General features: G+C 45.4%; 1 protein-coding gene and 2 pseudogenes across 1 annotated transcript; 1 reads left to right on the top strand and 2 right to left on the bottom strand.

The window, feature by feature from the left end:
- Positions 1 to 58,548: 58,548 nt before the first annotated feature.
- On the bottom strand, positions 58,549 to 183,124 carry LOC134943684 (pancreatic secretory granule membrane major glycoprotein GP2-like). Its single transcript, XM_063932393.1, has 16 exons — positions 183,005 to 183,124; positions 172,791 to 172,999; positions 171,277 to 171,434; positions 170,716 to 170,961; positions 141,913 to 142,075; positions 138,997 to 139,075; positions 131,664 to 131,684; positions 126,213 to 126,314; positions 111,506 to 111,714; positions 108,063 to 108,220; positions 100,413 to 100,658; positions 88,002 to 88,164; positions 87,175 to 87,253; positions 77,691 to 77,711; positions 72,806 to 72,835; positions 58,549 to 60,017 (listed from the first exon to the last, which is right to left on the bottom strand). The coding sequence occupies exons 2-16, from the start codon at positions 172,953 to 172,955 to the stop codon at positions 59,950 to 59,952; spliced, it is 1,908 nt and encodes a 635-aa protein (XP_063788463.1). The 5' UTR covers positions 172,956 to 172,999; positions 183,005 to 183,124; the 3' UTR covers positions 58,549 to 59,949.
- Positions 183,125 to 198,186: 15,062 nt separating this feature from the next.
- Positions 198,187 to 198,305, bottom strand: LOC134947111 (5S ribosomal RNA; annotated as a pseudogene).
- Positions 198,306 to 229,959: 31,654 nt separating this feature from the next.
- Positions 229,960 to 230,078, top strand: LOC134947073 (5S ribosomal RNA; annotated as a pseudogene).
- Positions 230,079 to 288,358: the final 58,280 nt, after the last annotated feature.

The following is a 288,358-nucleotide window of genomic DNA, read 5'->3' as shown; positions in this document are numbered from 1 at the left end:
TAAGAAATCCCTTCACCCTGATTTAAAATCCAAAGCTTACCCCCTTACATTTCACGCATGTGATGCTACACACAAGAAGAGGGGGGTCTCCACTCTGATAGCTGCCCACCTTACGTTTGAATTGTTGGACAGTCATGCAGATAAATCAGGTAGATGGCTTATCCTTGTTGGAAAACTAAATGATAGCCTATGTACCCTTGTTAATATCTACGCCCCAAATCAAAATCAAGCTACATTTTTCGGGAGGCTGAGTGCACATTTGACTAGACTTGGTAGAGGAGAGGTCATAGTTGCAGGAGATTTTAATGAGGTGCTGGATGCCTCCCTGGATAGGTCCTCCCCTCCTCTTTCTCGGTTTCCTAATCACCCCCGCCCGACCTTGGCATCTCTTGCTCTGCTAGATCTACTGAAACTTCACTTGCTATTTGACTCTTTTAGGCTATCTGAACCACTGACCAGAGACTACACCTTCTTTTCCTCTGTACACAAGTCCTACTCTAGAATTGACATGATCCTACTCAGCCGGGATCTATCTTCTAAACTGAAATCTGCCTGTATTCTCCCTATGATTTGGTCTGACCACTGCCCAATCACTGTTGACCTCCAATCCATCGCCCCACGCCCTCCCTCCGTTTCCTGGCGTCTGAACGATTCCATATTACACAGCCAGGAAATTACCTGTCAGATCAAAGACTGCCTTGCTGACTACTTTCTTCTCAATGATCTCCCGGAAACTTCCCCAGCCACTCTGTGGGAGGCGCATAAAGCTGTTCTACATGGCCATTTGATTAGCCAGGCAGCTAGACTTAAAAAATCCCGGGAGCTTAGCTTCCTTTCCCTCTCTACTAAACTCCAAGCCCTGGAGCGCCAACATAAACTCTCTCCTACCCAGTCTAATCTAGAGCCCCTGTTAGAAGCTAGAAATGCAATGTCACTCTCTCTGTCGGAACGTACGGCGAAGACTCTTCAAAGACTAAACCAGACCTTCTACGAGAAAGGCGACAAAGCCGATAGAATCCTGGCTTCCCGTCTTAGAGCACAACGATCACGAAATAATATCCTAGCGGTGCACGCCGACTCTGGTGAAGTCACGTATGACCCAGGGGGCATAAACAGGGTGTTCCGGGATTATTACACTAAACTATATAATTTAAACCCCACTGCTCCAAATCCCGGCCCCCCAGACGCGTTAATATCAGAATTCTTACGCCGAGCCGATCTCCCTCGACTATCTGACATCGACTCTGTGGAGCTGAATAGAGATCACAGAGGAAGAAATAACGGCCGTCCTAAGAAATCTTAAATCTTCTAAAGCCACGGGCCCTGATGGCTTCTCGGCCTCTTACTATAAAACATTTGCCTCCTTGTTGGTCCCCCATCTCAGGGTATTGTTCAACGCAGTACTACATGGCACCCCATTCCCAAGTACTATGCTGGAGGCTAGAGTCATAGTCATCCATAAAGAGGGCAGAGATCCACGAAATTGCGCTAACTATCGCCCGATATCCTTATTGAACCTAGACATCAAAATATACGCAAAGATCTTGGCTACCCGCCTCAATGGTGTGCTTCCTGATCTGATACATTATGACCAGGTGGGATTTATCCCAGGAAGCCAGGCCAGGGACAACACTAGAAAAGCGATTGACATTATCCAATTGTTGAATGGCAGGCAAACCCCATCTATTATCCTTTCTCTCGACGCTGAGAAGGCGTTCGACCATATCTCTTGGCCATTCTTGTTTCAGACTCTACAGGCGTTCGGGATATCGGCGGAATTTCTGACTGGGGTCTCTGCCCTCTACTCCTCTCCAATAGCAAAGGTCCTTACCAACGGAATACTGTCCCCCTCCTTCCCGTTAGCTAATGGGACTAGGCAGGGGTGTCCTCTCTTCCCCCTGGTGTTTGCCATGGTCATTGAGCCATTGGCGGCTATGATAAGAAAATCCGGTAGTGTTCGTGGAGTGCAGGTGGGCTCACAGGAGTCTAAGATCTCGCACTTCGGCGACGATGTACTACTATCTCTCACTCAGCCACAGTCTTTCCTCCCCGCCCTATATCGGATTATAGAGGAATATGGCTCCCTGTCAGGTTATAAAATAAATTTTACTAAATCTGAAGCCATGTTATTACATGTACCTGGAGACCTCAAACGCTCCCTGCAGTCCTCCTATGACCTTCGATGGCAGACCAATAAGATCAAATACCTAGGTGTTTATATTACCTCTCATTATAATTCCCTGTACTCTGAAAATTTCCCGCGGTTACTGACCAAGATCAAATCTGATTTGGCAAGATGGAGGACATACATCATATCCTGGCTGGGTAGGATTATTGCCCTCAAAATGACAGTTATGCCACAACTTCTGTACCTCTTCCAAACTCTACCTGTGAGGGTACCGGAGAAGGTTCTCAGAGATGCCCAGGCCTCATTTGTGAAGTTTGTCTGGAACGACAAACCCCCACGGATTGCCTTTACCGTGCTCCGGCTCCCCTGTTCCGAGGGGGGTCGAGGATTTCCCGATGTCAAATTTTATTATCTGGCTAGCCATCTAAGTCAAATGGTGGCCTCATTTGTACCCCGCGGCTGTATCGCCTGGGTTGATCTTACTGCGCTTTCTATGGGAATTCGGTCACTGGCTTCGCTGTGGGGCCTGGGCAAATCACATCTGCTGGCTCTCAGAAACACCTCTCCCTCCCTTAAATTTCACCTATCTGGCACAAATCTCTTGCGAAATATAATCTGTCCTCCTCACACTCCCCTCTTACACCCCTATGGGACAACCCGGATTTCCCCGCTGGGGTCCCTCCCCGTAAGTTCACATCCTGGTTTAACGCCCGCATCCTTGTGGCCCACGACCTATCCCTACAAGGCCATTGGATGTCAATAGACGATATTAAATCCAAATTTCCCTCACTGTCCCCTTCCCTTCTTTGAATATTTTCAACTTCGTAATTTCCTCCTCTCCCTGCCTCAGGTCGACGCTCAACGGGACCTCACTCCCTTTGAGTCTCTATGTCTTGCAAAACCCATAAGCAGAGGTCTGATCTCGCAGATATATACCATGTTGGTTGGGACCTCCTCTGGACCGCAGACCCGCCATGAACGGGAGTGGGAGAGGGACCTGGGTCCCCCTCCAGACGAAGCCTGTTGGGAAGAAGTACGGGAGGGCATCGCTAAAAGCTCTATCTCTACCCGACTCAAGGAGACATCCTATAAATTGTATTATCGGTGGTATTATACCCCAGACAAACTATCTCGGATGTTCCCCTCTGCCACCCCAGTCTGCTGGCGGGGATGCGGTCAACGTGGTACTCTCCTCCACATTTGGTGGACCTGTCCACGTATTGTTAACTACTGGAAAAAAGTACTTGACATACTGAACTCCTTATCTGGACTTATGCTCACATTGGACCCATGGATGTTTCTACTGGCCCGCCCACACCCAGACCTTGACCCCCTATTGAATAAATAATTTTCTCATATATTAGTAGCGGCTAAATCTTTGATAGCTAAAAATTGGAAAACCACTGCCCCTCCCACTATACCAGCTCTGAATAACTATATCTGGTTCGTAGCTAATATGGAAAAAATCACTTATTACCTGCATGACTGTCCCCACAAATTTGAGCTCGTTTGGGGTCCCTGGTTAATCGCGATGTCTCCTCCACTATGAGATCCAAACCATTTCTTTGACCCCGCCTGCCAGGCCTCCGACCGGGTTGCGCCTGGGCCCTCCCTCCGGGCGCCGTCTTGCCCTTCCAGATCTCTTTTGGATATGCAATGTTACATAACCCGAAGGTATGCTCATACTGTGTTTAGCGTATACACTCTCCATGGATATATCAGATGTTTTACTTCTAATGTGGCATAGAACGGCTCTGTTGTCCCTTTTCTCTCCCTCTCTCTTTGTTTCCCCCCCCCCACCCCCCTCTCTCATTATTCCCTGACGTTCCTGTTTTCTCCATGTATATGCTCCCCGTCTGGGGAGAAAGTTTTGTTTATCTGTTTAAATATGCACAAATTATTTGAAAAACCAACACCATGAAGACTGTCGCTCATATTTTATTATGCTATTGATTCTGTATCATGTATCGTGGATTTGTCAGTCTCTCTTGGTGTAAATAAAATGTTTAAAAAAAAAAAATTTGAGACTACTTCTCCCCTCCATATCCCAGAGTACCTCAGTGTTTTTTCGGTGCTCACCGAGCAACTAGGCCTGTGGAGTTTCACCACAATTATTGGATTTATTTTTGATTTTTCAATGTTCCACATCCCTTCCCCCCTTCCAGAAAGGCGAGGGTCCTGGATAGTGGAAGCTGCTGAAGCAGCTGTGGGTGTCGGACCTCTCTAAAAAGAGCTCCCTCACTACCACGTGCAGGACTAAAACCTGCAGTAAAGGCAGAGACAGAGAAGCCCCGTCATAGCCCTCACCACAGGGTCCAGGTATGTTGAACGGGGCGGTCAGCTCACGCCGCCGCCTCGCTGTGTGGGATACTTTGTGTGTGTGTGTGGCCGCCGGCCGCTGCCTTCAGCCGCCGTTTCCAGCGCCGCTGCCTATGCTGTGTCCCCCGCCGCTCTGAGCCGCGCCGGCAACGTTGATTTATGCATAGGCCGCTCCACAGCTCTATGCAGCGCGCTCCCCAGACCTTGATGCCGCTTCCGGCTCCCTCTCCACCATAGCCCGGCTCCGTGTATAGAGAACGATACACGGAGCACAGGGGGAGGGGGGGGCACACAAATGAGAGTTTTTGTAAACGGCAGGCTTCATAGCCTAGTGAGTAACTTTGATGCCACAGTGATGTTCCCTGTAAACAGAAATGTCAGGGTCACTGGATAAAATCTCATGATTCAACTCTTGTTGATAAAAGAAAGTATGTTTGCTAGAATACAGCAGCGCTGCATATGCATTACAATAGGCTATTAAGTCTTTGTTAAACAGGATACATGTTGCTCATATATGTGCAGGTTTGAATGCAACATAGTATGTTTATTAAATCTGCTTACATAATTATAAGTCTGCATATTTAACCATTTTTCCTGTTGTTTTTCCAGAATTTCCTGTATTACATCTCTCCTCCATTGAAGGCGCAGGGGTGTTAAGGGGAATTTGGAACCAGGCATATTGCTGACGTGTACTGCACTTGGCCAGATATATATTTGTAAAGACACCTTAGTGCTATTTACTGAGTCGCGCAAGTTGTATTTTGTATTGTCTGTCGGTATAATGAGTAAGACACCAGCATAGACTATTATTTTTATCATAACTGTTTATAATGATATTATCCCAAAGACTGCAAATCTGAATCATGGCTGTGGTCAGCCAAATACTGGCTTTGTTCACAGTTGTAAAGTAAGATGTGTTATACAATTGGTCAGCACATGGTGATTATAAAACAGTATCTGTGGAGCACTGCAAGCATTGTGAGTTCAGGCTCACCTGCAGCAGCTTTGCTTAATTCACTTAGCCACACCACAATTGGATACGCCCGATCTCATCTGATCTTGGAAGCTGAGCAGTGTTGGGCCTGGTTAGCCACCTGGGAATACAAGGTGCTGTAGGTATTTTTAAATCTACAGCCACACCACACTGGGTACGGGACCCATTAACTAAGCTGCGGTGAAGCAGCAGACATCTCAGGTTTTTTAAGCCTGTGAGTGGTCACATTTAGTTTCAGACTTCTAAGAATTATTATACTTCTGAATCAGGATATATGTATATGGGTATATAATATATATGTGTATGTGTGTATGTATGCATATATGAAATATATATATTTATAAGGTCTGAGTTTGTGTGAATATACGTTGTTGTATATATGTGTGTGTATATGTATGTGTATATATATATATATATATATAATATGCTGACATTAAAAATCTATTTTGCAATAAGCAAGACTACACTGACGCAGTTGGTCGGCACACAGTGCTTATTAAACAGTATCTGTTGAGCACTGCAAACATTGTGAGTTCAGGCCTCACCTCCCCAGATCCCCAGTGGCCAAATGGATAGGACACTGCCCTCCTAAACCAGGGATAGTGGGTTCAGGTCCCATCTGGATTGCAAGTCAATACAGCAACCATTTCATCACCAGAGTTGATGTTTAAACAGCAGCTTTGCTTATTATTTTTACAGGTGGCTCTGTAGCCAAGTGGTTAGGCTTCCCGCCCACAGTGAACTTTGTGATTACATGGACACTGGTACAGATCCTGGTTTTACAGGTGTAATATATATATAAAAAAAAGAAAACATGGTAGGACACCATTTTTAACATTACTTCCTGGTTCTTTGCAGGAGGTTGCTGCTGCCCTACAACACTCAGCCTCTGGGGACGGGGGGTTGTTAGGAATTTAATTTATTAATTTATTAATTGTTTTTGACAGCATGTCTCTACAGGAAGATTCACTATTGCTGGTAACCACATGCACGGTAATGCAGGTTTATACACAGATTACTTCCGTGGTGTACTTACTGGTCGGGGTACATGATCACTAAGTCTAATGCATAATCAAACAAGCAGCTTTGCTGCAGAGTCGGTCACACAGTGTGTCGGACAAATACGACTGCACAGACAGACCCTTACCGGTCCTCTTTGGGGGGAAATGCGGGCGCATGTACTGCCTGAGAGGGAAAAAAAAATAAAAAAAATATTTTTTACTGTTTTCAGCTAAATTGTTGCGGTCGATTCACCGCCAGCCCTCATAGCACCAGGCCAGTACGTTAGGTTCTCAGCGAAGGATGAACAATTTCCAATGAGAGACAATTGCAATTATTGGGCGTTTAACTACCTATCGGAGTGTACCCTACACAGCAGTACGGCTGTTGCTTCGCCCTGCTTTGGTAAGGGTTTGAGGTAACAAGGCTGTAGTGGCAGGGCACTCCAGTTCAGGTTTGCCCTAAATAAAGGCCACCTTACACTTCTTGCTGCCTACAGCTTCTGTGACGTTGGCAGTTGGTTCTTGCGTTTCAGCTTCGCTAGTGGCACACAACGTCCACGTTGGCTACGTTCCAGACGAGAATAGATCACAGACCAGGTGGGGGGGGGGGGGGAATCTGTTTTCCTACCATTGTCTACGCGAATTCCTGAATGATTCCGTCTCATCGACTTCAATTCCTAGGTATGATTCTCGATACGGTAAATCAAGGAATTTACCTACCCGAACAGAAGTACAGGTCATTCGTCATCTGGTACAATTAGTGCTTAAGCCACGCACAGTCTCGGTTCATTTGTGCATTCGCCTATTAGACACAATGGTGGCGGTTTTCGAAGCGCTTCAGTTCGGAAGACTTCACTCACGTCCTTTTTAACTGGATGTGCTCGCACAATGGTCGGGCTCGCTTCTGCAGATTCACCGCAGGGTGAGGTTGTCTCCAAAGGCCAGAGTGTCTACTCTGGTGGCTCAAAGTACAGAATCTAACCGCAGGGAAACGGTTCGGTGCCTGGAATTGGATAATTCTCACGGCGGACGCGAGTCTCAGAGGTTGGGGAGCTGTAGTTCAAAATTTTCAGCTCCAGGGTCTCTGGGCGGATCACGAAAAAGATTGCTGTCTATAAATGTCCTGGAACTCCGGGCAATTTACAATGCGCTACGACAAGCAGTGCACATGCTGCAGGCTCAGGCTGTTCAGGTGCAGTCAGACAACGCAACGGCGAAACAAGGAAGAATGAAAAGCCGCATGGCCATGCGAGAAGTAGCTCGAATCCTCAATTGGGCCGAGGTGATTTTGTCGGCAGTATTCATTCCGGGAGTGGACAACTGGGAGGCGGATTATCTCAGCTGTCGGGATTTTTATCCAGGATGTGCATTAAATCCAGAAGTGTTTCGCATGTTGGTCCAGAGGTGGGGTTACCCGCAAGTGGACCTGATGGCATCTCGCCACAATTATCAAACGCCCCAGTACATGTCAAGAATGAGAGATCCAAAGGCAGTGGCGGTGGATGCTCTCACAATCACGTGGCCATACAGTCTCGTGTATCTGTTCCACCGTTTTCCGCTGCTCCCTCTGTTGCTAAAACAGATCAAAAGAGAGTCCGCCACAGTCATACTAGTGGCGCCTCATTGGCCTTGGAGAGCTTGGTTTCGGATCTTCGCGGTCTACTCACGGACGTTCCTTGGCCGCTCCCACTGCGTCCGGACCTGTTACATCAGGGTCTGTTCTTTTTCTCAGATTTAGCGCGGCTGCGTTGACGGAGTGGCTGTTGAGACAGCCCTCTTAAAAAGAGAGGGCATTCCAGCATAGGTTATACCAACCATGTTACATGCTAGTAAGCCAGTTACGGCAGCTCATTATCACAGAGTTTGGCATGCCTATATAGGTTGGTGTGAAGTTCGGAAGTTTCCGACATCATCTTCAAGTTATCCCGTCTTTTTTGTTATGTCTACAGATGGAGTTAGATGGAGGTCGGCGTTTATCCACACTAAAGGTGCAGATATCTGCGTTGTCAATTTATTTTCAAAGAAGATTGGCTCTATTGCCGTCGGTACACACCTTTATGCAGGGTGTCCTCAAAGTACAGCCTCCATTTCACTCCACTTACTGCGCCATGGGGCTTGAATATGGTTTTAGATTGCTTATAGTCTTTTTATTTCGAACCCTTACAACAAGTGGATATTAAGTTTCTCACTTGGGAAACAATTTCTCTCCTAGCCTTAGCTTCGGCAGGGCGGGTTTCAGATTTGGGTGCCTTGTCATGCAAGCCACCGTATTTAGTGTTTCATAATGACAGAGCGGAACTTTGGACGAATCCCGCTTTCCTACCAAAAGTAGGGTCCTCTTTTCACATCAATCATCCAATAGTAGTTCCTGTGTTAACAGGAGATTCTGGAATTTTGGTTGGGGTACGCGCATTACGCGTTTATGTATTCCGAACGTCTACAGTTCCTAAGACGGATACGTTGTTATCCTCTATGATGCGGCCAAGATGGGTTTGCCACCTTCTAAGCAGACCTTATCCAAATGGATAAAACTGACCATACGTCAGGCTTACCTTCATGCTAGGTTACAGCCGCCTACATCAGTAACAGCTCATTCCACATGTTCTCCGGGAATGTCATGGGCAGCTGGCCGTGGAGTTCTACGACACAGCTTTTGCAGGGCGGCTACATGGTCTTCAGTGCACATGTTTGTGCGCTTTTACAAGTTAGATACTTTTGCGGCATCAGCATCTAGCTTTAGCCGTCTAGTGTTACAGGTGCCAAACAGCTCTCCCGCCCAGGGGGGAAACTTTGGTCTGTCCCTAGAGTACTCCAGTGACCCCTAGTGGATGAAAAAGAAAATAGGATTTTGGTACTTACCAGGTAAATCCTTTTCTTTGAATCCATAGGGGGCACTGGACGCCCACCCAGAGCAGTTTTCCTGGCTTGTGGTAAGTTCAGGGGATCTTATGGTAACACATTCTCACCAACTGGTTCAAATTAGCAAGTTTATTGGGTTGGAGTCAACTGATAGTTGTCAGTAACGTTATGTGTCAACTTTATTGTTGTCCGTTTGTTATATGTAATTCTCCATTAACCTCTATAGCTCCTGTTCGGCTCAGTAAAAAAAACACTGAGGTACTCTGGGATATGGAGGGGAGAAGTAGTCTCAAATTTTAACTTATTCAGTGCCTAGTTCCTATGGAACCGTCCATATCCCTAGAGTACTCCAGTGCCCCCTATGGATTCAAAGAAAAGGATTTACCTGGTAAGTACCAAAATCCTATTATTTCACATCCTCACATCTGTTTTATTTAACTCCTGTCCCGCTTTGTATGAGTTCAGTTTTTTTACTTGTGTTTTGTGATGCGATAAAGGCATTTAATTACCGTAGATATAATTTGTTACAGACTTAATGTAACAGACACCTTATCTTTCCCTTTAATGATATACACATGGCTCGTTTATTTGAGCAGTGCCTCAATTCTGCCGAATGAGAAGTTGAAGAAGCGCTATATAAACCCTGCCATGTGAACCCCTAGTGTGAGCTGATTTCTCCTTCGAAAAGCCCTCCTGCAAAATGTACATCAGGAGTCTTCTCTCCGGCATCCCGGCTATCTGCGCAGAACGGGGCGCCCGTCTCACAGGTTCCGTATACTACATCCCGGTCTGCCGCGACTGAGATGTATGTGCTGTTTATTCAAGGCTAATTGTAGCCGCAGCTATATGCTCTTATTACTCTGCACCTCAAGCAGGCTGTATTGCTTCTTACTCGTCAACCGACACTTCATGTATATCCACAAAGCACACGCAATACGTCTCGATATCCCATTACAAGGATAGACCTTTCTATTATCTGTGGCTACGTTGTGAGCTTGACACAAATGTACACTATCTATAGATCATTTAACTAGTGCTTTTTGCCTTACGGTACGGTATTATACCCCTTTAAACATTAATGATATGATTCCTGCATTATATGATTTATTAGGCACCGCAGTATACTAAGAACAACCCTATATGAAACTTATGTTATTGGCTCACATAGTATTATATCTCACAATCCTATTGGTTCTACAGAATTGTTCTGCTGTATAAATGAAAAAGCTATATTTGTTGTAAATATCAATGGCATCCGCCAGGACAAATTATGTATGTAGCCATTTCAGCAGCAACACGCCACTGACACAACACGTTCCATAGTGATATAAATATATAGGACATTGTATCCTTTATTTCTGTTGAAGTAATAAGGAGCACTATAAAATTGCATTTCTTGACAAATGATTACATTCGTATCATTTTTGTTCCTGCTAAAAACTGTCTTGTTTCGTGGACATTTATAATATCTGCTTGCTAAACAGGATAATTGTATTCCATGGATAACATAAGATTGTTCTAATTGTCAGATGAATCAGTGTTGTTTGCTACACAAACAATTTATTTCATGCAAATGTTGTGAATTAATACAAGCCATAGAAGCAAGATATCAGGTTTCGAGTGCACTAGGTATGCCGTTTACCCATTTTTAGAGCAGGATATTATTTGTGTACATCAGAACTGCTGGCATCCAGACTAAGCTAGATCGAGTTATCTAACTCTAATGTACCAATTCTGCTTGTGCAATAAGACATCTATACCTGTTAATTCCATCACAGGGGCCGTGCGTTGCAAGTAGTTCTCTCATCGGCTGCGATGGCGTTTGCCATCAGCCGACAGCAGAAACGGAAATCACATGCCAAGACCCAGGTGATCTTTCCACTATTTCCATTGGCTGGTGCGAGTACAGATCTCTCACCTCATATTCAATACATGAGCAAATACGGGGCAGCAGAATCTGGAAATCACTGTCTTAAAGCCATGCCTGCTTTTTTCTTTATCAATATTAAGAACAATAGTGCGTAGATATGTATGAAATAGAGCATTGCATATTTTGAACCTGGCTCTTTTTATTACATGTTTGTATACAGTATATGTTTTGTGTTAATATTTCGCCTTTTAAATATATGTGAATATCTCTTATTGTAGGATATTAAAAGCTAAGTTTTAGTTATATACTTCTTTCTGTACAGACCCTTGTTTAGTGTTAATAGGAACAGTTAGAGTGCTCCATATACAGTATGAGAGTCTGGTGCTATTCTATAGTCACTTTTTGTGTATCTGTTCAAACAGACGTTAACATCACACTTTATAACCTGAAAGGGTGGTAATTATTGTTGTACAGAGTGTACTACATGCAGCTACCTGGAGACTTGTAATGTATTTTCCCACCAAAGATATGGGAAAAAGTTCTAGATCAAGCATCCCCATTACTTGCTCTTTCCTAATTCATAGTATATTATCAAGTGTCCATGTGGCCTCCTGTATATCGGCAAAAGTACCCGACAATTGAAAGAACGAATTGCTATGCGCCGTTCAAGTATCCGTGCCACACTAGAAGGCAAGGAATCATGAATCAGAACAGACCATGGCAAGACATTTTAAAGCCTAACAACGTAGTCTAGCTACATTAAGATACAAAATCACAGTCCACCTATGTCTCGAGAGTCTGATGTGCTAATGTGTGTATATCAGAGGTTCTCAAACTTGGTCCTCGGGACCCCAAACAGTTCATTTTTTTCTAGTATTCCTCACAGAATCACAAGTGAAATAATTAGCTCCACCGGCGGATCTTTTAAAATGTATCAGTGAGCAACGAATACACCTGTGTACCTGTAAATAGTAGACACCAGCGAAATCCAGATACAGCAGACTGTTCAATACTTAACCATGAATTTGTTTTTTTGTAGAGTAGCATTATGAGTAGGGGTTTTCGTGATCTGTGATCAAATGGACCCAAAATGCGTAACTGAGAGAAGCTAAGCACACAAGATGTCCAGTCTAATAGTATACAAAATTGACTGGTAAGGGTGTTTGTACTTGGCGTTACACATGTGGTACAGTATGTGAGTAATAATGTGGTGTATGTGGTTGTGTGTATATATTGATGAGGAAGGGAGGGTGGAGGGGTGACTGGTGGATTGGGTATAAGTATGCTTACCATACTATACCTTTAAACAGGAACACTCACAGGTTCTATGACAGATTAAAACCAGGTGAAATGAAGGCTTGAATTAAACCAGCCACAGAACCTGTGTAATTCATGAGTGTCCTGGTATAAAGGGATAGTAAGGTAAGCCTTGGTATATTCCCAAAGCTAAGATGGATATATAAGTATAATAAGTCTGCTGTTGCTCAAGTCCACTTGCATACCTCCCAACCTCAAGTTGTGGACGCGGGACCTGGCGTGTCCACATTTGAAAAAGGGGTGTGGCCTCTTATGGAGGGGTGGGGCTTCTGAAGGAGTGGGTGAGGCCTCACGGCATGACTCCTGTTCCCATCATTTTGGGGGCATGCCCAGCGCTCCCTAAACAGCTGGGCAGCCCCCTGCTCACCTCCCTGCATTGATTAGATGCTGTGGGTGTGTGCACGGCATCTATTCAGTGATCACCAGCTGCTTTGCATAGCAGCTGTGATCACAGGCTCTCAGCAGTACAGTGGGACAGTGTCCGAATAGTGGGACTGTCACGTTGTAATCGGAACAGTTGGGAGGTGTGCACTTGTTTATTGTAGTCTAATGGAAGGCACAGTGCTCTGGCATACAATAAATTGGCGGTGGAATAACATAATAGTCTGGTTGATAGGTAAAGGACAGCTCTTGGGTGTCACCATAAACACTTGTGGTAAGTGTGATAGTTGCCTGGGAGGTAAGTTACTGTGGAACGCAAGGTGTACAGTTGGGTCTAAACAGGGGCACAAATAGAGAATGCATACCAAAATTTAGAAGGCGTTTCAGAAAATTCGGTATAGAATCTGAACAATCCAGTGGGTCGTCTAGTGAAGGAGAATGTGCTGGCATCACAGAAACCCCCTTTAGGGGCGGTCACCAGGGTCAAAGCCAGTGGGAAAAAAAATCCGCACCAGGCAAGGAGCCAATGGGCTTGGGAAGTGGGCCCATTGGCGAGTGGGACGTGGGGACGTTATGCTCACCCCGATCAAAGATTAGTTCTCACCCGCTGCAGGTATTGACCGTACTTTCCCGTCAATGGCAGTGCAGACGTGTGAGCTCCAGCCAGCTGATCGGTTCCCCCTCTGTAGGTATGCAGGGAAGGGACGTCCCCACTCCACTCTATTAACAGCTGTGGACTTCATGCTTTTAGGAAAAAAAACCTTCCCACTGATTCTGGATTTACCAGCTTTATACCATCAATATAAGGACCTCAACTCTGCTAATTTCATTTAAGCTTCATTTTATATTACATATAAACTGCTATGCTTCATTCACTGCCATCTTAGATTGTTTTTATTGTTTTTTATTTTTGGTTACAAATGTTTATGCAGTAATTATTGCTATTTTATATGTATTCTTAATAAATTGCATTATGTTATTTTATAAGCACTCCTTGTTTGTTGAGTCTATACAAACATCACACTATTTCTATGTTTAGGTATCCAGTTTGCCATATAGGAGCAGCTATAAAATAAAATAAATTACACAAATGAGCTTTTTTAATTTTTAATTGCTAAATTATTTTTAAGTGTTTATAGTGCCCGATTCCTCAGTGGAATCTATTTCCCTGTGATACTATTGTGCATTCCTCTATGGCTGCCTCTGCCAGCAGCCATTCCATATGTGTGGTCTCACTCTCTGGCAGGGAGCACCGGAGTCTGTGTGCAATGGCGGCTTGCCTAATGCAACTACTAGGAAATCAAATTCAGGCATCAAGTACTGAAGCATTATCATGGAGATCTCACCAACAGATGTTTATTTCTGGGATATTATCAATATAGTCAATAATAATTGTGCATTCACTCAACTTACAGAAGTAGCCATGCTCATTGTGGCTACATCTAGGTGTGAATATGGCTTGTTTGCCCTGATACAGTATGTGTGAACACTACCATGCGCTTGCATCTTAGCAGCGCCCATGCCCTTTGAAAGTATATGGGTCGGCAAAAGATGCAGCCCAGTATGGCCAGTGGCACCATGTACATTATCACCATGTACTGGATGAGGACCCTCTCCAAATGATGTCCATTAGTGTCCACAAGAAGCAGCAGGGCTTACCGGATCTTATTTAGGCAGTCCCAGCAGTCTCCTAGCAATCGAATGTATAGATGTATGGGTTGGACAGATGATCCAAAAGGTAGCCAAACGCTGCAGGTTTTAATCCAAAGGAGAGTTTAACAGTCCAAAGTAAATCCACAATAAATGGTTCAGGAGTCCATCTGGCAGCAATCGTAGGGCTTAATGTGTTTATCTGGGTTAAGGGGACCCAGCTTCATCAGAAGCATGTATTGACAGTTATCCAGGAGGCCCTATATATACTTGTTGATAGTGGCATAATGCATTGCCCCTGTGGTTTAATTGTAATTACAATACACAAACTGTCCAACAAAATAATAATTACATAATAGTCTGGCAATCTCAGTCTGTCTCCATTTATTAAATGTTAAAATATCATGATTATTATCATCAGTTGCTATAAAAGATGGATAATAAACCCTTTTTCTGAGTATACCACCCGATTATTTGACCGGTTTGAGTCACATTTAGCAGGTTAAACCAATAAGCTGGTATAGTTCTTAGTTGTTACCATTGGTTAGTCCTAGTCACCTGACCTCAAGCTTGTCATGTGATCAGGAAGTGCAGACATAGTAACAGTTTCTGAGGTTGAAAAAAGACAATTTGTCCATCAAGTTCAACCTGTTAGTGATCTCCTACACTGTAATATTTTTAAGACTAATTTTAACTGTGGCGAATGATTAGCCATTATATCTATTCCTCTTTTTTTTTTTTGTGTATTACTATACTGCATGATTTACCCACCATAACCCTGTATGTCCTTATCCATTAGGAATTTATCTAGCCCATTCTTAAAAGTAATGACCGAGACCGCCATTACTACTCTCTCTGGCAGGGAATTCCAAATATGTATTGTCCTTACTGTGAAGAAACCTTTCTGTCTCTGTGCGCGAAATTCCTCTCCTCTAACGTGGGTATCCACGTGTCCTTTGTGTTGATTTTACCAAAAACGAAATCCCCCGCTACCTCTGTATATTGTCCCCTTATATATTTGTAAATATTAATCATGTCCCCTCTTAATCTCCTTTTTTCCAGTGTAAACATGCCTAACCTAGCAAGCCTTTGCTCGTATTCTAGCGTCTCCATCCCCTTAATCAATTTGATTGCCCGTCTCTGAACCTTATCTAGATCCAGGATATCCTTTTTGTAGTATGGTGTCCATAATTGTGCACAGTATTCGAGATATGGCCTCACTAGCAATATATATAATGGGAATATAACACTCATCCATTGCATCAATTCCCCGCTTTATGCATGCTAATACCTTGTTTGCCTTATTTGCTGCATTCCTACTTTGGAGTTTATCTATGTTAACACCTAAATCTTTTTTCCAGTATAGAGTGGTCCCCCAGGTTTTTCTCCATTTAGTATTTAGGTAGTATTTTTGTTCTTGATACCAAAGTGCATTACCTTACATTTGTCTATTGTAACACTGTAGGGGAACAGGTGCCGTCTCCTGGGTTAGACAGCAGTGGGCAGCAGCTGAGAGATCATACAAGTCCAGTTTTGTGATGCAACTGGCCACAACCAGTTTTATTAAGCAGGAAATAAAAATAAACATCAAAAGAAAATGCCTTGCCTGTCCGGCACTAACTATACACAAGATGTACCTGACTGTCTCTAAACAAAACACAGTTTTTCCAGTTAGTACTGTGTGGCTCACTTGTATAAGGATGCAGGTTTCCCTCACAGAGATTCTGCAGTTTCTCCCCAGGCAGTCTCCACCCACTGATCAGGCTTGCAGCCCTATAACACTTGTCGAAGTCGAAAAATATTGCAGTACACACATCACGTACAAACTACACACAGATGGCTTCCGTGCGCGTACTTGTTCTGCCGTGCGTGCACATATTAGCAATTTGCGTATGGTCGCTCCCGCGGTCCTGCGTATTAGCGCGTGGTATGGGTAATTACGGTAGAGTTTGTGATCGCTTGGAAAAGCCATAAAAACACATTACATATTTAATCCAAATAGTGCACAATGTACACATAGTCTCCCCGCACCACATCAGCAAGTTACACTAGTTTAAATGGTATCAGAACAATGGGATTCACCTTTACAGGATAGGAGGGGACAGAAATAGGTTATAAGGTGGTGTTTGGTATCCAGCTGTAGGGAATATTAAGGGCAATATTCCGGTATTGGTTTGCAGAAGATCGCACGCTCCTGCGAATAGTTATGCGCAGGAGCAGAATATAAATATTAACTGTATTCACTGTACATTTGGTATGTAGCGGGAACCCAGAGGAGACCACCTGCAAGTGCACCTGGAACAGACATCGCCCACCTATTCAAACCGACCTATGACCTCTCCTGTACTGTAAATGACCATCCCTGTGTCCAATAAACAAAGAGATTACAGTTTCCATTGTGTTAAGTTTTGGACTATTGTATAAAAAGCCAGCTGCATGCCCGGTCAGACACAGACTCTGAAGGTCATCTACTCTGATGACTGAGGACCGGGCCGGGAAGCGCAGACGAAACTAAAACGTATGTACCCTTGAATGTAGCCATTTTTCTATTGTATTGTATTGTTATTGTAACCCCCTTTCAGTAATTATATGTTGGTGTGTCGGAACCCGGCATTTTAAATACAATCTGGTGTCGTGTCTCTTTTCCCTGCTAAGGTTATAAGTGTATTTCAGTCACACGTGTAGCTGCTCAGTGCTCACGGAGTATCTTTGGGTGTGTACGCACTGCGTGTACTTTGCATGGCTAGCGCGTTGTTTGTACGCAAAGTGCGTACACAGTACGGGGCTTTGTACGCTAATGGTGTAAAAAGTACGTAGGCTAAGGATTGATTACAGCGGCCGCAGCAGCTCCATTTAAAGTGTATTGAATGTCTTTTTAAAGTGTTGCTTAAGGTCCTATATGTAAATCAACGTTTACAATTGGGGGCTCGAGCCGGTTTTCACATGCTCATAGACTAGCAGGTCATAGCAGACTTAATCTATCAGCAAAGGGTGGAAAGTTATCTTACGTAACCTTTTCCTGGTTAGTGGATGTTCTAAAAACCCTATTTGTGTGCTGTTAGATTGCGTCTGCTCTGTCTGGTCTGCAGAGGTGCTGATAGAACCCGTAAACAGGAAAAAAGATGTTTAAAAAAATCTGTGAATTTTTTTGGCGCCAAAAGCGTACACAAAGGGCACCGATACTTTGCATACCCTCTCACATTGTTGCCGCAAGATTTAGATTGCTAGATTTGTGTGAAATCGGATACATTTGTTGCTATATAGGTAAATTTGAAATAAAAGTATTTAAGGAAGTAAGTGTAAAGACACAAATGCAGGTCTGGCCCAGTCATAAAGGGCTACACAGAACAAGTTGTGTCTAGTGGGCAATAGTAGTTAGTATTGCTCACATTTATAGAGTTGTGTGATTTGTTTTATTGCGTACGCACATTGGTACACGTGGTACGGAACGTGAGGACAGCGTACAAAAAAACATGCACGTGGCGCAAGGCCGCACACGTGGCATAGGGGTACGCATGGTTGCGTAATTACGCAAGCTTGTGTAGGGTTGTGTGCGCATAATAAAACCACACGATAGTTGTTCAATTAACGTGGGATAGTAGCCATGCTACAATAGCACGGTTTCAAAAGCAGATTAGCAGAAAACTTTTGTTTAAACTGTATTGCCTCTGGGGTAAAGCTGCCGATCAGAACGAGTGGAAATGTTCTGTACAGAAAAACAAAGCGTATCTGAGTGAGTGAAAGTAGGAGTGAACGTATTGAACCCGGGAATTCGGGATCCCTTCGTTGGTACACCAAGTGAGTGGAGGCTTGGCGGCGTGAGGCGGCTGACTCTTGTTAGTATAGATTGGAATACGTAAGTCGTGAGGAGACTTACACAGGAGCGTGGTAGGGAATTGTGTTGTGACCCATATAGTTTTTTTGATATGCTCCGGCTGAGGTTTCGCAGCTTGTGATTCGATTCCAGTGGTCGTAGGGCGGATAGGTAACAAGTACCTACCTATACGCTGTGCGATTGGACCGCATATTTGTGGGTGCGATACATAGCGCAACTTGATACCCCTTTACGAGCTTTTGCGTAAAATCGAGGTATCATTATCGCTGTATAGAGCATACGCAAGCGTGATTTGTGTACAAGTGCATAAAGGGAGTTTTCGCTGGTCTCTCTCAGGAAATCTCCAACGACAGATATTTACTGGAAAAGGTAAGTCACTCGTAAAAGCTTCCAGTAAATATAGGTCAAAGTAGGGGCCCTAAGTTGGGTACATCGCCTTCGCTATCGACAATGTATCGCAGTACCGGCCAACGTGGGCGGGAGTGGGTGAAAGCGCTCTAAGAACTTTCACCGTCTGCTTATATTGAGTATTTTGGTGTTTGTCGGAAAAGGCCCACAATTATGGGAGCCAGTTGCTCAACTAAGAGATGTATGGTAGCCAGGGTTCAGGCAGAAGAGTCGCGGCCCAAGGGGTCCGCGAGGTTTATAATGTGTGAGAAATATGGTCCACATGCTGAAGTTTATTGTGACGAATGGGTACGTATGACTGACAACGAAAGGGTATCATTCCCTAGGGTGGGCAGCTTTGAACCAGAGTTATTGCAAAACTTAAGGATAAGGATATGTCTGATAAAATCCAGAAAACAAAGGATTAGACATACGGATTGTTTAAATCTATGGCAGCAAGAGGGGGACGTGCAAAGGGAACAAGCTCGCACAGCAGGGTCCAAACCTAGCGGGAAAACAATGGTGACCGCACCACCACCACCATATATTGATGGGGAGAATGTGGCTACAAGCAATGGTGCATTGGTACAGGATAGGAAAGTAATTGATAAATGTACCTTCGCTAACCCTTGCCAGCTGTATCCCATTTTAAATTTTCCCCAGGACTGTGAGCAGGAAGATGAACCCAGCACGATATCGGCACTCTCTCTAGCAGCCACCATACAGGATACTCAGGTGGGCACGGCCCAACCACCAAGTGTTGTAGCAAGGCCCCCTAGCGGAGGGATAAGTGAGGTCGTGTCCACAGGTAAAAACGGTACCATACACTATGCAGAAACAATAGCTCCTCACATTATAGAGTCAAACCAGAATGATGTAATTGAATTAAATCCTGTCAGGGTGACTGCAGTCCCCAATGGGAAGACTGATGCTCAGGGAGTAACTCCCATCAGGAACCTTGCCATGCATTGTCCTTGGTCCCGAGCAGAGTTAAGGTCAATTATGTCAGAATTTCCCGATCCCAGAAAAGATCTAGTCGGATGCCAGAAGTTCATTAAAGAGTTAGGTAACGCCCATGAGCCCACAAATAAAGATTGGCGAACAGTGCTACGGGTGTGTTTACCCTCAAATATTGACACCACAAAATTCATAACCGATTGTAAACTAGACGCAGAGGTACCTCTCACTGATGAATACAATCAGGAGAATGTACGGCAAATCAATCTGCAATTAGGAGTATATTTCCCTACTGTTGTCAAATGGAATAAAATCTTCTCCATAAGACAAAAGGAAGGTGAAACGGCATCCAAATATTTCCATTGGGCACTGCAGGAAATAGCTAGATACACTGGGATCGAGGATATTAAAGATAATGCTCACCATAGGGAGGTAGATGTTTCAGTATTAATGGACGGATTAAAAGAGGCACTGAGAACAAGAGTGCAGACCTCTCTACCTAACTGGAGAGGTATCTCGGTGGCTGCATTGAGAGAGTCTGCTATCGAGCATGATAGGAACATCAGTAAGCACAGGGAGTCACAGGGGGATAAGCTGATGACAGTAAGTATACAGGCTCTTACAACAAAATCACATCAGCCAAGACCCCAGATGGTAAGTCACGTGTAGTTATATGCTATAATTGTCGAAAGGAAGGACATTACTCAAGGGAATGTATGAATAAAGGTACACATAATGTATACCGACCCCCTAGACCAGGATATGAACCACGCTATAACACACATAATTGGGAACAGGGACCACACAGAGGGGAAACACGGTGGTATCCACCTAGGAGGGACTGGCAGACCTCCAAAAACTCTCAGTTATCCCCCTCACGTATCATAGCTGCCAATGCGCTGTGGGAGGGTCCCACTACACAATAGGGGTTGGGCCATACCTGTAGTCTGCAGCCAGTGAAGTTGATTGCTAGCCTTGGTAGTGAACCTGAGGTCACGGTTGATGTAGCTGGTGTACCATTACCATTTCTTGTAGATACAGGGGCGCCAGGTCAGTGTTGAATTCCACATCAGGTGTAAAGACCACGGGAAAAATGATTTTGGCAATGGGAGTAACAGGAACGGTGCAACAATACCCTTTGAGTAGACCTGCAGAGATTACGATAGGGCCCTTGCAAACCAAACATTCTTTTCTGCTGGCTGCATCGGCTCCGACTAATCTACTCGGCAGAGATCTATTTTGTAAAATGCGGTGTGTCATATACTGTACTCCTGAGGGTGTCTTTTTAGATATACATGAGAACCGTGCTCAAGAAGTACAAGATATACTAGACACCCCTGAAAGGCTAATGTCGCATTCTACTGTTAAAGACATGTGTCCATCAAAGGTAGAGGAAATGATCTCGCAAATACCGGGTTCCCTTTGGACCAAAGATGGACAGGACACTGGATTGATGGCGAATGTAGCTCCAGTAGCAGTACAAGTAAAAGATGGTAGGATAGCTCCAAAAATCCCTCAGTATCCTCTGAAGCCAGAGGTAGAGTTAGGAGTGTACCCTGTCATAGAGCGGTTGCTACAACAGGGCATCCTAGTCAGGACGTCCAGCACCGCCAATAGTCCCATCTTCCCTGTGAAAAAGAGTGGGGGGAGGGGATACAGGCTAGTGCAGGATCTAAGGGGGATAAACAAGATAGTTGACAGCCAATTCCCCGTAGTGCCCAATCCAGCTGTCATCCTCATGCAAATTCCCTCTACTGCAAAATCCTTCACTGTCATTGACCTCTGTTCTGCTTTCTTTTCTGTCCCTCTTCACCCCGACAGCCAATACCTCTTCGCTTTTACATACAGGGGAGTACAGTACACCTGGACTCATCTCCCCCAAGGTTTCATTGACAGCCCGAGTATTTTCTCCCAGGCCTTGCATGACTGTTTACAATCCTTTCAACCTGAGAGTGGATCAGTGCTAATACAGTATGTCGATGACTTATTGTTGTGTTCTGACTCACTTGAATCATCCTTGAAAGACACGAAACAGCTTCTGTTTCATATTTCCCATACAGGACACAAGGTTTCAAAGGATAAGTTGCAGTTGTGCCGGACCAGGGTCAAATATTTGGGACACTGCTTGACTCAAGGACTTAGACACCTCACCGCTGATAGAATACAGGCGATTCGCGACATGACTCTGCCACAAACTCAGCAACATATACGCACCTTCCTTGGAATGTGTGGGTACTGTTGAAACTGGATTCCAGGGTTCTCTATACTGGCTTTACCTTTGCAAGAAATGGTCTCTTCGAACAAACCGGAACGGATCTCTCAAACAGATGAGTCCGAACTGGCGTTTGAGAGACTCAAACAGTGTCTATCACAGGCACCTGCATTAGGTATGCCAGATTATGAGAAGCCCTTTGAATTGTACGGTACTGAAAGTGCTGGTGTGCGCGGCAGGTGTCTTAACACAGAGACATGGTGATGCCAGCAGACCGGTAGCCTACTACAGTGCACAGTTGGACACTGTAGCGCGGTCTATCCCCACTTGCTTGCGAAGTGTTGCAGCGATAGCTTTGCTGGTAAGTAAAAGCGAGGATGTAGTGTTAGGACACGACCTGACCATTCATACACCTCATGCAGTATCAGCCTTACTAAACTCCACCAAAACCAGACATGTCTCATCTGCTCGGTTTACAAAGTGGGAATTATCACTGATAGCTCCGATAAACATCACCATTAAAAGATGCAGCTCACTAAATCCTGCAACCTACTTGCCAAGTGTGCCTGGACAGGCACAAAGGGTGGAGGATGAGAATGATGGTGAAGGAAGATTTAGTGCAGATACTGATACGCATGATTGTATGGAATACCTGAATAAGACTTTCACTGCGAGACCTGACATCAGTGACAACCCACTGGAAGGAGTAGACTTTACCTTCTACACTGACGGTAGTTGCCACAGACGGAATTGGGAGACTTGTGCACTGGATATGCAGTTGTAGATGACGAAGGTATCCCCTTGGCTCACCGCACTCAGCACAAGTTGCTGAGTTGGTCGCCCTAAACAGAGTGTGTGAATTGGCCAAGGGTAAGTCAGCTAATATATACACAGACTCTAGGTACGCCTTTGGAGTGGTGCATGATTTTGGGGCCCTATGGCGCCTCAGAAATTTCATGACGGCAGCTGGCACACCTGTAGCGCATGCGTCCCACATTAAAAGGCTTTAGACAGCAATACAAGAACCAGACAGAGGGGCTGTTATCAAGTGCAAAGCACACACTTACAACCAAGACCCAATTTCACTTGGTAACAGCCAGGCAGACGAAGCTGCTACATCAGCAGCAAGCACCCCCATACAAACGAACATCACATCACTGATGACATTTAACACGGTCAACACACAACAGTTAATTAAAATGCAAAATGTGTGTTCCCTACAGGAAAAGGCAGTCTGGAGGTCAAAGGGGTATGGCCAGGAGTCCTCAGGACTTTGGACAGGTGTACACGGTAAGCCGGTGGCCCCCAGAGCATATCTTCCAAGTCTAGCTGAGGCGGCACACTGTCTGACTCATCTGGGCAAAGAGGGTATGTGCAAGCTGGTAAGAGCCTACTGGTGTGCGCCAGGATTCTCTTCTCATGCAGGTAAGAGAGCAATGACATGCTTTACTTGCTTGAGGAAGAATATTGGTAAGACAATACCAACAGAGCCATCCCATATCCCTTCGACAGACGGACCTTTTCAGGTAATACAAATTGACTTCATACAGTTACCACCCTGTAGGAATTTGAAATATGTGTTAGTATGTATTGATGTATTTTCCAACTGGGTAGAAGCGTTCCCTGCTGCCACAAATACTGCTACATTCACTGCAAAGAAAACTGTGCAGGAATTTGTGTGTAGATATGGTATCCCTAGAATAATTGAAAGTGATAGGGGTACCCATTTTACAGGTGAAGTCTTTCAGGTCATGTGCAAACTGATGGGAATTAATAGCAATCTGCATACTCCGTACCGACCACAGGCGAGTGCAAAGGTAGAGAGAGTGAACAGCACTATTAAGAACAAGCTGAGCAAAGTGATGGCTGAAACTGGATTGTTGTGGCCAGAAGCTTTACCACTAGTGTTGTACAGCATCAGAACCACTCCCAGGTCTCCACTTAACTTATCACCCTTTGAAATTCTGTTTGGTCGACAACCTCATGTAATGATAGACCCCCAGGATGATTTGAAATGCAATAATAAAGTGACTGTGAAATATTTGGTTGGGATGAGCCAGCAGCTGAGAAATCAACAAAGAAATCTAAAGCTGGTGATTCCTGACCTACCAAACAGTAATTGCCATGACATTGAGCCTGGGGATTATGTGATGATTCAAAATTTCTTATGCTCAGGTTGCCTCATAGACAGGTGGGAAGGACCATACCAAGTCTTGTTTACCAGCACGACAGCATTGAAGGTCGCCGAAAGAGACTTGGGTCCACTCGTCCCACTGCAAGAAGGTTGCTGACCCGGAGAGGACTCGTGACAAAGAGCAGGGTGTAGAGAATCTTGTATCACTAGAGTGTCTGTTCCAGGAAAGTTGAGAGGCAGGACTGTTGAAAGGCATCTGAGCACGGAGAGCAACAAGATCTAGGATGATTGTCGCACCATTTTCTTTTTTCACACCCCCTGCATTTTCCTTTCTTTTTCTCCTCCTTATTTTCCTTCTTTCCCCTAACGAAATGGATCTATCACAAGAGACTGCGTTTCAGGTTTTACTAGTAATTCTGGTTTTGATCAGGACAATTTGTTTTGGTGAGGGTCCCAGTGAGGTCGAGCAGGGATCTGGAATGGGTTCTGATGGCGAGTACGAATTTGTAGGCTCTCAGGAGCAGCACATCACTCGAGTAAAGGCTGGTATCAGTAAGCGCTCTGGTAGTCATGGAGCTCGGAGGCACTGTGAAGGGTTATTGTCTGATGAATATTGTATTTGTAGGAATTGTGAGAATATAGTAGAGGATGGGTGCATCCAGAGATGTCAGTCCAACCTTAATATCGACATGGACCTCCATCCGTTGAGTGATTACCACTCACTAGTGGGTAAGGTCTTAAACCAGACAGAATGCTGGGTGTGCTCACAGGTAACTCAAGGTCAGAGTAAGTCAGGATTAGTACCATACCCTTTAGCAATAGATGAGGTACTCGAATTACGGGGTGGGAGACTGGTGGACAAGAAATTCAATATCTCTAGGCCCCCTAGCTTGAAGCTCCACCAGTATCATGTAGACAGGTACTTATTGTGTTTTAATATTTCCAATTACCGAAAACCAGGAAATTGGGAAGTGACGTGGAATAACCAGACAATGACCTTTTCACACAGAGCTGATAAGATAACCATAGACTCTGATCTTGTACGCCAAATAGCCAACGGTGGGAGGTATTTTCAGTATAGGTATACCCGTGGAAGCAAGACCATATGGGTTTGAAAAGTATCGTCAGGGTATTGTGCCCATATCATCCAGCCCGATACTTGTACTGGACAAATGAGAGAACTAGGGATTGGTTTCTTTACTTGGAAAGTTTGCAATATGGTGATGTTACATTTTGTCCCCTATGTTCTCCCAGATGATGCCTATTTCAGTGGCTTGCCCCGAGCTCTGAGGGATTGTGTTATATTGGGAGAGTACTACCGGAGGTCATGACCATAACCCACGATAAAATGAAAGACGTTCACCGCAGTGCTCAGACTCCTTATACTCATACTCACTATGAACACATCATCAAGAGACACCTCATAGATAGGGCAGAGCACGCAGCCTCTGATTTGATCCACGAATCCACCGGGATTCAGTTCCTTCTCGCATTAGACATCACCCGCACTGCCAGAGGAACTATAAATTATAGGTATATCCATGCGCTAGCGAACTTGATAGATAATATCACTGAGATGTATGATGACACCTTCAGGTATAGGGGAAGGGAGTTACAAGCCTACAAGAAGGATTTGATCCAGCACAGGATGGTCCTTAGTTATGTTACAGCCATGACAGGTGGGTACTGTGTTACTCTGGCAACACAATATGGTGTGAAGTGCTGTACATATATTATGAACAGTACTGACGACCCCACGGAGATCATCGATCAGAAGATGGATGAGATCTTGCAGTTGAAGTGGGAGTTCAGGAGGAAGCACAACCTTACCTTAGCGACTGTGGGTAATGAACTGATTGGCTGCGTCTCATGGTTGAACCCACACAAATGGTTCTCAGGTTTAGGAGAGTGGGCTCAAAATGTCATTATGAGTGTGGGGAAGTTTCTCCTTTGTATCCTTGGAGTCATCATAATTATTGGTTTGATATTTAGGTGTGTTCAAATTCTTATGCGGCGCAAGCGCAGCACAAATTTGATGAGTCTAAGGAGTGAGGGCGCTGTTATAGCAGCAGATGATCCATCCATAGAGAAAGCGTTATGATAAGGATTGCAAATTAATTTCATGGCCTGTTTCTTTCGCCCATTTTTATTTGTCTCCCCATCTGCCCAGATACATCCAACCGGAAAAGACGTCAGCCCTACCCAAAATGTTTATGTGAATGTATTTTTATATATCTGTCTTATCTTCATCTCTGCAACCTCCAGTTAATAGCACACATAGTCGACAGGTGATATCCACATATACTAGCACTCACATATGTTCCCCCTCCATGTATCATTAACTAAATGTGCACCCCATTTGTTGGAACAAGAAGCCGAAAAGAGCTCGGTAGTGTTTGTTGGCCCAATTACAGTCCCTTAATATGGGATAAGAAGGATTTAATGTATACTTCGCAATACCTTGAAGCTTATTTAGAACATATACGGCACGATGATACATGCTCCTCAGACATTGATTCATACATACATACATACTTTTACTATCCCACTAGGTCATACATTTCCCACCTACAACTCTTCTCCGATCATCCAAGCTCCTGTATATAATGTATAGATATTTTTCTGTTTATTGATTAGTTAGTGTCAGTTATTGGTGACTGCCAAAGAGTGAACTGTCGAAGTCAAAAAATATTGCAGTACACACATCACGTACAAACTACACACAGATGGCCTTCGTGTGCGTACTTGTTCTGCCATGCTTGCACATATTCGCAATTTACGTATGGTCGCTCCCGCGGTCCTGCGTATTAGCGCGTGGTATGGGTAATTACGGTAGAGTTTGTGATCGCATGGAAAAGCCATAAAAACACATTACATATTTAATCCAAATAGTGCACAATGTACACATAGTCTCCCTGCGCCACACCAGCAAGTTACACTAGTTTAAATGGTATCAGAACAGGGATTCACCTTTGCAGGATAGGAGGGGACAGAAATAGGTTATAAGGTGGTGTTTGGTATCCAGCTGTAGGGTATATTAAGGGCAATATTCCGGTATTGGTTTGCAGAAGATCGCACGCTCCTGCGAATAGTTATGCACAGGAGCAGAATATAAATATTAACTGTATTCACTGTACATTTGGTATGCGGCGGGAACCCAGAGGAGACCACCTGCAAGTGCACCTGGAACAGACATCGCCCACCTATTCAAACCGACCTATGACCTCTCCTGTACTGTAAATGACCATCCCTGTGTCCAATGGACAAAGAGATTACAGTTTCCATTGTGTTAAGTTTTGGACTATTGTATGAAAAGCCAGCTGCATGCCCGGTTAGACACAGACTCTGAAGGTCATCTACCCTGATGACTGAGGACCGGGCCGGGAAGCGCAGGCGAAACTAAAACGTATGTACCATTGACTGTAGCCATTTTTCTATTGTATTGTTATTGTAACCCCCTTTCAGTAATTATATGTTGGTGTGTCGGAACCCGGCATTTTAAATACAATCTGGTGTCGTGTCTCTTTTCCCTGCTAAGGTTATAAGTGTATTTCAGTCACACGTGTAGCTGCTAAGTGCTCACGGAGTATCTTTGGGTGTGTACGCACTGCGTGTACTTTGTACAGCTAGCGCTGCATTTGTATGCAAAGTACGTACACGGTACGGGGCTTTGTACGCTAATGATGTAAAAAGTACGTAGGCTAAGGATTGATTACAGCGGCCGCAGCGGCTCCATTTAAAGTGTATTGAATGTCTTTTTAAAGTGTTGCTTTTAGTCCTGTATGTAAATCAACGTTTACATACTCTTACACAGCTGAAAGCCCTGATTAGCCCTCTGTGAGGCCAAAGACCTGAACTGGGCCCAATGGCTGGAACTTGCCCCTCGCTCTCTCCCAGGACACTTATCTAGCTTTTCCAACAGACTGAAAAGCTGCTAACATAACAAACATTTTCCTGGAAGTTTCTTTTTTCTAAAACATGTAGGACAAGAACCTGGGACACACATACCTGCCCTCAAACACTATTCCAGTGTTCCTGTCACACTAGATTGAACCTCATTTGCCATTTTGCTGCCCATACTTCCTGTTTAAATAAGTCATTTTGAAGAGACTCAGCATCCCCTCCGAATTTATAACCTTACCCAGTTTGGTATTGTCTGCAAAAATTGACACCATGCTCTCTAGACCTACTTCTATATCATTTATGAAAATATTGAACAATAGTGGTTCAAGTACAGACCCTTGTGGCACACCACTTAGTACTTCAGTGTTAGGGTCTCCTGCTCTGTGCTGCCACGTCGTCATGGCAACCGGGAGACAAGTGCTAGCGGAGTAACCTGAGCGTAGCTGATACTCCGGTTCGGGTCTTTTGCTGTGCAGTGGTTACAGGCTCTGTGCACGGCAGGGGATCCGGTGCTGGTTTTTGTGCTCACAGTCTGTGAGGTCTGAGTGGGGCGTGGACAGCACCTGCTATATAAACCCTCTTCTCAGGTTAGGCAGATGCTGCTGAATCTTTGTTGGTTAGTCAGTTCCTGAAAGCTAGCTAGTACTGTGTAAACTTTGTATTTGTTTGTTGCTTACTGCAAATAGGCCTTGGGATTTGGTATTACACTCTGCCAATCCAGACCTAGCAGTAAGACTGGAGTCAGTCGTTTAACCTGCTGGGGTTCTTTTGCTACTCTGTGAACCTAGCAAGTTTGCGGCTGTATTCTCAGACTTGCCTGCCAAAATCCTTTCTCACTGTGCAAGGTGTTCAGGTGTCAGTTTAGTGGCAGTAAGCTGAACCAGTGCACTGCAAGTGAGGACTAGGATTGTGGAGACTCTCCTTGTGTCTATTATTCCATCTCTGACCAAGGAGTTTACTGCCACACCCGTTGGTAACCCTTTAGGGTTTTGCTGTTGCCCTTAGCAACAGCATTTCGGGTTCTCTACGTATTAAATCACAACATCTCGCTTCTTTCCATCTGAGCATTCCTAATACTAGGGAGACACCCAGTTTCTTAGCCTTTGGGCTTCTCTGTTCACTTTGTGTTTATTTTGTTACCCTATCACCTTCTGTGTATGTAATGTCATATTCCCCAGTCTGTCTGTGAGTTCATTTGTTTTGCATCCCTCTCCGTTCAGACACCAGTACATTCCTGCTGGCACTGGTGTGCATAACATATTCAGCAGCCCAATACTCCTGTTGAAATTTTGTGGGAATATGGTGCATACCCCTCAAAATACTTTGCAACAGGTGGTCGATCAGGTGCAGGTCCTGACTCGACAATTTAATGATTTGTCCATTAAAATGCACACATCGCAGGCCGCTGGCGGAGCTCCCGCAGCAGCCGTACCTTCAGGGGTTAAGGAGCCGAAAGTAAATCTCCCGGATCGTTTTTTTGGAGATCGCTCGCAGTTCTTTTGTTTCAAGGAGAGCTGCAAGCTATATTTCCAGTTTAGGCCTCAGTCTTCTGGGTCGGAGATTCAGCGGGTGGGCATAGTGATTTCCTTGCTACAAGGAGACCCACAGGTCTGGGCATATGGGTTGCAGCCTGACTGTCCGTCGCTTAAAAGTGTTGATGCTTTTTTTACGGCACTGGGCATGTTGTATGATGACCCTGACAAGACGGCCTCAGCCGAGGCTCAGATTTCGATCCTTAAGCAAGGGCGAAGGCCAGTTGAGGTTTATTGTACGGAGTTTCGGAGGTTGGCCCATGATACCCAGTGGAATGACCCAGCCCTGAGACACCAGTACCGAAGAGGTCTTTCTAACCAGTTAAAAGACCAACTGGTACAATATCCCTTGCCTGATAGCTTGGATCAGCTCATGCAGTTATCCATTCGGGTGGATAGACGGCTGAGAGAGCGCAGGCTTGAAAGGGAGACCGAGGTTTCCTTCTTTCCCAAGGGAACCTCAGACTCTGAGGAATTTTCCGAGGAGCCTATGCAGATTGGGGCTACCCGCCTCTCCTCGCGTGAGAAGACGCGGAGGAGACAGCAGGGGTTATGTTTGTACTGTGGGAATAAAGGTCATGTGGTAGTATCATGCCCAGAAAAGCCGGAAAACTTCAGGGCCTGAGGGTGATGGGAAATATCCTGTCAGGCCAGAAGTCAGAATTTCCCAAGAAGACTTTTGTCATTCCGGTGACCTTGAAGATCCTCGGTCAAACTGTCAAGACTGAGGCCTTTGTGGACAGTGGGGCAGACAGGGTTTTTATGGACCGCCAATTCGCCCTGAAACACTCTGTTCCCTTAGTACCCTTGGCATCGGAAATTGAGATTTGTGGGTTAAACGGGGAACCATTATCCCAGGGTAAGATTACCTCTTGCACTAGCCAGATTTCTTTGTTTATTGGAGCCACACACTCTGAAAAATTGTCCTTTTATGTGACTGTCTGTACTTTTGCCCCATTGGTGTTGGGGTTACCCTGGTTAAGGGCCCACAATCCTCAATTTGACTGGGTCTCTGGGGAGATTCTTAGTTGGGGTACTGATTGTTTCAGGAGTTGCTTGAGCCTTCCAGTCAGGCTTTCGCAGCTAAGTTTGCCAGGATTGCCAGGATGTTATGCAGATTTTGCGGACGTGTTCTCCAAAAGCGTTGCAGAGGTACTACCTCCCCATCGCCCCTATGACTGTGCCATTAATTTGTTGCTGAATGCTAAGCTTCCCAAGAGCAGGTTGTACTCCCTGTCTCGTCCTGAGACTCAGGCTATGGCAGAGTACATTCAGGAGAACTTGGCTAAGGGATTTATCAGACCTTCACAGTCTCCAGTTGGGTCGGGGTTCTTCTTCATGGGTAAAAAGGACGGTTCGTTGCGACCCTGCATCGACTTCAGGGAATTGAACCGTATCACGATTAAAAACTCATACCCACTGCCTCTCATTTCGGTCTTGTTTGACCAGCTTCGTACTGCCACCATTTTTTCTAAGATTGACCTATGCGGTGCGTACAATCTAATCCGAATAAGAGAGGGGGATGAATGGAAGACTGCCTTTAATACCCACTCACGGCATTATGAATATTTGGTGATGCCTTTTGGGCTCTGTAATGCCCCGGCAGTCTTCCAGGACTTCATGAACGATGTGCTCAGGGAATATTTGGATAGATTCTTAGTTGTATACTTAGATGACATCCTAATCTTCTCCCATTCCCTGGAGGAACATCGGAAGCATGTACACTTAGCCCTCCAGAAACTCAGAGACCACCGGCTTGGGGCGAAGCTGGAGAAGTGCGAATTTGAAGTTCAGCAAATCGCATTTCTCGGATATATTATCTCCCCAGAAGGTTTCCAAATGGAGGGTTCCAAGGTACAGGCAGTCCTGGATTGGGTGCAGCCCACTAGTTTGAAGGCGCTTCAGCGTTTTCTGGGCTTTGCGAATTTTTATAGACGATTTATCGCTGGATTTTCGTCTATAGTGGCGCCCTTGGTGGCACTCACTAAGAAAGGGGCGGATGTTGCTCACTGGTCTTGTGAGGCCAAAGCGGCTTTTGCCCGTCCCAAAAGGGCATTTGTCTCGGCCAAGGTGCTGCGACACCCAGATCCAGAGCGTCCTTTTGTGGTGGAGGTGGATGCCTCTGAGATGGGTATTGGGGCAGTGCTCTCTCAGATGGGGGTGTCTGATAATCGCCTTCATCCCTGTGCTTACTTTTCCCGTAAATTTTCGCCTGCCGAGATGAATTATGACGTGGGTAACCGGGAATTGTTGGCTATTAAGGATGCACTCGAGGAGTGGAGACACTGGCTTGAGGGGGCTAAGTTTGTGGTCTCAATTCTCACCGACCATAAGAATTTGGCATATTTAGAGTCAGCGAAGCGCCTCAATGCCAGGCAGGCACGATGGGCTTTGTTTTTTGCTCGCTTTAATTTTTTGATAACATATCGCCCTGGGTCAAAAAACATCAAGGCTGATGCGCTCTCGCGGAGTTTTGCTCCAATCCAGGAGACCACCGAGGAGCCATTGCCCATTGTGTCCCCATCATGTATTAAAGTGGGCATTACCCAGGACCTCTTGTCATTAGTCCTTAGAGCACAGGAGCAGGCTCCTCCAGACCTTCCGGTAGGTCTTTTGTTTGTGCCTCCTAGGTTAAGACAGCGAGTGTTCCTGGAATTCCATGCCAAGAAGTCGGCAGGTCACCCGGGTATTGCCAGAACTCGGGAGTTGCTATCTAGGGCGGTGTGGTGGCCCTCGGTGGCTAGGGATGTGGATCAGTGGGTTCGGGCATGTGACATCTGTGCCCGAAATAAGACTCCTAGAGGGATTCCTGTTGGCCCATTACATCCACTCTCTATTCCATCTAAGCCATGGACCCACATTTCAATGGATTTTGTGGTGGACTTGCCCAAATCCTCGGGGATGACAGCCATCTGGGTTGTCGTTGACAGGTTTTCGAAGATGGCGCACTTCGTTCCATTGGTTGGGCTGCCATCGGCCAGACGCCTGTCTGAATTATTTATGCTGCATGTTGTGCGCCTCCACGGGTTGCCACTTGATGTGGTCTCTGACCGCGGATCCCAGTTTGTGGCCAAATTCTGGAGGGCATTTTGTTCCGATCTCCAGATTTCTGTCAGCTTGTCGTCAGGCTACCATCCGCAGTCTAATGGGCAGACTGAAAGGGTGAACCAGTCCTTGGAGCAGTTCCTCAGGTGTTATGTCTCCAAGTGTCAGACTGACTGGGTTGCTCATCTGTCCATGGCGGAGTTTGCCTATAACAACGCGGCTCACTCTGCTACAGGGATCTCTCCCTTCCTTTGTGTGTATGGGCATCATCCTAAGGCCAATTCTTTTGACCCCCTGGACTCCACGCCTGGTGGTTCCTCTGTGGTTTCGATCCTTAGAGGTATTTGGAGGAAAGTGAAGAAAGCCCTTGTGTCTGTGTCATTAGTGACCAAAAGGGTTTTTGATAAGCGGAAAAGACCCTGTAGCTTCAAATTAGGAGACTTCGTCTGGTTGTCTACCAAGAATTTGAAGTTGAGACAGCCATCTCATAAGTTAGGCCCCCGGTTCATCGGTCCTTATAAGATCACTAGGGTTATCAATCCGGTGGCATTTCAGTTAGATCTACACCGTTCTTTGGGTATCAATAAAACATTTCATTGTTCCCTTTTAAAACGGGCGATTAGTAATCCTTCTTCCAGTGGAAGACCTTCCCCTCTTCTGATACGTGGCCAGAGGGAGTTTGTTGTTGAAAGGATTCTTGACTCCAAGATGGTTCGGGGTCGGCTGTCATTTTTGGTGCACTGGAAGGGGTATGGCCCGGAGGAGCGGTCGTGGGTGCGCAGTTGTGATCTTCATGCCCCCAGACTGTTACGCTCTTTCTTCTCGCAGTTCCCCGATAAACCCGGTGGTAGGGGTTCTTTGACCCCTCGTCAGAGGGGGGGTACTGTTAGGGTCTCCTGCTCTGTGCTGCCACGTCGTCATGGCAACCGGGAGACAAGTGCTAGCGGAGTAACCTGAGCGTAGCTGATACTCCGGTTCGTGTCTTTTGCTGTGCAGTGGTTACAGGCTCTGTGCACGGCAGGGGATCCGGTGCTGGTTTTTGTGCTCACAGTCTGTGAGGTCTGAGTGGGGCGTGGACAGCACCTGCTATATAAACCCTCTTCTCAGGTTAGGCAGATGCTGCTGAATCTTTGTTGGTTAGTCAGTTCCTGAAAGCTAGCTAGTACTGTGTAAACTTTGTATTTGTTTGTTGCTTACTGCAAATAGGCCTTGGGATTTGGTATTACACTCTGCCAATCCAGACCTAGCAGTAAGACTGGAGTCAGTCGTTTAACCTGCTGGGGTTCTTTTGCTACTCTGTGAACCTAGCAAGTTTGCGGCTGTATTCTCAGACTTGCCTGCCAAAATCCTTTCTCACTGTGCAAGGTGTTCAGGTGTCAGTTTAGTGGCAGTAAGCTGAACCAGTGCACTGCAAGTGAGGACTAGGATTGTGGAGACTCTCCTTGTGTCTATTATTCCATCTCTGACCAAGGAGTTTACTGCCACACCCGTTGGTAACCCTTTAGGGTTTTGCTGTTGCCCTTAGCAACAGCATTTCGGGTTCTCTACGTATTAAATCACAACATCTCGCTTCTTTCCATCTGAGCATTCCTAATACTAGGGAGACACCCAGTTTCTTAGCCTTTGGGCTTCTCTGTTCACTTTGTGTTTATTTTGTTACCCTATCACCTTCTGTGTATGTAATGTCATATTCCCCAGTCTGTCTGTAAGTTCATTTGTTTTGCATCCCTCTCCGTTCAGACACCAGTACATTCCTGCTGGCACTGGTGTGCATAACATTCAGTCCATTTAGAAAAAGTTCCATTTACCACCACTCGTTGCTCCCTTTTATCCAACCAATTTCTAACCCAAGTACATAATGTGCTGCCTAGCCCATGTTCTCCTAATTTGTCAAAATTTGAGGTAAGTCTCATGTGAGGTACTGTATAGAAAGCTTTGGCGAAGTCTAAAAGGATTACATCCACCTCTTTACCCTGATCTACTGTAGGTTCTAACTAACTGTTTCATAAAAGCCTATTAAGTTAGTTTGACATGATCTATCCTTCACAAATCCATGTTGGTTCCTATTAATAACCTTATTGGCTTAAAGGAACTCCTGTATTTTATCCCTTAAAATACCTTCCAGTACTTTCCCCACTATAGATGTAAGACTACTGGTCTATAATTACCCGGTTCAGATTTACTTCCCTTTTTAAATATTGGCACTACTTCCGCTATTCGCCAGTCTTTGGGAACCATGCCTGGTGTAAGCGAGTCTTTGAAAAATCAAATATAAGGATCTTGCTAGTTCGGAGTGTAGATCCATATGAACCCTTGGGTGAATTCCGTTGGGACAAGGCGACTTATTAATCATAATTTTTTTTAATCGGTCACAGACTACTTCCTCACTTAAATAAACATTTAGCAGTGGTACATTATCATTGCTGAGGGTATGCATTAATCCCACCGTCTGGTCCTCTCTTGTGAATACAGATGAGAAAAACTGGTTTAACGTTTCCGCTATGTCATTGTCAACTTTGATTAGGACACCCAACTTGCCTTTTAAAGGGACAATACTCTCCTTCTTTAATATTTTGCTGTTGATGTATTTAAAAATCTTTTTGGGGCTTGATTTACTTTCCTTTGCTATTAGCTTTTCTGTTTCTATTTTAGGCGCTCTGATTTCTTTTTTGCATATTTTGTTACAGCCCTTATAGTACTGGAATGACTCCGCCCTCCCGTCCGCTTTATACTTTTTGAATGCTCCCCTCTTTTTGGCCATTAGTTCCTTACTTTTTTTTTGAGCCGCATTGGTTTGGAATTAACACTCCTTCATTTGCTGCCTATGGGAATGAAGTAACGAGTAAAACTAGCAAGCAACGTTTTTAATACATCCCATTTCTCTGTAGTATTCCTCTGTACATTCTATGTGCATTAGATTATTGCAGTGGTTCTCCTGGTCACGTGACATTAAGGGGGATATTCAATTTGGCCCGGGGTGCCGGGTGATAAGTATCGGCCGGTGGGGGCTATTTAATTGGCATCGATAAGCCGGCGCGTGCCGCGGCTTATCGGGGGTTTTGCTTCACCTGCCTCTGGCAGGCGAAGCAAAATGCCCGATAACAGCCCCGTTTTCAACCGAAAACGGGGCTGTTTCACCCGAAAACACACAGGTTTCACTGAACCTGTGTGTTTTCGGGTGTAAGAGGACTTGTTACCGGCCGAGCAAATTAAATAGCCCGACCGCAGCACCCGAAGAAACATCGGGGGTTTTTACTCCCGATGTCTCTTCGGACCAAATTGAATATCCCCCTAAGTGAGAACAGCCTTGCATATTACATACAAATGCTGTATGGATAGGCTCCAATCTCAGCAGCATATTATGATATTCTCTGTGTCACATATCCCGTGGCAAGCCAATAAGCCATGTACCAATGGAGGCAGTCTGTGTGCTTCACTTGCATACCATTGCCTTGGCGATCTAAGTACATATGGAGTGTACAGTAGATTCAATTGATATTGGTCTACCACGGTCACATGGTCTGATCAGGCAAACCATACCATAGTATAGGTAATGTCACAATCCTGTCATGAAATTATCAATTTTCCAAAGAGCCTAAATAAAATTCCAATAACAATTCTTTAAACCAAGCAAATGCAATAAGTGTTTTAATAAAGAAAGCGTTATGGTAAAACTTACCTTTGTTAACTCTTTTTCTTCGAGATCCACATGGTTAACCTTGGGTATGATCTGGTGGAGACTAGGACTGGCATCAAACAATAAAGCTTTGTGAGGCTCCCAAGATGCAGTGGGCTCCTCTGTCTTCATACCCCACTCCCATGCTCAGGCACATCAGTTTTAGTTAACAAGCCCAAAGCAGGAGCTGTAGAAAGGAGAGAAGAAAGTATGGTACACACAGAAATCACACTTTCATAGAAAAGAGAAATGAACTTGTGACCATAAAAACCCATGGTGCATTAATTAAAAAATTAATTAAAAAGCATGGTGCATTAGGGTGGGCGCCCTGTGGATCCCATGGACCTCAAAGAAAAAGAGTTAACAGAGGTAAGTTTTACCATAACTCTTTCTTTTCTTCTTTGGGGTCCATGGTCTCCACAGGGTTAACTTTGGGATGTTCCAAATCAGCTGTTAAAGGGAGGGAATGCTCCTAGGCTGAAAGGAGGACTTGGCGGCCAAAGGTTGCATCCTGAGAGCCAAACATATCAAAGGCATAGAGCCCAAGAAATGTGCGGGCAGAAGACCATGTAACAGGACAAAAGGAGGCTGTATCCAAAGGATTCCCTGAAGAAAGGTACACACATCCGGTAGGGGAGCCAGCCTCTTCTAGAATCAGATGGATAAAGCTGAGACCTGGGCCTTGAGAGAAGCCAGACGAAGACCCATGGCAAGGACCGCCTGCAGGAAAGCCAATACTAGGGATCCAGAAAATCTTAGGGTCATAGTTACGAAGAGTATACCACTTGAAGTAGGAGTACCAAATCTGGTCATAGTTTGAATCACCGCACTTGAGAAACCTTTTTGTCTTAGGAGGGATGTCTCAAGAACCACGCCATCAAAGACAGGTAAGACAGGTCCGGATGGGAGCAAGGCCCTTGGGAGAGCAGGTCCTGATGAAGAGGCAGAGGGAAGGGCTCGTCTATGGAGAGACTCATTAGATCCGTGAACCAATGGCGTCTGGGCCATGCTAGGGCCACCAGTATGAGTGTGCCTCCATCCTCTTTTAATTTTCGCAGTACTATGGGAAGGAGAGACACTGGAGGGAAGGGATAGGCCAGATGGAAGGCCCAGGGGACTGTGAGAGCACCCACAAAGCTCGCTCCTGGATCTCTTGTCCTGGCCCCATACATCTGGGCCTTGTGGTTGTGTCTGAAGGCCATGAGATCGACCTCTGGAAGTCCTCATTTGTGCACCAGAATCTAAAAGGTCTCTGGGTGTAGAGACCATTCCCCTGCATGACTGTCCTGTCAACTGAGGAAGTCTGCTTGACAGTTGAGGACACAGGAATGAATATTGCGGATATGGCCGGGAGGTGGAGTTCTTCCCGGATGGGAATCCTTGTTACCTCCTGCATCGCTGCCACACTGCGAGTGCTACCCTGTCGATTTATATATGCGACTGCTGTGGCGTTGTCTGATTGTATTTGTACTGGAGAACCCTGGAGCAGGGCATGTGCCATTAGAAGGGCCCTGTAGAAAGCTCAAAGATCCAGGATGTTGATCTGGAGATCCCTTTCCATCCGAAACTAGTGACCATGAAAGGAGTGACTACCTGTGACAGCCCCCCTGAGAATGGCATCCGTGGTGAGGAGTGTCCAGCAATCACTCCTTTTGTGTAATCTCTTCTAGGGGTGATCTATTCTGCAAAGGTTAATCCTACAGTATGTAGTGTGCCCAACATGGCTGCCGCACCTTATACCTTTCATGGGGGGAATATATAACCCTAGAACTTTTTATACCCAAAATGGCTGCTGGGCCCTCTAGGGTTTGTTTTTTTCACTTTTGGGCTCTCTAGGTTTTCTATTACTTTTATTTTGGTATGGTTTTTCTACTCGCTGTAATGCTTAATCAGTTGTAACATGTCTGTGATGTCTGTAAAGTGCCTTGACATCCCATCAGGGCCCCATGGTGGTGATTGCATCCTCCCCCCACCCCCTTTGGCCAGGTATCCATACAGTCACAGTTGGCAACCGGCAGCTGCTGAAGGTGGCACTGCGGAGCACACATCACCGGCCTTGGGCTCCGGATACGCAGCCAGGCCGGGCTCAGCATACCGGAATCAGTCAGGCACTCTGGCAGCAGAACACCAAACGAGGTTCTCTGCTGCCCTCTCACCTCTCCCTGCATATCTTTGCAGGTTAGTGTTGCTGGGACGTCATCAAGTGGGGGTCTGGGGGGTAAAGAGATTGTGCGGTCTATAGTTTTACTTCCCCCATGCAGTGGGTACCAGCCACTCCACCTCCTCCATAATTCTCTCCTGTCCCTGCCCCCCTTTCCTGTCTCCTCCATCGTGTCCTTGTCCCCTCTGTCATGTCCATGTCCCCTCTGTCATGTCCCTCTGTCCTCTCTGTTCTGTCCCTCATGTTACCTCTGTCCTGTCCCTATATAATGGCTTCCATGTATAGGAAGGAATGTCACTGTAGTGTTCAACATTTTTATTTCATATATTTCTGTACAACAGCGCACTTAGCTAAGATAGTCTTTCCTAAAGCAGAACACAAGCAGAATGTATACTTGAATGTATACTCACAATGCTTCAACTCAGCAAAGGGATGAACTAATTATAGTAATATTTGGCAATACAATAATTAGGTGATGAGTTTTACAGAGGCCCAAAGAGTGAAAAATGGCCCTGAGTGGCAGCTGGTCTGGAAACAACACTTCTGTAATGCTGTGTTTGCAGAGGGTAAATGTTTGCTAACAATAATTAAACAATTCCCACCTATCATGATAATCTTTTTGCATCAGCAGTCTGGTCTAGATTATTCTAATTTACTTTTATAAAAAACTATGAAGGATGAAGGCAATTTTTGTTTGATAAAGTGGTGAAAGGAGGTTTTGGTGAGTTATTTATCCAAGTGTCATGACTGTGGTTTTGTGAACCCGGTGTTAGTGAAGTTTGTGCGGGTGACTGGAGGACTATGTGAATATTAGGCTGGTTTGTAGGAATCAGTGAGAAGAAGGAGCAATCCCTGACTGGGGATCGAACCCGGGCCTCGGCAGAGGAAGCCGTATCCTGACCACTGGATCACCAGGGACTTTGATAGCAGGATGATGAATGTATAGGCGAGACTGTACTGGATATAGTGTCACAAGAGTAAGTGCTTATGTACTCAAGGTTACTGGCAAGGTAGTAAGACGAACTGGTTACTAGTGAGACTGATAACCAGGCTGGTTACCGGTGAGACTGCGATGCAACTGTAAGCAGAACGATGACTGTGGCTGTAACTCTAGTACGAGGCTGAAGAACCCTGCGGCTGTGACGGTAGAATACTGCAGCTGTGGTTTTCAGTTGAGACTATGGAATATTGTACTGTGCCTTTAAGATGAAACACTGCAACTGTGCCTTTAAGTTGAGACTTGTGGAATACTGTACTGTGCCTTTAAGATGAAACACTGCAGCTGTGGTTTTTAGTTGAGACTATGGAATATTGTACTGTGCCTTTAAGATGAAACACGACAGCTGTGGTTTTCAGTTGAGACTATGGAATACTGTACTGTGCCTTTAAGATGAAACACGACAGCTGTGGTTTTCAGTTGAGACTATGGAATACTGTACTGTGCCTTTAAGATGAAACACTGCAGCTGTGCCTTTAAGTTGAGACTCGTGGAAATAGTGGATATCAGTGGCAACACAAATGTAAACCAAACTGGTTAACAAAGGAACAGAGTTTTCACAGGAACTAAAGTACAAGGGTTACCTTTAGGGAGCTCAGCTTCAAAGCTCACACAGAGCTGTGTGTGACACGAGGAACTGGCCCAGTCTCCAACTCAGTCTCCCGACTTATACTTCCTGGTCCTTGGTGATTGGTGAGCAGTGTCAGGTGATGCAGAGAGTCTCAGGCTGGCAGAGGATTGGACAGCTCTGGGTCAGGTGAACAGTCACTGTCATGTGAGTACTCTAGACTAGGCTGTGATGTGGAGTGAGGCCTAGCAGGCCGAGGGAACACTGAAGCCTGAACTTCTACAAAACATAGGATGCTGGCTTTTAGGCCTAAACTTCAGATTGCTGAATTCAGACTCACACAGGAGATCACCACAGGTGGAGCTAGTTAACTATTACCTTCCAGGCAGAGAACTCAGGAAACTCATGGTGCTGACAAGCTGTTTAACTCAGTGAGCAAAAAGGCACAGGATCCGGGACAGATGGCAGGGGTAAGTCACCAAATACGAGAACTACAGTCAGGATCGTGACAGTACCCCCCTCTTTAAGGGTGGACTCCGTACACCCATCTTTGGTCTTAGAGGAACTTGATGAATAACTTGTACACAAAGATTCAGAAAAGTGGAAACCTGAGGGTCCAGAAACAAAACTTAAGCTGAATTCTTCAGAAGTCTTCCTGATCTTCATCTTCTGAACAGGTAGACCATCCATCATTGACAAAACTGGAATTTCCTTCATCTGAAAGGACTGAGGAATAAACTGTAGAAGGTTCCCTTCCTAGATTAGTAGTACGAGAGGATTGTGCTTTTGAAGCTAGCACTCCACTGAGGCTTAAATTAATTCTTGTTCTATAACGAGGACTTTTCATACCGAGACCTGTAGAGTTTTTTGGTAATTCTGGAACCTCTTCGTGCGTTAAAAGTATAACAGGAACGAACGGAACCTCCCAGGAAAGGAGTAGCATCATAAACTGAATCAAATTCAGAGTCTGAGTCCAAGTCTATTGGAAGATACCAGTCTTCTTTGGGAGTAACTACATCCGTTTTGTAAGCTGCATTAACAAGTTCAGAACAACACAAGGAACTTGGAGTGTGTCACAACTGAGGGCCTGAGCTGACGGGAGGCAGCCTCAGTTGTAGGGGCTGAGATGTACCGGAACCTGGGAGGTTGTATCAGACCCCTGGACATGTAAGTAACATGAATAATAACTGCCCGAAGGCGTGACCACGACAACTTGGATAAAAGTCAATGATGTTTATTATGACAACTCCGCAACACAGCAGCAGTAAAAGAAAACTTAAAAGACAGCAAAGAATAAATACAGTTCCTGGGTACTACAGGATGGCAGGAGCCACAGGGCACTGGTAGTGTGAGATAGTTCTTATGATCTTCTAGATGGAAAGTCCTTACCAGGCCCGACTGTAGCAATGGAGATAACCCAGGATTGTGCCAGCTGGTGTTCCAGGAAAAGCTGGGTTGCTGAAGATAAAACAGCTGCTGTGGATACTGGCTGGAACCAGACTGTTGTTAGCACGGAGTGGATACTGGCTGGAACCAGTTAAATAATAAATGAACTTGGGAGCGATGAAATATGAACTGAAATGTAGAACTTGAGAGCGGAGAAATAATAATACCGGTGGAGAGTGGTAAAGTGTAGAAAGGACACCGGCCCTTTAAGGGAAGCTGTACTCTGCTGGAAGCTGAGCTGGAAGCAGGTAATGCTGTAGCTGGAAACAGATGAATCCACAATGGATTGGAGAGTCAGGCTACACCGCAGGTGGAATGCTGGTGCGGGTCTCTATGGTGGAAGTCTTCAGACAGGAGCTGGAACCTGGAAGACAATCACAGGAGAGAGACAAACAGGAACTAGGTTTGACAACCAAAGCACTGACGCCTTCCTTGCTCAGGCACAGTGTATTTATACCTGCAGCAAGGAAGGGATTGGCTAGGCAATTATGCAGATTATCAATACTGAGAACAGATTGGTGGAAATGATCAGCTGACAGAATCCAAGATGGCTGCGCCCATGCAGACACTTGGAGGGAAGTTTGGTTTGTAATCCATGTGGTAATGAAAACAGTAATGGCGGCGCCGGCCACCGGAGACAGGAGGCGCCAGGCTGACAGATGCACATCCAACCACGCGGACACAGCGGAGGCCGCGGCTGACGTAATCGCCACTCAGACACTCTGCATGCAGAAGAGCAGGGACGGCGGCGGAGGCCGCGGGAGACGCCATGCCAGGTGTAATATGGCGTTTACTGTGACAGCGTCCCAGAGTGACAGGAGAGGATACAGGAATGTACACATCAGGATAACAGATGGGATCCGGTCCTGGAGCGCTGAGCCAGCCTTAGGAGGCATCTGATGGGTAAGAAATGGCGTCCAGATACCCGGATCGTGACAGAGTGGAATCAATGGAAACATAACCAACTATTAAATCAACAGGCTGTTGTCTTTGTACTGTTTTCAATTCTTGGCATCCCTGAAATTCTTAAAGTATTGGTTCATCAAGGCATTATCTTGCTCAGAATGCGATGGGTCAAAAAACGGAGCATTGGCTGAATGTTCAGAAGACTGAGTGGAGGATGAAATTGGACACAAGGAAACAGATGCCACTGAAACAACATTAGACTGAGGTACACATTCAGACATTAGGTCAATAGCCTTGGTATTTTTCTTGACTTTAGATGCTACAGCAGAATTATCCCGACATCGATGAGAAAATATCCTTTCTGAAGTTGCCTCGCTGGAATCCTCAAATGAGGCTGAAAAGTCACTTAAAATCTCATTCTGGATGGAGATGCTAGTAATTTTCCCTGAAGCTGCGACACTCGCGTCTGCGACTGAGGCAAATGACTCTGATGACTGGATTGAGGAAGCAACATCAGTATCCTTCTCAGTAATATTAGTCTGAAGTCCTTTATCCGAATCAGCAGATGGAACATTAGGTTGCTCAGACAAGCTTAGGGACAAAGCTGAGAAAACTGTACTCAGATCGGTATCCAGCTCTGTAGCACGTTCAGACTTTAAGTGAGTAGCCTTGGGATTTTCCTTGACTTTGACGGCTACAGCAGAATTATTCTGACATTGATGAGAAGAAGTATTAGATTCCCCTGCAGAAGCTGTGGACTCAATGCTGGAAGACAAGGAAACAGAATCAGAGACAGACTGAAGTCTAATTTTAGAAATAGATGGTGAAGTCCTTTACTGGGACCAATGCTTGGAATCGGTTTGAGTCCAGATGAGCTTGAACTGACTAAAACTGGAGAAATCTTGGGCTGGACAAGTAGGACCGGATTGGATCCGAGGATACTTGAATTGGCTGGAACCAAAGGAGACTGACCAGGCTGGTCCTGGAGTATCGCTGGACCGGATGGGACCGGGACGGGCTGACCAGGCTGGGCCTGGAGTATCACTGGACCGGCTGGAACCGGGACGGTCTGACCAGGCTGGGCCTGGAGTATTGCTGGACCGGCTGGAACCGGGACGGACTGACCAGGCAGGGCCTGGAGTATTGCTGGACCGGCAGGAGCCGGGACGGGCTGACCAGGTGGAGCCTGGAGTATTGCTGGACCGGCTGGAACCTGGATGGACTGACCAGGTGGAGCCTGGAATATTGCTGGACCGGCAGGAGCCCTTTCTTCACGGGGCTGGGCTGAGGCAAGGGCCCCCACTTCACGGGGCTGGGCTGAGGCAAGGGCCCCCACTTCACGGGGCTGGGCTGAGGCAAGGGCCCCCACTTCCCGGGGCTGGGCTGAGGCAAGGGCCCCCACTTCCCGGGGCTGGGCTGAGGCAAGGGCCCCCACTTCCCGGGGCTGGGCTGAGGCAAGGGCCCCCACTTCCCGGGGCTGGGCTGAGGCAAGGGCCCCCACTTCCCGGGGCTGGGCTGAGGCAAGGGCCCCCACTTCCCGGGGCTGGGCTGAGGCAAGGGCCCCCACTTCCCGGGGCTGGGCTGAGGCAAGGGCCCCCACTTCCCGGGGCTGGGCTGAGGCAAGGGCCCCCACTTCACGGGGCTGGGCTGAGGCAAGGGCCCCCACTTCACGGGGCTGGGCTAAGGCAAAGGCCCCCACTTCACGGGGCTGGGCTAAGGCAAGGGCCCCCACTTCACGGGGCTGGGCAGCACTCTGCAGACTCTCTGGCTGGGCAGCACTCTGCAGACTCTCTGGCTGGGCAGCACTCTGCAGACTCTCTGGCTGGGCAGCACTCTGCAGACTCTCTGGCTGGGCAGCACTCTGCAGACTCTCTGGCTGGGCAGCACTCTGCAGACTCTCTGGCTGGGCAGCACTCTGCAGACTCTCTGGGGCTGGACACTCTGAAGACGCCCCTCATTGGGGCTGGACACTCTGAAGACGCCCCTCACTGGGGCTGGACACTCTGAAGACGCCCCTCACTGGGGCTGGACACTCTGAAGACGCCCCTCACTGGGGCTGGACACTCTGAAGACGCCCCTCACTGGGGCTGGACACTCTGAAGACGCCCCTCACTGGGGCTGGACACTCTGATGACGCCCCTCCTGGGGCTGGACACTCTGATGACGCCCCTCCTGGGGCTGGACACTCTGATGACGCCCCTCCTGGGGCTGGACACTCTGATGACGCCCCTCCTGGGGCTGGACACTCTGACTCCTCTGTGACTCTAAATGGCTTGAATATTCTTCTCTGGACACCCAACTTGGGATAAGGTCTTTTAATCACCGGACCCCAGTCATAAATTTGAGTCTCTTTCAGAGTAGCCTTCTTGATACCCCCATCAGCAGTAGCAGGATCGGCTACTGTGGATGACTTGTAGACATGAGCACTATGATACTGAGATTTGTCACCATTCCCTGGCTTGCGAAGAATGCAGTCTTTAACAAAATGACCGGAATTTCCACAGTAAAGACAGAGGTGTAGCTCCCTACGCCGCTGACGTTCAGCTTCAGAGAGCTTGGGTCGTGGATAGCTCTGATGAACAACTTTTCCTTGCACAGAGGAAGGGACTCTATTAACTGGATGGGACAAAACAGGATCAACAACGTTGGTAGTATTCCTGAAGAGATCAGGCATCACAGAAAGAATACTAGACAAAAGTTCTTGTAACTGTAATAACATCTGGTAGAAAATCTGCACTTGGTCAGGAGTCTTAGTGCAGAAGGTCAGAGAATCTCTGGAGAACGAATTCCGCTGCAGACACTGTGGCAATTGATGCAGAGTCGACTCCAAACCCTCCAAGCGTCCTGCAATATTGCTTAGGAGGTCCTGCGTCAGACAAACACTTTCAGCCGGGTCCATGTGGCCAGTTCCTACTGTCATGACTGTGGTTTTGTGAACCTGGTGTTAGTGAAGTCTGTGCAGGCGACTGGAGGACTATGTGAATATTAGGCTGGTCTGTAGGAATCAGTGAGAAGGAGTAATCCCTGACCGGGGATCGAACCCGGGCCTCGGAAGAGGAAGCCGTATCCTGACCACTGGATCACCAGGGACTTTGATAGCAGGATGATGAATGTATAGGTGAGACTGTACTGGATATAGTGTCACAAGAGTAAGTGCTTATGTACTCAAGGTTACTGGCAAGGTAGTAAGACGGACTGGTTACTAGTGAGACTGATAACCAGGCTGGTTACCGGTGAGACTGCGATGCAACTGTAAGCAGAACGATGACTGTGGCTGTAACTCTAGTACGAGGCTGAAGAACCCTGCGGCTGTGACGGTAGAATACTGCAGCTGTGGTTTTCAGTTGAGACTATGGAATATTGTACTGTGCCTTTAAGATGAAACACTGCAACTGTGCCTTTAAGTTGAGACTTGTGGAATACTGTACTGTGCCTTTAAGATGAAACACTGCAGCTGTGCCTTTAAGTTGAGACTTGTGGAATACTGTACTGTGCCTTTAAGATGAAACACTGCAGCTGTGGTTTTCAGTTGAGACTATGGAATACTGTACTGTGCCTTTAAGATGAAACACGGCAGCTGTGGTTTTCAGTTGAGACTATGGAATACTGTACTGTGCCTTTAAGATGAAACACGACAGCTGTGGTATTCAGTTGAGACTATGGAATACTGTACTGTGCCTTTAAGATGAAACACTGCAGCTGTGCCTTTAAGTTGAGACTCGTGGAAATAGTGGATATCAGTGGCAACACAAATGTAAACCAAACTGGGTAACAAAGGAACAGAGTTTTCACAGGAACTAAAGTACAAGGGTTACCTTTAGGGAGCTCAGCTTCAAAGCTCACACAGAGCTGTGTGTGACACGAGGAACTGGCCCAATTTCCAACTCAGTCTCCCGACTTATACTTCCTGGTCCTTGGTGATTGGTGAGCAGTGTCAGGTGATGCAGAGAGTCTCAGGCTGGCAGAGGATTGGACAGCTCTGGGTCAGGTGAACAGTCACTGTCATGTGAGTACTCTAGACTAGGCTGTGATGTGGAGTGAGGCCTAGCAGGCTGAGAGAACACTGAAGCCTGAACTTCTGCAAAACATAGGATGCTGGCTTTTAGGCCTAAACTTCAGATTGCTGAATTCAGACTCACACAGGAGATCACCACAGGTGGAGCTAGTTAACTATTACCTTCCAGGCATAGAACTCAGGAAACTCATGGTGCTGACAAGCTGTTTAACTCAGTGAGCAAAAAGGCACAGGATTTGGGACAGATGGCAGGGGTAAGTCACCAAATACGAGAACTACAGTCAGGATCGTGACACCAAGTTTATGTGAAAAATGTGTCTAACTGGCACTAGTGTGGGTATTATGTGTAAGGCTGTTAAGTGTGTGTGTGTGTGTGTGTGTGTGTGTGTGTGTGTGTGTGTGTGTGTGTGTGTGTGTGTGTGTGTGTGTAGAGGGGGTGTTGTTATTTTATATATATATATATATATATATATATAAACACAATTCCCAAGTGCGCTATGTAGATTGTAACAGAGATCTCACCCGTAGTGCTGCTTCTGTATAGACGCAAAATAAGGATACCGTTGTGTTTATACTGCTCAAAAAAATAAAGGGAACACTAAAATAACACATCCTAGATCTGAATGAATGAAATATTCTTATTAAATACTTTGTTCTTTACATAGTTGAATGTGCTGACAACAAAATCACAGAAAAATGATCAATGGAAATCAAATTTATTAACCCATGGAGGTCTGGATTTGGAGTCACACTCAAAATTAAAGTGGAAAAACACACTACAGGCAGATCCAACTTTGATGCAATGTCCTTAAAACAAGTCAAAATGAGGCTCAGTAGTGTGTGTGGCCTCCACGTGCCTGTATGACCTCCCTACAACGCCTGGGCATGCTCCTGATGAGGTTGCGGATGGTCTCCTGAGGGATCTCCTCCCAGACCTGGACTAAAGCATCCGCCAACTCCTGGACAGTCTGTGGTGCAACGTGGCGTTGGTGGATGGAGCGAGACATGATGTCCCAGATGTGCTCAATTGGATTCAGGTCTGGGGAACGGGCGGGCCAGTCCATAGCATCAATGCCTTTGTCTTGCAGGAACTGCTGACACACTCCAGCCACATGAGGTCTAGCATTGTCTTGCATTAGGAGGAACCCAGGGCCAACACACCAGCATATTGTCTCACAAGGGGTGTGAGGATCTCATCTCGGTACCTAATGGCAGTTAGGCTACCTCAAGCGAGCACATGGAGGGCTGTGCGGCCCCCCAAAGAAATGCCACCCCACACCATTACTGACCCACTGCCAAACCGGTCATGCTGGAGGATGTTGCAGGCAGCAGAACGTTCTCCTTGGCGTCACCAGACTCTGTCACGTCTGTCACATGTGCTCAGTGAGAACCTGCTTTCATCTATGAAGAGCACAGGTCGCCAGTGGCGAATTTGCCAATCTTGGTGTTCTCTGGCAAATGCCAAACATCCTGCACGGTGTTGGGCTGTAAGCACAACCCCCACCTGTGGACGTCGGGCCCTCATACCACCCTCATGGAGTCTGTTTCTGATCGTTTGAGTAGACACATGCACAGTTGTGGCTTGCTGGAGGTCATTTTGCAGGGCTCTGGCAGTGCTCCTCCTGTTCCACTTTGCACAAAGGCGGAGGTAGCGGTCCTGCTGCTGGGTTGTTGCCCTCCTATGGCCTCCTCCACGTCTCCTGATGTACTGGCCTGTCTCCTGGTTGCGCCTCCATGCTCTGGACACTACGCTGACAGACACAGCAAACCTTCTTGCCACAGATTGCATTGATGTGCCATCCTGGATGAGCTGCACTACCTGAGCCACTTGTGTGGGTTGTAGACTCCGTCTCATGCTACCACTAGAGTGAAAGCACCGCCAGCTTTCAAAAGTGACCAAAACATCAGCCAGAAAGCATAGGAGCTGAGAAGTGGTCTGTGGTCACCACCTGCAGAACAACTCCTTTATTGGGGGTGTCTTGCTAATTACCTATAATTTCCACTTGTTGTCTATTCCATTTGCACAACAGCATGTGAAATTTATTGTCAATCAGTGTTGCTTCCTAAATGGACAGTTTGATTTCACAGAAGTGTGATTGACTTCGAGTTACATTGTGTTGTTTAGGAGTTCCCTTTATTTTTTTGAGCAGTGTATATATATATATATATATATATATATATATATATTAGTTTGATAATGTAATATATAGTTGTACTTTTCTATGGCCATAGCCACCCAGGCTGTAGCAGTGGCTGGTCTAGCCATTGCTCCTGTCTTGAGACACATATCTAACTGCCTGAGGGAAGATGCAGTAGGAATAGGGAGTATTGAGCTTTTAATTTAATGTGTCATATGAGCATCCATCATAGGTGGAGTCTCCAACTTTGCACAATCTGCTGAAGGTAGCGGATAAAAGGAGCTGAGCTTCTTAGGGACTGTAAATTCATTAGTGGGAGTTTTCCATGCCTCGCTCATACTTCTGAGAAGTGATCTGAGTGTGGAAACTCTACTAACTCTACCTTCTGCCGTTTGCGCAGAGGATCTTTAGTAGTAGGGTCTCGTTTAGCATCTTCTAGCTGAAGTTAGAATTTGACTGCCCTAATTAATTCAGCCACATGAAATTTAGGTGGGGCCTCCTCAACCTCTGAGGGGGATTCAGCGTCTGAGACCTCAGCGTGCTCTGCAGTAATCAATGATTCTTCTGAATCAGAGAGGGGTATGGGGGTAGACTGTGAGAAAAGCACAGGCCATGTACCAGTAGAGGATATAGACAGTGTACTTGGACCCTGCATCATGCTTTGAAAAGCAGCCAAGCTCTGTTTAGAGCTAGAGAAAGAGTCCAACCATGTGGTAGGGACGGGTGGGGCTACCATAGCCTGATAAACAGGCTGCAATGAATGTGGGAATTCCATAGAGTGAGCCAGTGAGGGCTGCAGTGGTTGTGGTATAACTATAGGGTGAGCCACAGACTGCAGTGGTTGTGGTATTCCCATAGGGGAAGCCACAGGTGGGGTAGCAATATGGGGCCTAATTCAGAGTTGATCGCAGCATCAAATTTGTTAGCAGTTGGGCAAAATCATGTGCACTGCAGGGGGGGCAGATATAACATGTGCAGAGAGAGTTATATTTGGGTGGGGTGTGTTCAAACTGAAATCTAAATTGCAGTGTAAAAATAAAGCAGCCAGTATATACCCTGCACAGAAACAAAATAACCCACCCAAATCTATCTCTCTCTGCAAATGTTATATCTGCCCCCCCTGCAGTGCACGTGGGGTAATTCCAAGTTGATCGCAGCATGAAATTTTTTAGCAGTTGGGCAAAACCATGTGCACTGCAGGGGAGGCAGATATAACATGTGCAGAGAGAGTTAGATTTGGGTGGGGTGTGTTCAATCTGCAATCTAAATTGCAGTGTAAAAATAAAGCAGCCAGTATTTACCCTGCACAGAAACAAAATAACCCACCCAAATCTAACTCTCTCTGCACATGTTATATCTGCCTCCCCTGCAGTTCACATGGTTTTGCCCAACTGCTAAAAAATGTCCTGCTGCAATCAACTTGGAATTACCCCCATGGTTTTGCCCAACTGCTAACAAATTTGCTGCTTTGATCAACTCTGAATTACCCCCATGGTCAGCAATGTAGTTAGCAATATACTGTAGTTAGCAATGTAGTAAAAGATGTACAAGAAACCCCATGAGCAAGTACTGGAGGGGCTGAGGTGCTGGGAGGCACTAAACAGGTTGTGCACTGACCATCCTGTGACAAATACTGAGGTAAAACCTCTGTGTTACAGGCCTTACATGCTACCATTGTAGAAACCCCTGACTGCTTGGTTAGACATAGCACAGTTACTGTGTACACATACAATCATGGCAATGTGCACATGTAACAAGTATAGTATGTGACAAAGTGCACACACCAATTACAATATACAGTACTATGTGGAATGTAAGCCACACACCAGTTTCAAGAATTAGTTAGAGAGAAATAGGGACAGCAATATCAGAAAGAGTTTGAAAGCATACAGCAGTACGAGCATAAGTCACAAATGCATAATAAACAGTTTACCTGCAATGGGCACTGATACTGTATCAACTAGTCTGCTCTGTAGAAGAGGCTTGGTAGGATTCAGCGCTTGAATAACCTTCTATGTGGTAGACGTATACAGGGAGATAATGCCCACTGCTCCTGGAGACCTGCATAGCTCTAATGATGGCTGCCCAGCATCTCTCTTTGTAGAGGAGGATGAGGGAGGAGCAGCCCAGGGCAGGCAGACCGCTGTGGGATGGTGTCATGGGCTTGGGGAGGTGCTGCTGGAGAAGCGCTGACCTCCCCTCTGCTGAATGTCACCACCAGTTCTCCTGGCCTATCTGAGTCCCCAACGCCAGTGTACATTACAGCCCTGGTGGTCAAGTGCAGATGCAAGAACACTTAATAGTCTGGGAGCACCTCAGCGCTGCTGACCTTCTCCCTAGGTCAGCGGTAAATCGACTGCGCAATACGCAGATCCTGTGAGCGGGAACCCTCCTTACCTGTCCCCCAGTGATCCAGTTGCAGTCCAGAGTGCCCCTGCACCTCTGCTACTGAAGGTTGTGCCAGGAGTCCTGCCAAAATCACACATCCAGTTGTGTCATTGCAGCCCGGTGAGGGTGTAGGAGTATCAGCGCTAGCTTCCTGTTGGACTGCCAGATGCTGACTGCTCAGTAAAAAAAATGAAAAATCACAAAAATGTAAATAAAAGCTTGGGCTGCAGTGTGCAGCCATTGTTCACTGTGACCAGCTCCAAGCTGACACCAAAAAAAAAAGCCGATGTGCCTGGGTATGAAGGCAGAAGAGCCCACTGCATCTTGTGAGCCTCACAAAGCTTTACTGTTCAGTGCCAGTCCTGGTTTCCATCAGATTAGACCCAAGGTTAACCCTGTGGAGACCACAGATCCTGAAGAAGAAAAAATACTTATAATAGTGTACTAATATGTGAGGTAGAACTAAACGTTGGTATATTTATATACATATAAATTTGGACTCTAGGTGGCAGTATATTCTCAGGGGATTTGGTCCACTGAAGATAGGTTCATCATGGTTCCCATATTCTGGGTTTATATTGTTCTCAATCTTAGGTGAATAGGTAATCCCAGAAAAAGATCACAGAAAGCAAATAATTGAGAAGAGGAAATACAAATCAGAGAATCAGAACTCATATGACTGAATTAAGGTGGTAATTCAGACCTGATCGCTGGGCTGCTAACTTTGCTGTCCTGCGTTCAGATAGTAGCCGCCCAAGGGGAGTTTAAATTCGCCCATGAAAGGGTACAATCGCATGTGTACGATGAACTGCAAAAATCCAGTGTGTGCAGTCTGTGCACAGCCCAGTACTTGCTCCTAAAATGCGATGAGAACAGGCTGATTGGGGCCGGAGCTGACGTAAGACACCCTCCTTGAAAATGCTTAGGAGCGCCTGTGTTTTTACAGACACTCCCTGTAAACGGTCAGTTACCAACCACAAATGGCCTCTTCCTGTCAATCACCTTGCGAACGCCCGTGCGATCTGAATTTTTGCACCAGCTTCATGCTGGTCGGCAGTGCCGGTTGTTTTTTGGCGACACGCCTGCGCACTGTGGTGCATACACATGCGCAGTCTATCGCCAATTGCCCACTGTGCGAAAACACAGAGCAGCAATCAGGTCTGAATCACCCCCTAAGTTCAGTAATTTCATTTCAATCAGCAGGAAAAACAGAATTGAATTTTAGCATCCAAAAAACCTCTGTTACATAACTTGTTATATCTGTCCCCACCTCTGGGTGTATGTGCGATAGACTCCAGACAAACAATGGATAGACTAGAATGATCACTATTATGTTTAAAGTTAAAGGGGGATATTCAATTGTTTGAAAAATCGGTTGGGTGACTGTTTTCTCCTGTCTATTAGATAGGAAAAAACAGACACCCAACTGACTTTTGAAACAATTGAATACCCCCCAAAGTGTCTTGAGACACTGGGGCTGATTCAGAGATGGACGCAGTAGCACGTCTGTATACAGCAGCCACGTCCATGTGATCTGCGCACGAGCCACAAGGTTATTGACACGGTGGATGTTTGGGGGGTGGCATTTCAGCACTGGAAGGGGGGATGCCTACCTATGACAGGGTTCAACTTCTAATCGATGCGTCCGCAATTAAATCATGATGGCGCACCACAGACATGCTTGGGGGCATGCTTTGTGTGGCCCCAGCATGTGAGGAGATCGACGCAGATCTTGCTGCAGGAAGCAAGATCTGTGTCCATCTCTGAATCACCTCCACTGTGTTTTATGCTTTTATTCAATGTATTTCTGCTGCGTTCCATGAAGTGGGTTCTTAATGACCTCGTTGTACGTCCCACACAGTGGATACTACACCCACAGGTACGGGCTCGGTGGCGACACGGGTTCTATTCACACTCTATGGGTGTCATGGACACAAACGAGTGGAAATAGTCCCTGTTGGTCGGCATGCCAACCGCCGGGATAGTGAGGGGGCGGGATTTTGGGGAGGTCATGTGACCGCCGGTCACATGAATACCACCCTCATTTCCCACGTGATTTTATTTATTATTGGGTTGTCAGTTCTGCAAAAAAATCTCTCTGTCCATAGCGGAAACCTCAAGAAGTGCCTGTCCCAGCAAGACCTTTGAATAACCACTTGTTTAAAGGAACCCTTTAGACCCATTGCCTATAATGAAAAGGTTTCTAGATTTGTGCAATTGCATCTTATGCGCATAAGCTGACCCTTAGGAATACTTCATTTCCAGAGGACATAATGGGTACTACTACAATGTAAATAAAAATTGGTATTAACAGCCTTGATGTAATTACTGTAGATGTCACAATTCTATTATGACTGGCCTCAAGGGTCACATCCAAATTGTCCACAACTCTCCTGCTATACTTGAAAGTGAAGGATAGATTATGAGAATTACAATTCAGAGAAGTGACAAAAGAGGTGGCAGAGGATAGATCCTCATTCCAAATAATAAAAATCTATGGCATTAGAGTCGCTCAATCTTCTTTTTCTATGCTCAAAATGTATGAGTTTTTATTCAGCAGTCCAATAGCTATCTCACCGATTCATTGCTGTGTTTATCTCAATGGTGACAGACCTCATCCCACTAGAGCGCCTTGTGCAGACAGCTTCCTCGACAATGTTCGCTCGGTCTGACCAGTAACCCTTTACGCAGTTCTCCACCTCTTTAGGTCAGCGGCTTCCTCAGGAGGATACTTTGTATCGTCCCTGCTCCATATTTAAATAAGCGAGACTATTCCACTGCTGCCCATTCTGATCATTGTACTGATTCAAGGTGCCTCGCTGCGCTTGACACAGTTTACTATTCCCAACTGTATTCCACATGGATGGTGAAGTATGAAAAAGTGAAAAAAAATGTTTAAACTTGTCTCGACCATTGTTATGTCGACCAGTGAGCTGTTCCTCCTGTTAGCAAGCCATCCCGGCGAAACGTACGTTAGGAAGGAGCACCCCCAGGCAGCCCACTGATTGCGCACGGCGGGCCGCCCGCTATGTACTGGTAACATTCTTATATTGTATGTTTTTGGAAATTTATACTGGTATGATTATTCAAGAGTAATGCTTTTCTAAGTGTGTACTAATATGTCTTGACTTTTTGAGCCTGCTATGTTAATATTGAAAAGAAGTAATGCTCACTGACGGTTATGCTCAGAACTTTCATGTTATATTATTCAGAAATTATGTTTACTGTATGGCTATGAGCACTACTGAATATGATACTGAGGAGCTGTTATTTGAGCAATACCCTTCTATCTATAAATGTACTTAATGCTAAACATAGAAATTTTGGAGTGAAGCTCTAAAAGTGACATTATCTGATTAAATCCTTTCAGAGTATCAGTGATTGGGGTGCAGAAATAGGTTATATGGAATAACATCTCATTGATATTTCACACCAGGGTTTGGGTTTACCATCCGTTCTCTCATTGGCTGCACTGATTTATTCATCAGCTAAAAGCAGAAACGAACAGGGAAACCCGTGGACCCTGGCACTGTCTATATTTCTAGAGGCTGGTGAGCTCTGGTGTCTCTCACCACGCATATAATGCATAGCACATGTGTGGCAGCAAAACCCCAGTTTGAATCTTAAGGCCTTGTCTATTCTATTGTTTCAACTGATTTCATGATATATAGATTTAATACTGTATACCAGCATCTCAGGCTCTATCAATTCCTTCATTAGGAATTAAGTTGTAATTATCAAGCACCACTTAGCGATTATTTCTTACATACCAGTTAAAGAATTGGTGTTATTTTTGGTAGGGTGGTATACTCAAACCCCCTCCCCCCTTTTTGGCAATTTTATCATGAATTAGTTAAAGAGAGAGTACAATATAAGAGGAATCTCTCTCATTGTAGATTATCCAGTTCTAATGTATATTAGAACTCAGGAATAGTATATACCTTTATATAAAAGACACCTCTCTTTACCTTATTTCAGGCATAGGGGTGAGCGAGTGCTGATCAGGGAATCATAATTGCTGCGCTGTCATTTGTCATCAGCAATAGATGCTTCACAGACTGGCACCCCATTATACATCCCTTTGCCACTCTTTAATTACATGGGTTGGTATTAATAAGGGTCTCTCACCCCGTATTCGATGCATGGCAAGATACGGGGGGAAGCAGAACCCAGAACCAAACCACGAGACCCTGCCTATTCTTTATCTTCTCATATAAGAATAGAAACAGAATTTTCTGCTAATAATCAAGTGGGTAGAGGCTGAGGCCAGAAACCAGTATACAATACCAGTACATTTTTTATTTATTGTATTTTTATGTCTATAGTTTGTCTGTCATATTTCACCTTTTAATAAACCAGGAGTTGCTACTCCCTTTTTAATTAGCATATTATAATAAAAGTTAAGTATTATCTTTATTTGTTTGACACATTATGGTTAGCACATAAGTTTACATATACCCGAGTGCCCCAGGAAGAGAGTAATTCCACAGTTTTGTGGTTCCTCTTGGACCTTTGAAACCAGTCAACAATTTGTACTGTCTACCTTTTATATGTCAAACTTTTGACCATGAGTACGCATTGCGGGCAAGTGTATATGAGGACACAACTGTAGATACAATAGATGTGTGTGGCATATTTATATATGTGTGTCTGTTGTGTGTATATGTGTGGTGGGTGCTTTCTACTATTTGGCCACAAGATGTCCTCACACTTTTTTTGCTTTATTTGTGTTCTAACTAGCCATTAACATGATAGCAAGATAATTCATAGCCTATGTCACTCCACAACAGGCCTACTCCCTCTTGCCCGGTCTGAGTGGGGCAGTAATGTCCATAGAGGTGTTAAAAGAAATGTAAATTCTTCAAAGGGCACTCCTGTACCACTAACGCATTTCTGACCACAGTCCACCCTAATGGTGTACTTGGGGTCCTTCCTGACAATGGGTGGATCTAAAATATCCCCCCACTTAGTAGTACTCAAATTATGGTTGGTACACCTACATAAAAATAGTACTTAGCACAACATATACAGTAACAGATAATCACATTTATTACATAAATTTTACCACTGTGCATATATTACATATTAAAAATAAGTTACTATATATATTAAAAGCTGTATCTCAGTCCCCATGCCTCCAAATAAGTCCTTGGTGCAAGGATATTACATAAGGAATGGAAACCGCCATTGCCCTGTGTTTACCCAGTGGTTCTGTCTCTCAGAGCGTTTACTGCACGTAGATAATAACGACTTCTGGCTGTTGGACCGCAAACCGGAAGTCGTGTGGCCTAAGTTTCCCTACAGCTTAAAGTGATGACCTGGCCAGAACAGAGTAGTTCCATAATACTATAAACATACAGTGTTAGAGCAACTCCAAAAAAAGTACAATACTTGGACAACTGAACTGCAAGTAATTCATATTTATATTGAAAACGTTCCCTCCAACTTCCAATGTATTATACTAAATAGTTGCCAATCATTACTATGCTAGAAAAACAAAATGTATGATTGTCTACAAAACATAATCTTTATTTACAGTACATGGTCATCTTTAATCTCTGCACAAAATATACAGACACACAGGGCAGGATGTACTAAATGTAAAATGCAGTCAAACCTCCCAAAAATATAATTTTGCAGAGGATTGCCGCAATCCACATATGTATCAAGGAGCTTGTACCCAGGGCCAGTTCTAGACCTTGTGGCGCCCAGGGCGAAAGTTTCCTTTGGCGCCCTTCCCGATAGGTAAAACATGGTTACTGCGCGCCTCAGGCGCGCTTCCAAAAAATAGGGGTTTCTTAGGGAAGGGGCATGGCCACAGTTATGCCCCCTGTAGTTGTGCCCCCAGTAAAGTTATGCCCCCTGTAGCTGTGCCTCCAGTTTTGCCCCCTGTAGCTGTGCCCTCTGTAGTTGTGCCCCTGTAGTTTTGCCACCTGTTGCTGTGCCCCCTGTAGTTTTGCCCTCTGTAGTTTTTCCCCCTGTTGCTGTGCCCTCAGTAGTTTTGCCCCATGTTGCTGTGCCCTCAATAGTTGTGCCCCCTGTTGCTGTGATCTCAGCAGTTGTGCCCCCTGTTGCAGTGCCGTAAGTAGTTGTGCCCCTGTAGTTTTGTCCACTGTTGCTGTGCCCTCAGTTTTTTGCCCCCTGTTGCAGTGCCCTCAGTAGTCATGCCCTTGTAGTTTTGCCCCCTGTTGCTGTGCCCTCAGTAGTTTGCACCCTGTTGCTGTGATCTCAGCAGTTGTGCCCCCTGTTGCTGTGCCATCAGTAGTTGTGCCCCTGTAGTTTTGCCCCCTGTTGCTGTGCCCTCAGTAGTTGTGCCCTCTGTTGCTGTGATCTCAGCAGTTGTGCCCCCCTGTTGCTGTGCTGTCCGTAGTTGTGCCCCTGTAGTTTTGCCCACTGTTGCCGTGCCCTCAGTAGTTGTGCCCCGTTGCTGTGCCCTCAGTAGTTGTGCCCCTGTAGTTTTGCCCCCTGTTGCTGTGCCCTCAGTAGTTGTGCCCATGTAGTTTTGCCCCCTGTTGCTGTGCCCTCAGTTTTTTGCCCTCTGTTGCTGTGACCCTGTAATTTTGCCCCCTGTTGCTGTGCCCTCAGTAGATGTGCCCCCTATTGCTGTGCCCTCAGTAGTTGTGACCTTGTAGTTTTGCCCCCTGTTGCTGTGCCCTCAGTAGTTGTGCCCTTGTAGTTGTGCCCCCTGTTGCTGTGCCCTCAGTAGTTGTGCCCCTGTAGTTTTGCCCCCTGTTGATGTGCCCTCAGTAGTTGTGCCCCATTTCTGTGCCCTCAGTAGATGTACCCCGTTGCTGTGCCCCGTGTTGCTGTGCGCTCAGTAGGTGTGCCCCCTGCTGCTGTGCCCTCAGTAGTTGTGCCCCTGTAGTTTTGCTCCCTGTTGCTGTGCCCTCAGTAGTTGTGCCCCCTGTTGCTGTGCCCTCAGTATTTGTGCCCCAGGTAGCTGCGCTTAAAAAAAAAAATACTCACCAGCCCCGCTCCTAGACCTCTGCTGCTGTCCTCCGTCTCCGGCTGCCGCTCCTCAGATCTATGGGAGAGACGTCATGATGTCTTTTCCATAGCACTGCACACAGACACTAGAGGTCAATTATGACCTCTAGCGTCTGACGCCGCTCCCACAATGCTGTGCGGTGCGCAATGACGTCAGGCGCACCGCACGGCACCATTGGGAAGGGACAAAAATCCTGTTTGCCGCCGGCAAGAGCCGCTACTGCTTGTACCCTATAGGCAACACCAACTATAGATGGAGCTGGCTATAGAAGCCTATGAGCTTCTTTAAGCATAAAAACCCTGAGAAGGATGCCCTTTATATTCTGTGAAGTAATATTGGAGTATGTACTGTAGGTTTTGCTTTTTAAATGAATGCTACTTTAAAACATCGGGCAGGCTCGCCAGGAACCAGCTGATGCTTGCAGTTCACAGGCTATTACATTTACCCATTGTGTAGTTTGGGTTAGTGCAGTTTGGCAGATGTCTTCAGACTGTGTGGTCCACCTTCTACGGCTTCAAACTCCATTTTGTGTGACCTTCTCAGTAGATGTTGATTAGCTTAAAAATTCAAACTTTCCCACTGTATTTTCTATACTTGTTGAGACACAAAACCAGAAAATTGCATCTGGAATTCATAGAATCTCCTGAAGAGGTTATTTCTGGCTGTCGTCATAATAATAATAATAATAATACAAAAAGACAGTAATTTGACAAACATCAGCTTTATTACAGATACAGTATGATGTAAAGATACAATGATCATTTTAAAAATACTACTATGTTGAGCCACTATAGTTGGACTGAGTTCTTTATACAATCAGGCTCTCCAATCCAGGCAATTTTTGGGTTCCTATAGGCTGATCCACTATTTATAACCAAGTGCACAACTTCTTTAACTCAATGGTAAGCAAACAAAACAATAGCTTCAGGTGGCCTAAAAGCTGTAGCAGTAAGTCTTGCAGTACTGTATGAAGAATATTCAGTGGTATGAATAACCTGTACTCCAACTGAGGGGTTTTAAAATAGAGATACATAGAACGCGTAATATAAATTAAGGAGTGTTAATCTCTAATGTACAATGTTAGAATAAAGTAGGCATTAAAGGATCTATTCCCCATACATAGTTCATTTTGAGGATCTCCTCCAGGAGATCTTGGAAGAGGAGGACCAGGGTATGGGTGTGGAGGGCATGATGACGCGACTTACATCATCATGACCCGGCAGCAAAATGGAATGATTCTGCACCAGGCAGCAGGGCTTAGTGACATGATTCACCGCAAATTGAATCATCACATCTCCATCCCGCCCACTTCACTGGATCCAGGGGGGATATGCTACTGGGAGTCCTGGGGAAGATACAAAAATTCTGGTGTCTGGACAGTCTGGAAAATTAGGCACGTATGCTATTCCCAGGTGCAGGGGCATAGAGAGCCATGCTGGGCCCTGGTAATAGAATGGGGCATGGGCTAAAAAGTGGGCGTGTCAGTGCCCCTAAATAATTTCATTCAAAAACATAAAAAAATGCAGGATTGCACGCTCCACAGGGGGCACCATTCTAACCCAGGGAAGGGGGGGCACGGAGGAGGGGGTACCCGCTTTCAATGGCAATGACGGGGATGGTAAAAGGGCAATGACTTTGGCACAGTGCTAGAGTTTTTGCTTTCAATGTAAAGCAGCCATCTTCCCGAAGAAATCACTTGGAAGATGGCGCCGGCCATAAGTGTACGTATACTCGGTGGATGGGGAGTGGACCTGTGCTCCAGCTGGGCCCTTCCAGCAGCCCAGGCCTAGCTAATTAGTATCAACTCCCCCTTCCTCTCGGCACCCAGGTGAGTGATCTGAAAATGATGGTGTTAAAAATAACATACTAGGCAAATATTGTGAAGGACCTTCAGTGTGATTCTTTATTTAATTGATCTTTTACCAATTTCTGGATTTCCCAGCTTACACAGAACACTGGTGATAAGATACTTCCCTCCCACTAGCAATGTAGCCTGTGATAATAAATGTTATACACATCCGTTCCAAGACCAATAATGTGTATCGCAGAAATATACCAAATATTCTATTTTATATACTGTAGGACAAAAGAGATTATATCAATGTAATGCCTATCATGCAAAGCCATTGTTGTGCTGGGATATTAAAATAATTGCATTTTTGCGAGCAGAAAGAGAACAAGTCCGAGAAGAGCACAGGTAGGACGTGTGCCTGAAAAATAAGAAGACATTTTATCATCACTGGGAATGCTGCCTGCAATGTTTATCATAACATGTTCTAGGTATTATTCCCTTATAATAACAAACAGAGCTGTGGTTCAATCTAGACAGATTCTGAAGAGGGATCAAGTTACATATTCACATTTGTTCTCACAATAGTGCAGACACAATGATATTGACAGATACTGTACCACAAGGTCATGTCCGTGGAAAAGTTGTATTACTGGTACAGCATATATTGATGTGTTCAGTATGCTGTATGCTAACACTGTACAATTGTGCTACACTCACATAACCCATGCATAGGGGCCCAATGATCAATGATCGCAATTTCAATGTAATCTGGGCATGGCATTAGTGCCCAGTATCGCATTGCAATATGCAATCCTATCACCAAAGGAGCCTTTCCCAGCAATGTGCTCAGTGAGCTGCCAGGGGGCCTGTGCATGTGACGACAGCCAGGCTGCACAATAGCCACTTCTGGGGAGGGAACCCTCTGCCCAGCCAGCTATGCGATGTGTAGCCCATAGGGTACAATTGATTACTGCCATCTCCAGATTGCAGTAGCTGCAAGGCCCAATATCAGGAATGCTTCACATTCTGGATACTGGTAAATCGGGCAGCATCACATGCCCCATAGAAACCTGTGGGTGGCAATGGAGGGATCGCAGCAGGTATCAGATATTTACTGAGGTCCCTCCTTCATACATTCGGGGGATGTGTAATACTTGCGGCTAACCCCCGAAGTGGGTGTTTTCAGGGAAATAGCCACAAATATAAAATGATAAATGGGCTCATAAATGTTAATGTTATACACAAAACTATTAAGTTTTACTTAAAATATCATGGCTAACCAAATGCTAATGAATGATTATCATCAATATGTGAGGTCGAGGTCAGGGTCATCAAGAGTAGTGGCCACAAAGCAAACCCGTTTGCTATAGTTGGGGGTGCTGCACACACCTCAGCCAGGGGCATTTACAAGGTGGGTGAGGGTGTACACAGTGCAATCACCCCCTACCACCACCTGTAACACTCCCTACCTGCCCACTAATGCTGGTCATTGTGTAGCAGTACAGCGGCAACTGGGACATTATACAATGGGAGAAAGGAGACTGCAGCAGCTCAGCTCACTGAACCATTCACACACACTGCTGTGTGCTGGGCTGGCTACTGCCGCAGATCATCGGCAATCTCCTCACTCTCCCTGCCTGATGTGGAAATGACCCAGGCCAGTGTCGGGCCCCTCCAACAAGCTTGGGCTGATGTGAAGAGTACCCCCACACACACCCCCTCTTAACATCCCTGGTTATGGTGTGAACCGCACTTTACATTGAATGACAGATGCTCTGAATAATAAATTATTCAAACACTTTAAAAAAGAGAAATTACCAGCATCTGCCATTAGAGTGGAGGCGACTTTCAATCTTTTAAAACAAAAACACATGCAGCATGTCTATATTCAGTATGCCTATATTCTGTGTGTAATTGCGGCTGCATATGCATCTGAAATGCCACATTGCAGTGTTTTCCAAGAAAACACTGTATCATAGCATTTTGTATGCAAATACAGTCACAGTTACACACAGAATACACGGCAGCTGCCTCCTCGTATCTCCAGGGAGCTGGCACTGGCTGCAGGTAGGGAACTCCAGTGCATAGCTCCTCCCAGACCCTTGCAATTGAGCTGGCTCGGTGAAGCTCTCTCTTGACTCTGCCTCCAAACCCGGCTGATTGCCACAGCAGATTCTTTGTATCCTGCTGACGGCCATTCCGGTGATTGGGACTCTAATTCCCATCTTGCGCTGCACAGCGTACAGAAGCTGCAGCCACACCGGGACTCCAATTCATACACCGTGCTGCATAGCGCATAGGAGCCACGGCCAAAGTGGGGGACCAGCCAGAGGAAGAAACTACGGGAAAGGTTGGTAGTATAGGGAAAGATAGCACAAAGCAAACTCCAACCGTAAGCACACCCTCAGTCACAGCACAATTGTGGAACCCTTAAACACCTGAAGACCGCCACAATTTGAGTCAAAGGGCTGTAAATATTAATATTTATGTTTTTCCTTTTAGGTATTGCACTACAAAACACATACAATTTAACCATTCAATAAACACAGTGTCCAAATTTGGTTACAAAGCACATTCACTAGCTACATAATAACAAGCGCTCTGCAACTGATCTTAACACACAGACTATAGGCATGTTGCATATCATTTTAATCAGCAGAAACTGCTTGTGTGTCCTATTGCATTACTTTGCGACTAAGACGCATTTTTGCTGTAAAAAAATGCAACAAAAAACGCTTGGCGCTACAGAGTCACATGGCATCCATGCATTGTGTGTAACGCGACTTGTAGCACACGGAGCAAAGATGTAAGATATCACATCTGTATTTAGATTTCACAACAGTTCTGAATTTGTGGTCAGAAATACTGCATATTAATTAATGTAAGTCAAAATGTGAACATGGTCATTTAAATAACATGAGCTGCATATTTTTCATTCATCTGGCACATGTACTGTGATGCTGCCAAAATGCCCCCTTGTGGGAAAAAAAAATCTATTGCAAGGACTTATCACACTTTGGAAAACACATGAAATGCAATGTGTCCATAAAGTGCAGCCAAATCAACTTAAAATAAATTACCTAGAATTACAGAAGATGAGAATGAAATGTGTGCATTATCTGTAACATAAAACAGGAAGTGATGTCATGTTGTAACATCACTTCCAGCTGGTACCATTCATACAGTAGCAACAATTGGTAGATATAGTCGGCCTGATTCTGATGTATCATGCGCTTAAGAAAACTTTCAAGGATGAGGCCGTGTGAAGGGGGTTGTACCTCCTCCGTTCGTCGCGGCGGGCGGCAGCACGGCGGCGGGTAGGCCCCAGCTTGGAGGGACTTGCATCCGTAAGGATTCAAGCCCCTCCAATCACGTCGCCGCATTTTGAATGGCACGCCAAGCGCGAGCCAATCAGAGCTCGCGCCTTGGCCGCCAATGGGAAGACGCCGCGGCGAGCCAATCAGAGCTCGCCGCGTCATAGCTCCGCCCATTCCCAGTGTCATATAAGAGTGGGGCGCCGGACGAAGAAGGAAGAAGAGCTCCTGGAGAAGAAAGAAGATTCCCTGCAGAAGGCTGAAGACCGGGCGGCGGCGGCAGCGGAGTCCACAGAACCGGCAGCGAGGACAACGAGGAGGAAGACGTCGGCGGAGGAAGGCGCCCAGCAGCGGAAGTCCGGCGGAGAGTGCTGCAGCGCGTGGAGAGCAAAAGAGCTAACGAAGCTCCCCGCTGCAGCCTCTCCCACCGAGACAGGTAGGCGGCCTTGGGCCACCTATACCTATCTTTAGTCCACTCTAGAGCACCAGGGACAGGCGCTAGGCCTGCGGGGATAACCAGGCCCTCTCGGCCTGTGCCCACAGTAGTCAGGCCTCCTGCCTGTGCCCCGCCATCCAGGCCTCCGGCCTGTGCCCATTCAGGCCCTCCAGGCCTGTGCCTCAGTCCAGGCCTCCGGCCTGTGTCCATTCAGGCCCTCCAGGCCTGTGCCCTCAGTCCAGGCCCCCTCAGCCTGTGCCCGTTCAGGCCCTCGGCCTGTGCCCACAGTTCAGGCCCCTCGGCCTGTGTCCACAGTCCAGGCCTCCGGCCTGTGTCCACAGTCCAGGCTTCCAGGCCTGCGCCCTCACCCAGGCTTCCAGGCCTGCGCCCTCACCCAGGCTTCCGCCCACTGCATCTTACAGGACTCGGGGTGATTTTGCACGGACCGGCCCGGACAGGATCGGTTGGAAGTGGGCCGTGTGGCAGCTTCAGAGGGGTTCGTGGTCGGGCGTGAGGAGCCGACAGGGGATTAGAGAGTGTGGAGTAATGTTCCCGTCCCACGCGTCACTATTTCCCGGTAGTCTGGAGTGGACAGCCGTCCGCTCTGGACGCCCCGTTCACGTCCTCTATTAAGAGCGGAAGGAAGTAGCTAGTGACCAGTATCCGGTAAGTGGAATTGGTTATTCGGGGTTAACCTGTTGGACCGGGGAATTGTTCTACTGGCTTGTTGGTTAGCGAATGTGTTTAGTTAGTCCGGCCTCTGCTAGTTCGGAATAGAACCAGTAGCCTCAGTTGCTAAGATAGTTTGCTCAGGCAGGCGTAGTTGGCTGTAAGTTGTTGTTTGCCGTTAGTGTAGCCTGCAGTTAGGGAGGCTGCTCTTCTTGCCCCAACAGGAGCGGAGAGGTGCGACCATCAAGGTGACCAGCAAGTTGGGAGTGAGTATTACTCTGTGTCTGTTTTGTCATCGTCCCCGTATACCGGTCGGGGGTTTGCTCACGGACGTGAGGACCCCTCTCACCACACAACGTGTGAGAGTGCAAGTGTGTGAGAACTGGGTAGCTGAGGCCTTTCGGCCAGTGATGACCTTCCGCCCAGCCGGTAATGGTCGCTGCTACCCCTGACGCGCCCTGTACCTCTGACGGAGGTCGACACACACGTCTCAACCGGTACGTTCCTTCCTTCTAGGTTCTTCATCGACCACTGCAGGGAGGTGTTCGTGCTGGTGATTGATCCGGAAGGCGGAGCTCCCTGACGCTTCTGGGTATCGTCTGTGACGGGAGTTGCCACAGGTGCGTGGACTGACGACACCTGCACGGCAGCAGGCACTATATCATTGTCTGGGCCTGTTACATTTGGCGTAGTCGGCAGGATGGACGAAGATCAGTCACACCCCGCCGCCGAGAAGATGTTGGGAGATGAGCCAAGGCGATCCGCCCGGAGGGACTCAGATGCCAGTTCCACTCAGGTGGCCCGGAGGGGGTCGGACGACGAGCGATGAAGGTCATCCCGTCGACTCAACGTCGGACCAGCCCTCGCCCACCTACCTCGGTATGACGGGCGTAATATGACCTTGGAGGACTGGAAAGCCCGACTAGAGGTGACTTTCCTTATCTACCGGGTGCCCGACGACCTGCAAGTGCCCCTCGCCCTGAATTCCCTGGAAGGCGAGGCTCGTCGTACGATCCTCTTACGACCTGAAGATGAACGCGAGGAACTGGAGGAGATCTACGATATACTGGGGAATATCTACGGGGACACCTCCTCAGCGGGAACCCTCCGGCAGCACCTGTTTGGCCGGTTCCAGAGGGAGGACGAGTCCATACCCCAGTACGCCAACGCACTCCAGGAGATGATGGGAGAGGAGCGTCGAAAGGATCCCGATGGGTTTGGGGCACTCACCAACACCAGCCAGATATTACAGGACCAGTTCGCCATGGGACTCAGGAATGTGCCCTTGAGGCAGGTCATGCTGGATAAAATATCCCAGGATGACACCTTGACCTTCCATCAGGTAGAAATTTACGCCGTAGCCAGGGACCGCAATGCCAATTACGGACCTCACGCTGTGTTCCCCCAATGGGTGCAACCGGTGTCCGCGTCAGTGGCTAGCAAGGAAACCAACCCATTGGAAACCTGTGTGCAAGATCTAAAAGAAACCTTCCTCCGGGTGACCAAAGAGATGAGGGAAGAAGTCGCCCAACTGCGGGATGAAGTGTACCGGCGGGACCACCAGGGTACGGAGTCCAGGTCCCGAGAGAGGGACACCAGACGGCCCCGTGGACGGAGCACTGGACCAGATAGCCATCCTGGAGAGGGCCGGGGCCATCGTTGTTACCGCTGCCATCGTTACTGGCATATTGCCCGAACCTGTACGGAAGCGATCCCGGAGGCACAGTTAAACTGACCTCCCTCGCGGTAACGGGACCACCCGTGAGGGAGAGCGACGAGGGGAAGTCAGCCATTAACGAACAGGCTGAATTGGTAGGAGAGTGTCCCATAGTAGTCGGCCGCCTTGGGGGGAAAGATCAGTCCTGCCTGTTGGATACCGGCTCTCAGGTATCCACCATGTCTGAGGCATGTTTTTTGGAACACTACGCTCATCTCAAGGGTGAGGTGTCCGAGAGCTTCATTACCCTCACGGCGGCTAATAACCTGCCCATCCCCGTGGTGGGGGTGGTGTGGATGGAAATGGAAGTTTGTGGCCAAAACCTGGGCAGAAAGGGGCTGCCGGTAGTTAGTAGTCCCGGACTGAGCCATGGCCCGGTGATCCTCGGAATGAATATGCTCCGACATCTCGATCAGCTATTATTCCAGGAAAATGGACCACGATATTGGAAGAGTCTGGGAGTTCAGCGTCCTGTCCAGCAGGCTTTCCAACAGGTGGGACGACAACAAGGAGCCAGGGGCCTAGGGGCTATCGATGAACCCCTGGGCCTTTTGAAGATTGGTCACCACCAGCGCCTGGAGTTACCACCTTGCCAAGAAATCTTTATCCCTTTGGAGGTACGGACTCACCAGAGCCTAAATGGCATGGAGGTAATGGTAGAACCAACGGATGTGCTAGGAGTAGGGTCTGGGGTGATGGTGGCTCGTACCGTGTCGGTGGTGACCGGGGGAAAGGTCTCCGTCCGTTTCTGTAACTTCACCGACCAGCTTTGTCGAATCCCGGCAGGAGCAGTTATCGCTCAGGTGGTGGCGATACATGAAGGTAGTATTCAGGGGATGCGAAAACTCTCCCTACAGCCAGAGGCTTCGGAAGCATGAGCATTGTCTGTTCGAGTGGAAGAGCTGGAAGAGGCCAGCCCCGAGTGGAACGGTACGGTTATCCGAACACAGATGGACGTGTCGCTGGAAGAGTGTGCGGCCGAGGATGTGGCCAAGTTGGACCAGATGCTCTGGAATCGGCAGAAAGTTTTCTCGCGACATGAGGAGGATTTCGGATACACGGATGACCTGCAACACGAGATTCGCACCGGAGACGCCCCCCCTGTTCGAGAACGGTATCGGCCGATACCTCCCCGTTTGTATCAAGAAGTAAAGACAATGCTGCGTCAGATGCTGGACAATCACGTGATCCAGGAGAGTAAGAGTCCATGGGCTGCACCCATAGTCCTAGTCCGAAAGAAGGATGGGACCATCCGTTTCTGTGTGGACTATCGGAAGTTGAACAGTTGCACCGTCCGTGATGCTTACCCTCTCCCCAGCATTGAGGAGTCATTAGCCACGTTGGGCAATGCAAAATTCTTTTCAACCTTGGACCTGGCCAGTGGATACTGGCAAGTACCTGTGGCCCCACAGGATAGGGAGAAGACCGCGTTTGTTACTCCCATGGGATTGTTCGAATTTTGTCGCATGCCGTTTGGGTTGAACAATGCGCCCGCCACGTTCCAACGGATGATGGAAAGGTGTTTGGGAGATTTGAATTTTGAGGCCTTACTGATTTACCTGGAGTATACCCAACCCCCAGCAAGGTTGCGGCAGTTCAGGAGTGGAAGGTGCCCACCACTGTCACGGAACTGCGGGCGTTCCTGGGTTTAGTGGGGTATTACCGACGCTTCATCAAAGATTTTGCCCGGATCGTGGAACCCCTACATGCATTGCTTCGAGGGATTGCGACCACGAGGAAAGCAACCCTGGAGACATGGGGAGAAGCGCAGGACCTGGCCTTTAACCGACTGAAGGAAAGTCTCACGGAGGCTCCGGTGTTAGGGTATGCAGATTTTGAGAAGCCCTTCATTTTACACACGGATGGTAGTCTGCAGGGGTTGGGTGCGGTCTTAGCTCAAGTTCAGGATGGACAGGAGCGGGTGATTGCTTACGGCAGTCATAGCTTGCGAGAGACCGAGAGGAACCCAGACAACTACAGTTCCTTCAAGCTGGAATTGCTGGCGGTGGTGTGGGCAGTAACTGAGAAATTTGCGGAATACTTGACCGCCGCTCACGTAAACATCTTTACAGACAACAACCCTTGGCGTACCTGGAGACTGCCAAGCTGGGTGCCCTAGAGCAACGGTGGGTGGCCAGGTTGGCCAAGTTTTCCTACAAGATTCGTTATTGTTCGGGGAAGAGTAATACCAACGCGGATGCCCTGTCTCGCTTCCCAGTGGAAATCCCAGAGCCTGATGAGGAAGAAGACGACGGTGGGGAGGAAATGCCGGATCTAACTCGTGTGCGGCAGCCCGTTGGTAGAGAGTTGTGTCAACAGAACGCCCGGACTGCCTTACTCAGGTACACGGAAATGGACTGGGCACAGGAGCAACAGGCTGACGAGGGTTTGGACCTTATCCGGCAGTGGATACAGAGGGGTCATCTGCCATCTCGACGAGAGCAGGATGGGCTGACCGGATTCTGTAGAAAGGTGATGCGTCGTTGGGACCAATTGCGGGTCTGTGCTGGTACTTTGCGGAGAGAATGCTATCTGGAGCAGGAAATGCGTACTGTTGAACAGGTGGTGGTGCCGGAAGTCCGGGTGCGGGCATTGATGGAAGAGGCGCACGAACAGGGGGCCCATTTGGGACCCCATAAGACATACCATTTGTTGAGACGCCAGTATTTCGCCCCCCGGCTGCAAGCGGTCGTGGATCAGGTGTGTCGTGAGTGCAGGAGGTGTGCGGTAGTTAAGCCACAGGAACAGCACGTGCCCATCCAGACGATCCGGACCAGTCGGCCGTTGGAGTTGCTGATGATTGACTACGTGTTGATTGGGGAGTCGGTTAGTGGACACCAGTATGCCCTGGTGATGACTGACCATTTCACTAAGTTCACGGTAGTGGTCCCGACCCGAAACCAAACTGCGGAATCAGCAACACGGGCAATCATTGAGCATTTAATTCGGCAGTACGGTTGCCCCGAGCGGATTCATTCTGATCAAGGGGCCTGCTTCCAGGGGCAGCTGATGGAACGTCTCTGCCAGCTTTATGGCGTTCAAAAGTCCCGTACGACACCTTACCACCCGCAGGGAAATGGAGCCTGTGAGAGGTTTAACCGGACTTTGCTGCAGATGCTCCGCGTGTTGGAACGAGCTAAGAAGCAACGATGGCCCGAACATGTGCAGGAATTGGTCTGGACTTATAACAACCGAGTTCATCACACCACCGGATTTTCCCCTTTTTTTTTGTTGTTTGGTTGACCGGGGCGGGAGGCGCACAACTTACAGCTGTCCGGAACCGAAGAGGAAATTCCCCTGGCCCCTGCCGAATGGGTAGAGGAACATCGACTATGGCTGAAGGCGGCCCACAAGCTGGTTGGAAGGCTTATCGCGGATCAACAACATGCGCCTGCGAGGTCCCACGAACCTGGGTCGCTGGCCGTGGGCCAGCGGGTGTTGGTGCGTGAGGTCCGTCCGGGGGGAAAACTGTCAGAGCGGTGGGAGGTTACCCCATACATTATTCGCCGTCGCTTGTCCCCGGGTGGTCCAGTGTATCAAGTGGAGTCTACTGATGGGACTGGACGTCTACGCACGTTACATCGAAGTAAACTGCGACCTTGTCCTTTCCTGGATCCGGTTAGTGATGCTGGGTCCCCTGAAGAGGCGGACGGAGTTGGAGCTCCTGCCTGGGAAACTCCTGTTCCCCTGCCAGACGAAGAGTGGTGGTTGCCTGTCGAGGAGAATCAGCCGGATGAGTCATCAAGGACTCAACCCCCAACTGACGTGGTCGCTCCTCCCTTACCAAGACGTTCTCAGCGTTCAAATAGGGGTGTTCCGGGCCCCCGCTACGCAGACCCAAACTTTGTGTGGTCGGACTCTTGCTTTGTGGGGACCACAAAGGACAAAGGGGGGGGAAATGTGAAGGGGGTTGTCCCCCTCCTCCGTTCGTCGCGGCGGGCGGCAGCACGGCGGGCTTCGGCGCAGCGGCGGGTAGGCCCCAGCTTGGAGGGACTTGCATCCGTAAGGATTCAAGCCCCTCCAATCACGTCGCCGCATTTTGAATGGCGTGCCAAGCGCGAGCCAATCAGAGCTCGCGTCTTGGCCGCCAATGGGAAGACGCCACGGCGAGCCAATCGGAGCTCGCCGCGTCATAGCTCCGCCCGTTCCCAGCGTCATATAAGAGACGCTGCGGAGCGGGAGCAGCCAGTCGGGTGCCGGATGAAGAAGGAAGAAGAGCTCCTGGAGAAGGCTGAAGACCGGGCGGCGGCGGCAGCGGAGTCCACAGAACCGGCGGCGAGGACAACGAGGAGGAAGACGTCGGCGGAGGAAGGCGCCCAGCAGCGGAAGTCCAGCGGAGAGTGCTGCAGCGCGTAGAGAGCAAAAGAGCTAACGAAGCTCCCCGCTGCAACCTCTCCCACCGAGACAGGTAGGAGGCCTTGGGCCACCTATACCTATCTTTAGTCCACCCTAGAGCACCAGGGACAGGCGCTAGGCCTGCGGGGATAACCAGGCCCTCTCGGCCTGTGCCCACAGTAGTCAGGCCTCCTGCCTGTGCCCCGCCATCCAGGCCTCCGGCCTGTGCCCATTCAGGCCCTCAAGGCCTGTGCCTCAGTCCAGGCCTCCGGCCTGTGTCCATTCAGGCCCTCCAGGCCTGTGCCCTCAGTCCAGGCCTCCGGCCTGTGTCCATTCAGGCCCTCCAGGCCTGTGCCCTCAGTCCAGGCCCCCTCAGCCTGTGCCCGTTCAGGCCCTCCAGGTCTGTGCCTCTGTCCAGGCCTCCGGCCTGTGTCCTCAGTCCAGGCCTCCGGCCTGTGCCCTCCGGCCTGTGCCCATTTAGGCCCTCGGCCTGTGCCCACAGTTCAGGCCCCTCGGCCTGTGTTCACAGTCCAGGCCTCCGGCCTGTGTCCACAGTCCAGGCCTCCGGCCTGCGCCCTCACCCAGGCTTCCAGGCCTGCGCCCTCACCCAGGCTTCCAGGCCTGCGCCCTCACCCAGGCTTCCAGGCCTGCGCCCTCACCCAGGCTTCCAGGCCTGCGCCCTCACCCAGGCTTCCAGGCCTGCGCCCTCACCCAGGCTTCCAGGCCTGCGCCCTCACCCAGGCTTCCAGGTCTGCGCCTTCACCCAGGCTTCCGCCCACTGCATCTTACAGGACTCGGGGTGATTTTGCACGGACCGGCCCGGACAGGATCGGTTGGAAGTGGGCCGTGTGGCAGCTTCCGAGGGGTTCGTGGTCGGGCGTGAGGAGCCGGCTGGCCCCACGCGGTGTATACTACAGGGGATTAGAGAGTGTGGAGTAACGTTCCCGTCCCACGCGTCACTATTTCCCGGTAGTCTGGAGTGGACAGCCGTCCACTCTGGACGCCCCGTTCACGTCCTCTATTAAGAGCGGAAGGAAGTAGCTAGTGACCAGTATCCGGTAAGTGGAATTGGTTATTCGGGGTTAACCTGTTGGACCGGGGAATTGTTCTACTGGCTTGTTGGTTAGCGAATGTGTTTAGTTAGTCCGGTCTCTGCTAGTTCGGAATAGAACCAGTAGCCTCAGTTGCTAAGATAGTTTGCTCAGGCAGGCGTAGTTGGCTGTAAGTTGTTGTTTGCCGTTAGTGTAGCCTGCAGTTAGGGAGGCTGCTCTTCTTGCCCCAACAGGAGCGGAGAGGTGCGACCATCAAGGTGACCAGCAAGTTGGGAGTGAGTATTACTCGGTCTGTTTTGTCATCGTCCCCGTATACCGGTCGGGGGTTTGCTCACGGACGTGAGGACCCCTCTCACCACACAACGTGCGAGAGTGCGAGTGTGTGAGAACTGGGTAGCTGAGGCCTTTCGGCCAGTGATGACCTTCCGCCCAGCCGGTGAAGGTCGCTGCTACCCCTGACGCGCCCTGTACCTCTGACGGAGGTCGACACGCACGTCTCAACCGGTACGTTCCTTCCTTCTAGGTTCTTCATCGACCACTGCAGGGAGGTGTTCGTGCTGGTGATTGATCCGGAAGGCGGAGCTCCCTGACGCTTCTGGGTATCGTCTGTGACGGGAGTTGCCACAGGTGGGTGGAGTGACGACACCTGCACGGCAGCAGGCACTATATCATTGTCCGGGCCTGTTACAGCCGCACCATGCTTAATGCACTGTAACAGATGATACAAGAGCAGACGCTTCTCCCCATGCATGGCCGCTTCTCTCCATCTGTGAAAGAGGCTGTAATTGTGTATACTTGGAACAGATCAGTTTTGTGTAAGTATTATTGGAGTCTCGCGGGCATATATAGCCTGACTTCTGTTCTTGTTTGAGGCGTGCAGATAGAGATTGGAAGTCCATTTGAGATGGATTTCTTGCACCCAGCATTTGGTGATTGTAACTGCTGACTAATTATGACAGCTGCAAATTGAAAGACATTGGGTGGAGCAAAAATAACATGCATGAAGACAGACAGACACTCGCATAGTTGGAATACATATATTGAGTACATGCATTAGCATAAGGTAGTAAATGTTATGATGCGTACACACAGCGATCCATCAGTGACCGCTCAGCACACCAGCACACATCTTTACCCTCGCTCAGCACAGCGCAATGTGTGCTGAGCGAGTGGGGTGGATGGGGTGTCCACTCATTTTCACCCAGCGGTGAAATGAGCGATGTGCTAGATTGTGCCTGCATGCAGGCTGTGCATGATTGGACATAAGCACAAACACACCAGTTTAGAGGTGTATTGTATGCACCTAGTATAGCCTATGTGCAAATGATAGATGATAATGATGACTAGTAGTAAACCAAGTGTACATATATGATATAGGGTACGGGTGCACAACAAGATGCATACAACTCTGCATTCAGACAAAAAAAATATACATTTATTCTGAGCACACAGTGCCATAGCATGAATTCCATCTAACTCTCCATCAAGCCCAATGTGTTTAGCTAAAACTGCTGCAGTGGATGTGCAAACCAAAAATAAATGTTGTCTGAAGGAGAGATGGAATCTATAGCACCACCATTTAGCATTTGTATAAATGATTTATTTACCTCAAGTTATTTAAAAAAAACAAAAAAACATCTTATATATTCACCAGTTATACAAAATGTATGTAGACATGCTTACCAATAGAGCCAGAAGTTGTAGAAGGTGACACTGTAAAAGAATACATATTCTGTAAGTACAGTATACATCATTTGTGAGTAGTACACCGAGCACAGCATCCTTCATTAGTATAGTGTACTGTAAGAGGTTTTCACGTATTTCAGCACTCATGGGCAGATGCACAGTATTAAGCCCGGAGAAGTTATAAAGCAGTGATAAGTGCAAGGTGATAACGCACCAGCCAATCAGCTCCAATATGTAAATTGGGAGTTAGGAGCTGATTGGATGGTGCGTTATCACCTTCCACTTATCACTGCTTTATCACTTCTCCAGACTTAATACATCTGCTTCTCAGTCTACCCTCATTTACACATATAGAGGCAGATTTATTAACTTTTTTTTTAACTAAAACAATGTAAAAAAGGGTGTTTTCAAATCCTTTTCACATTATTTTCGTATTAAATGGCTTTTGGAGCAGTTTTCGTGGAAAAATCCTCCAAACCCTTTAATTCTGATTTTTTATTTTTAGTAACCAGATTGCATTTCCCATACTTGCAATGAAAATTCGATCTGACCAAATTTACTAAAAACAAATGTAAAAAATACAGCAGTGAGCCCTGTGATGTTAGCTTCAGCTGGCGTAATCACATGGCTCACTGCGGATCCTCTACTCCTGCCCAGCTTTCTATGCCCCTAGTCAGAGAAAGTTGTGCGGGGACCCTGCCAGTGTGATCAGCTATGTGTCTACGACACACGCACATCCCATTCGTGCTCGGTGGGGCGCACCTAGTCGCAGATGGCTCCATCTGTACTCTCTGTGTTGCTGGCTTCACTAAGAGCCATACCAGTGTCAACCTGTTAGAAACAAAATGACTTATCCCACCGGGGGTAAATTTACTAAGATGGGAGTTCTATTTAAGATGTGATGTTGCCCATAGCAACCAATCAGATTCCAGGTACTATGTTCTAGAAGGTGCTAGATAAATAAGAACTAGAATCTGATTGGTTGCTATGGGCAACATCCCATCTTAAATAGAACTCCCAGCTTAGTAAATTTACCCCTAGGACTCTTCCCAAAATTTATATTTTCTGGTAATGCCAGTAATATTTTGAGAGCATTAAAACTGGGTGAATTTGAACATTTCCCATGTTTTGTGCACACATTCAACTTGGTTCTACAGATTTATTTTAAATGACATGGGCGTGCAGGAGATGCTGTCTGTGGGCCAAAACATTTGACATTGTCAACATTAAACAACAGCATGTAGAAGATTACAGCGGCTCCTAGAACAGTTAAATTTGCTATGCCACCAACTGAAGCAAACCGCAGTAACAAGGTGAAACTCCACCCTTTATGTGCTTCAGCAAATGGAGGAACATCAGCAAGCCATCCAAGCATACACAACAAGCCATGACACAGGGAATGTTCCTTAGTCTAGTACAGTTTTATGCAAGGTACTGAAACCATTCAAAGTAATAACCTATGGTATCAGTTCAGACACTGCCAGCTTGAGTCAGGTGATTCCCTTAATTAGACCAATGGAAAGGCAAGGAGGAGATGAAACAAAGCAATTCTGATAAGTATGTTAGACTTGTAGATGTTGTTCTTTATTCGCTTCACCAGGACCAAATGGTTGACAACATCTTGAAATTGGATCACTACATTTAGACAACCATACAGTACTTGTTCCTAGGTTTAAGTCACACGTAATGTCTTCTTTCCAACTGACACAGATCTTAAGAGATGTAAAGAGCTCCTTATAAGCAAATTGGCAGCTCAAGAGGCACATGACACAAGGACATCTCCTTCAGTTTCTCCTGCAACTGCTGCTACCATGTTGCCAGGAAAAACTTAGGTTTCCCAAGAGACCCACTCTTGATAAAGATGAGTCAACCCACTGCACCAGCGTGACACAACATTTTGAAATCTGGTCAGGTCTCAAAGAATTGTGCAGATTAGTAACACCTCTACTGTGGCTCAATCTGATTCAGTAGCCACCCAAAGAATTCTGGAGAATTATTTTAATGACAATGTAAAAATAAGCATGCAAACAGTCACTTTGACTAATGGGAGGGAAAAAAAGGCTATTTGGAGTCCACTGTATAAATGCTATGCTTTACTTAAGCTGCCCACTCTCCACAATGTGTACTCGGAAAGAGTTTTTAGCACAGTCAAGTTTCTTTTGAGCGATCAGTGTAGGAGGCTACTTCCTTAAAATGTGTAATAGATGATGTTCATAAAAATTAACTACAAATTCCATTAGGAAGACCTTACCCACAAATTATATCAAAATACAGAGACTTCTGTAATGGTGCATTCCTACGGGGATTAGTTAATATTGTGTGATGATGAAGTTCACACTGATGAGGGTGAGGATAATGACAACAGCTTCCCACTGTAGAGAAGAGATCATTAACAAAACAACACTGCCTTGAACCCATTGGTAGGTATTTTTGTGGTGGCCCAAACCAAGTACTTCAGCAGTCCCTGTTGCTGAAGTGCTTGGTTTTGTTAAACTGTGCACATCCTTTTTAATATCCAACATAAGGGTTGGTGTAAGAGCCCAAGGACAATTCCATCTTGTATCACTTTTCTTTTCTGCCACTGCTGTGTGGCATTATTTCATAGATATGCTATAAACTGCCGTGTGTTTCTATCGCTTAGTAACCAGCCAGCTCACTAGAGTCTTTGGCCAATATTAATGAAAACAATATTATGAGCTGTGAGGTGGTCAAAATTTATTGATTTTAACAATTTTAGTAATTAAAAAAAATACAGCTCCAAAATCAGTACACGAGGGTGGTTTTGCCAAATTAGAACCAAACCACAAAATTAATACAGAACCAAAACACGGGAATCGGCACACATCTCAAATATATAATGTATTATGCCAGTTGATCATATTATGCCCTTGCAAAGAAGAGGAGATAGGCAGAAAATTTTACTCCAACGTGAGTGCAAACTTATCTCTAAATTTCAGTTGACTGCACCTACTGTCCTCATGAAGAACTGACCCCTGATGTTTTAAGTTTAAAAATAATTTTGAGAGCTGCTTGGGAATGTTTTGATAACGTGTTTTGGTACTTTTAATTGGTTTGTTTTTTTAAGTCTGGTTTTCCTCATTTATTCTATTTTATGTGTCTGTAATACATATTTTTTTCAAGTGGTTACGTTGGTTATTTATATTTCATACTTTCATTTTATTTTTTTTCCTATTGGGTTTCCTTTCATTTTTCTTGGATTGGTTTAACACATACGGTATCACCATTCTTTAATGGCACCAGTCAATTTGGTGTAGTGTCACTGGGTTCATCATGTATATTGGAAACTATTTAATCAGTCAATATTAGACTGGAGGGCTTCTGTTATTGTAGGTGTCGCTCTGCTTCCTTTATAATCTCTTTTTTACATCCATTTATATGATGTCCCAATATGTAGGACCCTGATTATAGGCTGTGCAGATGAGCCGGTTGTCCAGGAGCCCCCAAACTATGGCAAACATTGCCCCTGACATATAGCTTTTGAAATGGAGACAGCTTTGTCTCCATTTCAAAAGTGAGTGGGCACGACTGACTATCAATGACCCTCTCTCTCAATGGCACCCTCTCTCTCCTGCTCACTGCCCCCTACTCTTGCTCTGCCTCACTTTCTCTCTCACACTGACACCCTCTTTCCTGCTCACTACCCCTCTCTCTTTCTCTATCTTGCTCCCATCTCTCTCCCTGATATGCTCTCTCTCTACCCCTCCCTTTCTCTCTTGCTCCAAACCACTCTCTCCCTGACACCCTCACTCCCACTCTCTTGCTTGCTTCCCATCCCTATCTCTCTCCTGTTTGCTCCTCCCTCCCTGACACTTTTTCTCTAGCCCTCTCTTTGTCTCTCCAGCTTGCTTTCTCTCTCCTCTCTCTCCCTGACACACTCCCTCTCTCTCCAAGACACCCTCTGTCTCTCCCGCACGTCCCCCCTCCTCTCTCTATTACTGACACCCTCTCTCTCTCTCTTGCTCATCTCTCGCTCTCTAGCTTTGCCTCTCCCTCTCTTGCTCATTTTCCTCGCTCTCTCTTGCTCCTCCCCTCTAGGGAAGCTAATCCTACCTCCTTTTTTCAATCCCTGGATTTGGGATTCAAAAAAATACAACTCTGGGATACTCTGGATTGAGTTGATCAATAAAATTCTTATTATTCTGTCCCCCAGCCCCCTGTAGGAATAAAATAACCTTAATGGCCCACAGCGTGCAAAACCCCACTGAGAAAAAACAGTGTGTGACAGACAGTGACACAGTGGCCCAATCTTATGTGCTGCCCACTAGTATCTGTCCAGCTTGGACCCATCTCATGTGCGGACACCTGGGATCTGACCAGCTGGGACCAATCTTATGTGCCGCTCCTTTGGCCCCTTGGGATCTGCTCACTAATATATATATATATATACACACACACACACACACACACACACACACACACACACACACACACAGAGTATATATTATATCATATTACTGTATATAGCTCTGACCTTCCTGCTTCCTTCTTTTCACTAAGACCTTTATAACAACCCAGCACTTATATCCAGAAGACAGCTTTGTGTAGCATTCAATGACAATGAAATTAGTCATCTCTTGTCTACATGGTATAAAGACATGCACAAAAAGCATGGAATCAAACCAGGAAAAAAGGCTATTACAGCAGGTGAAGTGCAAACCCCAAATCAGTGGTATTGGAAGGTGATATGAAACTCATAGTATCACCTTCAACTATTATATATAGAGTTAATTGGCGGTTTAAACGTTCTTGCATAAAAATAAAACATAATTTAATTGTATTTGTTTTCAACAAGTAATTTCAAAGAAGAACATAAGTGAATTATATACTCCCAGTCATAAGAAATGTAAGTAGACATGCTTACCAACAGTTGGAGTAGGTGTATCTGTAAAACAATACATTGCATGTAAGTATACATTATTTGTGAGGAGTCAGAAGAAATATACAGGTAAGTTTCTAAATAGTTTCTAGTAATAGCAGTAACTGCAGAAATCCAGGGTGATGGACAGAATTTAAAATAAAACATATGGGGGCATATTCATCATGAAAAAAAATTGTGCAATGAGAATTTTTAGTTTTCCATTCTCACTGAATTCTCTCACAATGTTTTCAGTATTCAATATGCCCCAATGAGAAAATGATCACTTCTGAAAAACTGGGCTTTTGGAGAAGACAGTTTTTCGGATAGTGATAATTTTACCCTCTGGCTGCCCTGTGTTCTTCATGCTGTGCATGCTCAGCACCCGAAGAAGGGAGTGAATATTTTATAAATATATATATAATACTGTATTTACTATACAGCCGCGGCCCCCATTCCCTCCCCTGCCGCCGGGGCTGCCCGCAGTGCCCAGTGGCGATTATACAGTGTGCTCTCCCCCCTCTCCATTCTCCGCCTCCGGGGTTGCTCGCAGTGCCCGGTGGCGTTTATACAGTGTGGTCTCTCCCCTCTCCATCGCCGGGGCTGCTCGCAGTGCCCAGCGGTGGAATCAGTGCAGCTCCACCACCTGGGCTGCCCGCAGTGCCCGGCTGCGGAGATTACAGCCAATGTGGCTCCCCACTCTGTTCTGCCCACACCGGCCGTATAATTAAGGGGCTGGCCAGAGATCGCTCTGCAGCAACGGACCCCCTACCCCTTATGCACAAGCTGCTGTGTAAACGGCAGCTTGTGCAGAGATTCAGAAGCTGTTCGCCATCTCTGGATGGTGAACAGTTTCACCGTCAAACGCCAGAAAAAATGCTTTTCTGGAGTTTGATGAATGTCACAATTTCTTCATCTCCTGTGGAGTGTATAAATTGAGAGTTTTAGTGAAAATGAATATGCCCCATGCTGCTTGTGGACAATATGTAGTATAATAATATTTTTTTGTCATTAAAAGGTTGTTGATCGATAATTGACTCCAATGCCCAGTAGTGCCAGAGATTGGGGAAAACATAGCTTAAATAAGACATGGGACATGCAGTACAAGAAAACAAAACACTTGATGGCAGTACTTAGAGGATATCAGAGAGAAGATTGCGAGATGCGGTTTTAAATATATAAATGGCTGATGCTGTTGGGTCCCCTGTAGAAATAAGGGAAGCCAATGTAGGGATCTGCATAGCGATGTGACAAGTGTGGATTATCAGTATGTTGCAGCATTTAGCAGAGGTCACAATGGTGGGAATACCAGATACTGTATGAGCAGATTTCTGTAATTGTAGCGTGATATGTTGGGAGATTGGACTTTGAATAATAAGAGGCTATTTTCTAGCAATGTTTTGAAGGTGGAGCTGACTGCAAGGGACACTGGATGAGAGGAGCAGAATCAGGGACGCACTGGGGCTTAAAATAGACCCCAGCATTCTTCCCGCACTAGGATAAGAGGGTTTGGCCACACATCAATGGGCCACATGTCATGAGGTTGTGTCATGAGTAATTGGAGTGGCCTCATGTCACTCCCTGTCTAAACATGCCACCTGAGCATAGAGCAGCGAGGCAGGGCTGCTCAGCCAGGTCTCTAGCCAGCTGGACCAGCCTATCAGTCGTCCTGGCATTTGCCAGAATTGCCAGATGGCCAGCCTGGCGATGGAAAGGAGTTTAATTTCATCTCTTCAGTGTAGAGGTGAAACTGGAGGACAAATTAATGAATTAATTAAGCAATAGAATAAACAGGACCCGATTCAACTGAGTTGTAGCCGAGACTAGTTGTTTTGTCACAGCATGACTTTAAGCTCATGCCTCAACCGATGAGTGTTTTACTGAGACGCCCACCAGCTGCATCGCAAATCTGCTGCTGTGCGTACAACCATGCACCATTGGACATTACAGCAGCCCCATAGAGTTGCAAAATGTCCATCAGAACGTGGGCACCAATGCCAGTGCAACTGTGTCTTTGTATGCAGTTGCTGGCTGCGACACATCTGATCTGACTAGTCACTCCCCTTTTACCACCCAGGGAAGCCTACCAAAATTGCCCCTCTGCATTTGAATTAGTTCTGCGTCCGCTGACGGTAACTAGCCAAACGCGTGCAGCGAGACTCAGGCGCATGTGCAGACTTTAAACATCGGCTGCCTGTGTCCAATATCAACTCAGAGTCCACTTCTGAATCACACTGAGAAAAACTGGAATAGAGATCTCAGACAGTGGAAGTGGAGTGGTGGATGTGCCAGGGAATGGGATACTGAATTAGTAATACCCCTTTTACACTCGCATGAAAATCCCGGGATATTGCACGTGAACGCGCATCATCCCGGGATTTTTGTCAGTGTGAAAGGGTACAGGGACAATTTCCCGGGTCGAGCATCCCGGGACCGTCCCGGGAAGCTGGGTAGTGTGAAAGGGCCCGTCCCGGGATTCACTACCCGGGACTGTTAAAAGGCCTCCGATTGGAGCTTTCATGGGCTCAGAAAAGATGATGTCATCTTTCAGAGCCCTGGGGAGCGTCCTTGATGCGTGTGAGGAAGGCAGCATGGCGACCTGGACAGACCAGGAGGTTAGAGAGTTGCTGAGCATTAGGGGAGAGGAGGAAATAATGAGGCAGATCACAGGCACAGTTAAAGATGCAGTCATTTATAAAAACATCTCCAAGATGCTGGAAGCCAGGGGAATCATCCGCACACAGCAGCAAGTGTTAAACAAAATGAAAACTCTTAAAAAGCAGTTTCTGAAGGTGCATGACAACAGGAAAAAGAGCGGTGTTGGCCGTATCGACTGGCAGTACTATGTCATCTGTGCCAATATCTTTGGAAACACAGCTATATGCAGTCCGGTGAGTCTGTCTTCCAGTTCACAGTACACTGCTACAGAAGGCACTCCAGAAGAGAGACAGACAAGCAGTGACGTCTGTCCGTCATCCCCGTTGTTAATTGACGACACACCTGAGGACAGCGACACATCCTCCCAGCCGTCCATAAACACATCCAGAAACGACGACAGCATAACTGCAACCATTGAAGACGTCGTGGAAGCTCAGACCAGTGACAGTGGGACTGTACAAAGTACCGTCACCCCAACTTTACAGAAAAACAGTAAGTACATGTTTAGAAAAAACACTCATAGCACAAATCCACAATTGTTAATCATCCGGTTATGTGTGTAGTATGAGTGGCCAGTGTGGCAGCAGCGTGGCGAGCGCAAATGAGCTCCTTGCAGGATCACTGCGCTCAGCACGCTGCTGGCACGGTGGCACGCTTTGCAATTTCTGCCCCCACCCAGGGGGGCTTTGCATTTTTATAAATAGTTCAATGTTGCAGAGTAGCTAGTGTGTAGGTGGATTAATGCCACAAACACATGTTTGCTAACGCTGCTATTTTTATATACGCTCATTTTGTATTTCTACTCTTCACAGTTTACACCGTACCGCCTAGAAGGAAGAAACTGAACAGAGCGGAGCAAGTGGCTAAAGCCATGTCAAATGTCCTTGTCGACCAACTCCGAGAGATGGACGCTACAATGTCCGCACAGGAGGATGCAAGGCTCGACAGGTTTCTAGAGGCAGAACGCCAAATGCATGATGCATTTCTTTCCCAAGTCATGACAATGCAGGAACGCATGAGTAGAGAGCAGTATGACTGCCACAGGGAATTGCACCAAATGAACATGGCGTTCTATGAGCGTATGACCAATACCTCAAGAGCACCAATCCAACACCACAACTCACAATACCCTGAGCAGGGTTTTTCATCATTTAATCCTGGCCCATACTATGCCCCAAATACTGCACCATCTAGTGCGCAAAGCACAGAGTTTACTGTATTGCGCAATTTGCCGTGAAACACAGTGAATTTCTTATTGTTGTTATTTGTTGTTAAATAACCACAGTGTGGTCATTGTTTATGCACAACTGTTTGTGCCTTCTTAAATTTTTTTTCTATGTTCTGTTTTGTATAGTGTCTACATTAAAGCACTTTTTATTTATTTTTTACACAGTAATAATATACTGCAGGGACACTGTGGTTTATGGTGTTGTATCTACAAGCCTACCAGTGTTTTTTTTTTTTTATGCCAATCAAAACTTGTTTGCAAATCTATGCATAACATTCCCATTTGTGCGTAACAGTAGACCATGTTTTCAGTGTTTTCTACATTGTTTCTGCATATATACAAAGTTTGTGGCAATGTGGTTTTTTTGGAAAATCATAAATATTGAAACCAAAGATCAAAGGTGGAATACAAAATAAAAAAAACGTAATTCACCAAACATGTTGTGCTGATTCTTAAACACTATTGTACCAGTGTTGCAAGGTTGGACGTAATAGTGTGGCGTATTTGTTCTGCAGCGGAGTTTGAGGCAGTCCCAAACAAAGCACCTTCCACATGTGGGTTTATAACCTCAGGGTCCTGCACAGTCCACTCAGGAAGGAATAGCTCATTTTTCAGTTCACAGATGTTGTGCAGTATACAGCACGCAGCTACTACATTAGGCATATTCTTTAGGTCCACATCATTTCGCTTCATCAAACAACGCCATCTTCCTTTTAACCTGCCAAAGGCGTTCTCAACCACCATCCTTGCTGAACTCAGGGTGTGAGTATAGGTTTGTTGCTCTGGGGTTAACTGGACCTGTTGGGTGTAGCCTTTCATAATCCAGGGGCGTAAAGGGTATGCAGCATCCCCGATGATGTGGACAGGGATCTCCACCCCATTCACAATCTTTGCACACTCTTTGGGGTACAGCCAGCCTCCCTGGTTCTCCTCTACGATGTTGTACAGGTCAGAATTGGCAAGAACTCGGGAGTCATGAGATCGGCCTGGCCAGCCAATAAACACATCTAGGAAACTAAAGAACAGTCAAATTTAAAAAAGTTAGAATGTAAAACTCACACATGCAACTCATCCCACCACCCCAAAAATAAACACTTACCAATATTTGTGGTCCACAACAGCCTGTAATATGATGGAGTGCCAGCCCTTCCTATTAAAATAGTCAGCATGGTTGTCACGTGGGGCAATAATGGGGATGTGTGTCCCATCAATCGCTCCTCCACACTGCGGATAGCCTCGCTTCACAAATCCTTTGATGGTATCCTGTAAGCGCTGTCCTTGTGGTAGAGATATGAAGCGCTTGTATAAGGTAGATACAATTGCTTTAGTCACCTGGTGGACTATGACACAGCAGGTGGAGATCGCAACACCGAACAAGCATGAGACTGAGCGGTACTCTCCTGGGGTAGCATACCACCACAATGCAATAGCTAATCTCCTGCGTGCCTCGATGGGTCTCCTAAGCCTGGTGGTCTGCATGTCAAGTGCTGGGGTAAGTAATTCCAGGATGTAGTTAAAGGTTGCACGATATACACGGAAGTTAGCCATCCACTCCTCATCCTGGTAAGCTTCCACGGTCCTCATAAAGGATTCTCCGTGCCGGCGATCTCTGGACCAAAATGAGCAGTTAGGGCCCATACTCACGCTCAGGATGGTAGTCATCCTGGATGATATGAGGGCTCTCCTCCTGCGCAAATATTGGCGGCGACTAGCAGCCCTATCCAGCATAAATTGCGCCCTCCTCCTCCTCATAAAATATATGTGCAGTATACTGCACAGTGTGACAAGCTGCATCATGCTGTCAGTGGCTGTATGAAACATCTGCAAAGCAGAAAGAATCATGAGCTCAGGCATACACACTGGTACTCCGTCGGCAATGACTGCAGCAATGGTGTGAGCAGGCACCACCCCTCCCTTTGTTGACTAGTGTGACCTCATCTATGTGAGCCAGAAAAGGCCATTTCTAATGACATGCATATGCATTTGCAGGGATATCCCGGGATCAGTGTAAATGGGGCTGTCCCGGGTCGATCCCAGGTCTTAGTGTAGTGTGAAAGGGGTCAGTCCCGGGAAGGCATCCTGGGACGCATCCCAGGAAGCATCCCGGGAGTGACCCGGAAGTGCGAGTGTAAAAGGGGTATAATTGTATAGGAAAGAAGTGAACCAGGAAAAAGCTGTGTCAAAAAAAGCCAATGAAGTGAATAATGTGCAGAGGAAGATGATCAATGGTGTCAACAATTGCGGAGAAGTCCAGAAGGATGCATGTGGGGAAATGACTCGAAGATTTTGCTGTTAATAGGTTTTTAAGGATTTGAAGAGTGTTCACCGTGTAATATTTGGGGTAGAAGCATAAATGTACAAAGTCAAGGAGGGAATGTGAGCAACAGCAATGTTACAAGGTAAACTGGATCTGTTCTCAACACACTCAAGGTTGTCAACTTATCTCTTTAATTACACATTGTACATTTAAATTACATATGATGGAATTGGTTAATATCTTACCTAGTTTTATTTAATCAGAGCCTGATTCTAAATTGGAAGTAAAGCAAAATAGCAAGTAACTGTGAACCTGGGTAATACCATGCCGGTGGGGCAGATGTACAATTTGCAGAGAGTGTAAAGCTGGATACACACTATAAGAATATCTGTCCAATCTTTCTGCCAGGAATGACGGAAGAGGACACATCTGTACATGCACATTACATCTGCGACATTATGCAGATTCTGCTACAAGCCCTTCCCTGGTGTACATCCATGTGTAAATACTGAGACGCCTACTATCAGCGCCTGTAGATGCCGTTATATTGCCTGGTGTGTCTTTGAAAGCCCACATTGGTCATAACATCTGAATATGCAAACCGTTCGGTGCGACACTCACATAACACTCCCATAGTTTGGGCCATCTCTGTGTATCTGTTTAGCCACCGCTCAGTCACTGCCCTAGAATGCCCAACACTTTCTAAGACATTTCTATGGCTGCACGTCTCAATCACAGCACCGCCTTTGTGCTCAGACGCTGTGGAACGCACACACCATAGGAGTTTTTAGGGATTTTTGCAAATGAGCAGTATCAGAAATGACTCAACTCAGTCAACATCAGCATTGTGTATGGCTGAGAATGAGGCCCATATATGCATTAGGACAAACAGCACAGGCATGCAATTGCACATGGATATATAGTACACAAACACAAAGGCTCTGATTCAATGCTGCTACAAAGCACTTCCTGGGTGTACAGGCTTATGTCTGAATGTGAAAAAAACATTTTGCTATCCCTAATGCACACTGAGTGAAAAATAACACTTATTTTTCACTTAGTGTGCAATAGGGATAGCAAAATAAAATTTTCTTACTCTGAATTACCCCTCCCTTTCAGAACCTGAGTAACATCACAATCTGATTGAGCAGCTTGCCAATAAATGTGTATTGTAGTTTATAGAGGCATGGATGGGTCAGCATTGGAAGGGATTGTTGACTCCAGCATGCCATTGGAGAAGCTAGGGGTGTCTCCAGGTAAGCTGGCCCTCAGATGCTGTAGGAGCAATTGTCATGTGGCCTTACACTGGGCTATTTGACCCAGACATATGTGTAATTATTTATGGGGTGGTTTTGGGGTGCAGTGCCCCCTGTGCTGGTGTGGCTGGGCTGCTTTAGGTTGGCATATTTTTGTATTATTTTAATCACATCTAGCACTTACATAGCACCTTCGTGCTTCTTATTAACCCTTAACAATTTTCACCTGTGTGCTGTCCTGGGGTGGCCAGCCTGTGCCGACATGATGGGGTCCCGTGCCCTGGACCCATTCATAGTATTAGGGATCCCCAGTGACAAAGACACCTTGCCGTTCAGCTTGGGGGCTTAGCCCTATATCTGCAGATGTAAGCAACTAAGATCTCTGTATTATCTGATTATTATGTAGTATTATTTCTCACTCAGTGTGCATTAGGGATAGCAAAATGTTTTTTCATACTCAGAATTACCCCTCCCTTTTAGCACCTGAGTGACATCACAATCTGATTGAGCAGCTTGCCAATAAATGTGAATTATGTCTGAATGTGCAAGGACACAGACGCCCACTCTGAAAATAGGTGTGTAAGCCATGCTTGTGCACCTTTAGGCGCACCATTGGATGCACCATGGAAACTTGCACCAGCCCTATGGTAGATGCTGTTCATCCTTCTGAGTATGGCCTCCTATGTGAGGTCAGCATCTCTGTACAGAGCCACTTTCACGTCTGTGTCACTCCCATAATGTACTACCTATATGTCTGTGTTTCTGATTACCCACACGGTCACCCCTGTTACCTTCCTGTCACCTCCCAGGAATGCAGCATACATTTCCAGTACACTTCTGTGACTGTGCGTGTGAATCAGTACTGCATCTCTGTATGAACACCATCAGGACTAATGCATGGCGGAACTCAGACGTATGTGTAGACAAAAAACAATATTGCTATTTGCATGAATATCAGCAGAGTGTGCGACTCAGAATCAGGTCCAAAGTGAAACACATATAGAAACAAAAATGCAGAAACACATTTATGCACAGGCGCACACACACATTACATATGTGCTGTTATGTTTAAATCCACCGCCTCAATATTCTTCTCCTCTTCAGTTCTCAAATCAAGAAAGAAAACTAGGGTTGGCTATAGACCATGGATGGGTTGCAAGCATCAATAATTTACTGGTGATGGTCAATGATTTTTACATTCGATGGGAGATATCCAATTAGTGGCGAAGGTCTGATGGTGACTACTCTCTCTTTTGTCATGTGTGACCACGGACTGCATATGCGTGGTTGCAAACGTACAACCGTCAATATTTCCATCATTAGTGGTTTTCCGATGATGGTTAGAGACCATCAATGGCAGAATCTTTGATCTGTAATCTTATAAAAAAGAACTCTAAGCTCAGCCCTAAAGGGTACTACACCAAGTCTTTCCCCTTTTGTGTGCTGCTCTATGGCCATCCCTTGGGGTTGATGACTTGATCAGTGTAAAATGGACAATTGTGTTGCGATTACAGTAGGTGCAAGGGAACAATTGCTTACACTAAATGGTACACTAAATGCCACATCCCTGGGAAAGACCTCAACTTAACTAGCATGGGGCAGGAGTGGTTAGGAAAAATGGCACATTAATACTATTACTTAGGTATTCTACTGGGTACTATATGTAGTTAGTATATAAATGGTACATTTTAGGACTTGAATGCTAATACTGAAGTACAAATTAATGTCAAGGAGCCCATAAAAGACATAGTAACACTAATATGCATATTACTGTACATCATTAAAGATGTCGATATGAATCATATTTCTACTGATGGACATTATACTACTACAGTATTGATTTATTAATGATGTTCATGTTCATCTACCTTGGCATTACTATGTATTGGGACAGTATAATTCTGATGTCTAACTACAAACCTAGGCAGGTAACTGAAATATTTCTTTTAATCACATAGCGTATAGCTGAATGATCAATGTTGCCCATTGGCATTCACAGTAAGATCATCAGCATTTGTGCATACAGTAAGACTTCCATCTGATTTACTGTAATAACATTTTATTTGTATTGATCACGACTTGAAAACATACCTCCACGAATTATCGGGCCAAGTGTCATCTGATAGCTTTGGTCAGATGCTGCTTTTTGGGACCTCGCTTCAGAACATGACTGCAATAGATGAAATCATTTCCTAATTACAGTATCTAAATCTATATTCATTTCTTACATAACCATGTATCTTGTAAACACTTTTTACCCTATCACCTGTTTCATTCTTGCTATTTGTTGGTCAAAATATTAATGACACAATGCATTTTATTACATTCTTTAGTTGAACTTTCTTTACTTGGCATACTGTAAATATAAATTGATTTATTAAAATTTTTGCATATGGTAAAAAAGCATAATTCGATCCTTGGTCAAAAATATAAGTGAGCTGCGCGTACTTTGGGACGGCTGTAATGTAGTCCGAGTTTGCCTGACGTGCAGAATACCGGCCAAACTTTTTTTTATTAACGGGGCAGTCCTTTACAGTGCATAACTATGCCGTGTTAATGATTGTTCCTTTAATAAAAACATCCACGTTCGCAAGTCGGGCGAACTTGGACACCATTACATCTGACCCTTTGTGTTTTACAATATGTGTATATGTGAATGTTGGCCTAAGTTTTAATTATGAATTAATTAAAATATATATTTTAATTTCAAATAAGAGATCCCAAAAAGCAGTGTTTTCTTTCTTCTTCTGCCGCCATGTAACATACCCTGGGAAGCACCACGGCCTTTATACTCTTCTGATATACGTTGTCCATATTAAATCAGATATCCAGTAGAACTAATACTTTTGGCTTATCACTGACCCAGTGCAGAGGAACTCCCTTCCCTACTTCCCCTTGTGTTTGTATTTCATACTTACAGGTTCACATGATCCCTCGGCTTTGTCACACAGACTTATTGCGCAGTGCAGGTAGACTTTGTTGTAGTTTCCAACAAATTTAAAAACTTGGACAGAGAATCGACCTTTCCTTGAAACCCCATTTTCTAGTATATGGATGGTCGGATCTTCTTTGTTAGGGCAGCTAAAAATAAAACCCAAATTGAAAGACAATAATTATAATATGCTGCATAACATGTTACCTAATTGTAAGCCAAGATCTACAGTTGTCAGCGGATGAAGGTGGGGTATGCAATATGATAAATACCATCTTATCAATTAAAAATCATGCAAAATATCATATAAAAGGTACGCTAACCCATAAAACCACACAGAATTTATACAATGGAGTTATTATTATTATGACATATGAATATAATCAGTGGGATGTAACGTCGCCCAAGTCCAGCGGCCGCGCGGAATGACAGCCAAACTCGGATGTTTTTTAAAGGGGAAATCACTTCCAAGCCATGTTTTTTTAAAATTTTATTTATTAACAGTTTCTTATATAGCGCAGCAAATTCCGTTGCGCGTTACAATTGGAAATAACAATGATATAACAAAACTGGGTAATAACAAACAGTAATAGAGGTAGGGAGGCCCTGCTCGCAAGCTTACAATCTATAGGGAAATAGGCATGTAAACACAAGGGTAGGTGCTATGCTAAGGTTTTGCCTTGTAAGTGATTGCCTCTTGTCAGAGTTCGGCCGGCATCCCGCTCGGCCGCCGGACTCATGCGGCATTACATCTTGCCATATATTTATATAATATCCATGTTGTGAGATATGAAACCTGGACATTCTGTCTTTTTAAAAAAACTTTATTTTCCTATTTCTTAATCTAAAACAAAACACCATTCTGTTAAATGCCGGATTTTAACAAAGTACCTCAAAAATGTGAAGTGGCAAATGCGCCAATAGATGTAAGCTTTCCTTTGTTTTATTAACCTACTCTGCCAAAACATTGCATTTTTGATGGTTTTGGTTCTAATTTATCATCAGGTTTGGATTCAGTTTTGCCAAAACTGTCTCACGTGTTTTGGTTTTGAATCTGTATTTTTTTCTTAAAAATTTGCTAAAAAATGCTTATACAGGTTGAGTATCCCATATCCAAATATTCCGAAATACGGAATATTCCGAAATACGGACTTTTTTGAGTGAGATTGAGATAATGAAACCTTTGTTTTCTAATGGCTCAATGTACACAAACTTTGTTTAATACACAAAGTTATTAAAAATATTGTATTAAATGACCTTCAGGCTGTGTGTATAAGGTGTATATGAAACATAAATTAATTGTGTTTATGTACACACACTTTGTTTAATGCACAAAGTTATAAAAAATATTGGCTAAAATGACCTTCAGGCTGTGTGTATAAGGTGTATGTGTAACATAAATGCATTCTGTGCTTAGATTTAGGTCCCATCACCATGATATCTCATTATGGTATGCAATTATTCCAAAATACGGAAAAATCCCATATCCAAAATACCTCTGGTCCCAAGCATTTTGGATAAGGGAGACTCAACCTGTACCACATAATTTGGGCTTTTTTTTTTTGTTCCTACAGTATTTTAACCTCAATAACATTAATTTCCAACCAATTCTGAACACCTCATAATATTGTTTTCATCCAGGTAAGGCCAAAGGCTGCAGCGAGCTGGCTGGTTACTAAGCAACAGATCAGCTGCACAAACACACAGCAGTTTATGAAAGGCATTGGGTATGAAATGCCGGCATTCAGAATGCCGGCGATCAGAAGACCGAACGCAGCATCCCGATGGTTGAAATCCCAATGCCCACTAACCCTCCCTACCTGCAGCCTAACCATAACCCTTCCTTGGTTGTGCCCAAACCTAACCTCCTTCCCATAGCCTAAACTTAACTCTCCCCTGCAGCCTAAATAATCCTCCACCATTCTTTGGATGTTCACCATATAGATGGCATTATGGTAGTGCTGTCACGAATTTTGGCCAATTCTTTTAGACCCGACCAGATGTCAAAATGTTATGTTAACTCCTCTGCATCACCACTGTGTGTCTTGGGAAAGTGGATTTTTTTTCTGGCAGCAGCAGTTGACCGAGAAACTGAAGGAAGAGACGTTGTTGTGTAATGTACCATTTGAGCTGCCAACTTGCTCACCAGAAGCTCTTTGCATCTGTTAAAATCTGGGTCAGTTGCCAAGAAAGACATGACATATGACTTATACCTAGGATCAAGCACAGTTGCCAAAATGTGAAGCGAATAAAGGACTTGATCTACAAGTCTGACATACTTAGTGAAATTACTTCTCAAACTGATTTTCCAAAAGTCTATTTAGGAGAAATACCTGACTCAAGGTAGCAGTGTCTGAACTCACTTCACAGGTGGCTACTTCAAAGGGTTTCAGCGCCTTGCACAACACGGAAACTATTCTCCACAGCGTTAGACTAAGGTACACTCCACCTCCTCTCCCAATGTCATGGCTTGATGAATACTGTAGCTGTGGATGGCTTTTCGCTGTTCATCCATCCGCCGAAGCATACAAAGTGTAGAATTCCACCTTCTTACTGGGGGTAATTCAGACCTGATCGCTCACTAGCTGTTTTTTTCAGTCCTGCATTCACATAGTCACCGCCCACCGGGGAGTGTATTTTAGCTGTGCAAGTGTGCGATCACATGTGCAGCCGAGCGGTACAAAAACATTTTGTGCCGTTTCTGAGTAGCCCTGGACTTACTCAGCCGCTGCGATCACTTCAGCCTGTCCGGGACCGGAATTGACATCACATTGCGGTGCATACGCATGCACAGTTCTGACCTGATCGCAGTGCTGCAAAAAATGCTAGCGAGCGATCAGGTCTGAATTACCCCCACTATCTGCTGTGGGGGTAATTCATTGCTGTAGTTGGTGGCAAAGCAAACTGTCCCCCTTCTGGGATGAAGATCCACCACCAGCAGCAACCCGAATCATGTTTGTATGGAATTGCACAGCTGCAAAGAAGCTGTTGTGCAATTTCATCTAATAAAAATTATAATGTAGCAGGAGATGTCTGTAGGAGATAACTGGCACCTTTTAGCATGAGAGGATCCAAGTTCTGCGTCTGAGGAGACAGACTCGGATCACCATTGTAACGATCAGTCGTGATTCACGATGGTTACAGGCACCTGCCAGCTTGTGTATTAGGGTCCACGAAGTCTGCATCAGACAACGCAGACCCTGGACCAGTCATGCTTCAAAAAATGGCAACACTCCCCATTTTGATGGTGGTTCCATCCCTGCCCCACCTTATAGGGGGCTGTAAGATCATAATAAGACCTGTTCTACACGTGTGCAGAACGGTATTATGCATGCGCAGACCCCCAATCATCATATTTGCATGCAAATCATCAAGTTTGTATAGAAATACTGTATAAGTCAGGCCCCAAGCCTTGGAGAGTCCAAGGCTTAGTACACGGAACCCAAAGCCCCTTCTAACTCATTTTTCCAACACAGCTGGTACATTGTAGTGATGAGCGGGTTCGGTTTCTCCAAAACCGAACCCCCCCGAACTTCACCTTTTTCACACGGGTCCGAGGCAGGTTAGAACCTTCCCGCCTTGCTCGGCTAACCCGAGCGTGCCCGAACGTCATCATCCCGCTGTCGGATTCTCGCGAGATTCGGATTCTATATAAGCAGCCGCACGTCGCCGCCATTTTCACTCGTGCATTGGAGATGATAGGGAGAGGACGTGGCTGGCGTCCTCTCCGTTTATTGTAGAAGTTGATTGGTTTACTTTATTTCTTATTTGTGGGGAGGATTGGGGAGCAGCTGTTAGGAGGAGTACAGTGCAGAGTTTTGCTGATAAGTGACCACCAGTTTTTATCCGTTCTCTGCCTGAAAAAAACGCTCCATACCATATCTGTGCTCAGTGTGCTGCATAATATATCTGTGCTGAGTGCTCACACTGCTTAATTGTGGGGACTGGGGAGCAGCTATAGCAGGAGTACAGTGCAGAGTTTTGCTGACAGTGACCACCAGTATACGTTGTCTGCCTGAAAAACACTCCATATCTGTGCTCAGTGTGCTGCTTTATTGTGTGGGAACTGGGGAACTGCTGTACCTACCTCTGTGTCGTCGACTCGTCATCCATTAAGTATACTATCCATCTACATTCTATACCTGTGGTACATTTTAGACAGTTTTGCAGTTTGCAGACACAGTGTCCACCAGTATACTATATATACTATAGCAGTACGGTAGGCCACTGCTGTACCTACCTCTGTGTCGTCACTCGTCATCCATTAAGTATACTATCCATCTACATTCTATACCTGTGGTGCATTTTAGACAGTTTTGCAGTTTGCAGACAGTGTCCACCAGTATACTATATATATATATATATATATATATATATATACACTTACAGCAGTACGGTAGGCCACTGCTGTACCTACCTCTGTGTCGTCACTCGTCATCCATTAAGTATACTATCCATCTACATTCTATACCTGTGGTGCATTTTAGTTTTGCAGTTTGCTGACAGTGTCCACCAGTATACTATATATAGCAGTACGGTAGGCCACTGCTGTACCTACCTCTGTGTCGTCACTCGTCATCCATTAAGTATACTATCCATCTACATTCTATACCTGTGGTGCATTTTAGACAGTTTTGCAGTTTGCTGACAGTGTCCACCAGTATACTATATATATATATATATATATGTAGCAATAGAGGAATAGGCGCCTTTGGGATGTATTTCCTCCCAATAATAAATAGGATTCAGCAGGAATCTCTAGACGTATATTAATATATGTTTGCTCAATATTTTAGAGCATAAAAATCACATTAACATGTTCCATATAAAATTTATTAAAACATAAAAACACAAGCAATGGTACAATGAATTAAGTATCCATCCTTAACAAATGACACCGAACAATTATACAGAGGACAAGTAGAATAACTTTTACAGACTCCTCCTTCTCCTTATAGCAAGTTTGGAGATTGGTGTGACAAATAGAAAAACCCAACGCGTTTCGTCTTGCTCAAAGACTTCATCAGGGGTATATCTCGAATGCTTGATAAAAATTGATAGACTGTCACATGAATTAACACATAGGCGTTCAGGATACTTGAATACTACCCACACATCAGTGGGATATATAGATGAAAAATAGATTGGGCCTTTTATTTCAAATGCTTGACTGACAAGTTCAAATACACAGGTCTAACAAGGGTTCATATAGATGTGTGACCCTCCAGCAGATCAGCAGTGTTCAGCTCAGTTCCAGTGGAGGGAGAGTATTTGTCTTTATATATATATATATATATATATATATATATATATACTTATAGCAGTACGGTAGGCCACTGCTGTACCTACCTCTGTGTCGTCACTCGTCATCCATTAAGTATACTATCCATCTACATTCTATACCTGTGGTGCATTTTAGTTTTGCAGTTTGCTGACAGTATCCACCAGTATACTATATATATACTTATAGCAGTACGGTAGGCCACTGCTGTACCTACCTCTGTGTCGTCACTCGTCATCCATTAAGTATACTATCCATCTACATTCTATACCTGTGGTGCATTTTAGACAGTTTTGCAGTTTGCTGACAGTGTCCACCAGTATACTATATATATATATATATATATATATATATATATATATATATACTTATAGCAGTACGGTAGGCCACTGCTGTACCTACCTCTGTGTCGTCACTCGTCATCCATTAAGTATACTATCCGTCTACATTCTATACCTGTGGTGCATTTTAGTTTTGCAGTTTGCTGACAGTATCCACCAGTATACTATATATATACTTATAGCAGTACGCTAGGCCACTGCTGTACCTACCTCTGTGTCGTCACTCGTCATCCATTAAGTATACTATCCATCTACATTCTATACCTGTGGTGCATTTTAGACAGTTTTGCAGTTTGCTGACAGTGTCCACCAGTATACTATATATATATATATATATATACTTATAGCAGTACGGTAGGCCACTGCTGTACCTACCTCTGTGTCGTCACTCGTCATCCTTTAAGTATACTATCCATCTACATTCTATACCTGTGGTGCATTTTAGTTTTGCAGTTTGCTGACAGTATCCAACAGTATACTATATATATACTTATAGCAGTATGGTAGGCCACTGCTGTACCTACCTCTGTGTCGTCACTCGTCATCCATTAAGTATACTATCCATCTACATTCTATACCTGTGGTGCATTTTAGTTTTGCAGTTTGCTGACAGTGTCCACCAGTATACTATATATATACTTATAGCAGTACGGTAGGCCACTGCTGTACCTACCTCTGTGTCGTCACTCGTCATCCATTAAGTATACTATCCATCTACATTCTATACCTGTGGTGCATTTTAGTTTTGCTGACAGTGTCCACCAGTATACTATATATATATAGCAGTACGGTAGGCCACTGCTGTACCTACCTCTGTGTCGTCACTCGTCATCCATTAAGTATACTATCCATCTTCATTCTATACCTGTGGTGCATTTTAATTTTGCAGTTTGCTGACAATGTCCACCAGTATACTATATATATACTTATAGCAGTACGGTAGGCCACTGCTGTACCTACCTCTGTGTCGTCACTCGTCATCCATTATGTATACTATCCATCTACATTCTATACCTGTGGTGCATTTTAGACAGTTTTGCAGTTTGCGGACAGTGTCCACCAGTATACTATATATATATATATATATATACTTATAGCAGTACGGTAGGCCACTGCTGTACTTACCTCTGTGTCGTCACTCGTCATCCATTAAGTATACTATCCATCTACATTCTATACCTGTGGTGCATTTTAGTTTTGCAGTTTGCTGACAGTGTCCACCAGTATACTATATATATATATACTTATAGCAGTACGGTAGGCCACTGCTGTACCTACCTCTGTGTCGTCACTCGTCATCCATTAAGTATACTATCCATCTACATTCTATACCTGTGGTGCATTTTAGTTTTGCAGTTTGCTGACAGTGTCCACCAGTATACTATATATATATACTTATAGCAGTACGGTAGGCCACTGCTGTACCTACCTCTGTGTCGTCACTCGTCATCCATTAAGTATACTATCCATCTACACATTCTATACCTGTGGTGCATTTTAGTTTTGCGCAGTAAATATAGTAGTAGGCCATTGCTATTGATACTGGCATATAATTCCACACATTAAAAAATGGAGAACAAAAATGTGGAGGTTAAAGGGAAAGATCAAGATCCACTTCCACCTCGTGCTGAAGCTGCTGCCACTAGTCATGGCCGAGACGATGAAATGCCATCAACGTCGTCTGCCAAGGCCGATGCCCAATGTCATAGTAGAGAGCATGTAAAATCCAAAACACAAAAGTTCAGTAAAATGACCCAAAAATCAAAATTAAAAGCGTCTGAGGAGAAGCGTAAACTTGCCAATATGCCATTTGCGACACGGAGTGGCAAGGAACGGCTGAGGCCCTGGCCTATGTTCATGGCTAGTGGTTCAGCTTCACATGAGGATGGAAGCACTCATCCTCTCGCTAGAAAAAAGAAAAGACTTAAGCTGGCAAAAGCACAGCAAAGAACTGTGCGTTCTTCAAAATCACAAATCCCCAAGGAGAGTCCTCATTGTGTCGGTTGCGATGCCTGACCTTCCCAACACTGGACGGGAAGAGCTTGCGCCTTCCACCATTTGCACGCCCCCTGCAAGTGCTGGAAGGAGCACCCGCAGTCCAGTTCCTGATAGTCAAATTGAAGATGTCACTGTTGAAGTACACCAGGATGAGGATATGGGTGTTGCTGGCTCTGAGGAGGAAATTGACAATGAGGATTCTGATGGTGAGGTTGTTTGTTTAAGTCAGGCACCCGGGAAGACACCTGTTGTCCGTGGAAGGAATATGGCCATTGACATGCCTGGTCAAAATACCAAAAAAATCAGCTCTTCGGTGTGGAATTATTTCAACACAAATGCGGACAACAGGTGTCAAGCCGTGTGTTGCCTTTGTCAAGCTGTAATAAGTAGGGGTAAGGACGTTAACCACCTCGGAACATCCTCCCTTATACGTCACCTGCAGCGCATTCATCATAAGTCAGTGACAAGTTCAAAAACTTTCGGTGACAGCGGAAGCAGTCCACTGACCACTAAATCCCTTCCTCTTGTAACCAAGCTCCTGCAAACCACACCACCAACTCCCTCAGTGTCAATTTCCTCCTTACCCAGGAAAGCCAATAGTCCTGCAGGCCATGTCACTGTCAAGTCTGACAAGTCCTCTCCTGCCTGGGATTCCTCCGATGCATCCTTGAGTGTAACGCCTACTGCTGCTGGCGCTGCTGTTGTTGCTGCTGGGAGTCGATCGTCATCCAAGAGGGGAAGTCGGAAGACCACTTGTACTACTTCCAGTAAGCAATTGACTGTCCAACAGTCCTTTGCGAGGAAGATGAAATATCACAGCAGTCATCCTGCTGCAAAGCAGATAACTCAGGCCCTGGCAGCCTGGGCGGTGAGAAACGTGGTTCCGGTATCCATCGTTAATTCAGAGGCAACTATAGACTTGATTGAGGTACTGTGTCTCCGGTACCAAATACCATCTAGGTTCCATTTCTCTAGGCAGGCGATACCGAAAATGTACACAGACCTCAGAAAAAAACTCACCAGTGTCCTAAAAAATGCAGTTGTACCCAATGTCCACTTAACCACGGACATGTGGACAAGTGGAGCAGGGCAGACTCAGGACTATATGACTGTGACAGCCCACTGGGTAGATGTATTGCCTCCCACAGCAAGAACAGCAGCGGCGGCACCAGAAGCAGCATCTCGCAAATGCCAACTCGTTCCTAGGCAGGCTACGCTTTGTATCACCTCTTTCCAGAATAGGCACACAGCTGACAACCTCTTACGGAAACTGAGGAAGATCATCGCAGAATGGCTTACCCCAATTGGACTCTCCTGGGGATTTGTGACATCGGACAATGCCAGCAATATTATGCGTGCATTACATCTGGGCAAATTCCAGCACGTCCCATGTTTTGCACATACATTGAATTTGGTGGTGCAGAATTATTTAAAAAATGACAGGGGCGTGCAAGAGATGCTGTCGGTGGCCCGAAGAATTGCGGGCCACTTTCGGCATTCAGGCACCGCGTACAGAAGACTGGAGCACCACCAAACATTCCTGAACCTGCCCTGCCATCATCTGAAGTAAGAGGTGGTAACGAGGTGGAATTCAACCCTCTATATGCTTCAGAGGATGGAGGAGCAGCAAAAGGCCATTCAAGCCTATACATCTGCCCACGATATAGGCAAAGGAGGGAGAATGCACCTGATTCAAGCGCAGTGGAGAATGATTTCAACGTTGTGCAAGGTTCTGCAACCCTTTGAACTTGCCACACGTGAAGTCAGTTCAGACACTGCCAGCCTGAGTCAGGTCATTCCCCTCATCAGGCTTTTGCAGAAGAAGCTGGAGACATTGTAGGAGGAGCTAAAACAGAACGATTCCGCTAGGCATGTGGGACTTGTGGATGGAGCCCTTAATTCGCTTAACCAGGATTCACGGGTGGTCAATCTGTTGAAATCAGAGCACTACATTTTGGCCACCGTGCTCGATCCTAGATTTAAAACCTACGTTGTATCTCTCTTTCCGGCAGACACAAGTCTGCAGAGGTTCAAAGACCTGCTGGTGAGAAAATTGTCAAGTCAAGCGGAACGTGACCCGTCAACATCTCCTCCTTCACATTCTCCCGCAACTGGGGGTGCGAGGAAAAGGCTAAGAATTCCTAGCCCAACCGCTGGCGGTGATGCAGGGCAGTCTGGAGCGAGTGCTGACATCTGGTCCGGACTGAAGGACCTGCCAATGATTACTGACATGTCGTCTACTGTCACTGCATATGATTCTCTCACCATGGAAAGAATGGTGGAGGATTATATGAGTGACCGCATCCAAGTAGGCACGTCAGACAGTCCGTACGTATACTGGCAGGAAAAAGAGGCAATTTGGAGGCCCTTGCACAAACTGGCTTTATTCTACCTAAGTTGCCCTCCCTCCAGTGTGTACTCCGAAAGAGTGTTTAGTGCAGCCGCTCACCTTGTCAGCAATCGGCGTAGAGTTTACTTCCAGAAAATGTGGAGAAGATGATGTTCATCAAAATGAATTATAATCAATTCCTCCGTGGAGACATTCACCAGCAGCAATTGCCTCCAGAAAGTACACGGGGACCCGAGATGGTGGATTCCAGTGGGGACAAATTAATAATCTGTGAGGAGGGGGATGTACACAGTGAAAGGGGTGAGGAATCAGAGGATGATGATGAGGTCGACATCTTGCCTCTGTAGAGCCAGTTTGAGCAAGGAGAGATTGATTGCATTTTTTTTTGGTGGGGGCCCAAACCAACCAGTCATTTCAGCCACAGTCATGTGGCAGACCCTGTTGCTGAAATGATGGGTTCGTTAAAGTGTGCATGTCCTGTTTATACAACATAAGGGTGGGTGGGAGGGCCCAAGGACAATTCCATCTTGCACCTCTTTTTTCTTTTCTTTTTCTTTGCATCATGTGCTGTTTGGGGACAATTTTTTTGGAAGTGCCATCCTGTCTTGATTGACACTGCAGTGCCACTCCTAGATGGGCCAGGTGTTTGTGTCGGCCACTTGTGTCGCTTAGCTTAGTCACACAGCCACCTTGGTGCGCCTCTTTTTTTCTTTGCATCATGTGCTGTTTGGGGACAATTTTTTGGAAGTGCCATCCTGTCTTGATTGACACTGCAGTGCCACTCCTAGATGGGCCAGGTGTTTGTGTCGGCCACTTGTGTCGCTTAGCTTAGTCACACAGCCACCTTGGTGCACCTCTTTTTTTCTTTGCATCATGTGCTGTTTGGAGACAATTTTTTGGAAGTGCCATCCTGTCTTGATTGACACTGCAGTGCCACTCCTAGATGGGCCAGGTGTTTGTGTCGGCCACTTGTGTCGCTTAGCTTAGTCAAACAGCCACCTTGGTGCGCCTCTTTTTTTCTTTGCATCATGTGCTGTTTGGGGACTATTTTTTAAATCGGCCATCCTGTCTGACACTGCAGTGCCACTCCTAGATGGGCCAGGTGTTTGTTTCGGCCACTTGGGTCGCTTAGCTTAGTCATCCAGCGACCTCGGTGCAAATTTTAGGACTAAAAATAATATTGTGAGGTGTGAGGTGTTCAGAATAGACTGGAAATGAGTGGAAATTATGGTAATTGAGGTTAATAATACTATGGGATCAAAATGACCCCCGAATTCTATGATTTAAGCCAGAGGTTCCCAAACTTTTTTGAATCACGGCACCCTAGAGTATTAGATTTTTTTTATCACGGCACCCCTAGGCCTAAAAGTTTCTCTTTGAGAAATTTAGAAAGAAATATTGACTGAAGTAAATTTTGTTTGTGTGTCATCCATAGGTTCAGTTATATGGTGAGGGACAAGATTTGCTTCTGTTTGTCCACATATATTATTACTGACAGCCACCAGCACTTGTTTTTACCTATTACATTGACAATTAATAGTTGGAATTGGTCCTCGACCACCAACCCAGGGCACCCCTGCAAGGGTCCCGAGGCACCCCAGGGTGCCACGGCACACAGTTTGGGAACCAATGATTTAAGCTGTTTTTTAGGGGTTTTTGAAAAAAACACCCGAATCCAAAACACACCCGAATCCGACAAAAAATTTTCGGTGAGGTTTTGCCAAAACGCGTCCGAATCCAAAACACGGCCGCGGAACCGAATCCAAAACCAAAACACAAAACCCGAAAAATTTCCGGTGCACATCACTAGTACATTGATAGTTAGGAGATTATTGGTTGGTGCTTTATCACTCTTCAAGGTTTGATACATCTAGTCCCCAGAGTATTAAACACAATTTGTGTCCCAGGAATTCAGATGAAACTGCTCTTCCTCCTAAACTGAAAATGTGGAGTTGCAGGGAGATTTGGCACAAATTGGATTTTGTGGCAAAACAGGTTGTTTCTCGGGGTGTAATATTCCAACAATATGAATTTTAGTGGCTACTTTTGCCTTTCCATTGGATTGAAGGCACCCCATACTTGATATGTAAGTCTGCATAATTTGTAAAATGGGAATTCCACTAGGATCAAAAATCATATGCGGAACACAAACAGAATTCTGACAGAAAACATGAAACATTTGGCATCCTTAAAAATTTTGTTCATCTAGTTATTTCTTAGCCAGTACAGATTTTATTTCCTCTGACTATCATATTGCTATGTTGGAATTATTTAATGAACCATTTTATACATTTTACCAAGATGCTAAACATTATGCTGTGACCTTGCAATGTTGATACAGAACAGTATCTCCAACTATAATTGTATAAAATGATTAAGTATTGCACTTTATCCATCAACTTAATTTGAAATCATTTACTTATGTACCTGTCTATGATGAGGTAATATCTCACTGAATCATCAGGGCTTTCGGTTGGCGTTGCATAGCAATTTCTCATAACCAAGAGAAACCGAGAATCATCTCCTCCCAGAACGAAAACACCAGCGTACAGAAAATCACTAGTTGACAGCGAGACATTTGAGCCTTGATATGGAATCACATAGTTGCTGTCTATATAGAGAGCCATGTATGCCTTGAATTCTCCAACTCCGTCAATATAGATATTTGTGGAACTATAAATAATACCACAGTCAGTTTCTTTGACAAGACATGAAATCAAATAAATGACTTGCATAACAGTTTTCTAAATGATTCTAAATGCTAATATCACTAAATGACTAATGACCTTTATTACATTTATTTATAGGAGGTGAAATTTGAAAAAGCATATTACAATCTTTCCCCACATGCTATATGTTAATTTATGGTCTCCATAACACAGGGGCTGATTGGGACCGAAAATCAGCCAGGAAAATTTATGGAAGCTGCCCTAATGGGGGCGGGGTCTGTTGAGGGGGTGGGGTCTGTCAAGAGGGCGGGATCACTCCTGATTCTGAGATAGACACAATTGGGGCCTTCTTTGCATTGCATTATGCTAATGTTGCTACAATGTCCTTCCTTGGTGTATATCCCTGCGTCTAAAAAAAAAAAAAAAAAAAAGGACTGATATGCCCACTTTCAGGGGCAGATTTATTAAGCCTGGTGAAGTGATAACTTGGAAGGTGAAAAAGTACAAGCCAGTCAGCTCCTAACTGCCATGTTACAGGCTGGGTTTGAAAAATGACAGTTAGGAGCTGACTGGCTGGTGCGTTATCATCACCTTCCACTTTATCACTTCACCAGGCTTAATAAACCTGCCCCTTAGTGTCTACCGACACTGCAATCATGCTTTTAATCTATTTCTGATTTTATTGACTTTTCATTCTACAAACCCCTTTTTTGAACCCTAAATGTTTTTTGAACCTTATATCTTTCAAAGAACAGGGAGGGGTAGCACACACTGCATACAGCACAGTACAGGGAGAGGGAGCACACACTGCATACAGCACAGTACAGGGAGGGGGAGCGCACACTGCATACAGCACAGTACAGGGAGGGGGAGCACACACTACATACAGTAAAAGTAGGAGGGGCACACACTGCATACAGCACAGTACAGGGAGGGGGCGCACACACTGCATACAGCACAGTACAGGGAGGGGGAGCACACACTGCATACAGTAGAGGTAGGAGGGGCACACACTGCATACAGCACAGTACAGGGAGAGGGAGCACACACTGCATACAGCACAGTCCAGGGAGAGGGAGCACACACTGCATACAGCACAGTCCAGGGAGGGGGAGCACACACTGCATACAGCACAGTACAGGGAGGGGGAGCACACACTACATACAGCACAGTACAGGGAGGGGGAGACACACTACATACAGCACAGTACAGGGAGGGGGAGCACACACTGCATACAGCACAGTACAGGGAGGGGGAGCACACACTGCATACAGCACAGTACAGGGAGGGGGAGCACACACTGCATACAGCACAGTACAGGGAGGGGGAGCACACACTGCATACAGCACAGTACAGGGAGGGGGAGCACACACTACATACAGTAAAAGTAGGAGGGGCACACACTGCATACAGCACAGTACAGGGAGGGGGAGCACACACTGCATACAGCACAGTACAGGGAGGGGGCGCACACAATGCATACAGCACAGTACAGGGAGGGGGAGCACACACTGCATACAGCACAGTACAGGGAGGGGGCGCACACAATGCATACAGCACAGTACAGGGAGGGGGAGCACACACTGCGCACAGTACAGGAAGGAAGCACACACTGCATACAGTAGAGGTAGAAGGGGCACACACTGCATACAGCACAGTACAGGGAGGGGGAGCACAATACATACCGCACAGTACAGGGAGGGAGCACACACTGCATACAGCACGGTACAGGGAGGGGGAGCACACACTGCGCACAGTACAGGAAGGGAGCACACACTACATACAGCACAGTACAGGGAGAGGGAGCACACACTGCATACAGCACAGTACAGGGAGGGGGAGCACACACTGCATACAGCACAGTACAGGGAGGGAGCACACACTGCATACAGCACAGTACAGGGAGAGGGAGCACACACTGCATACAGCACAGTACAGGGAGGGTGAGCACACACTGCATACAGCACAGTACAGGGAGGGGGAGCACACACTGCATACAGCACAGTACAGGGAGGGGGAGCACACACTACATACAGTAAAAGTAGGAGGGACACACACTGCATACAGCACAGTACAGGGAGGGGGCGCACACAATGCATACAGCACAGTACATGGAGGGGGAGCACACACTGCGCACAGTACAGGAAGGGAGCACACACTGCATACAGTAGAGGTAGGAGGGGCACACACTGCATACAGCACAGTACAGGGAGGGGGAGCACAATACATACCGCACAGTACAGGGAGGGGGAGCACACACTGCGCACAGTACAGGAAGGGAGCACACACTACATACAGCACAGTACAGGGAGAGGGAGCACACACTGCATACAGCACAGTACAGGGAGGGGGAGCACACACTGCATACAGCACAGTACAGGGAGGGAGCACACACTGCATACAGCACAGTACAGGGAGAGGGAGCACACACTGCATACAGCACAGTACAGGGAGGGTGAGCACACACTGCATACAGCACAGTACAGGGAGGGGGAGCACACACTGCATACAGCACAGTACAGGGAGGGGGAGCACACACTACATACAGTAAAAGTAGGAGGGACACACACTGCATACAGCACAGTACAGGGAGGGGGCGCACACAATGCATACAGCACAGTACATGGAGGGGGAGCACACACTGCATACAGTAGAGGTAGGAGGGGCACACACTGCATACAGCACAGTACAGGGAGGGGGAGCACAATACATACCGCACAGTACAGGGAGGGGGAGCACACACTGCACACAGTACAGGAAGGGAGCACACACTACATACAGCACAGTACAGGGAGAGGGATCACACACTACATACAGCACAGTACAGGGAGGGAGCACACACTACATACAGCACAGTACAGGGAGGGAGCACACTACATACAGCACAGTACAGGGAGAGGGATCACACACTACATACCGCACAGTACAGGGAGGGGGAGCACACACTGCACACAGTACAGGAAGGGAGCACACACTACATACAGCACAGTACAGGGAGAGGGATCACACACTACATACAGCACAGTACAGGGAGGGAGCACACACTACATACAGCACAGTACAGGGAGGGAGCACACTACATACAGCACAGTACAGGGAGAGGGATCACACACTACATACAGCACAGTACAGGGAGGGAGCACACACTACATACAGCACAGTACAGGGAGGGAGCACACGCTACATACAGCACAGTACAGGGAGGGAGCACACGCTACATACAGCACAGTACAGGGAGAGGGAGCACACACTACATACAGCACAGTACAGGGAGGGAGCACACGCTACATACAGCACAGTACAGGGAGGGAGCACACGCTACATACAGCACAGTACAGGGAGAGGGAGCACACACTACATACAGTAAAAGTAGGAGGGGCACACACTGCGTACAGCACAGTACAGGGAGGGGGAGCACACACTGCATACAGTAGAGGTAGGAGGGGCACACACTGCATACAGCACAGTACAGGGAGGGAGCACACACTACATACAGCACAGTACAGGGAAGGAGCACACACTACATACAGCACAGTACAGTGAGGGAGCACACACTACATACAGCACAGTACAGGGAAGGAGCACACACTACATACAGCACAGTACAGGGAGGTGGAGCACACACTACATACAGCACAGTACAGGGAGGGAGCACACACTACATACAGCACAGTACAGGGAGGGAGCACACACTACATACAGCACAGTACAGGGAGGGAGCACACACTACATACAGCACAGTACAGGGAGGGAGCACACACTACATACAGTACAGTACAGTACAGGGAGGAGGAGCACACACTACATACAGCACAGTACAGGGAGGGAGCACACACTACATACAGGACAGTACAGGGAGGGGCACACACTGCATACACACAGTACAGGGAGGGGGAGCACACACTACATACAGCACAGTACAGGGAGGGGAGAACACACTACATACAGCACAGTACAAGGAGGGAGCACACACTACATACAGCACAGTACAGGGAGGGAGCACACACTACATACAGCACAGTACAGGGAGGAGGAGCACACACTACATACAGCACAGTACAGGGAGGGAGCACACACTACATACAGTACAGTACAGGGAGGAGGAGCACACACTACATACAGCACAGTACAGGGAGGGAGCACACACTACATACAGGACAGTACAGGGAGAGGCACACACTGCATACAGCACAGTACAGGGAGGGAGCACACACTACATACAGCACAGTACAGGGAGGGGGAGCACACACTACATACAGCACAGTACAGGGAGGGAGCACACACTACATACAGTACAGGGAAGGAGCACACACTACATACAGGACAGTACAGGGAGGGGCACACACTGCATACAGCACAGTACAGGGAGGGAGCACACACTACATACAGCACAGTACAGGAAGGGGGAGCACACACTACATACAGTACAGGGAAGGAGCACAGACTACATACAGCACAGTACAGTGAGGGAGCACACACTACACACAGCACAGTACAGGGAGGGAGCACACACTACATACAGCACAGTACAGGGAGGGAGCACACACTACATACAGGACAGTACAGGGAGGGGCACACACTGCATACAGCACAGTACAGGGAGGGAGCACACACTACATACAGGACAGTACAGGGAGGGGCACACACTGCATACAGCACAGTACAGGGAGGGAGCACACACTACATACAGCACAGTACAGGGAGGGGGAGCACACACTACATACAGCACAGTACAGGGAAGGAGCACACACTACATACAGCACAGTACAGGGAAGGAGCACACACTACACACAGCACAGTACAGGGAGGGAGCACACACTACATACAGCACAGTACAGGGAGGGAGCACACACTACACACAGCACAGTACAGGGAAGGAGCACACACTACACACAGCACAGTACAGGGAGGGAGCACACACTACATACAGCACAGTACAGGGAGGGAGCACACAATACATACAGGACAGTACAGGGAGGGGGAGCACACACTGCATAAATCATAGTACTGAGAGGGGGAGCACACACTACATACAGCGCGGTACAAGAAGGGAGAGCACACGCTACATACAGCATGATAAGGGAGGGGGAGCAAACACACTGCATACAGCACAGTACAGGGAGGAGGAGCACACACTACATACAGCACAGTACAGGGAGGGGGAGCACACACTACATAGAGCCCAGTATAGGGAGGGGGCACACACAAGGAGTGACATACAGACACAGGGGACCAAGCCCAGCGGAATCTGTCCCAGTGGGCCAACCTGCCCCTGATTACACACATAACCACTACATTACATAGAGTACATAACCACCCCATTACATACATAGCCACCACATTACATGAATAGCATTACATAACATGAATATCACCACATAACAGCCCACCATCATGGATGGACATTGGGCAGCTATAGGGCTGAAGAGATTGTCCCAGGGGTTGGGTATGCCTGACCACCGCTATGCCGGTGGGGGTGAGCGCAACAAGCCCCTTGTGGGCTTGCTGCACTCGCCACGCTGTGGACTCAATGGCGAGCTGCGCTCATCACTGGTTCTATTCCCACTCTATGGGGGCCGTGGACACCCACGAGTGGGAATAGTCCCTGCTAGTTGGCATGCCGACTGTCAGGATTGTAAGTGGCCGGCATGTAGGGGGAGGTATTGTGGTCAAATAACTACATCCCTGTCCCAGGGCTGGCTGTGAGTGCTGCCTGATCAGCTGGCATCCCCAGAGCGTACAATGTGACAGGGGACACCCTATTCCTTACACTATCGGAAACATTGTCATTTCAAAAATCGCCTTTCTGCCAGGTCCCCGTCAGTGCTCAGGTGCTGCTCTGGTCAGTTAGTGAGCGTGCGGGAGCTAGAGTGCACTGGTATAATGAACCATGCTCCGACCATCACTATACTGCTGCTCCCAGGCCAGGCTCGTTGAAGTGGCCTTTAGCAGGGGCCAGGGAGAGAATGCTGCCAGGATTGTTGAATTTCTTAGGTAACCCTCTCCCGTCAGTAGAACAGCTTCACCACTGCTCCCAGCTAGCAGCAAAGTGCCCGCTAGCCTAAGCATATGATAACTTGCAGATTGCGTTCCAATAAACCACAAGTATGGAAGCATGGCTGTTGGCCAACAGTGTGAGCCAACCCAGCCTGAGTGTGAACTGGCCTGGACGAGGGGGAAATGGGACCAGACAATCAGAATATGTCCTGGTATCCCGGTGGGTCAATCCGTCCCTGCCATAACATATCTAGAGACTTTTAATAATTTTTATAGAATTGCCTGATTACTCTTACCTACAGTAAGAAGGGATGGCCATCCGTGGGTTACAGGGGCGGATTTAGAGGTCAGAGAGCCCCTTAGTCACAACAGTAACAGCTGCTCCCCTTTCTTCCTAATTTTATTGATTATTGATTGTGCATACAACTTACAGAGGCAGTATGTGTATGTCCTACCCAATTTTGATGGCTTGTGGTACAGCAGAGTGGAAATATTTTGAAGTTACTGGTAAATTTAGGTCTGATAGTACCAACACATGCATCCAAGTGCCACCCCTAGGCACGTGCCTCATGGGAAATTCAGCAATTGTGGGTTACCCATCGATGGTACCAGTGATGGGTAGCATCAATGGTGTGAAACCATCTTCATTGGAACCATCGATGGTCACCCATGCCTTACACTACATTAGGCTGCCCGCCAATGACAGTTCGGGAGTGGCGCTCCATGGGAGTGTCGGGGGCGGAGCTAAGCCCTGTGGCCCTGCACCTTGAGAAAAAAAATATTCAGTGGTTGTTTATCATCAATGACGGGGAACCATCTGGTTCTCTTACATCGATGGTGAAACTATTTTACATCGGCCATAGGGGGTTATTCCGAGTTGATCGCTCGCTAGCAGTTTTTAGCAGCCGTGAAAACGCATTGTCGCCACCCACCAGGGAGTGTATTTTTGCTTTGCAGAAGTGCGAACGCCTGTGCAGCAGAGCGCCTGCAAAAACATTTTGTGCAAAACAAGACCAGCCCTGAAATTACTCTTCGTGTGCGTTGATTCTAGTGTTACCGGGTTCGCTTTTGACATCACACACGCCCAGCTTTCGTCCAGCCACGCCTACGTTTTCCCTGGCACGCCTGCGTTTTTCTAAGCACTCCCTGAAAACGGTCAGTTGACACCCAGAAACGCCCCTTTCCTGTCAATCTTCTTGCGGCCGCCAGTGCGAATGAAAACGTCGCTAGAACATGTGCAAAACCACAAAGGCCTTTGTACCCATATGTCGTGCGTGCACATTGCAGCTAGCGATCAACTCGGAATGACCTCCATAGACCATTAATGATTTTGAACCATCGATGGTCATCCCTAACAGTAAGCTAATTGGAATCAGTTATAGTGGACACGAGATGTGGCAAACTGGCTTACCTAAAAAATGGATTCACAACTGTATACAGACTGGTCAGCATGTCGAGTGGGTATGCACAAGATATTTTTAAAATCAGCTCCTCACGCCTCTCAATTACCCCAACAGATTCTATTATAAAATCCAGAGTGTTTTCATACATTGCGTGGGTTGAATTTTTCTGTATGCAATATAAAAATATATAACATTTTAAAACATTATATAAAGGACGGTCAGTATAACCTATGTCAACCGCTTTTAGATCGCAATGCCAGGTCTCACCCGGGAATTGGAAACTGGTCCTTCCTGGGTGGGTCCTGGCATTGGACCCTTACACATTGGCTTTCCGACCGGCAATACGCCGCATCGAATTGCCATCGCAAAAGGGGGGCAAAGCTGGCATCGGGGGCAGAGGTGGTGCTAGGAGAAGAGATCATCTCCACTTCGCCTCTGATGTGAACAGGTCCCGGGTCTCATCGACCCAGCAACCCGTTCACACTGCACCTGACCCAGTATTAAACCCGGGAATAACCCTTCTTTATTCCAGGGTTGAATTACCGGGTCACGCGGCCCGGGGATTCAGCAGTGACCCCTTTCACACACCACAGCGACCCGCCTTGACTCAGCAATATAATGGGTTATTTGTGCAGTGTGAAAGGGTATTAGTAGTATTGTGCAAACTTTAAACCCATTGCAGTCAATCAGAACATAGCTATATTTTCTCTACCACTGCTTAAAAAAAATAACCTACTGTAACACCTATTTAGTAAAGACAGGTTTGTACAAATTGCACCATTTTGTTAAGAAATACTGCAATCTTCATTATTTCTAAATATTATTAGGTGCAAAAAAGAAAGTATTAAGGAAATGATAAAGTGAGTTCAGCATAAAAAAAAATAAACTAAAAGATCAAAATTATTACAGAAAAATAACGTAATAATGTGTATTAGTATATCTATTATTTCGTTTGTTTTTTCAAAGATTAATTACAATTAATAATTTTTATTGTATTTCTAATTTGATGAGCAAGTGGAGAAACTAGGGATGGGATGTATCAATGGCTAAAAAGCAGTCAAAACTCCCCAGCCCCCATATGGTTTGAGCTCTGGAAAACAAAACTTTCTAAAGCTTGTACAGTGCATCCTGAAAGTTATCACAGCGCTTCACTTTTTACACATTTTGTTATGTTACAGCCTTATTCCATACTGGAATAAATTAATTTTTACCCTTAAAATTCTACATACAATACCCCATAATGACAACATGAAAAAAGTTTCTTGAAAATTAGCAAATTTATTAAAAATAAAAAACGAAGAAATCACATGTACATAAGTATTCACATCCTTTGCGCAATACTTTGTTGATGCACCTTTGGCAGCAATTCCAGCCTCAAGTCTTTTTGAATATGATGCCACAAGCTTGGCAAACCTATCTTTAGGCAGTTTTGCCAATTTCTCTTTGCAACACCTTTCAGGCTCCATCAGGTTGGATGGGATGCATCGGTGCACAGCCATTTTCAGATCTCTCCAGAGATGTTCAATTGGATTCAAGTCTAGGCTCTGGCTGGGCCACTCAAGAACAATCACAGAGTTGGCTTGGCTGTGTGCTTAGTGTCGTTGTCCTGCTGAAAGATGAAACGTAGCCCCAGTCTGAGGTCAAGAGCACTCTGGAGCAGGTTTTCATCCAGGAGGTCTCTGTACATTGCTGCATTCATCTTTCCCTCTATCCTGACTAGTCTCCCAGTTCCAGCCACTAAAAAAACATCCCCACAGCATTATGCTGCCACCACCATGCTTCACTGTAGGGATGGTATTGGCCTGGTGATGAGCAGTGCCTAGTTTCCGCCAAACATGATGCCTGCCATTCACGCCAAAGAGTTTAATCTGTGTCTCATCAGACCAGAGAAATTTGTTTCTCATGGTCTGAGAGTCCTTCAGGTGCATTTTGGCAAAATCCAGGCAGGCTGCCATGTGCTTTTTACTAAGGAGTGGCTTCCGTCTAGCCACTCTACTATACAGGCCTGATTGGTGGATTGCTGTAGAGATGGTTGTCCTTCTGGAAGGTTCTCCTCTCTCCACAGAGGAATGCTGTAGCTCTGACAGAGTGACCATCAAGTTCTTGATCACCTCCCTGACTAGGGCCCTTCTTCCTCTGATCGCTCTGTTTAGGAAGAGTCCTGATGGTTTTGAACTTCTTCCATTTATAGATGATAGAGACCACTGTGCTCATTGGGACCTTCAAAGCAGCAGATATTTTTCTGTACCCTTCTCCAGATTTGTGCCTCGAGATAATCCTGTCTCGGAGGTCTACAGACAATTCCTTTAACTTCATGCTTGGTTTGTGCGCAGACATGAATTGTCAAGTGTGGGACCTTATATAGACAGGTGTGTGCCTTTTCAAATCATGTCCAATCAACTGAATTTACCACAGGTGGACTTCAATTAAGCTGTAGGAACATCTCAAGGATGATCAGTGGAAACAGGATGCCCCTGAGCTCAATTTTGAGCTTCATGGCAAAGGCTGTTATTACTTATGTACATGTGATTTCTTAGTTTTTTATTTTTAATAAATTTGCAAAAATCTCAAAAACCTTTTTTCACGTTTGTCATTATGGGGTATTGTGTGTAGAATTTTGAGGGAAAGATTTAATTTTTTTTTTTTTTGGAATAAGGCTGTAACATTAACAAAATGTGAAGCGCTGTGAATACTTTTCGGACTGTACTTGATAGGCAATGCTGTCTAGACAAGGCATTGTCTGTACATAGGGGGTCATTCCGAGTTGTTCGCTCGTTGCCGATTTTCGCTATGCTGCGATTTGTTGCAAATTGCGCATGCGCAAGGCACGCAGGGCGCATGCGCTTAGTTATTTAACACAAAACTTAGCAGTTTTGCTGTGGCTTCTGCAATGCTTTTCAGTCGCACTGCTGTTCGGTTCATGATTGACAGGAAAGGGGCGTTTCTGGGTGGCAACTCAACATTTTCCCGGCGTTTGCAAAAAAACGCAGGCGTGTCAGGGAAATACGCGGGAGTGGCTGGCCGAACGCAGAGCGTGTTTGTGACGTCAAACCAGGAACTAAACGGACTGAGCTGATCGAAATCTGCGAGTAGATCTGGAGCTACTCAGAAACTGCTAAGAATTATTTAGTAGCAATTTTGCAAATTTTTCGTTCGCAATTCTGCTAAGCTAAGATACACTCCCAGAGGGCGGCGGCCCAGCATGTGCAATGCTGCTAAAAGCAGCTAGCGAGCGAACAACTCGGAATGACCCCCCATAATTTCCCAAGAAGGATGAAGCAGAATTCCTAAATATTAAGCTCTAGTATCCTCGTCCCTGCACAAACATTTTTTTTTATTATCTTTTGCTAAATGTTTTTATTTGGGCATTTCACATGTTGAAAGCTTGAGATGATTTAAGATTGAAATGCAGCAATATATCAAAGAAAATAATTTTAAGAATTTGACATACAGTTATTTGAAGTCCGCATTCTCCTGCTTGAAGTGGAGAGATTATGGAAAATGTGTTCATGATGGGTTCATGGTGTAATCCAAAGCAGCTGCTGTTCTTCAGAGTAATACTACTGGCATTGAGGTTCAGACTTTTCAGTTGACATTTCTGAAATGTGGCTTTCATTTCATAGACTCCACAGGTCAGCTCAGGTTTTATGTCCGCAACAGCTGAAAAATGGATAAATGATATTACTTTGTATTCCATGCTAAGGGGCTGATTTAATTAGCCATGGTTAATATCCGCAAGCTAATTGATATGCCGGAGCTATTAAGTTATAGCTAGAGACAGTCCACGATCAACCTGCAGGCTGCATTTAATGTGGATTTCTGTTTTCTAGCACAAGAAGGCTTGAACAGAAATCTGTGTTAAAAGCCCTGATTGCTGGTGCCACACAGCTGTTTACCCATAGCTCCAGAAACGTACCCTGAATTATATGGGTTAACATGCGATAGCGGGTATTTCACTGTGCATGAAAAAGGTACTGTAATTGAACAGCCTTGGACATTAAAGCCAGAGGCTACCATCCTTTTTCTATCTGCAGTAAATTACCGCATGTAAAATTACAACACGTTAATTAAAAAATATTAATTAACAGTGTTGGACTAGGGAATGATGGGCCCACCAGGGAATTACAATGGTGTGGGTCCTGGAAGGGCAGTGATGCAAAGATGAAGGGGTGTGACCTTCCATTTGAGGGGAAGTGTCCAACCCCCACCAGGGAGGCACGGTGAATGAAGAACTTCCTATTCACCTTACCTCTTTATTTTTAGCACCGTAAAAAGGGCATGTTTATCATTTTTGCCAATGCAAAGCTACTGTCTGGCACCCTTCCCATCCACTATAAATACATGTGAGGTGCTCAGTCCATTACCATCAAGAGAAGAGCAGTGTGAAACAAAACATACCTCCCAGCTGTTCAGCTAAAATCTAGCCAGTCAGTCATAGAATACAGTAGTTGATATGACTATTTCTTACAAACTACATGGTTGAGTCACATTACTATGAGCACCTCCTACATTTGACGTCGGCACCATGTAGCCCATGAAGTACATCACGTGTCATGTGCTGGCTTGGTGGGTATATAAAGTGTGCGATAGGCCCACTGCACACATCATTCATTGTTGTAATGGGTAAAGGGGGCAATTTATTAGAGCTGCAAAAAAGGAGGATTGTCAGCTTTCAGGCCAAGGGTGGCAGTATTTCTGAAACAGCGCAGTTTGCTGCTGTGGTGAAGGTGCATTGTGACTCGACAAATGGCACCATTGTAAATAACTGATGTGGAATCTGTGGCACACCACGTGCCATTGATGTGAGAGGTGAACGTCGGCTATGAAGGTGCGCGAGGGACGACCAACACATTACAGTGGAGCAGCTCACCATCAGAATGAACCTGGGGGCTACCAGTGTGTCTAAAACAACAGTTCAGCTCATCTAGCTGCTGTCCATGTACGTTACTCTGGCTATTAGCTGGTGGTCATAATAATGTGACTCAACTGTGTAAATGCTTAATTTACAAAATAATACAATGTAAGATATCTGTTGAATTGCTGGACTTTAATAGCACAATGCCAATACACAAATTTCAATTGAATAATCTTCAAATTAAAGTTTTCTACAAAAGTCCACAGTATCAATGTTCTATTTGGCAGTCCTAATTGAATTGTGTTGTATAAACCTTTCAAGCCTCAATTGCTTTACAAACGATGAGTTTAGAAACCTAACCTATGGCACATACATGTTATTGCATTGAACAAACCACTGTCAGATGAACAACAGGGCAGCAGGGGCCCTCACACAAAGCTAAAACACCAATGTGGGGGGAACTGTGACATGAACTTTGCGCACTACAGTGTGTTTAACACATTTGTGGTGCTGGAGTATTCACACAATATACTTTTAATAACATCACCAATACAGCATACTCCCAAGTTATGGTAGAGGCCCCATAAGATAGTTGCCTTAGGGTGGAAGGGCGTGCCTGCAAGAGCTCCTGAGCTCCAGTGATACCTGTGTGATCTCGCCCCCTCTCCCAGCTGTAGGAGTCTGGGAGCAGGCAGCTGTGTCAAGGGAGTCCCCTGCCTGAGCTATTCAACATCTGCTATTGTTTGGAACTACCTTATAATCATGAGGAAGCTGTGGGGGACCCCGTCGGCTTCACCGGTGAAAGTAAAGAAAAAGGAAAGTGCAGGAACATCTGGCCGGCCTGCAGCGGCGGCTGCTGCGGCGGAGGATCTAAAGAAAAGTCTACGGCAGCCAAGTGTCAAGTGCATGGGACCTGCAGGAGCCAGTGGAATGCAAGTCACCCGCGCCGTGCAAAGGGGGGGTACCCTGGAATAAGCGGTGCCGCGAGCGAGGATCCGTGGAGCTGCCGGTGGTCCTTCTGCTAAAGGGAATATGGCGGAGGCGGATCCGGCCTGAGAAGTGGAGCGGTGCCTGCGCTGCGGAGAAATCCCAAGAAGGGTCCCCGTATATGGCAGACCCTCTCCCGTGCCAGTGGCAGGTACCTCTGGGGGTGGTGTAGCCCCCAGGTGGAAAGATGCAATGACCGGGGGTTCCCGTGCGGGGACTGGGGGGAAGCTGGGAGATGGAGGGGAATGGTGGGAGCCGCTGGATAAAGAAGCAGATGTGATGGAGCCAGTGTCCTGGTATGAAGTTTTCCTCCAACCCCCCTGTGCTAGCAGAAGGTACCCTTGGGGGCACGCCAGCTCGCAGGGGGAGATCTGTGGATGCCGGGGGTTTAGGAGTTAAAGAGGATGCAAGCAGTATGGAGGAGAGTATGGATGAAGAATCGTTGGTATCAGAGAAAACTCTGACACTGAATCTGACACAGAGGAGATTCTATCGCAGATGTCGCTGCAAGAGTTAATAAATGAATCAAAGAAAATAAACTGTAGAATCTCAGCAGCAAGGAGAAAGAGGAATAAGTGCCCAATGTGGGAGAGACAGTGCTTCACGGACGAGATGGAGGAGCTAACCATGTACCTAATTCGTATAAAGGAGAAAATAGCGTGTGTTCGTGAAGAAAACATCAAATCTGCAAAAGTTCAGGCGCCAGAGGGGTTAATCAGCTACTACGGATTCCCCTGTAGTGGAGGAGGTGCCAGTACAATGTCCATCGGTGCTGGGGGAGCGGCCAAAGGAGGTGTGCAGTGGAATCTTCAGTTTGCCGACTGTCGGGATCCCGGTGCACAGTATACCGATGCCGGAATCCCGACAGCCGGCATACCAACACTTTTTCTCCCTCGTGGCGGTCCACGACTACCCCCTGGAGGGAGAATAAAATAGCGTGAAGCGCCACCGTGCCTGCAGCGTGGCGAGCGCAGCGAGCCCGCAAGGGGCTCATTTGCGCTCGCCACGCTGTCGGTATTCCGGCGGTCGGGCTCCCGGCGCCGGTATGCTGGTCGCCGGGAGCCCGGCCGCCGGCATACCATACTACACCAATGGAGATAGAGGGGCAGAGCCAGCGGTAGCAGTCAAGCAGAGGAGAGGAGGAAATCCCGGTGACGTGGCTGGTGAGGTCATCATTGAGGCGGAGATCCCGGTCACTATGGAGACGGAGGGGAAGCCCGAGACCAGCGGTGGAGGCGCTCTGGCTGGCAGGGAAGGAGACAGAGCTATGATGGCAGCGGTGATCCCAGGAGAGCTGTGGTACTGCAGAAGCGGCAGGGAGGTCCCGGTGACATGGCAATGGAAGTCAGTGGAGGGGAGGAAATCGGAGCAGTAAAGAATATGCAACCTGTGACCTGCGGTGTGGGTACCCCATCCGAGGGACTAATGACGTCAGCGGGAGTCCCTATTAAAGCAGCAGCACCATGTAGCCCAGTGCTGGATGCTAAAGGCGACTTGGGGGAGAATGATCCCAGCAAACGAAAGGAGGGGGAGCTGGGGGAGCTCCGAAGCTTTCTTGCTTGGGAGGTGGGAGCCCACTTGAGCTTTGCAGGGGGGGAGGGCAATCAAGTAGAAAAAAATAAATAAAATAAAAATGGAAGTGTAAATGAAAATAAAAATGGGAAAATGGTGGACAAGCCCGGGTTGGTCCAGGGCCAGCCAAGGTTGAACAAAAACTTGCTTTCGGAACAAGAGAAAGAGGTGGTGAGGACTGTGTACGGGGACTTACAGGCACCCAAAAGAGTGCTGGCAGCAGCAAGGCTGATAAACTTTGCTGCTCTAAAGCATAAAGATAAAAGTAAACATTTAGAACCTGTGCAAAATGTGGCAAATGTGATAAATGAGGTTGCAACATCTGTTATGTCTGTCCCACCTACAGGTGAAGACGTACCCTCAGAGGAAGCAGGTAAATCCTATGCCAAAGCACTTAAAAATCCACCAATAATTAACGAAGGTGAAAGTTTTGGGGGTGGCGGAAGGGAATCTGTTGGATATGGCAGGAGAAACATAATCCAATTTAAATGGATGGGTGAGGGGGAAACCCCGTCAAAGGTGATTTTTCTAAAAAAGTTGTTTGCATTGGAGTTTGTCACAAGACAATTATATTCTTGTATACATCCTAAATTTGACGTGGCTTTCATGGCTAGCAGTGTTATGCATGCCTGCTTCTCAAAATGGAATGATTCAGCCTCTGAAGAAGTTTTTAGGGATTTCAGAATCTTTACGGCACTAAAATTGAAAATGTTAAGATGTCAATCCTAGTACGCAATGAAGCAATCACAGAAAACTATATTAAGTTTTGTTTATTAAGACAATGTGAGAGGGTTATGGGGCTAGAAAAATCTGACTACACATTGGGGGTGTGGGGTGGTACATGGATTGCCAGTATACGCTTGTTGAGGAGCCCTGAGGGGGTGAAACATCTGCCATCCGCCGCATATATTGGCCGTGATCGCATTCAGGTTTTCTACCAGGGTCAGCCAAAAACTTGCTTCAAGTGTGGCGACCCTAAATATCTGAGCCATGAATGCGACACGGTCAAGTGTAATCTATGCGGCGGACTGGGCCACACCTCTCGAACATGTAGTATCATCAAATGTAACTTGTGCGGGAGAGAAGGGCATCCTTATAGCAGATGGCCGGAGGCAACGAGTACTAAGGAGTGGAGGAGAAGGAGGGAGAGTAGGGAGGAGTTGGAGGCACAAGTAGTGTCTACAGAGGTGGAGATGACAAGGATAGAGCAGGGAGGGTCGGTAAGGGTGCAAGAGGGGAAGGCAGACTGGAGGTTGGAGGGAAGAAGGAAGGAGGAAAGAGAAAGCAAGAAACAGCAGGAAGAAGGGTTTCAGTTGGTTAAAAATAAGATTTTACTTACCGGTAAATCTATTTCTCGTAGTCCGTAGAGGATGCTGGGACTGCGTAAGGACCATGGGGAATAGACGGGCTCCGCAGGAGATAGGGCACTTTAAGAAAGCTTTGGATTCTGGGTGTGCACTGGCTGCTCCCTCTATGCCCCTCCTCCAGACCTCAGTTAGGGAAACTGTGCCCAGAGAAGATGGACAGTACGAGGAAGGATTTTTGTAAATCTAAGTGCGAGATCCATACCAGCCACACCAATCACACCGTGTAACTTGTGATAAACTACCCAGTCAACAGTATGAACAACAACATAGCCTCGGTTCAACCTATAAACTATAACATAACCCTTATGTAAGCAATAACTATATACAAGTCTTGCAGAAGAAGTCAGCACTTGGGACGGGCGCCCAGCATCCACTACGGACTACGAGAAATAGATTTACCGATAAGTAAAATCTTATTTTCTCTAACGTCCTTGAGGATGCTGGGACTCCGTAAGGACCATGGGGATTATACCAAAGCTCCCAAACGGGCGGGAGAGTGCGGATGACTCTGCAGCACCGAATTGAGCAAACAGGAGGTCCTCCTCAGCCAGGGTATCAAACTTACAGAACTTTGCAAAGGTATTTGACCCCCACACCAAGTAGCAGCTCGGCACAGCTGTAGTGCCGAGACCCCTTGGGCAGCCGCCCAAGAAGAGCCCACCTTCCTAGTGGAATGGGCCTAAACCGATTTAGGTAACGGCAATCCTGCCGTAGAATGCGCCAACTGAATCGTGTTACAGATCTAACGAGCAATAGTCTGCTTTGAAGCAGGGCCGCCAACCTTGTTGGCTGTATACAGGACAAACAGTGCTTCTGTTTTGCAGATCCTAGCCGTTCTGGCCACGTAAATTTTCAAAGCCCTGACCACATCAAGGGACTCGGAATCCTCCAAGTCACGCGTAGCCACAGGCACGACAATAGGTTGGTTCATATGAAAGGATGAGACCACCTTTGGCAGGAATTGAGGACGGGTCCGCAATTTCGCTCTATCCATATGGACAATCAGATAGGGCTTTTAGTGATAAAAGCCTCCAATTCCGAAACTCGCCTAGCCGAAGCCAAGGCTAACAACATGACCACCTTCCAGGTGAAATATTTCAACACCACTGACTTAAGTGGTTCAAACCAATGAGACTTAAGGAACCGTAACACCACGTTAAGGTTCTAAAGTGCCACCGGCGGTACAAAAGGAGGCTAAAAATGCAGTACTCCCTACACAAACGTTTGTACTTCAGGAAGAGAAGCCAATTCTTTTTGGAAGAAAATGGATAAGGCCGAAATTTGAACCTTTATCGATCCTAATTTTAGGTCCAAGTTCACTCCAGTTTGAAGGAAGTGAAGCAGACGGCCCAAAAGGAATTCCTCCGTAGGAGCATTCCTGGCCTCACATCAGGAAACATATTTTCGCCATATTCAGTGATAATGTTTCAATGTCACTTTCTTCCTAGCCTTAATTAGGGTAGGAATGACCTCCTCTGGAATACCCATTACCGCTAGGATCCTGCGTTGAACCGCCATGTAGTCAAATGCAGCCGCGGTAAGTCTGGGAACAGACAGGGCCCCTGCTGCAGCAGGTCCTGTCTTAGAGGAAGAGGCCACGGATTCTCTGTGAGCATTTCCTGCAGATCTGGATACCAGGTCCTCCGTGTCCAATCTGGAACAATGAGAATTGGTCTCACTCCTCTTTTTCTTATTATCCTCAACACCATGGGTATGAGAGGAAGAGGAGTAAACACAGAGACCGACTGGAACACCCACTGTGTCACTAGGGCGTCCACAGCTTACTGCCTGAGGGTCTCCTGACCTGGCGCAATAACTCTTCGTGTTGAGGCGGGACGCCATCATGTCTATCAGTGGCAGTCTCCACCGAATTGCAATCTGTGCTAAGACTTCCTGATGAAGTCCCCACTCTCCAGGACGTAGGTCGTGTCCGCTGAGGAAGTCTGCTTCCCAGTCGTCCACTCCCGGAATGAACACTGCTGACAGTGCGCTTACATGATTCTCCGCCCAGCGAAGAATTCTGGTGGCTTCCGCCATCGCCACTCTGTTCCTTGTGCCGCCTTGGCTGTTTACATGAGCTACTGCGGTGACGTTGTCTGACTGGATCAGAACCGGTTGGTCGCGAAGTAAGGTCTCCACCTGACGTAGGGCGTTGTATATGGCCCTTAGTTCCAAGAAGTGAAGACAAGTCTCTTGACTTGACCAAAGACCTTGGACATTTTATTTTTCCCTGTGTGACTGCTCCCCAACCTCGGAGGCTCGCGTCCGTGGTCACCAGGATCCAGTCCTGAATGCCGAACCTGCGGCCCTATAGAAGGTGAGCATCCTGCAGCCACCACAGGAGAGATACCCTGGCCCTGGGGGAGAGGGTGATCAACTGATGAATCTGTAGATGTGACCCGGACCACTTGTCCAGTAGGTCCCATTTGAAAGACCTCGCATGGAACCTGCCGAAGGGAATGATTTTCCCCGGACTCGGGTGCAGCGATGCCGACACCTGTCTTGGTTTCAAAAAGTTCCTGACCAGAGTCATGAGTTCCTGGGCCTTCTCTATCTGAAGGTAAACCCCTTTCTGGTCCGTATCCAGAATCATACCCAAGAAGGGCAGACTAGTCATAGGAACCAACTGTGATTTCGGGATTTTGAGAAACTAGCAGTGTTGCTGTGACACCTTCAGCGAAAGTGACACGCTGTTCAACAACTGCTCTTTTGATCTCGCCTTATAGGAGATCGTCCAAGTATGGGATAACTGTGACTCCTTGCTTGCGTAGGAGCACCATCATTTCCGCCAATTACCCTGAAATTGGTAATGACAATACTGTACCGCAATTCTCAGGTACGCCTGATGGGGTGGATAAATGGGAACATGAAGGTATGCAGCCTTTATGTCTAGATACACCATCAAATCCCCCCTTTCCAGGCTGGCCATGATCGCTCTGAGCGATTCCACTTTAGTTTTGAACCTTTTCTAGTATAGGTTCAGAGGATTTAATTTTAAATAGGTCTGACCGAACCGTACGTATTCGGGACTACAGCCAAGGTTGAGTAATAGCCCCTTCCGTGTTGCAGGAGGAGAACCTTGAGCACCACCTGTTGGAGATACAATGGGGAATATGCAATTTCAGTCGAATTCCCGAAAATGTTGAAAAACGGGACATTTTCGCCCAAAAAAAAAAATTCGACAATGCAATACAGCACTTTTCGTCAAAAAAACGGACTTTCCAAATTCGACTTTTTGAAATTCGACATTTGACAAATTCGACATTTCTGCAATGGTACAAATGCGGCATTTCGACAAAAGTATATTCAATTGAAGATTGTAAATTCGACAACAGTGCTTTTAGACAGTAAATTCGTCATTTTCAATCCGCCACACTGTGCTGGCGGAATCTAATAAAAAAATTTAAAAACATGTTTTTTTTGTGTTTTTTTAATTGGTAATAGCATATCTATTTATATTAGAAGGGATTAGGTACTTGGTTTGTCTATTTAGGAGGCAGAATTATTATTTATATATTTTAAAAAAATATATATATATATATATATATTTATTTATTTTTTAAATGGAATGGGGTAAAAATCAGAAAAAAAAATGCGTGGGGTCCCCCCTCCTAAGCATAACCAGCCTCGGGCTCTTTGAGCCGGTCCTGGTTGCCAAAATACGGGAAAAAAAATGACAGGGGATCCCCCGTATTTTAACAACCAGCACCGGGCTCTGCGCCTGGTCCTGGTGCAAAATATACGGGGGACAAAAAGAGTAGGGTCCCCCGTATTTTTTGTACCAGCACCGGGCTTCACTAGCTGGACAGATAATGCCACAGCCGGGGGTCACTTTTATACAGCGCCCTGCGGCCGTGGCATTAAATATCCAACTAGTCACCCCTGGCCGGGGTACCCTGGAGGAGTGGGGACCCCTTCAATCAAGGGGTCCCCCCCAGCCACCCAAGGGCCAGGGGTGAAGCCCGAGGCTGTCCCCCCCATCCAAGGGCTGCAGATGGGGGGCTGATAGCCTTGGTGAAAATGTAAGAATATTGTTTTGTTGCAGCAGAACTACAAGTCCCAGCAAGCCTCCCCCGCAAGCCGGTACTTGGAGAACCACAAGTACCAGCATGCGGGGGGGGGGGGGATGGGCCCGCTGGTACCTGTAGTTCTACTGCAAAAATACCCAAATAAAAACAGGACACAGACACCGTGAAAGTATAACTTTATTACACACATGCCGACACACATACTTACCTATGTTGACACGCCGACTGGCCACGTCTCCAATGTCGACGTCCGGGGTACCTGAAAATAAAATTATACTCACCTGATCCAGTGTCCGGTTCTTTTATTGTAATCCACGTACTTGGCAAAACAAAAAAACGCATTTTCCCGATCCAAACGGACTGAAAGGGGTCCCATGTTTACACATGGGACCCCTTTCACCGAATGCTGAGACCCCCTGTGACTCCTGTCACAGAGAGTCCCTTCAGGTAATCAGGCAGCGCCATGTCGTGCCGTAATAAGTAGGGGCAAGGATGTTAACCACCTAGGAACAGCCTCCCTTATACGAATGGAGTGCATTCATCAGAAGTCAAGTTCAAAAACTTTGGGTTACAGCGGAAGCAGTCCACTGACAACTAAATCCCTTCTTCCTCTTGTACCCAAGCTCCTGCAAACCACACCAACTCCCTCAATGTCAATTTCCTCCTTATACAGGAACGCCAATAGTCCTGCAGGCCATGTCACTGGCAAGACTGAGGAGTCCTCTCCTAACTGGGATTCCTCCGATGGATCCTCTAGTGTAATGCCTACTGCTGCTGTTGCTGCTGGCGCTGCTGTTGTTGCTGCTGGGAGTCAATCGTCATCCCAGAGGGGAAGTCGGAAGACCACTTGTACTACTTCCATAAAATAATTGACTGTCCAACAGTCCTTGCGAGGAAGATGAAATATCACAGCAGTTGCAAAGCGGATAACTCAGGCCTTGACAACTATGTTGGTGTTAGAGGTGCATCCGGTATCCACCGTTAGTTCACAGGGACTTAGAGAATTGCTTGAGGTAGTGTGCCCCTGATACCAAATCCCATCTAGGTTCCACTTCTCTAGGCAGGCGATACTGAGAATGTACACAGACGTCAGAAAAAGTGTCCTCAGCGTCCTGAAAAATGCAGTTGTACCCACTGTCCACTTAACCACGGACATGTGGACAAGTGGAGCAGGGCAGACTAAGGACTATGTGACTGTGACAGCCCACTGGGTAGATGTATTGCCTCCCGCAGCAACAGCAGCAGCAGCGGCACCAGTAGCAGCATCTCGCAAACGCCAACTCGTTCCTATGCAGGCTACGCTTTGTATCACCACTTTCCATAAGAGGCACACAGCTGACAACCTCTTACGAAACGGAGGATCATCATCGCAGAATGGCTTACCCCAATTGGACTCTCCTGGGGATTTGTGATATCGGACAACGCCACCAATATTGTGTGTGCATTACATGTGGGCAAATTCCAGCACATCCCATGTTTTCCACATACAATTAATTTGGTGGTGCATAATTTTTTGAAAAACGACAGGGGCGTGCAAGAGATGCTGTCGGTGGCCCGAAAAATTGCGGCCCACTTTCGGCATTCAGCCACCGCGTGCCAAAGACTGGAGCACCAGCAAACACTCCTGAACATGCCCTGCCATCAGCTGAAGCAAGAGGTGGTAACGAGGTGGAATTCAACCCTCTATATCCTTCAGAGGATGGAGGAGCAGCAAAAGGCCATTCAAGCCTATACATCTGCCTACGATATAGGCAAAGGAGGGGAATGCACCTGACTCAAGCGCAGTGGAGAATGATTTCCATGTTGTGCAAGGTTCTCCAACCTTTGAACTTGCAACACGTGAAGTCAGTTCAGACACTGCCAGCCTAAGTCAGGTCATTCCCCTCATCAGGCTTTTGCAGAAGCAGCTGGAGAGATTGAAGGAGGAGCTAAAACGGAGTGATTCCGCTAGGCATGTGGGACTTGTGGATGGAGCCCTTCATTCGCTTAACCAGGATTCACGGGTGGTCAATCTGTTGAAATCAAAGCACTACATTTTGGCCAACGTGCTTGATCCTAGGCTTAAAGCCTACGTTGTATCTCTCTTTCCGGCACATACAAGTCTGCAGATGTTCAAAGACCTGCTTGGGAGACAATTGTCAAGTCAATCGGAACGTGACCCGCCAACAGCTCCTCCTTCATTTTTTACCACCACCGGAGCTGCCAGGAAAAGGATAACATTTCCCAAACCACCTGCTGGTAGTGATGCAGGGCAGTCAGGAGCAAGTGCTGACATCTGTTCCGGACTGAAGGACCTGCCAACGATTACTGACATGTCTACTGTCACTGCATTTGATTCTGTCACCATTGAAAGAATGGTGGAGGATTATATGAGTGACAGCATCCAAGTAGGCATGTCAGACAGTCCGTACGTATACTGGCAGGAAAAAGAGGCAATTTGGAGGCCCTTGCACAAACTGGCTTTATTTTACCTAAGTTGCCCCCCCTCCAGTGTGTACTCCGAAAGAGTGTTTAGTGCAGCCAGTCACCTTGTCAGCGATCGGCGTAGGAGGTTACTTCCTGAAAATGTGGAGAAGATGATGTTCATCAAAATGAATTATAAATTCCTCCGTGGAGACATTTACCAGCAATTGCCTCCAGAAAGTACACAGGGACCTGTGATGGTGGATTCCAGTGGGGACGAATTAATACTCTGTGAGGAGAAGGATGTACACAGTGAAAGGGGTGAGGAATTGGAGGATGAGGTGGACATCTTGCCTCTGTAGAGCCAGTTTGTGCAAGGAGAGATTGATCGCTTCTTTTTTGGTGGGGGCCCAAACCAACCAGTCATTTCAGCCACAGTCATGTGGCAGACCCTGTCGCTGAAATGATTGGTTTGTTAAAGTGTGCATATCCTGTTTATACAACATAAGGGTGTGTGTGAGGGCCCAAGGACAATTCCATCTTGCATCTCTTTTTTTATTTATCTTTGCATCATGTGCTGTGTGGGGACTATTTTTTAAGTGCCATCCTGTCTGACACTGCAGTGCCACTCCTAGATGGGACAGGTGTTTGTGCTTCCCACTTGGGTCGCTTAGCTTAGTCATCCAGCGACCTTGGTGCAAATTTTAGGACTAAAAATAATATTGTGAGGTGTGCAGAATAGATTGGAAATGAGTGGAAATTATGGTTATTGAGCTTAATAATACTATAGGATCAAAATTACCCCCAAATTCTATGATTGTAGCTATTTTTGAGGTTTTTTTTTAAAAAATCACCCGAATCCAAAACGCATCCAAAACCAAAACCTGAAAGGGTGGTTTTGCCAAAATGCATCCGAATCCAAAACACGACCGTGGACCCAAATCCAAAACACAAAAAATGCCCGCTGCACATCTCTAGTTGTTTGCCACAACTGTTGTGGTCAAAGATTGGTTCATTGTTCTTTCTACTGTTGTGGGGGAACAAAATGAATATGGTCAAAAGAGGCATCGCCTGTAAACCGAGGGCCGAAGGGGGACTGGACATGGTCAACCCTGTCATTTTCTTTATAACAGCTTTTTTTTAAATTAATTTCAGTGGTCTCCTTTCAGAGACCCCCCCTCGGTGGGCAGACTGTTTCATCTCCCTTTCTCACAGCGTGGCTAGAAGGAGGTGTTTTGAAAAGTCTCCGGGCTTGGAGAGGCTACCTCCCGATCTACGTGGTCTGGTGTTTAATGATGGGGCGATGGGGTTTGGAGGTGGGGGAACTAAGAGACCTCTGTAGGAAGGAGTTGGGGAAGAGGGTCTTGCAAACCCATTTCCATGTCCCAGTGGCCCTGAGGGATTGCCCAGTTGTTGTATGTTCCGAGGGGATTTCTTTGATAAATTCTCAGAGGATTCCGTTGAAATTTAGGGACATCACCTAGAAGCTCTATGTTAGGGGGAACTTGAAGGTTAGAAGACCCCATGATTGTGATTGTCCACGGGAGGAGTGTCAAGGTATGGACGAAAGCATGGACCACTTCTTGCTTCAATGTCCCTTTAATATAGGTGTTTATAAGAGAGTGTCAAGTGCTCTGGGCATACCTTGCCTTTCTGGTTTGGATTACCAGGGATGTGCCTATGGAGCATTCAAAAGGTATGATGATTTTGATTTGTGCATGATTTTTTTGATTAGCTTAGCAGTTAGGTACCATTTGTGGAACGCAAGGTGGGTATGATCTTGCATGAGGTGAAACGGATGATGGAGTTGGAGGATGGGTATGATCTTGCATGAGGTGAAACGGATGATGGAGTTGGAGGAGGAGAGGTTGGACGCCCTTAGCTGGTCTCATTTCTGGCATCAGCTGAAGCCCCCTTAGTGGGTGGCGGAAGATTTCTCATCCTCCAAGTTCTAATAAGGCTTTCTATATTTCTTCACTTTTTAGTTGATTAGATTTTCATCATTCTTTTTTTGGAAAATGGTTGTGTACATTGGAAGGGCTACTTAAATTCATTACTTAAGTCTCATCTTAATGTTGGGTTGGTCCCAGCTGTATGGCAAATGGAAGGTAGTGAGTGGGAGAGTGTTTGGAATGTGAGGTGAGTGAGTGGTGGTAGTGGGGTATGTGAGGAGGAACACTTGGGGTATGAGTGTGGCTCAGGAACAGGATTAGGGGGGAGTATGGAGGCGAAAGAGGAGTAGCATCAGAGGGTCAGGATAACTTTGGTTTAGGTTTAGATGGTTGTATTGACTGAGGTCCGGAGTTTGGGTCTAATCGGAGAAGAGGCAGGTCAAAAGAAATGACTATGTCTAAAGATGAAATTGAGTTGATTAACATTACAATGGTTAAGTTAATTTATTTTCTATTTTAATCTATTACTATTTATTAAATAATTGTAAATATTATGTAAATATGTAAATAACTGTGTAATTTATGTTGCAATATCAACAATAAAAACATTGCCTTGGGGACACCACAAACCTTAATCCAGCCCTGGGCACTATGACATTGTATCATTTTGTAAATAACATGAATACACACACTTGAATACACCTAGTTTAAGACATCCAAGTTAAGATCTTTAGTATATACAACTTACCTGCTCTTTAGCTGGGGTGCTCCATTTATAGCAATAAAATCTATTCATTGTGTTGTGCAATACTAACAATTCATTCATTCATTCATTCAATTTGAGAGCAACAGTGTGACATGGTCCTAAACCATCTGCAGCGCAAAGTCCATGAAAATTTTGGCACTACCCCCATTACAACTTTCTACTTAGCAGGCTGTTCTATATTAGGATTGTATATGTTTGACATTAATCAACCTATATCTAGTTATGATTGTTATAAAGCAGTTGTATACTTAACTAAGTACTATCTTGCATATTCTCTGCTAAACATACCAGAGACTTCATATTTTTCCTTGCAGTAACATCCATAGATGTCATCTTTAAGCTTCCATTCTTCATCTGCTTCACATAATGGAACACTTGTCGTGTGTGGATCTATCAGTAGTAGGGTAAAAAAAATACAGAAAATACAAAGTGTGTTCAATGAAGAAAGTAAACAAAATATACCAACAGCCAGGAAGTTAAATATCAAGATGACTGTATTCTTTATGATTCATCAGCTCAAAGAAAACTACATATATATGGTATTGTGAAGAAAAGGCTCATTGTAACAAATATCTTCAAATATAAACATCCTTGCTGCTTGTGAGGCACTGGCTAAATATAATTTTCACCAGCAGGGATGTAACTAGAACTTTGTGGCCCTATAGCAACTTTTTTAAAGGGTCCCCCTCCCAGTGAACAAAAACACATTGGCCCCCACATGGAAAAAATTACAAATCATGCATATCGCCTAGTGTGTATGCACTATTGTGCATTTCCATTGGTTGCATGCTTCTGATGAAGGACCCTAGTGGTCTGAAATGCATTAAGCAGGACTTTACTGCTAGAGACTCCTGGTGGCTGGCTAACAGACATGGTTTCTTTATGGTGGGCTGGATATCTGGAAATCAGTCCCCATCTGCCTCCTATATCCATCTGGGAACCCATGCGGTTTTCTACCATATTATTGTAAGTTGAATTGTATATTAAAATATTCATTTGTAAAGGCTTACTGCACTATTCTGTATTTTCCTCTGTGTCTATCTAACCCTAAATTGTTGCCAAGTGCAGAGGGAATGGGAAGCTCATGTTTCCACAAATGCATATCACTTTGGTTGATCTATTCATACATGTGAATTTAAAGAGCACAATAAATTACCAACAGCTTGGACATTATGTGAATACTTAAGCAACTAGAACATATTCTAATTGATTGGTAAGTAAAACCAAGTTTAAACAATATTCATAAACAATTTTTACTTTAACAACCTATTACAGACAATACTGCAATTGTATGAAATTACATAAGGCTTGAGGACACACAAAATAAGATAGCACAGTTCGATACGTTGGAGCTCGAAAGAGTACTTTCCAGGACTATTATTCTTTCTGATATTTATTTCCAGGATATCTGACACCAAGATAAATATTAAACTAGCAAACTCAGGGACTACCAAGCTTTCTCTCCTAAGCTGAAGCCACTCCTTTCTGAATAAAAACAGATGTCACTTTCAATTCTCCTCTCTCAATGGTTACTCTATAGTTCTAGTAATTATTTGGAAACAAAGTTTCTGTTTCTACGGTTTTACAAAAGACTCGGGCAGATTTATTAAGCTTGGTGAAGTGATAAAGTGGAAGGTGATAACGCACCAGCCAATCAGCTCCTAACTTCTATGTTACAGGCTGGGTTTGAAAAATTACAGTTAGGAGCTGACTGGCTGGTGTTATCACCTTACACATTATCACTTCACCAAGTTTAATAAATCTGCCCCACAGTATTTTTACTGGAGGTTTAGTTAACAGGAGATTCTAGTAATGACATCATGTCACTGTTTTCTAGTTAGAAAATTATAAATTTCCAATATGTTATAATCTGGCTAAAAAGTTCTGGCCGTTGATCAGTTCAGATACTGAGTTACCGCTGCTTATATGCAGGACAAAAATATTAGAGACTGGGTGGTCCATACTGATGTTACAAGTATGGGATCCACCACGAATAAACATTTCCTGTCACGAAAGCCGGGCAACTATCGATGTCTAGGATGTACCATCTGCAGCTTTTTGGAAGTGGGTGATCATTTCCCACACCCGAGATAAGGCAAAAAGATAAAGATACGTCATAGATTAACTTACACTGGGGGTTATTCAGGTTTGTGAGCAAACGGAAAAAGTACACTAATGGACAAAACCATGCTGCACTGCAGGTGGGGCAGATGTAATGTGCAGAGAAACTTAGATTTTTAACCGAATAACCCCCACTATCCGCTATGTAATATATTTCCTACATTTCCAATGCTGTCCCACTTCCACTAACTGTTGGTGTCCCCCAAGGTTCTGTTCTTGGGCCTCTCCTTTTCTCTCTCTATACGTCCTCTTTAGGTGAACTCATTAGTTCTTTTAATTTCCAGTATCACCTCTATGCTGATGACACTCAAATCTACCTCTCCTCCCCTGATCTCTCCACGGCTCTCCTCACTCGTGCCTCTAACTGTCTTTCTGCTATCTCTTCCTGGATGTCCCAGCGCTTTCTTAAACTCAACATGTCTAAGACTGAGCTGATCATCTTCCCACCCTCCCGCACAACCTCACCTCCCACAATCTCATTATCCATTGATGGCACGACTATCTCCTCTAGCCCCCAAGTACGCTGTCTTGGTGTAATCCTTGACTCCTCCCTCTCCTTCAAACCACACATTCAGCACCTCTCACAAACCTGTCATTTTCATCTCAAAAACATTTCCAGGATCAGACCTTTTCTCACCCAGGATGCCACTAAGATCATTATTCACTCACTGATTATTTCCAGACTGGACTACTGTAATCTCCTCCTAACTGGCCTCCCTGACAATTACCTCTCTCCACTCCAGTCTATCCTCAATGCTGCTGCTCGGCTCATCTTCCTCACCAAACGCACTACATCCACCTCCCCTCTCCTACTAGCCCTTCACTGGCTTCCCTTCCCCTTCAGAATCCAATTCAAACTTCTCACTCTCACTTACAAAGCTCTCACCCAATCCTCTCCCATTTACATCTCTGACCTTATCTCCCTTTACTCTCCCACCCGTCCTCTTCGCTCTGCTAATGCACGCCGCCTCTCCTGTCTCCTGATTACTTCCTCCCACTCCTATCTCCAAGATTTTTCACGTGCTGCTCCCTTCCTTTGGAATTCTTTACCTCTCCCCCTCAGACTCTCCACCTCTCTACAAAACTTCAAACGGGCTCTCAAGACCCATTTCTTTACCAAACCCAGCCAAATCTCATCCTAACCCCCTGTTCCATGCTCTCTATGTACCCCATCTGTGTCACCCCTGTCTGTCTACCCCTACCCCTAGAATGTAAGCTCTCACGAGTAGGGCCCTCTTCCCTCATGTGCTCACCCTTTTCTTCTTTAATAATTCTCAACTGCCCAAATCACAGTTTTTGGGCCACCTGGTACTTATCTCTGTCATTTACTGGTGTAGTTATGCTTAGTTACCCTGTACTTGTCCAAAATTGATTTCTACTGTAAGTCACTGTTTTGATTATGTGCATATGTACTCTGTAATTGGGCGCTGCGGAACCCTTGTGGCGCCATATAAATAAATGATAATAATAATAATAATAAATTATATTGGCAAAACTGGCACAACATAGGAGTGCTATTCGCTTAGCACTTGAGGGTAAGCAGGTCGATCAGCCTGTGGCTAAACACTTTAAGGATAACAAACATGGTTCATCTACCTTGAGATATAAGATAATAAACTATGTAGAAGATCACCATAGAGGAGGCAACAGAGCAAGGATTTTACTCCAATAGGAAGCATGATGTATCCATGATTTGTGTAACTATGATTAATGGCGTCAATGAACAATTTAATCTTATGTATTTTTTTTTTATAATTCTGTATTTTTAGTCCTAACTGGTTACTCTTTGCAGACTGTGTTATATTATTTTTGTAATTTTGTTATTGCAACTATTAGTACTTCATTTGGATATGACGATATGCTTCATTAGTATTTGATGTATTTTTCCATATGTTTTTCTAGTGTATTTTTCATTTCTCCGTAGCTGTGATTGTTCTAGTTAGTGGTGGTTTGTATGCATACTGCGGCTGTTGCCACATCACTATGGGTGCTACTGGACACTCACCTGAAGTAGGCTGGAGTCTGGAGCGAGACATAGTGCTGTCATTTAAAGCACTGGCTGACTTTTGTATGATTCTATTCTCCTGATGGAAATGTATTTATATATATATATATATATATATATATACACACATATAAATACATATACTGAAACGTTGATAGCCAGCCAGTTATATCAGCATTTTGTGTGGCTGTAAATACCTACAGTGCTGCCATTCCCCACTATTACACTGTTTTTCTTTGTAGTGGGCACCAGGGATGGGTCCTAATATGGAGTGTGTTGAGATAAAGGTGGGGGTGTTCTCTCCCAGGGTAGATGGGCATTTCCAAACACCCAGGAAACAGCACACCAATCCTGGATTTTTATGCAATCTAGGCCATAGCTAGCTACCTAATGCCCTTACCAGAAACCTAAGCATACGCATAGTACTCATGATCAGAAAATCAGTGTCTCTTAACTGGCCTGCTACTTGTTCCCCAAGTAGTGTGACCCTGAATCAAGCCCTGACACAACCTATATCATCCTCTTACAGGTGCAGGTACAAATTAGTCTGTTCTCAGGTTGAAAACCTGATAACCCAAAATGGGCTTAATGGATGAAACCCGCCCTCTCTCTCCACCCATAACCCCAGGAACCCTTAACCAGCTTTTATTACAGCACGAATATCTATCCAGTCTATTCTGCAATCACAGACATTTTCTAGGGTATTTAATCATAGAGGTCAGAAACCTGAGACAAAACGTCTCCAATTTACAACCTTACAGTACTTTTATCACATATCCCACACACACAAACACGCACTTTGTTTCAACTTGTGGGACAGAACCAACTGCAGCCCTGAAACACAGGCCTGTGGCTTCCTGACCTGTGCTCTATTGAAATTGGAAGTTTTTAAATGAAAACAATCTTGGAATTCTCCCACTGCTCTATTTAAACATACCTCAGACAAACATATCTCCCGTTTCTAACTTTTATCACAATATTTATCATATACAGATGGAGCCACGCTAATCATGGCTCCATCTGTGCCTGGGCGCACGTGCCCCATGCACTAGAATGGGAGCATCTCTGTGCACTCCCGTGGCGGGGCTAGGCGCCGGATCGCCTAATACCACCGGGAGTGCACGTATGTGATGGAGCTGCGCTAGATGAGTGCGGCTCCATCTGTAGCTCTGTCCTTCCTGCTTTCTTCTTCTTTTCACTAAAACCTTTATAACAACCCAGCTACATGGTTTATTTTGGAAACGACCTAGTTCATCTTTTTGTATTTGATTCATTTATATCCAGAAAACAGCTTTGTGTAATATTCAGTGACAATGGAAATAGTAATTTCAGTCTACATGTATAGAGATATGGGCGAAAAGTACAGAACCAAGCCAGGAAATAAGCCAATTGCAGCAGGTGAAGTGCAAACGCAAAATCAATGGTGCTAGATAGTGAGATGAAACTAGCAGTACTGTTATATATAAAGAATAGAATCAATTGGCAATTTTATATTTTCATGCATAAAAATAAAATATAATTTAATAGTATTTGTTTTCAACAATTTATTTCAAATATGAACATAAGCGACATATATACTTCCAGTCATAAGAAATGTAAGTAGACATACTTACCAACAGTTGGAATAGGTATATCTGTAAAATAATACATTGCATGTAAGTATACATTATTTGTGAGGAGTCAGAAGTTAGAAGAAATCTATGGGCGGGATATAATGAAGTCCAAGTGTGGCGGCCATGCGGGATGGCAGCTGAACTCTGACTTTTTTTAAAGGGGCAATCATGTACAAGGCATGGTTTAGCCTTGTACATGATTGCCCCTTTAAAAAAATACGGCCAGATTCGTCCGGCCAAACTCGGATTTCATTGCAGCCTGGCCTAAGTCTCTAAATAGCTTCTAGTAATGGCAGCAACTGCAGAGATCCACAATGATGGACAGAATTTAAAGTAAAAAATAACTATGTGGTGCTTGTGGACAGTATATATTATAATACTATTTTTTTTTTATAATTTAATGGTTGTTGCGCCAGAAAGTGGGGAAAATAGAGCTTTAATAGTGTAATACAGGGGACATACCAGGGCCATCTTAACAGCAGTGTAGGGCCCTGGGCAAGCAACACACTAGGGCCCCTACCCATCCTCCAGTGGTAGGGGTGGGGGGTGCCATCAGTGGCAGCTTTGATGTCCCGTGGGTGGTAGGAGTGTTCTATCCACTCAGCATTTACGACCAGGAGCAGTAATTTCTGCTAATTACTTATTTACTGCACAGATAGTGGGAGATGGGGCGAGGGGGAGAACACTAAACTGTAGAAGGGGGCATTGGGCTGAATAAAGGGGGCCGGTACATGATTTCCATGGTTGTAGGGGTTGCTTAATAGGGATCCGGATTCAAAGTCGACAGTAACTAGGTGGACCACTATTGGTTGACAGTAACTAGGTCGACAGGGTCTTTAGGTCGACAGGGTGCCTAGGTCGACAGGGTCTTTAGGTCGACATGTTCTAGGTCGACAGGTCAAAAGGTCGACATGAGTTTTTCACAATTTTTTTCTTTTTTTTAACCTTTTCATACTTAACGATCCACGTGGACTACGATTGGAATGGTAATCTGTGCCGAGCGAAGCGAAGGCACCATGCCCGAAGCATGGCGAGCGAAGCGAGCCATGCGAGGGGACGCGGTGCACTAATTGGGGTTCCCGGTCACTCTACGAAGAAAACGACACCAAAATAACATTAAAAACTCATGTCGACCTTTTGACCTGTCGACCTAGAACATGTCGACCTAAAGACCCTGTCGATCTAGACACCCTGTCGACCTAGTTACTGTCGACCAATAGTGGTCGACCTAGACATTGTCGACCTAGTTACTGTCGACTTTCAATACCACACCCGCTTAATATGCAGGGGAGAAGTGGATAGTGGAGTGGGCTTAATATTTATCATTTTCCGGTGGTAGGGCAGCTTGCTTGACTGCAGATATCTCCAGATCCTGCAAATAGATTTCTTGGATTTCAATGGAATAAAAATCTAGAGAGAGTCCATTAAGGAGGTACTGGGGACTTGGGGATCAGAGTTCAGGAGCCAGAGCAATCAACTGACGAAAATATAAAACTGCATATCAGGCATGTGGAGTTGGAGCAGGGACCAGCTGCTTGAAGGCTGATACAGTATCACTGGTTCTGGGCATAGTAGAGACAAGCTGCCAGTGTCCACCAAAAGGGGAGAGTCACAGCTTTTGGGGTATACCATCAGAAACTCTTAAGTGACAGAACCCAAGATATCTGTCTGGGAAGAGCAATTAGCAGGCTCGAATGAAGACCACTGCTTTGAAGAAAAGGGCTGATTTTTTAAAATATGGTACCCCTGGAAAAAGGATGCTCTCAGCTATCAGTCTAGGACCCTTATACTTTTGGGGCCCTTGGGCAATAGCCCATTGAGCCCATATGAAAAGATGGCCCTGGGACACAGTACAAGATGAGGGCAGACATGAAAACAAAATGTTTGATGGCAAACATTAGAGGACATGAAAGAGAAGACCGTGAGATGAGGTTTTAAATACATAAATGGCTGATGCTGTTCGGAGAGAATAAATATTTTAAATGGGGTTTTTTGAAATAATGGAAGCCAATGTAAGGATCCGCATAGTGATGTGACAGGAATATCAGTATACTATGTAGCATTTAGCACAGGTCACAGTGGGGACAGATAGGTGATGGGAATACCAGATACTATATGAGGGCTTCCCTGAACTTGTAGTGTGATATGTTAGAAGATTGGCGCCTTGAATAATAAATAGCTTTTTTCTACCAATATTTTGAAGGTGCAAGAGAAACTGGATGAGAAGAGCAGGAAAAGACTGGGCTTAAAATAGGCCCTGGCATTCTTCCCACACTGGGAAAAGAGGGTGTGGCCACACATCATTGGGCCATATGTCAAGAGGTCATGTTACAAGTCCTTGGAGTAGCCTCACATGACACCCTGTCTAAACATGCCAGCTGAGCAGAGAGGCATAGCTGCTCAGCCAGGTTCTCTAGCCAGCCAGACCAGCCTATCAGATGATCCAAACTTCTGCCATTTGCTAGAATTGCCAGATGGACAGTATGGCCATGGAGAGGAGTAATGGGGTCAGACAAAGCCAAGGGTTACACTAAGGCAGCAGGCATAGGTTACTAAGAAATTTTTCATTTTACTCTTTTTAGCGTAAAGGTGGAACTGGAGGACAAACATGTGAACTGATTCACCAATAGAATAAACAGGGCCAATTCAGAGGTGGACAAAGTTGTAGCAGAGACTACCTCTTTTGCCAAAGCATGACTGCAACTTAATGCTAATGCCGAAGCCAATGGGCTTCCTACGGAGATGCCCGCCAGCTGCATCGCAAATCCGCCACTATACACACAAACACGCACCATCAGTCACACCAATGAACATTACAGCAGCCCTATGGAGTTGCAGTATGTCCACTGTACATGGGTGCTGAGGCCAGTGCAGCTTTGTTATGTGAAGTAGCTGGTAACCATCAAGACGTGCAGTCAGACTCAGAGGTACGCTGCTTGCATTCAATATCAAGATAGCTATTGATAGAATGAAAGCTGCTCAATCAGTCTTGTACTATCCCCTAGGTGCTGAATGGGGGGGGGTTATTCTAGACAAGAAACAAACCGGGGGGTTATCCCAACACATCAATCAGTATCAGTAACAAGTCTTGAACTCTGTTAATAAGGAAGCAAAAGCTATGCATTAAAAGGTGATACACAGGTGAAAATGTGTTAATTAAATTACTAAAAACAGTAATAGTAATGGAAAAATTATTTGAAAAATTGTTGAAAAAGTGTTAAATAAAATGTCACCCCAAAGTAGCCCGTCCACACACAACCTAGGGGGTGCTGCGTTCCAGCTCAGATTGCATAAGTTAGGACTGGTTCAGGCTCAGGAAATCTTAACCACTCATCTCTAGTTTTTATAAATAAATTTCGTCTCTGACATCTTTTTACTACAATAGGGTTTATCTCATTATATTATATATACATGAGACGGACGATATTCATTAACACAATTACCAAGGAGTAGTGAATGAAGTTTTAAAGAAACCTTTGTCAGTGTTCCCAATTTTTTTTTTTTTTTAAATCGTGGCACCCTAGAGTATCAGATTTGTTTTCACCGCACCCCTAGGCCAAATGTTTCAGTTGTATAGTGGCCCTGAAGCCATGACATGGATGATTACCCCAGACTCTGATTACAGATCGAGGTAAAATATCATACTCCCAATGCTGAATTCTTGCAGGTTTTGAATTCAACTTAAGGGACCCATGCAGTGACTTGGCACCATTAATTCTGTCTCAGCACGCTGCTGAATGCTGCACTCTGTTGATAAAAGTGTCTGTGTCCAGACTCCAGACTGTACAAGGCATGATGCTGTATGCTGCGCTGTACTTTGCTGGTTCTAGCAGCCGTGCTTCATCCACCAGACTCAATAAGTGACTGCTGTGTCCAGACTCAATGCTAGTGTCTGGGCTATGTCCATTAAGTTGCTGTGCCGTGTCCATCCAGAACTGACTATCCAGTGTCCATCCACTACAGTGCTGCTGATGCACCTGTCTAGTGTCCATCCTCTCAAGTGCTGCTGACATACTGTACCTGTCTAATGTCCATCCTTTCAAGTGCTGCTGACATACCTGTCCAGTGCCCATCCGCTCCAGTGTAAAGAAGTAAAAAAAAGTTTACCAAAAGTTTTAAAAAAACATAAAAAAAACCCCTTTGCTAATCATCCATCATGTTTCTGGTGTTTAGAACGGAATCTGGACCACTTGGACAGGACTGTTTCCACAATTTTCCTTCAAACATTCATGTGTGTTGAGAGTTTTTTTTGCAATATTAGACTATCACATTGTTCTCTTTGTTTGGTTTTTCCATATATGATCGATTTCATTGGAAATAATAAAAAAAATTACATCCCCATCTGTTGGACAATCCGAAGCCCAACTGCATTTGTATATTTATATAAGTTTGGTGTCTTATTTTCTGTGATATCTTTGCTGCTTTGGAGTGCAGCGTCACTGGTGCAAATATTTTTTATTGTTACGTGCTTGTTCATCCTATTCACATCGTTTTGCAAATAAGACACATTTCAATAGAAAAAGATGCACGAAAATGTGGTCGGTGCTACCAATACATGCTCAGCATGTTATGACTTGAAGGGCTGCTTAAAATGCAGGGTGGCTAGATGTGTGATCTGTACACACACACACAAACTAACTAACTAAAGTAACGTTTGCATACAAATTGCCACCCATGCATACTTACATCATAGACACACATACATACAAACTTTCACACAAATACACATACATTACTTACCTACACAAACAATTACATACAGTACATGCATATATTGTACACAAACACATACAGTACAAACAGTTTAGCATGCACACACATCACACACACATCACAAACACAAACATATGGCCTGATTCTGAAGTGCAGCCATATCTGTGTCTATTGGAAGTCGAATATACAATGCAAATTCTGCTACAAAGCCCTTCCCTAGCGTACATCCATGTGTATGAGTGTTAGTACTGAGAGACGCCCACCTGGTGCGTCTTTAGATGCCACCATAGTTCATACCATCTGAATACGCAAACTGTTTAGTGCAAAACTCACATAACAACACCATATCATAGGCCATCTCTGTGTATCTGTTTAGCCACCATTCAGTCACCTCCTAGAATGGCCAACACTTTTCCAAGACATTTCTGTCACCGCACATCTCAATCACAGCACCGCCTTTGTGCATAGACTCTGTGGAACGCACACACCATACGTGTTTTTAGGGAATGCCGTAAAGGCACAATATCAAAAATCTCTCAACATCGGCATAGCATGTGGCTTTGAATCAGGCCCATATACTCATTAGGATAAACAGCACAGGCATACAAAAGCACAGGAACATACATATGCAAGGACTCAGACGCCTCTCTGAAAATAGGTGTGTAAAACAGGCTTGTGCGTCTTTAGATGCCACCATTGGATGCACCATGGAAACTTGCACAAGGCCTATAGTAGGTGTAGCTCATCCTTCTGAGTATGGCCTCATATGTGAGCAGGTCAGCATCTCTGTACAGAGCCACTTTCACGCCTGTGACACTCCCATAATACGCTACCTATGACTGTGTTTGTGATTGCACAGATCCTTGTCGGGACCTAAACTATGATTTTTGTCACCCGGACAAGGCACTAATTTGGCACTCCCAAAAAAAACCACACAAAAAACCCCCCAGAGAAAACATATAAAACTGTTACCCCAATAAATTGAACTGTTCAGCCACTTAATCCTATATACACAAATAAAGGTAATATTTATAACACACAAAGGGGGTGCATATATCAGAGCAACAAATTACCCACAGCCAAGCCATTATACGCCACACCGTACACCCACAGCCCAAATGTTATATGCCACTTCATACATCCACAGCCCCATTATATACGGCTCCCTACTCCCACATCCCTGCTATTACAGTATGTGCAGCTCCCTACACCCACATACCTGACATTAGATACTGTTCCCTACACTCACATCCCCGCTGTAGTACATGTCACTACTCCCTTCACAAAGCCATACATTAAAGACACTACTACTCCCACAGCATCACCAATAGAAATCTTGTCACTACTAACCAGACAACACAGCCGGCTGAGGGTGATGGCCAGGTATAAGTGGGGAAGGAAGGCCTTGTGAGGTTGTAAACAGGTTAATATGATGATGGGAGAGTATATGCAGGACAGAGAGGGAGAGTGTGAGGGGCCGTGGGTACAGGTAGAGGCAGGGATGAGGTTGCTTGGGAACAGTGTTCCTGTTGGAACTGCTAGCTCCTGGAAGGCGCTGTGAGTCCACTGTCCTTGTAGGCCCACATTCCGCTCTGATTACTGGCAGAGCTTATCATGGCTGTTAGCCTCCTCTCACAACCTACTATTGGTGTTGACAATTTAGGTACCGCAAATGTGTAGTATGGGGTGGGAGATCTGTGCCTGCATGAGGCTCTAAAGCCGCAGCACTCATCAGACTGATTGTTTCATCAGAGAGGCAGATGGGTCACCGCCCCCTTGAATCCGGCATCTGGGGCACTCCCCCTCCTTCAGTTGCGGCCCTGCCCTTCTTACCTTCCTGTCACCTCCCAGGAATGCAGCATACATATCCAGTACACTTCTGTGACTGTGAATCAGTACTGCGTCTCTGTATGAACACCCTCAGGACTAATGTATGGGGGAACTCAGATGCATGTGCAGACAACATTGGTCATGTGCATGAATATCAGCAGAGCATGCAAATCAGAATCAGGTCCAAAGTTAGACACAAAATGCACATACAGTACACACACATTCATGCACAGGCGCGCACACACATTCATGCACAGGCGCACACACACATTCATGCACAGGCGCACACACACATTCATGCACAGGCGCACACACACATTCATGCACAGGCGCACACACATATTCATGCACAGGCGCGCACACATATTCATGCACAGGCGCACACACATTCATGCACAGGTGCGCACACACATATTCATGCACAGGCGCACACACATATTCATGCACAGGCGCACACACATATTCATGCACAGGTGCGCACACACATTTATGCACAGGCGCGCACACACATTTATGCACAGGCGCGCACACACATTTATGCACAGGCGCGCACACACATTCATGCACAGGCGCGCACACACATTTATGCACAGGTGCGCACACACATTTATGCACAGGCGCGCACACACATTTATGCACAGGCGCGCACACACATTTATGCACAGGCGCACACATATTACACGTGCTGTTATGTTTAAATCAGTAAGATCATCAGCATTTGTGCATATGACTTCCATCTGATTTACAGTAACAACATCTTATTTGTATTTATCACAACTTGAAAGCATACCTCCACTAATTATTGGACCAAGTGTCATCTGATAGCTTTGGCCAGATGCTGCTTTTTGGTCCCTCGCTCTAGAACATGACTGCAATAGATGAAATCATTTCATTATTATATAAATCTCTATTCAACACATAACCATATATCTTGTATACACTATTTATTATTTATTTATTAACAGTTTCTTATATAGCCCACTCATTCTTGCTATTTGTTGGTTCAATTATTAATAACACAATACAACTAAATGCATTTTTTAAAATTCTTTAGTTGAAATTTCTTAACTTGGCATACTGGAAAATATAAATTAATTTATTAATATTCTTATCAGGAAAACTGTCCCCTGCATAATGCCGGCATGCATGAGCAAAGGGGCGGGATATATTGCATTTGTCTCGTATAATTTGTTTTTATATGGGGACTATGGAACGGATACTGTGTGTGTGTGTGTATGTGTGTATGTATATATATATATATATATATATATATATACATACACTGCTCAAAAAAAGAAAGGGAACACTAAAATAACACATCCTAGATCTGAATGAATGAAATATTCTTATTAAATAGTTTGTTCTTTACATAGTTGAATGTGCTGACAACAAAATCAAACAAAAATTATCAATGGAAATCAAATTTATTAACCCATGGAGGTCTGGATTTTGAGTCACACTCAAAATTAAATTGGAAAAACACACTACAGGCTGATCCAACTTTGATGTAATGTCCTTAAAACAAGTCAAAATGAGGCTCAGTAGTGTGTGTGGCCTCCACGTGCCTGTATGACCTCCCTACAACCCACACAAGTGGCTCAGGTAGTGCAGCTCGTCAAGGATGGCACATCAATGCCAGCTGTGGCAAGAAGGTTTGCTGTGTCTGTCAGCGTAGTGTCCAGAGCATGGAGGCACTACCAGGAGACAGACCAGTACATCAGGAGACGTGGAGGAGGCCATAGGCAACAACCCAGCAGCAGGACCGCTACCTCCGCCTTTGGCAGTGCTCCTCCTGTTCCTCCTTGCACAGAGCCCTGCAAAATGACCTCCAGCAAGCCACAAATGTGCATGTGTCTACTCAAACGATCAGAAACAGACTCCATGAGGGTGGTATGAGGGCCCGACGTCCGCAGGTGGGGGTTGTGCTTACAGCCCAACACCGTGCAGGACGTTTGGCATTTGCCAGAGAACACCAAGATTGGCAAATTCGCCACTGGCGCCCTGTGCTCTTCACAGATGAAAGCAGGTTCTCACTGAGCACATGTGACAGACGTGACAGAGTCTGGAGACGCCAAGGAGAACGTTCTGCTGCCTGCAACATCCTCCAGCATGACCGGTTTGGCAGTGCGTCAGTAATGGTGTCTGGTGGCATTTCTTTGGGGGGCCGCACAGCCCTCCATGTGCTCGCCAGAGGTAGCCTGACTGCAATTAGGTACCGAGATGAGATCCTCAGACCCCTTGTGAGACCATATGCTGGTGCGGTTGGCCCTGGGTTCCTCCTAATGCAAGACAATGCTAGACCTCATGTGGCTGGAGTGTGTCAGAAGTTCCTGCAGGACGAAGGCATTGATGCTATGGACTGGCCCGCCCGTTCCCCAGACCTGAATCCAATTGAGCACATCTGGGACATCATGTCTCACTCCATCCACCAATGCCACGTTGCACCACAGACTGTCCAGGAGTTGGTGGATGCTTTAGTCCAGAGGTCTGGGAGGAGATCCCTCAGGAGACCATCCGCCACCTCATCAGGAGCATGCCCAGGCATTTTAGGGAGGTCATACAGGCACGTGGAGGCCACACACACTACTGAGCCTCATTTTGACTTGTTTAAGGACATTACATCAAAGTTGGATCAGCCTGTAGTGTGTTTTTCCACTTTAATATTGAGGGTGACTCCAAATCCAGACCTCCATGGGTTAATAAATTTGATTTTCATTGATAATTTTTGTGTGATTTTGTTGTCAGCACATTCAACTATGTAAAGAACAAAGTATTTAATAAGAATATTTCATTCATTCAGATCTAGGATGTGTTATTTTAGTGTTCCCTTTATTTTTTTGAGCAGTATATACATATATATATATATATATATATATATAGTGTATATATATATATATATATATATATATATATATATATATATAAAATATAACAAAGTGACAGCACTCTATGTCCTATATCAAAAATTGCTGGTGCAGGGTCCTGGTAATTAATATAAACACTCACTTTTTCCACAGTTGAAAAAAGTGCTGGTCTAATTCTTTTTTCAACTGTGGAAAAAGTGAGTGTTTATATATATAGATATATATATATATAGATATATATATAGATATATATATATATATATATATATTTTTTGGGGGGGGAATATAGCAAGAAAGGTTTATACTATTACTGCTCTTCTATTTCACCTTAATTACTCTTTTTGGATGCAATTAGGTCCTTGGTCAAAATTCTATGTGAGCGATATACGCTAAGGTTTGTTATGTGTGTGTTGGTGAATGTTGGCCTAAGTTTTTATTATTAATATAGTTACCAACTTGTCAAAATAATCGAACATTACAGTAAATTCAGTACCTGCGCTGTGCGTGCCTGAATGGAGCAACACTTGAATTGCTATGACGGGTGCTTTCTAGTGCCAAAAACTTTCCCCCATAGAGGTGAGGAGCAGCGTTAGCCTTTTATTAGTGATTAATTAAAATATATATTTATCTTCAAATAAAGAGTTCCCAAATTCAGTGTTTTCTTTCTTCTTTTGTCGCCATGTAACATATCCTGGGGAGCACTACGACCTTTATACCCTTCTGACATACTTTGTCTATATTAAATCATATATCTAGTAGAACTAATACTTTTGGCTTATCACTGACCCAGTGCAGAGGAACTCCCTTCCCTACTTCCCCTTGTGTTTGTATTTCATACTTACAGGTTCGCATGATCCATCGGCTTTGTCACACAGACTTATAGCGCAGTGCAGGTAGACATTGTTGTAGTTGCCAGGAAATTTAAAGACTTGGACAGAGAATCGACCTTTCCTTGAAACCCCATTTTCTAGTATATGGATGGTCGCATCTTCTTTGTTAGGGCAGCTGAAATTAAAACCCAAATTGAAAGACAATAATTATAATATGCTACATAACATATACCTGATTGTAAGCCAAGATCTACAGTTGTCAGCGGATGAGGGTGGGGTATGCAATATGATAAATACCATCTCATCAATTATAGTGCAAAAATTAGAGAAATGCAAAATATCACATGAAAGGTACTCTAACCCATAACAATACACAGAATTTATATAATGGAATTATTATGACATATGAATATAATATTCATGTTGTGAGATTTGAAACCAGGGCATTCTGTCTTTTTAAAATATGTTATTTTCCTATTGTTTATCTGTATACATATCACCATTCTGTCAAATGCTGGATTTTCAGTTAATTGCTGGAACAAAGAGCCTCAAAAATATGAAGTGCCACATGTGCCAATCAGATGTAAGCTTTCCATTGTTTGAGTGCCCTACACTGCTAAAAAGTAGTACCCAATCTTTGCAACATACTATTACTATATCCCCAAAGACTTTCTCCCCACACAGAACTCGCTAATTAGTCATACTCATACACCCCATCAACTTGAATTCAGTGGGACGGTACCAATTTGATGGCTTTGTCCCACTGTGATGATTTAGATAGCATTACACAGTTCACAAGGCAGTTGTGAAAGTCTGTCCATCCTCTGCTGCTCTGCAGAACAGATTAGATGGGGGCATGTGCCGTGCACCTGTCACCGATGCACGTGCCCATTAAAGGGTTACATGAGCAGGACCAGCAGCAGACATGGGGCTGCCTGGCACTTCTAGGCACAAGGCATGCTGAGAAAGATGTGATCACTGTTAGAAGTGGAGAGTGCTTCTATGCAGTCTCCAGTATGGCTCCTCCAGGGATGATGATTCCCTTACCAAATGGCCATCGGGCAAAGCAATGCACTGGGGCCCTACCAGGGGTGGTGGATTTAGGGGTCAAGCTACCCCTAGGCACATTATTGCCCCCCCTCCCCACCCCCACATTACTGCCTTCTTTATATAGCTGCCAGTCTGGATGCTTCGAGACCACCAAAGCAGCCCCAACCTCACCCTTCTACCAGCTCTTGGACTAAAATTTGCTATCCCACTTCTGCAAAATCAAATTTATTAAAAAAGTAAATAGTGATAACAAAAAAAGAATCGCCTGGCCTCATCAGCCTGCTGTGCCCCCCCCTCCCCCCCTCAGCAAATGCCTCATGTGACCAGTGGGAAATCCACTGGTGGCCTGTTCATGTGATCAATTTTAAAAAATAAGATTTTACTTACCGGTAAATCTATTTCTCGTAGTCCGTAGTGGATGCTGGGGACTCCGTAAGGACCATGGGGAATAGACGGGCTCCGCAGGAGACATGGGCACTTTAAGAAAGAATTTGGATTCTGGTGTGCTCTGGCTCCTCCCTCTATGTCCCTCCTCCAGACCTCAGTTAGAGAAACTGTGCCCGGAAGAGCTGACAGTACAAGGAAAGGATTTTGGGAATCCAGGGTAAGATTCATACCAGCCACACCAATCACACCGTATAACTTGTGACAACTTTACCCAGTTAACAGTATGAACAACAACAGAGCATCAGATCAACCCTGATGCTACTATACATAACCCTTATTTAAGCAATAACTATATACAAGCATTGCAGAAGAAGTCCGCACTTGGGACGGGCACCCAGCATCCACTACGGACTACGAGAAATAGATTTACCGGTAAGTAAAATCTTATTTTCTCTAACGTCCTAGTGGATGCTGGGGACTCCGTAAGGACCATGGGGATTATACCAAAGCTCCCAAACGGGCGGGAGAGTGCGGATGACTCTGCAGCACCGAATAAGCAAACACAAGGTCCTCCTCAGCCAGGGTATCAAACTTGTAGAACTTTGCAAAGGTGTTTGAACCTGACCAAGTAGCCGCTCGGCAAAGCTGTAATGCCGAGACCCCTCGGGCAGCCGCCCAAGAAGAGCCCACCTTCCTTGTGGAATGGGCCTTAACTGATTTAGGCAGCGGCAACCCTGCCGCAGAATGAGCCAGCTGAATCGTGTTACAGATCCAGCGAGCAATAGTTTGCTTTGAAGCAGGCGCCCCAAGCTTTTTGGAAGCATACAGGATAAACAAAGATTCTGTTTTCCTGACCTTAGCCGTTCTGGCTACATAAACCTTTAAAGCCCTGACCACATCCAGTGACTCTGAATCCTCCAAGTCAGTAGTAGCCACAGGCACCACGATAGGTTGGTTTATATGAAAGGATGAAACCACTTTCGGCAGAAATTGTGGGCGGGTCCGCAATTCTGCTCTATCCGCATGGAAAACCAGATAAGGGCTTTTATGTGACAAAGCCGCCAATTCTGACACACGCCTAGCCGAAGCCAAGGCTACTAGCATGACCACCTTCCACGTGAGATATTTCAATTCCACCGTTTTGAGTGGTTCAAACCAGTGTGATTTCAGGAAACTCAACACCACGTTAAGATCCCAAGGTGCCACTGGAGGCACAAAAGGGGGCTGAATATGCAGCACTCCCTTTACAAACGTCTGAACTTCAGGCAGAGAAGCCAGTTCTTTTTTAAAGAAAATGGATAAGGCCGAAATCTGAACCTTAATGGAACCCAATTTAAGGCCCAAAGTCACTCCCGCCTGTAGGAAGTGAAGGAAACGGCCCAGCTGGAATTCCTCCGTAGGGGCATTCCTGGCCTCACACCAAGCCACATATTTTCGCCATATACGGTGATAATGTTGAGCCGTCACATCCTTCCTAGCCTTTATCAGCGTAGGAATAACTTAATCCGGAATGCCTTTTTCTGCTAGGATCCGACGTTCAACCGCCATGCCGTCAAACGGTAAGTCTTGGAACAGACAGGACCCCTGTTGCAACAAGTCCTGTCTTAGAGGCAGAGGCCACGGGTCCTCTGTGAGCATTTCTTGCAGATCTGGATACCAAGTCCTTCTTGGCCAATCCGGAACAATGAGTATTGTTCCCACTCCTCTTTTTCTTATGATCCTCAGCACCTTGGGTATGAGAGGAAGAGGAGGAAATACATAGACTGACTGAAACACCCACGGTGTCACCAGTGCGTCCACAGCTATCGCCTGAGGGTCCCTTGACCTGGTGCAATATCTCTGTAGCTTTTTGTTGAGGCGGGATGCCATCATGTCCACCTGTGGCAGTTCCCACCGACTTGCAATCTGCGTGAAGACTTCTTGATGAAGTACCCACTCTCCCGGGTGGAGGTCGTGCCTGCTGAGGAAGTCTGCTTCCCAGTTGTCCACTCCCGGAATGAACACTGCTGACAGCGCGCTTACGTAATTCTCCGCCCAGCGAAGAATTCTGGTGGCTTCTACCATCGCCACCCTGCTCCGTGTGCCGCCTTGGCGGTTTACATGAGCCACTGCGGTGATGTTGTCTGACTGAATCAGAACCGGTTGGTCGCGAAGCAGGGACTCCGCTTGACGTAGGGCGTTGTATATGGCCCTTAGTTCCAGGATGTTGATGTGAAGGCAAGTCTCCTGACTTGACCACAGCCCTTGGAAATTTCTTCCCTGTGTGACTGCCCCCCACCCTCGGAGGCTTGCATCCGTGGTCACCAGGACCCAGTCCTGAATGCCGAATCTGCGACCTTCGAGAAGGTGAGCACTCTGCAGCCACCACAGGAGAGACACCCTGGCCCTGGGGGATAGGGTGATCAACCGATGCATCTGAAGATGTGATCCGGACCACTTGTCCAACAGATCCCATTGAAAGGTCCTCGCATGGAACCTGCCGAAGGGAATGGCCTCGTATGATGCCACCATCTTTCCCAGGACTTGCGTGCAGTGAAGCACCGACACCTGTTTTGGTTTTAATAGGTCCCTGACCAGTGTCATGAGCTCCTGAGCCTTCTCCATCGGGAGATAAACCCTCTTCTGGTCTGTGTCCAGAATCATGCCCAGGAAAGGCAGACGAGTCGTAGGAATCAACTGCGACTTTGGAATATTTAGAATCCAGCCGTGCTGTTGTAACACTTCCCGAGAGCGTGCTACGCTGATCAGCAACTGTTCTCTGGACCTCGCCTTTATGAGGAGATCGTCCAAGTATGGGATAATTGTGACCCCTTGCTTCCGCAGGAGCACCATCATTTCCGCCATTACCTTGGTAAATATTCTCGGTGCCGTAGAGAGACCAAACGGCAACGTCTGAAATTGGTAATGACAATCCTGTACCACAAATCTGAGGTACGCCTGATGAGGTGGATAAATGGGGACATGAAGGTATGCATCCTTTATGTCCAGAGACACCATAAAATCCCCCTTTCCAGGCTTGCGATGACTGCTCTGAGCGATTCCATCTTGAACTTGAACCTTTTCAGGTATATGTTCAGGGATTTTAAATTCAATATGGGTCTGACCGAACCGTCCGGTTTCGGTACCACAAACATGGTCGAATAATAACCCTTTCCTTGATGAAGGAGGGGAACCTTGACCACCACCTGCTGAAGATACAATTTGTGAATTGCAGCTAACACTATTTCCCTCTCTAAGGGGGAAGCTGGCAGGGCCGATTTGAGGTATCGGTGAGGGGGCATCTCTTCGAATTCCAGCTTGTATCCCTGAGACACAATCTCTATCGCCCAGGGATCCACCTGGGAGTGAACCCACTTGTGGCTGAAATTTCGGAGACGCGCCCCCACCGGGCCTAGCTCCGCCTGTGGAGCCCCAGCGTCATGTGGTGGATTTAGTGGAAGCCGGGGAGGACTTCTGTTCCTGGGAACTAGCTGTGTTGTGCAGCTTCCTTCCTCTGCCCCTGCCTCTGGCAAGAAAGGACGCACCTCGGACTTTCTTGCCTTTTTGTGATCGAAAGGACTGCATTTGGTAATACAGTGCTTTCTTAGGTTGTGAGGGAACATATGGCAAAAAATTTACCTTTCCAGCAGTAGCTGTGGAGACCAGGTTCGAGAGACCCTCCCCAAACAATTCCTCACCCTTGTAAGGTAAAACCTCCATGTGCCTTTTTGAGTCGGCATTACCTGTCCATTGCCGAGTCCACAGGACCCTTCTGGCAGAAATCGACATTGCAATTATTCTAGAGACCAGTAGGCTAATGTCTCTTTGAGCATCTCTCATATATAGGACAGCGTCTTTTATATGCACAAGGTCATTAATATAGTATCCTTGTCTAAGGTATCAAGTTCCTCAGATAAGGTATCCGTCCATGCTGCTACAGCACTACACACCCAGGCCGACGCAATTGCCAGCCTTAGTAAGGTACCTAAATGTGTATAAATAGACTTCAGAGTACCCTCTTGCTTTCTATCCGCAGCATCTTTTAGGGTGGCCGTATCCTGTGACGGCAGGGCTACCCTCTTGGATAAGCGTGTAAAAGCTTTGTCCACCCTATGGGAGGATTCCCAGCGTAACCTGTCCGTTGGCGGGAAAGGATACGCCATAAGCATCCTTTTGGAAATCTGCAGTTTTTTATCTGGAGATTCCTAAGCCTTTTCACATAACTCATTTAGCTCATGTGAAGGGGGAAATGTCACCACCTGCCTTTTTTCCCCATACATATGAACCCTCTTGTCAGGGACTGGGATTCCTCTGTGATGTGCAACACATCCTTAATTGCTATAATCATATAACGGATGGATTTAGCCAATTTAGGCTGTAACTTTGCATCATCGTAATCGACACTGGAGTCAGAATCCATGTCGGTATCTGTGTCAACAATTTGGGATAGTGGGCTCTTCTGAGACCCTGACGGCCTCTGCGACATAGGATCAGGCATGGGCTGAGACCCCGACTGTCCTAAGGTTTCAGCTTTATCCAACCTTTTATGCAAGGAATTAACATTATCATTTAAAACCTTCCACATATCCATCCAATCAGGTGTCGGCGCCGTCGGCGGAGACACCACATTCATTTGCTCCCGCTCTGCTTCCACATAGCCTTCCTCGTCAAACATGTCGACACAAGCGTACCGACACACCACACACACAGGGGATGCTCTTTTTGAAGACAGTTCCCCCACAAGGCCCTTTGGAGAGACAGAGAGAGTATGCCAGCACACACCCCAGCGCTATATGTCCCAGGAATCACACAGTAACTTAGTGTTAACCCAGTAGCTGCTGTATATTATGTTTTTGCGCCTAATTTATGTGCCCCCCCCTCTCTTTTTACCCTCTTCTACCGTGAATCTGCAGGGGAGAGCCTGGGGAGCTTCCTCTCAGCGGAGCTGTGGAGAAAAAATGGCGCTGGTGAGTGCTGAGGAAGAAGCCCCGCCCCCTCAGCGGCGGGCTTCTGTCCCGCGTTTATGTACAATATTATGGCGGGGGCTCATACATATATATAGTGCCCAACTGTATATATGTCCAACTTTTGCCAAGAGGTCCTAATTGCTGCCCAGGGCGCCCCCCCCTGCTCCCTGCACCCTACAGTGACCGGAGTATGTGGGTGTAGTGTGGGAGCAATGGCGCACAGCTGCAGTGCTGTGCGCTACCTCAGTGAAGACTGGAGTCTTCTGCCGCCGATTTCAAAGTCTTCTTGCTTCTTTCACCCGGCTTCTGTCTTCCGGCTCTGCGAGGGGGACGGCGGCACGGCTCCGGGATCGGACGACAAAGGGTGAGATCCTGTGTACGATCCCTCTGGAGCTAATGGTGTCCAGTAGCCTAAGAAGCAGGACCTATCTGCAGAGAGTAGGGCTGCTTCTCTCCCCTCAGTCCCACGATGCAGGGAGTCTGTTGCCAGCAGAGCTCCCTGAAAATAAAAAAACTAACAAAATACTTTCTTATAGCAAGCTCAGGAGAGCTCACTAAACAGCACCCAGCTCGTCCGGGCACAGATTCAAACTGAGGTCTGGAGGAGGGACATAGAGGGAGGAGCCAGAGCACACCAGAATCCAAATTCTTTCTTAAAGTGCCCATGTCTCCTGCGGAGCCCGTCTATTCCCCATGGTCCTTACGGAGTCCCCAGCATCCACTAGGACGTTAGAGAAATAATCATAACGTGCCCTTCCTGCGGTCCAGCACAGTCTCTCTACATGCTTTCATACAGTCAATGACTGACAGTACTCAGATTGGTGGATGGCTGGAGCAATTCACCAGTTAGCATGCTGACAGACATTCAATGTCTGGCTGCAGGATGGGAGGCAGGTAGAGAATGCTGCATCACCACTCTGATTGTGGGACCACCACCTGCCTGAAGTCCACTAGAGCTGCCCAATATGCCTATATGTTAAGATGGCACTGCCAGCAATGGCGGAACTAGCGAGCGGTGGGCCCAGGTGCAACAAAATACTTTGGAATGCCCCCCCCCCTCATCCCACCCAAGTCCACCCCCAACTCCAAATTAGGGATACTTTGCATGCCCCCGTAATATATATATATATATATATATATATATACATATACACACATACGTTATGGTAAGAACTTACCGTTGATAGCGTGATTTCTGTTATGTCCACAGGTATCCACAGGATAACATTGGGATATTGTCGAGCGACAGAGAAAATGGCACCAACACGGTCACGAGCTTTCTGGCCTCCCAGGATGCATTGGGGCCTTCACCATATAGTCCCGCCCACTGACTCAGTCAAACTAGTTCTTTCCACAGCAATTTTAGGCAGGAACATCAGGTAGAAACCTGTTTAGGCGATAAGAACACACATGCACACCCTTCCATACAAGAAGGAAGAGGTTTTAGTGATTGTCTAGCTCCTCAAATCAGATGCGTCAGGGTGGGATCCCTGTGGACATAAGAGAAATCACATTATCAACGGTAAGTTCTTACCATAACGTATATTTCTCTGGCTGGGTCCACAGGATTATCCACAGGATAACATTGGGATTCCCAAAGCCATTTTAGTGGTGGGGACGCTCATGATTGCACAGGAGGACCTTTCGCCCGAAGTCTGCGTCATGAGAGGCAAAAGTATCCAAGGCATAATGTCTAATGAATGTGTTTATAGAAGACCATGTGGCTGCCTTACATATCTGTTCTGCCGAAGCACCTTGTTGTGAGACATTAGCCGTAGTAGGGAGATCTGCCTGAGAATAAGCTTCTGATATTACCATTCGGAGCCATCTCGCCAGCGTCTGTTTACTAGCAGGCCATCCTCTTCTATGGAATCCGTAGAGGATGAAGAGAAAATCTGTTTTCCTGATGGCACTAGTACGATCTATGTAGATTCTTAAAGCCCGGACCACGTCCAGCGACGCTTCTCCCGCAGATAGTCCTGATACCTGAAAAGCTGAGACTACAATCTCTTCATTCAGGTGAAACTTTGATACCACCTTTGGAAGATAACTAGATCTCGTTCTGAGAACTGCTCTGTCTGGAAAAAAAAACTTAGGAAAGGAGACTTACACGATAATGCTCCTAAATCTGACACTCTTCTGGCTGACGCCATTGCCAGTAAAAAAAAAAAACACTTTAGCCGTTAACCATTTAAGATCTGCTCTCTTAAGTGGTTCAAACAGAGGACTCTGGAAAAATGTAAGAACTAAATTCAAATCCCAGGGAGCTGCAGGAGGAACAAATGGAGGTTGAATATGTACTACTCCTTGAAAAAACGTACGTACATCCTGTAAATCAGCAATCTTCTGCTGAAACCATACAGTTAACGCTGATACTTGAACTCTCAAGGAAGCAACTTTCAAACCTTTATCCAATCCTTTTTGAAAAAAGATCTCGGATTTAAATTTTTTCCAGTACACCAATGAATATAGGCTTGCCATATTCTATGATACACACGGGCCGAAGAAGGCTTTCTTGCTCTAAGCATAGTTTGGATTACTTGTTTCGAAAATCCTTTAGCCTCTAAGATAGAGGTTTCAACAGCTACGCCGTCAAAGACAGGCGATCCAGATGACTGTGACAACAAGGACCCTGCATTAGCAGATCTGGACGTTGAGGGAGCAGTATCGGTGCTTCCACGGACATTCTCAACAGATCTGTGTACCAATGCCTTCTTGGCCAAGCTGGAGCTATTAGAATCATTGCTCCTTTTGCTTGTTTTATCTTTCTCACTACTCTGGGTAACAGAGATATTGGAGGGAACAGATACGCCAGCTGAAACCTCCATTCTACTGACAGTGCGTCTACAAGGACCGCTCCTGGGTCCCTTGTTCTCGATCCGTACCTCGGATCTTTGTTGTTTAGACGAGACGCCATAAGGTCTATCTCTGGTAGACCCCATCTGTTCACCAGTGTCTGAAACACTTCTGGGTGTAGTGCCCATTCAGTTTCCTGAATGGTGTGCCGACTGAGAAAATCCGCTTCCCAGTTTAGTACACCCGAGACAAATACTACTGACGATGTTGGGAGATGGAGTTCTGCCCATCTTAGAATGGGAGTTACTTCCTCCATCAGTCTCTTGCTGTAAGTACCTCCTTGATGATTGAGGTATGCTACTGCTGTCGCATTGTCTGAGCGAATCTGGACTGGTCTTCCTTGCAGACTGTCCTTTGCCTGAACTAGAGCCCTGTAAATGGCCCTTATTTCTAACAGATTTATTGGCAGGTGACTTTCCCTTGCGGTCCATTTTCCCTGGAACCACAGGCTTCCGAGTACCGCACCCCAGCCTCGCAGGCTGGCATCTGTTGTCAGGACTTGCCACTCTTTTGTCCAAAAGGGTCTCCCCTTGTTTAAATGGTCAGTCTGTAGCCACCACGCTAAAGACCTTTTTACGTTTACTGGAATCTTTATCATCTGCTTTTTTATCGTCTGATGATTTCCGTTCCATTTGGTCAGAATAAGGTGCTGCAATGGTCTGGAGTGGAATTGCGCATATTCCACCATGTCGAAGGTTGATACCATCAGACCCAACAGTCGCATTGCTGCATGGACGTGCAACGCTTCCTGTGCCATGACCTGCACCTTGACTATCTTTTTCTCTGGTAAGAGAACTTTCTTTAGGTCTGAATCCAATATGGCCCCCAAATGAACCATCCGCTGTGACGGATTCAGAGATGACTTTTCCCAATTTATGAGCCACCCGTGTCTCTGTAAACAAACTATTGTCTGTTGAAGATGGCTCAAAAGTACATCCTGCGAATGTGCTAGGATTAACAGGTCGTCGAGGTATGGGAATATTCTTATCCCCTGTTTGCGCAGACAAGCTGCCATAACCACCATGATCTTGGTAAACTCCCTGGGTGCTGTAGCTAGCCCGAAGGGCAGAGCTTGGAACTGAAAATGTTCCTGGAGGATGGCAAACCTGAGATAACACTGATGCGACAGTGCTATAGGCACATGTAGGTAAGCATCCCGTACATCCAGAGAAACCATGTAATCTCCCGGTTCCATAGCCAACATTATGGAGCGTAACGTCTCCATGTGGAACTTCGGGATCCAAATGTATTTGTTCAACATTTTCAGATTGAGAATTGGTCGATATGACCCATTTGGCTTCTGGATTAGAAATAGATTGGAGTAAAACCCCTGTCCCCTTTGTGATGAAGGTACTGGGACAATCACACCTGACTGCAGTAATTTTTGGACTGCTTCTTGCAGGGCATTGGCCTTCGACTCTATACGAGACGGGCTGGTTCAAAAAAATCTTTGACAAGGCTGCCTTCTGAATGGGAACCCATACCCCTGAGATACCACTTTCTGCACCCAAGCATCCGCTGTTGACTGATGCCATATGTGTGCAAAATGAAGGAGTCGGCCCCCAACCCTGGAATCCTCCAGGCGGAGGCCCGTCTCTTCAGGCTGACGGTTTCTGTTCAGGCTTGGAAGCTGGCTTTTTGCTAGCCCACTGCTTCCTACCCTCGGATTTAAACTGGGGTTGCTTAGGCTCCTCTTTAGCTTTCGCTTTGCCAATGAAAAGAGCGAAATTTTAAACCCTTTGACTTAGGGTTATAGGTAGCCGGAAATCTGACCTTTTTCGATTCAGCCTCTGATTCTAGGATATCCGATAAAGGTTTTCCAAATAATATATTACCGACAAAAGGCAATGCTTCCAATTCTTTCTTGGATTCCGCATCTGCCTTCCAGGTACGTAGCCAAACTGCTCTGCGAGCGACTACTGTCAAGGCTGAAGCTTTAGAAGCAACTGTACCTACATCAATTGCTGCTTCTTTCAAATACTGGGCAGATTGTCTTAAACGGCAAAAACGATCCTCTTGCTCCCTAGTAGGAGAAGGGATGTCATTCTCTAGTTCCTCTATCCATTCGCCCATTGCCTTTGCTACCCAGGCCGAAGCCATAGCAGGTCTTACCACTGCTCCTACTAGAGAAAATATATTTTTCAAAAGGCTATCTACCCTTCTGTCTGGGACATCATTTAGTGAGGTAGATGACAGTGGTAAAGCAGATTTATGCACGAGTCGCAGAACATGTGCATCTACTTTTGGGGGAACTTCTCTTTTCGAACAATCCACAGCTGGAAATGGATAATAAGAATCCCATCTTTTAGGAATATTATACTTTTTACTGGGCGCCGCCCAAGACTCATCCATCATTTCCGTCAGCTCATCTGACGCTGGGAATTCAGCTTTCACTGATTTTGTTTGTTTAAACACAGGTGCTTTAGCTTTTAACACTGTCTTGGCTGGCTCTTCCACCGAGAGAACAGACTTCACAGCATTAATAAGTTCAGCTACATCTTCTGAACTAAAACTCTGCGACTGATCATCATACGGAGTATTCAAATCTATTGTATCATCTCCGATGTATCATCTTGTGTAGTCTGCCACACAGACGTATCTGTCTTAGTCTTACCTGTCCCTTGGTTGCTTGTAGAGGCTACTGGAACGAAGCCATAAGAAGGGAGCTGCATGTATGGGTTCATAGTGTAACCTAACCCTTGAGGTGGTGCTACCGGAGTTAACTTATCCGCTATAGAAGATAGAGTCTTTGCGAACATATTCTATGGTGGCTCTGTGTTAGGGCTGTAGGAGTGCTTGATAAATTCTCCTCATCACTTTTGCCGCTCACAGACATGGTAATAATCTGTTATTGACTACACAATTTGTGACTGAGAATCATCCTATATGTAAGTATATAGAGGTGAGATCAATCTGACCACAGTGCACCTGATTTGAGGGTCAGAACAGGACTGACATTACACAGAAAAGTCAGCACACATACTAGCAGTCAGTCACATGTTAAAGCATTAGACATTGCCATATGAGAATACAACCTCCATAATAACTTATACATAAGTAGGAAAATTGTACTTCTGTTTTTAACTGGTTCTATTTTCCAAAATAACATGCAGAAAACACAGTAATATACAGGTCTCATATGAAATAGGTACTAAAAATTAACTATTCATACTAAGAAGTAGAGAGAATTTTTAATACTGTATACCCTGCCTCCGGAGAGCGGGATACAGGGAGACTCACCACCCTCCCATATCCAAGCAAATACGCTCGTAAGATGCTGAGTGGATTCAGACGCTACTGATGTACACTACTGCTCTTGATGACTGATAACAGACACGGTCGCTCACTGACGGACACGGACGCTGAGCGACTTCCACGTGTATGCAGACGCTAAGGCCTGCGACTCGGTCTGGGCGGGATCTCTAGTGTACACAACAGTAGCGTCTAAGCTGCGACCGAGTACCCTCGTGGTAGCGTCTGAGCCGGAAGTGAAGTAAGTCAGTTCATGAAACGAGAGACGCGCGGAAACTGGCCATGAACTCGGAGGAGGGGCGGCCAGGAGAGCGTCTGAATCCCCCTGTTGACTTAAACTCCCAGGGTCGCGGCCTCTACCTAGTCCTGGCGCCTATGAATCCCGAAGCGTAGCGCTGTCGCACTCGAGATGTTCGGCGCATCAACACACTGTTTGTAGTCTCCACCAAATCAGTGTAGCTGTATACTGACCCCTCTAGAAAGAGGAAGTCCATAGACTCACCGTCTCCCCATGCTCCGGCCACAGCCTGGTAACGTCTGCTAGAACATCCGACACAGACGCCCGTCGAGACAGCACTTATACCCGAAGGTAAGCGTTGTTGCGACCCGGTGAGGAGTTGTTGGAGCGACTCTTTCTAGTATGCGTTTAAGACGCTGTTAAGAAAAGTTGCTCAAAAAACAATATAGTAAGTCTATAAAAATAAAATAAAAATAAAAGCTTGAGGCTGCTCTCTCAGCAGCCCTGTGACCATGCGGCTTTCTGCTGCACCAAGCAAAAAAAACTGTTTTGACTGAGTCAGTGGGCGGGACTATATGGTGAAGGCCCCAATGCATCCTGGGAGGCCAGAAAGCTCGTGACCGTGTTGGTGCCATTTTCGCTGTCGCTCGATAATATCCCAATGTTATCCTGTGGACCCAGCCAGAGAAATATATATATTTGTTTGGTTTTTGAGATACACTGCACAGCGTAGCACCTTGACAAAAACGCTCCAGGTGGCGTTGAAACGTTGGTGTCCATTATGTCTGCAATTTTTTGAATTGCATTTAATACACTTTTAATTGAACAAAATCCAAGGAGTGCCGCGTGGTTCTTGACGCATAGGGGAGAGGAGTGAAAATCCATCCCAGAGAGCCGGTATTTGCTATATATATATATATATATATATATATATATATATATACAGAATGGTAGAACCCAGCGCCTTCTGTGTTATGCAAACTCCAAGTGCAAATTAAATACTTATATGCGTACCGCATCCCATGTGGATATCAAGCATGTGATATAAATCGTAGTTCTCCTGATGTCGGTCCTGTAGCTTTCCCACTAACTTCGTGGACGGTCCGTATGAAAATGAGAAGAATACCACAATATAGTGTAATATTGCCAGCATATATGAAGGTGTGCATAAGTAAATTTTCTGATGTGATTGGTAATAGTGCCTTTAAATAAACAGTGCACCCAGTGTCATAATAAAATGACTGTGAGAAAGTGCCCACCGCCTGTAGTAATATATATAAGTACCCTCAGGACTTGTAAAACTTGCATGTAGGAATAACTTTATATGGTTCTTCTCCTGTGGTTCTTGTTGGGGATCCTTAGAAATAAAATAGTCTCCCAAAATCGTGAAGAAAAGCCCATAGTGTAGTACTTTTGAAAATTTAATAGAGACAAAAACATATAAAACACATAAAAAACATAAGAATTGGACCCGTACAATGTAAAAAATTATAAAAGCTTATCTGTAATCCTTTTAGAGGAGTGGATCATCTACCCAACGCGTTTCGTCCTTTTGGTTTTCTAGGACTTCATCAAGGGGTAATTTGGGAGGCTCTGTATGTTCAGAGTATTTATAGGAGAGTGACTAATGGTTTGTGTTCATCTGCACGCACGTGTGGGGTGTTTTCCCGCACTTCCCAGTGTGCAGGCGCGGGAGTTTACTGTTCCCGCGAGAGTGGTGGTGCTGATCCCGCTCTCGGCATGTCCCGCGCATGCGTGAGAACTTAGAGTGCCGCGATTGCGGCCTCGAACTCTGCGCATGCGCAGATGGGTCCGAGCGTGGAACCAACGTCCGTTTTCCCATCGCGTATGCGCTGCAACTTAGCAGAAACGAAAGGTGACAGTTCTATTCATATTAGTGGGAAAAGTGACATCTTTCATTCAAGTACAGCGGTGCCATCTTTTTACAATCCAACATACAGATGGAAACATAACATTTGGCAGTAGTCATAGTATACATGTAGATGATGGACATATTAATATATGACGTTATATTCTAAAATAAACTGATATAGAATTACAATATATAATTAGTTTAAATGTATTATATAACAAGGGACAATGAAGAAAAGAGATTAATAATTTGAAAATATATATAAAAATATATCCATGTAAATATACACTGTCGCGATCCGTGAATTATGGGTTGAAACATTGCCTATATCTGGAAGAGACATTTAGATTATTGTAAATAATCTCGCGGGAACGGTAAACTCCCGCGCCTGCACACTGGGAAGTGCGGGAAAACACCCCACACATGCGTGCAGATGAACACAAACCATTAGTCACTCTCCTATAAATACTCTGAACATACAGAGCCTCCCAAATTACCCCTGGATGAAGTCCTAGAAAACCAAAAGGACGAAACGCGTTGGGTAGATGATCCACTCCTCTAAAAGGATTACAGATAAGCTTTTATAATTTTTTACATTGTACGGGTCCAATTCTTATGTTTTTTATGTGTTTTATATGTTTTTGTCTATATTAAATTTTCAAAAGTACTACACTATGGGCTTTTCTTCACGATTTTGGGAGACTATTTTATTTCTAAGGGTCCCCAACAAGAACCACAGGAGAAGAACCATATAAAGTTATTCCTACATGCAAGTTTTACAAGTCCTGAGGGTACTTATATATATTACTACAGGCGGTGGGCACTTTCTCACAGTCATTTTATTATGACACTGGGTGCACTGTTTATTTAAAGGCACTATTACCAATCACATCAGAAAATTTACTTATGCACACCTTCATATATGCTGGCAATATTACACTATATTGTGGTATTCTTCTCATTTTCATACGGACCGTCCACGAAGTTAGTGGGAAAGCTACAGGACCGACATCAGGAGAACTACGATTTATATCACATGCTTGATATCCACATGGGATGCGGTATGCATATAAGTATTTAATTTGCACTTGGAGTTTGCATAACACAGAAGGCGCTGGGTTCTACCATTCTGTACATTTTATCTATTTGGACTTTTGAAATAGAGTTCAAACAAGAGGACCCTTTTAGCAGCCCCCCTAAAATAGGGGAAGTGTTTTTGACTTTTAATTTTTAATGTTACTAGTCTTGTTATTTAGGTAGCAGCGCTATTTTGCACTATTGTTATATATATATATATATATATATATATTGATATATTATGTATAGATATTGATATATTATTTAAAAAAGGGATTGCTGGCCCCACAGGTGTATATTTGTGTGTGTGATACACACACACACACACACACACACACACACACACACACAATATTCAGCAGCACTCAGGGATGCAAAGTACAGTATGAAATAACAGGGTAGAGATACACATACAGATGGGATCCATTCAGGTTTAGGATGTGGATGTGTCCTAGGTTTAGGATGTGGAGAGGGGGGTGATTATTTGGATGCAATGGGGCACTGTGCTGGAGAGGATCTGGTGAGGGTGACCTGCTCAGGGCCAGGGAAATGGATACCTAGCAACAGTGCCGTAACTAGACATTTTAGCTCTGTATGCAAGAAACGGCATCGGCGCCCCCCCACCCTTTATGTAAAAAAGGGGCAGTGCACGCCGTAGGCGGATGCAAAAAATATAGGGGTGTGGCTTCATGGGGAAGGGGTGTGGTCACAAAATAATACCAATTTATATATTACGGTGCACATTAGTCTCCATTATTCAAATTATGCCGCACAGTAGCACCACTACACCAGATAGAACCCTTTTTACACATTACGGCAGACAGCGTCCCCTTTTTACACATTACGACAGACAGTCCACCTTTTTACACTTTTACCACAGACAGCGTCCCCTTTTTTACACATTACGGCAGACAGCGTCCCCTTCTTACACATTACGGTAGACAGCGTCCCCTTTTTTTACACATTAAGGCAGACAGCGTCCCCTTTTTACACATTAAGGCAGACAGCGTCCCCTTTTTAGACATTACGGCAGACAGTCCCCCTTTTTTTACACATTACGGCAGACAGTCCACCTTTTTTACACATTACGGCAGACAGTCCTCCTTTTTACCGCAGACAGCGTCCCCTTTTTTTACACATTACGGCAGGCAACGTCTCCTTTCTACACATTACGGTAGACAGTGCCCCTTTTTACACATTACGGCAGAGTCCCCTTTTTAAACATTACGGCAGAAAGAACAGATGATACTTACTGTCTCCGCTGGCTCAGGCAGTCAGGCTCCTCGGTGCAGCTTCTGGCAGATCCCGGGAAGGGAAGAAGGAGGAGGAGGGAGGGGGACTTGGAAGCCACAGCAGCGCAATGTAATTGGTGGAGGCGCCGCTGCAGCTGTCCCTCTCCTTCCACATAGGCTGGCCACCACCGCTGTGATGAGGGAAGCGCATCCCAGCATTCACTGCAGTGGCGCCTCCACCAATTACATTGTGCTGCTGCGGCTCCCGAGTCCACCTCCCTCCGCCCGTGGCTGCGTCCTGTGCTCTCCTCCTCTCCGGCGGCCCTCAGCACACAGTGGCAGGTGGCATGTAATGAGTCAGTTTGACTCATTACATGCCGCTGGCTTTGGGCCCCTTCACAGCGGCGTGCCCCAGTGCAAGGCACTGCTTGCACTGGTGGCAGTTCTGCCACTGACTGCCAGTACTATTACTGGGGTGAGATGGATGTATCTCCCTTAGCTGCTGAAATCGCAAGGCTATTCCAGCAACTGTATCGCTGCTGCATCTCAAACACAGTCACTGGCTGCTCTGTTTGAACCCTGCTCTTCTACAAGCTCAGTTTCATGCTCCCAGTGTAACATTGAGTACGCCTGTACTACCACTTGCACATTAAACCACCCAGCCTGGTTATGCTACACTGGACTTGTTCTTGGGTACACTTACAATCCACTGGTGTGTACACTTAACTCTGCTTAACCACTACTTGTACACACATTTCCAACAGACATGACCTCTCAATTGCATGACCACACCACCTTTAAAATATGGTCACACCCAAATCCTGTCATTCCTATGTCCGATGTTGGGAGATATCCTTACTATAGAACAAAAAAGATGATCACTTTTACTGAGCTGGACTAAATACTATAGAGGGCAGTGAAACAGTTAAAATGTCTCTAAAAAGTATGTATTCAAGTATATTTTTCTTTGCATAGCTGTTACTCCCCTGGCTTTAGCTGACTCAGGACAGTATGTATTGCCATCTTCTGAGTTTTGGCTTCATTTCCAATATGTACTAAGCTCCGAAATGCGATACATTCAGGAGCTTGGACCCATTAGGCATTGTCATTTATAGATAGCATTGCCTAAAAGAAGCCCATGGGCTTCTTTTCCCAGTCTTATCTGAGAGGGATTCAATCAGATCTCTCCCAGTGTCATCCACAACACGTGTCAATCAGCGCATGTACAGAAGGACTCCTGGGTCATAAACCATGAACTCCTATTATCGCAAAGGACAGCTCTTTTCATAACAGCGGCCCTTTGCAGTTATATTTGCAATTCTAGGTGTAATACTGTATAACACAGTTTTTAATGTCATTAAGCACTATGTAAGTGGACGGATGTATCACATCCAAAATGCGATGTGTAGGCTGTTGCTCCCTGGCTTTGGCTGATTTGGGATAGGCATAGAGGGATACACAAGGAGAGATCCGTGCTTAAATCGTAAGCAATCTGACTAGATTGCTTACAAAGTAAGAACGGATCTCTCCGTGTGTATGCCCCACAGCGATAGTGATGCACGGCCCTGCGCGTCACTTTCGCCAGTATTAGATTAGCCTGCATGCAGGCACAATGTAGCACGACCACTCATTTCACCGCTGTGTGAAATGAGCGCCACCCCGTCCCCCCCTCGCTCAGCACACATTGCGCCATGTGCTGAGCGGGGGAGAGATGTGTGCTGAGCGGTCTGCTCAGCACATCTCTCCCAGTGTGTACGGGGCTTATGAATATCCTTACAAAAAAATAAGGGTCAAATAGGGTTGAGGTTACCAAAAGGGTATAAAAATAGGATTTTAATACCTACCAGTAAATCCTTTTCTGTTAGTCTGTAGAGGATGCTGGGGACTCCAAAAGGACCATGGGGTATAGACGGGATCCGCAGGAGATATGGGCACTTTAAGACTTTGAATGGGTGTGAACTGGCTCCTCCCTCTATGCCCCTCCTCCAGACTCAAGTTATAGAACTGTGCCCAGGGAGACGGACATTTCGAGGAAAGAATTTATTGTTTAAATACGGTGAGCGTCATACCAGCTCACACCTCAAACATGCCGCAGAACGTGGCATTCAATAGAACACCAGCCGATGGCATGAAAAATATACAGCAATATGCTGACAGAAAATGTAACACAATCTGTGTGTAAACACAACCAATAATAGCATACCGCATGCCATGGCATGAATAACATCAGCAACAGACTGACTGAAAAGAAACACAACATGAGTGTAACCATAACCAATTACTGCAGATACAGTACGCACTGGGACGGGCGCCCAGCATCCTCTACGGACTAAGAGAAAAGGATTTACCGGTAGGTATTAAAATCCTATTTTTTCATACGTCCTAGAGGATGCTGGGGACTCCAAAAGGACCATGGGGTCTATACCAAAGCTCTAGAACGGGCAGGAGAGTGCGGATGACTCTGCAGCACCGATTGCCCAAACAAGAGGTCCTCATCAGCCAGGGTATCAAACTCGTAGAATATTTGCAAAATTGTTTGAACTCGACTAAGTAGAGGCTCTGCAAGGCTATAAAATAGAGACCCCTCGGGCAGCGCCCAGGATGAGCCCACCTTCCTGGTAGAATGGGCCTTCACCGATTTCGGTAACGGCAATCCAGCCGTAAAACAAGCAAGCTTAATCGTATTACAGATCCAGCGTGCAATAGTCTGCTTGGAAGCAGGAACCCCAATCTTGTTGGGAGCATATAGGATAAACAGATCCTCCGTTTTCCTGATCTGAGCCAATCTGGCAACACAAAATTTCAAAATTCAGACCACATCGAGATACTTCAGTAGCCACCGGCACCACAATAGGTTGGTTCAAGTGAAACCGATGAAACCACATTTGGCAGAAACCGCTGCCGAGTTCTCAACTCCCCTCTATCTTCATGGAAGATTAAACAGGCCTCTTGTGAGACCAAGCCGCCAACTCAGACACCCGCCTTGCGGATGCCAAGGTCAACCGCATGACCACTTTCCAAGTGCGGAAATTCAACTCAACCCTACTGAAAAGTTCAACAAAAGAAATTGCAGGAACTGCAACACCACGTAAAGATCCCATGGTGCCACAGAGGCACAAAGGCAGGATGGATGTAAGACTCCTTTAACGAAAGTTTGAAACTCTGGAAAGGAGGCCAATTGTTTTTGGGGAAAAAACGATAAGGCTGAAATCTGAACCTTAATCGACCCCAACCTAAGATCGCATCCACACGATCTTGTAACAAAAGAATGGAGAAAATGATCCAACTGGAATTCTTCCATAGGAACCTTCTTGGATTCCCACCAAGACACAATTTCCTCTAAATATGGTGGTAATGTTTTGACGTTACTTCTTTTCTGCCTGAAAAAGAGTAGGGTTGACTTCACTGGGAATACCCTTTCGGGCTGGGATCCGACGTTCAATCTCCAAGTCGTCAATGGAAACCGCGGTCGGTCTTGGAACCCACACGGCACCTGCTATAACAGATCCTCTCGCAGAGGAAGAGGTCAGGGATCTCCTATGAGTAATTGCTGAAGATCTGGATACCACCCCTCCTTGACCAGTCTGGAACAATGAGGATCACCTGAACCTTTGTTCTTCTTATAATCTTTAACATCTTTGGAAAGAGTGGAAGTGGAGGAAACACATAGACCGACTGAAACACCCACAGTGTCACTAGGGCATCCACCGCTATCGCTTGAGGGACCCTCGACCTGGAACAATATTTCTGAAGTTTCTTGTCGAGGCGAGACGCCATCTTGTCTATTTGCGGAATTCTCCAAAGACTTGTCACTTCTGTGAAAACCGCTTGATGAAGACTCAACCCTCCTGGACGGAGAACGTGTCCACCGAGGAAGTCTGTTTCCCAGTTGTCCACTCTTGGTACGAACATCGCTGATAGAGCGCGTAAATGTTTTCGTCGCCCAGCGGAAAATCTTTCTGGCTTCTGCCATTTCTTCTCCGGTTTTTGTCTGTAGAAAACCGTTATAAACAGCCCTGAACTCTAGACCGTTAATGAGGCGACAAGTATCCTAACATGACACTTGTCCTTGGTGAGAATTGCTCTGCTACCACAGTAGCGAGATACTGATCTTGATTATCCCAGGTGGGAACCAGACCACTTGTCCAACAGGTCCCGCTAAACACTCAGGCCTGCAACCTGCACACTGACTGGCCTCGTAGGCCGCAACCATCTTTTTCCGCAACTGAATGTATTGACGGATTGACACCTTGAGTGGTTCAAACCAAGCTGACTTGAGGAAACTTAATACCACGTTAAGATTCCAAGGCGCCACCGGAGGTACAAAGGCAGGCTGAATATGCAGCACGCCCTTCACAAAAGTCTGTACTTCAGGAAGAGAAGCCAATTCTCTTTGAAAGAAAATGGATAAGGCCGAAATTTGGACCTTTATGGACCCTAATTTTAGGCCCAAATTCACTCCCGTTTGAAGGAAGTGAAGCAGACGGCCCAAATGGAACTCCTCCGTAGGAGCAGCTCTGGCCTCACACCAAGAAACATATTTCCGCCATATACGGTGATAATGTTTCGATGTCACATCCTTCCTAGCCTTGATCAGGGTAGGAATGACCTCCTCCGGAATCCCTTTTTCCGCTAGGATCTGGCGTTCAACCGCCATGCCGCCAAACGCAGCCGCGGTAAGTCTTGGAACAGACAGGGCCCCTGCTGCAGCAGGTCCTGCCTTAGAGGAAGAGGCCACGGATCTTCTGTGAGCAACTCTTGCAGATCCGGATACCAAGTCCTCCTTGGCCAATCTGGAACAATGAGAATTGTTCTGACCCTTCTTAGTCTTATTAATCTCAACACCTTGGGTATGAGAGGCAGAGGAGGAAACACATAGACCGATCTGAACACCCATGGTGTCACCAGAGCGTCTACCGCTGCCGCCTGAGGGTCTCTTGACCTGGCGCAATACCTCTTTAGCTTTTTGTTGAGACGGGACGCCATCATGTCTATTTGAGGCAATCCCCACCGATCCACGATCTGTGTGAAGACTTCTTGATGAAGTCCCCACTCTCACGGATGCAGGTCGTGCCTGCTGAGGAAGTCCGCCTCCCAGTTGTCCACTGCTGATAGCGCGCTTACATGGCCTTCCGCCCAGCGCAGAATCCTGGACGCCTCTGCCATGGCCACTCTGCTCCTTGTGCCGCCTTGGCGGTTTACATGAGCCACTGCCGTGACATTGTCCGACTGAATCAGAACCGGTTTGTTCTGAAGCCATTCCTCCGCCAGGCGTAGGGCGTTGTAAATGTCCCTTAACTCCAGGACATTGATGTGGAGACAAGTCTCTAGGCTTGACCAGAGACCTTGGAAATTTCTTCCCAGTGCGACAGCTCCCCAATCTCGGAGGCTCGCGTCCGTGGTCACCAGGATCCAGTCCTGAATGCCGAACCTGCGACCCTCTAGGAGGTGAGCACTGTGCAGCCACCACAGGAGAGATACCCTGGCCCTGGGAGACAGGGTGATCCGTTTCTGCAAATGTAGATGGGACCCGGACCATTTGTCCAATAGGTCCCATTGGAAGGTCCTCGCATGGAACCTGCCGAAGTGGATGGCCTCGTATGACGCCACCATCTTCCCCAGAACTTTTGTGCAATGATGCACAGAAACCTTTTTTTGGCTTTAAAAGGTTCCTGACCAGGGCTATGAGCTCCTGAGCCTTCTCCACCGGAAGAAAAACTCATTTTTGGTCTGTGTCTAGAATCAGGCCCAAAAAGGTCAGACACGTTGCATGTACTAGCTGGGATTCTGGTAAATTGAGAATCCAACCGTGCCTCTGCAACGTCTTCACGGACAGAGACACGCTGTCCAGCAACTTCTCCCGAGATCTCGCCTTTATAAGGAGATCGTCCAAGTACGGGATATTTGTGACTCCCTGCTTGCACAGGAGCACCATTATTTCCGCCATTACCTTGGTGAAAATTCCATCTTGAACTTGCACCTCTTCAAGTACAGGTTCAGGGATTTTAGATTTAGAATGGGTCTGACCGGTTTCGGTACCACAGACAGGGATGAATAATAACCCTCTCCTTGCTGGAGATGAGAAACCTTGATTATCACCTGTTGAATGTACAATTTGTGAATTGCCGCTAACACTAGCTCCCTTTCTGACGGGGAAGCTGGCAGAGCCGATTTGAAAAACTGGCGAGGGGGCATGTCTTCGATTTCCAGTCTGTATCCCTGGGAAACAATCTCTATTGCCCAGGGATCCACCTGTGATTGAACCCAGATGTGGCTGAAAAGACGAAGACGTGCCCCCACTTGATCTGACCCCCCCCCCCCCCCGGAAAGCCCCAGCGTCATGCTGTGGACTTTGCGGAAATAGGGGAGGACTTTTGCTCCTGGCAACTAGCTGAGTGCAGCCTTTTTCCCTTGCCTTTACCTCTGGCAACGAAGGACGATCCTCGTACCTTCTTGTTTTTATCGGAACGAAAGGACTGCATTTGATGTGGTACCTTCTTAGAATGCTGCGGGGGAACATAAGGTAAAAAATTCGATTTGCCAGCCGTAGCAGTAGAGACTAGGTCCGAGAGGCCTTCTCCATACAACTCCTCCCCCTTGTACGGCAATGACTCCATATGTCGCTTCGAGTCGGCGTCTCCCGTCCACTGTCGGGTCCACAAGAGCCGCCTAGCAGAAATAGACATAGCGTTTATTCTAGAGCTTAGTAAACAAATGTCTCTCTGAGCATCCCTCATATACAAGGCAGCATCTCTGATATGCTCCATGGTCATTAGGATGGTATCCCTATCTAAGGTGTCAATCTCCGTAGATAAGGAGTCTGCCCATGCCACGACAGCACTACAAACCCAGGCCGACGCCATGGCTGGCCTAACTATAGTTCCTGAATGTGTGTAAATGTGCTTCAGGGTAATTTCCTGCTTGCGATCAGCAGGATCCTTGAGAGAAGCCGTATCCGGAGAAGGCAGTGCCACCTTCTTGGATAAGGGTGTCAGCGCCTTGTCTACTTTAGGCGCAGATTCCCATCGTATCCGATCCTTCTGTGGAAAAGGATACGCCATGAGAATCCTTTTGGGAACCTGTAGTCTCCGATCCGGAGATTCCCAAGCCTTTTCGCAGGTGCAGCTCGGTTCCAATAGCATGGATCTCAGGGCTTATTAGCGCACCATCCAACCAGTACACAGCTGTACATGTATATACCTATTTGCCATCCAAGAGGTGTTACTATTGCTGCCCAGGGCGCCCCCCCTGCCCCCTGCACCCATACAGTGACCGGAGTGTGTGAGGTGATGTGGAGCAATGACGCACAGCTGCAGTGCTGTGCGTTACCTCTGTGAAGCTGAAGGCTTCTGCCGCCTGAGACGTCTTCTTGCTTCTACTCTTCTGGCTCTGTGAGGAGAACGGCGGCGTGGCTCCGGGGGTGGACGCCCAGGACGAACCTGTGTTCACCCCCTCTGAAGCTAATGTTGTTCAGTAGTCGAGGCAGCAGATCCTATCAGTTAAGTAGGTCTGCCCCTCTCTCCTCAGTCCCTCGATGCAGGGAGCCTGTTGACTCCCTGTGAAAAAGTAAAAATCCAAACAAAAATGCTTTCTGTAGCAAAGAACTCAAGAGAGCTCCCTGCAGTGCGCCCTTCATCCTCTGGGCACAGTGTAAAACTGAGGTCTGGAGGAGGGACATAGAGGGAGGGGCCAGTGCACACCCAGAATCCAAAGCTTTCTTAAAGTGCCCTATCTCCTGCGGAGCCCGTCTATTTCCTCCATGGTCCTTACGGAGTCCCCAGCATCCTCTAGGACGTTAGAGAAATATATATATATTATTAATATTATGCCCCCACAAATATTACTAAGTCTGTGCTCGAGCCACAGATCAATGCAACCGTACCATACATATACATATATATACAGGTATAGCTTTTGAAATGCATCACATTATCATGTTAATTTATACCCAGTCAGATAAGTTGGTGCTGACAGGGTCACCCACACACGCCTGTGTCTCCCATATAGTTTTTTCTTTTGGAAAAGCATACAAGTACTGAAATGTTGACACTTAATTTCATGAATCAAGTACCATCAGGAGGCGGCGGTGCCGACAGAGGGATTCCCATAGCCGTTTGTGGCAGAACACTCAGACATGCCGTGCCGACACACGTGTACTAAACACCCATCGACATTACACTGACTATAAGGGGTAGATCCCAGTATCTGACAGGGAAAACACAGAAAACATTTACCAGCTCATTTACCACACGCTCATTATATATATATAGTGCTTTATTTTTGTACATATATTGCACTAAACAACTGTGCCCCCCCCTCCCCCCCGTTTTACACTGTGAGCTGTTCATCAGTGTTTTGGCGGGGCCAGCGTCTCTGTGAGGAGAAAATGGCACTGGATAGAGCAGTGAGGGCTAAGCCATGCCCCCTTATCAGCGCGCTTCAGTCCCGCTACTTTTTCAACTTTTTATACTGGCAGGGGTCTGTATACAGTGCCTATGCACTATGCACTGTATACCTCTTTGCCAGGCTAATATAAGAGGTATACTGCTGCCCAGGGCGCCCCACCTGCACCCTTGTAGTGCCGCTTGTGTGTGGGAGCAATGGCGCTGAAGTCTACTGCCGTCTGTAGTGAAGTCTTCTGTACTTCGGTTACTCACCCGGCTTCTTTCTTCTGGCTCTGTGAGGGGGACGACGGTGCGGCTCCGGGAATGAGCAGCTAGGCTATACCAAGTGATCAGACCCTCTGGAGCTAATGGTGTCCAGTAGCCTAAGAAGCAGAGCCTTCAAACTCACAGAAGTAGGTCTGCTTCTCTCCCCTCAGTCCCACGAAGCAGAGAGCCTGTTGCCAGCAGGTCTCCCTGAAAACAATAAACCTAAATAAAGTCTTTTTCAGAGAAACTCAGTAGAGCTCCCCTGGTGTGTGTCCAGTATCTCTGGGCACAGAATCTAACTGGAGTCTGGAGGAGGGGCATAGAGGGAGGAGCCAGTTCATACCCAATGTCTTAAAGTGCCCATGTCTCCTGCGGATCCCATCTATACCCCATAGTTCTTTTGGAGTCCCCAGCATCCTCTAGGACGTATGAGAAATGGGGCAGACTAGATTGGCCAACTGGTTCTTATCTGCCATCAAATTCTATGTTTCTGTCTGTTACGGTCAGGCTTGCTTTGGCTAACTGAAAACAACAACAATAGCAGCGCTATTATGATGCGGAGTAAAGATTGTGATAAGAAGGATTGAGTGATAAATTATTCACATTTAATAAGATATAAAATTAGGCCTCATTAAAACTTAGATGCACAAATCCAAAGGCCTTTTGTGTCTTTGTGGTTCTTTGTGCAATTCTGAGTGGGACTATCCTGAGTCTGTGAAATGGGCAGCAACTGGGAGACTACTTGGGGGACACAAGCAAGAAAACCATCTTGAGGGAGTGTCATGTGTGTTATAGGCGTGTATTCATATTTTCATACTTTTTTGAGGCATGTGTATGGCAGAGGGACACACATCTCTTGCATCAAGCATGGAGTAGGTGTAAGTTTCGATGCTAACTGTGATAGTTGCAACTGAGGACAGGAAAACAATGTGGCTATGCCGATGAATATGTGCAGATAGCCATGTTAGCATAGAGCAGGGCTGGCCAAACCGGTCCTCGAGATCTACCAACAGTTCATGATTTCCAGGCCTCCTGGAGATCTGTAGAATTGTCAGTTAGGAATGAATGCAGCACATCTTAATTAGTAATGACTACACCTGTGCACCAGCTAGGTGATCTGGAAAATGTGTACTGTTGGTAGATCTCGAGAACTGGTTTGGACAGCCCTGGTATAGAGGGTCATTGCGAGTTGTTCGCTCGTTGCCGATTTTCGCAACGGAGCGATTAAGGCGAAAATGCGCATGCGCATGGTACGCAGTGCGCATGCGCTAAGTATTTTAGCTCAAAACTTAGTAGATTTACTCACGTCCGAACGAAGAATTTCCATCGTTGAAGTGATCGGAGTGTGATTGACAGGAAGTGGGTGTTTTTGGGCGGAAACTGACCGTTTTCTGGGAGTGTGCGGAAAAACGCAGGCGTGCCAGGATAAAACGCGGGAGTGTCTGGAGAAACGGGGGAGTGGCTGGCCGAACGCAGGGCGTGTTTGTGACGTCAAACCACGAACAAAACGGGCTGAGCTGATCGCAGTGTAGGAGTAAGTCTCGAGCTACTCAGAAACTGCTAAGAATTTTCTATTCGCAATTCTGCTAATCTTTCGTTTGCAATTCTGCTAAGCTAAGGTACACTCCCAGAGGGCGGCGGCCTAGCGTGTGCAATGCTGCTAAAAGCAGCTAGCGAGCGAACAACTCGGAATGACCCCCATAGGGTATTAAAGGGGGATTTATTAAATAGTGGAGAGAGATTAATATATTTGCTAAGCCTTGGAGAGTGATAGTGGAGAGAGAAAAACTACCAACCAACCAGCTTCTACCTCATTTTTCAAACACAGCCTGTAACATAGCAGTTAGCAGCTGATTGGCTGGTAGTTTATCTCTCTCCACTGTATCTCTCGCAAAGCTTAGTACACAGAACCCAAAGTACCTTCTAACAGTCATTTTTTAAACACATGGGTCTATGGGGGTCATTCCAACCCGATCACACGCTGCGCTTCTTCGCAGCCATGCGATCAGCTCGGAACTGCGCATGCATGGCAGCCACACTGCGCATGTGCGTTGTTGCCCAGCGACGGCCGTCAATGCCGCTAGTGAAAAAAGCAGTCGCAGTGGCGACCGCAAGAAGATTTACAGGAGGAAGGCGGATCCAGGTGGCAACTCGCCGTTTTTGGGGAGTGGTGAGTCCAACGCAGGCGTGTTCAGGCGTTTGGAGGTCTGACGTCAATTCCGGGACCTGTATCGCTGGATCGATTGCACAGGGTAAGTGTATTTCTGCGAACGCTTGTGCAGCCCTGCTATGCAAAAAAAGTTTCCTATAAAAGAAGACCAGGGTAATTCTTTTACAGGAAACTTTTTTTGCATAGCAGGGCTGCACATGCGATCGCAGCCTTGCTATGCAGAAATATACTCCCCCATAGGCGGCGTCTAGTTGATCGCACGGCAGCAAAAAGTTGCTACATGCGATCAACTCGAAATGACCCACTATGTACTAAGCCTTGGAGAAAGATAAAGTGGACAGAGATAAAGTACCAACCAACAAGCTCTTATTATTTTTTCATACACAGCCTGTAACATGCCAGTTAGGAGCTGATTGGCTGGTGCTCTCTCTCTCTCTCTCTCTCTGCACTTTGTTTTTGTTTTTTTGGCAAAACATTTTTTTTCTCGGGGGGTGAGAAGTTCCAACAATATGAATTATGGTGGCTACTTTTGCCTTTCCATTTGATGGAAGGCACTCCATACTCAGTTTGAAGAGACTGCATTATGGTCTTTGAATAAAATATCAATTCATTGCTCCTTGTAGCGTGATGGAATATAGTTTGTAAAATGGACTTGTGAAACCAAAATTATAAGGGAATTCCACTAGGGTCAACAATAATGTGCAGAACACAAAAAGAATGCTGTCAGAAACATGTAACATTTGGAGGCCACATTCAGAATGATGTGAATATTCTTGAACATTGAAGTCATCTAGATTTTTCTTACCTAGTACAGATTTTATTTCTTTGTGCTGACATATTGCTATGTTGGAATTATCTAATGAACCATTTTATAGATTTTACTAAGAGGCTCCACCCAAAGCATCAAGACATTCACCCAAAGCATCAAGACATTCAACATTATATACTGTGACTTTTTATAGGCCAATACTTGCAAGATGTGTAATATGTGTTGATACAGAACAGAATCTCCAGCTATAATTGTGTGAAATTAGTGTTGCACTTGATCCATTCACTTAAATTGAAATTTACTTCATCATTTACCTGTCTATGATGAGGTAATATCTCAATGAATCATCAGGGCTTTCTGTTGGCGTTGCATAGCAGCTGTTCATAACCAAGAGAAACCGAGAATCATCTCCTCCCAGAACGAAAACACCAGCGTACAGAAAATCACTAGTTGACAGCGAGACATTTGAGCCTTGATATGGAATCACATAGGTGCTGTCTATATAGAGAGCCATGTATGCCTTGAATTCTCCAACTCCGTCAATATAGATATTTGTGGAACTATAAATGATACCACAGTCAGTTTCTTTGACAATACATGAAATCAAATAAATTATTTGCATAACAATTTTATGTATGATTCTAAATGCTAATATCACTAAATGACTAATGACCTTTATTACATTTATTTATAGGAGGTGAACTTTAAAAAAGCATATTACAATCTTTCCCCACATGCTATATGTTAATATATGGTCTCCATAACACATCTAGCGTCTATTGATGCCTTTTCCAGAATCACCTAATTACTCTTTTAGTTATAGTATGCTAATTTAAATCAGTTCTAGTGGACAGGAGATGTGGACATTGGATTACCTAAAAAATGGATTCACAACTGTATACAGACTGGTCAGCATGTCGAGTGGGTATGCACAAGATATTTTTAAGATCAGCTCCTCACGCCTCTCGATTACCCCAACTGATTTTATTATAAAATCCAGAGTGTTTTCATACATTGCGTGTGTTGAATTTTTCTATATGGAACATAAAAATATATAACATTTTAGAACATTCTATAAATTACAGTCAGTATAGCATATTTAGCAATAGTGCAATTTAAACTTTAACCATTGGAGACAATCAGAACATACAGTAGATACTGTATAATTTCTCAAGCACTGTTTAAAAAAACAAAAACCTAAACGTGCCGAATAGTTTTACCATGAATGGCGTATAACCTAACCAGATGGTTATACACTATTGATGGTGACTGTGTGCCTGATGGGTTTGTCGAACCCTGTCATTCTGATGGCTGCTAGGCTGTCAGCCAGCAGCCCTGTGCAGCCTCCTACTCTTACACTGTGTGTAAGTGCCAGTAACGGGATGTCCCACCTCTTTCAGAGGCTGAGGTGTCATTCGCAGCTCAGACACACCACCAGCTCTCACTCAGAAGCAGAGCCAGCATCTGCACATTTGCATAAACACCAATGGCAAAACTGTTGACAGATATGCATAGAACAGTTACCTGCCATCGATGGTTTGTATCACCATTAGCATTGATGGTAACACCTATGGCTTTTCCTAGTGCAATTTGCACCATTTTCTTATGAAATACTGCAATCCTCATTATATGCAAATATTATTAGGTGCAAAAAATAAAGTATTAAAGAAATGATTAAGCATACCTTCCAACATCGGGAGACGTGGAAGCTGGACCCTGTAGCGTGGCTAAGCCACGCAGCAGCCAAAAGAGGCATGGCCTGTAGAAAAGGGGCATGGCTTCATAGGAGATCCCGCGATCAAGAGCCACGCCCCCATTTCCTGTCATTATGGGGGCATGGCCAGCACTCTGTGAGCTGTTGCATGCCCCAGCCACTCTGTCTCCTGTGAATAGATGCTGTGTGCATGCAGTGACTGACAGGAGCTTCCCAACTACCCCCCCTACGTGGGGTTACTGAGGTCCACGGGGACAGCGGGACAGTCCCCCGAAAAATGGGACTGTCCCGTGAAAATCGGGACAGTTGGGAGGTATGGATTAAGTGATCTTAGTATAAAATAAAAAAGGTTCTAATTATTACAGGAAAACAACATAATATATTATTATATTTGTTATATAGGTTGTTTTTTTCAGCTATTAATTACAATTTATCATTTTTACCATATTTATAATTTGATCAGCAAGTGGAGAGACTAGATACAGGATGTATCAATGGTAAAAAAAGCAGTGAAAGCTGGCCGCATTCCCCATATGTTTTCAGCTCCAGAAAGCAACATTTCCTGAGCTTGTACTTAATAGGCAACGCTATCTATAAAAGGCATTGTCTGTACATAATGTCCTGAGAGGGATCCAACAAAATATCAAAGAAAATAGTTTAAAGAATATGACATACAGTTATTTGAAGTCCGCATTCTCCTGCTTTAAGTGGAGAAATTATGGAAAACGTGTTCATGACGGGCTCATGGTGTAATCCAAAGCAGCTGCTGTCCTTCAGAGTAATACTACTGGCATTGAGCTTCAGACTTTTCAGTTGACATTTCTGAAATGTGGCTTTCATTTCATAGACTCCGCAGGTCAGCTTAGGTCTTACGTCGGCAACAGCTGAAACACAGTTAAATAGTTAAGGCAGTGCCACACTGGACGACATGAATGATGAACGACATTGTTCATTATTTTCCCTTGAACTTCCTGGACTCCCGGATGAATGGTAATGAACAAGATATAGTGGCCACACTGAGCAATTCCATGAATAACGGATTGTGTCATCAATGATATAGCCAGAATTGAGCTTCAGTGACAGATGACAGACGTTGACGACCCGCGGGAGTGTGCATCAGTCTCACAAGTAACAATAGGCAATATTTTTAATGATGTCGCTGAGAAGGGTGAAAATGAGCAATATTGTTTAAAATATTGGCCCTGGGCATTATGGGGCAAATGTATTAAGCCTGAAGAAGTGATACAGCAGTGATAAATAAGTGATAACACCCCCAGACAATTATTACAGGTTTGAAAAAGGACAGGAGCTGATTGGCTGGTGCATTATCACCTTCCACTTATCACTTCTTGATCACTTCTCCAGGCTTTATACATCTGCCCCTATAACACTACCATTTTGTAAATAACTTGAATACACACTTGAATACACCTAGTTTAAGATATCCAAGTTAAGGTCTCTCAAAGCATAGTTTATACACCTTATCTACACCTTAGCTGGGGTACTCCATTTACTGCAGAAGTGGGGAACCTTTGGCCCAAACTTTCCCTGTCCCTGATTTACTGCAATAAAATCTGTTCATTCTGTTGTGCATTATTAACAATTCATGAGTGCTGGAATACTGCAATCTCCATTTTCACCACTAGGTGGCTTCTACTTAGATTGCAGACTGCTCCTCTATAGAGGTATTCTCACAGCAATTTCAAGGGGGAAGAGAGAGCTAAAACGAGTACAGTAGGTTATAAAGATTGTGTAACAATGTGTGTGTGTGTGTGTGTGTGTGTGTGTGTGTGTGTGTGTGTGTGTGTGTGTGTGTGTGTGTGTGTGTGGGGGGGGGGGGGGGTCTTGCCAGTTAGAAAGCCACAGTGCTTCACTGACTTAGTCAAGCTGCAGCACAGTGTCTGTGACAGGACAAAGGTATCATGGATAAATTATGCCCTACCCCCCAGTGGGAGGTTGTAGTCTCCAATGGGATGCACAGGGCCACTCCAATCCTGTTAATAAAGTAATTTTAAAATTTACAAGTAGGACCAGGGCCTTGAGTTCCTCTTAGTTATATACACACTTTCCTGTAGAGATGAGCGGGTTCGGTTTCTCTGAATCCGAACCCGCCAGAACTTCATGTTTTTTTTCACGGGTCCGAGCGACTCGGATCTTCCCGCCTTGCTCGGTTAACCCGAGCGCGCCCGAACGTCATCATGACGCTGTCGGATTCTCGCGAGGCTCGGATTCTATCGCGAGACTCGGATTCTATATAAGGAGCCGCGCGTCGCCGCCATTTTCACACGTGCATTGAGATTGATAGGGAGAGGACGTGGCTGGCGTCCTCTCCATTTAGATTATAAGAGACTGAGAGAGATTTACTGGAGCTGACTAGGAGGAGTACTGTTACTGTAGAAGTGTAGAGACTGAGTGGAGAGAGTTTACTAGTGAGGACAGTGCAGTTTACTTTATAATCCGTTCTCTGCCTGAAAAAAGCGATACACAGCACACAGTGACTCAGTCACATACCATATCTGTGTGCACTGCTCAGGCTCAGGCCAGTGTGCTGCATCATCTATTATCTATATATAATATTATATATATCTATCTGACTGCTCAGCTCACACAGCTTATAATTGTGGGGGAGACTGGGGAGCACTACTGCAGTGCCAGTTATAGGTTATAGCAGGAGCCAGGAGTACATAATATATTATATAGTGAGTGACCACCAGACACACAGTGCAGTTTATTTAATATATCCGTTCTCTGCCTGAAAAAAGCGATACACACAGTGACTCAGTCAGTCACATACCATATCTGTGTGCACTGCTCAGGCTCAGGCCAGTGTGCTGCATCATCTATTATCTATATATAATATTATATATATCTGTCTGACTGCTCAGCTCACACAGCTTATAATTGTGGGGGAGACTGGGGAGCACTACTGCAGTGCCAGTTATAGGTTATAGCAGGAGCCAGGAGTACATAATATATTATATAGTGAGTGACCACCAGACACACAGTGCAGTTTATTTAATATATCCGTTCTCTGCCTGAAAAAAGCGATACACACAGTGACTCAGTCAGTCACATACCATATCTGTGTGCACTGCTCAGGCTCAGGCCAGTGTGCTGCATCATCTATATATATTATATATCTGTCTGACTGCTCAGCTCACACAGCTTATAATTGTGGGGGAGACTGGGGAGCACTACTGCAGTGCCAGTTATAGGTTATAGCAGGAGCCAGGAGTACATATTATATTAAAATTAAACAGTGCACACTTTTGCTGCAGGAGTGCCACTGCCAGTGTGACTGACCAGTGACCTGACCACACTGACCACCAGTATAGTTAGTAGTATACTTATATTGTGATTGCCTGAAAAAGTTAAACTCTCGTCGTGTGACTTCACTTGTGTGTTTTTTTTTTTTTTATTCTATAAAAATAAAACTCATTCTGCTGACAGACAGTGTCCAGCAGGTCCGTCATTATATAATATATAATATATACCTGTCCGGCTGCAGTAGTGATATATATATATTTTTTATATCATTTATCATCCAGTCGCAGCAGACACAGTACGGTAGTTCACGGCTGTGGCTACCTCTGTGTCTCTGCACTCGGCAGGCAGTCCGTCCATAATTGTAATACCACCTAACCGTGGATTTTTTTCATTCTTCTTTATACATACATAGTTACATAGACATCTTCTCTTTATCAACCAGTCTATATTAGCTGCAGACACAGTACAGTACGGTAGTTCACGGCTGTGGCTACCTCTGTGTCTGCACTCGGCAGGCAGTCCGTCCATAATTGTATACCACCTAACCGTGGTTTTTTTTCATTCTTCTTTATACATACATAGTTACATAGACATCTTCTCTTTATCAACCAGTCTATATTAGCTGCAGACACAGTACAGTACGGTAGTTCACGGCTGTGGCTACCTCTGTGTCTGCACTCGGCAGGCAGTCCGTCCATAATTGTATACCACCTAACCGTGGATTTTTTTTCAGTCTTCTTTATACATACATAGTTACATAGACATCTTCTCTTTATCAACCAGTCTATATTAGCTGCAGACACAGTACAGTACGGTAGTTCACGGCTGTGGCTACCTCTGTGTCTGCAGTCGGCAGGCAGTCCATAATTGTATACTAGTATCCATCTCCATTGTTTACCTGAGGTGCCTTTTAGTTGTGCCTATTAAAATATGGAGAACAAAAATGTTGAGGTTCCAAAATTAGGGAAAGATCAAGATCCACTTCCACCTCGTGCTGAAGCTGCTGCCACTAGTCATGGCCGAGACGATGAAATGCCAGCAACGTCGTCTGCCAAGGCCGATGCCCAATGTCATAGTACAGAGCATGTCAAATCCAAAACACCAAATATCAGAAAAAAAAGGACTCCAAAACCTAAAATAAAATTGTCGGAGGAGAAGCGTAAACTTGCCAATATGCCATTTACCACACGGAGTGGCAAGGAACGGCTGAGGCCCTGGCCTATGTTCATGGCTAGTGGTTCAGCTTCACATGAGGATGGAAGCACTCAGCCTCTCGCTAGAAAAATGAAAAGACTCAAGCTGGCAAAAGCAGCACAGCAAAGAACTGTGCATTCTTCGAAATCCCAAATCCACAAGGAGAGTCCAATTGTGTCGGTTGCGATGCCTGACCTTCCCAACACTGGACGTGAAGAGCATGCGCCTTCCACCATTTGCACGCCCCCTGCAAGTGCTGGAAGGAGCACCCGCAGTCCAGTTCCTGATAGTCAGATTGAAGATGTCAGTGTTGAAGTACACCAGGATGAGGAGGATATGGGTGTTGCTGGCGCTGGGGAGGAAATTGACCAGGAGGATTCTGATGGTGAGGTGGTTTGTTTAAGTCAGGCACCCGGGGAGACACCTGTTGTCCGTGGGAGGAATATGGCCGTTGACATGCCAGGTGAAAATACCAAAAAAATCAGCTCTTCGGTGTGGAGGTATTTCACCAGAAATGCGGACAACAGGTGTCAAGCCGTGTGTTCCCTTTGTCAAGCTGTAATAAGTAGGGGTAAGGACGTTAACCACCTCGGAACATCCTCCCTTATACGTCACCTGCAGCGCATTCATAATAAGTCAGTGACAAGTTCAAAAACTTTGGGTGACAGCGGAAGCAGTCCACTGACCAGTAAATCCCTTCCTCTTGTAACCAAGCTCACGCAAACCACCCCACCAACTCCCTCAGTGTCAATTTCCTCCTTCCCCAGGAATGCCAATAGTCCTGCAGGCCATGTCACTGGCAATTCTGACGAGTCCTCTCCTGCCTGGGATTCCTCCGATGCATCCTTGCGTGTAACGCCTACTGCTGCTGGCGCTGCTGTTGTTGCCGCTGGGAGTCGATGGTCATCCCAGAGGGGAAGTCGTAAGCCCACTTGTACTACTTCCAGTAAGCAATTGACTGTTCAACAGTCCTTTGCGAGGAAGATGAAATATCACAGCAGTCATCCTACTGCAAAGCGGATAACTGAGGCCTTGGCATCCTGGGTGGTGAGAAACGTGGTTCCGGTATCCATCATTACTGCAGAGCCAACTAGAGACTTTTTGGAGGTACTGTGTCCCCGGTACCAAATACCATCTAGGTTCCATTTCTCTAGGCAGGCGATACCGAAAATGTACACAGACCTCAGAAAAAGAGTCACCAGTGTCCTAAAAAATGCAGCTGTACCCAATGTCCACTTAACCACGGACATGTGGACAAGTGGAGCAGGGCAGGGTTAGGACTATATGACTGTGACAGCCCACTGGGTAGATGTATGGACTCCCGCCGCAAGAACAGCAGCGGCGGCACCAGTAGCAGCATCTCGCAAACGCCAACTCTTTCCTAGGCAGGCTACGCTTTGTATCACCGCTTTCCAGAATACGCACACAGCTGAAAACCTCTTACGGCAACTGAGGAAGATCATCGCGGAATGGCTTACCCCAATTGGACTCTCCTGTGGATTTGTGGCATCGGACAACGCCAGCAATATTGTGTGTGCATTAAATATGGGCAAATTCCAGCACGTCCCATGTTTTGCACATACCTTGAATTTGGTGGTGCAGAATTTTTTAAAAAACGACAGGGGCGTGCAAGAGATGCTGTCGGTGGCCAGAAAAATTGCGGGACACTTTCGGCGTACAGGCACCACGTACAGAAGACTGGAGCACCACCAAAAACTACTGAACCTGCCCTGCCATCATCTGAAGCAAGAAGTGGTAACGAGGTGGAATTCAACCCTCTATATGCTTCAGAGGTTGGAGGAGCAGCAAAAGGCCATTCAAGCCTATACAATTGAGCACGATATAGGAGGTGGAATGCACCTGTCTCAAGTGCAGTGGAGAATGATTTCAACGTTGTGCAAGGTTCTGATGCCCTTTGAACTTGCCACACGTGAAGTCAGTTCAGACACTGCCAGCCTGAGTCAGGTCATTCCCCTCATCAGGCTTTTGCAGAAGAAGCTGGAGACATTGAAGGAGGAGCTAACACGGAGCGATTCCGCTAGGCATGTGGGACTTGTGGATGCAGCCCTTAATTCGCTTAACAAGGATTCACGGGTGGTCAATCTGTTGAAATCAGAGCACTACATTTTGGCCACCGTGCTCGATCCTAGATTTAAAGCCTACCTTGGATCTCTCTTTCCGGCAGACACAAGTCTGCTGGGGTTGAAAGACCTGCTGGTGACAAAATTGTCAAGTCAAGCGGAACGCGACCTGTCAACATCTCCTCCTTCACATTCTCCCGCAACTGGGGGTGCGAGGAAAAGGCTCAGAATTCCGAGCCCACCCGCTGGCGGTGATGCAGGGCAGTCTGGAGCGACTGCTGATGCTGACATCTGGTCCGGACTGAAGGACCTGACAACGATTACGGACATGTCGTCTACTGTCACTGCATATGATTCTCTCAACATTGATAGAATGGTGGAGGATTATATGAGTGACCGCATCCAAGTAGGCACGTCACACAGTCCGTACTTATACTGGCAGGAAAAAGAGGCAATTTGGAGGCCCTTGCACAAACTGGCTTTATTCTACCTAAGTTGCCCTCCCACAAGTGTGTACTTCGAAAGAGTGTTTAGTGCCGCCGCTCACCTTGTCAGCAATCGGCGTACGAGGTTACATCCAGAAAATGTGGAGAAGATGATGTTCATTAAAATGAATTATAATCAATTCCTCCGCGGAGACATTGACCAGCAGCAATTGCCTCCACAAAGTACACAGGGAGCTGAGATGGTGGATTCCAGTGGGGACGAATTGATAATCTGTGAGGAGGGGGATGTACACGGTGATATATCGGAGGGTGAAGATGAGGTGGACATCTTGCCTCTGTAGAGCCAGTTTGTGCAAGGAGAGATTAATTGCTTCTTTTTTGGGGGGGGTCCAAACCAACCCGTCATATCAGTCACAGTCGTGTGGCAGACCCTGTCACTGAAATGATGGGTTGGTTAAAGTGTGCATGTCCTGTTTTGTTTATACAACATAAGGGTGGGTGGGAGGGCCCAAGGACAATTCCCTCTTGCACCTCTTTTTTCTTTTCTTTTTCTTTGCATCATGTGCTGATTGGGGAGGGTTTTTTGGAAGGGACATCCTGCGTGACACTGCAGTGCCACTCCTAGATGGGCCCGGTGTTTGTGTCGGCCACTAGGGTCGCTAATCTTACTCACACAGTCAGCTACCTCATTGCGCCTCTTTTTTTCTTTGCGTCATGTGCTGTTTGGGGAGGGTTTTTTGGAAGGGACATCCTGCGTGACACTGCAGTGCCACTCCTAGATGGGCCCGGTGTTTGTGTCGGCCACTAGGGTCGCTAATCTTACTCACACAGCTACCTCATTGCGCCTCTTTTTTTCTTTGCGTCATATGCTGTTTGGGGAGGGTTTTTTGGAAGGGCCATCCTGCGTGACACTGCAGTGCCACTCCTAGATGGGCCCGGTGTTTGTGTCGGCCACTAGGGTCGCTAATCTTACTCACACAGCTACCTCATTGCGCCTCTTTTTTTCTTTGCGTCATGTGCTGTTTGGGGAGGGTTTTTTGGAAGGGACATCCTGCGTGACACTGCAGTGCCACTCCTAGATGGGCCCGGTGTTTGTGTCGGCCACTAGGGTCGCTTATCTTACTCACACAGCGACCTCGGTGCAAATTTTAGGACTAAAAATAATATTGTGAGGTGTGAGGTATTCAGAATAGACTGAAAATGAGTGTAAATTATGGTTTTTGAGGTTAATAATACTATGGGATCAAAATGACCCCCAAATTCTATGATTTAAGCTGTTTTTTAGTGTTTTTGAAAAAAACACCCGAATCCAAAACACACCCGAATCCGACAAAAAAAATTTGGTGAGGTTTTGCCAAAACGCGTTCGAACCCAAAACACGGCCGCGGAACCGAACCCAAAACCAAAACACAAAACCCGAAAAATTTCAGGCGCTCATCTCTTCTTTCCTGCCAGCCCATCCACCCCTGCCCCAGAGAAGCCAGGTAATTCCTTACTACTTGACACTGTAACCTAGGTATGCCTACCTCTTTTTACACCATGCTTTCCCACTGTCTGACCACATGACACTTAAAGTTTTGTCCTTAAATGTAAACAGCAAATGGACCAATACAAAGTTGTTTACTATTAACACTTTCAAAAGACAGTTCCCCAACACCAGGACCATGAAGGGTGGTGTATATAAAGAAGTCACAGCCACGTCTCATGAGGGGTTCGCCATGCTCTTTTCAGGGGTGTGCTGCCACTTTGTTGTGACATAGCATCAGCAGAGGGTGCCCCAAGAGTACAACATGGCATGGACATAGCCCCACATGCTTGGTTATGAACCCAATAGTACCAGGTCCCATCTTTTCTTACAACAGCCATGACCAACACTGTCTAATACAGGAGACACTTTTAGCTTTCTATATTTATCAGATACACTGTACTCAATTTGTTTTGACTTGATAAGATAGCAAAAGCAGTCAATGGGGATACTCATCCAGAACAATCTCTCATTTACACTCTTTAAAATTATCTGTCAGTTTTTTAATAAACTCAGACGTATGCCCTGGTGAAAAAAAACACGAGTCCACTAGTAACATGTATATTTAAGATTTTGGAGTCATATGAATGTCTGATTTGAAGAAATTGATGAAAGTGTTTTTTTTTTGTTAGAGGTAATCTAGATTGCTGGACAGAGAAGTTAGACAGAGACATAAAACAGACAGGAGTGCTTAGACCACCGTCCTATTTATGAAGATTTGATCTCTATCCTGCCTTATAATAGTAGACTATGCACTTGCCTGCCCTTCCTGAAAAAATAATCTATTGTTGATTTGAGAACTGAACATGGGGAAATTACTGGGTCCTTTCAAGGTGGCTGAAATTCAAAGATTAATTTCAAAAAGTTTGATTTGCACATATACACAGTAATATTTATGTAAACGCAACTACAAGTGCTACTGTATATAATAGTGTCACCGACCCTCCTCCACAACGAATACTAATGTTAAGCTTCCCTCTAGACTCTTCAGCTGTTTGCTAGTGCCAGTGTGTCCACCTTCTGATCTTTAAATTGATAAAGTCAGCAGTGGAGTAACAATCCCTCTATCATGTGAGTTTTAGTGGGGTATTCAATTAAGTGCTGTTTTTTCGACTGGTCAAAAAAAGGGCACTAACTTGACACAGGGTATTCAATTGCGGGCATTTTCGGACTTTTTTTAATCCATTTTCGCCCTTGCCATTTCCCTTTTTTTTTTTTTGTCGAATTGTCATGGGCAAAAATTGCACCAAAAAAATGGGTGAAAACACCTACAAATTCGCCAAAACACGTGTATCAGCAGTTTATTCGCCGATATACATGGTTTTCACCAGTGTCAGATTTTTTGAACAGTTGAAAAAAACGGCACAGGCATTGAATAGGTCGAATGTAAATTTGACCTAAAATGGGCGAAAATAAATGTTTTTTCGACTGGTCGAAAAAACTGCACTAATTGAATACCCCCCTTATTCTCTCCCAGGGACTCCCGTGAGTATGCAATCACACGTTAAATGCTGTTGTATGTCATCCTGTGACACTCAGAATCCTTTTTTTTTTTTTTTTTAAACAAAGTCTGGCTACTGTGGCTTTCTTTTTACTGTATAAGGCTTATCCCTCAAACTAGCCACGTTGCAACTTTTCCTTTGTAGGGTGTTCTATGGGCCTAATTCAGAGTTGATCACAGCAGCAAATTTGTTAGCATTTGGGCAAAACCATGGGCACTGCAGGGGGGGCAGATGCAGTGTCGGACTGGAACATGAAGGGCCCACCGGAGGAATGCTGCTGTAGGGGTCCATGCTTAAAGGTGTAGCCAGGTTCCAGTGGGGGCGTGGCCAGCCACCACAGAGATTTAGCTAACCATTACATGTTCTGTGCCCCTTGGTAACTATATAATAAACCAAATTATTGTGAAGTATAATGTAACATATGTATAATGCATAAATCCAGTGCACTAGGATAGTCTGGAACTTGATCCCTAGAGGAGGAGAAGGAGGACCGAGGTTTCTCCTGTTCCCCTGTGGGCCAGTCCGACTCTGGGCAGATGTAACATGTGCAGAGAGAGTTAGATTTGGGTGGGGTGTGTTCAAACTGAAATCTAAATTGCAGTGTGAAAATAAAGCAGCCAGTATTAACCCTGCAGAAAAACTTTATAACCCACCCAAATCTAACTCTCTCTGAAAATGTTATATCTGCTCTCCCTGCAGTGCACATGGTTTTGCCCAATTGCTAACAAAGTTGCTGCTATGATCAGGTCTGAATTATCCCCTATATTAGGATTGCATATGTTTGACATTGAACATCTATACCTGGTTATGATCATGATAAAGCGGTTGTATACTTCTTTTAAGTGCTATCTTGCATATTCTCAGCTAAACATACCAGAGACTTCATACTTTTCCTTGCAATAACATCCATAGATTCCATTTTTCAACTTCCAATCTTCATCTGCTTCACACAATGGAACACTTATGTGTGGATCTAATAGAAGTAGGGTGAAAAAAAATACACAAAATACAAAGAGTGTTCAATAAAGAAAGAAAACAAAATATGCCTACAGTCAGGAAATTCAATATCAGGATGAATGTATACTTTATGATTCCTCAATTCATGAAAAACTACATACAGTATATATGTTATTGTGAAGAAAAGGCTCATTGTAGACCTGATTTGCAACAAATATCCCCAATAAGAAGCTCCTCTGCTGCTTGTGAGGCGCCGGCTCAATCTAATTTTTCTCCAGGGTCCTTAAAAGTGATTGAAGGAATTTCTGTGTGGTAACAACCTACCTCATTAGGCAGAAACTGACTATACATGACGATGGGAGGGGACAGAAATAGAAAACGACATCTGGCCCAATTTTGGGGCAGAAATAAATATTCTAATAGTTATGTAATTGCATTATATATATATATATATATATACACACACACACATATACACACACACACATTTTATTGAATACTACATACCGCTCAAATGGATCTGGGCAATTCTGGATGAAAATTATCATGGAAAAATATTTTTATTTTAAATCTAGATATTTAAGTTCAAATATCTTTTTAAATTTAAACATCAAGTTTATTGGATTGCCTGTCTTAGAAAATCTAATTATTTTCATAGGTTGTCCACTTACCCCCGCTGTGTGTAGTTATTGCTGCTCTACAGAGTGGAAAGAGCAGGGCAAGATACAGCAGATGCATGGTTTTCCCTCTACCTATAATGTGGAAGGCTTGTGTATGAGCTTTGGTAATGCTACAAGCTTTTTTCGACCACCTTTTATGTAGCAGAGAAAAGGAATTTTTATGGTTAACCATGAGCTCAATCATGAAAATGGGGACAATAGTTGTACTTTACATCCATTTCCTTGTTTTAAAACTTTCCCAGACAAAAATATACTTTTATTGTGTTGTTAAGCATACCACTGTTTTAGTAGACTGTGATGTGAAAGCACCATCACAATTGACTACCACAACATAAACCCTTCTTTTGAGAAATTAATCTACAAACAACTGCCTATGGGCAGGATGTACCAAATATTGCATATACTATACTGTGTGATGCATCCTGCTTTTTATTGCATGCATACTTGCATTTAAAAATGCTCGTATGCATGAATACAAACTCCTCCATGGTGCATTGCAGAATGCAGCCCATAGGTTTCTATGATCATTGGTGTCAACTATGGGGTAGTAGGTCTGAAAAGTTATGGCTTGTGAAGCTTGCTGCTTGCTAACCTTTAGTGTGGGACTCTCACTGTACTAGTCCTTTCTATTAGAGATGAGCGGGATCGGTTCCTCGGAATCCGAACCCGCCCGAACTTCAGCTTTTTTTACACGGATCCGAGCGACTCGGATCTTCCCGCCTTGCTCGGTTAACCCGAGCGCGCCCGAACGTCATCATGACGCTGTCGGATTCTCGCGAGGCTCGGATTCTATCGCGAGACTCGGATTCTATATAAGGAGCCGCGCGTCGCCGCCATTTTCACACGTGCATTGAGATTGATAGGGAGAGGACGTGGCTGGCGTCCTCTCCATTTATATTATAAGAGAGAGAGATTTACTGGAGCTTAGGACTAGGAGGAGTACTGTAGAAGTGTAGAGAGTGCAGAGAGTTTACTAGTGAGTGACCACCAGACAGTGCAGTTTATTTAATATATCCGTTCTCTGCCTGAAAAAAGCGATACACACAGTGACTCAGTCACATACCATATCTGTGTGCACTGCTCAGGCTCAGCCCAGTGTGCTGCATCATCTATATATATTATATATCTGTCTGACTGCTCAGCTCACACAGCTTATAATTGTGGGGGAGACTGGGGAGCACTGCAGTGCCAGTTATAGGTTATAGCAGGAGCCAGGAGTACATAATATTATATGGTGAGTGACCACCAGACAGTGCAGTTTATTTAATATATCCGTTCTCTGCCTGAAAAAAGCGATACACACAGTGACTCAGTCACATACCATATCTGTGTGCACTGCTCAGGCTCAGCCCAGTGTGCTGCATCATCTATATATATTATATATCTGTCTGACTGCTCAGCTCACACAGCTTATAATTGTGGGGGAGACTGGGGAGCACTGCAGTGCCAGTTATAGGTTATAGCAGGAGCCAGGAGTACATAATATTATATTAAAATTAAACAGTGCACACTTTTGCTGCAGGAGTGCCACTGCCAGTGTGACTGACCAGTGACCTGACCACACTGACCACCAGTATAGTTAGTAGTATACTTATATTGTGATTGCCTGAAAAAGTTAAACACTCGTCGTGTGACTTCACTTGTGTGTTGTTGTTTTTTTTTATTCTATAAAAATAAAACTCATTCTGCTGACAGACAGTGTCCAGCAGGTCCGTCATTATATAATATATAATATATACCTGTCCGGCTGCAGTAGTGATATATATATATTTTTTATATCATTTATCATCCAGTCGCAGCAGACACAGTACGGTAGTTCACGGCTGTGGCTACCTCTGTGTCTGCACTCGGCAGGCAGTCCGTCCATAATTGTATACCACCTAACCGTGGTTTTTTTTTCTTCTTTATACATACATACTACTACATCTCTTTATCAACCAGTCTATATTAGCAGCAGACACAGTACAGTACGGTAGTTCACGGCTGTGGCTACCTCTGTGTCTGCACTCGGCAGGCAGTCCGTCCATAATTGTATACCACCTAACCGTGGTTTTTTTTTCTTTCTTCTTTATACATACATAGTTACATAGACATCTCTTTATCAACCAGTCTATATTAGCAGCAGACACAGTACAGTACGGTAGTTCACGGCTGTGGCTACCTCTGTGTCTGCACTCGGCAGGCAGTCCGTCCATAATTGTATACCACCTAACCGTGGTTTTTTTTTCTTCTTTATACATACATACTACTACATCTCTTTATCAACCAGTCTATATTAGCAGCAGACACAGTACAGTACGGTAGTTCACGGCTGTGGCTACCTCTGTGTCTGCACTCGGCAGGCAGTCCGTCCATAATTGTATACCACCTAACCGTGGTTTTTTTTTCTTTCTTCTTTATACATACATAGTTACATAGACATCTCTTTATCAACCAGTCTATATTAGCAGCAGACACAGTACAGTACGGTAGTTCACGGCTGTGGCTACCTCTGTGTCTGCACTCGGCAGGCAGTCCGTCCATAATTGTATACCACCTAACCGTGGTTTTTTTTTCTTTCTTCTTTATACATACATACTACTACGACATCTCTTTATCAACCAGTCTATATTATTAGCAGCAGACACAGTACAGTACGGTAGTTCACGGCTGTGGCTACCTCTGTGTCTGCACTCGGCAGGCAGTCCGTCCATAATTGTATACCACCTAACCGTGGTTTTTTTTTCTTTCTTCTTTATACATACATACTACTACGACATCTCTTTATCAACCAGTCTATATTATTAGCAGCAGACACAGTACAGTACGGTAGTTCACGGCTGTGGCTACCTCTGTGTCTGCACTCGGCAGGCAGTCCATAATTGTATACTAGTATCCATCTCCATTGTTTACCTGAGGTGCCTTTTAGTTGTGCCTATTAAAATATGGAGAACAAAAATGTTGAGGTTCCAAAATTAGGGAAAGATCAAGATCCACTTCCACCTCGTGCTGAAGCTGCTGCCACTAGTCATGGCCGAGACGATGAAATGCCAGCAACGTCGTCTGCCAAGGCCGATGCCCAATGTCATAGTACAGAGCATGTCAAATCCAAAACACCAAATATCAGAAAAAAAAGGACTCCAAAACCTAAAATAAAATTGTCGGAGGAGAAGCGTAAACTTGCCAATATGCCATTTACCACACGGACTGGCAAGGAACGGCTGAGGCCCTGGCCTATGTTCATGGCTAGTGGTTCAGCTTCACATGAGGATGGAAGCACTCAGCCTCTCGCTAGAAAAATGAAAAGACTCAAGCTGGCAAAAGCAGCACAGCAAAGAACTGTGCATTCTTCGAAATCCCAAATCCACAAGGAGAGTCCAATTGTGTCGGTTGTGATGCCTGACCTTCCCAACACTGGACGTGAAGAGCATGCGCCTTCCACCATTTGCACGCCCCCTGCAAGTGCTGGAAGGAGCACCCGCAGTCCAGTTCCTGATAGTCAGATTGAAGATGTCAGTGTTGAAGTACACCAGGATGAGGAGGATATGGGTGTTGCTGGCGCTGGGGAGGAAATTGACCAGGAGGATTCTGATGGTGAGGTGGTTTGTTTAAGTCAGGCACCCGGGGAGACACCTGTTGTCCGTGGGAGGAATATGGCCTTTGACATGCCAGGTGAAAATACCAAAAAAATCAGCTCTTCGGTGTGGAGGTATTTCACCAGAAATGCGGACAACAGGTGTCAAGCCGTGTGTTCCCTTTGTCAAGCTGTAATAAGTAGGGGTAAGGACGTTAACCACCTCGGAACATCCTCCCTTATACGTCACCTGCAGCGCATTCATAATAAGTCAGTGACAAGTTCAAAAACTTTGGGTGACAGCGGAAGCAGTCCACTGACCAGTAAATCCCTTCCTCTTGTAACCAAGCTCACGCAAACCACCCCACCAACTCCCTCAGTGTCAATTTCCTCCTTCCCCAGGAATGCCAATAGTCCTGCAGGCCATGTCACTGGCAATTCTGACGATTCCTCTCCTGCCTGGGATTCCTCCGATGCATCCTTGCGTGTAACGCCTACTGCTGCTGGCGCTGCTGTTGTTGCTGCTGGGAGTCGATGGTCATCCCAGAGGGGAAGTCGTAAGACCACTTTTACTACTTCCACCAAGCAATTGACTGTCCAACAGTCATTTGCGAGGAAGATGAAATATCACAGCAGTCATCCTACTGCAAAGCGGATAACTGAGGCCTTGGCATCCTGGGTGGTGAGAAACGTGGTTCCGGTATCCATCATTACTGCAGAGCCAACTAGAGACTTGTTGGAGGTACTGTGTCCCCGGTACCAAATACCATCTAGGTTCCATTTCTCTAGGCAGGCGATACCGAAAATGTACACAGACCTCAGAAAAAGAGTCACCAGTGTCCTAAAAAATGCAGCTGTACCCAATGTCCACTTAACCACGGACATGTGGACAAGTGGAGCAGGGCAGGGTCAGGACTATATGACTGTGACAGCCCACTGGGTAGATGTATGGACTCCCGCCGCAAGAACAGCAGCGGCGGCACCAGTAGCAGCATCTCGCAAACGCCAACTCTTTCCTAGGCAGGCTACGCTTTGTATCACCGCTTTCCAGAATACGCACACAGCTGAAAACCTCTTACGGCAACTGAGGAAGATCATCGCGGAATGGCTTACCCCAATTGGACTCTCCTGTGGATTTGTGGCATCGGACAACGCCAGCAATATTGTGTGTGCATTAAATATGGGCAAATTCCAGCACGTCCCATGTTTTGCACATACCTTGAATTTGGTGGTGCAGAATTTTTTAAAAAACGACAGGGGCGTGCAAGAGATGCTGTCGGTGGCCAGAAGAATTGCGGGACACTTTCGGCGTACAGGCACCACGTACAGAAGACTGGAGCACCACCAAAAACTACTGAACCTGCCCTGCCATCATCTGAAGCAAGAAGTGGTAACGAGGTGGAATTCAACCCTCTATATGCTTCAGAGGTTGGAGGAGCAGCAAAAGGCCATTCAAGCCTATACAATTGAGCACGATATAGTAGGTGGAATGCACCTGTCTCAAGCGCAGTGGAGAATGATTTCAACGTTGTGCAAGGTTCTGATGCCCTTTGAACTTGCCACACGTGAAGTCAGTTCAGACACTGCCAGCCTGAGTCAGGTCATTCCCCTCATCAGGCTTTTGCAGAAGAAGCTGGAGACATTGAAGGAGGAGCTAACACGGAGCGATTCCGCTAGGCATGTGGGACTTGTGGATGGAGCCCTTAATTCGCTTAACAAGGATTCACGGGTGGTCAATCTGTTGAAATCAGAGCACTACATTTTGGCCACCGTGCTCGATCCTAGATTTAAAGCCTACCTTGGATCTCTCTTTCCGGCAGACACAAGTCTGCTGGGGTTGAAAGACCTGCTGGTGACAAAATTGTCAAGTCAAGCGGAACGCGACCTGTCAACATCTCCTCCTTCACATTCTCCCGCAACTGGGGGTGCGAGGAAAAGGCTCAGAATTCCGAGCCCACCCGCTGGCGGTGATGCAGGGCAGTCTGGAGCGACTGCTGATGCTGACATATGGTCCGGACTGAAGGACCTGACAACGATTACGGACATGTCGTCTACTGTCACTGCATATGATTCTCTCAACATTGATAGAATGGTGGAGGATTATATGAGTGACCGCATCCAAGTAGGCACGTCACACAGTCCGTACTTATACTGGCAGGAAAAAGAGGCAATTTGGAGGCCCTTGCACAAACTGGCTTTATTCTACCTAAGTTGCCCTCCCACAAGTGTGTACTCCGAAAGAGTGTTTAGTGCCGCCGCTCACCTTGTCAGCAATCGGCGTACGAGGTTACATCCAGAAAATGTGGAGAAGATGATGTTCATTAAAATGAATTATAATCAATTCCTCCGCGGAGACATTGACCAGCAGCAATTGCCTCCACAAAGTACACAGGGAGCTGAGATGGTGGATTCCAGTGGGGACGAATTGATAATCTGTGAGGAGGGGGATGTACACGGTGATATATCGGAGGGTGATGATGAGGTGGACATCTTGCCTCTGTAGAGCCAGTTTGTGCAAGGAGAGATTAATTGCTTCTTTTTTGGGGGGGGTCCAAACCAACCTGTCATATCAGTCACAGTCGTGTGGCAGACCCTGTCACTGAAATGATGGGTTGGTTAAAGTGTGCATGTCCTGTTTTGTTTATACAACATAAGGGTGGGTGGGAGGGCTTAAGGACAATTCCATCTTGCACCTCTTTTTTCTTTTCTTTTTCTTTGCATCATGTGCTGATTGGGGAGGGTTTTTTGGAAGGGACATCCTGCGTGACACTGCAGTGCCACTCCTAAATGGGCCCGGTGTTTGTGTCGGCCACTAGGGTCGCTAATCTTACTCACACAGTCAGCTACCTCATTGCGCCTCTTTTTTTCTTTGCGTCATGTGCTGTTTGGGGAGGGTTTTTTGGAAGGGACATCCTGCGTGACACTGCAGTGCCACTCCTAGATGGGCCCGGTGTTTGTGTCGGCCACTAGGGTCGCTAATCTTACTCACACAGCTACCTCATTGCGCCTCTTTTTTTCTTTGCGTCATGTGCTGTTTGGGGAGGGTTTTTTGGAAGGGACATCCTGCGTGACACTGCAGTGCCACTCCTAGATGGGCCCGGTGTTTGTGTCGGCCACTAGGGTCGCTAATCTTACTCAGACAGCTACCTCATTGCGCCTCTTTTTTTCTTTGCGTCATGTGCTGTTTGGGGAGGGTTTTTTGGAAGGGCCATCCTGCGTGACACTGCAGTGCCACTCCTAGATGGGCCCGGTGTTTGTGTCGGCCACTAGGGTCGCTAATCTTACTCACACAGCTACCTCATTGCGCCTCTTTTTTTCTTTGCGTCATGTGCTGTTTGGGGAGGGTTTTTTGGAAGGGACATCCTGCGTGACACTGCAGTGCCACTCCTAGATGGGCCCGGTGTTTGTGTCGGCCACTAGGGTCGCTTATCTTACTCACACAGCGACCTCGGTGCAAATTTTAGGACTAAAAATAATATTGTGAGGTGTGAGGTATTCAGAATAGACTGAAAATGAGTGTAAATTATGGTTTTTGAGGTTAATAATACTTTGGGATCAAAATGACCCCCAAATTCTATGATTTAAGCTGTTTTTTAGTGTTTTTTGAAAAAAACACCCGAATCCAAAACACACCCGAATCCGACAAAAAAAATTCGGTGAGGTTTTGCCAAAACGCGTTCGAACCCAAAACACGGCCGCGGAACCGAACCCAAAACCAAAACACAAAACCCGAAAAATTTCAGGCGCTCATCTCTACTTTCTATGACTTCTTCTTTCCCGCTACAGCAGAGAGACAGGTGGTCTTCAAACCCCAACACAATGATTGTCACAATTAACAAATTAATGTTCACTTTATTAAGCTAAAACTCTTGTAGTATGTTAACTGCAGCTATAATGTTATATCAGTCATAAACATCTAAAACATCACACTAACAAGCGGCTGAAGTCATAAAACTAAAAATAAACATAGAGTAACTCTAAAAATAGGATATAATTACCTACCAGTAAATCCTTTTCTTACAGTCCATAGAGGATGCTGGGGTTCCATTTAGTACCATGGGGTATAGACGGGTCCTTTGGGAGCCACTGGCACTTTAAGAGTCTAATATTGTGGGCTGGCTCCTCTGTCTATGCCCCTCCTACCAGACTAAGTCTAGAAACTGTGCACGAGGAGACGGACATACTTCGAGAGAAGGAAATACACAGATAGTGGTGAGATTCACACCAGCTCACACATAACAAGAAAGGAAATCCAGCCAAGCTAACCAAGTTTAAACAATTCAGCAATGGCTGAAACAACAATACTGAACCAAGTAACAATGCAGGAATACGAAGCACTGGGCGGGCGACCAGCTTCCTCTACGGACTACGAGAAAAGGATTTACCGGAAGGTAATTAAAATCCTATTTTCTCTTACGTCCTAGAGGATGCTGGGGATCCATTTAGTACCATGGGCAGGGCAGGGCAGGGCCGGTGCTAGGGTGTTCGACACCCCCCTGCAAACTATAAATTTGCTTCCTCCCATATTTCACAAAAGGTCAGTGCGCGCCAAAGGAAAAGGGGTGTGGTCTCACAAGGAAGGGGCATGGCCACACAATAGTACCTCCATTTAAAATTACGCCACACAGTAGCACAATCTTATTCACCTTATACGTAATTCCCCAAGTAATGCTCCACCATAGTAGTAACATCCTTATAAGTAATGCCCCCCAGTAGTAGTAGCATCCTTATACGTAATGTCCCCCCAGTAGTAGTAATGTCCTTATACGTAATGTGCCCCCAGTAATAGCACCGTCCTTATACATAATGCCCCCCCAGTAGTAGTAGCGTCCTTATACATAATGCCCCCCCAGTAGTAGTAGCGTCCTTATACATAATGCCCCCCCAGTAGTAGTAGCGTCCTTATATGTAATGCACCCCCAGTAGTAGTACCATCCTTATACATAATGCCCCCCCAGTAGTAGCATCCTTACATGTAATGCCCCCCCAGTAGTAGCGTCCTTGTACGTAATGCCTCCCCAGTAGTAATAGCGTCCTTATATATAATACCCCCCCAGTAGTAGTAGCATCCTTATATGTAATGCCCCCCAGTAGTAGTAGTAGCGTCCTTATACGTAATGCCCCCCAGTAGTAGTAGTAGTAGCTTACTTATACGTCATGCCCCCCCCCAGTAGTAGCGTCCTCATACGTAATGCCCCCTCCCCCAGTAGTAGCGTCATTATACATAATACACCCCTCCCCCGGTAGTAGCGTCGTTATACTTAATGCCCCCCAGTAGTAGTAGCATCCTTACATGTAATGACCCCCCAGTAGTAGCGTCCATAATGCGTGCTCACACACACACCTCACACCCCCACTACACACACACATACACCCCCCCACTATACACACACAACCCACCATACACACACACACATACATTTCTCTCTCACCCTCCACTTACCTAAGTCTGGATGGCTGTCACTGTAATTACTCTTCCACTGTACAGCTACAGCAGCCTGGTCCGTGTAGTCCCACCCCCTGCATCCCATGTAGCTCTGCCCCTGCATCCCGTGTAGCTCCACCCCCTCTTCGGATCTGCAGTGCACATAGCCGCTGTCACAGGTGAAGGGAGGGCAGTAGGTAATTCATGCTGTTGGCGCCGCTGCTTGTCATACAGTGACACCCCAGTGAGACACCCCAGGAAGAACCCACTTTACGAGTAGAATGGGCCTTAACAGATTTTGGACACTGCAAGCCTGCCGTAGAATAAGCATGCTGGGTAGTAAACCTGATCCAACGAGAAATCATCTGCTTAGAAGTAGGACACCCAACCTTGTTGGGGTCATAAAAAATTAACAAAGCGTCCGAGTTCCTGTGGCGAGAGGTTCTCTGCACATAGATCTTCAAAGCCCTCACCACATCCAAGGACTTTGAGGTAATTGAGGAGTCAGTAGCCACTGGCACCACAATAGGCTGGTTGATATGAAAAGCTGATCCAACCTTAGGAAGAAATTGCTGACACGTTCTGAGCTCAGCTCTACCTTCATGGAAAATCAAATAGGGGCTCTTGCAAGACAAAGCCCCCAATTCTACACATCTAGCAGATGCCAATGCCAACAGTGTGACTGCCTTCCAAGTAAGAAACTTGACGTCCACATCCTGCAGAGGTTCAAACCAATCCGATTGCAGGAACTGCAGCACCACATTAAGATCCCAAGGTGCCATATGAGGCACAAAGGGAGGTTGGATGTACAGAACCCCTTTCAAGAAAGTCTGAACCTCAGGGAGGGCAGCCAATTTTTCTGGAAGAAAATGGACAAGTCCAAAATTTGGACTTTAATGGAGCCCAAGCATAGGCCCACATCCACACCAGCCTGCAGAAAGAGGAGAAACCATCCTAGTTGAAACTCCACCGTTGGATACTTCTTGGATTCACACCAAGACACATACTTTTTCCAAATCCTATGGTAATGTTTAGACATTACTCCCTTCCTAGTCTGTATCAGGGTAGTAATGACCTTTTTTCGGAATGCCTTTTCAAGCTAAGATCTGGTGTTCAACTTCCATGCCGTCAAACGTAGCCACGGTAAGTCTCGATAGGCGAACGTGCCCTGTTGAAGAAGGTCCTCGCAAAGAGGAAGAGGCGTCGGATACTCTAGGAGTAACTCCAGAAGATCCACGTACCAAGCCCTCCTTGGCCAGTCCGGAGCAATGAAGATCGCCTAAACTCTTATTCTTTTTATTAGTTTGAGAATTCTTGGGATGAGTGGAAGTGGAGGGAACACATACACTGAGTGGAACACCCACAGAGTTACCAGTGCGTCCACCGCCACTGCCTGTGGGTCTCTCGACCTGCAGCAGTACCAGCGAAGCTTCTTGTTGAGGTGAGAGGCCATCGTGTCTACCTGAGGTACACCCCAATGGCTTGTCACCTCCACGAACACCTCCGGAGGCCCCATTGTCCTGGATGGAGTTCGTGTCTGCTGAGGAAGTCCGCATCCCAGTTGTCCACGCCCGGAATGAAGATTGCCGATAGCGCCACAGCATGCTTTTCTGCCCAGAGGAGGATTCTTGTTACCTGTCGTTGCCGTTCTGCTCTTCGTTCCGACCTGTCGGTTTATGTAGGACACTGCCGTCACATTGTCCGACTGACCCTGGATGACCTGATCTTGCAGAAGATGCACCGCCTCTAGAAGGCCGTTGTATATGCCCATTAGTTCCAGAATGTTTATCGGAAGGTGGATTCCAGACTTAACCTCTTTACTTGGAAAGATTCCCCTTGGGTGACTACTCACCAACCTCTGAGACTTGCATCCGTGGTTAGAAGGATCCAATTCTGAATCCCGAACCTGCGGCCCTCGAGTAGGTGAGAAGGTTGCAGCCACCAGGAGTGAAATTCTGGCTTTCGGTGACAGGCGTATCCGCTGGTGTATGTGAAGATGTCATGCTGACCACTTGTCTAGGAGATCCAGTTGGAAGGACCTCGCATGGAATCTTCCATACTGAAGAGCCTTGTAGGAGGCTACCATCTTCCCCAGAAGGCAAATGCACTGATGAACTGATACCCGGGCTGGCTTCAGGACATCCAAGGAAGGGCAGTCTCCTTGTCGGTTCCAAATGTGACTTTCGGAGGTTCAGGATTCACCCATGATCCTGGAGCAATTGAGTTGAGAGAGAAATACTCTGCAACAACCTCTCCCTGGAAGACGCTTTTATCAGGAGATCATCCAGATAGGGAATTATGTTCACTCCCTGCTTGCGGAGGAGTAGCATCATCTCTGCCATGACCTTGGTGAACACTCTCGGTGCTGTGGAGAGGCCAAACAACAGCACTTGAAACTGATAGTGACATTCCAGTAGCACAAATCCGAGATAAGCCTGGTGAGGCGGCCAGATCGGAATAGGAAGGTACGCATCCTTGATATCCAGGGATACTAGGAAGTCCCCTTCCTCCAGACCTGATATCACTGCTATCAGAGATTCCATCTTGAATTTGAAATCCCTTAAGTAGTGGTTCAATGATTTTAGGTTTAAAATCGGCCTTACCAAACCATCCGGTTTCAGCACCACAAACAGTTTGGAATAATAACCCCTGTGGTGTAGGGTAGGTGGAACTGGGACAATAACATCTGTTTTGACCAAGTTTTGAATGGCTTCCTGTAGGATAGCACTCTGTCAGCAAAACGGTTAAGCCTGATTTGAAGAATCTGTGAGGTGGGAGTTCCTGAAACTCCAGTCTGTAGCCCTGGATAACAATTTCCATCACCCAGGGGTCTAGGCCTGATGACGCCCAGATGTGACTGAAATTTTTTAGTCATGCTCCCACTTGCCCGATCCCCAGGCAGGGAAGTCCACCGTCATGCTGAATATTTGGAGACAGAACCTGGTTTCTGTTCCTGAGAACCTGTTGGTGCAGGTTTTCTGGATTTTCCCAGACCACCCCTAAAGAAAGTGGAAGGGGATTTGGATGTTTTAAATTTTGCGGTCCGAAAGGACTGCAGCGTAGACGTAGGATAAGATTTCCTAGTCGGTGGAGCCGCTGAGGGGAGAAAGGTTGACTTACCCACAGTTGCCATGGAAATCTATGCATCCTATGCGTCCCCAAACAGACCCTCCACACTTTTCTTGGATTTTGCATCCGCAGTCCATTGGCGTAGCCAGAGTCCTCTGCATGCTGATACCGCCATAGAAGTAGTCCTTGCATTCAGCATTCCAAGGTCTTTCATGGCCTCCACCATGAACCCAGCAGAATCCTGTATGTGACGCAAAAATAAATCAATGTCACACCTATTCCTAGAATCTAAGTCCTCTAGTAATGTGCCTGACCACTTTACTATGGCTTTAGAAATCCACGCACAAGCAATAGTGGGTCTTAAAGCCATGCCTGTAGCAGTGTATATAGATTTGAGCGTAGTATCAATCTTGCGGTCAGCCAGCTCCTTGAAGGCGGTTGAATCAGGGACAGGTAAAACCACCTTTTTAGACAACCTAGATACAGAAGCGTCTACTATAGGTGGTGTTTCCCCTTTCTTCCTATCCACTTCAGGGAAAGGAAAAGCAATGAGAATTCTCTGGGGAGGGATATGGAATTTTTTCTCTGGGTCTTCCCAGGATTTTCAAATATAGAGTTCAGCTCTTTAGAAGCAGGGAAGGTGAGAGAGGATTTCTTGTTTTCTGCAAAACATCCCTAATTGCTTCAATCATCAACTGCGTCCCCTTAGTAAGGGATGCATCCCCCCCCCCCTGCATAACCCCATCACCGTCCCCTGTATCAGAGTCGGTATAGTGTCAACTTGCATTATTTGGGCAAGTGTAAATTTCTTAGGGTATGTAGGTGGGGTATGGGAGGGAGTAGGAGCTGAATGCTGTATCCCCTCTACAGAATTCCTCAAAAACTGTGTTTCTTTCTCATTATGTGACATCCTAGATGAAATCTGTGATAACATTCCCCTTAAAGAATCCACCCATGGGGGCTCGGATTCGACAGGTAGGGAAAGCACATTGCAGTCCTGAGTACATAGGATAGACTCTTCAGGAGAAGATACACACTCTGCAGCACAAGATACAGAGCCCTTAGACATGGTAATGTGGATAAATGCACATACACACACACGCACACAGGAAAATGTCAGACACAGTTTCCCCAGAGTACCTTCAGAGAGTCACAGAGCTGGCCACCCAGTGCCCCAGTAGGCAGTTAATAGAATAAATGGCCGGCGCTGACTGAATAACCTTAATAGGATAAACAGTTGTTAGAACACTCTCCCCACCATCTATAACACCCTGGTACCGCAGAGGTATGCTGGAGTTATGAGGAGGGCAGCGCTCCCTGTCAGCGTCTCATCTGTGTGATCTGCAGGGAGAAAATGGCATTGGTGAGTGATGGATCTGCTCTGAGAAGCCCCGCCCCCTGTTATGACACATCTTCCCGAACTTAATGGATTATACTGGTCTGAGGTTTTTTGCTGCTAACAGCAGGATTAGCCCGTTAGCATAGTTGACCAATGTCGGGTACGTGCGCTGGCCCAGTACACAGAGAGGCACATGGTGAAGGGGGAGCAGGCAAAGAGGCACATGGTGAAGGGGGAGCAGGCAAAGAGGCACATGGTGAAGGGGGAGCAGGCAAAGAGGCAGAGTGAAAGGTGAGCAGGCAGAGAGGCACAGAGTAAATGGGGATCAGGCAGAGAGGCACAGAGTAAATGGGGATCAGGCAGAGAGGCACAGAGTGAAGGTGGAGCAGGCTGAGAGACACAGAGTAAAGGGGTGCATGCTAAGAGACAGAGTAAAGGGGGGCATGCTAAGAGACACAGGGTGAAGGTTAAGAGGCTGAGAGGTACAGAGTGAAAACAAAAGAGAAAAAATCTGCACAGGATATGATGATTTCAGTTCAGTAAATAAATATTTTTTAACCAACATAAGAGCCTACTACTGATAATAAATTCGGCAAATGGTTGGTGGTGCTCCAGGAAGATAGTTATGACAACTATGAAACAACAAATATGGGCCTTTGAAGAGAACAAAGGACCAAAAAAGGGAAACTATAGGCCTTTTCCTGGGCACACTTGACAGGATTGAAATGATGAAATTATTAAAAATTAACTTTTATTAATATATACTTAAGAAAAAACGAGAGCTGGCATTAGTGTTTAAAGGACATAAATATTTGCCAGTACCAATGTACCTGTTGTGGGCAAAATCATATTAAAGATGAGCGAAAATATGAGGACCCTCATCCGTAAAGAAATTCAGGCATATCCTCCATAGAAAGGAATTTAGATGGATGAGGTCACTCCCTCGATTCCGATATAATATGATAAATACTATTGACCTAAGATCAGATTGATGTGATGAGTCCCAAAATGCTTAGGTTGTTGGAGAGTAAAATACCTACGGTACCTAGTATTCCCTGGTGGTTCCCCATCCAGGTACTGACCAGGCCCTGCAGTGCTTGGCTTCCAAGATCAGACGAGTTTGGGCATACTCAGTGCGGTCTGACCGTAGGTAAATTTTGTCTCCTAGGCGCACCGTTTTCCGATTGTATTGGAACCCAAGATCAATCACAAATTGAATAAATGTTGGATTGTATGTGGTCAGAAATGAATGATGGTAATGGTATAATAAACTTAATGGATTTTAGTACTGGGAAGTCTGATCGGCAGTGTTCTGACTTCAGACAGTAATTCTGGCTATACAATTACGAGATAAATAATACCAAAAATAATAATAAAAAATAACACAAGCCGATAGATTTTATGCCAGAATGGTCTGACCAATAATGATCTGAATTCAACCATCAAATGCTGACTGTGCAGTCTGTAAATTGACACTACAAAAAAAAACACACAAATGTGCTCCTAATCAGCCTAAGAAAAAAGAGGGTTTGATAATGTCCTCTCTGAAATGCTCAAAAACAATGAGAGATGTGTCAATAGTATGGTCATTGTCAGTGACATTCAACTAAAGCGTATATGGTAATAATCAAATGCATTGTCCATTGCATGAGGGTTACTCCTCCCCTATCCTTATCCAGTAATAGTGTACAAAAAGGAAGAAGAAGCAATTAAGCATAATAATCATGAAAATATCAATAGGTAATTGTGTATCACAAAGTATAGATTTGCCCCCTTTCCCCTAATAAATGGGGAAGTACATGATGGATCCTGTGGGAATGAACAGGGGGAGCAAAGGTTAGGGTAGGGAGAGCCCGTTTTCGGCTAAAAGCCGAGGGCTGTCTTACCCTGACCTCTATGGGAGACCCTCAGATCAGTGGGCATGCAGGAATCGAGTCTGGAGGCGCCGGCAGCCGCGGTCCGTGCAACCGGAAGTTCGGGCGCCAAGACTGGAAGTGACGTACGTTTTGCTCCGAGAGCTTGATCACATGATCGCCTGCTCTCGGAGTTCCCCACTGCCGTACTTATGGGCGCAGCCTACCAAGGGAGATTAGATTGCACCTGTTTGTGATTATTTATAATTAGTCACCTGACGGTGAGAGATTGAATTGCGGCAGACTGGGACTGTGTATTGAAAGTATCTTTTAAAAAATACAATGAGAGTAAGATTTATCTGATATCGGTCTAATCAAAGTTTGGGGAGTAATTAAAGATAATCATATAGCTTGTTTTGAGTATCAGACTGGATATAATAGTAAATTTGAAGAGAATGGGATCGCAAAGAGTCCAGAAGGAGTGGGGGAATAAAGCATGATGATATAAATAGCAGAGAATATGAAAGAGAGAAAAAAAGGAATGTGTAATATGATGAGATGAGAAGAAGGGGAGAGAATGAGAGAAAAAGTGATTAAAGAGTGATGTTGTAAAATATAAATTGGATGAGAATATCGAAATACTGAGATTGAGGGGTAAAGGTAAAGAAGGGGGGATAAAAGAACTATAAGGGAAAATATATAAAAAAGTGTTATATAGATGTGAGGAACATTATTAACTGAATGTGAAAAAAGGAGAGAGGTGAGAATCATATAAATATGAAGACTTAGTCGGGACACTGAATTATAAATGAACAAAAATTGGTATGACAAATTTGTTAAAAGCATGTGACATTATTGGGGGCACGGGCAGCTGTTAGAATTGTTGAGATGGTTGTTGAAGTGAGATGTATGGGAGGAAGGTGAAGGTAGGAAGGGTGTGGCATCCAGGCGGTAGAATACTTCTTGAAGATGCGGGGAATGGATGACTTTCACCATTTTCTATTACAACTTCTCCATTTCGTTTTGAACAAAAACTATTTTACCTTTAACAACCTCTTCTACACCCAGGTAAGGGGAACAGCGATGGGGGCAGCATGTGCCCCCATTTACGCTAACCTCTTCCTCGGTTAGTGGGAAAGGGAGTGTGTATTCTCTGACCTCTGTGAATCTTATACAAAACACATCATATTGTGGACGCGTTATATTGATGATATACTCATCATATGGGATGGCACACAAACTGAACTTTTGGACTTTATACAGCAACTCAACAACAATACTCTTAATCTCTCATTCACTTGTAACTACAACAAGGACAGCATCTCTTTTTTGGACCTCCGAATTTACAGGGACACCAATAACATGATCTCCACGGAAATTTACAGGAAGAACACAGCTACCAACACTCTTCTGTATCAAACAAGCTCACATTTTCCCCCTACAATAACTAACATCCCGAAAGGAGAATTTCTACGTCTCAGGAGAAATTGCTCAAATGATGAAGTTTTCAAGATAAGAAGTAAAGAACTGATACTTAGATTAAAAGACAGAGGATACAGTATGCGATCCATCAAGAAAGCAAAAAACAACATAACCCAAACCACAAGAGATAATCTTATTTTTAACACAACAACAAAGAAGCGCAAAGAAGAATCCCAAACTATAAGATTTGTGGGGTATTTCTGCAAAGAATGGAGGGAGATCAAGTCCATTCTACAAAGACATTGGCACATTGTACTTTCTGATGAAGATCTGGCCAAAAAACTTAATACCAAAATTGATCTAAGCTGGCGGCGATCACCCAATCTAAAGGACCTTCTAGTCAGTAGTCATTTCTCACAACAATCACCACGTGGTCCACTAATCAAAGGAAGTTACTCTTGTGGTAACTGTAAAATCTGCCAACATATGGTTAACATACAAGAATTGATGGACAAATATGGTGATCAGATTAAAATCAATGACTTTTTCAACTGCAAAAGCAAGAGTGTTGTTTATTGCATTTCCTGTCCATGCGGCCTGAGATATGTAGGAATGACTACTCGTATGCTAAAGATTAGAACTCTTGAACATATGAGCAACATTAGGAATGCTACCCAACACCAGCAAAGAATGCAACAACTGACAACTATCGCAAAACACTTCCTAACTCATCATTCAAGCTCAGTCAAAGATCTCAAAGTACACGACCTTGAACAGATCAAACCAGGGATCCGAGGTGGAGACATCACACGAATGCTCCTTAGAAAGGAGAGTGAATGGACTTTCAGACTAGACACCTTGGCTCCCAAAGGCCTAAATGAACATTTAAATTATAGCGTTTTTCTATAAAGACTCTTTCTCGCTGAGCATGATTCATCTTGCTCACACACTTTATACCTTCTCTTATTTTTTTCACTTTTAATTAACCTGCACCATTCCCTCCCAGCGCAATTCAGCCCAAAAAACCCCCACAACCCCCCTTCTTTCCCCCACCCACCCACCCAAATAATGCAAGTTGACACTATACCGACTCTGATACAGGGGACGGTGATGGGGTTATGCAGGGGGGGGGGGGATGCATCCCTTACTAATACATGGACAATTTGTTTTAGATATTGCCTGATAATAAGTGTATATATCCCCCATATCCCAATAATTTTTGAGATTAATATGGATAGGAATCAATTTTGGATTTACATATTATGTACTTCCTTATCAGTATAAAGTGTTGAACAAAAACACACCTGTATAATGTACCAATATACACAGCACTGTTTTATTTGTAATTATTCACAAATAAACAATTTATTTATTCACTTTAAAGGGATATAATGATGTCTTTCTTTTCATCTGACACTTTCACATTGATTCTTTATGTATATATGGTTTTTTATTTTCCCTCTTTTTTGGTAATGGGATCCTAATAATTTTCACGGTTGTAAACATCACTATATTTTATAAGTCCACTTATCACGTAAACTTTACACACATATTCACACTTAATTATTGGTAATATTATATATAATTTATAACAATATATTTTACACAACAAAATTTTAATATATTCACTGCAGCATGATCATAATGATGGTTTTGGAGGGACATACAAAATAGATAAAGAGAATGGAATTAACATTTATTTGTTCAAATATTTTGAACTCATATTCATATATATACTCATAATTTATGTATAAGATCAAATGGACATATTCAAAATAAAAAGGTATTTAATTTGAATACTCTGAATTATAGGGACATTTGTCTGCAGTAATTATACAACTATATATATGTTCTAGTACAACAAGCAACTATATAAGTATTTTGTGTATATGGATATACAGCCCTATAACTGATATAGTGTGAACCAAGGACCCTGAATTTATTTATAATGTTTAACTTTATTTTATGGGTATATATATTATATTAGTAACCATTCCCCTTTTGAGTATAAATGTCAAATACACTACATGTTTCCTCATTTAATAATATTACCGAGGTGGAGTTTGTAACATATATATTATAGTATGGATATGATTATTACATACCCAGAACACAGGGTCCCCTATATGTACAAAGAAACTGTGTGAATAACAGAATTATTGAGTGCACCTGTGTGCACACACTGAGAACTTAATTGACACCGCCGCAGGACGGGAGCCGCTATGGTATGCGGTAACGGACGGGGGATTTGAAAATCCCCAGAACGTATAACAGATTGGCTACGAATAATTTAATAGATTCCTACTGGCTCCCTCTCCCTATATAAACCCATCATGAGGCGGGCGCCGGTCACTAGAGCCCTGACGAAGCTCTAACATAGAGTGAAATGCGCATAGGGACTAGCCGTGCGCTGCTAGAGAATATGAATGTAATTAGTTAGCACTGTATTCCAATGCATCACCCACCCACCTATTGTTTTGTTTGTGCAAGATATCTTTAAGTGTTTAAGTGTTTAGAATAGCAGCGAGTGTACTACAGTGTGGTGACATGTGATAACATCCAGCACAGATAGCCTCGGCTCTTTATTCATGCCGTGGCATTCGATCAAAGAAAACAGCAATTTACCCACTGTCTATACAGCGACAGGACACTGCATATAAATAACTTTAATACCCAGAAGCAGATACTTATCTACACACTTAGGCATATAGGGATATTAGCCAGCATAGTACAGTGTTATGTTATGTGACAATATATAGTATAGATAGCCTTGATTTTCCATATATACCTGTGGCATTTGATAAAAGAGAATAGGAATATATTTATTGTATATACATAGAACATTAGATACTTGTGTATTATACTATAAAATACCAAGCAGGATTACTGTCAGTACAGAATATTAGCAAAACACATCACCTTTCATTGGGGCTATATAGCACACGAACACACAATAACTCAAGTAGGGGATTATGAATTGATCCCTCTCTAAATGGTGTATATATATGAGTAATGTGCAATGCTTCCAGCACAAAAGGTGTGTATATGATTAATGTGCAATGTTATTAGCACAAAAGGCTATACAATATAATTAATAAATTTCACATACATATACTGTGCATATGTGTACGAATATTTGGATGTAAGTAATATCCCAAATGTGTCTCCTGCCTACAATAAGAAGTCATTTGTAATTATACTCCATTTGGAAAGAGACACTGCAGGTCTCTATTGATAACATAGTATGGTTACAATATAGCAAGAGACCTTGCTTAGATTTAGCAACATTTGTATCAAGATAACTTGTGGGCACCAGGTGTAACATTTAAATGTAACCATGATGTCTAGCAGGATGAAAGCACAGAATTAATATCTATGCTGGGAAAGTTTGTCCCTATTTAACAATAAAAGGCTCATAGATAATCAAGGGCAATTATTGTTCACAACAACACGATAAGGTGGATATAGATATAGGAAGAATCATATTACCAATAAGGGAGTATATAACAAAAATAAAAAATACATGTATAGAGATATATAATTATATCCTAACTTTTTCTTCTTAGGAACACAACATTGGAATACTATGTATATATAGAATATTAATTAATGACAGGCAGCACACGGCTTTGACTTTAATCTTCTTTATTATTTGACACCAGGACAAATAAATTCTTTCTTTTTCTTTATTTGTCCATTTTTCTGATTCACGTTTATTATTCTTTATTGTTTTTATATTTCACTTTTACGGCCCAATATAGGGTCATAATACTTCATATGGGACATTAATAAAGTTGAGTTATTCCATATGGGTATTGGTAGGTACTACAAATCAAGTGTGAATATATACATATATATATATAATAAAAGTATAAAGACACAGATTTGATATCAAAAATCTTTATTGGTCTTGGGAAATAAGAGTGCACCCAGAGAAACTGATCCCCTTTTTCTTACCTTGTTTGTATGTACTTTAGGATTAGTGGGTAGCACCAGTCTGCAAGCATGTATCTGTAATATTTATAGTTACTGAGAGACTATATCCCTGTGACCATTATCTATCAAATTAAAATCTATCTGGTGCGGAATTTCCTTGTTTCTTTTGAATTTAGTGTACAGGGTAGCCTCTAGTGAAAACCCTCTTCTATCCCAGCACAGAACTCTATTAAAATTATCTTTGTATTTGAACGACAATAGCATAGCCAATACATATATACCTACCCATCTGGTACAACATGAGTAGCTTTAGCCTCAGTAAAGATCTAGGGAGTAGAAGGGAGAGATGGAATGGTGAGCAAAGCTAATTTCTCAGTGAAGGTTACAGTATGAACAAATCCACAGGTTGGATGGATGACCTAATAGAGCTAAAAAATATGTTATACAAACAAACTAAGGCTCATTGGAGCAAAACTACATTCATAAATTACATCAAATATGACATGACCCCTAGAGGCCTCAGACCGAAGCTGTTTCCCTCCTTTGAGTTAGAGGATGATCTCAAAAAGGAATGGGAGAGCACCCTTTTAGGATGCTCCAAAAATCTCATGAATATTCTTGTCAAACATGATACTCGCATCTTGGACAATTGTTCAATTGAGATAGACAAAATCAGTGAAAAACTGAAAATACATGAGAAAGAGGAAGAGTTTCAAAAAGCATATGAAAAATATAGAACAGACTTAGATCGATTTGAGAAAGGGCTGATGGAGCGCAAACGAACTAAGTTTGCTAGGGACAGAAGTGATTATGCTAATAACAAGGTGTATAGTTGGAACGTAAGATCACAGAGGAGAGTCCAAGAAAATTCCATTAACTACAGCTCATCGGAATTAGAATCATCTGAGGGAGAAGGAGGCAGAGAAGTTGAGGGGTGGCAGAGAGCCCGTTTTTTAGATCTAGGCCCCAAATCAAGGACAGGAGATCGAGGAACGGAGGATGGAAGAAGATCAGACGGGGAGGGCAAAAGCACTCGAAAAAAGAAAGAGGCAAGAGACTGGGACAGGTATCCTCAGAGAACCAGACGCCCCTACAGGAGGACCTAGACCAGGATGAATTACAAGTGATTAATCTGACCACTAGAGTTTTAGAATCCAAGCATATACAGCTACTCTCTAAGGGTCTTAGTTTTTCGCCAACAAAAAATGTTGACAGATTTGAAATCCAAAAGGATTTGTTTCTATTTACCAGAAAATTGCTTCTTAAAAAATTTCATAGTTTGAAAAAAATGGAAAGTGCCAGTATGGGTGAGAATGGAGAATTCGATACATTTTCCCTAAGTGAAGCAGAGATGGAGGCGTTACTCACTTTAGAGGAACTAGCTGAAGAGCACAGAATGGGAATGAACTCACAACATGTATCCAGACCCATTCTAAAGAGAAAATCTACATTTTGTCCTAACCCGTACATCTGTCCACCTGTCCATGTGTTCTTTGAACTCATGAGCAAAGAATTGGATGTAATCTTTGAGAACAAGAGAAGGGACCAGGTGAATAACCTCAATAAAGAGGAACAAGAAGCCCTGAGAGAGATTAACTCATGGGATGACGTTATAGTAAAACCATCTGACAAGGGGGGTAACGTCGTCCTATGGAGTAAGGAACTTTATTTGAAAGAAGCATACAAGCAACTGTCAGATACCACCACCTACAAAAGACTAATTTTCAACCCTACTGCTAATCTTTTGAAAGAATATACAGTTTTGATTAATAATGCGTTACAGGATGGGGTCATTACCAAGATGGAAGCGGAATTCCCGGAAGTCCATGACTCCAGGACACCAACGTATTATATGCTCCCAAAGGTGCACAAGAACAGGGAACACCCCCCTGGGAGGCCAATAATTTCAGGCATTGGTAGTCTGACTGAAAGGGCAAGTATCTTTATAGATCAAAATTTAAGGCGTTTTGTCCTGGAATTACCTTCATATGTACGAGACTCCATGGATGTGCTGAACAAATTAGAACATGTCACACTACAGCCGAACACTTGGCTATGTACGTGTGACGTGGAAGCACTCTACACAAGTATCAGCCATGAGGTTGGTATAAGAGCTGTGGAGTACTTCCTTAATATGGGCATACACCAGGATTTTGATGATTTTCTAACACAGTTATTGAGATTTGTTTTGACCAAAAACTTTTTTCTCTTCGACGACAAGTACTTCCTACAATTGCGGGGGACCGCGATGGGAAGTACTTGTGCCCCAACCTATGCTAACATCTACCTGGGTTGGTGGGAGGAGTGGGTTTTTAATGAGAATAATGCGGAGTATACTGAACATATTGTCAGCTGGTACAGATTTATCGACGATATTCATATCATCTGGGAAGGGGAGAAAGAGGATCTTGAGAAATTTATATCAGTTCTTAATAAGAATGATTTGAATCTCAGATTGACTCATGACATCAGTAAAGAGAGCATAACCTTCCTAGATTTGATCATAACAAGAACTGAAGATAAACTTGAAACGGATGTCTTCCGCAAAAAAACAGCCACAAACAGCATACTGCACCACAGCAGCTCACACCTTCCAGCTACCCTGAGGGGGATTCCCAAAGGGGAATATATTAGAATGAGACGGAACTGCTCAGATGAGACAACGTATAAGCAGAGGGCTGATGAACTACAAACCCGGTTGAAAAAGAGGGGATACAGTAAGAAGGAACTACAAAAAGCATATAATCACACCAAAACTGTCCCCAGAACCAATCTACTCACCCCGAAAAAGAAAGAGAAAAAAGATATTGAAACAAGATTCATCAGTACATATTGTAAGGAATGGAGGGACATAAACAAAGCCTTACAAAAACACCATCATGTACTTATGACAGACGAGGACCTACGGAAGGAAATTGGGGATAGGATACTTACCAGTTGGAGGAAATCGCCCAATTTACGGAACAAACTTGTTCGTAGTCATTTTGTGAGAAACAAGAAACGAGAACCGACGGTCCAAGGATGCTATACATGTGGTAAATGTAAAGCGTGTGCATATATACAAACAACTAAAGAATATAAGAACAAATACAATACCAGGGTCAAAATCCGGGGTTATATTAATTGTACAACCCAGGGGGTCATATATTGTTTGACCTGCCCCTGTGGACTCAAGTATATAGGGATGACCAAGAGACAGTTCAAACAATGCATATTGGAGCATGAGGGTAATATCAGTCGTGCTAGAAGAGATCACTCCAATATGAAGCAACTCACCAGTGTAGCGCGACATTTTATGAGGAAACATGGAAGTGATCCCAAACAAATGAAAATATATGGCCTTGAAAAGGTTGAGCTGGGTTTAAGAGGAGGCAACATTACAAAGGAGCTTCTGAAAAGGGAATCCAGACATATTTTCCTCATGGACAGTCTAACACCACATGGATTAAATTAGGAAATACAATACTCATCTTATTTATAAAAAGTTTAAATTTTATTGGTTAGTACATAATAGGGGATGCAAATACGAGATGGAATTAGATGCGTACTTATTTATGAAAAATGTCTCCAGAAGTATATATGGAGGAATATATGGATAAGAACATGTACAATTAAATATATACACATGATTTTGGCAATATCTCTTTAGACGATCCATAAAAGCCTGGGACCTTATAAATAGAACAGGGCTGGTTTCTACATTACTAATACATGGACAATTTGTTTTAGATATTGCCTGATAATAAGTGTATATATCCCCCATATCCCAATAATTTTTGAGATTAATATGGATAGGAATCAATTTTGGATTTACATATTATGTACTTCCTTATCAGTATAAAGTGTTGAACAAAAACACACCTGTATAATGTACCAATATACACAGCACTGTTTTATTTGTAATTATTCACAAATAAACAATTTATTTATTCACTTTAAAGGGATATAATTATGTCTTTCTTTTCATCTGACACTTTCACATTGATTCTTTATGTATATATGGTTTTTTATTTTCCCTCTTTTTTGGTAATGGGATCCTAATAATTTTCACGGTTGTAAACATCACTATATTTTATAAGTCCACTTATCACGTAAACTTTACACACATATTCACACTTAATTATTGGTAATATTATATATAATTTATAACAATATATTTTACACGACAAAATTTTAATATATTCACTGCAGCATGATCATAATGATGGTTTTGGAGGGACATACAAAATAGACAAAGAGAATGGAATTAACATTTATTTGTTCAAATATTTTGAACTCATATTCATATATATACTCATCATTTATGTATAAGATCAAATGGACATATTCAAAATAAAAAGGTATTTAATTTGAATACTCTGAATTATAGGGACATTTGTCTGCAGTAATTATACAACTATATATATGTTCTAGTACAACAAGCAACTACATAAGTATTTTGTGTATATGGATATACAGCCCTATAACTGATATAGTGTGAACCAAGGACCCTGAATTTATTTATAATGTTTAACTTTATTTCATGGGTATATATATTATATTAGTAACCATTCCCCTTTTGAGTATAAATGTCAAATACACTACATGTTTCCTCATTTAATAATATTATCGAGGTGGAGTTTGTAACATATATATTATAGTATGGATATGATTATTACATACCCAGAACACAGGGTCCCCTATATGTACAAAGAAACTGTGTGAATAACAGAATTATTGAGTGCACCTGTGTGCACACGCTGAGAACTTAATTGACACCGCCGCAGGACGGAGCCGCTATGGTATGCGGTAACGGACGGGGGATTTGAAAATCCCCAGAACGTATAACAGATTGGCTACGAATAATTTAATAGATTCCTACTGGCTCCCTCTCCCTATATAAACCCATCATGAGGCGGGCGCCGGTCACTAGAGCCCTGACGAAGCTCTAACATAGAGTGAAATGCGCATAGGGACTAGCCGTGCGCTGCTAGAGAATATGAATGTAATTAGTTAGCACTGTATTCCAATGCATCACCCACCCACCTATTGTTTTGTTTGTGCAAGATATCTTTAAGTGTTTAAGTGTTTAGAATAGCAGCGAGTGTACTACAGTGTGGTGACATGTGATAACATCCAGCACAGATAGCCTCGGCTCTTTATTCATGCCGTGGCATTCGATCAAAGAAAACAGCAATTTACCCACTGTCTATACAGCGACAGGACACTGCATATAAATAACTTTAATACCCAGAAGCAGATACTTATCTACACACTTAGGCATATAGGGATATTAGCCAGCATAGTACAGTGTTATGTTATGTGACAATATATAGTATAGATAGCCTTGATTTTCCATATATACCTGTGGCATTTGATAAAAGAGAATAGGAATATATCTATTGTATATACATAGAACATTAGATACTTGTGTATTATACTATAAAATACCAAGCAGGATTACTGTCAGTACAGAATATTAGCAAAACACATCACCTTTCATTGGGGCTATATAGCACACGAACACACAATAACTCAAGTAGGGGATTATGAATTGATCCCTCTCTAAATGGTGTATATATGAGTAATGTGCAATGCTTCCAGCACAAAAGGTGTGTATATGATTAATGTGCAATGTTATTAGCACAAAAGGCTATACAATATAATTAATAAATTTCACATACATATACTGTGCATATGTGTACGAATATTTGGATGTAAGTAATATCCCAAATGTGTCTCCTGCCTACAATAAGAAGTCATTTGTAATTATACTCCATTTGGAAAGAGACACTGCAGGTCTCTATTGATAACATAGTATGGTTACAATATAGCAAGAGACCTTGCTTAGATTTAGCAACATTTGTATCAAGATAACTTGTGGACACCAAGTGTAACATTTAAATGTAACCATGATGTCTAGCAGGATGAAAGCACAGAATTAATATCTATGCTGGGAAAGTTTGTCCCTATTTAACAATAAAAGGCTCATAGATAATCAAGGGCAATTATTGTTCACAACACGATAAGGTGGATATAGATATAGGAAGAATCATATTACCAATAAGGGAGTATATAACAAAAATAAAAAATACATGTATAGAGATATATAATTATATCCTAACTTTTTCTTCTTAGGAACACAACATTGGAATACTATGTATATATAGAATATTAATTAATGACAGGCAGCACACGGCTTTGATTTTAATCTCCTTTATTATTTGACACCAGGACAAATAAATTATTTTTCTTTATTTGTCCATTTTTCTGATTCACGTTTATTATTCTTTATTGTTTTTATATTTCACTTTTACGGCCCAATATAGGGTCATAATACTTCATATGGGACATTAATAAAGTTGAGTTATTCCATATGGGTATTGGTAGGTACTACAAATCAAGTGTGAATATATACATATATATATATATATAATAAAAGTATAAAGACACAGATTTGATATCAAAAATCTTTATTGGTCTTGGGAAACAAGAGTGCACCCAGAGAAACTGATCCCCTTTTTCTTACCTTGTTTGTAGGTACATTGGTACTGGCAAATATTTATGTCCTTTAAACACTAATGCCAGCTCTCGTTTTTTCTTAAGTATATATTAATAAAAGTAAATTTTTAATAATTTCATTATTTCAATCCTGTCAAGTGTGCCCAGGAAAAGGCCTATAGTTTTTCTTTTTTGGTCCTTTGTTCTCTTCAAAGGCCCATATTTGTTGTTTCATAGGTACAGAGTGAAGCCTGAGAGGCGCAGAGTGAAGGGGGAGGCAGTGATGCACATAGTGAAGGGGGGCAGGCTGAAAGACACGGGTGGGATGCTGAGAGGCACAGAGTGAAGGGTGAGAGGCAAAGAATGAAGGGGAAGGCTGGCTTCTTTCAATGTATTTTAAGTGGATCTAGATTGTTTCCATGTGTCTTTCATGGAGAGTGTAGCTGTGCCAGTTAGGCCACGCCCCATTTTCTTACTGTGTGTATGAAACCGTCTCTGACTTGACTACAAATATTTTTGGGCTCTTTTCCTCTGACTGGTTTGCCACCCCTGCAGTAGAGGATTCCTCCACGGGAGGTAGATCCCACAGCTACATAGTAGCTACTCAGGGGGGGCATACTGTACATCAAGGCCGGCTGGACCAGGTACTGTATGTATAGGAGGTTTTTCCTCAAGAAGTCAACTACATCCCATTGACACTTTTGACCGGACCCCCTGTACCCCCCATTGGCCCAGTTAAGCAGTCAGCAGCACCCACCACCTGTTGGACAAGATCAGGGCCGGATTAACAATGGGGCGGATGGAGCTGCAGCTCCAGGCCCCCCCATCACAATAGGCCCACAGCATCTGCTGTGCTGCTGCAGCAAGGACATTTTTTCCCCTGCTACAGCAGCTTGCAAGTGACAGTCTGAAGCACCGCTCCCAACTGCGCGTAGATGTATTATTGATAGTAGTAGTAGTTGGACTGACTGCGTCTGCTACTGCTGGCCGAACGGCTCAAAACGCCAGCAGTACACAGCCACACTTCGGCAGAGGATCTGGAAACTCGACAGGGGGCGTGGCTACACGGAGTCCAGGGGGGCGGAGCTACACAGGACTGTCTCAGGCTGCCTGCTGCTCACATGGCTGCTGCTGTGCTGTGAGAGGGAGAGTTGAAGCTGATGCACATGCAGGGCAGCCAGTGAGAGTAAACTCTGCTGTAGTGTGTGAGGTAAGAGTGAGTGGGGGGGAATTGTGTGTGTGTGTGAGCTTCTGTGAATGTGATTTCCATGTGAACTTCTATATGTGTGTGTCTTGTATGTGAGGTTCTGCAGGGAGTAGGATTTAATATAGCAAGGGTGAGAGAGTGCAGGTGCAGGGAGTGTGTGAGTGTAATATAGCGCAAGGGTGAGAGAGTGCAGGTGCAGGGAGTGTGTGAGTGTAATATAGCGCAAGGGTAAGAGTGTGTGAGTGTAATAAAGTGCGGGAGCAGGGAGTGTGTGTGATACAGAGCGGGGAGCGGGAGTGTGTGAGCGTAATATAGCGCAAGGGTGAGAGAGTGCAGGTGCAGGGAGTGTGTGAGTGTAATATAGCGCAAGGGTAAGAGTGTGTGAGTGTAATAAAGTGCGGGAGCAGGGAGTGTGTGTGATACAGCGCGGGGAGCGGGAGTGTGTGAGCGTAATATAGCGCAAGGGTGAGAGAGTGCAGGTGCAGGGAGTGTGTGAGTGTAATATAGCGCAAGGGTAAGAGTGTGTGAGTGTAATAAAGTGCGGGAGCAGGGAGTGTGTGTGATACAGCGCGGGGAGCGGGAGTGTGTGAGCGTAATATAGCGCAAGGGTGAGAGAGTGCATGTGCAGGGAGTGTGTGAGTGTAATATAGCGCAAGGGTGAGAGAGTGCAGGTGCAGGGAGTGTGTGAGTGTAATATAGCGCAAGGGTAAGAGTGTGTGAGTGTAATAAAGTGCGGGAGCAGGGAGTGTGTGTGATACAGCGCGGGGAGCGGGAGTGTGTGAGCGTAATATAGCGCAAGGGTGAGAGAGTGCAGGTGTAGGGAGTGTGTGAGTGTAATATAGCGCAAGGGTAAGAGTGTGTGAGTGTAATAAAGTGCGGGAGCAGGGAGTGTGTGTGATACAGCGCGGGGAGCGGGAGTGTGTGAGCGTAATATAGCGCAAGGGTGAGAGAGTGCATGTGCAGGGAGTGTGTGAGTGTAATATAGCGCAAGGGTAAGAGTGTGTGAGTGTAATAAAGTGCGGGAGCAGGGAGTGTGTGTGATACAGCGCGGGGAGCGGGAGTGTGTGAGCGTAATATAGCGCAAGGGTGAGAGAGTGCAGGTGCAGGGAGTGTGTGAGTGTAATATAGCGCAAGGGTAAGAGTGTGTGAGTGTAATAAAGTGCGGGAGCAGGGAGTGTGTGTGATACAGCGCGGGGAGCGGGAGTGTGTGAGCGTAATATAGCGCAAGGGTGAGAGAGTGCAGGTGCAGGGAGTGTGTGAGTGTAATATAGCGCAAGGGTAAGAGTGTGTGAGTGTAATAAAGTGCGGGAGCAGGGAGTGTGTGTGATACAGCGCGGGGAGCGGGAGTGTGTGAGCGTAATATAGCGCAAGGGTGAGAGAGTGCAGGTGTAGGGAGTGTGTGAGTGTAATATAGCGCAAGGGTAAGAGTGTGTGAGTGTAATAAAGTGCGGGAGCAGGGAGTGTGTGTGATACAGCGCGGGGAGCGGGAGTGTGTGAGCGTAATATAGCGCAAGGGTGAGAGAGTGCAGGTGCAGGGAGTGTGTGAGTGTAATATAGCGCAAGGGTAAGAGTGTGTGAGTGTAATAAAGTGCGGGAGCAGGGAGTGTGTGTGATACAGCGCGGGGAGCGGGAGTGTGTGAGCGTAATATAGCGCAAGGGTGAGAGAGTGCAGGTGTAGGGAGTGTGTGAGTGTAATATAGCGCAAGGGTAAGAGTGTGTGAGTGTAATAAAGTGCGGGAGCAGGGAGTGTGTGTGATACAGCGCGGGGAGCGGGAGTGTGTGAGCGTAATATAGCGCAAGGGTGAGAGAGTGCATGTGCAGGGAGTGTGTGAGTGTAATATAGCGCAAGGGTGAGAGAGTGCAGGTGCAGGGAGTGTGTGAGTGTAATATAGCGCAAGGGTAAGAGTGTGTGAGTGTAATAAAGTGCGGGAGCAGGGAGTGTGTGTGATACAGCGCGGGGAGCGGGAGTGTGTGAGCGTAATATAGCGCAAGGTGTGAGAGAGTGCAGGTGCAGGGAGTGTGTGAGTGTAATATAGCGCAAGGGTAAGAGTGTGTGAGTGTAATAAAGTGCGGGAGCAGGGAATGTGTGAGTGTGATACAGCGCGGGGGGCGGGAGTGAGTGACTGTAATAGAGTGCGGGGAGCGGGAGTGTGTGAGCGTAATATAGCGCAAGGGTGAGAGAGGGAGTGTGAGTGTAATAGATTGCGGGGACAAGGAATGTGTTAGTGTGATACAGCACTGGGGACAGGAGTGTGTTAGTGTAATAGAGTGCAGGGGTGGGAGTGTGTGAGTGATACAGCGCAGGGGGCGGGAGTGTGTGAGTGTAATAGAGTGCGGGGGCAGGAGTATGTGAGTATAATAGAGTGCAGGGGACAGGAGCGTGTGACTAATAGAGTGCGGGGGCAGGAGTATGTGCGTATAATAGAGTGCAGGGGACAGGAGCGTGTGACTAATAGAGTGCAGGGGCAGGAGTATGTGAATATAATAGAGTGCAGGGGACAGGAGCATGTGACTAATAGAGTGCGGGGGAAGGAGTATGTGAGTATAATAGAGTGCGGGGGACGGGAATGTGTGACTGTAATAGAGTGCGGGGGCAGGAGTAAGTGAGTGTAATAGAGTGCAGGAGGCAGAGAGTGTGTGAGTGATACAGCGCGGGGGGCGGGAGTGTGTGAGTGTAATAGAGTGCAGGGGCGGGAGTGAGTGAGTGTAATAGAGTGGGGGGCAGAGAGTGTGGGAGTATGATACCGCGCTGGGGGCGGGAGTGTGTGAGTGTAATAGAGTGCAGGTGGCAGGGAATGTGTGAGTGTTATACAGCACAGGGGGCGGGAGTGTGTGAGTGTAATAGAGTGCAAGGTGCGGGAGTGTGTGAGTGTAATAGAGTGCAGGTGCGGGAGTATGAGTGTAATAGAGTGCGGGGGGCAGAGAGTGTGCGAGTGTGATACAGCGCGGGGCGGGAGTGTGTGAGTGTAATAGAGTGCAGGGGGTGGGAGTGTGTGAGTGTAGTAGAGTGCGGGGGTGGGAGTGTGATACAGCATGGGGGGCGGGAGTGTGAGTGTAATAGAGTGCAGGGGTGGGAGTGTGTGGGTGTATTAGAGTGCGGGGGGTGGGAGTGTGTGAGTGTAGTAGAGTGCAAGGTGCGGGAGTGTGTGAGTGTAATAGAGTGCAGGTGCGGGAGTATGAGTGTAATAGAGTGCGGGGGGCAGAGAGTGTGCGAGTGTGATACAGCGCGGGGCGGGAGTGTGTGAGTGTAATAGAGTGCAGGGGGTGGGAGTGTGTGAGTGTAGTAGAGTGCGGGGGTGGGAGTGTGATACAGCATGGGGGGCGGGAGTGTGAGTGTAATAGAGTGCAGGGTGGGAATGTGATACAGCGTGGGGGGTGGGAGTGTAATAGAGTGGAGGGGCGGGAGTGTATGAGTGTAATAGAGTGCAGGGGCAGGAGTTTAAGGGGCAGACTAGATGGGCCAAGTGATTCTTATCTGCCTTCAAATTCTATGTTTCTATGAGTGTATGAGTGTAATAGAGTGTAGGGGCGGGAGTGTGTGAGTGTGATACAGCGTGGGGGGCGGGAATGTGTGATTGTAATAGAGTGCAGGGGGCAGGGAGTGTGTGAGTGTGATACAGCGCTGGGGGCGGGAGTGTGTGAGTGTAATGGAGTGCAGGGGGCGGGAGTGTGTGAGTGTTATAGAGTGCAGGGGGGAAGGAGTGTGTGAGTGTGATACAGCGCAGGCCGCGAGGGGTGGGAGTGTGGGGCCAATGTGTTTTTCCTACTGAGGCCATTAATTTTTTTTCCGCCCCTTTGGGGTCCAGTGTGTTTTATTTTACCTGTAGGGGCCAGTATTTTTATTTGTATTTTTCTGGCGGTGCCAATGTGTCTTAAGAATGATGACTAGCTCAGTGGTATAAATATGAAGTCCAGTTTTCCCATAACTGTTCGGCGATTTCTCAAGGTAATATAAAATTGAAAAGTGCTTATATCGTTCATGTATCGGTGCCCTGTTAGTGGAAAACCGTCTGCATGTGTTCACCGTTTGATGCGGTGACATTACAGGTAGCCTTCCACCCTTATTGATGAGACTGCAGGAGGAGTAAATCTTGCTTTAAATAACAATTCATATATATATGTAGTTATATAAGCATGTATTTTAAACAGAAATTAGGATCAAGAACTCGCTTTTATAAAACGAGGGTCTCGGGAGATGCGCTCTATGTACAGCCAATCACTGCGTGCCTGTGACTGCGGCCAATCTCTATCACCCCATATCTAGCCACTGCCCGCGTATGGCTGCTGAGACCTTAGCACCCCACAGTACATGTAAGGGCTGGATAAAGAAAACATTTGTGTATAGTAAACACTGATTGGGGGAGGGAGCAAACCGAGTGTGCTGCCTGTAGTGTTTTATATACTGTTTGTGGGCCCTTATTTGTGTATTGCCAGTCCACTTCAATAAAAATCAAAGCCTGCTCCCCTGTCCCCCAAAAAATAGTTTGTGTGTGTAGCACCAGAATATAATATACAGATAGTCCTCTCATTTTGCATTATACATTTTAGCACCATTAAAACGGGATCTGGTCAGGATCCCTGTGGTCGGAATCCCGGCATTCGAAATACAGACGCCAGAATCTCGACATTACTCAGAGTGCTGGAGCCGGGATCCCGACATTGATCACTACCCGGCGTCGGAATCCCGAACAATGATTACAGAGACCACCAGAGATAAGCAGCGGTGGGGGGATGGGAGGTGGGTAGTTAGGTTTAGTCTGCGAGGGGGGGGATTTGAGGTTAGGGAAAGGCTGCGGGGAGGGGGGGCTAGGGTTAGGCACCCCCGGGGATGGTTAGGGTTAGGCTGCGGTGGTGATGGGGTGTTTAGGTTTAGGGTACGGGAAAGGTGGGTTAGGGTTAGGGGGTAAGCTTAGTTAAATAATTCATGTCGGTATTTTCAACATCGGGATGCCTATGTCGGTATTTTGACAGCCAGCATGCCAACCATCGGGATCCTGATACCAACCCCATTAAAACATATATAATAACCCAAAAATTGGGCCTGATTCTGAGTCAAACTCAGGCACATCTGTGTGTGCATCTTTTGCCGCTGTAGTGTGCGCGACTTTATGCTGATCTTAAAACACAAACGTCAAAACCTGCACCTGCCCCATGCTATGTGCAGATCTCTGACAGACTACTGCCTCCAATGTTAGCGATTAATCATCTGATTTCGCTACAACTGCAGTGACACTCCTATAACATGTCCATAAGATGGTGCGTATCCGTGTGTCTTATGCCATTCCTCAGTCAGGAGCCCCTAATACATTATACTGTAGCTATGTTTTGGATATTAGCAATTTGGGTTTGAATCTAATCTATCTATCTATCTATCTATCTATCTCACTATATGCTGGGTCACCTCAGTTTTCCCTGTTCTGCTCTTGTCCAGGCGACACCCTCCATCCAACCCCACCATTCCTTCTCAGTATAACTACTTATTACAAAAGTAAACTTTTTTTTTACATATAGAAAGATTTCACATTCATGACATCGCTGAGCGACCTGTAACTTCTTTCGTTGAGAGATTTCATATTTATGTCATCACTAAGCGCACCATTTTCTATATTACAGTCACGTTAACAAGAGATGTTTTCCTTGGTCATTTTTAGATTGTCACATTACACTGTTGATATAATTGAAGAAGTGAGGGAGACTGAGGTTTTTCAAGGTAGTTGCTAGTCACACCTCCTGTGCAGACCACACCCTCACAACATCAACCACACCCCTAACATTACTAGTCACACACCCATGGTGTTTTCACATCCCCTGCCGTGGCATAAAATAGGCCCTTCTTAAATTTCAGCTCCAGGCCCATATGGACCTTAATCTGGCACTGGACAAGATTCATATAAATTTATTAATGAGAGCACTGTTTTTCTCCCATAGAAATAAACAGTTGGTCACACTACTGAGTGTCTTTTTTTTTTTTACCTCACACCACATACGCAAATTCACACTAACAGTAAACACATAGATGATGCAGCACTCTAGAACCCCTCTGCTTTCAATGATATAGAAACAGCTGTGTTCTCAAACATCTAGCTTCAATATGCCACATCCCGTGCAACTCTGCTAGTGTTATGCATCTTTTTTTGACAAAAATGCATCTTATTCACGACTCAATGCATCCAGAATGCACCAGTAGACTGTGCCGATTGATTTGATATACTGTACTTGTGTGGGATAGTATTTCACAACTTCCATCTCAGTGAAGGTGATCCACTGTCTTACAAAACTGCCACTGAAATGCAGTCCTGTAATACTGTAGTGTCTATTTACTAATTCTGATATATAACTGATGCCCAGATTTATCAAGCCTTGGAGAGTGATAAATTGCACTGTGATAAAGTACCAACCAACCAGCTCCTGTCATGTTACAGGTTGTGTTTAAAAAATAACAGTTAGGAGCTGATTGGTTGGTACTTTATCACTCTCCAAGGATTGATAATCTGAGCATGAACACTTTATAATTGCTTGCAAGCATTTGTTTTCTAACTGCTTTTAAATCCTCTGTGTTTATCTCAGGTATTCACTCTATTACTGATAACATTTGGCAGAATCAGCGGGATCCGGTCGATGGATCAGCACCCGCTAGTTCGACAATGCCAACATCGACCACACAAGATCGACACCACCTACATCAACAGTGATCGAACATCGTCAAACCCAAGATCGACATATCAGCAACATAGACAAACACAAAACATCGACAAGACGCATATTCGACAAACAGTAGATCGACACAACACATGATCGATCACGCACAACAGAGACACTACGTAAGATTGACAACACATCGACAAAAAAAACGATAAACAAATCGACAAAAACAAGTTCGACCAAAAACACATCGACATATAATTGTTCGACAAACTAATAAATAGATAGACATATAGAAGATCGACAAAACTTAGATTGAAACTTAATAGGGTTGACAGGTAATAGGTCGACATATAAAAGCCCTCGACAAAACTTAGCTCGACACTAAATACGTTGACAGTTAATCTATCGACATATAAATATAGGTCAACTATACAAAAAAGCTCTACAGCGCTAACTCTGCTTCCATTCGTGGAACTACAGCTCCCAGCCAGCCCTTACATCCACCACCTACACAAGCCCCTGACCTGCTGCACACCTGCAATGCTGCCCCCCACCCGCTATCCACCCCGATACTAGAGATGAGCGGATCCGGTTCGTTGAGATCCGAACCCTTCCGAACTTCACCTATTTTACACGGGTCCGAGGCAGCCTCGGATTTTCACGCCTTGCTCGGTTAAACCGAACGCGCCCGAATGTCATCATCCCGCTGTCAGATTCTCGCGTGATTTGTATTCTATATAAAGAGCCGTGCGTCGCCCCCATTTTCACTCGTGCATTGGAGATTGAACAGAGAGGACGTGGCTGTGTTCTCTCCCTGAAAAGCTCCGTATCTGTGCTGAGTGTGCTGTAAATATATGTGCTCAGTATGCTGCAAATATGTGCTCAGTGTGCTGTATTGTGGGGACCACCAGTATATAATTTTAGTAGTACAGTACAGTAGGCCATTGCTGTATCTTGCAGCTCTGTGTCAAGTATACTATCCATATCTGTGCTGCATTATTGTGAGCAGTATATAGTAGGACAGTGCAGCATTTTGGTGACCAGCAGTATACATATAGTACAGTACAGTAGGCCATTGCTGTATCTTGCAGCTCTGTGTCAAGTATACTATCCATATCTGTGCTGCATTGTTGTGAGCAGTATATAGTAGGACAGTGCAGCATTTTGGTGACCAACAGTATATAGTTGTACAATAGGCCATTGCTGTATCTTGCAGCTCTGTGTCACTGCAAGTATCCATTCCATAACTGTGCTGCATTATTGGGAGCAGTATATATAGTATTACAGTGCAGCATTTTGGTGACCAACAGTATACATATATAGTACAGTACAGTAGGCCATTGCTATTGATATATTACTGGCATATAATTCCACACATTAAAAAATGGAGAATAAAAATGTGGAGGGTAAAATAGGGAAAGATCAAGATCCAATTCCACCTTGTGCTGAAGCTGATGCCACTAGTCATGGCCGAGACGATGAAATGCCATCAACGTTGTCTGCCATGGCCGATGCCCAATGTCAGAGTAGAGAGCACGTAAAATCCAAAAAACTAAAGTTCAATAAAATGACCCAAAAATCTAAATGAAAAGCGTCTGAGGAGAAGAGTAAACTTGCCAATATGCCATTTACTGTACGACACGGAGTGCCAAGGAACGGCTGAGGCCCTGGCTTATGTTCATGGCTAGTGGTTCAGCTTCATATGAGGATGGAAGCACTCATCCTCCCGCTAGAAAAATGATAAGACTTAAGCTGGCAAAAGCACAGCAAAGAACTGTGCATTCTTCTAAATCACAAAGGAGTCCAATTGTGTCGGTTGTGATGCCTGACCTTCCCAACACTGGACGGGAAGAGGTGGCGCCTTCCACCATTTGCACGCCCCCTGCAAGTGCTGGAAGGAACACCCACAGTCCAGTTCCTGATAGTCAAATTGAAGATGTCACTGTTGAAGTACACCAGGATGAGGATATGGGTGTTGCTGGCTCTGAGGAGGAAATTGACAATGAGGATTCTGATGGTGAGGTGGTTTGTTTAAGTCAGGCACCCGGGGAGACACCTGTTGTCTGTGGGATGAATATGGCCATTGACATGCCTGGTCAAATTACAAAAAAAATCACCTCTTCGGTGTGGAATTATTTTAACAGAAATGTGGACAACAGGTGTCAAGCCGTGAGTTGCCTTTGTCAAGCTGTAATAAGTAGGGGTATGGACGTTAACCACCTAGGAACATCCTCCCTTATACGTCACCTGGAGTGCATTCATCAGAAGTCATTGATAAGTTCAAAAACTTTGGGTGACATCCCTTCCTCTTGTACCCAAGCTCCTGCAAACCACACCACCAACTCCCTCAGTGTCAATTTTCTCCTTAGACAGGAAAGCCAATAGCCCTGCAGGCCATGTCGCTGACAAGTCTGACGAGTCATCTCCTGCCTGGGATTCCTCCGATGGATCCTTGAGTGTAACGCCTACTGCTCCTGGCTCTGCTGTTGTTGCTGCTGGGAGTCGATCATCATCCCAGAGGGAAGTCGGAAGACCATTTGTACTACTTCCAGTAAGCAATTGCCTGTCCAACAGTCCTTTGCGTGAGGAAGATGAAATATCACAGCAGTCATCCTGTTGCAAAGCGGATAACTCAGGCCTTGGCAGCTGTGTTGGTGTTAGACGTGTGTCCGGTATCTGCCGTTAGTTCACAGGCAATTAGAGAATTTCTTGAGGTAGTGTGTCCCTGGTACCAAATACCATCTAGGTTCCACTTCTCTAGGCAGGCGATACCGAGAATGTACACAGACGTCAGAAAAACACTCACCAGTGTCCTAAAAAATGCAGTTGTACCCAATGTCCACTTAACCACGGACATGTGGACAAATGGAGCAGGGCAGACTCAGGACTATATGACTGTGACAGCCCACTGGGTAGATGTATTGCCTCCCGCAGCAAGAACAGCAGCGGTGGCACCAGCAGCATCTCACAAACGCCAACTCGTTCCTAGGCAGGCTACGCTTTGTATAACTGCTTTCCGTAAGGGGCACACAGCTGACAACCTTTTACAAAAACTGAGGAACATCATCGCAGAATGGCTTACCCCAATTGGACTCTCCTGGGGATTTGTGACATCGGACAATGCTGGCGGTGATGCAGGGCAGTCTGGAGCGAGTGCTGACATCTGGTCCAGACTGAAGGACCAGCCAACGATTACGACATGTTGTCTACTGTCACTGCATATGATTCTGTCACCATTCAAAGAATGGTGGAGGATTATATGAGTGACAGCATCCAAGTAGGCACGTCAGACAGTCCGTACGTATACTGGCCGGAAAAAGAGGCAATTTGGAGGCCCTTGCACAAACTGGCTTTATTTTACGTAAGTTGCCCATCCCCCTCCAGTGTGTACTCCGAAAGAGTGTTTAGTGCAGCCGGTCACCTTGTCAGCGATCGGCGTACGAGGTTACTTCCAGAAAATGTGGAGATGATCATGTTCATCAAAATTAATTATAATCAATTCCTCCGTGGAGACATTCACCAGCAATTGCCTCCAGAAAGTACACAGGGACCTGAGATGGTGGATTCCAGTGGGGACGAATTAATAATCTGTGAGGAGGGGGATGTAGACAGTGAAAGGGGTGATGAATCGTACGATGAGGAGGAGGTGGACATCTTGCCTCTGTAGAGCCAGTTTGTGCAAGAAGAGATTGATTGCTTCTTTTTTGGTGGGGGCCCAAACCAACCAGTCATTTCAGCCACAGTCGTGTGGCAGACCCTGTTGCTGAAATGATGGGTTTGTTAAAGTGTGCATGTCCTGTTTATACAACATAAGGGTGGGTGGGAGGGCCCAAGGACAATTCCATCTCGCAACTTTTTTTTTTTTTCTTTGCATCATGTGATGTTTGGGGCTAATTTTTTTAAGTGCCATCCTGTCTGACACTGCAGTGCCACTCCTAGATGGGCAAGGTGTTTGTGCCGCCCACTTGGGTCGCTCAGCTTAGTCATCCAGCGACCTTGGTGCAAATTTTAGGACTAAATATAAGATTGTGAGGTGTAAAGTGTTCAGAATAGACTGAAAATGAGTGGAAATTATGGTTATTGAGGTTAATAATACTATGGGATCAAAATCACCCCCAAATTCTATGATTTAAGCTGTTTTTGAGGTTGTTGTTTTTTTAAAAACACCCGAATCCGACAAAAAATTTTCAGGGAGGTTTTGCCAAAACGAGTCCGAATCCACAGCCGCGGAACCGAATCCAAAACCAAAACCCGAAAAATTTCCGATGCACATCTCTACCCGATACCCGTGTAAACCTAGACGCTGCTGCAATCCCCCCTAGTCACCCCGCTGCCCGTCTACATTTACACATGTAGCTATACACCCCAGTGCCTTACGTGCTCTATGTTTCAACGTGGCACTACAAGTAACACAACGCCCTGGCACTGCTCCCCGCTCTGGTAGCACAGTAACCCTCTTCATGAATGACCCCAGCCATGTCTGCCAGCACCCCCGGGCACCCTGCTGCACACCTGCAATGCTGCCACCCCCCCCCCCCCACTAGCCACCACGATACCCGTGCAAACTTAGACAACGACGCCATCCCCCCTAGTCACCCCCGGGCACCCTGCTGCACACCTGCAATGCTGACACCCTCCCCCCCCCCAGCTATCACAATTTCCACTAACAGATTTAAATATGTTTTGAACTAGTCTCTCCTAAACAGGTCCATTATATCACCACTATCACCTTGGCGTCATGTCCCAGACTTGCTATTCAGAATTCATTTCAAACTAATCCAATTAAGTTCTATCCAAACAAAGCTATTATTATGAACCTGTCTCTAGTCGGTTTTTTTTTCTAATTTCGTCTAAACGTCTTAACTCATGAAACACATACGACTCCAGTTACCCTTTTAGCATAGATAAGAAAATGTATGATTTTTATTCAACAACATATAGGCGCTGCACTACTAAATGAAATAACAATTTCAATACAATAATATTAGCAATACCTGCTAATTTTTATTTCATTATCTTTATTTTATTTATTATTTTTCCTCTTTTTAGTGACTTTATTATTGTTTTTTAACTGTTATCCTCAATATCTGGAAGAAATAACGGAGTTTAACTGTGATCTTATTTAATTATTAACCTATTATGAGGTTAATTAGTTTTTAATTGAATTCAATTAAATAATTATATTCATTATAAATTAGAGACCTCAGATCATGGGCGTTATCCTAGACAAAGGGCTGGTCATAGCCCGAAATGCGTTGGACGCCTAGCAGAGCCGTGTATGCAGTGGAGACGGAGGGAAGTGACTTCAAAGAACAGTGCCGCTGCTGCCGCCCCCACGATCGTGTGGTGAAGCACTACCCGTCGGACACATCAAGGGAACCAGCTGGCAGGAGTTATCAAGAACACCCAACAAAGGTTAGTTAGCCAGGGATAGTTAGAGAGCTCTGTTCCTAGCAACTACCTTTGCGGCTCCAGCCACCGGCAATTACCGGGACCCACCGCTGCATTGAACGAACTGCTACACCACTTAATCCCCAAAGGAGCTTAAACATTTTTAACACTTTTTCTTTTACAGGTATTGCAATAAATATTAACCCCATACTAACACTACACTTACACTACTTTTATTAATTTTTGTCTTTATCTATCTAATTCATTTCATTCATTTTTTTATTAATATAAATATTGATATTTTTTACAGCGTATAATTTTTTTACAGCATATAAGTATACATTACACGTTTTTTTGATATAAATATAACGAATATTATAGTATACACAACATCCAAGCGCTCCCTCACATCACTTATTTACTATTTATTTATAGGAGCTGCTGATACATAACAATAGCGCAGTTTTAATCATTATTTTCTTCATTCTACTTGTTACTATTTAAGACTGCTGCTTATGTCATGGAACATTACATTACGCATACACATGGAACAAATATCGACCATATCTTTTCCGTCAACGTTCCTCCATTAGAACCCACAATAGAGGATGAAAAATTTTGCAGCCAATTTCTTAAGTTGGAAAAGAATTACAACCAAGAAATAAAGCACTGGTAGGAAATTACCACCTTATCAAAATATTTAGAACTAGGCTTAATCCCGAGAGGACTACGTTTACAGAAGAACCCCACTTTTGTTCCATTACAGATGGATTTTTTTTACAAAATGGAATTCAGCATTAGATAATTGTTCAAAGGAACTCATCTCACTCATAATACAGGATAGAAAAAAATCTTTGGAGCAATTGAATGAGAAAATTAAAATCACCAAAAAAAGTTTGAACCTCTGAAAAATATGAAAGAATATAAAGATCTCATGATAATGACCAGTACTAAAATGGAAAAATTGGAAGAGGAAATCATTCAACAAAAACAGAAGAAGTTCCACAGGGATATTACTGAAGATAAACAGATACATCGAGATGAAAAAAGAACCACTAATCCTAATTCATACATGGAAAGAGGCAATAACCATAACAAAAAAACTTGAAACAATCAATACACACAAAGAAAGGACAAAAGATTCACCTATAGAAGAGAAAACGATGACACCAAATATCATAGAACTTTCAAACAACCACTTATAAGAAAACCACCTACACAGAATCAAAGGAAAGACTACCTACCATAAAATGCAAAGAACTTTGAGTATCAAAACAGAAATACGTCTGGAAATCTGGTGAGAAACTCATTTAAACTTGGCAGAGAAAGGGCAGAAAACGAAGAGAGACAACAATATCAAACTTTAATGTCCAATATAGAAGCAAGAAAAAACAGAAAAGATGAGGATACTCCGTCAAAACAAAGAAAACGTATATATATATATATATATATATATATATATACGGAAGATTCTGAAGATGATCTTGAGAATTTTTTAGGATCCCTCATGGTGGAAGAGGAACCCCCAGATTGGAACTCAGTTGCCCAGAAAAAAAGGATGAAAACCACAGAATCACCAGGAGAAGGGGGGTCAGGGGTGGCAAAAACAAGAAGAAGATAACCACCCCAATCGATACTATTAATGAAGGCATCTTCAATCTAAGCCACAAACAACTTACAGAACATCATATATCTTTACTCAATAAAGGTCTTAAATGTTCACGGCGTTCTAGTATAAACCAATTTGAGTTGTTTATTGACACTCAAAAATTTATCAGGAAACTCTGTATAAAAAAAATCTTCAAAAAAGAAGATTGAGGTGAAAAGACACAAGAAAACGCAGAATTATTTCAATACAGCCATTTTAAACCAAATTCAACTTTCTTTCCGGCACATATTAAAGGTCCACACATTGAAACCTTTCAAAAACTGGTAGAGAACGACATCAGAACTATTACAGGTAAAGAAAAAAAGAAGATCAACGTGAATAAATAAGAATTAAAAGCACTAGAAGTTTTTGAAGAAAGATGATTCCATCATTATAAAGCCAGCAGATAAAGGTGGTGGACTAGTCATATTGGACAAATCAAAATATGAGGCAGAAGTAGAAAATCTACTAGCTGACAATCACACATAGAATTTTGGACGAAGATCCCACTAAGTTATATCAGAAAGAACTTAAGGAGCTGTTGAATGAAGGGCTGGAATTAGGCATCCTCACTCAAAAAGAATACAATTTCCTTTTCATTGAACATCCGAAAATACCTACATTTTACCAGTTACCGAAGCTACATAAAGATCAGAAAAATCCACCTGGCCGTCCAATCGTATCTGGAATAAATTCCCTGTCATCCAATCTTTCCAAATACACAGACTTTTTTCTACAAGAACTTGTACAAGTACAAAAAAGTTATTTGAAGCACACTCTAAGTGCTCTACAACTACTAACAACTATAGAATGGAAAAAATATACACTGTGCACAAGCGATGTACGTTCCCTTTATACATGCATAGACCATGACATGGGTTGTGAAGCGTCAAGATTTTTTCTGTCAACAGGTACATCTCTACCGAATGAACAAATTAATTTAATTATGAGTTGTATTAAGTATATTCTTCAAAGAAACTACTTCTGGAATCAAGTCAAATACTATATTCAAACGAAGGGGACTGCGATGGGCAGTTCTTTCGCGCCAAGTTACGCGAATCTGTTTGTGGCAAAATGGGATGAAGAGAAGATCTGGCAAGATAATCCGTTTAAAGAACACATCTTACACTGGAGGCGGTATATAGATGACCCGCTGTTCATCTGGACCGGATCAGATGAAAAATTACGGGATTTTCTTAGTTACCTCAACAACAATAGCTATGGCCTTGAATTAATCTCCAACACAAGCAAATAAAAAATTGTATATCTGGATCTAGAGATATACATCAAGGACAACAAGATACAAACAAGAAATCATGTCAAAGAAGTGGAAACAACACATTGCCAAGAACAAGTAATCATCATTACAACTGGATAAAAAATATTCCTGGTGACCAATTCCGTAGACTTAAAAGAAATTGCTCTGAGACCGAAACATTCCTGCAACAAAGTAGAGAAATGAAAGAAAAGTTTACACGAAGAGGTTATAAAGACGAATTACTTCAAACAGAAATAGATACAATATCCTCGCTAAACAGAACAGACTTAATGCAATACAAGAAAAGAGATGAACAAAAATACCAAAATGTCACATTCATCACGCAGTACAATAGTCAACATTATATTCTGGAATCAATTCTAAAGAAACACTGGCACATCTTACACCTGGACAAACAATTGAAAGGTTGTATTGAAGAGAAACCAAGAATCATTTACAAAAAAGCACAGAATTTAAGACATGAATTGGTAAAGAGCTATGTTCCAATGAAAAGACCAAGAATAAAAGAGAATTATGGACATTACAACTGCTTGAGCTGTCTACCTTGCAAAATTACAAAACAAAAAAGCACTAAACCTATCACAGAATTCTGCTCAACAATCACAAAGAAAATGTATAGGATTAGGGAGAAAATTACATGCGACTCAGAAGGGGTAATTTATTTGCTGGAATGCCCTTGTGGCTTCCAGTATGTGGGACAAACAAAGATAAAACTTAAAACCAGGGTTGCAGAACATATTTTCAATATTAGGAAGGGCCTTCGGACTCATAGCCTTTCGAAACATTTCTCTGAAGTTCATAACAAAAACCCTGCAGATTTGAAATACATGGCAATACAAAAAATTAATTATCATTGGAGAGGGGTGATTTCTGCAAAGAACTTCGAAAAAGTGAAACAAAGTGGATTTTCTTTTTACAAACATTGCAACTCAATGGATTAAATATAGATTTCGATCTCAATTCCTTTCTTTAAACTTTTAGACAACCAAACATTTCAAGATTTCAATTCATTTTTTGTATATTTTTTTTTAATACACACTAGTACAATATTTGTTTGCAATACCTGCTAATTTTTATTTCATTATCTTTATTTTATTTATTATTTTTCCTCTTTTTAGTGACTTTATTATTGTTTTTTAACCGTTATCCTCAATATCTGGAAGAAATAAAGGAGTTTAACTGTGATTTTATTTAATTATTAATCTATTATGAGGTTAATTCGTTTTTAATTGAATTCAATTAAAGAATTATATTCATTATAAATAAGATACCTCAGATCATGGGCATTATCCTAGACAAAGGTCTGGTCATAGCCCGAAACGCGTTGGACGCCTAGCAGAGCCGTGTATGCAGTGGAGACGGAGGGAAGTGACTTCAAAGAACAGCGCCGCCGCCGCCGCAGCTCCCACGAGCGTGCGGTGAAGCACTACCCGTCGGACACATCAAGGGAACCAGCCGGCAGGAGTTATCAAGAACACCCAACAAAGGTTAGTTAGCCAGGGATAGTTAGAGAGCTCTGTTCCTAGCAACTACCTTTGCGGCTCCAGCCGCCGGCAATTACCGGGACCCGACGCTGCATTGAGCGAACTGCTACACCACAGTTGGACATTTTCAGACAGATTGAGACTATCACATGTGATTGTAAATTATTAAAGCTCAAAGGATCTACTCATATGTAGACATGATTTGGCTATCGGATGACCCCTTAACCCGCATGAACGCATCGCATCATTGCCACCTTGTTTGACAGAAATCACCCTGCTAATCTGTGTATTTAACCACGGTTACCTAGCTACCCATGTAACACGACGAAGCAACTTCCGCCCAAGACGTCACCTTGGCCTGACGCGACTTCCGGTATAGTCATGCACATGAGACTTCCGGCAACAAGACGGGACTTCCGGTCAGACGCGATCGCGGGACCTCTGATGAGAACTACCTGCATGTTTTATATGCCAACTATCTCCATATGACTTCACATGCCGCTTACAAGTATATGCGTCAGATATAACAGCCATTTACTAGCATAGCTCTTATCATACGGCAAATTACGTCATCAAAGGCTTTCGGTCTCTGACCAATCCGATCTCGGAATGATGCCAAGCCCCCTCAGTCGCCTCCCACCTTCCTTATCATAAAAACGGCAGCATTTCCTAATGCCCTGACACAGTGAACAAGCCACCCTGGTGAAACGGTCCGTCTGTGCATAGTGATGCTGAACTCTCCTTAGTTCAGATCACTCCTTGGTATCCCCTGGTATTGTATGAGCCCTTTAGGGACATTCTACTATTGTGTTATTTAACCTGATATAGATACATTTTTGCTTTACTCTGTTTGCTAAATCTTTGATCCTAAACCTTTTTTGCCTTAAACTACTTTCTTCCTCTCCCTAAAAAAATGTTTTTTAGCATTTTTTCTCCAGCATAACTGGACCTCTTATTACCTGCTCTCAATTTTTTCAATATGTTAGTCTGTACTTTATCTATTAGTACTTTATTAAAGACTACTGTAAATATCCAGACACCTCTTAATGATTATGAGGCAGCCTAACTGAGCTCTTATTGTCTATTTAAAAGGAAAAGAAAAATGTCTCAGGTGCAATAGCCTTTTGACCTAATCTCAACAGTCTACTATTTCCCCTTGCGATTTCATAACTATACCTACGACCTCCTTTTCTTTTCAATAGGTGAGCCTAACCTACCTCTCTCATCCACTGTCCGCTATAATTTTATAAGACAGTGGACAGCAGAAGGTGGGGTCCCCTCCCTATTCTTTAACTACTTTATCTATTCCTCAGTACCCTCTCATCCTCAGTACCCTCTCATCCAGATGCGAGACCACTCTCTGCAATGCTTATAGCAACAGAGAATCTGCGCTAGTAACTGGACAGCAGAAGTACCCTTGTTGCTCCTCCATTACACCCTCTCATTTGTGTCAAATGTTTCAATTACTGCCATATTTCAGCGGAAACGCCCAACCTCATCCGATCTTGGAAGCTAAGCGTTGGTAAGCCTGATTAGTACCCTATTGGGTGACCATTTGGGATTATCAGGTGCAGTAAAAAAGGAACCTTCGATCACAAACAGTAGAAGTGTTAGAGCAACTTCTGAATTTTCTATATCCATATTTGGTGTTATTTATCTATATCCCTTACTCTATCTAGAATTGTATTTAACCCCGTGACATTCTCCAAGGCAAGTTATGTTTGGCTATGAATACCATCTAGGTATCCAATTTTTTCAAGCGTCCTTTCCTTCTAGGATCTTCTTTATAGCAAACAAAGTCCCTACCAGGGGATTAACTTTTGTTAATTGACTTTTTCAATTATAAATTATACTCTTTTGTGCCTGTTATCCTGGTTTTATTAGATCAATAATTCTGTACCTACCCTTAATTATCACCATTGTGACTATACGTGTATGGTTTTGATTGGTACCCCTCATTTTTCTGATCAGCTCAGGCATATAAATTGTTCTTAATATATATTTTATATTTTTTCACCACAGGTGCTCCTAACTCTTTATCAGTGTAACCTGATTTTCGTTAGTGACTTTGTTAATTGAGTTTGATTCAATAACAGTATATGAATTTTTTCTCCCTGTGTGGAATTCTCTTTCCAATCCACTTGTATATCATATACAACCTAAACATTGTATGTTCATTCTATTTATTATGTTTATTATTATATGTATATTTTGTGTATTTTGAACACTTTTTGGTACCAAATTTTCTCCTTTATTTTATACTTCATTGTATTAAAAGTTAAGTCTTAATAAATTCATTATATATTTCAAAGTGTGCCCCAACACAGAGTCTTTCTTTTTTCTTTCCCTTGTACACCACTTAATCCCCAAAGGAGCTTAAACATTTTTAACACTTTTTCTTTTACAGGTATTGCAATAAATATTAACCCCATACTAACACTACACTTACACTACTTTTATTAATTTTTGTCTTTATCTAATTCATTAATTTTTTATTATTATAAATATTGATATTTTTTACAGCGTATAATTTTTTTTTACAGCATATAAGTATACATTACACGTTTTTTTGATATAAATATAACGAATATTCTAGTATACACACCATCCAAGCGCTCCCTCACATCACTTATTTACTATTTATTTATAGGAGCTGCTGATACATAACAATAGCACAGTTTTAATCATTATTTTCTTCATTCTAATTTCAATACAAACCATTTAATATGCTTCCCCATTAATATCATAACACGTGCCACAAAATAAAACTGTGGTACTACAGGCCCCAGCTTTTCATTTCATCGAACAATATGCTGATATGTATGCCAGGCCAAACAACCATGCTTCTGCACTTTTCATGATGATCTTTGTACCTCCATAACCTGCAGCGCACCCCTTAATTCCTCCGACTCCCCCTCCTTGTCCTCCCTGAGATTACGGAGCCCCTACACCTAGATGTATCGACACCCCGTCTAATTCTAGATGACCCCCGCTAATAGCGCTACCCCTTTTGATGATTCCACCAGTGGAACTACAGCTCCCAGCCAGCCCTTACAGCCACCATCTACACAAGTCCCTCTGTCCTTCATCTGAACTTCTGCGCACCCCTTCTTCCCAACACTATCACCTCCATGTCCTCCCCGCAATCATGGGTCACCTACACCTAGACTCCTTGACACCCCATCTACTTGCAGATGAACCCTGCTAATAGCGCTACCCCTGTCGCTGATTCCACCTATGGAACTACAGCTCCCAGCCAGCCCTTACAGCCACCACCTACACAAGCCCCTCTGTCCTTCATCTGAACTGCAGCTCACTCCTTCTTTCCAACACTACTCCCTGCCTTTCCTCACCGCGATTATGGTTCCACTACATCTAGACTCCTTGACACCCCATCTACTTCCAGACGACCCCTGCTAATTGCACTACCCGTCACTGATTTCACACATGGAACTACAGCTCCCAGCCAGCCCTTACAGCCACCACCTACACAAGCCCCTCTGTCCTTCATCTGAACTGCTGCTCACCCCTTCTTTCCACCACTACTCCCTCCCTTTCCTCACCGCGATTATGGTTCCACTACACCTGGTCGCCACTTCACCACGTCTACTTCAAGACACCAATAGCGCTACCCCTGCCGCTGCTGTCACACGTGGAAATACAGGTCCAAACTAACCCTTTCATACATACATGTGCCTCCTATTAAAACAAGCCCTAATAGCCACCGAGTCACACTTGTCCCGAATTCTTTGGAAATAACAGCTTCTGCAGCGCAGCACCATCCACCCCCCCCCCCCCCCCACCAAGAATCTAAAACTGATTGCTGTCGTCAGTGTTTCTCCCATGAATCTTATTTATATAAACCAAATTAAAGAACATATTTTAACCCGCTGGTAGGCAAGTCAAATTTTGTATATCAAAAAAATGTTTAGCCATCCCACTCTTTTCTAAAGAGCAACCACTGTCATCCAATAAGCAACCACTGTGTCTTTACTCCACCTACTTAAGATGGTATAAAAATCCAATTTTAACGATACCTGCTACCATTATACGGAAAAAGTATTCTGTGGTGTATCCTTATACTATAGATATTTATTCTACAATGGCAGCTCCACCATCAATTCCTTTTGATCCTTCCCGGAGAGGAATGCTATTGAATATACATGGATATCTACTTGTCAAGAACAAGCAGCGCGGGGACGTGGTCTACTGGCACTGTACTGAGAAGGTTACAGGGCCTTGTTCTTGCTATGAAAAGACAACCATCGTGGCAGGACAGCATCAACTCAATACACACGGAGAACATAATCATTCTCCTAAACCCGCAAAAACAGATGTGGCCATTGCTAAGGATGCTATAAAGCAACGTGCTCGGGACACCAATGACGCACCATCTCAAATAATTCAATCGGTTACCAGTGATATGCCTTCTACAAGTGCACCCTGTATGCCTAAACGGGAATCTCTCCGTCAGTTAGTGAAAAGAGCCAGGAGAGTAGATTGTCCTCCAGAACCCACTTCCTTAGATGATATAGATGTTCCAGAACATTTGGCTAATATATATGACATCAAGTTTTTGGTAAAGGACAGTGCTTTCCACAATGAAAGAATCCTTTTATTTTCAACCGAAGCAAACTTAAAAAAAACTTCACAAAGCTTGTTGTTGGGTTATGGATGGCACATTCAAGACTTGCCCCACATTATTTCATCAGATATACTCAATACATGCCATGGTTGGAACGGATGAAACAACACAACGTTTTGTACCACTTGTCTACGGATTGCTCAGTAGCAAAAGTGAATATTGCTATACCCGTTTTTTCAAAGATCTTCAGGATTATGCACTGGAGTATGATACACAGTTTTCTCCGCTGTTCATTTTAACCGATTTTGAAAATGCTGCAATCCAAGCAGCAAAAAGAGTTTTTCCAGGCAGTACCCACAAATGTTGCCTATTTCATTTAGGACAAAACATTTGGCGTAAAATCCAGTCCTTTGGACTTGCCACACAATATGGACATGACCATGCTTTTGCAATGAAATTGAGGCACCTTCAAGCACTGGCTTTTCTTCCCTAAGAAGAAATTCCACCTGCATTTGAATCTTTAAAATCTGAGATGCCCACTAATGCTGCCCCATTAATGAACTATTTTTAGGAGACATATGTATTGGGACGTATTAGAGACTGTACTAGAAGTCAAACAAGATCTCCGACTATCTTTCCCCCAAACATGTGGTCTGTTCACGAGAACATGCGTGGTGGTTTTCAAAGGACACAAAACAAGATGGAGGGCTGGCATAGGAGATGGAATATTGTCCTTGGAGAGAAAAAGCTCAGAGTGTACAAGCTTATTTTGTGCCTGCACAAAGAACAAAAACTGACAGCCAGTCTGTTAGAAAAAGTGACTTGTAATGTTGCCAGAACCCCCCCAAAAAGAGAATCAAAAGCTTGTGAAGATGCCTTACAAAGATGTGTCTTACAACTTGGTACAGTGGATTTAATGGAATATCTACGTGCCTCAGCATTCCATCTTCAATTTGAATAATTGGTGTAAGAGATAGTTTTTAATTATTCAAACCTTTTTGCCAAACCTGGGATGCATATTTATTCATCTGAGTGCAAAGAAGCCATTTGGAAACAATTGCTGAACAAGTGTCATCTGTAAGAGGACCAGTAACGTGTGCAAAAACTCTTTAATGATTGCAAGATCACAGTGAAATGTAAATTGCCCCTAATCAATAAACACCAAAAAGGAACTGGTGGGGGCCCAGCAATAAAAGCCAAAATGCTTGATTGGGAGAAGAAATTGACTCCGCATGTACATCAGTATTCTGTATCTGGTACTCCCCTTAGAATCAATAGTAGTTCCAAAAATACTTTGAAAAGATTTTTTTAAAAAGGTATTTTTTTTAAAAAAAATTGTCCATTCCCACAAATTGTCTTTTTAATTATAAATGCAAAAGCCATGTTTTTTTTTTTTTTTTTTTTGGGGGGGGAGGGTGGGGGGGTGGTTTAACATGTTGTATAATATATCCTTTTTAAAAAAAATAATTTTAAAAGGTGAAGTACAGGATAGAGACTCCCAAAGAGACCTAGAAGTACAGGCTCCACTCAGACCTGGTAGGTTTTTCTCAATGAAGGTTTTTGTATTTGCCTCATTTTTTATTTTTATAAATTTCCCTCCAATATAATTCTAATTTACACTTATAACTTAACATGGCATTTGTCAAATGTAATATATTGCAAATGAAAAGAGCAAATCACATATCCACATCCTCTCCAATGATGCACTGTTTTGTGGCTTTAACGATGCCATCCTCTCATGTGGTCCTCTGTGGTTCTGCTTATGTCCGTGGCAGTCTCCATAAGGCATCTCCCGAGGCCTGTGTTCCAAAAATGCTACTGGTTCCTCTCTAAGATGTAGGAGACCTATCTGGTGTATAGTAGCAGGCGGAGAGCAGGGATGCATTCTTCACCCTGCGCCTTTTAAGAGACGGCTGAGGCAGAATTACATGGTAATGTGGATAATTTCTTCCTGAATTGTACTCGCCCTACCTTAAAAATGTATCAACCTATTTTAGCACTTATCTGGCTTGCTGTTTGAGATGCTAAATTTTGTTCAATTGGATCCAATCACTTGTTTTTATGCAAGCTGATTTCGGCACTGTTTACCCCTTAAAAATGTGTTTATTGAAAAATTCCCTTACACGTAACATTCATATACATCTGTATAAATGTTTATTTTTTTAACCACAGCATAACGGCAGGTGAAAAATTATCTGACCTTCTCTTCACCCTCATTTCAGTAAATTTGGGTGACAATATTACCCGGTGTATAACTGGATCTCCTTTATGGATCTCAGTAATGCAATACCTTTGTTAGAGAATACTATTCTGGATGGTTCGGATCCAGGGGGTTATTCAGACCTGATCGCTGTTGTGCGAATTTGCAAGCTGGGGGATTGACAGGAAGCTGGGTTTGGGGGTAGTAACTGGCCGTTTTGTGAGAGTGTCCAGAAAAATGCAGGTGTGCCCACGTGCTTTCATGGAGGGTGCTGTCAGCAATCAGCATGATTCTACTGCATTGTAGGAGTAGGTCCTTGGCTAGGCACAGAGTGTACAGACTGTAGAAATCATTAGACAGTGAGAGAGTTGCAAATGGATTTTCAGCTAACCGGTGAATGCCGTGATTTTTGCAAGGTGTATACAGACTTGTACGGGGCCGGCTTTCACCTTGTATGGATGTGCAATCCAGCAAACACAAAGTAAAAACGTAGTGTATTTATTCAGAAAAGTCTATTAAAACAATAAAACTTCCTCATATGCTCACAAATAGAGTTACAGCGTTCCGACAGTTCAGCTCAAAGATATCAACCTTTTAAACTAAGGAATTGCCTCACCGGACCTCCCGGACACCAATTCAGAACACGGCTCTGCCTCTCCACCTGTGATCTTATTACTGGGTGCTGTCAACAACACGCCGGACCTCCCGGATGCTAATGCAAGACACGGCTTTGCCTCTCCACCTGGGATCTTATTACCGGGTGCTGTGCACACAACAGGCTTTTTTCGCCGCTGGTCGTACACCGGTCCTCCCTCCTGGGCAAGCCTCCTCTACTGTTATGCTACTGATCCTCCCGTTGTTCACTCTATATCATATGAGCATCCCCGATTCTAACAGGATTGTGACCAAATCCACCTGGTGCCGCTGTAACTCTATTTGTAAGCCTACTGTTCCTGCTGTGCAATCTGCAAAGAGGAGAAGAAAGAAAAAGAGAGAGCCTCTGTTGGGCTTCCTTGGCAGCATGAGGATACCCTGATATGCCCTCTACCTATTGACTCTGACATATATTAAGCATCTGGAAATCCGCTCCTTAGGGAGGGGGTACTGTCACAATCTGTGCAGTTTCTCTTCAATGCCTGGGGTCTCTCTCTCTGCTCTGGTGCTGCAACACTCTGGTCTGAGTATCTGCGGCTTGGTAATTAGCTGTTACCGCAGCTGTGAGCAGCACCTTAAATCCCTATATAGATCTGCCACACAAGTTTCCTGTTGCCAGTTCATTACAGTATGTCATGTATGCCTCAGTGTCTGCATCCTGGTTCATGCTTCTAGCATGTACTCTGCTCTCCTGCTGCTTCTAGGTTCTGGCCCTCTGCAACGTGCTGTCTTCATGCTCCTCAAGTGAGTTATCTGGGACACTACTCTGCACCTTCAGTGTGTAATTCAGTGGCTAACTGGGACTTAGTGCTTTGCCTACTCACAAGGCTATACCTGTTTGCCTAGACTTTACCTTGCCAATTGCAATCACTTCTAGTACCCTGTTAACAACTGCATCCAGCAATTAACTTTCCAATCAGTACCATATCATTGTCATTATTGCCTTCAACTACTGTACCTGGATTTGTTGCCTGTTCATTTTACTGCCTAAAACCTTCACTTGCCAGTTCTATCCGGTCATTGCTTATCAGTGTACAGTACTTCAGCCACAGTTATCAAGTATGTATTCCTCAGTGTTCTTCAACTACAGTAATAAAGTATCCAATCTTCCAAGTAATAATCTCATGGACATTGTTTACTATACTTGTTTCTTATTCTGGGTCTCCAGACTGTGGTATTCAAATATACAATCTTTAACCTACTGTACTGTATTTGGACATTAATACTTGTACCATAATTGTGACTGAACTGTGATTCCTGTTGTTTGCCTCCTGAGTACTGCTTTACCCTGCATGAAATAAACCTGCTGTTGCACCTTGAACATAGGTTGTTTCCTGCATGTCCATATAGGAGAAATTCCATGTGAAGTCCGACACAAAGTACCAAATGAAACAATATAAAAACTTTGAAGACATGATGCAACTGTCTAATATACCCTCTATTTTTGTTGTTGTTGAGAAAATGCGCACACACACTAAAAAATTAGTTTTGATTGACAGGTAGAGGCGTTTGGGGCTGGGGTGGCCGGCATTTCTGGAAATGGGAGCGTGCCACCCAGTTTTCCAGGAGTGGCAAGGCCAAGGTTTCCACCTCAGATGCAGATTTCTTGGCCTTGCAAGGCACCCTGCGACAGCTAACCTGAGTAAGCTGAGGCTTACTCAGCTGACAGTCTGCAAGGATTATCGTGACAGTCAGTCGCAATGTTGATCTCAGGCTGCAATGCGGTCGCAGCATTAGGGACCGGTAAGAGAATGGGAATAAGACAAGACCCCTCAAATCATGAAAGGTTATTTCACCTGTTGATTACAAATACTCTGTACTTCGAGTCTAATTGCAGTCGCATCACAAATGCGAAGCAACTGCAATTTAGGTGACAGGACCCCCACATGCATGCAGAGCCGGATTAAGGGAGGGGCCAAGGGGGTACATTACCCTGGGACCCCCGTCCCTGACGTCCACCACAGGGTGTGTGGACAGTGCTCTCTCTGGCTGCTACTGCGGGGCGCGAGGGTGCAGGCTGTGTGTGACTGTGGTGGGTGCAGGGTTGCGGCTACCATGGCTCCGGACTGCCTTCAGGAACCGCCACTCCTCCTGTACCCTGTCACACACAGACGACTACACAGCATTTCCCCTCTCCGTCCGCCCCCCCCATGCGCCGGAGATCTCTCACCACACAGAGCATTCTCCGCCCTCCCTCCCTGCTGGAGAGATGAGATGCCCGACTCCTCAGCGGCCCCGTCACCCTCCCTCCTCCAGCAGCCGCCCTGTGTTGGGGGTGACGCACTTACCGGACAGTTCCAAGAGTGGCCTCGACTCCAGCCTCACACTACAGTGCGGCGCCATGGTGCTGCATTGGTGCCGGCACTCTGAACATCCAGCCGCCGGCCTCCTCTTCATCCTGTGCCTGGGTCCGCGGGCCTCACTAACGGTGAGTGACCAGAGAGCCCTATGCTCTGCTGCTCCCCCCCCCCTGTGTGTGGCCCCAGGTACCCCCCTGCCTTATGTGTATGTCACCCTTTACCCCACTCACCCTGGTGTGTGGCCCCCTGTGCCCACCAGTGTGTGTGTATGACCACTTGTGCCCTCCTGCCCCTCCCCCAACCCTGTGTGTGGCCCCTCTACCCCCTGTCTTGTGTGTGTGTGTGTCACCTCCTCCCCCCCCCTCATGTTGTTGTGTGGCCCCCTGTGCCCGCTGCCTTTGTGTGTGTGTGGCACCCTGTGCCCCCCTACTCCTGTGTGCATAACATTCTGTGCTCCCCCATGTGTGGTGCATTGTGTGTCCCCAGCCACTGTGTTTGTGATACCCTGTGCCCCCGGTCATCTATGTTTGATACACTTAGCACCCCCTGCACCTTTGTGTGTGTGGCGCTCCATGAGATAGGAAGGGGATACGTCCCCGAAACGTAACACGCATTAAAACAACATCCACACGTGGATGTTTTTTCACTATTTGTGTAAGTCTTTGAGTGCCGCCTTCAAAACAATCTCTACATGTATGTGGGCATGTCCCACAGGGAAGGCACCTGAGCAAGCTGTTCATAGCAGGAGTGCCGGAGCCAAGCAGTTGTATATATATATATATATATAATTATATATGCAATGCAGAGACATGTAGTGTTTAGTGAATAAAACTGTGAAATGTTTATTTCAAAGTTTCGGGGATCAAGTCCCCTTCGTCAGGAAACACAGCATTTATAAACACTACAGGTCTCTGAGTGCCGCCTGCATTGCTATATACTGTATATCTATGGAGTGACACTTCAAACTATAGGGCACCAGAGCAAGGTAATTTATAGCAGAGGGTGGAGTACCAGAACAAGCCTGGTATATATATGTATGTATGTATATATCTCTATGTATATATCTCTATCTATATATCGTTTGAGTCCATGGGGGCCCCCTGCTCTTTAGTGCCCCTGGCCTCCCGGAGCCTTAATCCAGCTCTGCATGCATGCGCAGGTCCTGTTCTATGCATGTGCCCGCAGTTAATGTGGTCGGGCCACATAAACTGCAAACACCTATGCCTGTTTGTGGGGCAGGGAGGGGGGCGACCAATCGTTTTCGGGGTGATGCCAGGGAAAATGGGGTCATATCAACAGAATTTTTGGAACAGCTGCATGTCGTCACACGCAGCCGCTCTGATCTAAAAAAAAGAGATGGTTCTCCAGCCATTGCAGGATGCATCCACAGTTTCTGCGATCACTATCCAATCGTGTTTTGCATTTGCAATTAGAGTGTGATTACAGTGGGTGGGTGGGTGGTGGGTAGCATGCTGGGAAGCCTTGCCCTGCAATTGTCAGCATCCAGCATGCAATCCTTACTGAATTAGGTCCGTAATCCTGATTCACATTTGCCATCTGCAGGTCTGCAAGTTCAATATTTAAGGCTTTTTCTCAACTTGCAGTACTTCCCAAAGAGCTGACCTACTGTAAAAGATAGAATTGACCTCAAAGACATACCTCATTAAAAAAAATGTTTTATATTTTCTTTATTGATAGTTTATTTAACATGTGGAGCCGATATTCTTGTTTCAGGTTATATAATCTGTTTCGAGCATAAAATAGTTCAGAGTAGTTACATAACCTCTGCCGTCCCTCCTAATCACAGGTATAGTAGCAGAGCGTATACATTTACAAACTGAAATGTGCACCTGTTCTTAAAAAAGAGCAGTATATATATATATATATATATATATATATATATATATATATATTACAATGAGGCACTCCAGAGGCTTAGTATGAAGAAAAGAACTGTATTGTAAAAAGCGACGTTTCGGGGCAAAGCCCCTTTCCTCAAGGCATACCAATACACAGTGAAGCACAAAGACTTACCAACTAAAATACCCCAGGGCCAAACGCGCTGTCCTCCACGTCTCCCGCCGCGTCTCCGGCCACTGCCACATAGTACTTCCGGGTCCCGGCTTGACCTGGTTACCGGGGCAACACAGGCAGCGTGCGTTCCACCACGGGAGGCGTAGCGTGCGGTCTCCGCCCCGGAGCGCTGGCCGAGGAGGGAGGAGGGGGAATGCACGTCAAACTGGCCCTATAAAATATAAACAGAACAATAAAAAAGGTGAAAACAGTAACCTTAACAGCATTCTCAAAGCAAATATACATATATATATATATATATATATATATATATATATATATATATAAAAGCACCATAGAGCATTCCACAGGAACAGGAGGGTAACTTCAGTATAGCACAACCTAACTACATTAAACTATTCCAATTGATCTTGTCATTGAGTCCCAGAGGGGACATAGTATTTAAACGAAAAATCCATCTGGATTCTGCCAGGAGAAGAGCTTTATGACAGTCACCACCCCTTAGTGATACGGGGATGTGATCAATCATAAAGTATGTAAGCATGGAAAGAGTATGACCCTTTTCTCTAAAATGATGAGCCACCGGTTGTTCCAAATTTCTGCCAGATAAATGAATGGCAGAGCGATGTAAGGCCATGCGATCCCTGAATGGTCTAGATGTTTGTCCCATGTAATACAGCCCACATGGGCAACATGTTACGTATACCACAAACTCTGACGTAATATGTTCACCTGAACTGCTGCGCACCCCTTCTTCCCAACACTATCACCTCCATGTCCTCCCCGCAATCATGGGTCACCTACACCTAGACTCCTTGACACCCCATCTACTTCCAGATGAACCCTGCTAATAGCGCTACCCCTGTCGCTGATTCCACCTATGGAACTACAGCTCCCAGCCAGCCCTTACAGCCACCACCTACACAAGCCCCTCTGTCCTTCATCTGAACTGCTGCTCACCTTCTTTCCACCACTACTCCCTCCCTTTCCTCACCGCGATTATGGTTCCACTACACCTGGTCGCCACTTCACCACGTCTACTTCAAGACACCAATAGCGCTACCCCTGCCGCTGCTGTCACACGTGGAAATACAGGTCCAAACTAACCCTTTCATACATACATGTGCCTCCTATTAAAACAAGCCCTAATAGCCACCGAGTCACACTTGTCCCGAATTCTTTGGAAATAACAGCTTCTGCAGCGCAGCACCATCCACACCCCCCCCCCAAGAATCTAAAATTGATTGCTGTCGTCAGTGTTTCTCCCATAAATCTTATTTATATAAACCAAATTAAACAACATATTTTAACCCGCTGGTAGGCAAATCAAATTTTGTATATCAAAAAAATGTTTAACCATCCCACTCTTTTCTTTTAAAAAAAGTAGTCATCCAATAAGCAACCACTGTGTCTTAACTCCACCTACTTAAGATGGTATAAAAATCCAATTTTAAAGATACCTGCTACCATTATACGGAAAAAGTATTTTGTGGTGTATCCTTATACTATAGATATTTATTCTACAATGGCAGCTCCACCATCAATTAGTTTTGTTCCTCCCCAGAGAGGAATGCTATTGAATATAGATGGATATCTACTTGTCAAGAACAAGCAGCGCGGGGACGTGGTCTACTGGCACTGTACTGAGAAGGTTACAGGGCCTTGTTCTTGCTATGCAAAGACAACCATCGTGGCAGGACAGCATCAACTCAATACACACGGAGAACATAATCACGCTCCTAAACCCGCAAAAACAGATGTGGCCATTGCTTAGGATGCTATAAAGCAACGTGCTCGGGACACCAATGACGCACCATCTCAAATAATTCAATCGGTTACCAGTGATATGCCTTCTACAAGTGCACCCTGTATGCCTAACCGGGAATCTCTCCGTCAGTTAGTGAAAAGAGCCAGGAGAGAAGATTGTCCTCCAGAACCCACTTCCTTAGATGATATAGATGTTCCAGAACATTTGGCTAATATAGATGACATCAAGTTTTTGGTAAAGGACAGTGCTTTCCACAATGAAAGAACCCTTTTATTTTCAACCGAAGCAAACTTAAAAAAAACTTCACGAAGCTTGTTGTTTGGTTATGGATGGCACATTCAAGACTTGCCCCACATTATTTCATCAGATATACTCAATACATGCCATGGTTGGTGTGAGGCGAGCGGCGGCGCGGCGATCAGGCCGGGGTATGGAGGAACGAGGACCCGAGAGGATCCAAGTTCCTCCAATCAGCACCTCCGGATTTGAAATGGGCGCCGGACGCGAGCCAATCGCTGCTCGCGGCTTGGCGCCCAATGAGGAGTCGCCGCGGCGGGCCAATCGTTGCTCGCCGCGGCGGACCAATAGGAGTACGACGCGTCATGGCTCCGCCTCCTCCCAGCGGCTTATATCAGGCGCTGGGCGGCGGCGGGAGTCAGTTGCGCGCCGCAGCCGGAGCAAAGAAGAGCTCCAGAAGACGCCGAGAGAGGAACAGCGGCGGCGGAAGAAGCGGCGCCGGAGAAGACCGACCACGGGACGGAGGAAAAAGATAGAAGACGGGACGGAGCAGGACGAAGAGGCGGAGCCGGCGGCCCAGCAGCAGAGTATCGGCGGAGAGTGCTGCAGAGAGAGGGAAGCACAAGAGCTGACGAAGCTCCCCTCTGCAGCCTCTCCCAACGATCCGGGTAAGCGGCCTTGGGCCTGTACCACCCTCCTATAGGCCGCATCCTCCCTAGACCACCAGGTGTTCGGGCATTAGGCCCGTGGGCAGAGTCAGGCCCTTCCGGCCTGTGGGCATACAGTCGGGCCCTCCCGGCCCGTGGGCACAAGTGAGTCGGGCTCTCTGGGTCCAAGGCCACGCGCAGTCGGGGTTCCCCCCCGGCCCGTGGCCCAAGCACCCAGACCCGACCACATTAATTAGGGGGTTCGGGCGGTAGGCCCAAGCCACCCTCTCCCAGCGCAGTCGGCGGGCACTAGGCCCGGGGGCACATCAGGCAATAGGTCTGTGAGACGTTAGAGGGCATTAGGCCCTAGGTTATTTTGGCCAGTTAGGGAATATAAGGTGACCCTGGGCACCAGGCCCAGGTCACCCCACGAGGGACGAGTTAGGCGGGCATTAGGCCCGTGGGTACAGTCGGGCCTCGGGTCCGTGCGCAAATAGGGGGCGCTAGGCCCAGTGAATAATTGCCCCGGGGTGAATAAAGGTGGCACCGGGCACTAGGCCCAGGCCACGCTGAGGTGGTAGGTAGACCGGTCCGTTTGACCTGAGCCTATAAGAAGGAAGTGCACAGGAGGTGGGCAGGCTGTGTGGCGCCCACCCCCTTTCCAGCGGTAGGGATTTAAAGGGACAGCACCGTTTTTATGTTGTTCTCCGATGTGTGTGTTGTTACCGTGCAGGGCAAAATGTTGTTATAGAGTTTGTGCATAGTTTGTGTTGCACCACTTACACTGGAGCCAGTTTGAGGGCTTTGTTATGCAGTTAGTGTAGCGGACGCACACTAGATTAGAGTTAGGCCCTGCACGGCTGTTTCTCTCTTTGCCTCCTTACAGGGACCTGTAAGTGGAGAAGATCGGAGTACAAGACGTAGGACGGTGAGTAACATCGGTCTGTGTGTTCCTTCTGTGTGTCCCTATCGGTCTCCCTTCCTTCAGGGCGAACGGTGAGCCTTGCACGCCGGTGCAAGGTGGAATTTCCAACTGGTGCGAGAGTGCCAATAGGTGAAATTCGGGCTCTGAGGCGGACGCCTGGGATGACCCTCACCTAGCCCGAAAGCACTATTTTCCTTGGCTCCGGAGGGCGTTTCGGTCCACGGTTAGGAGGACGGTACTCAGCAATCTCCTTCCTCTTAGGTCATCGTGTCAGGGTCCGGCGAAAGATTCTTCAGGTCCGTTGAAGGTTCCGGTACCTGAAGGTGAGAGAGAGCGGCACCTGGTGAGTACCAAAACTACACCTGTACGGCAGCAGGCACCACCACACGCACCGCAGCCTCTCTTACATTTGGCGTAGTCGGCAGGATGTCGAACGCGGAGAACGACGCTCCTCCGGGAACGGAGAGGAAATTCAATTTTGGACCGGCCTTGACACATACCCCTCGGTATGATGGGCAGAATATGCCGTTGGCAGACTGGAAGAAGAGACTGGATGAAATCATCCAGCTGTATGGGGTGCCCTCTGAAATGCAGTTGCATTTGGCCTTGAATACGCTGGATGGGGAAGCCTGGCGGTCGGTGATCCTTGTTCCAGAAGAGGAGCGGAAGACGTTGGAAGAGGTACTCATGATCCTCGAGGGTGCCTATGGTAACACTGCTTCTGCTGGAACCTTGCGTCAGCAATTGTTCAACCGATTCCAGAGAGAGGACGAGTCCATACCCCAATTTGCCAATGCACTGCAGGACATACTGCGCGAAATCACGCGGCGTGACCCAGAAGGTCTGGGGTCCCTGGTTAACCCCAGCATGATGCTGAGGGACCAGTTTGCGCTGGGCCTACGGAGTATCCCCATCCGACAGATTCTGTTGGATAAGATTGCCAACGATAAGAACATGACCTTCCGTCAGGTCCAAGTGGAGGCGGTCGCTAGGGATCGAAATGCCAATTTCGGACCTTACGCCATGGCCCCACAATGGTTGGCACCGGTGTCTGCTGTGGCCAGCCAAGAACCCAGCCCCATGGAAGCCTGTGTCCAAGACCTTAAGGCGGCATTCGCCAAAGTCACTCTGGAGATGAAAGCAGAGATCTCCCAGTTGCGAGACGAGGTTCATAGGCAGAGAGGTCCGGGTGGGTCCGAAGATCGGGCGCCGCACCGGCTGCCCAGGGAATCACGGGCCAATGTAGGGGGCGCTCGTCCCAGGGAAGGTAGGGGTCCCCATTGCTACCGCTGCAATAGATTTGGACACATTGCCCGGGAATGTAGTGAGCCTAGGCAAGACCCTTCGTTAAACTAGAGTCCCTCGCGGTAGCGGGACAACCCGCGGGGGGGATGGGCGGAGGAGGAACCACTATAGTGGATTCTGCCGATATAGTGGGTGAGTGTCCCGTTGTGGTTGGGTGTCTCGGGGGAAAGGAGCAGAAATGCCTGTTGGATACTGGCTCGCAGGTCACCACCATGTCTGAGGCTTGTTTCCTGGAACATTATTCTCATTTGAAGGATTCCGTATTGGAAAGCTGGGTTACCCTTACGACTGCCAACAACCTTCCTATTCCGGTTGTCGGAGTGGTGTGGATGGAGATCTCGATCTGTGGACAGGCGTTGGGGAAGAAAGGAATACTGGTCGTAGGAAGCTTGGGTTTGAGTCACGGGCCCGTGATTGTGGGCATGAACGTCCTCCAAGATCTCAATCAGCTTTTGTTCCAGGAAAGGGGTCCGCAGTACTGGAAGGAAATGGGTGTTCAACGGCCGGTGCAACAAGCATTTCAGCAGGTGGGGAGAATATGTGAAGCTGGGCATCGGCAAGAATCCCTGGGAGCAATTCGGACCGGTCATCGGCAACAGATAGAGTTACCTCCCCGCCAGGAGATAGTCCTTCCCCTCGAGGTGCGGACTCACCAACGCCTGGAGGGGTTAGAAGTGATGGTGGAACCCAATGGATACCTCGGAATGGACTCTGGAATCATCCTGGCCCAACCCTGGCGGTAGTAATGGACGGCAAGGTGTTGGTTCGGCTGTGTAATCTTCTGGACGAGACCAGAAAAATCCCGGCGGGAGCGACTATTGCCAACGTAACGGCTGTCGCCCGGGACGGAGTTTCAGGGGGGCGACAGGTCTCGCTGCATACGGACGAACAAGGATCATGGTCCATGGCGGTGAGCCTGGATAAGGAGGAGGAACCCAGTACGGATTGGTGCGGCCGGGTTATCAGAGAACAGATGGACGTCTGTCTGGACGAATGTAACCCCAGTATGGTACAGAAGTTGGAGCATATGCTGTGGGAGCGACGGAAGGCGTTCTCCCGGCATGAAGAGGATTTCGGATATACAGAAGATTTGAAACATGAGATACGTACTGGAGAGAGCCCTCCAATCCGTGAGAGATACCGTCCCATCCCACCTAAACTCTACCAGCAGGTCAAGAAGATGTTGCGGCAGATGTTGGATAACCAGGTCATTCGCGAGAGCAAAAGTCCATGGGCTGCGCCCATTGTGTTGGTGCGGAAGAAGGATGGTTCCATTCGATTCTGCGTGGATTATCGGCGGTTAAATAGCAGTACCGTGAGAGATGCTTACCCGTTGCCTAGAATAGAGGAGTCTTTGGCGGCCCTGGGAAATGCTCGGTATTTCTCCACACTGGACTTGGCCAGTGGGTACTGGCAAGTGGCGGTTAACCCACCGGATCAAGAAAAAACCGCCTTCACAACTCCTATGGGATTGTTTGAGTTCCTGCGCATGCCTTTTGGGCTCACCAATGCCCCAGCTACATTCCAACGGATGATGGAGAAATGTTTGGGAGACTTGAATTTCGAAGCTCTGCTGATATACCTGGACGATATCATAGTGTTTGCCCCCACTCTAGAGGAACATTTGACGCGCCTGGATGTGGTGTTGCAGCGCCTGGAGAAGTTTGGACTCAAGCTGAAGCCCCGCAAGTGTCATCTTCTAAAATCGAGCTTGGAATACCTGGGGCATGTGGTGTCCAGAGAAGGAGTCTGCCCGACGCCTGGCAAGATTCAGCAGTCCAGGACTGGGAGACGCCCACCACTACCACTGAACTGCGCGCGTTTCTGGGGTTAGTTGGATACTATCGGCGGTTTATCAAGGACTTTGCGAAAATCGCGGAACCATTGCATGCCCTGCTTCGAGGGGTGCCCACTACAAAAAAATCGCAGGTAGTGGCCTGGGGTGAGGCACAGGAGAAGGCATTTCGGCGACTGAAGGAAATGCTCACGGAGGCTCCGGTTCTGGGATATGCTGATTTTGAGAAACCATTTCTGCTCTACACTGATGGCAGCCTACAGGGATTGGGAGCAGTTCTCTCCCAAGTACAAGATGGCCGAGAACGAGTGATCGCCTATGGTAGTCGAAGTTTGAGGGAAACCGAGCGGAACCCGGACAACTACAGTTCCTTTAAGTTGGAACTGTTGGCTGTAGTCTGGGCCGTGACTGAGAAGTTCGCCGAGTACCTGACCGCTACCCATGTGGAAATATACACGGATAACAATCCCCTGGCCTATCTGGAAACTGCAAAACTGGGCGCCCTGGAGCAGCGTTGGGTAGCCCGGTTGGCAAAATTCAGCTATAAAATACACTACCAGCCAGGGAAGAGTAACGGGAACGCGGATGCGCTGTCGCGATACCCTATGCCCCTGCCCCCGACCTCGAGGTACCTCGAGGACGAGGACACTGAGGTCCCGGACTTGACCAGGATTAAATGCCCAGTTACCCTGGAAGGGTCACAAGTGTTTGAATGCGCTGCTCTACTCCGGAGCACTGAACAGGAGTGGGCTTCATTACAGCAGAGTGACCCGGGACTGAGCGTCATTCGGCGATGGAAACAGAAGGAACATTGGCCTAGCCAGTGGGAGAGGAGTCGGCTGAACCCCTACTGTCGAAAGGTCCTGCGGAGTTGGGACCGATTACTCGTCCGCGGCGGAACCCTGCGTCGACAGGTGTACCTCCACCACGAACTCAGGATGGTGGAACAGATTGTGGTGCCAGAAGCAGCCCTCCAGGCTCTGGTGACGGAAGCGCACGATGGCGGAGCCCATTTGGGGGCAGCCAAGACCTTTCAGTGGATTCAGCGCCAGTTTTTTGCCCCTCAGTTATGGACATTGGTGGAGAAAGTGTGCAGGGAATGTCGGAGATGCGGGGTGGTCAAACCGAACGAACAGCATGCGCCGGTACATACCGTTCAGACGAGTCGTCCCCTGGAGTTGTTGATGATCGATTACGTTCTGATTGGGGAGTCCGTTAGTGGCCATCAATATGCCCTGGTCATGACTGATCACTTCACCAAGTTCACGGTCGTGGTCCCCACCAGGGATCAGACGGCGGAGTCCGCTACCAAAGCCATTGTCGAGCATTTTGTCAGGCAGTTTGGGTGCCCCAAGAGGATTCATTCAGACCAAGGGGCTTGTTTCCAGGGGAGGCTGATGGAACAGCTTTGTCGACTTTATGGGATGCAGAAGTCCCGTACTACTCCGTATCATCCTCAGGGAAATGGCGCCTGCGAACGTTTCAATCGGACTTTGCTCCAGATGCTGTGGATCCTGGAGGACACTAAGAGACGGAGGTGGCCCGAGCATGTGGCCGAGCTGGTGTGGGCCTATAACAACCGGGTTCACAGCACCACTGGGTACTCCCCCTTCTTTTTGATGTTTGGCCGTCCAGGGCGAGAAGCGCAGGACTTGCACTTGGCCGAGCTTCGGGAGGAAGGGGGATCGTTGCCAACAGACTGGGTCGCGGAACATCAGCAGCGGTTAAAAGTGGCTCACGAAGTGACTCGGAAGAGGATAGCCGACCACACTCATGTCTCCCATAGAACTCGAGGAGCAGAGCCTTTTGACGTGGGACAGCGGGTGTTGGTCCGCATGACGCAGCCGGGCGGTAAACTAGCGGAGAAGTGGGAGGTGTGGCCTTATATTGTCCGAAGGCGCCTCACCGAGGAGGGTCCGGTTTACCAGGTGGAAGCAACAGATGGGTCTGGTCGGTTGAGAACCCTTCATCGGGATATGCTGCGTCCTTGTTGGTTCCCAGAAGACGTGGAGGATGAAGGTGCCCCCGGTCTGAATACGGCTCCATCGCCTGGGGACGACACCGTGTTGGCATCTTTGCCCAGGGTGGCTGGCCTGGACGAAGATTGGTGGATCCCAGTGGTTCCGTCTCACGACAATAGGCTCCTGGATGCTGGGGCCCCCAGGTCGGTGGTGTCTCCTTTGCCTCGGCGATCTCAGCGTTCCAACCGCGGTGTGCCTGGTCCTCGGTATGCTGACCCGGATTATATCTGGTCTCAGTCTTCCTTTGTCGGGACTACAAAGGACAAACGGGGGGGAAATGTGAGGCGAGCGGCGGCGCGGCGATCAGGCCGGGGTATGGAGGAACGAGGATCCGAGAGGATCCAAGTTCCTCCAATCAGCACCTCCGGATTTGAAATGGGCGCCGGACGCGAGCCAATCGCTGCTTGCGGCTTGGCGCCCAATGAGGAGTCGCCGCGGCAGGCCAATCGTTGCTCGTCGCGGCGGACCAATAGGAGTCCGCCGCGTCATGGCTCCGCCTCCTCCCAGCGGCTTATATCAGGCGCTGGGCGGCGGCGGGAGTCAGTTGCGCGCCGGAGCAAAGAAGAGCTCCAGAAGACGCCGAGAGAGGAACAGCGGCGGCGGAAGAAGCGGCGCCGGAGAAGACCGACCACGGGACGGAGGAAAAAGATAGAAGACGGGACGGAGCAGGACGAAGAGGCGGAGCCGGCGGCCTAGCAGCAGAGTATCGGCGGAGAGTGCTGCAGAGAGAGGGAAGCACAAGAGCTGACGAAGCTCCCCTCTGCAGCCTCTCCCAACGATCCGGGTAAGCGGCCTTGGGCCTGTACCACCCTCCTATAGGCCGCATCCTCCCTAGACCACCAGGTGTTCGGGCATTAGGCCCGTGGGCAGAGTCAGGCCCTTCCGGCCTGTGGGCATACAGTCGGGCCCTCCCGGCCCGTGGGCACAAGTGAGTCGGGCTCTCTGGGTCCAAGGCCACGCGCAGTCGGGGTTCCCCCCCGGCCCGTGGCCCAAGCACCCAGACCCGACCACATTAATTAGGGGGTTCGGGCGGTAGGCCCAAGCCACCCTCTCCCAGCGCAGTAGGCGGGTACTAGGCCCGGGGGCACATCAGGCAATAGGCCTGTGAGACGTTAGAGGGCATTAGGCCCTAGGGTATTTTGGCCAGTTAGGGAATATAAGGTGACCCTGGGCACCAGGCCCAGGTCACCCCACGAGGGATGAGTTAGGCGGGCATTAGGCCCGTGGGTACAGTCGGGCCTCGGGTCCGTGCGCAAATAGGGGGCGCTAGGCCCAGTGAATAATTGCCCCGGGGTGAATAAAGGTGGCACCGGGCACTAGGCCCAGGCCATGCTGAGGTGGTAGGTAGACCGGTCCGTTTGACCTGAGCCTATAAGAAGGAAGTGCACAGGAGGTGGGCAGGCTGTGTGGCGCCCACCCCCTTTCCAGCGGTAGGGATTTAAAGGGACAGCACCGTTTTTATGTTGTACTCCGATGTGTGTGTTGTTACCGTGCAGGGCAAAATGTTGTTATAGAGTTTGTGCATAGTTTGTGTTGCACCACTTACACTGGAGCCAGTTTGAGGGCTTTGTTATGCAGTTAGTGTAGCGGACGCACACTAGATTATGTTTCTCTCTTTGCCTCCTTACAGGGACCTGTAAGTGGAGAAGATCGGAGTAGAAGACGTAGGACGGTGAGTAACATCGGTCTGTGTGTTCCTTCTGTGTGTCCCTATCTGTCTCCCTTCCTTCAGGGCGAACGGTGAGCCTTGCACGCCGGTGCAAGGTAGAATTTCCACCTGGTGCGAGTGCGCCAATAGGTGAAATTCGGGCTCTGAGGCGGACGCCTGGGATGACCCTCACCTAGCCCGAAAGCACTATTTTCCTTGGCTCCGGAGGGCGTTTCGGTCCACGGTTAGGAGGACGGTACTAAGCAATCTCCTTCCTCTTAGGTCATCGTGTCCGGGTCCGGCGAAAAATTCTTCAGGTCCGTTGAAGGTTCCGGTACCTGAAGGGGAGAGAGAGCGGCGCCTGGTGAGTACCAAAACTACACCTGTACGGCAGCAGGCACCACCACACGCACCGCAGCCTCTCTTACATTGGAACGGATGAAACAACACAACGTTTTGTACCACTTGTCTACGGATTGCTCAGTAGCAAAAGTGAATATTGCTATACCCGTTTTTTCGAAGATCTTCAGGATTATGCACTGGAGTATGCTATACAGTTTGCAATGCTGCAATCCAAGCAGCAAAAAGAGTTTTTCCAGGCAGTACCCACAAATGTTGCCTATTTCATTTAGGACAAAACATTTGGCGTAAAGTCCAGTCCTTTGAACTTGCCACACAATATGGACATGACCATGCTTTTGCAATAAAATTGAGGCTCCTTCAAGCACTGGCTTTTCTTCCCTAAGAAGAAATTCCACCTGCATTTGAATCTTTAAAGTCTGAGATGCCCACTAATGCTGCCCCATTAATGAACTATTTTGAGGAGACATATGTATTGGGACGTATTAGAGACTGTACTAGAAGTCAAACAAGATCTCCGACTATCTTTCCCCCAAACATGTGGTCTGTTCATGAGAACATGCGTGGTGGTTTTCAAAGGACACAAAACAAGATGGAGGGCTGGCATAGGAGATGGAATATTGTCCTTGGGAGAGAAAAAGCTCAGAGTGTACAAGCTTATTTTGTGCCTGCACAAGGAACAAAAAGTGACAGCCAGTCTGTTAGAAAAAGTGACTTGTAATGTTGCCAGAACCCCCCCAAAAAGAGAATCAAAAGCTCGTGAAGATGCCTTACAAAGATGTGTCTTACAACTTGGTACAGTGGATTTAATGGAATATCTACGTCCCTCAGCATTCCATCTTCAATTTGAATAATTGGTGTAAGAGATAGTTTTTAATTATTCAAACCTTTCTGCCAAACCTGGGATGCATATTTATTCATCTGAGTGCAAAGAAGCCATTTGGAAACAATTGCTGAACAAGTGTCATCTGTAAGAGGACCAGTAACGTGTGCAAAAACTCTTTTTATGATTGCAAGATCACAGTGAAATGTAAATTGGCCCTAATCAATAAACACCAAAAAGGAACTGGTGGGGGCCCAGCAATAAAAGCCAAAATGCTTGATTGGGAGAAGAAATTGACTCCGCATGTACATCAGTATTCTGTATCTGGTACTCCCCTTAGAATCAATAGTAGTTCCAAAAATACTTTGAAAAGATTTTCTGAAAAAGGTATTTTTTTTTAAAAAAATTGTCCATTCCCACAAATTGTCTTTTTAATTATAAATGCAAAAGCTATGTTTTTTTTTTTTGTTTTTTTTTTTGGGGGGGGGGGGTGTTTAACATGTTGTATAATATCCTTTTTTAAAAAAAATAATTTTAAAAGGTGAAGTACAGGATAGAGACTCCCAAAGAGACCTAGAAGTACAGGCTCCACTCAGACCTGGTAGGTTTTTCTCAATGAAGGTTTTTGTATTTGCCTCATTTTTTATTTTTATAAATTTCCCTCCAATATAATTCTAATTTACACTTATAACTTAACATGGCATTTGTCAGATGTGATATATTGCAAATGAAAAGAGCAAATCACATATCCACATCCTCTCCAATGATGCACTGTTTTGTGGCTTTAACGATGCCATCCTCTCATGTGGTCCTCTGTGGTTCTGTTTATGTCCGTGGCAGTCTCCATAAGGCATCTCCCGAGGCCTGTGTTCCAAAAATGCTACTGGTTCCTCTCTAAGATGTAGGAGACCTATCTGGTGTATAGTAGCAGGCGGAGAGCAGGGATGCATTCTTCACCCTGCGCCTTTGAAGATACGGCTGAGGCAGAATTACATGGTAATGTGGATAATTTCTTCCTGAATTGTACTCGCCCTACCTTAAAAATGTATCAACCTATTTTAGCACTTATCTGGCTTTCTGTTTGAGATGCTAAATTTTGTTCAATTGGATCCAATCACTTGTTTTTATGCAAGCTGAATTCGGCACTGTTTACCCCTTAAAAATGTGTTTATTGAAAAATTCCCTTACACGTAACATTCATATACATCTGTATAAATGTTTATTTTTTTAACCACAGCATAACGGCAGGTGAAAAATTATCTGACCTTCTCTTCACCCTCATTTCAGTAAATTTGGGTGACAATATTACCCGGTGTATAACTGGATCTCCTTTATGGATCTCAGTAATGCAATACCTTTGTTAGAGAATACTATTCTGGATGGTTCGGATCCAGGGGGTTATTCAGACCTGATCGCTGTTGTGTGAATTTGCAAGCTGGGGGATTGACAGGAAGCTGGGTTTGGGGGTAGTAACTGGCCGTTTTGTGAGTGTCCAGAAAAATGCAGGTGTGCCCACATGCTTTCATGGAGGGTGCTGTCAGCAATCAGCATGATTCTACTGCATTGTAGGAGTAGGTCCTTGGCTAGGCACAGAGTGTACAGACTGTAGAAATCATTAGACAGTGAGAGAGTTGCAAATGGATTTTCAGCTAACCGGTGAATGCCGTGATTTTTGCAAGGTGTATACAGACTTGTACGGGGCCGGCTTTCACCTTGTATGGATGTGCAATCCAGCAAACACAAAGTAAAAACGTAGTGTATTTATTCAGAAAAGTCTATTAAAACAATAAAACTTCCTCATATGCTCACAAATAGAGTTACAGCGTTCCGACAGTTCAGCTCAAAGATATCAACCTTTTAAACTAAGGAATTGCCTCACCGGACCTCCCGGACACCAATTCAGAACACGGCTCTGCCTCTCCACCTGTGATCTTATTACTGGGTGCTGTCAACAACACGCCGGACCTCCCGGATGCTAATGCAAGACACGGCTTTGCCTCTCCACCTGGGATCTTATTACCGGGTGCTGTGCACACAACAGGCTTTTTTCGCCGCTGGTCGTACACCGGTCCTCCCTCCTGGGCAAGCCTCCTCTACTGTTATGCTACTGATCCTCCCGTTGTTCACTCTATATCATATGAGCATCCCCGATTCTAACAGGATTGTGACCAAATCCACCTGGTGCCGCTGTAACTCTATTTGTAAGCCTACTGTTCCTGCTGTGCAATCTGCAAAGAGGAGAAGAAAGAAAAAGAGAGAGCCTCTGTTGGGCTTCCTTGGCAGCATGAGGATACCCTGATATGCCCTCTACCTATTGACTCTGACATATATTAAGCATCTGGAAATCCGCTCCTTAGGGAGGGGGTACTGTCACAATCTGTGCAGTTTCTCTTCAATGCCTGGGGTCTCTCTCTCTGCTCTGGTGCTGCAACACTCTGGTCTGAGTATCTGCGGCTTGGTAATTAGCTGTTACCGCAGCTGTGAGCAGCACCTTAAATCCCTATATAGATCTGCCACACAAGTTTCCTGTTGCCAGTTCATTACAGTATGTCATGTATGCCTCAGTGTCTGCATCCTGGTTCATGCTTCTAGCATGTACTCTGCTCTCCTGCTGCTTCTAGGTTCTGGCCCTCTGCAACGTGCTGTCTTCATGCTCCTCAAGTGAGTTATCTGGGACACTACTCTGCACCTTCAGTGTGTAATTCAGTGGCTAACTGGGACTTAGTGCTTTGCCTACTCACAAGGCTATACCTGTTTGCCTAGACTTTACCTTGCCAATTGCAATCACTTCTAGTACCCTGTTAACAACTGCATCCAGCAATTAACTTTCCAATCAGTACCATATCATTGTCATTATTGCCTTCAACTACTGTACCTGGATTTGTTGCCTGTTCATTTTACTGCCTAAAACCTTCACTTGCCAGTTCTATCCGGTCATTGCTTATCAGTGTACAGTACTTCAGCCACAGTTATCAAGTATGTATTCCTCAGTGTTCTTCAACTACAGTAATAAAGTATCCAATCTTCCAAGTAATAATCTCATGGACATTGTTTACTATACTTGTTTCTTATTCTGGGTCTCCAGACTGTGGTATTCAAATATACAATCTTTAACCTACTGTACTGTATTTGGACATTAATACTTGTACCATAATTGTGACTGAACTGTGATTCCTGTTGTTTGCCTCCTGAGTACTGCTTTACCCTGCATGAAATAAACCTGCTGTTGCACCTTGAACATAGGTTGTTTCCTGCATGTCCATATAGGAGAAATTCCATGTGAAGTCCGACACAAAGTACCAAATGAAACAATATAAAAACTTTGAAGACATGATGCAACTGTCTAATATACCCTCTATTTTTGTTGTTGTTGAGAAAATGCGCACACACACTAAAAAATTAGTTTTGATTGACAGGTAGAGGCGTTTGGGGCTGGGGTGGCCGGCATTTCTGGAAATGGGAGCGTGCCACCCAGTTTTCCAGGAGTGGCAAGGCCAAGGTTTCCACCTCAGATGCAGATTTCTTGGCCTTGCAAGGCACCCTGCGACAGCTAACCTGAGTAAGCTGAGGCTTACTCAGCTGACAGTCTGCAAGGATTATCGTGACAGTCAGTCGCAATGTTGATCTCAGGCTGCAATGCGGTCGCAGCATTAGGGACCGGTAAGAGAATGGGAATAAGACAAGACCCCTCAAATCATGAAAGGTTATTTCACCTGTTGATTACAAATACTCTGTACTTCGAGTCTAATTGCAGTCGCATCACAAATGCGAAGCAACTGCAATTTAGGTGACAGGACCCCCACATGCATGCAGAGCCGGATTAAGGGAGGGGCCAAGGGGGTACATTACCCTGGGACCCCCGTCCCTGACGTCCACCACAGGGTGTGTGGACAGTGCTCTCTCTGGCTGCTACTGCGGGGCGCGAGGGTGCAGGCTGTGTGTGACTGTGGTGGGTGCAGGGTTGCGGCTACCATGGCTCCGGACTGCCTTCAGGAACCGCCACTCCTCCTGTACCCTGTCACACACAGACGACTACACAGCATTTCCCCTCTCCGTCCGCCCCCCCCATGCGCCGGAGATCTCTCACCACACAGAGCATTCTCCGCCCTCCCTCCCTGCTGGAGAGATGAGATGCCCGACTCCTCAGCGGCCCCGTCACCCTCCCTCCTCCAGCAGCCGCCCTGTGTTGGGGGTGACGCACTTACCGGACAGTTCCAAGAGTGGCCTCGACTCCAGCCTCACACTACAGTGCGGCGCCATGGTGCTGCATTGGTGCCGGCACTCTGAACATCCAGCCGCCGGCCTCCTCTTCATCCTGTGCCTGGGTCCGCGGGCCTCACTAACGGTGAGTGACCAGAGAGCCCTATGCTCTGCTGCTCCCCCCCCCCCTGTGTGTGGCCCCAGGTACCCCCCTGCCTTATGTGTATGTCACCCTTTACCCCACTCACCCTGGTGTGTGGCCCCCTGTGCCCACCAGTGTGTGTGTATGACCACTTGTGCCCTCCTGCCCCTCCCCCAACCCTGTGTGTGGCCCCTCTACCCCCTGTCTTGTGTGTGTGTGTGTCACCTCCTCCCCCCCCCTCATGTTGTTGTGTGGCCCCCTGTGCCCGCTGCCTTTGTGTGTGTGTGGCACCCTGTGCCCCCCTACTCCTGTGTGCATAACATTCTGTGCTCCCCCATGTGTGGTGCATTGTGTGTCCCCCGCCACTGTGTTTGTGATACCCTGTGCCCCCGGTCATCTATGTTTGATACACTTAGCACCCCCTGCACCTTTGTGTGTGTGGCGCTCCATGAGATAGGAAGGGGATACGTCCCCGAAACGTAACACGCATTAAAACAACATCCACACGTGGATGTTTTTTCACTATTTGTGTAAGTCTTTGAGTGCCGCCTTCAAAACAATCTCTACATGTATGTGGGCATGTCCCACAGGGAAGGCACCTGAGCAAGCTGTTCATAGCAGGAGTGCCGGAGCCAAGCAGTTGTATATATATATATATATATAATTATATATGCAATGCAGAGACATGTAGTGTTTAGTGAATAAAACTGTGAAATGTTTATTTCAAAGTTTCGGGGATCAAGTCCCCTTCGTCAGGAAACACAGCATTTATAAACACTACAGGTCTCTGAGTGCCGCCTGCATTGCTATATACTGTATATCTATGGAGTGACACTTCAAACTATAGGGCACCAGAGCAAGGTAATTTATAGCAGAGGGTGGAGTACCAGAACAAGCCTGGTATATATATGTATGTATGTATATATCTCTATGTATATATCTCTATCTATATATCGTTTGAGTCCATGGGGGCCCCCTGCTCTTTAGTGCCCCTGGCCTCCCGGAGCCTTAATCCAGCTCTGCATGCATGCGCAGGTCCTGTTCTATGCATGTGCCCGCAGTTAATGTGGTCGGGCCACATAAACTGCAAACACCTATGCCTGTTTGTGGGGCAGGGAGGGGGGCGACCAATCGTTTTCGGGGTGATGCCAGGGAAAATGGGGTCATATCAACAGAATTTTTGGAACAGCTGCATGTCGTCACACGCAGCCGCTCTGATCTAAAAAAAAGAGATGGTTCTCCAGCCATTGCAGGATGCATCCACAGTTTCTGCGATCACTATCCAATCGTGTTTTGCATTTGCAATTAGAGTGTGATTACAGTGGGTGGGTGGGTGGTGGGTAGCATGCTGGGAAGCCTTGCCCTGCAATTGTCAGCATCCAGCATGCAATCCTTACTGAATTAGGTCCGTAATCCTGATTCACATTTGCCATCTGCAGGTCTGCAAGTTCAATATTTAAGGCTTTTTCTCAACTTGCAGTACTTCCCAAAGAGCTGACCTACTGTAAAAGATAGAATTGACCTCAAAGACATACCTCATTAAAAAAAATGTTTTATATTTTCTTTATTGATAGTTTATTTAACATGTGGAGCCGATATTCTTGTTTCAGGTTATATAATCTGTTTCGAGCATAAAATAGTTCAGAGTAGTTACATAACCTCTGCCGTCCCTCCTAATCACAGGTATAGTAGCAGAGCGTATACATTTACAAACTGAAATGTGCACCTGTTCTTAAAAAAGAGCAGTATATATATATATATATATATATATATATATATATATATATTACAATGAGGCACTCCAGAGGCTTAGTATGAAGAAAAGAACTGTATTGTAAAAAGCGACGTTTCGGGGCAAAGCCCCTTTCCTCAAGGCATACCAATACACAGTGAAGCACAAAGACTTACCAACTAAAATACCCCAGGGCCAAACGCGCTGTCCTCCACGTCTCCCGCCGCGTCTCCGGCCACTGCCACATAGTACTTCCGGGTCCCGGCTTGACCTGGTTACCGGGGCAACACAGGCAGCGTGCGTTCCACCACGGGAGGCGTAGCGTGCGGTCTCCGCCCCGGAGCGCTGGCCGAGGAGGGAGGAGGGGGAATGCACGTCAAACTGGCCCTATAAAATATAAACAGAACAATAAAAAAGGTGAAAACAGTAACCTTAACAGCATTCTCAAAGCAAATATACATATATATATATATATATATATATAAAAGCACCATAGAGCATTCCACAGGAACAGGAGGGTAACTTCAGTATAGCACAACCTAACTACATTAAACTATTCCAATTGATCTTGTCATTGAGTCCCAGAGGGGACATAGTATTTAAACGAAAAATCCATCTGGATTCTGCCAGGAGAAGAGCTTTATGACAGTCACCACCCCTTAGTGATACGGGGATGTGATCAATCATAAAGTATGTAAGCATGGAAAGAGTATGACCCTTTTCTCTAAAATGATGAGCCACCGGTTGTTCCAAATTTCTGCCAGATAAATGAATGGCAGAGCGATGTAAGGCCATGCGATCCCTGAATGGTCTAGATGTTTGTCCCACGTAATACAGCCCACATGGGCAACATGTTACGTATACCACAAACTCTGACGTAATATGTTCACCTGAACTGCTGCGCACCCCTTCTTCCCAACACTATCACCTCCATGTCCTCCCCGCAATCATGGGTCACCTACACCTAGACTCCTTGACACCCCATCTACTTCCAGATGAACCCTGCTAATAGCGCTACCCCTGTCGCTGATTCCACCTATGGAACTACAGCTCCCAGCCAGCCCTTACAGCCACCACCTACACAAGCCCCTCTGTCCTTCATCTGAACTGCTGCTCACCTTCTTTCCACCACTACTCCCTCCCTTTCCTCACCGCGATTATGGTTCCACTACACCTGGTCGCCACTTCACCACGTCTACTTCAAGACACCAATAGCGCTACCCCTGCCGCTGCTGTCACACGTGGAAATACAGGTCCAAACTAACCCTTTCATACATACATGTGCCTCCTATTAAAACAAGCCCTAATAGCCACCGAGTCACACTTGTCCCGAATTCTTTGGAAATAACAGCTTCTGCAGCGCAGCACCATCCACACCCCCCCCCCAAGAATCTAAAATTGATTGCTGTCGTCAGTGTTTCTCCCATAAATCTTATTTATATAAACCAAATTAAACAACATATTTTAACCCGCTGGTAGGCAAATCAAATTTTGTATATCAAAAAAATGTTTAACCATCCCACTCTTTTCTTTTAAAAAAAGTAGTCATCCAATAAGCAACCACTGTGTCTTAACTCCACCTACTTAAGATGGTATAAAAATCCAATTTTAAAGATACCTGCTACCATTATACGGAAAAAGTATTTTGTGGTGTATCCTTATACTATAGATATTTATTCTACAATGGCAGCTCCACCATCAATTAGTTTTGTTCCTCCCCAGAGAGGAATGCTATTGAATATAGATGGATATCTACTTGTCAAGAACAAGCAGCGCGGGGACGTGGTCTACTGGCACTGTACTGAGAAGGTTACAGGGCCTTGTTCTTGCTATGCAAAGACAACCATCGTGGCAGGACAGCATCAACTCAATACACACGGAGAACATAATCACGCTCCTAAACCCGCAAAAACAGATGTGGCCATTGCTTAGGATGCTATAAAGCAACGTGCTCGGGACACCAATGACGCACCATCTCAAATAATTCAATCGGTTACCAGTGATATGCCTTCTACAAGTGCACCCTGTATGCCTAACCGGGAATCTCTCCGTCAGTTAGTGAAAAGAGCCAGGAGAGAAGATTGTCCTCCAGAACCCACTTCCTTAGATGATATAGATGTTCCAGAACATTTGGCTAATATAGATGACATCAAGTTTTTGGTAAAGGACAGTGCTTTCCACAATGAAAGAACCCTTTTATTTTCAACCGAAGCAAACTTAAAAAAAACTTCACGAAGCTTGTTGTTTGGTTATGGATGGCACATTCAAGACTTGCCCCACATTATTTCATCAGATATACTCAATACATGCCATGGTTGGTGTGAGGCGAGCGGCGGCGCGGCGATCAGGCCGGGGTATGGAGGAACGAGGACCCGAGAGGATCCAAGTTCCTCCAATCAGCACCTCCGGATTTGAAATGGGCGCCGGACGCGAGCCAATCGCTGCTCGCGGCTTGGCGCCCAATGAGGAGTCGCCGCGGCGGGCCAATCGTTGCTCGCCGCGGCGGACCAATAGGAGTACGACGCGTCATGGCTCCGCCTCCTCCCAGTGGCTTATATCAGGCGCTGGGCGGCGGCGGGAGTCAGTTGCGCGCCGCAGCCGGAGCAAAGAAGAGCTCCAGAAGACGCCGAGAGAGGAACAGCGGCGGCGGAAGAAGCGGCGCCGGAGAAGACCGACCACGGGACGGAGGAAAAAGATAGAAGACGGGACGGAGCAGGACGAAGAGGCGGAGCCGGCGGCCCAGCAGCAGAGTATCGGCGGAGAGTGCTGCAGAGAGAGGGAAGCACAAGAGCTGACGAAGCTCCCCTCTGCAGCCTCTCCCAACGATCCGGGTAAGCGGCCTTGGGCCTGTACCACCCTCCTATAGGCCGCATCCTCCCTAGACCACCAGGTGTTCGGGCATTAGGCCCGTGGGCAGAGTCAGGCCCTTCCGGCCTGTGGGCATACAGTCGGGCCCTCCCGGCCCGTGGGCACAAGTGAGTCGGGCTCTCTGGGTCCAAGGCCACGCGCAGTCGGGGTTCCCCCCCGGCCCGTGGCCCAAGCACCCAGACCCGACCACATTAATTAGGGGGTTCGGGCGGTAGGCCCAAGCCACCCTCTCCCAGCGCAGTCGGCGGGCACTAGGCCCGGGGGCACATCAGGCAATAGGTCTGTGAGACGTTAGAGGGCATTAGGCCCTAGGTTATTTTGGCCAGTTAGGGAATATAAGGTGACCCTGGGCACCAGGCCCAGGTCACCCCACGAGGGACGAGTTAGGCGGGCATTAGGCCCGTGGGTACAGTCGGGCCTCGGGTCCGTGCGCAAATAGGGGGCGCTAGGCCCAGTGAATAATTGCCCCGGGGTGAATAAAGGTGGCACCGGGCACTAGGCCCAGGCCACGCTGAGGTGGTAGGTAGACCGGTCCGTTTGACCTGAGCCTATAAGAAGGAAGTGCACAGGAGGTGGGCAGGCTGTGTGGCGCCCACCCCCTTTCCAGCGGTAGGGATTTAAAGGGACAGCACCATTTTTATGTTGTTCTCCGATGTGTGTGTTGTTACCGTGCAGGGCAAAATGTTGTTATAGAGTTTGTGCATAGTTTGTGTTGCACCACTTACACTGGAGCCAGTTTGAGGGCTTTGTTATGCAGTTAGTGTAGCGGACGCACACTAGATTAGAGTTAGGCCCTGCACGGCTGTTTCTCTCTTTGCCTCCTTACAGGGACCTGTAAGTGGAGAAGATCGGAGTACAAGACGTAGGACGGTGAGTAACATCGGTCTGTGTGTTCCTTCTGTGTGTCCCTATCGGTCTCCCTTCCTTCAGGGCGAACGGTGAGCCTTGCACGCCGGTGCAAGGTGGAATTTCCAACTGGTGCGAGAGTGCCAATAGGTGAAATTCGGGCTCTGAGGCGGACGCCTGGGATGACCCTCACCTAGCCCGAAAGCACTATTTTCCTTGGCTCCGGAGGGCGTTTCGGTCCACGGTTAGGAGGACGGTACTCAGCAATCTCCTTCCTCTTAGGTCATCGTGTCAGGGTCCGGCGAAAGATTCTTCAGGTCCGTTGAAGGTTCCGGTACCTGAAGGTGAGAGAGAGCGGCACCTGGTGAGTACCAAAACTACACCTGTACGGCAGCAGGCACCACCACACGCACCGCAGCCTCTCTTACATTTGGCGTAGTCGGCAGGATGTCGAACGCGGAGAACGACGCTCCTCCGGGAACGGAGAGGAAATTCAATTTTGGACCGGCCTTGACACATACCCCTCGGTATGATGGGCAGAATATGCCGTTGGCAGACTGGAAGAAGAGACTGGATGAAATCATCCAGCTGTATGGGGTGCCCTCTGAAATGCAGTTGCATTTGGCCTTGAATACGCTGGATGGGGAAGCCTGGCGGTCGGTGATCCTTGTTCCAGAAGAGGAGCGGAAGACGTTGGAAGAGGTACTCATGATCCTCGAGGGTGCCTATGGTAACACTGCTTCTGCTGGAACCTTGCGTCAGCAATTGTTCAACCGATTCCAGAGAGAGGACGAGTCCATACCCCAATTTGCCAATGCACTGCAGGACATACTGCGCGAAATCACGCGGCGTGACCCAGAAGGTCTGGGGTCCCTGGTTAACCCCAGCATGATGCTGAGGGACCAGTTTGCGCTGGGCCTACGGAGTATCCCCATCCGACAGATTCTGTTGGATAAGATTGCCAACGATAAGAACATGACCTTCCGTCAGGTCCAAGTGGAGGCGGTCGCTAGGGATCGAAATGCCAATTTCGGACCTTACGCCATGGCCCCACAATGGTTGGCACCGGTGTCTGCTGTGGCCAGCCAAGAACCCAGCCCCATGGAAGCCTGTGTCCAAGACCTTAAGGCGGCATTCGCCAAAGTCACTCTGGAGATGAAAGCAGAGATCTCCCAGTTGCGAGACGAGGTTCATAGGCAGAGAGGTCCGGGTGGGTCCGAAGATCGGGCGCCGCACCGGCTGCCCAGGGAATCACGGGCCAATGTAGGGGGCGCTCGTCCCAGGGAAGGTAGGGGTCCCCATTGCTACCGCTGCAATAGATTTGGACACATTGCCCGGGAATGTAGTGAGCCTAGGCAAGACCCTTCGTTAAACTAGAGTCCCTCGCGGTAGCGGGACAACCCGCGGGGGGGATGGGCGGAGGAGGAACCACTATAGTGGATTCTGCCGATATAGTGGGTGAGTGTCCCGTTGTGGTTGGGTGTCTCGGGGGAAAGGAGCAGAAATGCCTGTTGGATACTGGCTCGCAGGTCACCACCATGTCTGAGGCTTGTTTCCTGGAACATTATTCTCATTTGAAGGATTCCGTATTGGAAAGCTGGGTTACCCTTACGACTGCCAACAACCTTCCTATTCCGGTTGTCGGAGTGGTGTGGATGGAGATCTCGATCTGTGGACAGGCGTTGGGGAAGAAAGGAATACTGGTCGTAGGAAGCTTGGGTTTGAGTCACGGGCCCGTGATTGTGGGCATGAACGTCCTCCAAGATCTCAATCAGCTTTTGTTCCAGGAAAGGGGTCCGCAGTACTGGAAGGAAATGGGTGTTCAACGGCCGGTGCAACAAGCATTTCAGCAGGTGGGGAGAATATGTGAAGCTGGGCATCGGCAAGAATCCCTGGGAGCAATTCGGACCGGTCATCGGCAACAGATAGAGTTACCTCCCCGCCAGGAGATAGTCCTTCCCCTCGAGGTGCGGACTCACCAACGCCTGGAGGGGTTAGAAGTGATGGTGGAACCCAATGGATACCTCGGAATGGACTCTGGAATCATCCTGGCCCAACCCTGGCGGTAGTAATGGACGGCAAGGTGTTGGTTCGGCTGTGTAATCTTCTGGACGAGACCAGAAAAATCCCGGCGGGAGCGACTATTGCCAACGTAACGGCTGTCGCCCGGGACGGAGTTTCAGGGGGGCGACAGGTCTCGCTGCATACGGACGAACAAGGATCATGGTCCATGGCGGTGAGCCTGGATAAGGAGGAGGAACCCAGTACGGATTGGTGCGGCCGGGTTATCAGAGAACAGATGGACGTCTGTCTGGACGAATGTAACCCCAGTATGGTACAGAAGTTGGAGCATATGCTGTGGGAGCGACGGAAGGCGTTCTCCCGGCATGAAGAGGATTTCGGATATACAGAAGATTTGAAACATGAGATACGTACTGGAGAGAGCCCTCCAATCCGTGAGAGATACCGTCCCATCCCACCTAAACTCTACCAGCAGGTCAAGAAGATGTTGCGGCAGATGTTGGATAACCAGGTCATTCGCGAGAGCAAAAGTCCATGGGCTGCGCCCATTGTGTTGGTGCGGAAGAAGGATGGTTCCATTCGATTCTGCGTGGATTATCGGCGGTTAAATAGCAGTACCGTGAGAGATGCTTACCCGTTGCCTAGAATAGAGGAGTCTTTGGCGGCCCTGGGAAATGCTCGGTATTTCTCCACACTGGACTTGGCCAGTGGGTACTGGCAAGTGGCGGTTAACCCACCGGATCAAGAAAAAACCGCCTTCACAACTCCTATGGGATTGTTTGAGTTCCTGCGCATGCCTTTTGGGCTCACCAATGCCCCAGCTACATTCCAACGGATGATGGAGAAATGTTTGGGAGACTTGAATTTCGAAGCTCTGCTGATATACCTGGACGATATCATAGTGTTTGCCCCCACTCTAGAGGAACATTTGACGCGCCTGGATGTGGTGTTGCAGCGCCTGGAGAAGTTTGGACTCAAGCTGAAGCCCCGCAAGTGTCATCTTCTAAAATCGAGCTTGGAATACCTGGGGCATGTGGTGTCCAGAGAAGGAGTCTGCCCGACGCCTGGCAAGATTCAGCAGTCCAGGACTGGGAGACGCCCACCACTACCACTGAACTGCGCGCGTTTCTGGGGTTAGTTGGATACTATCGGCGGTTTATCAAGGACTTTGCGAAAATCGCGGAACCATTGCATGCCCTGCTTCGAGGGGTGCCCACTACAAAAAAATCGCAGGTAGTGGCCTGGGGTGAGGCACAGGAGAAGGCATTTCGGCGACTGAAGGAAATGCTCACGGAGGCTCCGGTTCTGGGATATGCTGATTTTGAGAAACCATTTCTGCTCTACACTGATGGCAGCCTACAGGGATTGGGAGCAGTTCTCTCCCAAGTACAAGATGGCCGAGAACGAGTGATCGCCTATGGTAGTCGAAGTTTGAGGGAAACCGAGCGGAACCCGGACAACTACAGTTCCTTTAAGTTGGAACTGTTGGCTGTAGTCTGGGCCGTGACTGAGAAGTTCGCCGAGTACCTGACCGCTACCCATGTGGAAATATACACGGATAACAATCCCCTGGCCTATCTGGAAACTGCAAAACTGGGCGCCCTGGAGCAGCGTTGGGTAGCCCGGTTGGCAAAATTCAGCTATAAAATACACTACCAGCCAGGGAAGAGTAACGGGAACGCGGATGCGCTGTCGCGATACCCTATGCCCCTGCCCCCGACCTCGAGGTACCTCGAGGACGAGGACACTGAGGTCCCGGACTTGACCAGGATTAAATGCCCAGTTACCCTGGAAGGGTCACAAGTGTTTGAATGCGCTGCTCTACTCCGGAGCACTGAACAGGAGTGGGCTTCATTACAGCAGAGTGACCCGGGACTGAGCGTCATTCGGCGATGGAAACAGAAGGAACATTGGCCTAGCCAGTGGGAGAGGAGTCGGCTGAACCCCTACTGTCGAAAGGTCCTGCGGAGTTGGGACCGATTACTCGTCCGCGGCGGAACCCTGCGTCGACAGGTGTACCTCCACCACGAACTCAGGATGGTGGAACAGATTGTGGTGCCAGAAGCAGCCCTCCAGGCTCTGGTGACGGAAGCGCACGATGGCGGAGCCCATTTGGGGGCAGCCAAGACCTTTCAGTGGATTCAGCGCCAGTTTTTTGCCCCTCAGTTATGGACATTGGTGGAGAAAGTGTGCAGGGAATGTCGGAGATGCGGGGTGGTCAAACCGAACGAACAGCATGCGCCGGTACATACCGTTCAGACGAGTCGTCCCCTGGAGTTGTTGATGATCGATTACGTTCTGATTGGGGAGTCCGTTAGTGGCCATCAATATGCCCTGGTCATGACTGATCACTTCACCAAGTTCACGGTCGTGGTCCCCACCAGGGATCAGACGGCGGAGTCCGCTACCAAAGCCATTGTCGAGCATTTTGTCAGGCAGTTTGGGTGCCCCAAGAGGATTCATTCAGACCAAGGGGCTTGTTTCCAGGGGAGGCTGATGGAACAGCTTTGTCGACTTTATGGGATGCAGAAGTCCCGTACTACTCCGTATCATCCTCAGGGAAATGGCGCCTGCGAACGTTTCAATCGGACTTTGCTCCAGATGCTGTGGATCCTGGAGGACACTAAGAGACGGAGGTGGCCCGAGCATGTGGCCGAGCTGGTGTGGGCCTATAACAACCGGGTTCACAGCACCACTGGGTACTCCCCCTTCTTTTTGATGTTTGGCCGTCCAGGGCGAGAAGCGCAGGACTTGCACTTGGCCGAGCTTCGGGAGGAAGGGGGATCGTTGCCAACAGACTGGGTCGCGGAACATCAGCAGCGGTTAAAAGTGGCTCACGAAGTGACTCGGAAGAGGATAGCCGACCACACTCATGTCTCCCATAGAACTCGAGGAGCAGAGCCTTTTGACGTGGGACAGCGGGTGTTGGTCCGCATGACGCAGCCGGGCGGTAAACTAGCGGAGAAGTGGGAGGTGTGGCCTTATATTGTCCGAAGGCGCCTCACCGAGGAGGGTCCGGTTTACCAGGTGGAAGCAACAGATGGGTCTGGTCGGTTGAGAACCCTTCATCGGGATATGCTGCGTCCTTGTTGGTTCCCAGAAGACGTGGAGGATGAAGGTGCCCCCGGTCTGAATACGGCTCCATCGCCTGGGGACGACACCGTGTTGGCATCTTTGCCCAGGGTGGCTGGCCTGGACGAAGATTGGTGGATCCCAGTGGTTCCGTCTCACGACAATAGGCTCCTGGATGCTGGGGCCCCCAGGTCGGTGGTGTCTCCTTTGCCTCGGCGATCTCAGCGTTCCAACCGCGGTGTGCCTGGTCCTCGGTATGCTGACCCGGATTATATCTGGTCTCAGTCTTCCTTTGTCGGGACTACAAAGGACAAACGGGGGGGAAATGTGAGGCGAGCGGCGGCGCGGCGATCAGGCCGGGGTATGGAGGAACGAGGATCCGAGAGGATCCAAGTTCCTCCAATCAGCACCTCCGGATTTGAAATGGGCGCCGGACGCGAGCCAATCGCTGCTTGCGGCTTGGCGCCCAATGAGGAGTCGCCGCGGCAGGCCAATCGTTGCTCGTCGCGGCGGACCAATAGGAGTCCGCCGCGTCATGGCTCCGCCTCCTCCCAGCGGCTTATATCAGGCGCTGGGCGGCGGCGGGAGTCAGTTGCGCGCCGGAGCAAAGAAGAGCTCCAGAAGACGCCGAGAGAGGAACAGCGGCGGCGGAAGAAGCGGCGCCGGAGAAGACCGACCACGGGACGGAGGAAAAAGATAGAAGACGGGACGGAGCAGGACGAAGAGGCGGAGCCGGCGGCCTAGCAGCAGAGTATCGGCGGAGAGTGCTGCAGAGAGAGGGAAGCACAAGAGCTGACGAAGCTCCCCTCTGCAGCCTCTCCCAACGATCCGGGTAAGCGGCCTTGGGCCTGTACCACCCTCCTATAGGCCGCATCCTCCCTAGACCACCAGGTGTTCGGGCATTAGGCCCGTGGGCAGAGTCAGGCCCTTCCGGCCTGTGGGCATACAGTCGGGCCCTCCCGGCCCGTGGGCACAAGTGAGTCGGGCTCTCTGGGTCCAAGGCCACGCGCAGTCGGGGTTCCCCCCCGGCCCGTGGCCCAAGCACCCAGACCCGACCACATTAATTAGGGGGTTCGGGCGGTAGGCCCAAGCCACCCTCTCCCAGCGCAGTAGGCGGGTACTAGGCCCGGGGGCACATCAGGCAATAGGCCTGTGAGACGTTAGAGGGCATTAGGCCCTAGGGTATTTTGGCCAGTTAGGGAATATAAGGTGACCCTGGGCACCAGGCCCAGGTCACCCCACGAGGGATGAGTTAGGCGGGCATTAGGCCCGTGGGTACAGTCGGGCCTCGGGTCCGTGCGCAAATAGGGGGCGCTAGGCCCAGTGAATAATTGCCCCGGGGTGAATAAAGGTGGCACCGGGCACTAGGCCCAGGCCATGCTGAGGTGGTAGGTAGACCGGTCCGTTTGACCTGAGCCTATAAGAAGGAAGTGCACAGGAGGTGGGCAGGCTGTGTGGCGCCCACCCCCTTTCCAGCGGTAGGGATTTAAAGGGACAGCACCGTTTTTATGTTGTACTCCGATGTGTGTGTTGTTACCGTGCAGGGCAAAATGTTGTTATAGAGTTTGTGCATAGTTTGTGTTGCACCACTTACACTGGAGCCAGTTTGAGGGCTTTGTTATGCAGTTAGTGTAGCGGACGCACACTAGATTATGTTTCTCTCTTTGCCTCCTTACAGGGACCTGTAAGTGGAGAAGATCGGAGTACAAGACGTAGGACGGTGAGTAACATCGGTCTGTGTGTTCCTTCTGTGTGTCCCTATCTGTCTCCCTTCCTTCAGGGCGAACGGTGAGCCTTGCACGCCGGTGCAAGGTAGAATTTCCACCTGGTGCGAGTGCGCCAATAGGTGAAATTCGGGCTCTGAGGCGGACGCCTGGGATGACCCTCACCTAGCCCGAAAGCACTATTTTCCTTGGCTCCGGAGGGCGTTTCGGTCCACGGTTAGGAGGACGGTACTAAGCAATCTCCTTCCTCTTAGGTCATCGTGTCCGGGTCCGGCGAAAAATTCTTCAGGTCCGTTGAAGGTTCCGGTACCTGAAGGGGAGAGAGAGCGGCGCCTGGTGAGTACCAAAACTACACCTGTACGGCAGCAGGCACCACCACACGCACCGCAGCCTCTCTTACATTGGAACGGATGAAACAACACAACGTTTTGTACCACTTGTCTACGGATTGCTCAGTAGCAAAAGTGAATATTGCTATACCCGTTTTTTCGAAGATCTTCAGGATTATGCACTGGAGTATGCTATACAGTTTGCAATGCTGCAATCCAAGCAGCAAAAAGAGTTTTTCCAGGCAGTACCCACAAATGTTGCCTATTTCATTTAGGACAAAACATTTGGCGTAAAGTCCAGTCCTTTGAACTTGCCACACAATATGGACATGACCATGCTTTTGCAATAAAATTGAGGCTCCTTCAAGCACTGGCTTTTCTTCCCTAAGAAGAAATTCCACCTGCATTTGAATCTTTAAAGTCTGAGATGCCCACTAATGCTGCCCCATTAATGAACTATTTTGAGGAGACATATGTATTGGGACGTATTAGAGACTGTACTAGAAGTCAAACAAGATCTCCGACTATCTTTCCCCCAAACATGTGGTCTGTTCATGAGAACATGCGTGGTGGTTTTCAAAGGACACAAAACAAGATGGAGGGCTGGCATAGGAGATGGAATATTGTCCTTGGGAGAGAAAAAGCTCAGAGTGTACAAGCTTATTTTGTGCCTGCACAAGGAACAAAAAGTGACAGCCAGTCTGTTAGAAAAAGTGACTTGTAATGTTGCCAGAACCCCCCCAAAAAGAGAATCAAAAGCTCGTGAAGATGCCTTACAAAGATGTGTCTTACAACTTGGTACAGTGGATTTAATGGAATATCTACGTGCCATAGCATTCCATCTTCAATTTGAATAATTGGTGTAAGAGATAGTTTTTAATTATTCAAACCTTTCTGCCAAACCTGGGATGCATATTTATTCATCTGAGTGCAAAGAAGCCATTTGGAAACAATTGCTGAACAAGTGTCATCTGTAAGAGGACCAGTAACGTGTGCAAAAACTCTTTTTATGATTGCAAGATCACAGTGAAATGTAAATTGGCCCTAATCAATAAACACCAAAAAGGAACTGGTGGGGGCCCAGCAATAAAAGCCAAAATGCTTGATTGGGAGAAGAAATTGACTCCGCATGTACATCAGTATTCTGTATCTGGTACTCCCCTTAGAATCAATAGTAGTTCCAAAAATACTTTGAAAAGATTTTCTGAAAAAGGTATTTTTTTTTTAAAAAATTGTCCATTCCCACAAATTGTCTTTTTAATTATAAATGCAAAAGCTATGTTTTTTTTTTTGTTTTTTTTTTGGGGGGGGGGGGGGGGTGTTTAACATGTTGTATAATATCCTTTTTTAAAAAAAATAATTTTAAAAGGTGAAGTACAGGATAGAGACTCCCAAAGAGACCTAGAAGTACAGGCTCCACTCAGACCTGGTAGGTTTTTCTCAATGAAGGTTTTTGTATTTGCCTCATTTTTTATTTTTATAAATTTCCCTCCAATATAATTCTAATTTACACTTATAACTTAACATGGCATTTGTCAGATGTGATATATTGCAAATGAAAAGAGCAAATCACATATCCACATCCTCTCCAATGATGCACTGTTTTGTGGCTTTAACGATGCCATCCTCTCATGTGGTCCTCCTCTGTGGTTCTGTTTATGTCCGTGGCAGTCTCCATAAGGCATCTCCCGAGGCCTGTGTTCCAAAAATGCTACTGGTTCCTCTCTAAGATGTAGGAGACCTATCTGGTGTATAGTAGCAGGCGGAGAGCAGGGATGCATTCTTCACCCTGCGCCTTTTAAGATACGGCTGAGGCAGAATTACATGGTAATGTGGATAATTTCTTCCTGAATTGTACTCGCCCTACCTTAAAAATGTATCAACCTATTTTAGCACTTATCTGGCTTTCTGTTTGAGATGCTAAATTTTGTTCAATTGGATCCAATCACTTGTTTTTATGCAAGCTGAATTCGGCACTGTTTACCCCTTAAAAATGTGTTTATTGAAAAATTCCCTTACACGTAACATTCATATACATCTGTATAAATGTTTATTTTTTTAACCACAGCATAACGGCAGGTGAAAAATTATCTGACCTTCTCTTCACCCTCATTTCAGTAAATTTGGGTGACAATATTACCCGGTGTATAACTGGATCTCCTGTATGGATCTCAGTAATGCAATACCTTTGTTAGAGAATACTATTCTGGATGGTTCGGATCCAGGGGGTTATTCAGACCTGATCGCTGTTGTGCGAATTTGCAAGCTGGGGGATTGACAGGAAGCTGGGTTTGGGGGTAGTAACTGGCCATTTTGTGAGTGTCCAGAAAAATGCAGGTGTGCCCACGTGCTTTCATGGAGGGTGCTGTCAGCAATCAGCATGATTCTACTGCATTGTAGGAGTAGGTCCTTGGCTAGGCACAGAGTGTACAGACTGTAGAAATCATAAGACAGTGAGAGAGTTGCAAATGGATTTTCAGCTAACCGGTGAATGCCGTGATTTTTGCAAGGTGTATAGACTTGTACGGTGCAGACTTTCACCTTGTCTGGTCGGCGACTATCGGATCTCAGACCTCTGCAAATTTGCAGTGGTGCAATCAGTTCAGAATAAACCGCACAATCTGGTCACATTTGCCCTTATCATCCGCTCTAAATCCTTTTGTGTAGCAGGAAGTTGGGCTGCTTGTATACTGTCTAGAAATTTTTTCCACATTTTAAACTAGTACATATATAGCGAGTGAATGAGAGAGAATTTCAGTTTATTTTAATTATTTGTTTGTTTATTTAAATCAAATTAAGGCTTCAGCTAACCACATAAATCTAGAAAAGGATGAGCAACTGGCAAACAGTCCAAATCCAAGACGTCTGGCAGAGTGGAAATAAATTCCCAATCCTTTAAAAAGCAACAATCAGGATTCCAGTCAGGTAGCCATCAAAATTTATTTGAGTCTTCACTCCTTCCACCAGCTCTGGGATTCTTAGTAATATAGAAAAGCCTAAACTAAAAAGTGTACATGTTAACTTGCAACAAAACGCTCCATTTCTTTGAGCAATTCAAAAAGGTACGGAAAAGTCTGCTCTCTGTACCTATGTGAGGTACACAACCACCCCATACCAGGGAGGCAATATCAGATGCAATCACCACAAGAACACCTGGTTTCTGCATGCCAGAAAAGTAAAGTATACCAGGATTGTTTTAGGTGCTTCTACTGCACTACCTACCCTATGTACACTAAATAGATTTGTTAAAAATGATTTGACCCTCTATTCATATCAGAATATTATAGCAGTTTTAGCTTAACAAAATATCATTAACACTTACAAAAGGTAATAGGAGTGAAAAATATTTTGTTGATTGTGAATTTATTGTATGTTTGGAAAACCAGGTAAGCAACATTCATCAAAACGACTTCAGGACATGCAAATTTATGTTTTGGTTTATTTATTACAGAATTACACCTATTTTCTGAGCTGACAAGAACAGTTAAAACTGAAATTGCAACAACATTGATCGCCCAAGACAATGTTGAAGCCCAGAGGGAGGATTCCAGAAACCAGGATTATTTGGGAGGGGGGGAAACTTTGCATTTTGACTCTTCTATTAAAACAGCAGATGCATCTATTGTTTCACAGCTAATTGAAAGCAACTACACTGATTTGTGTGGGGAAACTGAAAATGATACCTTTTCTAACAAACCCACCTCCAATGACGCGGCTGAGGTTTTTTAAGACAACACTAGAAACACACAAGAGTATTGAGCTAAAGAGCAATTCTAAATGTTTACTAGATTTTTTGAGGGAAATGTCACAGGAGTTTGTCCAGGCAAACTGTGATCTACACCAAAAATGCCTATTAATGAATCTGTTGATGCAAAACTTAAATTCCTCTATCAAAGAAATGTCAAGAAATATATAGCAAGTTATCTCCAATAATATAACTCAACACCAACAATTGTTATCAGAGATATGTAAACTTGGATGCGTGTTGTTTCAAAAATTTTGAAAAATAACTCAAGTCAGCACATTACATACAGTATGTGTAACAAAAGTTTTCAGGTTTGGAAATGTCATTGCTAATTTCAAGCCAAACCAAAGTTAAGAATGTAATATATTATGTGCATGTCGTTACGTTACTTTCATGCACTTTTCTTTCAGTTATTACTATTCAAAATTAGTTGGCTACATTGCCCCGTGAGGTTTGATCTCTTAAAATTTGAGGTTATAATAAGTAATATATTTAAGAAACAGCTTAGTGCACAATACTGCTTTAATTTAAAATGTGCCGATATGTGATTCAGGAAAAAGGGGTAGTGTGATGTATGTATCGCTGTTGAACCTCTCCAGAATATTTTAAGATATCAGTCTTTTTTAAAATATATTTGTAATATACAGTACTGTACAGGCTATGGCTTAGAAAAAAAAACACACTACATCTCAAATTATTATTTTGAAGATTTGTGTCTAAGTTCACTAGAGATAATAAATTGCAAACTGCTTACTTGAATAAAACATATCTACAGTATACGAATATTGGTTAACCAAAGACCACAGTTTTGATGTTTGAACCTTAAATTCATTTTAATTGTTAATTAATTGCTACAATTGAAAATAAATTTACGAAAAATGTGTATGATTCCGAATATTATATTTAGTCACATTCAGGCAGCTTCAAAGGTCCCAAATTATTATTCGAAGTAATTTGTAAAAACAAATTGGATTGTCGACAGATAACCGAGTTATCCAAATATCACTAAAATGTTTACATTAACAGAGTCATATTAGTTTAAATTAGAAGTATTAATTAAGTTGTTACTCTGGTATTAGGCCCTTCCCTCTAAAGTGCCTGTTGGAACGCTGCTCCCTAGGGTAAAAATCTGCTAGCAAATGCAGGTTCAGTAGACTAAGGGGGTGATTCAGACCTGATCGCTGAGCTACAAATTTGCTGTCATGCTTTTGGATAGTCGCCACATCCAGGAGCAGTGTAAATTCGACGTGCAAGTGTGTGATTCCATGTGTATGCAGAGCTGCAAAAATCCACTGTGTCTGCACAGCCCAGGCAGTGGCGGATGCAGACAGGGGCGAAAAGGGCGAACGCCCCCCCCTAAAACTACTGTACCGGTAAAAATGGCCGCCACCCCCCGGGTCCGGTTTTTAGTACTTCCGCACCGCGCACGGCGCCAGCACTGCAGACTAACAAAGGCCGCAGCTGCAGCTGCTCGCCGCTGAGTCTGTCACTGTCAGTGTGTGCGCGTAAGTGCAGGGAGACTGAACAAGCTGCTGGCTGCTGCTGGCGGCGGCGTACAAGTGTGTCTCCTCCGCCGCACCGCGCCCGCCCCCCCCCCCTCCTGCTCCTGTCAGTCAGCTTAGGTGCAGACCAGGGCCGGACTCCGGAGACGGAGTCGGGAGCAAGCAGCTAGTGAGTTTTGCTCACTGTGTAGTAGTGTCAGTGTCTCCACCCTTGTCCCAGCGGCTCCTCCTCCTCTTCAGTGATATGATGGCTGCCTGCCCTCTGCGCAATGACACACACTGTCATGTGCAGTAGGCTTTAGTGGACGCCAAAAGCATTAATTCAGGGGCAGGCTGGCGCCATTTTACAGCAGCGGAGCGGACATGGAGAGAGCTTAGCTGCTAAAGCTTACTTCCTGAGCAATATTGTGTGTACTTACTGTGTAGTCTGTGTAGGTGTCTGGTGAGCTCTGTAGATCTGCTGACTGCTCACTGTAGCCTGCAACATTGGTAATCCACACAGACAGGTCAGCACTGTTTACTACTAGCATGTCACTCTGAATTGAAATTGTACTGTGTGTGTGTGGCTGTGTGCAGCAATGTTCTGTGTGCGAGGCTGCACTGCAGTTACATGATCATCATCACTTGGGGTCTTAGTTTCCACTTTGTGGGGTATTCATTCAGCTAGGACTAGGTGCGGGCTCATAGAATTGTAATTGCCTTACTGTGTGTGTTTTGGGAAGGGGAGCTGAGGGGGGATGTGCATGCATCATGTGCTCATCCTCACCAAAATCCCTATACCAATATATATCATAAATTTCTCCAACCTCATCATGAGACGCAACCCAACTCAGTCGCTGCTTCATCTGTGATCAGACCTCATACCAGGGGCAGATTTTTAGGGATCAGGCCAGCCACCCGTTTATTATTAGATTATACTTTAAGCCCTAAATTGTCAATAGCCAGTATAATATAATAGTAATCTTTTTTTATTTTATTTTTATTATTATTATGTAGTCTATACACCTAGGGCATCCCCTCCGCACACTCCCACTCACAGCTCAAACTAACCTCACACATCCCCCCATGCAGCTCCCACTGCCCTCCTCAAAGCGTCCCTTTGGGGTGTATCTAGGGGTCTGAGCACCCGTGGGAAACTAAAGATCTGGCACCCCCCCCAAATTCTCCCTGATATCAATGCTTGTGGGAGCATGAATTGTTCTTTCCAAGCGCCTCAGCTGTGGCATAACTCTGGTATATATGTCTGTATATCTATCTATATCTATACATACACATATCTATATATATCTATATATATATATATATATATATATATATAGATAGATATATATAGATAGATATATATATATATATTTTATACGGTATAAAGGTCAGTACGGTTACGGTACGGATGGTGTAATGGTTAGCATTACTGCCTCACAGCACTGAGGTCATGGGTTTGATTCCCACCGTGGCCCTAACCATGTGGAGTTTGTATTTTCTCCCTGTGCTTGCGTGGGTTTCCTCCAGGTACTCCGGTTTCCTCCCACAATCCAAAAATATACTGGTAGGTTAATTGGCTCCCAACAAAATTAACTCTAGCGTGAATGTGTGTGCGTGTGCGTGTACATGTGGTGGGGAGAGTAGATTGTAAGCTCAACTGAGGCAGCCAGGGACTAATGTGAATGGCTGAATATTCTCTGTAAGACGCTGCGGAATATGTGTGTGCTATATAAATAGCTGATAATATACACACACACTCAGATATATATATATATATATATATATATAATGTATTAAACCTCTCAGTAGTATATTTGCCTGGGCACTGGTTAAAATATTGTCACATATGAACGGGGTGCATACTGCACAAGATGCACGCATGAAGGCAACAGACAGCATGGTATGCAGCAGCTCTCCCCTAGCCACACTCCCAGACTGTCTGACACCAGGAATTGGCCTAGCTCCGCCACCTCCCAGGAGTCTCCTGTGCCCAGCTTTATTCTGCTTCTGCCTGGCCGCCCATTTCTGGTGTCCTGGCGGTATTATCTTCTAGAAGGTGCTAGATAAATGAGAAGTAGAATCTGGTTGGTTGCTATAAGCAACATCCCATGTTAAATAGAATTCCCATCTTAGTAAATTTACCCCTTAGTGTGCCTTGAGGGTCGAGGTTGGGAATACCTGGCTTAAGTGCATCAAGTCTTTATTAAAACAGTATTGAGCAGTCATGATATATATCCTGTTAGCATGTGTGTACTTCACATAGACTTCATTCAAAAATCGGCACTCAAATCATGAAAAGAAGCATGTATTGAAAAATATCAACAGTTTCAGAGCAGGATAATCTAAGCATCAATACTGAAGAAGAAGCAGATGCTCCGAAACTGTTGACATTTTTCAATACATGCTTCTTTTCATGATTTGGCTGCTCTGACTAGTGCCATTTTTGGGTAAAAATATGTGTATACAGTAATATAAATATATAATATACAGGTGTGTGTATACACACACACACACACACACACACACACACACACACACGTATATATATAATTTTTTTCATCCTTTTAGAAAACTCATCTCTGGAACAGCCTACTGTTGTGACAGTGTCCCAGAACAGAGTTGAAAAACAGCAACCGCTACGCTAGCCTTAACGCAGACAAAAAGCCGGAAGAAGGTCGTGGAAGGAATCGCATTGGTTGCCTTTGATTGGTAAGACATTTTTAGAAATAAAAATGTTTCACACTGGTTTCTTTTTGTGTGTGTGTGTTGGAATTCCCTAATTCCCAGGAGGGCAACCAGGTACTTCTGTATGAAAGTGGAGTGCCGGACATTATTCTATCTATCTATCTATCTATCTATCTATCCAATCAATATATAATTTTATGTTTTTTGTTTTCTTTTAGAAAACTCATCTCTGGAACAGCCTACTGTTGTGACAGTGTCTCAGAACAGAGTTGAAAAACAGCAACCGCTACGCTAGCCTTAACGCAGACAAAAAGCCGGAAGAAGGTCGTGGAAGCAATCGCATTGGTTGCCTTTGATTGGTAAGACAATTTTATAAATAAAAATGTTTCACACTGGAGTGTGTGTGTGCGCGCGTGTGTGTATGTAATATTCCTTTAGACAGTATGGAGTTTAGGAAATTTCAGTTCCAGACCCATGTAGACCTTAAATCTGGCACTGGGAGGGGGGACGTTTTATGATGAGAACTGAATTGCAACGTTCTATAATAACGTCTGACTTCATTGAAGACAATGTTTTATGATAAATGTAGGCAGAATACACTTATTACTTTAATGAATATGAAAAAAATGACTTACCGTATTTATAAATACACGTTTTGCAGAAAAACATGATGTGATTGATATGCAAAATTGGTAGTAGTTTTCTTGTTCAGAAGCCAAAAATCTACATTAACTTTATATAAACAATACATATTGGAACAGGATTACATTTCGGATCAATTTTGGGTGGTGATGATGCGATTCACAGTTGTGGAATGCATGACACTTCCGGTAGTCCGCATTTGGCTTGATTTTTATTTCTAATTGTCTAATGTATATTACTGGTACCCTTATAATGAGTTATTATCTAACAGTTGATACATGAATCGACTGTCACCCTGGTGTCTCTATATGATCCATATATGAGCTAAAAAATTTAGGCTTTGACTGCTTCTGCTCGGGATATTAAGGTTGATGTGTGTATGATAATGCAAGGTGTAACATGATGTATACATATTATGTAACAATGCATATATGTATCACATTGGAATTTCAGATAGCATTGGTGGTGATAAAAAAAAAAGGCTCCTGATTTAAAATGTGCTGTCACTATAGTAGTTTTTCTTCCATTTGCAACAGGGTGTGTGTTTGGTTTTAGCAGTTGGAACGTCCAATTGTAGTAATCCACCGATCTATTTTTATCTATTTTGGTCCTGAGATTACGAGGCAAGAAATGAAACGCAGCCAAAAAACCTTGGATTTCTTCATGCAAAGGAGGAGAAGGGTAGAAGATGAAGACCCAAATCAGAAGGAAAAACCTAGTGAATTGAACAGAGATGAATGCACTGAAGATTGTTCTTCAATTCAAGCTTGCGGCAGCATGCAGAAGAATGATATTGGAATCTACATTGATTTGGTTACAGCTATTGATGACAATTTGAAACGTGAGCTTCTGGAGAGACCATGGAGGCCTTCACTTGGATACAAGCTACCGTTTTCAACACATAATAAAAAAGGGAAAGAGGAAAAACGTTTCCTTAATCAGTCTCATCTGGACAGGTTTCCATGGTTGGTGTACTCTGATGCTAAAAAAGGAGTCTTTTGCAAATATTGTGCTGTTTGTTACAGCAGGAATGGGAGGCTCCCACAAACATGTTCCTCTTCAGAAACTTGTAAAAAAGCCCCTGACTGTTTTTGCAAAGCTGTTAGGCAAAGATGGAGACCTATGCACTCATGAGAAGCAACAATACCACAGGGATTCCGTGCAAGCAGCAAAAGACTTTCTGAAGGTCTGTAATGCACCAGAGAGGAATATTATGAACAGGATTAGTTCACTTCGACTACAGCAGGTCCAAGAGAACAGACAGAGATTGAAGCCTTTAATAGAAACCATCCTGTTTCTTGGCAGACAGAACATACCTCTTCGAGGACATCGAGATGATGGAGAATTATTTACAGAAGCTGACACAGAACCACTGATTAATGAAGGAAATTTTAGAGAGCTTCTGCGATTTAAAGTTAACAGTGGGGATGCTGCTCTGGCAAAACACCTTGAGAACTCATGAGCAAATGCAACTTATATCAGCAAGACTACTCAAAATCAGCTGATTGAATGTTGCGCAGAAGAGATCAGGACTGTTATTCTTGAACGTGTCAAAGACACAAAATTTTACTGTGTAATATTTGATGAAACTACTGATATTTCCCACTGTTCTCAGTTGAGTATTTGTTTATCGTATGTGTACAAGGGCCAAAGACATGAAGACTTCATTGCATTTGAAAATGTTCATAAGGCTTGCTTCAAGGATTTGTCCCCATCTTTTGAGCCTAAAGTGAGTGGCAGAGTGCTGGGCCAGCTTGTAATTAGTCAAATGAAAAAGTTAAATTTAGATCTGCTGAATTGCGTTGGAATTGGCACAGATGGATGTTCTCTGATGATCTCAGAGCAGCTGGGTGCAGTTGCAGAGATACAAAAGGAGGCCAAATATGCTACAAGATGTCCTTGCTTTAACCATGCATTAAACTTGTCAATGTCCAAGACTTCATCAGTTCAGAGTGTACGCAACAGTATTGGCATCATCAAGGAAGTTGTATCTTTTTTTAATGCTTCAGCTAAGCGAAATCATATTCTTATAAATGTTGTTGATGCACAATTAAAGGGCATGTGTGAAACACGTTGGGTAGAGAGAAGTGAAAGCCTGATTCAATTTCTTGACCGAATAGAAAAAATTGTACAAGCACTTGAATGTATATCACAATGGAATGAAACAGCAACATCCATTGCAGCAAAGAGTTTGTTAATTTCAATCAAAAGTGTTGATAACATAGTGGCATTGCACTGCCAGTTGTCAATTTTTGCTCTGAGTCTACCACTTAGCCGGCTGTTCCAAAAGAAAACTCTAGATTTCACTGGTGCTGCTACCCTTGTCACTGATCTCCTGTCAGTTCTGAACAACCAGCGTTTCAATTGTATTCAAGAGTTTTCAACAATATTTGCAAAAGCATCTGAGGTGTTGTCAAAGTTAGATGTTCCAATAGAATTACCCAGAATAACGAAAAATCAAATGAATAGACAAAATGTGCCATTTTCCACACCAGAGGAGTATTACAGAAGGTCAATATACATTCCTTTGCTAGATTCTGTAATAAGTGATTTGCAAATCAGATTTTCAGTGGAAACTTTGACATCTTGTGGACTCACCTGCTTGCTGCCAAGAAACATCTTGCATTTGAACAAAGAATTACTGACATCGAAAGTAAATACATTTTGTAAAACCTATTGTCATCTTTTACGGGCCAAACCTGGACTGGAATGTGAGAACTACTATCAGAGGTTCAACTCTGGAAGGAGAAATGGGTACGGTTGGCTGACTCCATGCCTCTTCCAGAGTCTGTCGAAGAAGCTTTGCACAATTGTGATGAAGATGTTTATTACTTAGTGAACTCCCTTCTGAGAATTCTTTTAACGTTGCCCATCAGCGTTGCTTCAGCTGAAAGGAGCTTCTCTTCACTACGGCGTTTGAAGACATGGTTAAGAAACCATATGGGTCAGGAAAGGTTGACTGGTCTAGCTCTTCTACACACCCATCGGGAAATTGCAGTTGACATTGACAAAGTAATTGACCGCTTTGCGAACAATGGAAAACGAAGACTGGAGTTTGTGTTATAACAGGTTTGCACATTTTTATTTATTTTGAACTATTTCTTGTGAATGAATATTGTGTTTGTATTCTTCTTCAATCGTGAAAATGGGAGGGGCAAAACTAAGTGGGAGGAGCTATGAGTAGAGGGGAGGAGTCAGAATTTGTAAACCGCCCCCCCCTAAAAGTAAAGTCTAGATCCGACACTGGCTGACCAGCAATTCCCTTTGTTGTACGACGCGGATGCGAAGTGACTACCTGATCGCCCGCTGTGCGGAAACACACAGCAGCAATCAGGTCTGAATCACCCCCTAAATTTGAATAGGTGCAATCAGATCTGAATAAACCCCACAATTTGGTCACACTGCCCCTTATCATCCCCTCTGGAAGTCAGGCTGCTTGTATAGTTATCTAGAAATTTACTACATTTTAAACTAGTACATGTATAGCGAGTGAATGAGAGAGAATTTCAGTTTTTTATTTATTTTCATTTTTTTTGTTTATTTAAATCAAATTTAGGGTCTTCAGCTAACCACATAAATCCAGAAAATGATGAGCATCTTGGTACACAGTCCAAATCCAAAACATCTGGCAGAGTGGAAATAAATTCTCCATCCTTTGAAAAGCAACAAACAGGATTCCAGTCAGGTATCCGTCGAAATTTATTTGCCCATGTTTTAGTTTAATTTGTCTTGTTTTATGGTAAGAATTCATAAGGGTTTGTCCCTAATTGTATTTATTTATTTTTTAAGGAGAGAAAAAAAATTCCCCTTTCTTCAATAGATACAGATCGGACTAGAAAGGTGATTTTTTTCCCTTTGAGTGCACTGACTCATCTTTCACTCCCTTTCAGTAAGAATTGGATCAAATCACACAGCAGAGAGAAGCCATGTTTTGCATTGAACCAGGCTTTTTTCTCCTTACCACAATTCAGAGCTGGTAACTTTGGAGAAAACTCTGACTTTTCCAGCAGCACCTCAACACCCTTCCTGTTTCGCATCACCATACTTTTGTATGGTTAGTGTAACTCATGAAGGAATTGAAAGCTCTGCTTTCCATTTCTCAAAGGAGTTCACTTATCACAACTATACATCACATCTAATCTATGCAATGTTTACGGATTATTTTTTTTCCAGTAATGAACTTACTCCTATTGTCATAGAAAAGATTTCATGTTAAATTTTCAGTATCCAATCTGTATATTGTTACATCGTTCACCCAGGGCAGAGAGGACACAATTGATAGAAAGTGTGAAAATGCTCCGGCAACCACATAAGGGAAAATAAAAACCAAATATTCTGAATATTCTGAATATGTTTAATAGAGAAAAGGTTATGGAGGCTCAGGATGGAGTCCTGAAAATCATCATGTTATCCTTCCCGATCAATATTGCCACATTGAGTAAAGCCCTGATACCAGCCAAAATTTTCTTTTTTCCAGCAAAAGCACAAGGCCCCTTTATATGAATTAACTTGGTTTTGAGGAATATTAGACCGGTTGTTTCTCTTTTACATAAACCTCATATATTTGCTCTTGGAAGGGAAATGCAAACCAGTATGTAGTTGAAGTAAAGTCTAAAGGTATCCCGCATAAGCTTATCTTGCTTAATAACCATGGCCCAATGGGGTAAGGTGGCTGCTGTGATTAAAAAAACAACGATGGAAAAAAAAATAGAAAAAAATTATATATTTTATATATATATATATATATATATATATATGTAATATGGATAGTGGTGATATATTGATCTAACAATCCCTGGACTTTCAGTCTCACAATTTGTTTAAAATGAGTGGGGGGGTTTTAACAGACATCTTGTTTTCACTTAAAATAGTTTTTAACCAAAAAAAAGGAATTGTTTGAAAGAATCTTTACAACTTTTGAATTTAGAAATGCTTGCGTTTTAGTGAAATGCGCAATAGCTTCTATTCGCAGTGTTTTTATCCAAAATATGCTCATCCCCTTCCAATTTTAGCAAATATGTTCTGGACACTGGCTTGCATGGGCACTAACCACTCCCACTTCAAATCTGACCTTCTGTCCTGCTACATAATTCCATATTAAACTTGTAGCGCCCTTTTCTCTCTGATTTGTTTTTAAGGATTTTATGTTTTTATTTTTTTAATAGGACACTCGGAGAGGAATGAGAACAGTCTCTTGGATCTCAAAAGTGACTCGGACAAATTTAAAATTAATTCTAAATTCGGGAGCCAATACTCTAATTCGGATAGGTTGCAAAATATGGTCTCACGGAATCTTACTGATAATGCAAGTGCCAACACATCTGAATCAGACAGTATGACTGGCTCAACAATTTCAACAAACTCAAATTTTTTAAATTGTCCTCAGAAAATACAGAACCTACTCTCAAAGAAATAGACAATATTTTCACAACAACCTCTCAACACTTCACTGAGTTGTTTGATCAAGGGTTAACAAAGATCCAAACAGAACTATAAAGCAATCGATCAATTTTGGAGAACATTTTGGAAACACAGAAGGAACTGTCCTTATCAATATTGTCCATAGTAAAGAGTAGTCAGGAGAACTCTAAAATACAGATGGAAATTTTAAAGGCGGCACTAAACTGGTTACTCACTTGCGCGAACAAAGTTTTTCATCTCAAAGCAAGGATTTGACTGCTTCTAATGTGGAAGTGCAAACTCCAACAGATGACACACATCTTGGAGAATGTGTTAACAATGGGTTGGGTATGCGTGACTGGTGGTCAGGAGACCGCCAGTCACCACACCAATGGTGAAATCCCGGCAGCAATATGCCAGCGGGGTGGCAAGCGCAACAAGCCCCTTGCAGGCTTCGTGGCAAGCTCCTGACCACTGGTCACATAACTAGACCCCGTTAACAATGACTCACAGCCTAGAGTGGCCAGAATTAAAAAGAACATTAGAAGGCTGAACAGATTTTTAATAATCTTACTCAAAATGAGATCACAATACATAAATGTTAGTAAAGCGTAAAGTTATTTTTTAGATTTGTTTAATCCAGCTGATTGCTTGAATAATTTATTTGTTTTTAAATTTTATCGTTCCAGAATCTTCTACTACCGAAACAGCTCCACAAGACTACGACAGTAAAGGTGAGCATACAGTATATAAGGGACTTGCAAACTTCGGGACACTTTAAAACAGGCAAGGCGACCATGTGACTAATGTGAACAAGTGGCCTTTAAACCAGCACAGGGTGCAACTCTAACAGTGGTCATCTCAAATCTGAGCTGAACCTCCACCACCCACTTCCACTCAGACACTCAAATCAGCCTTCCAAAAAATGTTGAGTCTGAGTGAAAGTTGGGTCCAGAATCCCTGTATACCTTTCCAACAGCTTATGTTGTGCTCTTTCCTACTGGCTACTGAGGACCGAGTAGCTTAATCTGCACCAATTAGTAGTTACAAATTATATTCTGCATATTAGTGACTTGTGCTAGCAATGCTGATTATTTGACACTATCATTTTTATACCAGGTTCCTTTATTTCCAAAATCCAATGATACTGGTGTATAAGGCGTTACTGTTTCGCACATCTACTACCTATAGAGCCCAAAATACTAAATAGGACTAAGGGCCTGATTCAGAATGGATCGCTAATCACGATCCAACTGCAAAATTTAAGTATGCGGGCACATGCGCAGCGCCCGTCCTGCACCTGCATTTCTGTGGGTGCCCACAGAAAATGCAAATGCCTCTGCCTGTCAATCAGGCAGAGGCATTTGCGAGGCAGGATGAAGGCCAGCAATGCTCTATTTCCTAGACTGAGATTGAGCATTCCAGGGGCATGGCAACAAAACGGGGTGTGTGGCTGCGCGAATGGTGGCGTGATCGGGGTGGCTGCATGACATCACACACAGCTACCGTAATTTGAAATATGGTGGCAATCATCCTGCGCACCCCCTTGGGGGCGCAGATAAACTGCGCTGGCAGGAGGCATCCCTATTTTCTATGATCAAGCAGAAATTGCGATGTGATTGCAATTTGTTTGATTGGGGGGGGGGGGGGGGGGGCGGCCGTCAGCATGCTCGGTGGAATTGCTCTGTGATGGGCGGCACCCAGCATGCGATTACACGGATTACTTAGCAGAATTTGCAATCCAACCTGAATCAGGCCCTAAGGCCAGAGTTAGCTTGCTTAATACTTTTTCTACATGGTCCATACTTTCCACAGGGCGCCCACCAAGACATTCATAGCTTTTTTTGGCCATCTTGTTTGCTCACTTGTTTCCTTCTCATATATGGTATTTGCTCCTAAGTGCTGCAATTCTGTCTTCACTCCTTTCTTCCACCAGCTCTGGGAAAATAGAAAAGTCTGACGCACGATGTATGATATATGAGAGGGGTCTGGTGCTTCCAAGGAACATAAATGCATTTTTCTTTGGTCCCCTGTCCTCAAGGAACCTAATCCCCCAGCTATTCTGTGTGCAATCACTGGACCTCAATTTATATGTTGTTAACTTGCAACAAAACTCTAAATTTCTACTTTCCATTTCTTTGAGCAATTCAGAAAGGGACAGAATTATCTGCTCTCTATACCTATGTGAGGCAAACAACCCCCCCCCCCCCCCTCCATATCAGGGAGGCAATTTAGGATGCAATCACCATTGCAACATTTGTCAAAACAACTTTAGAACATGCAAATTTAAATTTGACAAAACAAAAGTACAACAAGTGTACCCCCTGGCGCTAATAAATTGGCTTAGTTTTACAATAAATGTAATAAACCTCTAAAATATTCGTCTGTGTGCCGCTCACTGTAATAAAAGGGACTTCTCTGTCCTTTCAAACTAATTACCAAAAAAACACACACAAATACAGACAGCGCTCACAGACTCGGTTAAAAAATAATTATTTACTTTTTTATTTATTTATTTTAAAAATCCTTTCGTAGGTCTCCAAAACCAAACCTGTATAAACATACAGCAATTTGCTGCTAACACAACATGGCAAACATGTATCGATTTATCACTAGCACAATGAAAGATTTTTAAATGTATCTTTTGCACAGCATTGAAACAAATATCCTCTTATGTCTCAAACAGCACAGTTAATAATCAGCATATTGTTGTTAATAGCACAGAAAGCTTTAGAAATAGCAAAACAACCCCACAAACTTTCCTTGCAGGAGATACGCATGCATCCAATTATTTCTATGCAGCTGATATTAGTAGCAGGTTCTTTTCCATCTGCAGTCCATTAGTAGAGTGGCATGCAAAAGCTTCAAAACAGTTATATCCTGATTAGGTATTATCATGCAAAGCAGATGAGAATATTTTTAGGAAGTTCAGTATTCATATACACCCAATGATACTCAATACGGGATTTTTCTGTTTATGTAGCTGGTTAGTAAATTAGCATGCAAACGTTTTGAAAACAGCTTATAGTTTGTATTTATCAGGCTTAAATCATGCAAAGCGGTATTTAGAGCAGTTTTTTGCCTATATATCAGGCATGTTCATGCAAAGCAATATTTGTTTAACATGGCCATGTTGTTTTTTTATAAATTACCACTCTTTCCTCCTGGGTCACGGATCTTTTAAACTCCCGGCTCTGGTGCTCGAATAACCTTTTGTAGCAAGCCTTATCTGGAGATCCAAGATGAGTTTCCCAGCAAACGGTCGAGTAGTGTTCCCAAATACAGGAAGGTTAAAGGAGCTTTAGGGTCCTCTAAAACGCGTTTCTCCGCCTGTACATAGGATCGGCGGCTTCCTCAGTCAGATGTCTGTGCTCTCCGTTTGGCCTCCTTTTATCCCCGGCTTTTTGCCGCGGGCGCCTGTGCATATCATGCGCTCCATGTCTCGTTTTCAGTCTCAGCCGATCGTTACTCACTTATTAGTGATGAAAAGTTTTTTCAGCTGCAGCAATGCTTCTCCTATACTACACATCTACGGACATATTTTGTATATATTTATAGAGCTTATAACTTCTTATAACAGAAATTTAACATACAAATATTGACAAAAACAGAGCACAAATATAAAATCTATACTTAAATATATATAAATACACCATATAAATTCTAAGCCATTGTTCTGCCTGTCTTGGAACATTTACATCTTTAATGTTTATATGATAAATGCTTATTTTACCGCACTTTCTTATACTTGGTTCGGACAATTATCAAGTTCTAACACACAGGTTCTCAAACTCGGTCCTCAGGACCCCACACGGTGCATGTTTTGCAGGTCTCCTCACAGAATCACAAGTGACATAATTCGCTCCACCTGTGAACCTTTTAAAATGTGTCAGTGAGTAATTAATACACCTGTGCACCTGCTGGGTTACCTACAAAACATGCACTGTGTGGGGTCCTGAGGACCGAGTTTGAGAACCACTGTTCTAACATATAGAAGACTCCATCTTTCTATCTACACAATATTCTTTCCACACATCCAGTTTTCCCTATATATAATTCCCAACTATTTATATATGTCAAGGATGCCCCCCAGTTTTGCGGCTCCACCCCCCACCCCCAAAAATAGGAAAAACCAAAATCTCGGGGCATGACTCCTCAGAACATAAATACATCTCTTATTCTACCCCCTAATTGGGAGACCCACAGTTCAAGGCACAACCACTCAGATAATATAGACACATCTTTCTTTCTCAACAAATAACCAGAATCTTCCCTATACATACTTCTTACTTTAGATGGAAGTAACCCCTAAGCTTTTATTAATAATAAATCTGACACCCAAAACCTATCTAGTCTCTACAACACCTTTTTTTGCAGGGATTTCATTTCTTGTGAGAACATATATATAGCTCTGGGTTTCTACTTTGTTGTACACTTCTTACCTCTTAGCTACATCTAAGTATTGCAATAGAGCCTTCATTAGTCTTCTCTCTATACACCTTTTTCTTACATACCCCTGAGTTTCTAAACACCTTTACTCGATATGGTTCAATTCCACCATATCATTCAACCCGTCAGGGTACAATGCACCCAGTCAGTATATCCAAAAAGCCTCTCTTCGGCAAAGGGTGTTAAACCTATCTCCTCCTCGTATAGTGGGTACAAATTTCTCAATCCCCATTACTTTAATAGTTTCAGGTGTAAAGATATTACAATGTGTCATGTGATTTGACAGGGGGTGGGACCTTACATTTTTGTGTATATTTCTCTGATGCTCCATAAATTTCGTGTGGAGCATTCTTGTAGTACGCCCCACATACTGCTTGCCACAACCACATTCCACAATGTAAATCACAAATGTTGATCTGCAATTAATAAAACTTTTTATTTTACATTTTTCTCCATTTTTATTTGAGGCAAATTCAGTTTCTTTTCTATTTGTATGCAGACATGTATTACATTTATGGTTTCCACATTTATGAAAGCCAATAGGTCTAGTGGGTAACCATGTATTACCTATCTCAGATCTTTCTATTTTTATTTTTTTAAAAATGATTAGTTGTTAGTCTTTGGTTTAGGTTGTCGGATTTTTGATCACTGCTGATCGGTCAGCATGGCAGGATCCCCCTCCTCCAGCGGCTGCAGACAATGGCAGCTGCTGGGGAGTGTAACTGCACCCTCCCAAGCCATCCCCAGACCCTCCCGCTATATACCTGCAGGCTGTCACGGCTTTCAAAATGAAAGCTGCGATGTTCCCGATGGTCATGATGTTCTCGATCGATGTTTTGATGTTTGAAAAAAAAATGTTTTTAAAAAAAAAATCCCCCCCCCCCCCCCCCCCCAATTTTTTTTCCCTTTTTTTAAACTAAAATCATTTGGGATAGGGTTAAAATCATGTTCTTCACCTAATTCACTCATAAAAAAAAAATCAACAATTTCGGAGCGGTTTTCTGTGAAATAAATCGTCAGTTAAGTGGTTAAGAACCAGCTTAGTGCACAATACTGCTTTAATTTCAAATGTGCCGATATGTGATTCAGGAAAAAGGGGAAGTGTGATTACTGTATCGTTATTGAACCACTCCAGAATATTTTAAGATATCAGTCTTTTTTTCAATACATTTGTAATATAGTCTAGATCTCAGCAAAAAAACCAGTACATCTCAAATT

The sequence above is a fragment of the Pseudophryne corroboree genome, chromosome 7, assembly GCF_028390025.1.
Source record: "Pseudophryne corroboree isolate aPseCor3 chromosome 7, aPseCor3.hap2, whole genome shotgun sequence".
Classification (NCBI taxonomy): Eukaryota; Metazoa; Chordata; class Amphibia; order Anura; family Myobatrachidae; genus Pseudophryne; species Pseudophryne corroboree.
The sequence above is the reverse complement of the archived record's forward strand: the minus strand, read 5'-3'. Positions and strand labels throughout refer to the sequence as shown.

Excerpts from the sequence above, each read along its gene's own strand:
- LOC134943684 (XM_063932393.1), bottom strand. The coding sequence starts at position 172,955 with ATGAAAGCCACATTTCAGAAATGTCAACTGAAAAGTCTGAAGCTCAAT. Across the intron at positions 100,659-108,062 it reads GTTGTGAATCCATTTTTTAG|TTCCACAAATATCTATATTG; the intron begins GTAAGCCAGTTT and ends TATTATTTATAG. Across the intron at positions 88,165-100,412 it reads TATTACCTCATCATAGACAG|CTGCCCTAACAAAGAAGATC; the intron begins GTACATAAGTAA and ends TTTTATTTTTAG.